The following is a 232855-nucleotide window of genomic DNA, read 5'->3' on the forward strand; positions in this document are numbered from 1 at the left end:
CCCCACTAAGAACTCCTCCCAGGGCCCTCTGGCAATCAGAGTGCAGCACCATCACCTCATAAGTCCCAGTGCCGGACGGACGAGGCCATCTCTTACCAAGGACACATGGTTTCGAAATCGTGGGAAGGCTGCAGAGAGGAAACCTGGATTCTTCTTCGAGTGATTGCTCTTATGCATTCCAGTCAGGTGTGTGCGCTGCGCATGCATGGCTCTTCGGAACATTTTTACCCTAGCAACTCCGGCGGGCCGGCTGGGCGCCCCCTGGAGTGGCGCCGCTATGGCGCCGGATATATACCCCAGCTGGCCCGTCCGCTCCTCCGTTCCTTCTTACCGCCCGTGACGGCCAGTTGGAACAGTGGAGTGCTCTCTTACCTCCACAGCCCTAGCGTTTCTCCATTCTTCGTTGTACATAGTTGGTTAACTTAGTTTAGTTGTTAGATTAGTTGAATAAGTTTAGTTAGTTATAGTATAGTAGGGGAATTAGAGGGGTTCGCCCCTCTTCTTCCACAGCCGGTGCGGGCTCATGCCCAAGGCACCGGGGTTTAAGCCCTGTGCGGCTTGCCAGCGGCACATGCCCGTGGGCGACCCGCACGACTCCTGCCTGCGCTGCCTTGGAGAATCTCACAGGACAGATAAGTGCCCGATTTGCACGGTGTTTAAGCCGCGCATGAGAAAGGAGTGAGACTCTCGCCTCAAGTAGCTCCTTACGGAGTCGGCACTTCAGCCTCCCGCGCCGTCCACGGCGGCACCGAAACCGTCCTCGGCGCGCAGCGCACCAGCGGCACCGAGCCGCCCCGGTACCGACGCGGCTAAGCCTCCACCGAGGAAGCGGAAGACGGCGCACTCGGCTCCTAAGCCTCCTGTTTCAGGACAACTTACCCAGCCATCACCGGCAACTCCGGCACCGGCTGTGGTAGTGCACAAGACGTGCACAGTCCCGTTGACTCCGGCACCTCAAGAGCCGTCAAGTCCAGTACCTCCCTGCTCCCCGGTGACAACCGCGGTTGAGCTGCATCTCCCGTCCACGCCCGAGACATTCTCGACAGCGAGAGAGCTTATCGAGCTCACAGAGGCACCGAGCCTCCGGCCCCCGGCACCGCCGGTGCGGGCTGTGCAGTCAGCGGGCAAGTCGGCCATGATGCGGCCCCCTTCCCCGGATGGATGGGAGAGACGGCGCTCCAGGACTCAGTCTCGCTCCCGGTCCCGAAGACAGTCTCCGTCGTGCCGCTCCAGGTCCCGGCACCGCTCTCCATCGCGGTACCGTTCACCCTCTCGACGCCGGTCGCAGTCCCGGTACCGCTCAACATCGCGGTACCGGTTGCACTCCCGGAGACGCTCCAGGTCCCGATCACCATCCCGTCGGCACCGCAGGAGGTCCGAGTCCCGGCACCGGTCCCGGCACCGTGATTCCAGAAGCCGCTCCCGACACTGTCGGTTGAGATCCCGGTCGAGCTCCCGGCACCGGTCGAGCTCCCGGCACCGCGGCAGTCGATGGTCTCGCTCGCCATCCCGGTACCGCGACGACCGGCACCGACCCTCGTCACCGTCCGGGGACAGGCTGCCAGCTTCGACGGCGCAATCCGTCAGCGCCTCCGCGCCTCCGTGACGGGCAGACAGCTATGGCCATCTCCAGGCGGCCCCGCACGGACAAGTCCAAGGGGCACAGCAGTGGGGGTTTTGGGTCCCCTGGGCCCAATACGAAGCTCAAGGGCTACCTTGCCCCCAGCGGACCCCAGCCTCCGAGCGCAGAGTGCCGGAGGCCACTGTCAGCAGGCCACCCCCATCACCGGGTGAGGCCCAGTTACCGCCTGATCCCGTGGAGCGTCCACGGTCCGAGTCAGCTGCCCACCCCATCGAGGACCCACCGGCGGAGGCGGTGGTCCAAGGGCTCTCCTCGTCATCTTCACCAGACGAGGCGGTGGCGGGGGTTTCTACGCCTATTGACTTGCTGGCCCACCAGGACCTCCTTCGCCGGGTGGCGAAGGCTATCGACCTACCGGTAGCGGAGGTCACTGAGGATGAGGACCCGGTGACAAATGTGATTGGAGCGGAGGCTCCAGTGCGGGTGGCCTTGCCGTTCATCCGCACCATTCAGAAAAACGCCACTACCATCTGGCAGTCACCGGCGTCCGTCCCTCCCACCGCCCGCGGGGTCGAAAGGAAGTACTCAGTCCCCGCCACAGGGTATGAGTACCTATACACTCATCCTGCCCCAGACTCGTTGGTCGTCCAGTCGGTCAACGACAGGGAGAGGCATGGCCAGCCCGCCCCGGCGCCGAAGTCCAGGGAGGCGAGGCGTATGGATCTGTTGGGCCGCAAGGTCTATTCTGCAGGCGGTCTCCAGCTTCGGATCGCCAACCAGATGGCCCTCCTCGCCAGGTACACCTTTGACATCATGGTGTCCCTGGTGAAATTCGCAGAGCTGATCCCAACTGCCTCCCGCCAAGAGTTCTCGGCGTTGTTGGAAGAGGGGAAAAAGTCTTCCAGGTCCTCCATCCAGGCCGCCCTCGACTCTGCGGACTCAGGTGCAAGAACCCTGGCCTCAGGAGTGACCATGAGGAGCATCTCCTGGTTACAGTCTTCCACACTGCCGCCCGAGGTGTAATACACCCTGCAGGACTTGCCCTTCGATACTCAGGGTCTGTTTTCTGAAAAGACGGATTCCAGAATTCAGACCCTGAAGGACGGTCGCATAGCCATTCGCACTCTGGGTATGCACACACCGGCTACCCAGAGAAGGTCCTTTCGGCAGCAACCCTACCGGACATTTAACCAGCCTAGGTCGAGACCCTACAATAGCAGGCGTCCCGGCCTGAGTCGCCGTAGACCGTCGGGCAACAGGCGAAACCAGGGCCAGGCGCCTTCCAAGGCCCCTCAAGGACCCAAACAGGCCTTTTGATGGGACGCCCGAGGACGGCCCATCAGTCTCTTTCCCGGATCCTTCCCGATTGTTTTACAACCGCCTTTCCCACTTCCTTCCGGCGTGGTCCCGAATAACATCGGACAGCTGGGTGCTTCGAACAATCCAGTCCGGTTACCGCCTTCAATTTGTTTCGCCCCCTCCTTCCCACCCGCCTTCCCTGTCCCTCTTCAGGGACCCCTCTTACGAGCAATTCCTCCTACAAGAGGTCGAGTCTCTGTTGAGCTTGGGTGCCATAGAGGAGGTGCCGCACGACATGCGGGGCAGGGGATTCTATTCCCGATACTTTCTCATCCCCAAGGCGAAGGGAGGTCTTCGACCCATATTGGACCTCCGAGAGCTCAACTCGTATGTGCTCAAGCTCAAGTTTCGCATGGTCACCCTGGGGACCATCATTCCCTCCCTGGATCCGGGAGACTGGTTTGCCACCCTCGATATGAAGGACGCGTACTTCCATATCGCCATTTACCCTCCCCATCGACGCTACCTACGCTTTGTGGTCAACGGTGCGCACTACCAGTTTGCGGTGCTACCCTTCGGCCTGTCCACCGCGCCGAGGGTCTTCACCAAATGCATGGCAGTAGTTGCTGCAGCCCTCCGACGTCGTCGCATTCACGTATACCCATATCTCGACGACTGGCTGGTCCGCGGGACATCCCGGCAGCTGGTGAAGGACCAGGTGTCAGAGATAATATACCTGTTTCGGTCCCTCGGCCTTCTCATCAATGCCGAGAAGTCCACTCTAGCTCCATCACAGTGGGTGGAGTTCATTGGAGCGGTCCTCGACTCCGCTTTGGCCAGGGCCTGCCTCCCACGCTCTCGGCACCAGACGATGGTATCCATCATCCAGGACCTTCTCACCTTTCCCACAACGACGGTTCGGTCCTGCCTGCGCCTCCTGGGCCACATGGCGTCCTGTACGTTTGTCACGGCGTACGCGAGACTCCACCTTCGCCCCTTTCAGTCTTGGCTGGCGTTGGTATACCGCTCGCACCGCGACTCAATAGACATGATAGTCACCGTCACAAAGCCGACACTCGCGTCGCTCAGCTGGTGGCTGAACCCAGAGGTCGTGTGTGCAGGAGTCCCGTTCTGTCCTCCTCGCCCATCCGTCACCCTGACCACGGATGCCTCGGCGTTGGGATGGGGGGCTCACCTGGGCGACCTTCACACCCAGGGTCTCTGGTCCCCACAAGAGGTCGCTCTCCACATCAATGTCCGGGAGCTGCGAGCGATCCGCCTAGCGTGTCACACCTTCCGCGCCCGTCTGCAAGGCTGCTGCATGGCAGTCTTCACGGACAACACGACGGCAATGTTCTACGTGAACAAGCAGGGCGGAGCCCGCTCCTCCCCGCTCTGCAAGGAAGCGATGCTCCTGTGGGACTTCTGCGTGACCCACTCCATTCACCTGGAAGCTTCATTTCTTCCAGGAGTGCAGAACACGCTGGCCGACCATCTCAGCAGGTCGTTCCTCTCACACGAGTGGTCTCTTCGTCCGGATGTGGTGCACACAATTTTCCGGAGGTGGGGGTTTCCCCAGATAGACCTGTTTGCCTCCAAGGAGAACAGGAAGTGCCATCTGTTTTGCTCATACCAGGGTCGCTCCCCAGGCTCCCTGTCGGACTCATTCCTCTGCTCCTGGACGGATCACCTGCTCTACGCCTTCCCTCCGTTCCTGCTCGTACACCGAGTGCTACTGAAGCTTTGGAGGGACAGGGCCCACGTCATACTCGTCGCTCCGGCCTGGCCGAGGCAGCACTGGTACACCCTGCTGCTCGAGCTCTCCGTTCCGGATCCCATGCCCCTCCCATTATGGCTGGACCTCATCACGCAGGACTTCGGCAGGCTCTGTCACCCGAACCTACAGTCCCTCCATCTTACAGCTTGGTACCTGTGTGGCTGACCCACGCAGAGAGGGACTGTTCGGCGGCAGTACAGCAGGTCCTGCTAGAGAGCAGAAAGCCTTCCACTCGCTCCACCTACCTTGCGAAATGGAAGCGTTTCGCGCTCTGGTGTGATCAACGAGGCCTCAATCCCTTCGTAGTCCCTGTCCCTACCATCCTGGACTACCTCTGGTATCTCAAGGAGCAAGGTCTGGCGGTCTCCTCCTTGAAGGTGCACCTGGCAGCCGTGTCCGCCTTTCGGCCATCCATAGGAGGTCGTTCCATCTTTGCTAACCAGATGGTTTCCCGCTTCCTTAAAGGCCTGGACCGTTTGTACCCGCCGGTGCGGTGTCCTACTCCGACCTGGGATTTGAACCTCGTTCTGGCCAAGCTGATGGGACCGCCCTTTGAGCCTCTGGCCACGTGCTCTCTGCTCTACCTCTCCTGGAAGACAGCCTTCCTCGTCGCACTTACATCGGCGAGACGAGTCTCTGAGCTCCGTGCTCTGACGGTTAGTCCACCGTATACCGTCTTCCACGGAGACAAGGTGCAGCTTCGACCACACCCGGCCTTCCTCCCAAAGGTGGTGTCGGCCTTTCACCTTATTCAGGAGATCTTCCTCCCGGTCTTCTTCCCGAAGCCGCACGCCTCACCTCGTGAGCAACAGCTTCACACCCTGGACGTCCGCAGGGCCCTCGCTTTTTACATCGAGCGGACGAAGCCCTTCCGGCGTTCGACCCAGCTGTTTGTGGCGGTTGCCGATCGCATAAGAGGCGAGCCGGTCTCCTCGCAGCGGATTTCCTCCTGGGTAACGGCGTGTATCCGGACATGCTACGAGCTTGCTCGCATGCCTGCATGCCGCCTCACCGCTCACTCGACGAGAGCGCAAGCCTCGTCAGCCGCCTTCCTGGCCCATGTCCCCATCCAGGACATCTGTAGAGTGGCCACCTGGTCTTCTGTCCACACCTTCGCTTCCCACTACGCGTTGGTGCAGCAATCCAGAGACGATGCAGCCTTCGGCTCAGCAGTCTTACACTCTGCCACGTCTCACTCCGACCCCACCGCCTAGGTAAGGCTTGGGAATCACCTGACTGGAATGCATAGGAGCAATCACTCGAAGAAGAAAAGACGGTTACTCACCGTAGTAACTGTTGTTCTTCGAGATGTGTTGCTCCTATCCATTCCAGACCCGCCCTCCTTCCCCACTGTCGGAGTAGCCGGCAAGAAGGAACTGAGGAGCGGACGGGCCGGCTGGGGTATATATCCGGCGCCATAGCGGCGCCACTCCAGGGGGCGCCCAGCCGGCCCGCCGGAGTTGCTAGGGTAAAAATGTTCCGAAGAGCCATGCACGCGCAGCGCGCACACCTGACTGGAATGGATAGGAGCAACACATCTCGAAGAACAACAGTTACTACGGTGAGTAACCGTCTTCTCCTTCACCACCCCCGTGAGAACTTTGGACTCTGTCTTCGCCCCGAGGGTCTTTGACCATCCGCGGAGAAAGCGCTACATCAGCGACAGTGCCGAGGAGGAGGAGGGAGCGACCGAGGGGAGCGACCAAGGGGAGCCCTTCGGCTCAGCCGTTGATGGATACGCCGGAACCCGAACCCAAAACCCAACTGCTTGTGAGACACCCCAATGAGCATGGTGGCCTCTCTTTGTCCACCCCCTTAGAGGTGGAATGTGATTGCGGCTCGGGGGAGTCACCGGCGCACAAGGTGTACACAGGTAAAGGAATGATTAAGTCAGGGGTGAAAGTAACTTCCAGGACTTACCGGTACTGCCGGAGTCCTGAGGGGGCGTGGCCTCAACCGGAAGAGGTGGGGCCTCTCAAGATTTAAAGGTCCTGGAGCATCAGCTGTGGCTGGGAGCCCCAGGGCCTTTAAATTCCCCCCGCAGCTCTGGCAGCCGGGTTCGAGTGTGGATTTAAAGGGCCCAGAGCTCCCATGGCTGTGGGGAGCCTGAGCCTTACCCAGCTGGAGCCAGGATTTAAAGGGCCCGGAGCTCCTGCCACTGCGGAGAGCTCTCAGCCCTTTAATTCCCTGCCCCAGCCTGGGTGCTGGAGCTGCGGGAGGGGGGTGGGAATTAAATGGCTCTGGGATCTATGCAGCCACGGGGAGCGCTGAGCCCATTAAATCCTGGCCCCAGCCCAGCTGCTGGAGCTGTGGGGGGAGGAGGGGGAGATTTAATGGGCTCTGGGTTCCCAGCAACCGCCGGAGCTCTGAGCCCTCTAATTCCTGGCCCCAGCCCAGCTCCTGGAGCTGCGGGGGGAATTTAAAGGGCTCTGGGCTCCCCGCAGCCGTAGGAGTTCTGAGCCAGAGATGAAAGTAAGCTGCTACGTGCCAGAACGGCACAGCGGCAAGAGCCAGTATGCTGTGCTGGACCGCACCGGCTTCCTCGGCGGGGATTTAAAGGGCTAAGAGCTCCGGCGGCTGCAGGGAGCCCAGAGCCCTTTAAATCCCTCCTCCCCTCCCACCGCAGCACCAGCAACCGGGCTGGGGCTGGGAATTAAAGAGCTCGGTGCTCCCCGTAGCGGAAGGAGCTCTGGGCCCTTCAAATCTCGGCCCCAGCCTGGCAATGCTCTGGCTCCCTGTAGTCGCAGGAGCTCCGGGCCCTTTAAATCCACACCCGAACCCGGCTGCCAGAACTGCGGGGGAATTTAAAGGGCTCTGGGCTCCCTGTAGCCCCGAGAGCTCTGAGCCCTTTAATTCGCAGCCCCAGCCTGGCTTCCAGAACTGCGGGGGGGAGGGTATTTAAAGGGCTCTGGGCTCCCCACAGCCGTGGGATCTCTGAAGCAGAGATGAAAATAAGCCATTATGGTCCAGTACGGCATACCAGGAAGAGCCAATATGCTGTGCCGGACCGCACCAACTTCCTCGGCAGGGATTTGAACGGCTCAGAGCTCAGGTGGTTGCAGGGAGCCCAGAGCCCTTTAATTTCCCCCCGCAGCTCTGGCAGCCGGGCTAGGGCCAGATTTAAAGGGCTCAGTGCTCCCCGCAGCCATGGGAGCTCCGGGCCCTTTAAATCCACACACGAATCCGGCTGCCGGGGCTGCGGGGGGAATTTAAAGGCCTCGGGGCTCTGCGCCGGCCTGAGCCCTGGGCCCTTTAATTTGCCCCTGAGCCCAGGGTTGATTTAAAGGCCCTGGGGCTCCCAGCCACAGCCGATGCTCCAGGACCTTTAAATCTTGAGGTCCCGCCTCTTCCGGTTGAGGCCATGCCCCCTCAGGATTCCAGCAGTACCGGTAAGTCCTGGAAGTTACTTTCACCCCTGCTGTGAGTCCTTTAAATCCCAGCCCCAACCCAGCTGCTGGAGCTGCGAGGGGAATTTAAAGGGCTCTGGGCTCCCTACAGCTGCCGGAGCTCTGAGCCCTTTAAATCCCCACTGAGGAAGACGGTGCGGGTCTGGCACGGCGTACTGGCTCTGCCTGGTACTCCGTACTGGCCCGTACCGGCTTACTTTCACCTCTGGATTAAGTGACGGTCGAAGTCGTGAGACGTTCCATAGAGCTCTCTTGACCGCAGTGCCCATGACGGAAGGTGGTACGTTGCGTTCCGCCATGACATTCATAAACACATCCCATCTTTAAGGTCCATGTCTGTTAGGAACAGAGCGCGTCTGGGTCACGGCCCTGACTAAGTCGAGCATGTTAGAACCATTAACCACAGAGCCTTTGAACACAAAAGCCCCTTTATTGTTCCATGAAGAGAGATTTGTAGCCTGGCCCAGCTTCTTTAGCAATACGAATGCATTTTTCTTAGAACGCTTCTTCACGTTATCCAGCACCTGCTGAGCAACAGCGTGTGAGGTCTTTGGTGTTTCTGGGGGGTTTCAGTTACATTCAGTCTCTGTTCTGGTAGAAACAGACTGATTTTCACTTTCTCCGCATCGCTCGGCTTCACGTACATTAGGTACCTTTGAAGCTCGGCGCTGTAAGGTTTAGCCTTTTAGTATTCGGCTCAGTCGGTTCTTTGAAGAACAGACTCATTTCAGCATCCACTAAGTGAGTTGTGGTTGGTCGTTAGGCCCCCTGAGGATACAGAGGTCACCAGTGTTCTGAGCGAAGCATCAGATTTTTTCCAACTCTCTTTAGAATGCCGTTCTTTTAGCCCCCCTCCCCCCCGCCCTCTGGGGACACAGTGTCCATCAGTTTTCTGAATGAACCATCAAACTGTTCCCAAATACTAGAATATAGGGGAGCGGTGACGAGCTTATGGTTTTGGGAGAATGGTTTGTCAGTCCTTGGTGTTTTATTCACAACCCCTCGAGCGCGTTCTCCGGGTTTGTGAATGTGGGTGTTTTCTCAGGGTTTGCTGTGGCAGTGGCCGCTGAGGAACTGGAGTTGTGGTTGTTGTTTACCAGAGTCTTGTTTTGCCCTTGGGTTTGACGGATATGAGGTTTGGACTGCCCGGATGCTTCATCTGCACTCTTGTGCTGTTTTGCGTTGTTAAAAGTCTCAAAGCAGATTCCTGGTTCTTTGGCGGTTCTGGAGGAGGTGTCCTTGTAGCGCGGACTAAGCATTGTCAGAAAAGTTGCCCATGCCTATGGGGGGTGGGGGGAACCATTTTACAAAACTGAACTTTACCATCTTTCTCAACCACACCTATGTATTCACTTCAAATACAAAACCTCACAGAACAACCCAACCAATAAGCAAAATATATTTACTGGGCTTCTTCCATCCATCAGTCACTGATGCTGGTGAATTTTCCCTTTCAGCTGTCTCATTCCCTTTTCTTCTGAGCTTGTTTTCCCTCTGCTCTAAGGATCTCTCATGTTTTCACCGTACTGTGGAGCAAACAGCATTATTATAAAAAACATGAAACCGTCTTGTAAACTTAAAAACTAAATATTCATTAGGGTGTTTTTCTGTTTAAAAAGTCACAGCTTTAAAACAAATCATCCAGTTCAGGCTGTACGAGAAACACAGGTTTTGAGTTTATTTCTACCACTTAAAACATAAACCTAAAAACAACAAACAAACAAACAACAAAAACCTCAAAAACATTTTTTTTAAATACATCTCATTTTGCAGAATAAAAACTAAACTGCTTTTAAAATCCATTTTAAACCACATTTTGCACAGGAAAAAAACCCTGTTGGTTTGAAACAAACCAAGTACTTTTAAAACCCTACACCTATGCCTTGCCCAGACCTCTCTCACACACAAATCAGCAGCTTTAGAAACACACTAAACCAAGTTTGCCTCCATATACTTTTCAATAACCCCCACCTCCCCATGCATTTAAAAGTCAGTTGCAAAAAAGTTCCCTTTCACTAAGGGATCATGTGTTGCAGGCACATGCTTGTTCTGTTCCCCCAGTGTGTGTTTGGGCCTTCAGGTTAAAGAACAAGCAAAAATGTTAGTGGCTATTACCACCAAATCCCTATACAAACTGTGCAATACTTAAAGTTTTTTAAAACAGTATTAAGCACAACTATAGTTAAAATGGTTTTTACCTTGGCCTGGTGGTGAACTGCAGCTTAAAGTTACTGGGTCCATGCTAAGCAGATCACGCTGCAATGAAGATAGGCACCATTATTTTCCTAAGACAGCCTGGGCAAAGAGTGGCATTATACAATGTATAGTTTCAGAGTTCAAGCCAGCAAGCCCTACCTCTGTCTGCCGTCCAGCAGCCTTTCAAGAAAGTTTCTGCTTTCTGTTGAAAAGGACAGTCTCCAACAGACCTGAGGTTTTTATACCATCTTAGCCCATTGTTCAAACAGACTTCAGCATAGTAGCTAGCAGGTTAATTTAATCCCCACAGCTCTGAACTAATAGATCCTGAAGGACTTTAGGCACCCCTCCCGCAGCACCCCCTGTGGTGATCTGGGGTGGGGGAACCAAGCTGTCTGCACAACAGGGCTTTTTTTTTTTTCTTTTTTCCTTTTTTCTGTAAGTTAAAATAAATGTTTCTGTGGGGCCGTCTTAGAGTTTTGAACAGTATCCATTTCCAAGCGGGGGGCCCTTTGCAGATATCAATGAATGTCTTGGGGCTTGGGTTTTTTTTTTTAAAACATGTTTCTTTCATGCTTAAAGTTTGGGGTGCGCGTGTGTAAACGGGTTGAGACTCACCCCTGCGGCGCCTCCTGCTGGTGACTCTGGGAATTAGCTCTTTCCAGTGGAGCGCCTCCTCCTGGTGGTGTCCCGTCCGTCGTTCTGTCCTATGTTGTTGTCTCTGGACCCGCGTTGCTGCGTGCTCAGCGGCGTCCTCTTCGAGGCCACTGCCCTCCGGCTGTGCCCCTTAGTCCATCTGCGCCCCCTTCCGGGGGTCGGTGATCAGCAGTCCCACACCCCAGTCACTATGTCCAACCGCCCTCTGAGTCCAATCCCTCCTGTCAGGGATCTGGCGTAGCAATATGGCTGCTCCCTACGGCCAATGGCTGGGTGCACTGCAAGGAGTGAAGGGGGGGGGACCCAGGCCCGCCCTCTACTCTGGGTCCCGGCCCAGGGACCCTCTGGTGTCAGCCTCGCTGTCCTTCTCTCCCCTTCCGCTGTCTGTTTCCCTGGGCCGCTTCCCCTACGGCCCCTTGAACCCGCTAGGCCCTTCCCTTCAGGGCCTGCAGCCTGGCAGGCTACGGGTTCAAGCTCCCCAGCCTCCCCGAGCCTGGCCAGCACTGCGCTGTCCGTGATGCTAGTCTCTTCCCTTGGAGACTGACCTTCCCCTGTCAAAGGCCTGGGACAGACTGACTGCTCCTGCTCTGGGCAGCCTTTTTATATGTCTGAGCCTGGCCCTGATTGGCTCTCAGTAAGCCCTTCTTTGATTGGCTCCCTGTCTGTGCAGGTGCCCTGGCCTGCCACAGCCCACTCTCACAGGGAGTGGGGCAGTCCGCCCCACTACAGGGTGTTTTCTAGAAAGAATGACCCAGAGCATTCGACTAACTCCAGGGCCATATTTAATCTGTCCAATAGTGTTCCACCAACTCCTGGGGTCATACTGAAACTGTCTAATTGAGTTCTGCCAACTCCAGCAGTTATATTGAAACTGTCCAATAGCATCTGCGAATTCCTGAGGTTTTATTTCATTTCATATTAATCAGAACTCACCATCCACCCCCACCCACCCCCATCAAATTTAACCCTATGGCAACAAGGGTAAGTAATCGCAGTCACTCTGGCTATTCAGTGAGGGGGGGTTTAAACCCACTCAGTTCAACAGGATAAGTCAACTGTATTGTACTCAAACACAGGTGTGAACAGCCTGTTTGTTTTACTGTAAGCACATTTCTTAGGATTTTCCCCCCACCCACAACATACATTTCAGCTTTTTGCTGTAAATGGGTCACTTTGACACACAAAACCCACAAGCGCTAGCTTCTCACAAACAATTGATTTTTTATTTAAAAGACATACAGCTCCTTGAAACCAAGGCAAGATGCTTCATTAACACTTCTAGCTCATTTAAGGGCCAAAGGCCTTCGAACAGAAACACGGATAGTCACAAAGCCCTTTTCAATAGGGTTTATTTTTAAATTTACAGCTACCAAGTTTTCTATTGCGTGTTTGTCCCCTCACCATCCTCTAGCTGAATCCTTTTAGATTCCTTACAATAGGAATCCCCCCCTTAAGCAGGAATCTGTAGCTTTTTGTGCAGACTAGACGGCCAATATCACGCCGTGTCGTGGATAAACGACCCTGCATTGTGTTTGGATCAGAATCACATGAGGCCCCTTTATTACGAGCATGCGGGGAGCAGGGACCAGCGAACTGGCTTACCCCGAATAGAGATTTTTCAACGGGTTTTATAGCAAAAAACCCACAATTCGTGATACACACGTCCTTGTTCACATGATTGCCATAATTGGAGAAATGCTGTGCAAGTGAGTGGAGACCCTGACTGTGTTTTAAAGAAAATGAACCAGAAGGTGCCTCCAATTTTTCCACTCCAGCTGTAAGCAGGTTATTTTCTTTAAAACACAGTCAGGGGCTCCACTCAACTGCACAGAATTGAACAAGGTCCCCCCTTGCGCTAAATGTTCTTGGCTTAGGCACAGACATTGCACAGCAGAACCTCTGGCAATCACGGTGTTTAATCAGCTTTCCAAACCCAGCTCAGCACATAGGCCCCAAAGCTTGTGGTTTATATCCACTGAAGTCCAAGTCAGTGGATATAAACCACTGTCGTGGGGCTGTTGGCCTGATGCATCTATGACATGGCCCTCGCAATCTTCACAAAGCTTTTCCCTAAGGCATTTCTTAAGGGCAGCATAAACAGCAACGCGTACAATAGTCCACATGACTTTTTTACGCTCACAATGTGGCACTGGCCCAGTTAGTTCTATGCCAGGCCTCCTCCGAAACACCTCATGGCCATCATCCTCAGAGTCCTCTTCAACAATTTGTATCAGCATTGAGCAAAACCAAGGTGGGCCCGGTTCATCTTCCCTGATTAATGCAACGCTGTCCAGGGCTTCCAGGCCGTCAAGAAAGGCATTGTCAAACTGTTGAGAGATTTTCAGAACAGAAACAGTGTAAGCACCCCACTGTTTGTTTTTACACAACCCCCGGTTCCTTACCCATTAAGAAGTGATTGCTTCTTAATCATTCATTTACCTGTGTGATGTCTTTTCCGTTCACCTTGTCCACTGGTGACTCCCCCCCAGCCTAAATCACATTCCACCTCTAAGGGGGTGGACAAAGAGAGGCCACCATGCTCATTGGGGTGTCTCACAAGCAGTTGGGTTTTGGGTTCGGGTTCGGGTTTATCCATCAATGGCAGGGCTGAAGGGCTCCCCTCGGTCGCTCCCTCCTCCTCCTCGGCACTGTCGCTGATGTAGCGCTTTCTCCGTGGATGGTCAAAGACCCTTGGGGCTAAGACAGAGTCTGAAGTTCTCACGGGGTGGTGAAGGAGTCCATGTTTCCTCTCAGCAGCCTTTCCACAATTTCTAAACCATGTGTCCTTGGTAAGAGATGGCCTTGTCTGTCCGGTGCTGGGATTTATGGGGTAATGGTACTGCACCCTGATTGGCAGAGGGCCTTGGGAGTAGTTCTTAGTGGGGTCATACAGCCCACTTCTGGACGGGTCACCCTGCCCCAGAATTCTCCCTGATTGGTCAAATCTCCTCTTAGGGCAGTCCTATCGGGTCAAACCCATCCTAATTGGTAGATGGCAGTCGGAGGAGTTCTTAGAGGGGTCACACGACCCACTTCTGGATGGGTCACCCCACCTCGTAACTCACCCTGATTGGTCAAATCTCCTCTCAGGGTGGTCCCTCTGGGATGAAACCCATCCTGATTGGTAGAGAGTGGTGGGAGGAGTTCTTAGAGGGGTCATATGACACACCTTACTTCCAGTCATGTGGCCACCTTGACCCCAGAGTTAAAACCCCCCATGGGGCGGGACTTCCGCTGACAGGTGGGAGGGACTCAGGGGTCAATGGGTAGGGCTTGGGAGGGTCAAGGGGAGGGGTTAGGGTTTGATTGATGGTGGCATTCCTGATAAATACCAAGATTACATGGATACCTTCGAAAGAAATGTGGACTCGTTACCTCTGGACCGGGACTATGACTGCCCTCTTGACCTACCACCTTGGCTGAAAGTTGCTTTTCCCTGTATTTACGCATTGTTGGGACCAGAATTAGTGGATCTCCCTGCATAGAAGTCATGAAAACCAGTCCTAAGAGCAGGCCCTTTTTGGGAAGAAGAAATGTGGGACTCTGCTATGCCTCTCTTTAGACAATCAGCTCCTGAACAAAGTGATCATTTGAAACCATTACCCACTGCTGTGAATCCCACAATTGTTGGCTCACAGGAAATCTGCAAAGGGTTTCATCAAACTTCATCTGCAAGGATTTCCAATCTAATGCTCGTTTGGGCAAGGGACAAATGGAAGACAGATTTCAAAACTCACGACAGACATTTTAATGGTCTGATATGCTATTTGAGCTAACTAACGGTCCCCTGACCTTGCAACACTTCATCAGTGATGTATTTGGGGACAGTGTTATCTATTTAGGTGACATACGTTTCTTTTTGGAGAACCCAGAGCAGCACACGCAGCACATCCGAACCTGGAGAGGTTTCGGCAGCATGGTCTCAACACAGAATTGGAAAAACGGAACCTCCAGCCAACTCTCCACAGAGTTTTGGGGGTACATCCTCTCCCCAGAAGATGTTACCATTGACGCAAATAAGGTGGAAGCCATTCATAAATGGGGCGAAGTTGGAAGTCCTCAAGAAGTGCAGCGCTTCCTAGACTTCACTCATCCTGTGAAATCGAGACGTGCTGGCTCTCAGTGATGCTTAGACGGAAAACCACGCACCCCACACAGAGGATGGAACCAGCCACTTCCCGGTTGTCATGAGGAGCCATGATTTCTCCAGGAGCAGGGTAAAGGGCACAGGGATCAGCCTCTCAAAGGTAGAGGAGGGTCGTGTGAGGAGAGGGTCTAAGAGAGGAGGAACATGGGCTAGGCTCTGTATTTGGGCTTGGCAGGGATCGAGAGAAGGGAGAGGGCTGTTAGAGGGCAATGCGAGGTGGGAGGGGGGTCGAAGATGGGGGCAAGGCCTGGAAAGTTCAGCTACTTTAGATCAACTGTGCCAGAGAATCACTGGTTGAAGTGACTGAAAGCTCTGAACTGGGGATGGCCAAAATCCTCTTCCTCAGATGGGAACATCCCAAAAGCCTGTAGAAGCTCAGCCTCTGAGGTGAACGTTGTGGCCCTAACCTCTCTCTGCTCTGTACCTCTCAGGATTCCAGCCGGCTGTTCCAATCCAGGAGGAAAACTGTGCCACCGAAATCTCCCAGCACCTGTGCAGTGAAGTGCCACTTAAACCTGATGTGATGCACAGACCTTGCCCTGGCTGTCTGCACAGGGCTGAATTTCACCCCGTCAGAGTGTAAGGAAATAATTGGCTGAAAGCCTTTTTCTTTTTGGACATCTGTCTAGTGGGAAAGAACCATGGGGATTTTTAACCTGTTTCGCTCCCATGCCTGGTGCTTCAATGATGCAGAGACGTGCTGATGCATTGGTTGATTTCCCCACCTTTTAATCTACTCTCTCCTTCTCTTTCAACAGGTATTCTAAGGGCCCCCTGTGCATCATATGGGCATTCTTGGGGGTGCAGATGGCATCAGACCTGCACCTGAATAAATAATAGGGAATGAAATATGCAGACACTAAAGTTCTGCAGCCAAATTCTCAGAAACCTTCCTCTTCCATGTAGGATCAGGATTTTGGTTTGAATTGATTTTTTTTTTAAAGTGCTAAGCAGATGCTACACTGTAAGAAGAGGAAAGAGAATCAAAAACTGAAAGATTGTTACTAAAACCAATGAACAGCTGCAGAGAGTGGAGACCCGGCAAAGCAAACAAATGAATACTGTGAGTAAATAACCTGAAAGCAAATGGGGAAGAAAACCTCATCTGGGTAATTGTGGCTCTTGGGACAAAAATCGGGTTCCTGGGTACATAGCCTGGCTGAGATCATCCCTTTTCCCTGGGATTCAAATGTCATTCTCTGTGTGGTGTCCTTATTTTATTCCTAGGAAAAGGATCCCCAAAGGAGGTGTAAGGATCCGGGACTCTAATGTCTGCCAGAAGATTCAGCCACCTTCACAGGTAGAAGTCACTGGCTTTCCTACAATGCCACTAGCGCTCTTCCTGCTCTCCAGGTCTGCTCCCTCCAGCAGGACAGAGACACCCCTTAACTCCCCGAGTCCTGATTTCCTGCCATTCAAAAGGCTGAGGGTTTGCATTGCCCCCACCCCAACCATCAGAGACGTTTCCTATGGGAATCTCCCTAGAGCAGGGGAGAAATCTGTTCTTCCATTAGAACCAGTCTGCTCAGTAAATCCACCCACACTGACCTCATCTCAGCTGCTTTGTTTATCTGAGATTAGTGGTATCTTTGGAAAACCCTTAGCGTGTCGGGGCGTGAGGTGGAGCAGGGGATGCAGGAGCACCAGCAGATTCCCCTGAAGAACACCACCCTGTCTTTCTCTGGTCAGGTTAGAGCTCACCGTCCATTGCGGAGGTGAAGACCAGATGAGAGCTGCTGGATTGACCTTGATGTGCCATGTCCTTGTGTGGATGAAGGACCTACATCTCAGGGATGGCCAGCAGCAGATGTAACACGTGTGTCCAGGAATGGGCTAAATAACCTATATTGAGAGGTAAGTAAAATTGTGGCCACATGTAGACATCACAGGAATTGGTGGGGATTGACCCAGGGTCCTTCAGCACAAGCTCCTCTCACTCACTGTCAACAAATCCAGCTCCACTCACTAGACCACACCCCATTCCAGAGCCCCAGCTCCCAGGAGCCCTGATTCTCAGACCCAGGCCTCACATCACAAGGCCAAACCTCCTCCCATTATGGGCGCTGTAGAAGGGACCATTGGCAAAAAAACCCTCTACATTCCCCCTGTCAGAGACTGCAGCCACGGGTGACAAGTGAATGAGCTGAGATCTCCCCTGTGGGAATCCGAGGGGCTGCACATTTGGGGTTTCACAGGGACGGCCTCTGGCAGCCATTGACAGAGTGTTCCTGGGAGGAGATTTTCCGTCTCTAACAAAGGGTTTCTGTTCCCCCAGATCTCAGCCACTCAGCAGAATGCGGTAGAGCCGAGTGCTGATGGGCTAGAGGGGTCCCAGGAGTCACTGTGCAGCAGGGGCAGGGTCTGCAGTCACCATGGGCCATACCCTGCGCTCCAGACAACCCAGGTTGGTTCCATGGATTGCAAAGGGGACTTTGGCTTGGGGAATCGGTGCTGGTGCCTGTGTTCACAGCTGGGATGTTTTTTTGAGGCTACTCCGTGGTCCAAGAAGCATCATGAAAGCAAGAGGAGAATGGACATTAGAGAGCGAGGCCGGGACCTCTGCGGGGCTGCTGCAGTCAAACATCCACAGCCAGAATAGAGACGATGGGAAATGCACTTCACTGGCTGGCCACAGCCGCAGCAGCTGTCTCAGAAAGCTCTGCTCATGCTCCAGCCAACAGAGGCAGGACAAAGAGCCACACAGGGAGAGCCTGGGTTGCAATTAGCAAGTTGCAGTTTTTTCAGTGGATTATGCTGCCCTGACTGTCTATTTCCTGCAATGTGCACATCCAGCCTCCCTGGCTGACCTCAATGGGAGTTAGGTTCTCCGTGCCCACAGGACAGGGCTGGCCTTACCATGAGGCGAACTGAGGCAGCTGTCGCAGGTGCCAAACTGTGGCAGGCCACCACTAGGACCCAGAGCGTAGAAAATTGTCTGGTGCTGGTGCATATGTTTTCTCTCTGCTGGAGATGCACAGAGATGGTGGAGTGCTGTGCCGGAGGAAGGGGGCACAAGAGACATAACAGGCAGGCAGGAGAAAAGGGGAGAGGGAATAACAGAAAGCAACAGGAGCTGCAGGGAGAGAGAGAGGAGGAGCCTCTTATGTACCTCTCGAGCACCCCCAGGAGTCTGGACTAACACCAGCTTCTCAGGGAGCTTCCTATTTCCCGCTGCTTCCCTGAACCCGCTTGAGGAGAACAGGCAGTCAACTGAAGTAGTAGGAGCCGAGTAGGCCCTTAAGACGCTGATATCTTCCCTCATTCAGACCCTGCTACCAGCCTGCTTATTTGTCCCCTGCCACTCTAGCTGGCACAGAACAGCAGTCATGAGTGAAAGAAGAAAAGGCCCCTCTGAGGCAGCATTCAGAAAAAGAAAGAAAGCAAAGGAAGCTTTTCTGTCTACGCAGGAAGGACACTCTGCTGAGATACATAGACACAAATGTTCACGGTGAGCCTTCCGGCCCCAGTGAGGATGTGAGTGCTGAGGAGATGCCTGATCTTCCAGGTAGTCAGAGTGCAGGTGACCTGGCAGCTACTGCAACATCCATATCTCCATCTCAAATGGATGTAACCATGCACATTCCTGAAGAAAAGTGTAGATCAGAGAAGAGTGTGGTGGAGGCACAAGAAACAGCTGCTGCTGAGTGGACTCTTTGAGCAGTAGCCTGAGGGACTTCCTTTACTGCCTGGGCCACAGCAAGTGAAAAACTTCATGTTCCCCAAAGACAATGAAAATAGAAGTTTCCATCCAACACATTCCTGGTGTGAAATCCCCAATGGTGACAAAGTGGAGAGGCCATGGCTTATGTACTCAAAAACCCAGAATGCTGCATACTGTTTTTGTTGCAAACTCTTTCAGTCTAATGTTCCAACCACACTGAGTTCTACAGGAACAAAGGACTGGAAAAATCTGGCTAGAAATGTGGCATGCCATGAGAAGGCAGCAAGTCACCAGAGAGCATTCCATAGGTGGAAAGAGCTTGAGATGAGCCTAAGGTTAAAGTCCACCATAGATGATGAGCATCAAGAGAAGATTGCATCAGAGTTCTGAAAAGGCTCTTTGCCATTGTGAGGGTGCTTGCTACCCAAAACCTAGCACTGCGCGGCACTTCAGATCAGCTGCATGTGCCAAACAATGGGAACTTCTGCATAGAACATCTTCACCACACAAGTTCCCCAATCCACCACCCTTTCTTTAATCATAATAATAATTCATAATAAATAAATGACTATTCATCAGAAAAAAGAAAGAACGTCCTAGTTCTTACATCTCCTGCTTTCTTTGTATGTGTCAGTCTTCCTCAGATCATAGGGGCTTTGTATCAGGGAGTGTCCTTACTTTCTCTGTCTTGTAAAGCGCACACTAGTGACACTGACCAGATAAATAATGGAGACATTACCCAAAAAAAACCCCTAGCCCTTTGTCATAAAGACTGTTCTCCTCAGTAAAGCAAGCTATAAACATTAGGAAATGCACAGAGGACTAAAAGGCTGCAAAGTGAAGCACTCTCAAGTTAGGAAATACCAGAATGAGCATTGCCTGTGCAACGTTAACTCTGCAAGAAATGAGGCAGGGATCCTACAGGCAACAGACTCCTTCAATACCCAGCCCCAGAGCAGAAAACCCTGTGCACTGAATAAGGAAGGGGTCCAGTGGGGGAAAAAATACTATGGGATCATGTCATTAAAATCTGCATCGTCCTGCAAATGTACAAGAGGACTGAATTGAGGGTGCCAGGGCAACACTTCTTTGGACATTTGCTAACCTGAGAATGCTTCACTTTGTAACCTTTCCATCCTGTTTAAAAACCTTGACTTTGTATTTCCTAATGATTTTATTGATAAAAGCAAACGTAAGTAACGTTAAATGAAGGGTTTTTGTTGTTAATTTCTCTGTGCCATGTAACAGGGTGACCCCCCGCTCCAGCCTGGAAGGGGTTGGAAAAGCCCTGCAGAGGGCTGGGCTGGGCAAGGTAAAACCCTTGCTGATTGGAGGAAGTGGCTGCAGCTGGGGCCATGTCCCAAACTGAGCAACAGGGCCTTATAAGAAGGCCAGGGAAGCCAGAAGGATCAGTCTCTCTCTGTTTGTAGAGGGAGATGGGCCTGGCTACAGGGAGCTAGAGACAGGGTGCCTGACTGGAGCAGGGCCTAGCAGAAGGCCAAAAGGTCCTGGGAGTTGCAGAGGGCAGCCCAGGGGTAGGCCAGGGCAGCAGGTCCAAACCCTCCTTGCCAGTGATGAATGGCTGATACTGCAGCCTGCCCCAGGGCACGGGGGTGAGACGATGACTGGCAGTAGCCATATACTGAGGTGAGGTGGGGATAGTGGGTGGGGGTTCCCTGGGCAGGGTAGACCCTGAGAGAAAGGGGTTACTGCCAGGGGGCAGCACCTCAGCTAAAGGGGCACCGGGTCCAGGGAGGGGCACGGGGGCCAGGAGACAGGCAGATCACCGGCCTGCAAAGGGCACTCCGGAGCTGGAACGAGCTGATTCCCAGAAGTCACCAGCAGGAGGTGCCGTGGGGGTGAGTCCGCACCTCTATAAGCTGTTAAACAGTGAAGCTCTTACTCATGCGTTGGTTCAGTCTATGATTTATTGCCATGGTTATCTTTGTGAAAATCCCACTTTTACCACTCAGGGCTGTGCTGATCAGAGTATTGAAAGTAATGAAATTAAACTGCATTAAAACAAAACTCATTTTATGCAACTTCAGGGTCAGTGAAAGTTCTCAGCTGTAACCCTGAATGCGCAAGAAGCGGAGAAACAATATCCAAGAAAAAGAGCTGGAATTTTGCATCTTGTTTTCACCTAGGCCTTACTGAGGAAAGTAGCAAACACCTGCCCTTTGCGAAGGAACACAGCACCGTACCGCAGCACAAACCCCACTGAGCACAGCAGGGGCTGTCCCGGTTATCCAGCTCTGACCCTGTTTCATTACAAATTTTCTGTCTGTGATGATGTTCTGGTAACAAGGGGGCAATCAGCTGTCAAAGGTAGCTGTTGCCATGGCAGCCAGGGTGCTAGTCATTCTCCCCAAGTATGAAAATGAAGCGGAGGGAGGAAGTGCTGAGTTATCTCTGATGTCACAAGGCTACTGCTCAGGCAGCACCAGTGGGCAGCAAATGTGTGGTGTGTATGTGTGTTGGGGGGCGGGGAGGCTTTCCCCGTGCTCCTGTTTCCCCAAATTTCCTAAAGAAGCCAACAACAGAACTACCCAGAATACACATTAATGGTGATTCCACCCACATGATAATTAGTGGCTGACATTTGATTCAAATCCCGCATGGCATGTTTAGAAACAAGGGTTCCAAAAAAAGGAGAGACCTCGTTAAACAGGAAATGTTGATGCTCTGGTGCATTTGTGGTTGTGTTAAAATTGAATACTGTGACTTTAAACGTTGGGCAGGGTTCCTGGGCATGCTTGCACGCTAGGGAGCTCAGTAGGGCAGCACACAATCGGGGCGTAGCAGCAGCCAGTCAGCAGGTACCCAGTGAGTTGTGCCTCTCTGTTATAGGGAGTAGCCTGTGTTCTCTCCCTCTGATTTTTGGGTTCTTATGTGTTGTTGTTCTGGCTCCTAAGAAACAAATTAGAGAGACGTTGGGAACTTCCATCAAGAATATTTTATATTTTCTCTAACTTGTCTGCTTGTGTGGCACAAAACATGAAAGGCACAATCTCATCCAAAATAAAATAAACTTATGAAGCCTTTTGAAACAAAAAAATGGAACCATTTCATTCTGGTAATGTTGATTTTACTGAAGCACTTCACTTTTCCTTCCCCTTTCACAGGGAGGAGCCTAAATTAGGTTTCCCTAAATCCATGATTGGAATAGTGACGCAAAGCCTCACTAGAAGCCAAGCAGCTCGGAAAGAATGGGATGATCACAATACAGTAGAACCCCATTTATCTGACCCTCTATTATCCGGTTCTCCATATTAACCCAACAACTAGCGCGCACGGGTCCAGAAGTGGGCAATCTCTCCTATGGTCCCTAGATGGCGCTGCAGCCTGGCACTTTCCCATTCATCCAATCATCCGACGTTTTGGTTAACCAATCTGGCCCTGGTCCCAACTCGATGGGATAAAGGGGGTTCCGCTCTCCTTGTGAGCGATCGTTTGATGCAGGGGATCTGCTGCTGGTGTTATTCCTTGTGGAAAAGTACAAATTGCAAAATTGATGGGAGGGGCCTTCTGAGGTGGTGGTGGTGGTGGTGGTGGGGGTCACGCTGTTACCTGCAATGTATACAGGCCCCGCAGCAGGGACGCACCTCGGACTGTGCATATAAACAGGTTAAAAGTGCTACACAACAGTGAAGCCGTTGTCAAGATGCTATTCTGTGCAGAGGATTGTAAGACAGCCCCTGTTCCTGATCTGAGGCCTGAATGCCATAGGGATATCCCACTCGAGAGCATTGAGGTGTGTGAAGAGGTTACCGTAACTGAAAAGACAGAGGTCATGGCTGTGCTGCAAAGTCACTGGCAGGTATTATCAAGCAGGCCAGGCCTGACTCACAAAAGTTGCCTAAGATGAACACGGTGGGATCACAACCTGCACCCAGCAAAGCATCCCACAGAACTGGTCCATTGCGGCAGCAAGTTCATAAGGAGATGGCAAGCCTGCTGGACAGGGAATAATTAGCGAGTCAAACAGTCCCTGGGATGAGGAGGTTGTTTTGCTGATGTTTACAGGGAGCTCCTCCCGAGTGTGGGGGGCAGAATGGGAGGAAGCACGAAGGGGCTTGTTTGAAGATTTAACCAGGGAGTGATGGGGGTTAGCATCATGAGCCATGTAACTGCGAACACTGTGTGCCCTTAGCCCAGGGGTGGGCAAACTGCCCTGTCTGCAGGCACTGCCTCTGAAGCTCCCATTGGCTGTGGTTCCCAGACAATGGGAGCTGCAGGGGTGGTGTTTGGGGCAAGGAGAGCATGTGGAGACTCCTTGCTTTCCCTATGAATAGAAGGCAGATAGGGGATGTGCTGCTGCTCTGGGAGCCACACGGAGACATGGCACTCGCGTTTTTGTCGCTCTTATCTGGACTCTCTGCAATTGGTCCACATCTTTCCTGAAAAGTGGTGCCCAGAACTAGACACTAGACTCCAGTTGAGGCCTAATCAGCGCGGAGTAGGGCAGAAGAATCACTTCTTGTCTCTTGCTTACAACACTCTTACCTCTATATTACAAGTGACAAACTGAGGCAAAGGGAGACTAAACCCAGGTTTTTTAAAGGTATTTAGGCCACATAAATCCCACTGATTTCAATGGGATTTAGGAACTGAAATCCCTTTAAAAAATTTGGCCATAAGTGATTTGCTCAAGGTCGCAAAGGAAGTCTGCAGTGGAGGCAGAACTTAAACTCAGACCCCTCAAGTGTTAGTCGAGTGCGATAACCTCTGGACCATCCTTCCTTTCTCCTGTGTCTATCTAATGACGTGCTTCTGTCTATCTAACCCCAGAGATAACCATGTCTCTGTCTAGCTATCCCAATAGAAAAACATCCGTCTGTCTAGTGTCTACCTACTTTTCCATAACTAAGCCAGGAGCTATGCTATTTATAATAAATCAATTAAAACCACAAACTAGGAATAAACTCTGATAAGTTCAATAACCAGCATTCTTGTTGAAATCAGTAAGATTATGTTCACACTCATTCACTGTATATTAACTGAGGAGATATGAATGAAGAGCAAAGTTAAGCAGCGGGAGCTGAATTAAAACTATGGGTGAAACCCTCGTGCCTGCTCTGGCTTCTTGCACAGCCTAAAACTGGAGTTCTTCAGTGGGGAAGCAGAGGCAGCAAGTGAGTTTGGAAAAGCTTCCCCCTCCAAAAGAAAGGACCCTAATGAATACTAAGTAAAACATCTCCCTCTCTCCCGTGCTCACATGCAGTATCTTATCATCCTGTACAACCTACAGCTACAAATCTCTATAATTTACCATGAGTGAATCGAGACAGTGGGAGGACCAGCCTGTCCTTATCAGAAGATAGTTCGTTAGCAGAGTCATGAAGCAGCTTCCTAGAGAATACCCACTGATCTCCACCTAAAGGGCCACAATGAATTGCAGGTCAAACAGCATCAAGAAAGATGGTTCCCTTGGAAGCTAGGTGAGTCCAGATGTTCCTATTCCTTCTCCCGCTTCAAACTAAGAAGAAAACTCAACTATGCAAGAGAGATTTCATTCTCTTATTGGTGTGTATCCACCCCGAACCCATGAGAGCTTCCATGGGGGCAGAGAATGGTGCACTGGGGAAGCCCATTCCATACTGTATTGTCTTTATTCACAATCTTCTCTCTCCAGGGCTGTCGACTGGGAATATTTCACCAGCACAAAACTTACTCTGGGAAATTTTAAATGAAAATGTTTGCTATTCAAATAAATGAAACACATTTTTAGAAAAAAAAGAAAAAACCCTCCATTAAACAAGATTCTGTGAAACTAAGAGGTAATTTTAAACAGATTATTTTCATCTTGATTTGCACAGCGTACGACACCTTTTAACTCAGTACAGCAGAATGGACCAGACACTCAGTTGGTATAAATCACTGTAGCTCTGCTGATGCTGATGGATCTGTGACAACTGACGCCAGGTGATGATCTATTCTGATATTCCCAAACTCTGACATGCAGCGTTCAGGATAGTTTACGCAGTTGGTCCCATTTCACTGCAAGTTATTTTGTGAGAGAAAATGAAGACAACATTTTGGGGTCAAATGCATCAGCACTTTGAGAACAGAAAAGCAATCTTTTCTCTTGGTCGACAGAATGGATTTTGAAGCTTTCCTCAGGTATTAGAACTGAAAGAAAAATAGACCACTCACCTTAGTCTTTGCCCCGTAATGTTAAAACTTGTTGCAAGACAGCTCTCTCTTACTTGAACTCAAATGGATTGTGTCAGGGGTAATTGGAGGTGGGGTTTATTTGTTCTGCCAACACAAGAGGACAGAATTCATAGAATAGCAAGGTTGGAAGGGAACTCAGGAGGTATCTAGTCCAACCCCCTGCTCAAAGCAGGACCCTTCCCCAGACAGAATTTTACCTCCATTCCCTAGATAGCCTCCTCAAAGATTGAACTCACAATACTAGGTTTAGCAGGCCAATGCTCAAACCACTGAGCTAGCCCTCCTGAATCTCAGGTCAGACGCACCTGCAGCGGCAATGCATAAGTGAGTGCGCTGCATCAGCCCGGCGTTGGGCTCAGGGCTTTGGCCTTGGCAGCTTCTGGTCCAGTCACGTCTCCGGGTGCCTGGACTCAGAGCTTCTGGCCCCCTGTGGCTGCAGCCAGTGCTGGGGCACTGGGCTCAGGACTTTCATGCCCCTCCCAACTCCTGCCGGCGCTCTGGGTGCCTGGGCTCGGGGCTTCTGCCCGGCCTCTGCAGTGAGAGCTCGGGGCTTCCCTTGCAGTTCCTTCTGGGGCTCAAGGGTCCACTTCTCTGGGTGCCCCGAAAATGGTAGGAGCCGAGGTGATCCCAAGTAGTAGGTAGGAGCTGAGGTGCTGCCAACAGCAGGGCCCCATCTGCACATCTGGGAACCTCCTCCAGCTTCAGAAAGGTTGCTTCCAACCTTGCTATTCTATGAATTCTGTCCTCTTGTGTTGGCAGAACAAATAAACCCCACCTCCAATTACCCCTGACACAAGAGAGATCTGTCTTGCAACAAGTTTCTGTCGACCAAGAGAAAAAGATTGCTTTTCTGTTCTCAAAGTACTGATGCATTTGACCCTGCCCCAGAACTCACCCTGATTGGTCAGAATCTCCTCTTGGGGTGGTCCTGTCAGGACAAAACCGATCCTAATTGGTCGAGGGCAGTGAGAGGAGTTCCTAGAGGGGTCACAAGACCCACGTCGGGACGGGTCACCCTCCCACCCCAGAGCTCGCCCTGATCGGTCAAATCTCCTCTTGGGGTGGTCCTTCCAGGATGAAACCCATCCTGATTGGTAGAGGGTGGTGGGAGGAGTTCTTAGAGGGGTCACATGACACACCTGGCTTCCAGTCATGTGGCCGCCTTGACCACGAAGAAATACCCCCATGGGGCGGGACTTCCGGTGACAGGTGGGAGGGACTAGGGGGTCATGGGGCGGGGTTAGGCTTTGATTAATGGTGGGGCCTTTCTACTGCTGCCGGGTGTTGAGTATGTCTGGCAGAACCAGAGCCAGTGTCCATGTCCAGGCCACAGGTCGAAGTCGGGTGGTCAGAAGTACAAGCCAAAGTCCGTATCCATGCAAAGGTCGAATCCGTGTAGTCGAAATCAGAGGGGTTGGGGAAGATCAGGAGGAGGAAGAGGCAGTGCTGGAGTGGGTGAGTAGAGGGCCTGGAGCGAGGCTAGAGAAAGGCAAGGAGAATACTGAGGCAGGGTTCAGAACCCAAATCTGGAGCCAAGAAGGGTCACACCAAAGTCATAGCCAGAGACCGGAGTCAAGAGTCCAGCCAGAGTCAACAGCGAGAAACCAGTGGGCAGGGCAGGGCAGGGGGTACATGCGAGCGGGAATGAGGATGACTTACTGGAGGCCTGGAGACCCCTCATCGGGGGACTCCCTTCCTAGCAATAAGAGAAGGACAGCGGGATGACAAAGATGTCTCTGAACCTGGGGTCCAAGCCAAGGGGAGCTCCCATCCAGGCTGTGTGCCAGGACCCTGTCACCCTCCCTGTTCATTTCACACTCACAGACCCCCTGGCCGGAGGGGAGAATAAAGGGCAGAAGCGAAGGTGCCCCTGGGGGAAAGGCTCTAGGCCGGGACCCAGTCCACTTCCCAGATCTACACCCAGGATTGTGTGACCAGGCCCACAGCCCTTCCTCTGCGTCTCAGTTCCCACCTGCCAGATGGGGAGGCTCCTCCCCTGCCCCAGGGTGTTCGGGGGGAGTTTCATTCCTGGCTGGGAAGGGTTCAGAGACCAGGTGGGTGCATTGGGCCCCAGGTGGGGGATGGTCAGACATTCGCTGCGTCAGGGGTGACAGGGGCCATGGGAGGGTCTGAGCAGTGACGACGGGGGAGGGGCTCCATGTCAGGCCACCCCTCCCAGACTGCAATGGCTATTGAGCATAACCCCTGGCTCTGCGGATGCTCTCACTTCTGGGCCAGCCCCACTGCCTGATTCTTCCCAACCAGTATCTGGCCTGGCCCCAGCTCCAGGGGCCGGGGTGGGGCAGGGTGTCCAGAGCGAGGTGCTCGGCTTTGGTTTCTCTCAGTGCTGCGGGGGGCTCTATGGCCGCTCCCCCCAGCCCTTCCCCCCAGGCACAGTGAGACAGAGCAGTACCTGCGGCAGGGGGTGGGAGCTGGTCATGCGAGGGGGGGGGGGTCTTCAAGGCTGCCCCACGGAGCACAGCCCCTGCAGGGCATCGGGCACCTGGCCCAAGACCCTGATATTAAACAGCTGGACCATGATGTTGGCTGTGATGTCCCCCTGTTGCAAGGGAACAAGGATCAATCAGAGACTCCGACACCCACGAGAACAAAGGGTATTAACGGCACCGGGAGCCAGCAACATTTCCTCCCCACATCTGAGGGACGGATTCCCCCGCCCAACCCCCGAGACGAAATCTTCTCTCTTCTCTAGTGACTTCCATCCCCTCTCCCAACATTGTGGAATGAACTCCTGCCCCCACTCCTCTCAGTCCCCCCCTGAGAGCTGTTCTACCTCCCAACCCATCGGGAATCCAGCTCCGCTCCCCAGAGTCCCCTCAGCCACCCTCGCCCCCTCCAGCTGAGGGGCTGGGAGGCTTTGGGCAGTAGTGCCGGGGGGTGAGAGGAAGTGGACACCTTTCCACAAGGGATCCCCATGTCCTTAACGTGATGCCATGGGCAGTGGCTCTGGTGAATGGGGCACTTAAGCAGCCTCTGCTGACTGACTCCTCCAGTTCTCCCAGAGCAGGTGGGGGCTGGGATAACATGATACCAGAGCTCTAGGAACCGGCCTGAGGCCCCGAGGGTGATGAAAGGCTCACAGAGTTGGCTAGGGGAGTTGGCAGCCCCTAGCATGAGCAATGGCAGTGTGTCGTGTTGATGTGACGCCTGTTAGGAAATAGGCTTGCTGGAGAGCTGGGTCTGCCCTGCTTTGAGCTGCTCAGGGGACAAGCTGGCACCGACCAATGGCACCTGTCTGGGGTCACCCTCTCCTTGCTCCCTGGTCAGTGCATGGGGATGGGATGGGAGTGATTTTCAATGGCCTGGAGGTGAAAGGCCCTGGGGTTCCCTCCCCAGTTGACCCCTCTTTGGTTACCTCGTCCTCTAGCAGCTGGCCGGCTTCCCCCAAGATGGAATAGGTCAGCACCAGGCCAGCCTGGCTGACGCGGAGTAGGGGGTCGTGGATGGCCAGCAGCCCCGCCTCGAGGAAAGATCTTTTCTGCTCCTCCGTGAAGAGCTCGCCAAAGACCTAAAACCAAAAGAACCAGAGCCCTTACAAAGGCCCAGAACCAGGCTCCAAATCCCTCGAGTGTCTCACAAGGTGGAGAAGAGTCCTGGGGCAGCCAACCTTTGGGGTCCCATGGACCAGGAACCCCCTTCAGTAGGAGGCTGCAGGCACTGAGGCCTCAAAAAGCTCTTTCTGGAGCAGGATTCACCACAGGTGCCATGAGATGCTGGGAATGTGTCTGCGCGCTCTGGAACCCAGCTCACACAGACAACACAGGACCCCTACTGCTCCCAGCAGCGATAGCTCCTGCAGCTCACCCGCTAGAGGTTCGGGGTCTTTTAGATCTGGTTCATTCCCACGCCTCACCCCACGGACATTCCCAGGAGCCTCACATACTCTGTGGAAATAAGGAGCAGGCTCTTGCCCTGTGTCCATGACACACTCACTGCAGGGGGAGACAGCTCCACACCTGAGCTACTGCAATGCACCGGCCGAGAGTCCTTACCTCTCCCACCCTGGCCAGATTTCTATACCCCAGGCGCTCGGGGTCATGGAGCCCGTCCCGGCACCACAGGTGTGGGGCCTCTCTGGTGTTGAGCCCTGGGGGAGAAAGACACACCCGTTGGGGAGGTTTGGCCTTCCGCTTTCAGTGCCTGTTTCCTTCTGGTGCACACTGGCCAGGCTCCTCGTGGCATCCGCGGCCGAATGGAATCGCAGGGTCCATGCCAGGCGGGTTAGTACCAGAAGGGGGATTTGTTTCAGCCATCACAGTAATCATGTGACCCTTACTGTCACTGTGCTCTGGGAGTGGGTGCCTGTTCATGGGGGTGTCTAATACTGTGAACCCCCCACACCCACTGAAGTCAGGATCTGGCCCTGGCTACCCGACTGGTGACACCCTACAAGCTTTGTGTCCATCTCCTGTGGTGCCTGCTCCTGCCCCTGCCCTCATGATGGGCTCTTTCCCTCCATGTGTCTCAATAGCTCCGTTCCTGTCCCCTCACGAGCTGCCTGCCCCGTACGGGGGTGGGCTGATTTCCCTGGGCTGGGGGACAGAGCCGGGCTATGAGATAAAGCAGCCAATTTCCTTGGCACTTTCACACTCATCTCCCTAATTCAGAGAGAGGGGGAGAGAAAGAGTCACCATCTAAGCTGGGGTCGGTCTCAGAGGAGGGGGCTTCTTTCTGTAGGGTCCCATTGCCCAGCAGAGGGAGTCTCAAAGGAGGGGCCTTGTTTCTATTGGGGTTCCTCTTCCCCGCTACAGCGGGTCTAATCAAAGAGGCCTTAGGTCTAGAGGGGTCCCAATGGCCAGCTGGAGCTAGTCTCCCAGAGGCTCGTTTCCATGGGGTTCCATTGCCCAGCTGGGTTTCTTACCCCTCTTCTGAAGCAGGAGCCAGAAAAGCCAATATATCCCACCCCTGGCATGCCGACTGATGTCACTGGCTGGGTGGGATACACAGAGACCCAGCTGCAGCACGAATTCACCTGCCTTGGAAAAGGCGGAGGAGGTCTGGTGGAAGGAGAAGGAGAGGGGAATCCATCAACATTCTCCCTTCAGCTCCCCAGTGCCCCTGGACCTGAGCTCTGCTCCCACCCCTCTGTAGGAGGCCCTGGGGGACAGGAGCGACAGCCCTCTTCCTCTCTGTCCCCAAGGGAGCTTGGAGCAAAGGGAGCAGGGCAAGGGCCCTCGCTGAGCAGTCACTGCCTCACTGCTCCAGAATAACAAGGGCCCTGAGGCCAGGCACGACCCTGCCAGCCAGCGGCCTATGGAACGCAATCCCTTACGGACCCAGGTGGGACCAATTAGCCAGGGGATGAGGAACTTGACTCTGCAGGATGCTGGGGTCAGAGGTCACTTACGTCAAATCCAGGCAGGGAGGTGGCAAACTGGAGCAGGGCTGCGCTGGTCTGTACGGCCCTGGCTCTCTCCTGGGTGTTGTTTGACAGGAGAGAGGGATGGACGTGCTGCGGGAGAAGGAGGCAGGGGAGGGTCAGCGGGCAGGCGTACATGCTCTACAAACCAGCCTCTCCCCCTCTCCAAGGGGCTCAGACTTTGTGCTCAGGGTGGAGTAGCCGAGCCCTGGTGGCAGAGTTTGAAAAGGGGGTTCATGACACTGCCCACGTCTTGCTGGGCACAAGCTGCTTGTCTCTCCAGGCTGGGACAATGGTCAGTCTTGGGGCTGGACTATTTGCTCTGAACCCCTGATCCATGAACAGCACGTCGGGATCAAGGCACATGCCCTGGACCCCAGACCCAACTTGCAAAGGCCTCGGTACGATGGATGGAACAGCCCTGAGGACAATCCCTCCGGGAACTGCAGTGTCCCTAGGACATAAGAGCTGATTCCCTGAGGCTCCTCCTGTATCTCAGGGTCTCCCTAGAGAGGAGCCAGTGACTTTTCTCTGAGGCCCATGTCCTGCATCTCACAGAGGTTTCAGTCTCTCAGGCCCCAGCCAGGCCTGGTGCTCACTGTTAGTGCTTAATGCAACCGTGCAGAGCTCTGACTCATAGTCCCAGCTCCTTCCCCCTGCACTGGCAGCTCTGGGAAAGTGTGGCCGGCTGGGTCCAAGCTGGGAGGACACAATGGAAACGTGGCTCTTCTAGTCTCTCTTTTGCTGCCCACCCACAGGGTTCAGGGGCAATTCCACCCCAGACCGTCCATTCTACTCACCTCCAGGAGGTGCTGCAGCTTCTCCACGGTGGGGGTCTCTGTCAGAAGGCCCCTGAGCAGGATGTCCAGGCTCTGCAAGAGTTCATGGCCGGATGCCTGCTGCCTCGTCAATCCTTGTTCTTAGCAGTTCTCTGTGCAGGGCCTGGTACCCAGCAGAGTATGGCCCAGCCAAACTGCAATGGGTGGGAGGTAGGATCGCCGGGAGAGTCCAGGCAGGAGATCAGAGAATGAGGAGAGGAGGGAAGGCTGGGATCAGCCATGGAGGGGTAACGCAATCCCCTCTGGAGGGACGGGGCCCCCCCTGCCAGTTTGTCCCGGGCCTGTTCCCAGCTCTGCCCACCCCTCCCCTATTCTCAGCAGCTCCATCAAAGCGAGGGAGCAGGGACCAGAGCCTGCTCCTGCTCCTGGGCCAGAGAGGTAGGATCAGGACCTACCCGGAAGTGTGTGGTGCCCTGCCCAGTGCCCAGGGTGTACATCCTGTTCAGAAGAGCCCGCGGGAGGCGAGATTCTAGCTCCAGGGCGAGCGGTGGCTTCAGTTTGCTGGCAGGAGAGAGGAGCCCATGTTACACTTTGCAGCACCAGCGTGGCGCTGGCACTGCCATGGACATGATCCCCTCCCTACGTTCCTGGACTGAAATCAACCCCCCGGCAAGGAAAACGGGGACGCTCCCGCCTCCTCTGCTGGGGGATGGGAACAGCCACAGCAGGGGGGAACCTAGACGGGGGAGGAGCTGTGACTCCCGGCTCTGGGCCCGGTCAGCACCAGGGTTAGGGCAGCTGGACGGAGGGTCCTGGTACCTGAGACTGCAAACTGCGGCCATGGAGCTGGGCATGATGGAGCTTGGCTCTGACGGACCAGGGAGATTTTCAATCAGCTCCTGGGAGACCCCAAGGAAACAAAACTGCATGTGAGACTCAGGCCCTGCAGACGCACTGGCACTTCCCCGGGAGGAGCTTAAAGTGCTCTGCAGAAACAGCCAGTGTCACCCCCACCCCCAACCAGCTGGGCCCCCCATTCCTCCCTTCCATCAAACTTCCTTCCCCCTCTCACCCCCAACTCCTCCCTCCCCTCCCGCACTGCCAGCTCCCCATCAGTGTCACAATTCTCCCCTTCCCTGCTCCCCAGCCCTCCGCCCCAGGACCCCCTGTCTTCTGCTTCCCGCTCCGGCCCCACTAATGCTTCCTCCCATATCGGGCTCCCTCGCTCCAGGGGCCGAGCACGGGGTCCCACTCACCGCAATGCTCTCCACGAGGGCCGCCTTGGAGACCGGGGGCTCCAGGGTGTCCCGCCCCTGCTTCTGTGCCGAGAACCAGAGACGCGGCACAGCGTGGAGGAAGCGGAGCTGTTTGGCCCTGTCCGCCACCAGCTAGGAGTGGCGGGGGAGAGAGAGAGAGAGCCTGTTACATAGGGACCTCTGCGCCCAACCCAAACCAGCTCCAGGGCTCAGGACCTCCATGGGGTTGGACAGGGAAAGCTGCCCCCTTCCCGAAACCGGTGTAGCCCTGCACAGACATGGGGTTGGAACTGGGACAGTGTCTGCAGGGAGCGGAAACCTTGGCCTGTGTGGGACAAATGTCCCCACTTTGGGGTGCCAGATAACAGAGGAGATGTGTCCCCCCATTGGGGGTGAGGGATTCTCTGGGACAAGCCCCCCTTCCCAGGGTGAGGATGGAACAAGGAGCAGGACAGACTGGGGGGCAGCGCAGCTGGGGGATTTTTGTACCTCAGCTCTGCCCTGGAGGTGCTGCTGGATCACCAAGATGGAGGACAAATCCTCCTCCTCCTCCTCTTCTTCCTCCTCCTCCTGCTCCTCCTCCTCCTCCTCAGGCCACGACACCTGGGCACTGGGGGTGTCTGCACCAGGGAGGGAAGGAGAAAGTTTAATCCCTTCTGCTGCTGGGGGATGCAGTGGACAGAGAAGGCTCCATGTTTCCCCTTTCTCTGTAAGGAGCCCCATGGCGGCGAGGGCCCCACCCTGCCCCTCCCAGAGATGCCCTCAGCCCCATCAGCCTCAGGGCCCCGTGGCAGTCAGCCCCCCCACACAACATGATCAGGGGAGGCTGGAGCTCCCCGACTCCACCCAGCATCCCCAGTCATGGGCGTGGCTGTGCCACCCCCACTGGTGTTAGTGGGGCTCACGTGGGTCAGTCCCGGCGCCTTGGCGAGCTGATGGGCACAGGGTGTTACTAGTCCCCCACCGCCCCAGTCCTCCTCCCTTTCCCCTGGGTCTCCCCTCACCTCCAAAGAGGGAGCCTAGCAACACAGGGCTGCCAGACACCACGGAGGAGCTGCTGGCCCCGCAGGAGAATACAGAGCTGCTGGTGTTTGTCCCGCAGTTGCTCAACTCCTGCTCTGGGCTGGGAGGAGGCGCCACAACTGCCAGGGTGGGGCAGGCAGGAGGCTCCTCTGGGGCCAGGGTGGGGCTGGCGGGAGGCTCCTCTGGGGCCAGGGTGGGGCTGGCGGGAGGCTCCTCTGGGGCCCGGGTGGTTGGCGGCTCCTGCTGGGCCCTGGGGCACAGCTCCTGGCTCCTTGGCTTCCTGCAAAGGAAGCCCCAGAGCTGCCTTCCCCAGCTCCTGCCCTCCCCTGGCTCTCTCCTCCACAGCTGAACCCGGGGCCACCTCCATTTCTGCCCAGAAGGCCCGCGGGGACAGAGGGGCCGCTCTCCTCCTGGGCAGGCTGGCTGATGTTTGCAGCCGGCTCTGGAGCCACCTGCCCGGCATTCCTCCTGAGCATCCGCCTGATTCGCTCCATCCTGGAACTGAGTGGGGAGCAGCCATGACTCTGGCTTCAAAGCAGCCTCTCATTAACGAGCCTGCCTGCTCCCCTGCCCACCTCCCCTCTGCTGAGGCAATTTCTCCTCCCGACACATCCCACCCCAGGGCACAGGAACCCTCAACCTGAGGAACAAACCCTGACAAGGGACGGGCTGGGAGCCCTAGTGGTTGGATAGTCCCACCACACGGGGGATGGCTCTGGAGAACTCCACTTACTTGCTCTAGATCGGATGGATCTGGATGGCAGATGCTCAGGGTTGCTCCTCCGTTCACCCTCCTCGATCTCCGCACCCAGGTGGCTGGCAACGGGTGCCGCTCAATGCCCTGCCAGCAGGGCAAGGGGTAGAAGCCAGAGATTGAAACTGGCTGTGAAAACAATACAATGCAACTAGCGGAACACTCCTGGGACACTCCATAGCTGTACCGGGGGCCACCTCCATTTGGGCCCAGAAGGTGCCTCAGGGTCAGCTAGGGGAGCTGGGGTCTTCCTCCTCCTCCAGAAAGCCAGAGCTGGGAAGTGCCAGCAGGACTCAATTCCCAGTCTCCCTGGCTCCGAGTGGGACCTGTTGTAGTGACTGACGGATTTGCTCCTTGTCCCCCATCCAAAGCCAATAAGACATCTCTGGGTTGGCAGTCATGAGTTAGACCTTCTCAGCACCCCTCTGTCTCCCGCAGCCCCCAGCTGTTCCTTGGATTGCGGTGGCTTGGACGGTAACAGGACTGGATATTGTTACTGGCTCACTGGGTGGTTCTAGCCAATGAGGGTCTCAGTCTAGCCTCAGAGGCCCACACCCCCAGACACTACAGGTCAGGGTGGATTGATTTCATTCCAAAGGTTTTGTAGTTGTATTTTTGAGTTATTTTCCTAATGAGGGATTGATTCTCATGAAATTCTTAGTGGTGGCCGATGACAGAACACGGAGCAATGGTCTCAAGTTGCACTGTGAAAGGCTTAGCTTGGATATTAGTTCACTAGGAGGGTGGTGAAGCCCTGGAATGGGTTCCCTAGGGAGGTGGTGGAATCTCCATCCTTACAAGTTTTTAAAGGTCAGCTTGACAAAGCCCTGGCTGGGATGATGAAGTTGGGGTTGGGGTTGGTCCTGCTTTGAGCAGGGGGGTTGGACTAGATACCTCCTGAGGTCTGGTCCAGCCCTAGTCTTCTATGATGCTAGGAATAGGGATCCATTCAAACATGTTGACTTGCTGGTTTTGCAGGATACATACAAACAAAAAGGTTGACTGAACCATTTGTTTTCATTTCAAACAAAACTGGGGTAAAGAAGTATCTCTAGTTCGTGCACTGAACTGATTGTTCCTGCTCATAATGTCCTTCCAGATTTTGGAAGTAGTAGCTCACATCTCCTCCTCTCTAGCGTTTATTCATATATTACAAGAGGAAAAGAAGCCTTCATCCTTTTTCAACTCCCAATCAGTTTCTTACATTTGAATGAAGTAGCTGCATCAACTGGAATGAAGAAAATAGTCTTTCTGCACCTGCAGAAGAGGCTAGTGCTGCCAAAATCTGGCCGAGTGTTTCAATAACTTCTGGACCCCCAGGTGCTTAGGCAATGACTTCCAACAGTTCAGTGCTTTGACTTCCTCTGACACTTGGCAGCAAACATGGACTTCTTCATGTAGGTATTTATTTAAATTACTTTAATAGGCTGGAGCAACTAGAGGCCTTAACATCACTTGTCATCGTTTCAAATTTTATACTTGATAGGTTTTAAAAAAAACTTTCAATATACATTTTAAAAACCCAGTTTCAATTTTAAAAAAATCTCTTTCTGGTGGGGGGGTTGGGTTGTGAAAAAGCCATTGATTGGTCTTGCCCTTGATTTTAGAAGAACTACTTCATCTGAGAGAATCAGAAACTGCTTGTATTCTAGTCAAGGAGAGGAGGCAGCAAAATTCATCCTAGCAGTAATTTGTTGGGCCTTATTTGCTCAGTCTCAAACAAACAAGTGTGCAAAACTCTAGCTAGTCTCTTTTATGTAGGCCCAGCTAAGAGGTGGTAGGAGGGGCAGGAATGCTGTCTCTGTCCCGGATCCAGTAGCAATTGCACAGGATATTGCCACAAAATCTACATTTTACTGCCAAACTCTCTAAGCCATTCCTCTCCTGCGCTTCCTGGTTTCTAAGTTTCAAATCCACAAAACCTTCCCCTTGACAGTCACTGCCCAGGTGGTGCAGCAGGCAGAGGAACCTGAGCAGTAACATTGTGACACCAGAGGTAACTCAGCCACCTGTCGCTCCCTGACTCCACTAACCCGGAGCATAAACCCGAAGCCTGAGCCCTGCCATGGGCATCGCCCCCACGGAAACCTGCAGGCTCATTTACTGACTTATGCAAATCACCTGTGGAGAGTTAGCACTGACTGGCTGAATTCACTCTCAAGTCACAATGCCCTTCAGCTTACAGTACTAATGGAAGGGGCACAGGGTGGAAATCAGGCTTTTCTGGTGGCCCATTTTCCAGTTGAGAAGAAGGGACAAGAGGGAAGGAGGAGGAGGGAAGCAAAATGGCCACATTCCAAACGCCCCCAGCGAGTCACAGATTAATTCCAAGCCCAGAGGAAACCACTGTCGTCTGACTTTCTGTTTCACTTCGGCCATAGAATGTGCCTCAAAATAATTCCCATAGGAATTAGAGCAGATATTTTAGTAAAACACACGAGCTTGATTTTAAAAGAGGCCAGTTGTGGAAAATCCAGCACAACCCTCAGTCAATTGCTCCAAACTCTGAGGTTAAAAATGCTCCTCGCCTTCTTTCCAATGTGTATTGGTCTAGCTTCAACTTCCAGCCATTGTCTGCTCAGAACCTTTATCTGGTAAAGGGAAGATGGAGACTTGCTGCAGCAAGGCTCCAGGGCTCTGCGAGGTTCCCCCCTGCCCCAAATCCTTGTCCTGCCTGGCTGTTGGCAAGGGAGCTCTGTGAGGTCACAAACGCCTCATTCATAGAATCATAGACTATCAGGGTTGGTAGGGACCTCAGGAGGTATCTAGTCCAACCCCCTGCTCAAAGCAGGACCAATTCCCAACTAATTGTCTTTGCTCAATGGGCTGAGTTCCTGCCAAAGGCCTTTGTGAAGTCACTGCCGCACCTACCTTTCCCTGGCAGGCCTGATGTCTGCCCCTGGCCAGCCCAGCTGGATGTTTGAGCTGCACCCCAGATCACCCCACTGGCTCAATATTGATTCTGGGGAGCAAGCAGGCCACCCAGTAAAACAGCAGAGTCTGTTCCACACCCCACACTGAGTTTTTCATAGAGGCATCGGTTGTGAAACAATTCAGTCTCCTAATGTGGCCTCTATTTCACGGGCTATGAAATTTCACACTCTTAGCACCCTATTCAGCCCAATTGCTTGTAATTCACTAAAAGGCACCTTCCCCACCAGTTATGATGGTAGGACACCAGGAAACAGAGACTCCACCTCTCCCCTGGGTAATTTGTTCCAGTGGCTAGTCTCCCTCACTGTCAAAATTACATTGGAAATTGACAATCTCTGATAAGGGCCAAATTTATGACAATCTTTTAAATAATTTAAATAGAAGAGAAAAAATAACATTCAGTAGAACATGTTCACTGCCAAGTTTTTCAGACAGTCGCACCACTGATGTGATAGTTAAGGCCCTGGAAGCAAAGTTAGCTGAAATGCTAACCCAGCTTTGGGCAGCAGTAAAGGTGCAGAAAATATTGTCTTCCTTTCAGTTTATTCAAATCGTTCAGTTCAATCGATTAGTTTGTTGAAATTCAAGAAAGCCATTGGGAATTCACAAAACAGGCAAACTTGTTTTCCTCCCTCAATCTAGGGATGAACACTAGGGGATAGATCTACTGGTTCATCAATCTAGAAACTCGTGGAGACAAGAATGTATCATTTCACTTCACTAACCACACATCAAATTGCCTTTGTTTAAGAAATCTGTTAGTTTGAAATGCAAAACATTTTGATATAACTTCTTTCTTATGCTTCTCTTTCTAGCTCTGGCATGACCTTGCTGTGTGACCAAAGAGAGGTCACTTCTTTTCTCTTTCCCTCGGTATCATGGGGGATGGAGAAAATTCTCTCAGTCCTAGCAGGAGAGAGATTGAGCAAGTCAGGCGTGTTAGGGCCCTCGTGCTCTAAAGGACAATGGGCGATTGTTGTTTGGGGCAAGAATCACGACGGATTTGTTACTTGTCCCCCAACCAAAGCCAATAACACATTCTGTATTTTCAGTCATGAGTTAGACCTTCTCAGCACCCCTCTGTCTCCCGCAGCTCTCAGGTGTTCCTTGGATTAGAGAGGCCTGGATGCTAAGAGAACTGGAATTATTTTACTGGCTTCCTGGATGTTACTAGCCCATGAGGGTCTCAGTCTGGCCCCCAAGGCCCACACCCCCAGACACTAAAGATCAGGAGGGGTTGATTTCACTCAAAGTTTTTTGTATTTCCATTTTTGAATTATTTTCCTAATGAAAGATTGATTCTCATGAAATCTTAGAGCTGGTAGATGACAGAACAAGGAGCAATGCTCTCAAGTTGCAGTGTGGAAGGCTCGGATATTAGCAAAACCTTTTTCCCTAGGAGGGTGGTGATGCCTTTGAATCTGCTAGGATAGAGTCCCCTATCTTGTACTTAGAGCCTATATTTTTTCTTACCTTCTACACAGATGACAATGTCTTTGAAACAAATCCACTAGGGAATGAAAAACACACGCACAGAATCTCCTGCACACCAACGTCTCTTGGTCCTGAGGGAGAGAGCGCGAGCTGGAGGCTTGCTGCAGCAAGGCTAGAGGGCTCTCCGAGGTTCCCCCTGCCCCGCATCCCTGTCCTGCCTGGCTATTGGCAAGGGAGCTCTGTGAGGTCACAGACGCCTCATCATCTTTGCCCAATAGGCTGAGTTCCTGCCAAAGGCCTTTGTGAAGTCACTGCCACACCCACCTGTCCCTGGCAGGCCTGATGTCTGCCCCTGGCCAGCCCAGCTGGATGTTTGAGCTGCACCCCGGATCACCCCACTTGCTCAATATTGATTCTGGGGAGCAAGCAGGCCACCCAGTAAAACAGCAGAGTCTGTTCCGCACCCCACACTGAGTTTTTCATAGAGGTTATGACACAATTCAATCTCCTAATCTGGCCTCTATTTCACAGGCTATGAAATTTCACACACTTTGCACCATATGAAGCCCAATTGCTTGTAAGTCACTAAAAGGCACCTTCCCAACCAGTTATGATGGTAGGACACCAGGAAACAGAGACTCCACCTCTCCCCTGGGTAATTTGTTCCAGTGGCTAGTCTCCCTCACTGTCAAAAATGTGTGCCTACATCTCATTTGAATTTCTCTGGCTTCAGCTGGCAGCTGTTGGTTCTTGTAGTGCCTTTTTTGGCTAGATCGAATTAGCCCTGCCCCATGAAATGCAATCTTCCCGTCCTGCTGGACCCCCCAGCCAGGAGAATCCAGTAGGGGCCTCCTAGCTGTTTCTCTGCCCGGCTGGTGACAGAACTTCCTCTCTGTGGGGATATAGCTAACCACACAAATAAATTATGCCTACAGGAAAACTTAGTTCATGTTGAGATCTGTATGTACTGCATGGGAAAATGTGGGGAGGATAGTGAATGAAAATAAGATACATTTTCCCTCAGGAGCAAGTTTCTAATTTTTTCTTTTGATTACTCAAGTTAAATAGTTCTAACTTGCATATGTACAAAGACTTTTCTTTTGCCTGAGTAAAGCCTGCAGGATTAGGGCAAAAATTGACTAATCATGACTTTTTCACACGTACCAGAAAAACAGCTAAATACACGATCCAACAGATAGTTTGATATGCTAAACTATCTGTTAGATCCTGTATTTAGCTATGACACTCTTAAGTAACTTTCTCGGCCCTGAAGAAGAGCTCAATGTAGCTCAAAAGCTTGTGTCTCTGAGCAGCAGAATTTGGTCTAATAAAAGATATTACCTCACCCACTTTGTGTCTCTCAAGTCAGAAATAGACATTCCTTTGAAAGGGCCTTAAATATGTAGGGGTGTTGAGTGAATGAGGGAGGAAGAACAAACACATCTCTCAATTGTTCTCTTCTGAGACCATCCACAAAACAGTATGTATAACAGCCCTGCAGCATGCTGCCCTTCCCACAAAGTGACAAAATGAGTCATTCCCTTATCATTCTAGCATCTCAAACTTATTTGCATTGAGTACGTTTCACCTTTAATTTGCTGTTGAACTAAACGTGATAAAATTGTATCTCTTTCAGAGTGCAGAACAAGAGCCCTTCCAGGAATGACTGTTTGGAAATGATAAACACTAAAATTTAGTTTTAAACAGTCTTTAATATGGTATGGCCCCTCACAGTGTATTCAACATACAGTTCTATGCTACCAACTAAGTATTTTCTCTCTTCACTTATTTTATTCTTCAGAACACAATTTTTTATGCCAGCACTGTGGTAAAAGGTTTGTTTAACCAAAGGCTACTCAGAGATTACATTAGGCATAATTGGAAGTTAAAGCTGCTTTCAATTTAGGCAATTCTAAGCGAAAATTTGGAAAACCATCAGCTTGTCAATACTGCATTTTTTCTTCTTTGCATTTGTTTAGATAAACCATCTTTATAAAATTGTGAGTTTATTTTAAAACATTTTAAAGTCACAATAGCTAGATCAAGTGCTGTACTGGAGGAAGGAGGGCACAAGAGACATAACAGGCAGGCAGGTGAAAAGGTGAGAGGGTTTGATCCTGCAAGGTGCTGAGCACTCTGGTCCTCAGCCAGCAGAGTACTTAAGCACATTCTTCACTCTGAGGACATAAGTAGTTCCCCTCGACTTCCATGCTTCTGAAGGTTAAGCATGTGCTTAAGTGAGTTGCTGAACTGGAGCCAGCGTGTTGAGCGCCTTGCAGAGTCAAGCCTTGCAGCGTGTGTAGCACAGCTCTGGGAGGAGTACCGGCACAGTCATGCCCAGGAGCTTTCTGGTGGTGTGTGGGGCTAGAGGACCCACTGCTAGGCAGGGGCACAATGAGGGAGCAGTCCAGACCCTTCCATGGCCAAATTTGAAAGGCACTGCAATTCCATGTGCCACATTGCTACACCTCTTTTGTAGTCCTGGTGTCCCTGGGCACCCCCAACCCTTGGGAGAAGCAAAGCAGGGAGCACCAGGAATAGGGTGACCAGACAGCAAGTGTGAAAAATTGGGACGGAGGTGTACGGTAATAGGAGCCTATATAAGAAAAAGACCCCAAAATCAGGACTGTCCCTATAAAATTGGGACATCTGGTCACCCTAACTAGGAATCCCCAGTCACAGACGCATGGGAGGACCGGATCTGGGTATTTGGTGCTTCCTGGAGAAGCAGACACACCAAATGCAGTTTGGGTTCCCAGAATTGCTGGGCCCCTGGTGAGGATGGTGCTCTTCAGCCTATCTATCTGGGGAAGAGCTCAGAGCTGGATGCAGGGCAGCAGTAGGGGACTGCGTGTGTGGGTGCCGAGACAGCATGCATGAGAACACTCAGGAGCGAGGATAGCAGTGTCAGGGGAGAGCTCAGGGCCCTGTACAAGGGCAGTGGGGGATTTCTTGGATTCTTCAGAAAACAATCCAAAACATCACAGGTGGTTTGATTATATTATGGGTGCTTGATGGATTTCAGTTTGAAATGGAAATGTGAGTTCCATAGCTCAAATGAGTAGTGCGTGTAGAAAGGTACGAAGAAAACATCCAAGACAACGTTCTCAAAATTTGTTTTAAAATGTGCTGCATGCTACACTTTGTGTAAGTCAGAGCCAGAAGTAAATTTTTACAGCAACATTAGAAAGGTTTCCAAATCAGGGGTTTAATCAAGAAAACTGCAGCTTCTTCTTACCTATTGCAGTGCAAATGGGTTAGTGGCAAAAAAATAAAACATCTCAGCGCTGGAGGAAACACCCTTTGGAAAACCTAACAACCACCATCTGTGTCTTTCCCCATGTTCAGTTGTTTTCTTGAAACTGGTCATTTTTAATTTTTTTGGACATTAGTTGGCATGAGCTTATCTGTTGTTGTTTGGGGTTGCAGAGTGATGGAGTTGCAAAGTACAAATGCCACATTTGTTGTGAGAAGTGTCTCTCCTGGTGCGCCACGTTGCCCTTTCTCCCCTGCAAGGCTCACCAGCTCCAGTGGCCTAATAAGTATTCTCACTTTCAATAAGATTTTCTCCTTTGGAGATTGTCTCAATGGTATTTTTAACCTCGTCCCCTGCCCTTTTGCAAGGAATTCAGTTTCATTTCTTTACTAAGTTCCTGATGTCCTCCAATGCCCTCTTGTAAATCTTACACTTGTAATGGTATAAAGTAGCTATTTGGCTCCAAGAATAAAAATAGGAATTTGATTTTCCTCTTTCACTCTTAGTATTTCCTCATACCTGTGACTCCCCACCAGGGAGAGTCTTTACTTGTTACATCGGGAATGAACACAAATGTCAATTTCTAGATAATATTCAAACGGCTGTAAATTAAATTCATATAGATTCTCAAAGTAACAACAGAATCTAGAAGAGTCTGCAGCTATTTCTTGTTCTTTCTACCATTGCTACTGTGGCTTCTATGTGAGGACAACAATGCTATGAATGAAGTCAGTGACTCACAACTTTGTTAACTGAAGGCAAAATTACAAAATTCTGCAGGCCCTGCATGGCAGTGGGAAGCCCAATCCATGGCAAATACACTGAATTTCCCTTCTTTAAGGAAGCCAGGAATTGGAGATGTTATGGCATCCATAGTCTGCGTATATATAGGCTGTGTATATGGCTCTACTCATGGGTTGCAGGATGGGAAATTCAGGGCTTGGCTACACTGGAGAGTTGCAGCGCTGGTGGTGGCTTTACAGCGCTGCAACTTACACACCGTCCACACTTGCAAGGCACATACAGCGCTGCATCTCCCTGGCTGCAGTGCTGGCTGTACTCCTGCTCTGCCTCGGGTATAACTATTGCAGCGCTGGTGATGCAGTGCTTCTCTGCCAGTGTGGCCACCAAAAGCGCTGTTATTGGCCTCCAGAGGTATTTGGAGGTATCCCAGAATGCCTGTTTAGCCACTCTGCTCATCAGTTCAAACTCTACTGCCCTGGCCTCAGGTGACCAAGTGTCAGACCTGCCCTTTAAATGCACCGGGAATTTTAAAAATCCCCTTCCTGTTTGCTCAGCGAGGTGTGGAGTGCAATCAGTGAATCTTTCCAGGTGACCATGGCTCCACATGGCAAACGAGCCCCAGCATGGAGCAATGGCGAGTTGCTGGACCTCATCAGTGTTTGGGGGGAGGAAGCTGTGCAGTCCCAGCTGCGCTCCAGCTGTAGGAATTACGATACCTTTGGCCAGGTATCAAGGTCCATGCTGGAAAGGGGCCATGACCGGGACGCGCTGCAGTGCAGGGTTAAAGTGAAGGAGCTGCGGAGTGCCTACTGCAAAGCCTGCGAGGGAAACTGCCACTCCGGCGCTGCCCCCACAACCTGCCGTTTTTACAAGGAGCTGGACGTGATACTTGGGAGTGACCCCACTGCCAATCTGACGACCACGACGGACACTTCAGAGCAGGGGGGAGGAGGAGAAGATGGGGAGGAAAGCGAGAGTGAGGGTACTGGGGTGGGGGGAGACACCCCAGAGTCCCAGGAGGCATAGAGCCAGGAGCTCTTCTCAAGCCAGGAGGAAGGTAGCCAGTTGCAGCAGCCGGTACTTGGTGGAGGACAAACAGAGGAGCGGGTTACTGGTAAGCGGCTTTTATTTTCAGGATGGAAATGTTTCAGGAGAGGAGGGAGGGTTAGGGCTGCATGCATGCCTAGATGTGGAATAGCCCATTGATGTGGTCTATCACGTCGCGGTAATCGGCTGCGGTAATCTCCTCAAAAGTTTCAGCCAGAGCGTGGGCAATGCACTTGCGCAAGTTTATTGGGAGAGCCACTGTGGTCCTTGTCCCAGTCAGGCTAATGCATCCGCGCAACTGTGCCGCGAGGGGTGGGGGGACCATTGCTGCACACAGGCAAGCTGCATGGGGCCAAGGCGGAATCCGCATTGCTGTAGAAGAGCCTCCCGCTCTTCCCAGGTGACCCGCAGCAGCGAGATATCTTCCAGGATTAACTCCTGTGGAAAATGTTGGGAGAGTGTTCAGGGCAGATGCCCCCTGTAGCTGTTTGCTGTCCCCAACGCACACAAACCCCTGCACAGCCCTGAAGCAATCAGTCCCCCTTACTCACCATTTTGTGGCTCTTGTGGGTTATGTGTGCTCTGTTTGGTATGGGAAAAGTATGCTAAAGTGAAGACTGTAAACTCCTTCACTGTGTGGGAATAACTGTCTGGATGAGATTATAAACAATGCTCCCTCTGTTAACTGTTGCCATTTTTGCCTTTCAAAAAGTGTCCTTGACTACTGGACCGCCAGTATCATCGACTGCTCAGAGGCTACAAAACCTCAGGAAGAAGCCGCAAAAAAGCAAAGACCTGCTGAAAGCAGTTATGGATCAGTCTGCCAGAGAGAGTAAGAAAGAGCAGGACTGGAGGAAAAAACTGCAGGACTGGAGGGAAAGGGAAAGCAGGATCCGCCAGAGAAACGCAGCAGCTAAGAAGAAAAGCACAAAGCAGCTGATAAGCATCCTGGCGCGCCAAGCGGACTCTATCCAGTCACTCGTAGCCATGCAGGCAGAGCACTACCGTGCTGGCCCCCCCACCCGTCCCAAAGCTCTTTCCCTTGTGCCCTAATGTCAGCTCCAAACCCCCTTCCCCAGCATCCAGGTTCTTACCACCAGCTGCCCCCAACACCTGTACGTTCACCAACCAGCCCTGAAAACTATGACCCTTACCCTCTGCCCTCAACCCCCATCACCATGCAGTATTTTCATCCTGAAGTGCAGCACTCATTGCACAGCACTCCAGACAGGACATATTCAAACCTGTGACTGTACAGTCCACCACCCCACCCCCCTGCCCTTTTAGGTTCCCAAAATGTGTGTCTGTCAAGAAAGTTTTCTTTTCAATAAATGAATTCTTGGCTTTGAAAACAGTCTTTATTATTGCAGAAATTGAAAGATACCGTAGCCCAGGAAAGAAACAGGCACTGCAAATCATTTTAGGAAAAACAGATGCCTACTAACATTGTAACCACTGCACTTCACTCCTGTGCAAGGCAACAAACATTACTGTTGGCTTTCAGCCTCAAATTCCTCCCTCAAGGCATCCCTAATCCTTGTAGCCCTGTGCTGGGTCTCTCTAGTAGCCCTGCTCTCTGGCTGTGCAAATTCAGCCTCCAGGCGTTGAACCTCGGTGGTCCATGCCTGACAATGTTTCACCCTTCCCTTTACAAACATTATGGAGGGTACAGCACGCGGATATAACTGCAGGGATGCTGCTTTCCCCCAAGTCTAGCTTCCCATACAGAGATCGCCAGCGCCCTTTTAAATGGCCAAAAGCACACTCCACAGTCATTCAGCACCGGCTCAGCCTGTAGTTGAACCGGTCCTTGCTCCTGTCAAGCTTCCCTGTATACGGTTTCATGAGCCAAGGCATTAACGGGTAAGCGGGGTCTCCAAGGATTACAATGGGCATTTCGACTTCCCCTACTGTGATCTTCCTATCTGGGAAAAAAGTCCCGGCCTGCATCTTCCTGAACAGGCCACTGTTCCGAAAGATGCGTGCATCATGCACCTTTCCAGGCCAGCCTGTGTTAATGTCAATGAAACACCCACGGTGATCCACAAGCGCCTGGAGAACCATAGAGAAATACCCTTTCCGATTAACATACTCGGATGCTAGGTGGAGTGGTGCCACAATAGGAGTATGCGTCCCATCTATCGCCCCTCCACAGTTAGGGAAACCCATTTGTGCAAAGCCATCCACAATGTCCTCCAAGTTCCCCAGAGTCACGCTTCTTCTTAGCAGGATGCGATTAATGGCCCCGCAAACTTGCATCAACACGATTCCAACGGTCAACTTTCCCACTCCAAACTGGTTCCCAACCGACCGGTAGCTGTCTGGAGTTGCCAGCTTCCAGATTGCAATAGCCACCTGCTTCTCCACCATCAGGGCAGCTCTCAATCTCGTGTCCTTGTGCCGCAGGGTGGGGGCGAGCTCAGCACACAGTCCCATGAAAGTGGCTTTTCTCATCCGAAAGTTCTGCAGCCACTGCTCGTCATCCCAGACTTCCATGACGATGTGATCCCACCACTCAGTGCTTGTTTCCCGAGCCCAAAAGCGGTGTTCCACGGTGCTGAGCATGTCCGTGAATGCCACAAGTAATTTCGTGTCGCACACATTACGCGACTCGCTATCATCGTTGGACTCCTCACTGTCACTTTGGAGCTGAAGGAATAGCTCAACTGCCAAACGTGATGTGCTGGCGAGACTCGTCAGCATATTCCTCAGCAGCTCGGGCTTCATTTCCCACAGAAATCGCGCTGCACAGAAACCATTGGGAGAGTCACAATGGTGCCAAACGTGGATGGAAAAACAGTGACTGCTGGGATGTGAAGCGATGCATCACGGGGCGTTGGGGCAGGAAGCGGAATGACCCGCCCCCTCCGCCCCCTTCCCACAACCCACGGCGCCAAAATGGGACGAGGTGCTCTGTGGGATAGCTGCCCATAATGCACCACTCCCAACAGCGCTGCAAATATGGCCATACTGCAGTGCTGGTAGCTGTCAGTGTGGCCACACTCCAGCGCTTTCCCTACACAGCTGTACGAAGACAGCTGTAACTCCCACCGCTGCACATCTGCAAGTGTAGCCAAGCCCTCAGTTACCTTTGCATACACACACAGCACCATTTACTGGATTGTCCTATTACACAGTGGTAGGAAATCTTTTCTGAAAAATTAACTCTTGAATACCTACCCATGTGTCAACTTCAGACAAAATTTCCAGAACATTAAAAGGTATGGAGAACTTGGCTATTTAAACAGATGGAAAAGCGATACAAGTTTCTACATAAAATATACACCTTCCATATTGAGAAGTCTCAAAAAAGTTTAATAGTAGACAGTGTAATAGCACTTGATACAGTATGTTTTCCTGAGAGAACTCAGACTACAAGTGAGGAGGACTTAACCTCTTCCTCATCCCACTTCTTTACAATGGCACTGCTATAGTATAATTATTTGAAAACTGTACCCTGTGTTTTTGTATTCTGTGGTATGTACAAATGTAACGTGACATAACTATTGAGTAAGCCTATTGCCTTTAGAGCAATTCTGTGTAACTTGTAGGCAAAGCCCTGTGGTACACTAATCCCTTTTTGGTTTTGAATGATAGCGCTAGTAAAGATTCTGCAGCTTGAGGCTCCTTTGTTTCAGTGTCCATGTGCCATAAGCACCGTTCAACTAAATAAATATTTTACCACTAGACAATTGTATGTACATGGAACACTACACAATGTTGCTATTTTGGCTCCAAATAATTCAATATTTTGCTATTATCAATGTGCAAAATTCCCAAATCATTGCTGAAAAGACAGGGAATAACTTAACGTTAGTCAAAAAAGGCTGGTGATGTATTGGCAAAGATATTGTTCAATAAATGTACGTCTCTGTGCTGGATGACACACCCCTTGTATTTTTACTTTGAAACAAAAGTGGCATAACTTTGGTATTCATTTTATCTAAAGACAATATTTCTTGAGCATAGCAGATATAGAAACTGCTCAGATAAGCAAGTTCCTCATATTGGGCCAAAGTATTAAAGAAAAATCCTTGACAAACTCTGTGGAAAAAAAGTTAAAAGCAGGCCAATCCTGAGGGAGCATTGCAAAGGACATGTTTTCACAGGGAGAACAGTTAAACTGCAGCACTCACTAGCTCTCCAAGATCAGCTCATTGTTAAGATCCTCCACCCCCAACTTCTCCAAAAAGACATCAATCGTGCTGCAGTTCCATACGCTGCATCTCACCCTGGGTACATGGCTTTTGGGGGGGGAAGTTTAGTGAAAAAAATCAAGAGGAATGCGCTGATAAATGTGATGTTTGCGGTATACTGACCCACGTAGAACAGTTTTAAAGTTGTGGTGCTCTGAAAAATTTAGCTGAAGTTTATTTTTTGAAAAACTTTCTAATATTTCTTTAGCTCATAATCTCTTCAAAGTGGCCTGGTCAAGGAACTTCAATGTTTTTGCTTTTTGTTCTCCTGAGGTGAAATGCCTTTTAGTATTTTAGGGTTAGGGGAAGGCTATTGGGGGATCAAAAGAGAAACATTTCTTTTGCTATGATTACAGCAGATCAAATGAATGGTTGGCATGCAAACATTCATTATATGATCACACAGATTAAAACCTTTCCTTCTCCACTGTGCCCATTCTGATCCCACCCACAGGGAACTCTTCCCCACCCTGGACTCTCCTTCTATGGCCTTGCTAACATCCAGAGGAAAGCTCTGCTTAATTGGTCCTCATAAAATCTGTCTCAGTAGGGCTCTCTCTATTGCAAACCATATAAACATCAACCCTCTTTCAACATTTGGCACTTAAAGGAAAAAAAAGCAGGGAAATTCACAAACAACAAACTACAGTAGGAATGAGTTGATTTTGAAAGCATTTAGCAATAGAGCCTCTCCTGTCCCACTGCAAATGTATTATAATGCTTCTGCTTCAAAAATCCTCAGTGATAGTCTGGGAATGAACAGTTAAGGGATGAAGCCACTGCGCTCATTATTTATATTGCAAAAACACCAATCTACTAGGCTCTGGAGAAATGAAAGAAACTAAATACACACTCTTGCCACATACTCCTTTTACTTACTGCCATCTGATGAACTTACACCTCCCAGCCAAATTTCCGTTTGCATAAATACATATAAAGTTGAAAACATATTTCTAGGAAAATGAAAGACGGAAAAAAAACACCCCCAAACATTTCCTTATCAAGGGGTCTATTTTCAGTGTGATATGGCTCTAACATATAGTACACTTTTTAAAAAGCTATACATATGTTTGTTAGTAAATTTAGGTAAAATGTACCAGTTAACTTTACACCAACATATATCAACACATTTTGTAACTCCATAATGAATTCTTTCAGCAACAAGTTTTTTTGTTTGTTTGTTTTTTTGCCAGTGCTAGCGCTCTCTCTCTCTCTCTCAAAAACACTTTCAATCAGCACAACACACTTGCAGAAAAATGAGTTCCAACATAAGCAAATGTACCCTGGGGCACAGAATCATAGAACCATAAAGTTAGAAGGGACAGCAAGGGTCATCTAGTCCAGCGGTTCTCAATTTTTTTGGTGGCCTCAGAGTGCAGCCCCAACTCTTGCTGGTGGCCATTTTTTGCGACTCAATAATAAAAATAATGTACAGTTGTTTCTATTCTTTACTGGGTCTAAACAGAATAGAAACACAAATAAGGTGCTTTGCACATTCTTGTCTTTTCTGTTGTCTCTTTTGCTTTTTTTTATTTTAGACTTAAATCTAGTAAGTCTGCTGCTATGAAAAGTGATGCTTGTATGTTAATAGCTCTTTTCACAGCCTCCCAGCTAGCTACTAAGTTTGCTGTGAACAGTGAAATTAACAAACCTACAAATACACCTCTACCCCGACATAACGCTGTCCTCGGGAGCCAAAAAATCTTACTGCGTTATAGGTGAAACCGCATTATATCAAACTTGCTTTGATCCGCCGGAGCGCGCAGCCCCCCCCCCCCCCGCGAGCACTGCTTTACTGCGTTATATCTGAATTTGTGTTATATCAGGTTGCGGTTATATCAGGGTAGAGGTGTATCACTTTCACTGCAGACTTATTCAGCCCTGGTAAGCCTGAGGACAAATTAAGCCCTGGATGGGGAGGTGGATAGAAAGGCAGCAGGGGCCAGTGTCCGACAACGGCTACGTGGCTGAAGCCTAGGGCTGGAGGAGGCAACGGAGGCCAGGGGTGATGGGGGATGATGAGCTCAGGGCTGGAGCCTGCCACGGTGCGGCTGAAGCCCTGAGCCAGAGAAGGGCAGTGGGATACAAGGGTGATGAGGGAGGGGTGCTGAGCCTGTGGCTGGGGGCTGGAGCCTGACGCCCCGCACCGAGGGGATGGGGCCCAGAGACGGAGCCTGAAGCACTGCAGCCGGGGCCCGCAGCTGGAGCCTGCTGTCGTCCACTCCAGGGCTGAAACCTGACCCCACTGAAGGTGGGGAAACTCACTAGCTGCCTGTGCTCCTCCAGCATCTGTGTCTGCAGAGGAGGAAAGGACCCAACCCCTGCTGGGGGAGAGAGGCTGCTGCTTTGCCCCTTCCCCCAAATCATTGCCCAGGAGGCTGTGACTGCATTTGAGAAATGCTGATCTAGTCTAACACCCTGCCAAGTTGCAGGCTTTGTTAGTTTTGAAATCTTTAGTTCTAATTAAAGAGAATGTTATTTTCTCCTTATCTTGCTAACACTGTTGTTATTTCACACCACAACAAGGGCGCATAATTTAAGTTGCATAGGAAGGTGTAATTTGCATGGGGCAATAGAATATATGGTTCTGACTTTTTATTTTTGTTGTGGGGCAGGGACTCTCTTTGTTGAATGCTTGTACAGAGCTTGGCACGATAGGGTCCCACTCCTATTTCAGGCCTCTAGACAATGCTACAATACAAATAATTAATAATGAGCAAAGTGGTTGCATATCCCTTAACTGTTCATTTGCAGGCATTCATACTTCTGAGGGATCTGTTTTTGTTTCTAAGTAGAATTCTTCTTCTGCGGATATTATAATTCATTCTCTAAGGGTGAGGTAGATCTTGCTGACACACACTTTCAAGTTTAACTCATTTCTCATCACGTTTTTGTTTACAAATTGAACATTTTCATTAATGTGTTAGGCACAGATAGGCTTTTCATTAACATCAGTCTGTCTCCATTGTGAAGTGCAGCAATTGCCGTATCAAGGAATATCCCTCTTAGCAAGTTTGAGTGCCTGTTTGTAATGCAGCAAAGGAACTTTTTCTTCATCCATTGCTGGTTTGGAAAATTTGCCTTTCAGGTGTCCAGTGGCAGAGAGCAACTTTTACTGTTCATTGCTCTTTGACAACAGTGGTGCTTTGTCCTTTGTGTGGGAGGATATCATCGTCATTTTGATATGCAACAATCCAGACTGCGCACTGGCACAAACAGAAGATACGGAGGATACAGCTTATCAGGCATTGGAAATGGCAGTCTCAGCATAGATGGGTGTATCTGTACTTCATTTCCCGTATATCCAGGCAAGCCTATATCCATTGGCTCAGACTGCCTCCTTGTGGCAGTCTACATGAATGTTAGACATTGCACTTTATGACTTCATGACAGCCCGTGTGTGGCTATGAGATTTGGAAGTTCTACAAGCAGAATCCACACACTAGTTCTGCCATGCAGAAGAATAAGGAGATGAAAAGATACATGGAACCAAGTCAGACCAGCCGTTAATACATAAATATTCACCAAGAACACACAGTGAAATACAGAGGCTATATTAAAAATTACTCTCTCAAATGTTTATTACATGATGAAAGAAGACTAATTGGTAAATTCACATCCTGAACTTGATCAAAGGGGACTGATTGCTCTTCAGGCCTCCTAGCTAAAAGCAATATTGAAAGAGCAATTTTGACAAAATTACATACAATTTTATCACATTATGGTTTCAGCTCATAACCGGTTTGATTCAAACAACTTTTATGGTCTTCTAGTAAAGTTGTTTTAACATTAGACTGGCTATTTGCTTCAGGTAGCACTGACATGTTTTACTGATAAAAGATTTTTCCATCACCACAATGGAAATACTTTGTGAAATTGGGTACATTTTCTTTTACCCCATAGACTTTCCCCCACTTCCAGCCCCAAACCCTCACCCTTACTTTACCAGAGATACAAGACCTTCTAAGGATGGAAAAAGCAAGACAATCCTTTTTTAGAGGCTCAATTATATCTTTACATTTCAGTCTCTAGAAGGTGACAACCAGTGAACCCCAGCTCAGTGTATACATTCCCTCCAGATTGGAAAACAATTGAGTTGTATGGCTGAGGGGTTAGTCATATTTACTATTTGTGATTTCCCATCTTTGTGTAAGGTCAATTGTGGTGCTCTTGTCAAAACCCAGAACCATCATTGCACAAAACACACCACCACACTGGGGTGCTGAATTTAGAATGAGACTTCTAGATGGTGCTGCGTTTAGAAATAGTGTGTGAATTTCAAAGACCACAGTGTTGCAGGGTGCTATGCCAATTTTAGTTTACATTTCATTGTATAAACATTTTTCCATCTCTGTTTGGTATCCAGCAAACAATTCACTTATAGTTTTCCACTTTTTTAAAAATTGTCTCACAGTCCAGTCCATTTCAAGACTTTTCAAGTATAAATCAGTAGCTGTACATCTGCTGTTGCTGCTCTGTTTGAACTTGCTGCTGTCCTGACTGCTGTTGTGTTTGCTGCGACTGGGGCGGCAGGACATCGGTCTGAGGCACTGCCCTCCATGTCAATGGATGCTGCTCTGCGATCTGATTCCCTAGAGGAGCAATGGAGTTCACCAGGGTTGTCAGGTTTATAAAATGGGCCACAGACTGAGGATTGGCTGCCTCTGGCTGTGGCTGTATCTGAATATCGTTTTGGCGATTGTGCAGCATGGCAGAACCACTGACAGTATCAAACGTCACAGTAAGGATTGAATTGTCGAGTTGTAACTGGCGTTCAGGAGCAGTGAGGTGGCCCACAGCCACTGGCTGGAGGTTTGTAAATTGGGTTCCAGCTGCCGTGGTAATTGGGGTGACGGTAATATTTGTCAACCCAACAGAACTAGAAGGGGCCGTGACGTTTGGGTCGCCAAGGGTCACCACCACCTAAGGAAAAACAGAAATAAAACCTGAACTTTCTGTTTGGCTCTCTGAAATAAAACATGTTAGCTGGATGCAGACCATTTTGGTGCCCCTACTGCTGGCCATGGATATCATGCTGAAGGGAATCTGCTGCTGTAAGCGGAAGAAAGCAACTAACAAGCTAGAGACAAATGTAATATTGATAATGATTCACTGAATTAATTCAAAACTTGCAAGTGCAGCTTCAGCAAGAGGCAGTGGCACCAAATGGGCTGAAATGAAGATAAGGAGTTTAGTGGAAGTGGAGGGGATTAAATAGACCCCTCTTCCTTCCCCATTTTTCTACATCTCTTTGAATTGTGATTTCTACCTTCAGCTTTAAATCCCTAGCTCATTCACGTTTGCCCTTAGGATTCCAACAGCATCAACCCCTGTTGCAATGTCTGTCCAGTAGCGTTTCATGGGAACTCACCTGCTGAATACTCTGTACAGCTGAATTGGTTTCATCTCCCACATTCCCTGTGAATTCAGCTTCTTTCTCTGTGTATTCACTGAAGGCAGGATCCTCAGGCACTTGTACTTCCTCCTCTTCACCCGGCTTCTGCTTTCGCTTATGGCCACGTTTAGTTTTCATATGCTTGCCTTCGGGTAACTCTCCCTGTTCCAGGGTTAACTCAGGCTACAAGAACAGGGTTTTCAACACAACTGAATGTTGCTGCTCAAGTCATTTAGCTCAGCATAGATCTGAGAGTGTCACCAGAGGTTGGTTCGCTGTCCATCCCCAGGTGAAGATGACCAGATTTGAGGGAATGGTTTTTCTCCCTGTAATTAACTCTTTACAATACCAGTACCCCTACTAAACCACAAAGCAGAGGGGTTATTAGCATCTCTGTAGTGCAGTCAAAAGATGACCTACACCAGCTGAGCTGAGTCACCGAAGAATGCATTCCCCACCAACCATGCTGAACACGGTTAAGATATTTGCAAAGGACATAACCCTTATTTACAGTAGGCACAGAATCTGGTTTTCCTTAGAATTTTTTCTCCTCTCTCTACAATGTCTTTCACACTCATTCTGGATTTGTTTTTCACTCTGCCCACTCCCCTCTTCTATTTTTCACTCTATTTTTTCTTGGAGTTTTTGCTGGTCCCCTCACTGCTCCATTTTTCACACAGTCTGATCATGTTTGTTGCCTCTTTGAATCCCTCCACTGCCTTCTGCTCACTTAAAATAAAATTAAAACTCCCTGTCCTCACCTTCTGCCCAGCATTGCTCCCTGACCACCACATCTCTTACTACTCAAGCTCACTTTTCATTTCCTTCTCCTACTCCTCTCTGAAACCCTGGCTCAGTTGAAGTCAATGGAAGTTTTTCCATTGACTTCAGTAAGACTTCATCTTCTGTTTTCCTCTTCAGAATCCTGCTTCTGATTTGATCACCCTCTTCTCTCTACTGTCCCACCTTAAAACACACTTCTTCCACAAGGCCTATAAAGCCCCAGCTCAAATCTGCCCTGCGATGCTTCTTCCACAGTCTGATCACCACAGGTCTGTTAGCCTTGAGAGCAGGGCCCCTGTTTCTGATCTATTCAGCACAAAGCCAAACACAATGACAGTACTGAAACGCTTAATAATAATGTTTGTTAACTCTTCCCACTCTCTGCTCCATTTTTCCACTGCATTTTCTCTCTGCTTCTTTTTTCACTGTCTCTATAAATGGATAACAAACCCAAACCCCATTGGAGTCTCTAGACACTACCGTAATAATAAGCTACAGTGTCAGAGTAAAGTTTTCAAACCTGTTTTTCCACCTTCAGAAAAAGGAGTTTATTCATCCTCATTTAAGACTAAGCCTGGGACAAATGCAACACACTTGCCCATAGTGCATATAGGATCCTGAATCCAACCCCAGCATTCATGAGCAGGTTCCAATTTTATCCGGGGTCACTCACCAGTGATGGTGGATGTCATGGTGTATGTCATTCAGTGCAATGGAAACAGCATGTGAATGGCAAGGACCCAAAGCCACAGAAGAATTTAGGATTCTGCCACGGTTAGTTTACCTGAACAATCCCAATAGAGGAGGCATCAATGGTGGTAGCTTCTGGGAGCTGCTCTAAATCATCAATTCTAACCGAAAGAACCTACAGATAAACAGATCCTGGTCAGCTTGATAAATTATGGCAAGTACAGAACAGCAATGGAGAGATCCATTGACAAGTAACAACACAACACATTTTAATTGATTTGGTTAATCAATATAATAGGGAGGGAGAGGAATTATTTAAGCTCAGTACCAATGTGGACACAAGAACAAATGGATGTAAACTGGCCATCAGGAAGTTTAGACTTGAAATGAGATGAAGGTTTCTAACCATCAGAGGAGTGAAGTTCTGGAACAGCCTTCCAAGGGGAGTAGTGGGGGCAAAAGACATATCTGGCTTCAAGACTAAACTTGATAAGTTTAAGGAGGGGATGGTATGATGGGATAGCCTAATTTTGGCAAGTAATTCGTCTTTGATTACTATCGGTAAATATGCCCAGTGGTCTGTGACGGGATGTTAGATGGGGTGGGATCTGAGTTACCACAGAGAATTCTTTCCTGGGTGCTGGCTGGTGAGTCTTGCCCACATGCTCAGGGTTTAGCTGATCGCCATATTTGGGGTCAGGAAGGAATTTTCCTCCAGGGCAGATTGGCAGAAGCCCTGGGGGATTTTCACCTTCCTCTGCAGCATGGGGCACGGGTCACTTGCTGGAAGATTCTCTGCACCTTGAAGTCTTTAAACCATGATTTGAGGACTTCAATGGCTCAGACACAGGTTTGATACAGGAGTGGGTGGTGAGATTCTGTGGCCTGCATTGTGCAGGAGGTCAGACTAGATCATAATGGTCCCTTCTGACCTTAAAGTCTATGAGTTTAATGTATTTTACTTTCATTGATAATAATCTTATGGTATATAATCTTCCTTCCCTTCACTGACACCACAGCAACCAATTTCATAACATTTAGTTTCCATCAAATCTCATTGCTTTCTGTGGGAAAAAGTAAGCATAATATATGGGTCACTATATTGCCATATGAACAAAGTGACCACACCCTTGGAAATTTAGTTTAAACATAACAGCAGCTGCAGTCCATCTTTTTATCCTTGCTTCCTAGGCAGACAATACCCCATTAAAACTGAAGGACTTCAGGAGAAGACAAACCATCATTTACCTGCCCTGATGCCTCAGTGAGCAACAAAAATTACAGTGCCCCTGAACTATAAGTCTCGGAGTGTGGCGTGTTGCACTGTATACAACAGGATCTATAAATCTCAGTTCACTGAAGATCAGAAACAACCAGCTCTCCACATTTCAAGTACTTTATTACTCAGCTTGGTTTTAATGCAGAGGAGAGAGGGCAAGAGCTTTGCCCCTTACTTTGTTTCCCAGCCTTCACTGGGAAACAAAGATGATCAAGGAAGAGCAATAATAGTGATAAACGGTTTATAAAGTAAGATCTTCAAGGGAAAAAAGTTAGTAGAGCAGGTCATAGCTGAGCTAGATTAAAGGAATGCTGAGGGAAGACATGATAGACAATGATCCACAAACTTGTGAAAGGGATGCCATAAAAGGAACAGGGATCAATTATCCACACTAGTTGATGAGGACAAAAACAGAAAAATAAGGAGTTAAGATACAGCAGAAAAAATTAGCTGAATTAATAGGAAAAAGTAATTATTAAATGTTTATGAATCAGCAACTAGAAGGAACACAAACAGAAGGGCAAGGGGTTGTGGAATTGCCATTAATGCAGAAAATCAAGCCTAACACAGACACTTGGTCTACAAATAACCAAGATCAATCCTGTCAGAATGCAAGAAGGAGGAAGTAGATGACTCACTTCAAGTCACAGCTAAGCCAAGTGATTTTATAATAAGCCACAATCCATCTGCCACAGATCTCACCTCTGGATGTTTGCGCCTCATGTGTCGACTCATTGAAGCTCTGGTAGAAACCTTTGTCCCACAGAGCTGACAACTCTGAGCTTCTACCTTATCGTGAGTTAGCTGGATGTGCTTCTGAAGCATGTAATCGGTGACGTACTTTTTATCACAGACTGAACATGTCCACTGTTTCCCCACTGGTGGCAAATGAAATGAAAAGGAGTTAGTAGAGATCCCTAAAGGTGAATATTGTAATAATGCATTAAGAGGAACACATTTTTTAAAAAAATTACATAGTGCAGAATGCTGACTCAGGATTGCTTGAAGCAGAATGTCAAGCTGTTGTCTTTCAATACATTGCATTAGAGCACTTACCTGTATGAATCAGTTTATGGGTCTCCATTGTGTTTCTCTCACTAAATGTCTTCCCACAGAGCTCACACATAAAATCTTTGATCCCTATATGGAGAGATTACATTTAAAACTGGAGTGATAATTGACTAAGGTATCTGGTACAATTGTGAATCTTAGGTTATAAAAAATCAGTTTCACTAGCCACTTTTTCCATGGTTTGCAAAAGTACTGTAGGAAATGCAGGCACTAATGGGAGCTGGTGCAGTGGGTGAGACATTGAATCTGGGGATCAGAGTTCAAACCCTAATTCAAGACAAAAAGTGTAACCTAGACTCAATGGTCTGTGTTAAAAAAACAAACCATGACATAGTGGGCAGGTCTCTGCTTATGAGAGGCCAAAGTCTTCACACCTTTTAAAATACAGTATATGCATATTCTTTTTAACTGTGTTGTTCATGCTCTTTGACTGCTCAGAGCAGGGTAATGTCATATATTTCCAAAACAACCACTTAACTGATTAAGTGCGATTTCTGCAGGATGACCAGTCCTCTGGGTTGCTCTCACCTGTGTGCCTTTTGTAGTGCTTCAGCATGTTGACCTTCTGTGCGAATTTACGATGGCATTCCTTGCATTCATATTCCTTGATCCCTTTGTGGAGTTTCATGTGGTGACGCAGAGCATGTTTTGTCTTCATTCCTGTGAGCCATGAACATGTAACTGAAGACATGGTGGGAAAATTCATCTGCATTACCCTTCACCCCCCACCCTGAGTAAGGACTGAAGATGAGCATGTTTTGAACTGATGATCCTAACTTCATCCCTAATAGAAGATGTCCACGAATGCCCATAGGTGATCTAGAAATGCTCTTTGAATAGTGCGTTTGGGTTTTTTAAGTTAAAAATATATCTATCTATCTATCTATGAAAAACATTTAAACAATCACTAAGGAGGGTAAGAGAAAAGCACGAAGAGACAGGGAATTTGACAAGAACGTAATCTAAGGCACGATATTAGTGTCTTGCAGGGATTCCAGTTCAAGGTTGTTCAAGTAACAAAGTAAAGAAAAATGTTTATTCTAACTGCTAACTCCTGAAAACTCAGCCTAGAACGCACAGTTAAACTGTTTTCTTTCTGACACTTTTTTGGGATGTAAATGCGACGGAAGTCAGGCAGGCAAGCATTCCTGAAATTAGCAGCAGGACTGATGAAGAACTTTACAAGTCAGGTTTGCTTGCTGCAGGCCAGGGAACTGATGGATGTAAAATTAAGGCAGGCCCCTAACATCCTGATCAGCATGGCTTCCTATTCAAAATACAAGACTCATTACTTTGAGGACTTTCCTGGTATTTAATGAAGCTACTGGTTTTAATATAGGAAATGTAACTAAACAAAATGTCTAATTCAAAGGCGATATCTGTACCTTTACCACATTCCGCACACAGGTATTCTCGGATGTTATCGTGGACTCTCATGTGCTCTTTTAACATGTCCTTTCTGGCAAATGACTTTCCACACTGCTCACACGCATGACTTTTTACACCTTCAAAAAAAAAAAAGTTATTGCAGTATAAGCAGAATCTCTAGGGGAAAATGTGTGTGTTGCTAAAAGCTGACAAACCTCTGGCAATAGATTCACTGAGCAATAATCCAACTGTCTCCTGAACAGCTCCTCTCAGACAAACTGAATCCCAAAATGAATTATGAGAGATAGGCAAGGGAGAGAAGAGGTTTTCATCTGAGCTTTGAAACAAGACTGAGGCAGAGAGAGATAGAAGAAAGCTTTAGAGAAGGATCTCATGATGAGCCGCAGAGACTTATCCTTCTGCATCAACAGTGCTGAGATTGTGTAAAGGGACAGAAGAGTGAGTGGTGCTAAGTGAGCAGGTGTGGGGAGTAGATGGAGACAAGGGACAGAAGTCTGACTGGAGATTTTTAAAAACCAAAGAGCGCTAGATTGAACTGCATTCTGAAATGCGCAGTGGGGAGCCAGCAAAGTCATTTAAGGATAAAGGGATGTGGATGTGCTCCTCTCCACCTCAGAGGAGATGGGGAGCAACCTTCTGCACTTGCTGGAGTAAAGAGCTGGCACTCTGGGATGCCAAAGAGCTGGAAGGAACTGCAGTTCTCAAGGTCAGAAGAAATGAAGTCCCGGATGAGTATTTCAGCAGAGATAAGTAGAGAGCCAAATTTTTAATGGATGAAAGCTAAATTATATAAATCAGGGAATCTCTTAAATCATGCTCTGGTATCATTTACCCTCATCAATTTTATACATACATACATACTTTATAAAATTGGCCTGCCATAAAACCATAAAAGTATCAATAATTGTATGGGTTCTTACTGTAAACTACCATAACCAGTTTCTTCCTGACAAGTAAAAATATGGCCTCAGAAAGCATCCAGAAAAGGAAGCCTTTGATATTAATAATAAAGGAACAACAACAACATCATGTTACCTGTGTGTATAAGCTTATGTCGTTCCAAATTCCCGATGCTGTTAAAAATCCTTCCACAAATTTCACATGGGTGGATGTATCTGAAACAGAAAAAGAAGCAGACTCTGCCATTCTCTTTTTGACATGACTATGGTTTCAGGAATCTCAATCAGCAACTGACATTTGTTTGAAAAGACTGTTACTAGAAAGGTTTCCTTGAAATATAAGCGTATGATAAAATAGGGTTAAATAAAATAAGCCTTAAAAAAAACATACAAGTGCATCAGAAAGTAAGTGTGGCCAGGCAGTGTTGCTCTCTCAAATTATACAGTCATTTTTTAATTTGATTAAAAATCTTTACTTTAAAAATCCAGAACTATTATCTGCCCAATGGGGTACCTGCTATATATGACATGACATATTGACAGTCGGGGGTATGTTTTAACCCTTTAGTAAATGAGGACCTGATCTTACAGCCCTTAATGAAGCAAGAGGTCCCAATGGGACACAAGAACTGCAGGACTGTATAAACCTGAGACAATGTCAGAAAACATCAGCTACTCATATCACAAAAGAAACTGAAAAAAGACGGGATTTCTCCTGGTACCTTGACATTAAAGAGAAAAGCCTCAAGAACGCCAATGTGTGTCTATCCCTCAGTAACCAAGCACCCCTATTTGGCACAACCACCATGAGCTCAAAAAAAAGTAGTTGTTCATACAATATTAGTCAGACATGTCATCTTACTTCTGCACATTTGGATCAGGCAGATTCTCCCGGTGAATGACCATGTGAGCATGGTAAGTTGCCTTCAAGGCGAATCGTCGATTACAGATGCTACAGCCATAGCCTTTCTCCTTGTGAACCTCCATTATGTGTTTTAGGTACTCCTTCCCTCTGCCAAAGGTTAACTGCAGAACGAACCAATAGTGAACGCATGGGAAAAAAATCTCTCAGGAAATAGTGACCAGTTAATTTAGTACTGGGATCTACAGCATAAATAGCCAATAATCAGAAATACTGTCCTCACTATCAGACAAAGAGTACAGGGAAATCTATACTCCTTCCTGGAACCTGTTTTATCACTGAAGTACTAAGCACACCTATAAAGAACATCCAAAACCAGTCCCTCCACATGGGAGACTAGTTTGGGATACTAGCGCAGGCTGGTGCTCTCTTCCCAGGGGCTGGGAATGCTGCAGAGACAGTTCACTCAGCCGCTGGAAATGGAAAAAAAATGTGTCACATTGCTCTGCTAGGAATCCTCTGATTATTTCTGGCCCTCAGGGGAGCTACAACCAACCTCCCTTAGCCCTCAATGCAGCAGACCTGCAGAGGGGGAGAGTAGCTTTTGGACTCTAAGGATCTTTCCCATTTCATAGGGAAAGCGGAGAGGAAAAAGAAAAATGGTCTCCTCATGCAGGAGTCTTATTTTGCTAAGATTTACTTTTCTGTTCTCCCTTCAGAATGCATGAAGAGACATTTCCAGCCAGGAAGAACCTTCCCTTCCCAGCACTTACTCATCTTCCACAGCTGTTGCTGTCATCTCTGATAGTGGATTGTTGCGTTTGCCTAGGACTGCAGGGACGCTTGATACCAGAGCTGACCAAAAAACAGCTTTCTAACCTGAATTGCGTGAATTCTCTTATTTTGACGCCTACGTTATCAAATGGTTTATATCACGGTTAGCCTGGTACAACAGGCAGCCTGAAGAGTTACCACAAAGCACTGTCTCAGGGATTTCGCTTCTCAGCTGTTTAAACTGTACTGAGCTGAAAGTGAGGCACGTCACTGCTGAGGTCACACATCTTTATTATGATTATTTGTATGACAGCAGCGTCCAGAAGCCCCAGATAAGATCAGGGCCCCTTTGTGCGAGGTGGTAAGTCCCTGTCTGAAAGGGATGACAATCTAAATAGACAAGGCTGGGAGAAGGGGTGTATTATTATCCCAGTTTTACAGATGGGGAACAAATGACGCACAGAGAGACTAAATAACACAACCTCTCCGCCCAAGGTAACACAATCTGTGGCAGAGCTAGGACTTGAACCCTGATCTCCTGAATCTCAGCCCAGTGCCTTAACCACAAAGCCATTCTGCCTTTCTGACATAAGCAATAATTCAGTCAGTTTAGCTGTCCCAGCCAATCAGTTCTCTGATAGAGAATTCTAAGAATCTTGAAGATGACATTTTCCCTCGGCCACGTGCCCCACCCCCACTTCTTTCCAACTCCCAAAAGCCCTGCCCTGTGATGATCATCTCTTCCTCCTACAGCTCAATCAAGTATGCTCCAGAGGCCATGAATGCTATTCCATTAGCGTCGGATGCCAGGGAGGAGTGTGGCACCCTCTCATTGCTACCAACTCTTGTTGACGTGGGAGTGCAGGACCAGAATTAGATTGTGGTCTTGGGGTGCTGCTGCTAGACCATCAGACTGGCCCTCTCTTAGCTTATTTTCAATGTTCTGTGGAATTCTGATAGTTTCTTCTGTCACAGAAAAAGTTAACACACACATTTAGTTGGAAAGGAGAATTTAAAGCTACCTGGCACCTTTTGCAGCTATACTTGTGAGGCTCAGAATCTCCACTTTCATCAGAGTTGTCATCGTTTTCCTCTGATGAGATTCCAATTTTACCAATGAACTCTTCCCTCTGGTGGTCATCCATTAGTGCAATGTCCTATACAGGGTGGGGAAGGAGAGTCCATCTTAATCAGATCTAATGTCAAAAGTTAATACAGCCCCAACCCTTCTGCCACACTGATTAACTGTATAAACAGCAACAATAATGTGATTCAAGGCATTCTCCCATATAATGAAATCCCCGCAAAAGTTCCCCAGTTTGTAGACAGACACAATTTTGTTATTTTTAAAATGCCAGATATATGCATATTTTATGAATATTAGTATAAATAGGGACTAAACCGCAGCAGTGTTAAATCCATAGCACCATTTTAAATGGCACCATTGAAGAGTGTAACACCTTTCAGTTTGTGTTAAAGAAATTGCACCATTTCACGAAACCACTTGACTCTTAACTGCATTAAAAGGGTTCTCCAGGCAAGATGTTTCCCCGTGAGGATCCTGTAATACCTCAGTGATTCTGAAAGAGTTTCAGAGTATGGAACACGTTATAGCAGGGAGCCTATTTCAGGCATGCCTCCCCTCCCATTCATAATTGCTTAACAGCCCTGTAGCAACTATAGCAATTGCTTATATGGAAAAGTAACATCAAGAAAAGATTCAGTATCTAGCTGCCTTTGAATGCAGTTTAGCAGCTAGCAACCAGGAGGAGGAGCAGCAGCACCATGTCTGCAGACCACCAGCCTGTGCTCCGTGGATCAGTGTGACAACTGCTATAATAATCAACAATACTTCTACCCAACACTCGCATAGCACCTTCCACCCAAAGCTCTAAAAGGGATCATACCAACACTAGTTAATTGAGCCTCCACACCCTCCAAAGGAAGTAAGTGTTCTCTTTGCTTTAGGTGGGTGAACTGAAGCACTGTGGTTAAGTGGCATGCCCAAGGGCAGGCCGAGTGTCAGGGGCCAATCTTGGGACCTGAACTAAGCTGTCCTCCTGACTTCCAGTTGCTTGCCATAACCATTAGACCACACTTCCTCTATGTAACCTATCTATTAATGTTTAAAGTGATGGTTCCCTCAACTCTCCTACTTCATAGTTTTTTCTCATACTTAACCACCCACAGTGTTGAAGATAAGCTGCAAAGGTTTTACCTTAAAAAATCCAAAACTCTTTTTTCTGAGATTCCAAACACCAAATTCTGGCTTGAATCGAGAAACAGGTATAACAGACCCTTATAGAGATGTACGTGGAGGGTAAGGAGATGTATGTGATCCCTCTTACGTGGCCAGCACGATCACACCACCTTAGTATTCTTTAACAGCTTTCCAATAAAAAATTCAAGTTATCAGAATATTAACAGAATACCTTAAAATGGACGTGAATATGATCTCTAAGAACGTCCACTCTGAAAAATTTACGTCCACAGATTTCACAGGTGTATTTCTTGTCTCCGTGTGTCAGGAGGTGTTTGTTCATATTGCTTCTGCATGAAAATACCTAGGGTAGAAGAACACTGAAGAATGTCATTCCTCAAGAGGCATCTGAGCTACTCCTCTTCATAACTTAATTTGCAATTAGGTTTAGGAGGTATTTAATACTGCTCTACTTGTTCCTGGGCAGGGCAACCTATTTGTTTGTGTTTCAGAGAAGTAAGAGCTCCCATCATCCACTCCACACCAGGCTACACAAGCTGTTAACATAGGGCAGGTCTACACTAAGGGCGGGGGTCGAACTAGGGTACGCAAGTTCAGCTATGTGAATAGCGTAGCTGAACTCGAAGTACCCTAGTTCGAACTACTTACCCGTCCAGACGCCGCGGGATCGAAGTCCGCGGCTCCAAGGTCGACTCCGCCACCGCCTTTTGCAGTGGTGGAGTACCGGAGTCGACCGCGGCGCTTCCGGAGTTCGAACTATCGCGTCTAGATCAGACGCGATAGTTCGAACTCCGAGAAGTCGAACTCACCGCATCGACCCGGCAGGTAAGTGTAGACTAGCCCATAGTGACTTATGCATCAATAATCACTCAAAGGATTAGCAGAGATCAGTTATGTAACAGAGGTGGACATATACAATATAGGTGGAGTAGAATTACAATTAATACTATTGGAGATATTTGGGGATGGTATCTTGAAACAGGATTGCCTAAGAAGGGTGGCCCCTTCTATATATGCTACACTGCAGTGACACTTAGCTATTCCCAAGTAAAAAAACCCATCATTTACTCAGAAATAAGGTTGCTTGAGTGCAAATTCCACCACCACAAATCACTAAACATCTCGGAAACAGTAGTTAAGCCCACATTCACGTCCATGCCATTCACATTCACACTAATCTTGGATTGCATATTTTACCACCCAACACTGCCAAATTGCACTCGTGGCCTCCATCACTACGCAACACACTCACTTTCAGTTCTAATGCAGAATTGCTCACAAAGCTCACATCCAGCTCCTCTCACTCCAACACAAACCCTTCACTCCAACCTAAGCCAAATAAAGAGACTGTATTAATAGACAAATCTGGAGTGTAACCGTTTATAACTGGTCCTTGGAAAATATGAGGTTGGACTAGGGTTTTGTTTAATGCTGCTTTAAGTGAAAAGCTCCTCAGAACGCTGGCTACAGAGTTTTTCTTGGTGCGTCTGTAGTGAGGACTGGAGGATTGCTGGCGCTTGAATGCAAAGCTCTACCTGACACAAACTGGCAAAAAAAAGCCTACCTTCCCACACATAGGGCATCCCGAGGGTTCCTTCTTGTAGCGCACCATGTTCTCCGTGCTGTGCTCAAAGTCTTCTCTTTTCACACGCCTCACCCCTTAACGTCACAGTCCCCACCAAAAGAAAAATAAAAAAAAATAAACCACATTTTCCACTCCTGTATGCCTTTTCAGCTGTATACACACCGTTCCTGTAAAGCGCAGTGAGATAGGGAAGTAGCACTCTATGTATAATTTTGTCTCTGAATGAACGAACCAATGCTTAGTTACAGCGGTGAAAGGAATCTTAGAAATATAAGAGAGGCGTGTTGAAGATATATTTTTGTTTTCCTATTGGTTACTTGTACCAATCTTACAGTGCGAGAAAAGATACTTCTATTGTAAGCAAATCACTTTCATTATTTGTTTCAGAAAAGTCTACCCGGTGTGAGGTGCTTTATCTAGGGTGGTGAGAAGTTTAACCTAGAAACTCTTCCAGCCAGTCAGTCAGCGGGTGCTGTAGATGCACAGCCGCTCAACCCCAGGCACTTCATGTTTAACAAAGACGCCTATTGCCACCCCCGCTGATTTCGAGGGGAGAAGGGCCCCTGCTTCTATTCCCAGGGAGAGAAGGGGGCCCCAGGTCACTGGCCCAACCTCTGTGATAGGTGAGGGGAGACCCACTGCCCCCAACACCACTCAAAGTGGGGGATGGGGCTGTGGTATGAGGGGCAGGACAAAAGGAGGGGCCTCTCGTCATGTGCCTAGGGCCCAGATTGTTTAATCTGGCCCTACTTCTAAATTACTTTCAATCTTATCCCTAAAAACTACTAGTGGCAGTTTAAAACAAATACCCAGATTTCATTGTATGTTCTCATTTTTAACCTCTTCTTTGTGGCTGTCATTTCCTTCAGAGGCTATGGCTTAATTATCAAAGGTGCTGAGCACCTGGAACACCCACGGACTTCAATGAGATTTGTGAGTGCTCAGCTCTTCTGGTCTGGTTTCATAAGTGCTCTAAATGTTTTAAGGCAACATATTGTGCCGCATTCAATTTATTTGTTAAATTCATAGTCATAATCCCATATCATTCTCTGGAATGGATCTGTGCTTATTCACTGCCGTCCAATTCCCAATGAAAGACAGCAACTCTGCCAACACGCTTTTCAGTTACCACAGAAATTTCAGAAGACTTGGATTTTTAACATCACAAGAGATCACTGTGATCATCTAGTCCGACCTCCTATTCAACACAAACCACACAATTTTCACCAGGCAGTTAATGCATGTAGCCCAACAACTGGTGATTCTAGACTATATGCTGTAGTTCAAAGACACCCAATCTTCATTTAAACACTCCAAATGATGGAGCATCTACCACTTCCCTCAGTAATCAGTTCCAATGGTTCATTATCCTTATTGTTAAAAATTTGCTAACCCCTCCCCTCCCCCCAGGACAAGCTACACCAGATCAGCTAATTAGTTTTGAAATGATAGCCAGCATCAAGTGAAAACTGATGCAGAATGATTTACGTAATTTCCCCAAGCCAACTGACACTTCAAAAGCGACAGTCAGGTTCATGCCAAGTGTACTTACCTTCCAAGTGTCTCCTTTGATGATCCAACATGACGTCCTTCCGGTAGAACATCTTATTGCAGATTTCACATGCAAATTTCTTATCCCCGTGTTTCTTTTTGTGTTTTGAGAGGTTACTATTCGTGGAAAAGAACCTGAAACACATCTCACACTGGAATGTCTTGTCATCTGTAGGTAATGGAAAGAAAGCAATTATTTTAAGATAAAAATGTTTTTTTTGTTTTTTTTTTTAAACTGTAAGAAATTTATTCTATAGTTAGATCTAGCATTACAAAGCTCCACACATGAATCTGGGGAAAGCAGAACATGACAGTTTTTTGTTCTCACTTATCAATTTGTCTTCTGACAAAAAATCAAATCAATCAATCTAGAGTCTCGACAGGTTAAGATCTGCTCCTCAAAACCAATCACAGCAACTCTACTAGAGATTCCACCCTCGCTCTCTCAGGTTTGTCTTGCTCTATGAAAGTCTAGAAGTCACCAAAACACACCAAAATTGCTTCTGAAGTTAATTCAGCAATGGTCAATATTAAAGATGTTAACATGTACATTGATTCTAGCACAATAAGTTCCTCATCTAGGCCCCTGACCCTGCAGTCTGGTATATTCTCATTAATTCTGTCCAAACTGGGTTCAGTCACAGGTTTTCCAAATAGGATGTCCTGTTTGGAGCGGGACTGTCTGAGGAACACAGTAGCATAGGAATTGCTGTCCCAGCTTCAAACAAAGGCACACCTAGTCCGCACCCGACTTCCAAGAACAGTCAGTACCAGGTGCTTCAGAGGAAGGTGTAAAACCCCCATAATGGACAGCTATACAACAACAGGCCTACTGGGGAAGTTTCTTCCTAACTCAGAGGCTGTTCAGAAGTCTGAGGGTTGTTGCATGGTCCTGCAGATGCCACAGGGATAACACAGAAGAAAGAAGTATTAGGCCAGTTAACAATAGGTCCAATTTTTTTTTAATTTTGGAAAGAATCAACTCTGTGAGAGAGAGAGCTGCCACTGATGAAGGCAGATTACTGGGAGGTCTTGGCACCATCTGTCCTTTTATACAAGCATTGCCCCTTGGAAGAAAAATCTTAAGTAAGGTTACTTCCAGTTTTGCTTGGAGGAACAATGACCCAGAGGATTCCAGGCTGATGGATATATTATGTCCAAGGAGTGACTAAGGGCCCTAGGGAGGAGATGCAGAGGAAAGGATAGGTTCTACTGATATCACAGAGGAAGACACAACAGGATCTAGTGGGAGACTGGATTTACTGGGAGAAGGAATGAGAAAACAGGTGAAGAGTGCAAGGCTAGGAAACTGGAGGCTGCAAGTCTGGAGCCTTCAACAGTGACAAAGATAAGAGGAAGCAGAGATGGACTGAGAGGAAAGGTGTGAAGTTTAGTTTTAGAAAAAGCAAGCTGGAGAAAGTGGTAGGATATCTGGGAGGAGATATCCGAGACACAGCGGGGGATGTGAGATTCAAAAGAGGGAAAGAGATAAAATACAACGCATAGGTGAAATTGCTGCTGTACAGATTGCCTGAAATAGTTTTCCATGATGCGGTAACAGATGTTTGTTTTTACAGTGCTACTGTAGTGTGAGGAAGGTGAAGCCTGAAATGACTACTCTTCCCTCCTGGTTGCTATAGAGATGAATTATGGTGTAGCAGACTTCACTTGGGGGGTCCATAGGCATGGCTCAATAGTCCCCAAAATCATGGGATGGCCTTGTCAGGCAATCTGAGGGCCTGGCAGCTGAGTTACAGCTATCTTCCTCCGGTGTTCCCTGGGTTCTCCCGGCTGGACAAAGGGGGGGGGGGGGAGGGAAGGGTACAGGGACCTGGGCTCTCCCTCTCCACTGGGTCCCAGCCCAAGGGGGAAAAGAGTGAGGAGTGTCTCAGCCCCCCTCTTGCTGATACACCAGACCAGCCACCATTGGACTACTTCCTATCTTCTCTATTCTTTATTCGGTTTGGGCAGGGTCACAGCACTCTGCTTCCCTCCCCGGGGAGGGTTGCTCAGACACTCTGAACAATTCAGATAGTCATTCAGGGCTTCCCAGCGATTCCCCCTGTCAGAGAGAAGGGGAGAGAAAAAGGGGTCGAGCCTCTGGCTACTAGGTCAGGTCTTACCCACAGTCCAGGCCCTTCCCCTGTGGATTCCTGTCCCAGAAGCTACCAACCAATTGGCTTCGTTCCTGCAGAGTTTTTTCTTCACTCTCCTGCCTGCTTGAGTGCCAGAGTCCCCTTTTAAACCAATCCTACATCTGGAGTAAGTTCGACAGTGGCTGAGGGGCAGGGCCTCTTGGCCCAGTACTGCTCCATCGCTCATTTATTCTTAGTGAGGGGTCTGTAAATGCCATCACATATGGGAAATTAATAAAGCTGATTCAAGATTAGATAACGTTGGTGAGCAGTTATCACCTGTTCTGCAGTTGTGGAATTCCAATGCACTTTCTATCCGAAAGGCCTTTTCACATGTAGTACACTTGTACCTGTAGTCACTGTCGACCTGAGGATTGTAAACAGTAAACATTTAAAAAAGGGAGAAGAAACACAAACCATACACAATGGAAAGAGAGCTTTCAAAAAATTCTAGGCTGCTTTTTTATTGTGACAAACATTTCATTTTCTTCAACAGAAATTTTTTTCTTCAAAACATTTGAGTACATTTCAGTGCAGAATTCTGACATTTTAAATTTCAGAGCATGACTCCTAATTCTAAACTTGCTGCAAAAAATATGGTACTGTACTTACTGGTCTATAAAAGACGTATATATGCACGTGTAGGTGAGAGAGAGTGTGTCTTTTTGGCTACTCTAAGCCCTGCAATGAAGAATTTGATTTAGGAAAAACAAGATGTTTTCTGACTCATAGTCAGGCTCCACAATATTCTTGGCATCTGATGCCAGTAATCTGAGAGTTTAGGGCCTGATCCAAAACTGACTAAAGTTAGTGGAAAGACTCTCATTGCCATTAATGGGTTTTACTAGCATTATAATTTGTACTGCAATAGCATTCAGAGGCCTCAATCAAAGATCAGAGCCCCACTGTAAGTAACACTGTACGTGTACACACACACACACACACGACGGTCTCTGCTCTAGGGAGCTCACAGTCTAAACATACAACAAGAGACAACAGGTAGCAATAACCAGAGAGGACACACAAACAAGACAACAGTGAAACAATCCTACTTAGTACAGTGAACAGCAGACGGAGCACACCTTTAGATCCTGCCCCAAGTCTCCAGCTAGCTCTGATTCAGTGACACTCCCCCTTGAGGTAAGAAATGCCTGAGCACTTTTCCATAGGCCAGTGTTTCCCAAACTTGGGATGCCGTTTGTGTAGGGAAAGCCCCTGGTGGGCCAGGCCAGTTTGTTTACCTGCCCTGTCTGCAGGTCCGGCCGATCGCAGCTCCCACTGGCCGCGGTTCACTGCTCCGGGCCAATGGGGGCTGCGGGAAGCAGCGCAGGCCGAGGGACTTACTGGCTGCCGCTTCCAGCAGCCCCCATTGGCCTGGGACGGTGAAGCGCAGCCAGTGGGAGCCGCGATCGGCCGAACCTGTAGACGTGGCAGGTAAACAAACCGGCCTGGCCTGCCAGGGGCTTTCCCTGCACAAGCGGCAGAACAAGTTTGGGAACCACTGTCCTAGGCAATTCATACCAGGGATCCATTCACACAGGACTGACTCACACACCCCAATCGTCAGCACTGAACTCTCAGCACATTTTCATCTCTCCTCATGAAGAACCACCTGGTTGTTTCTACTCACCTCATTCCTGCTGTGTTTGTATGAAACATGCTGCTTCAAGCTCTCTTTACGGCTGAACAGCTTTGCACATTCCTCACATTTAAACAGTTTGTCACCTGAGGGATCCATCAAGACAAAACAAGGAGTGAGCGACTGATGTAACCAACTGGGAACTCCACTTGTGATAGCTAAACAATTCTATAGGTTGCTCCAAACAAACAGGCTAGCTGAAATGTGAGCAGCTTCAATCATTAAAAGGATTAATTCACTGATGTTTGAAGTCAGAAGGGACCATTGTGATCACCTAGTCTGACCTCCTGTATAGCACAGGACACAGAACTTCCCCAACGTAATTCCTGCGTTTAGTTCTACATGCCCAATAACCCCTGCTTGAACTAGAACATGTATTTTAGAGAGACAACTAATCTTGATTTAAAGACTCAGAGTGACGGAGAACACACTACACCGTCTCGCTGTTGAAAGTCTGTACCTTATTTCCAGTCTCAATTTATCTAGCTTCAACTTCCAGCCATTGGATCTTATCATGCTTTTGTCCGTTTGATTAAGGAGCCCTCTAGTAATTAATGATGGAACCTGTGAAAAACATCTGCATCTCGAATACCTCTACTGAACCCCTGAACTGACTGGAGAGAACCACAGCATGGTAGGGAGCTGAAGCAAACCCACCATGAGACCGGATGTGCCTGCTGAGGTTGCTGCTGTTCTGGAAGATCTTACTGCAGATGTTGCACTGATATACCCGTTTGTGTTCCCCAAGTTGCTTTATCAGCTTTCGACGTATTCCATGTCTACTGGAGAGAATTAAACTTCTTTTGAGGGACATGGTGTTTTGGTGATGAGCAAACCTACTGGATTAGAGAAAGAAAGGCAGTGAGTGAACAGCATTCCATAGTTAAAAAAAAAAAAAGTTAAGAGTTCCATCCGCTGACAAAGGCTAGGAGGGCTACCTCAGCCTTTAGGGGGAAGTCAGCCTCTCGTTCAGACAACGGTGACTCCTCCTGGCTATATATGAAGAGTAGCTGATCTGTCGGAAGAGAATTTGCTCCAGTCTCTCTCAGGCAGAAAAACAGTGGCCACCACAGTCAAAGACTGTATGTTCAGGGCTCTTACAGGAACTGCTCTTCTCACTCTCCAAAAGGTATCTCAATGTCATTTTTCACTTAAAAACTTTATAGTCTTCATGCAAGAACCGTACAAAATGAGCATGTGTGGAACCATCAGGCAGCACTGTTTCTGTTTCACTGCCTAAATGCCATTCTGCACATGTTTTTGAATGTGTACTTTCTTATTGCCATCTACTTGCTGTGGACTTCAATTTATCTATAGCACTATGAACTAGAACCTTAAAACACCAGTGGCTCGATCACCTCCAAATCTCTGAAGAAGCTAGCTGCACTGGAACAAGTTTTTAAATATGTAATTAAATGAACAACAAAGGCCACTGTGAGGTTCTGTAAATTTCACAGACATTTTTCCCCTTTGCTCAAGGTTTATTACAAACTCTGAAATGTCATTCGCAGTGATGCAAGAGACGCGATTCACAAGTTACAAATATCAGTGAGAGACAAAATCTCTCCCAGGCATGTTATTTAAACATCCATATCTTTAGCTTCTTTAGCACCAGCATTCAGTGGGAGTAACATTTAACTTTGCAGCCTCTTATGGGTTTCAAATATCCCATTGTACAAAACTGTAGCAAGACAGAGAAATAATCCTATTGCACTGCACTCTAAGGGTGAAAATCATGTCACCAATCTCCCATCACCCATGGCTACAACCCAGCATCAGCTTACAGTGCATTGGGCCTGCATGAATCCTCCTTTGTGGCATATAAGGGTGCAGAGACTCCTTGATCAGCTGTTCCACTGGCAGCATGCAAGCGTGCGCATGCACATGCAAGACAGCCACATCCATTCAAAGCCTTCTATGTGTCCAAGTTCTCATCAGAGTCATTATACTCTGAAGAAGTCTGTCTAAGTGTATATGGCTCTCATCAATTGCTCCAAATGAGCCCTTCCCTCCATGCTAACAGGGAGAAACAACAATGATGCTTTACAGATGTTAAGAGGGAAGGTTCTACCCCGTTATGAAGGATTGCATCCCACTCTGACTTACTTTGTTACTGAACTGATGTTGTTTGTGGTGCTTGGCAGCTTTCCTAAAACCAGTTCCATAATCCTCTCTTCCGCTGCAGAGGGAAGGGCTGCCTCATCAGGTGGGATCTCTGTTATAATTTCAGCTACTCGATCCACTGTGAATACATTATTATAAAAATACTATATTTACATGAAGAGTTTTAAACACACACACACAGAGGTATAAAACTCCGAATATTTCTGAGGCAGACATTAACCATTATATTTACTTTGACACACTCTTGATCCAGAAATAAACTGAAATGGAGCTTCAACTCTTGGCATCCGACTGAGTTCCAAATAGATAGGACAGTCAAAAATGAAGATTCAAATTCAAGTCCATAATGAGAACCCAACTCAACAGCCACCTCCAAGACAAACAAAACCATCTGATTATGTGAGGAGGGCAAGACTCTTTTGGAATTTATTCTCAGAAGGAAAAGAAAACATTTATCTTTCTCCACAGGACCCTTCTTTACATAGGAGAGACCAAGGTCTCCAGACAGATCTATCTACAACAGAGGTGGGCAAACTATCCCATCTGGTCCATGGGACCATCCTGCCAGGCCCTTGAGCCCCCAGCCCCTCCCCTGCTGTTCTCCCTCCCCCACAGCCTCACCTCGCCATGCCGCCAGCGCTCTGGCCCACTGCTCCTTCTGGGCAGCACGGCGGCATGGCTGCAAGCTCCTGTTGCTCTGAGCGGCATGGTAGGGGGCAGGGAGCGGAGGGGGGTTGGATAAGGGGCAGAGGGCCCCAGGGGAGTGGTCAGGAGACAGGGGGCAGTTGGATGGGTGGAGGTTCTGGGAGGGGGCGGTCAGGCGAATGGGGGGATTAGATAGGCGTGGGAGTATCGGGGTGGCCTGTCAGGGGGCAGAGATGTGGATAGGGGTCAAGGCAGTCAGGGAGCAGGGGTTGGGGGTGTTGGTTAGGGGCAGAAGGTCCCAGGGGGCATTCAGGGGACAGGGGGGTTGGATAGGGGGTGGGGTCCCGGGGGGGGGCGGTTAGGGGCGGGGGTCCTGGAAGGGGGCAGTCGGGGACAAGGAGCAGGGGGGTTGGATGAGTTGGGGGTTCTGAGGGGGGCAGTCAGGGGGTGAGAAGTGGGAAGGGACGGGGGCCAGGCTGTTTGGGGAGGCACAGCCTTCCCTACCCGGCCCTCCATACAGTTGCACAACCCTGATGTGGCCCTTGGGACAAAAAGTTTGCCCACCCCGATCTACAATAAGAACAGGAACAAGAGAATTGCCACAGCCTCTAGTCAGCACCAGCAGTATTCAGAATTCAGATCTTTAGCTGGAAGTAGGCAATTACAGAAAAATCTGCCCATAACAAATGCTTCTGCCAACAAACTCAAGTTAGAGGTTGCCTTATTCTCCCAGAAGCACGGGGGTTTATCTCCTTTCCAAATTTTGTTTTTATCCTATTTAATGTAACTGTAGATATTCTTGTTAGCCACATAAATGTCCAATCTATTTTTTTCTCCTGCTGAGCTAACGGTCTCAGACAAACTTTACACCCACAGAATAGTGTACTGCAAAGGACGAGGAGTCAAGTTTATTTTGCAGACTTAGGTTCACAAGCCACTCTCCCAGGGGAGTGTTAAAGCTAGAACACAGTTTGGTGTTCAGGGCATGGACAGCAGGTGCTATGCCCTGTGCGGCACTGGCACATTCAACAGCTTCACTGATAACAGAGGCGTCGTGTAACAGAGTGCCAGACTGTAGCTGAGGCACAGCCAACATGTCTGTCACAGGGGCACAGCCTTTTAAGAACAGTGGTTTCAAGACAGGGCACATGTCAATGAAGGGTTGGCTGACCATGCATTATGTGATGTCCTAATGGAGACAATATGAAGGAAGGCTCCTGGCTCAATCTTGGAAAGATGAAGGTCGAGGCAAGAACCTGAGGGAAGTCCCTTCATGGGAACAAGGCAGAAGGCCTACGGGACAGCCAGGAGAGGCTAGGCAGAAGGATGTGTCCTTTCCCTTCCCAGCTTGCGGAAAGCAAGTTAGGCCTCCATTACCCAGTATTTTGTGTGTCTTTGAGACTTTCTGCATCTTCTGCTTTAATAAAACCAGCCCTAAAGAGAGGGACCTGGACCTGAACTTGAAAGTTTGGGCTTTCTTTTGGCTGCCCAGTGGTAAATCTGCCCACCAGATTAAATGCAGCTGCTGCAGTGTTTAGCACTGAGGCATCTAGAAAAGACTGACAATCATTTACTGCAATGACACTAAGGTTTTCTATGTGAACTAAAAAAATCTCCAGGTTTCCCCATTTAGACTCTGAACTTGGCAGACTTTGCTAAGAATAGATCATTAAGGTGGAAGCATGTTTGGCAACTACTTTTATTAAACCTTTCTCATCTCACCTGCTGGGTCTTTATCTTCAGCGACAACAAGAGGTGTTTCTGCTTTTGCTGCTTTGGGCTTTCTTCCCCTTCGTGGAGTCCTCCTGGAGTCTACGTTGGCACCAGCACCTTCGCCAGTTACAGGCTGATCAGCAATGGGAGCCTCTGCAGGCTTCTCTGGAGTTGCATCATTTTGGCTTGTTTGGGGGACTCCTTTGGCTTGTTCCAGGTGACTCAACAGATGTTCTGCAGGCATGTGTGTGGGGGAAACACAGCCATGAAACATGTAGACGGCTCCAGCACCAAAACTTATAATTAGATCTCCTTTATTTAACTGAATCTTGCCTAGATCAAGTATTTCACTGCAGTTAAAACACCTTTCTAACTAAAAGTATGCTCTCTATTATAAACTAAATTGATCATTGAGATGGATTGAAATTTTAAGAGGTTTTAATACTTGTTATTAAATTGGTGAGTGCATGCTCAGGTCCCCCTTGTGAGCCACTCTGCAGAGGATATGAATTGTTACACACCCCAACTACAGAGCTTTGCCTTTTTAGCTCAAATTGTAGCAGTTCATACTTTTTGCTCTGAAGGTTTCTGGTTCAACCCCTGGTGTATCAGCCAAGATGATTACATTATATTTTATTGAACAGATCTGCGGCTCACTGATGTACCTCAATGATTCAACAGCGTGCCTTTTTAAAAATGACTTAGTAGCCTACGTTTCATTGAAAGTCAATGGGACTGCCACTGCTAATCCTTTTAGGTGCTCTCAAAAATTATGCTCAATAGCTATAAACACAAAGTATGAAAATGTCAAGTTCCATTAGCTTTTACTTATAGTGGCTTTCAGCTCCAATCACTTCATTGATAACAACATTGAGCATAAGCCTGTCTCTAATTTTGCACCGTTTTGCGTATACAATTCCCCATCCTTTGACAGTCTTAATATTCATCTACCATATGTTATACAAGTGTTTCTTTCATTCCAGATCCAATAACACAAACATTTTATCAGACAGGATGCCTATAGTCAATATCAGTTGCTACTGCAGTTTTACTCTTTTTTGGTTAGGATGTGGGGGGCAGGGGAGAGAGAGGAGGGAAGAATCTACAAAAGTGTAATTTATGGTATTGTGAAGCCACTTCCCTGCCCATAATCTCTTGGCTTGGAAGGACAGAACTTCCAAAATATTTCTGGGTATATTTTTTATACGAATTCCATATTCCCCTTACCTGTCAGTAGCTGAGGTTCCGGGAAAACAGATGAACACACTTTACACGTCCACTGGCTGGACTCCGCTTCAAGGGGCCCACTACTCTCTGGAGCGCTCACTAGGACATGCCAAGGAGAAATTATTAACAGTTTTTAAAATGAAGATAGCAAACCCTTCAGCAACTTTCTGGGATTTACTGTCTTGTTAATCCTGTAAGGAAGCCCCAGAAGAGCAGATTACAATCAATCAATCATGAAAGACCCAAGGAGGCAGCTGCTGCTATCATGGCACTAGTATGGTAGACTGGCAAAGAATAGGAGGAATAAAAACCACACCTCCTCAGATACTTTAAGATGTACAAAATGCCAGAAATGACACTCAAAGACTAACGTTTACTCCATGAGAAGGCTGCAAACAAGACTTTCCCATACCAACATTTAAGGAGCCAAAATAGAAACTGGAAAAAAAAACCAGGAGAGATTTATGAGGTGGGAGCCTTCCTACGTCTCATCCGAGTTGTAGATTGGATCTCCTTGTCCCTAAATTAAGCGGAGACGAAAGAAACTGTACAAAAAGCACACCTGGAGCAACCAATCTTGGGCACCTTCAAAACCGGAGTTATCCAGCTCTGGACAAACTGGGGATACAGACTGAACAAAATACTGTCTGAAAAGCATCATGGAAACACTAACATTTGGGTTAAAGTAAATAAGGGTGGTGATAAGGAAATCACATATTTGAATAGTTTAGTGAGCTGGATATTTTGCCAGATAAGCATATTGATGTTTTGCTTAAGCAACTTCCCAGCATTTATATACAAAAAAAGAAAAGTAGGACGTTATTTTAAGTAACCATGCAACACATTATGCCATTAGGGATTTTTCAGGGAAAAGGAAGGTAACAGAATCAGGAAAACTGTTAAATAACTGTGCGCTGTGAACAGAGATTAAGTTCTAAACAGGTAATCTAAGGATCCATCAGGTGGACCTGAGAAATCTAGAACATTCTGCAGATTGTTTAAGATCTCCAAAGGTGAATATTTCACAATCTATTGAAATCCCACAGCCTGCCATGTGGGTAGCCAGGAATCCCAAGGGCCATATTTCATTTTGGAAATACATTCCCATTTCCAACACAGAATATTGCAGGATCTTAATTCCATGAAAATGTCTTGAGTCTTATATTTTGTCCCAATTGTGGATGAAAATTTTTCTGAAAATTTAAAATTTCTCACAGAACTGAATTTCAGTTTCCTGTCCAGCTCTACATTCTAGCAATAACAGTACTGGAGCTAACAAAGGGGGGATGTTCTGGTGGAGTGTTTTACATTTCTGCAACTAAGAAAAAGACATCTTTAATATTAATGTGCAAAAGTTAGTGTAACTACTTTTCAAAGAACAATCCCAGATGATTTTTTTTTTAATCTGTATTCCAGGATCATGAATGTACCCTGATTTGGGTTTTTAGTGTGGCAATTTCTAAAAGTTTAATGCTTTTTAAAATTTTTCTTTGCCCCAGTTACCAAAGATTAGATTTTTTTCTGCTTCATGCCTATGGGAAGTGGGAGCCAATCTTTATAACATATTTAGGTTTTCCGAATGATCTGTTCTTTATCAATATTATTGACCTGGCTTACAAGTTTATTTAAGATTTTTAACTACATCCTTCTACTTTACCCAACACAAGATTCAGGGCTAACCACTGTTCTTGCCATCTCCAAAATGGGGTTGCTCCCACTCTGCTGTATCTTTCTGGTTTTCTTCCTGTATTCTACCATATTTCAGATATTAAGTCTTTCAAAAAAAAAAAAAAGTAACATGAGAAAAATAAATTAAAACCAGTCAGTGGCATTTAGGATAAGAAACATTTGCTTAAAAAAATATGTTTCCACATCCCTTCACTCCCTTTTCTATCTTCAGTGGATTTTTAAGCACAGCACCCAGGAAGGTAATAAAATGAAAATCCATAGACTTAAATCCTCTCCCCATTAACTATCAGAGATGGATTAAGCTCATACATATTTACTGTATGTCACATAATCATGATGTTTCCATCACCGCAGAAACACTGTGCACTGAGCAGCTCCTTTGCTCCATCCAGATCTGCCCTTACCCTGTCACTATTGGCTCCATACAGCACAGACAGGAACAGAGGATGAAATATTTTATTTACCTGCAAAGTCAGCTACAGGCACACTGGACTTCTTGATTTTTTTAAGAGAGAAGACTGCATTGGGAGGCTTTGAAGAGATTTTGTTCCCTTCCTTGTCGCATTCCATCACTACTAAGCATATATCTGCGGTGATGGAAAAAATAGTTCCTTTTTGCTATTTTCCCAATATTTGACTGGTATCCTTGCTGTCATGCCAGTGTGATATATGTGGGTGCTGCAGGCTATGCCACCCAGCAGGTCTTCGACAACTTACTCTGCGAGAGAGCCTAATCAAGGCAAAACATTATGTATGCCTGAATTCTGCAGAATAGCTTCCAGTTTAGAATCCAGGATACAGCGGCATCGCACAGCACAGGTGTGCACTCAGGATGCATACATATGGATTTCACTGTGTATGGATATACTACCTTACAGAGGTATGTACGGTCTCCATATTTTCATTCGACAACAGAGATCACTAACACTATATAAGCCACCAATGCTTTGAAGTCATTTGGAAGGAATTAACCTACAAATGTATATATTCATTCAATATTTAGCACAGACTTGAAGCTTGAGCTAAGCTAATCAGAAAACTTGGATAGAGGATATTTGATTTCATCTTGCAACACATTCACAAGATTAACCAACTCTGGTGCTCTTTTGCTCAGAAAAACCCAACCAAACAAAAGGTAGGCTTTCAATTTACACCACTGAGGGTATGGCTACACTTGAGAGTTGCAGTGCTGGGAGTTACAGCGCTGGTCGTACAGCTGTGTAGGGAAAGTGCTGGTGTGTGGCCACACTCACAGCTACCAGCGCTGCAGTGTGGCCACATTTGTAGCATTTGCAGCGCTGTTGGGAGTGATGCATTATGGGCAGCTATCCCAGCGTTCAAGTGCCAGCAACGTGCTTTTCAAAAGAGGGGGGTGGGGTGCAGTGTGACAGGGACCGGGGGGGAGAGAGAGAGTGGATTTTTGGAGCTGACACTGTGTATCAGCTCCCTGCCTTGCAAAATCAGAAATTTTTCCCGACCCCTTTCTCTTAACTGCAAACAGCCTGCAGACCAGATAAGCAGCTGCTCCAACGGACTCCCTTTCTCACCCCTGCCCCCGCTGTTTCTCTCGTCAAGCAAACACTCATCCCCCTGCCTGCCTCATTCACAGCAAGGTAGTGGGTTTATCTCATTTGATTGCTCAGTCAGTTACAGATTGATCACGGCAAACAGGAGCTGTGTTTGTTTTTTAGATAAGCAGCTCCCGGAGCCCCGAGTTCACAACAAAACAAAGAGAGGCAGCATAACAAAACAAAGGGAGTAATTTAGTTAAAAGCATTCTGGGATATCTCCTAATACCGTGGAGGTCAATAACAGCGCTTGTGTGTGGCCACACTTTACGAGCAGCGCTGTAGCACCAGCGCTGCAATGGTTATACCCCAAGCAGACCCAGGTGTACAGCCAGTGCTGCAGCCAGGGAGTTGCAGCGCTGGATGTGCCCTGCAGGTGTGGACAGTTACTAATTGCAGCGCTGGAAAGCCTCCACCAGCGCTGCAACTCTCAAGTGTAGCCATACCTTGAGAAACATCCTGGGGGACCAAAACTACTTTGCCAGAATGACCTAAATACCAATCAGCTTTACGGCATTTCAGGTTGCCTGCTGCACTGTCAAGAACACAAATTACCAAGCACACTGATGGTGCCGGCACATCACTAAGCAATCATGGCTACATTCATAATCCTGGAAATTCTTCTCAGCCCAGGAACCACACTGTATATTCTCTACTAAACAGCAACAGTAACACTTCTGCAAAAGTTGTGTTTTTATGGCTACAGAAATGTAAAGGTAGAAGAGAATTGAGGGGGAAATTATTATTTATATTACCGTAGCACAAAGCATAGAAGCTTTAACATCTGTTTAAAGAACTCTAACAAAGCTGTCGACCGTCCTTTGCAGAAGCTCGAGTAACCATGTGGAACAAAAGCTCAGTTTGAACTCATCTCCTTGTTTCAGAGCTCTACATAAGACTTCCAAAGGCGCATGTAATTGCTCCCAATTGTACAACACCCCATGGCAAGAACAGAAAGCTTCATTGCAATTAAAAGAAAAGACAACTGCTTCTCAGGTGATCTATTTATGTGTTTGCACTGTGCTGACATTTGAAGAAACATTTTGATGAAATTACTGATTCTGCAGCTAACGACCAGGCCTCCAGTCTTGGGTCTCAAGCTGCTGCAGAATCAAATTAGGAAGTGCATCTTTTTTTAAAGACTCAGATACCTCTTGGTGCAGAACTTAGGCTTCTTTCTTGTAGGGCAGAAATGCATCTGAGTCTCCAATTTTTTACACAATTTACAAATTCAGGACCAGATCCTCCAAGGTACTGAGCACCCTCAACTGCCACTTAGCTCAGGAGGATGATCAGCACCTCATTGGACTGGGCCTTTAGGGAAGAAGAAAAAGGCCCCCAAAACGTACCATTGGCAATACTAGTGACCTGCTTCAGCACTGGCTTTTCCATTTTTTTGGCGTAAAAAGCTGCATACCACACTCGCAGCTCAGTTCCTGGTGGGATGTCCCGGGAGGTGGTGAAGTAAATATCACTGTCATGCTGGAAGGCAGTCAGGTTCTGGTGTTCATATTCAGTGGCTGCTCTCACCATCATCATCCAATTGCAGTCATCTTCATTAGAGGTATCAAAATAAACCAGGGGCCCGTCCTTCTGGAAAACCTGTGAGCCACCCATACAAACAAAATGTAAATACATACAAACACAATAATAAATTAGGGCTGTCAAGCGATTAAAAAAATTAATCATGATTAATTGCGCAATTTAAAAAATTAATTTTGATTAATCACACTGTTAAACAATAGAATACCATTTATTTAAATATTTTTGACGTTTTCTATATTTCCAAATATATTGATTTCAATTACAACACACAATACAAAGTGTACAGTGCTCACTTTATATTTATTTATTACAAACATTTGCACTGTAAAAAAAATAGTTTTTTTCAATTCACCTAATACAAGTACTGTAGTGCAATCTCTCTTTATCACGAAAGTTGAACATAAAAATGTAGAATTATGTACAAAAAAATAACGGCACTCAAAAAACAAAACAATGTAAAACTTCAGAGCCTATAAGTCCACTCAGTCCTACTTCTTGTTCAGCCAATTGCTCAGACAAACAAGTTTGTTTATATTTGCAGGAGATAATGCTGCCCTCTTCTTGTTTACAATGTCACCTGAAAGTGAGAACAGGTGTTCGCATGGCACTGCTGTAGCTGGCGATGGAAGATATTCAGTGCTACATGCGCTAAAGATTCATATGTCCCTTCATGCTTCAACCACCATTCCAGAGGACATGCATCCATGCTGATGACGGGTTCTGCTTGATAATGATGCAAAGCAGTGAGGACCGACGTGTTCATTTTCATCATGAGTCAGATGCCACCTGCAGAAGGCTGATTTTCTTTTTTGGGAGTTCAAATTCTGTAGTTTCTGCATCAGAGTGTTGGTCTTTTAAAACTTTTGGAAGCATGCTCCACACCTTGACCCTCTCAGATTTTGGAAGGCACTTCAGATTCTTAAACTTTGGGTCGACTGCTGTAGCTATCTTTAGAAACCTCACATTGGTACCTTCTTTGCATTTTGTCAAATCTGCAGTGAAAGTGTTCTTAAAATGAACAACATGTGCTGGGTCATCATCTGAGACTGCTATAACATGAAATATATGGCAGAATGCAGGTAAAACAGAGCAGAAGACAGACAATTCTCCCCCAAGGAGTTCACTAATTTAACTAACACATTATTTTTTTTAACGAGCATCATCAGCATAGAAGCATGTCCTCTGGAATGGTGGCCGAAGCATGACGGGGCATATAAATGTTTAGCATATCTGGCACGTAAATACCTTGCAACGCCAGCTACAAAAGTGCCATGTGAATGCCTGTTCTCACTTTCAAGTGACATTGTAAATAAGAAGTAGGCAGCATTATCTCCTGTAAATGTAAACAAACTTGTGTCTCTGAGCATGGCTGAACAACAAGCAGGACTGAGTGGACACATAGGCTCTAAAGTTTTACACTGTTTTGTTTTTGAGCTCATTTATGTAATAAAAGAAATCTACATTTGTAAGTTGCACTTTCACAATAAAGGGAACCCATTATAGTACTTGTATGAAGTGAATTGAAAAATACTATTTCTTTTGTTTATCATTTTTACAATGCAAATATTTGTAATAAAAAATAATATAAAGGGAGCACTGTCAACTTTGTATACTGTGTTGTAACTGAAATCAATATATTTAAAAATGTAGAAAAAATCCAAAATATTTAATAAATTTAAATTGGTATTCTATTGTTTAACAGTGCGACTAAACTGTGATTAATCGCAATTAATTTTTTTGAGTTAATCGCATGAGTTAACTGTGATTAATTGACAGCCCTATAACACATCATTGTTGTTAATAATAAATAAGACTCTGTATTTTGTGCCTTGATGGTGCCTTTCATCCATGGGTCTCAAAACGCTTTAGAAACAAAGTAAGCCTCGACACTCCTTTAAGGTACGCCTCACATATGCTTTCAGATGTGTAAACTGAGGCACAAAGACTTGCACAAGGTCACAAAGAAAGCTAGTGGCAAAGTGGGAGAAGATCCCAGGAGTTCTGACTCAAAGTAAGCTGCTTTCGCCTCTAGATCACAATTCCTCCCTCAAAACAGAAATGTCATTTAATTTGTTTACCTATCAAGGGTAAGGGAAAAAATCCTGAACACTTCTTACCCTTGAATTTGGTTTCTAGATCTTTATTGCTGAATCAGATATTACTGTGAAGGGAAGAATGGATTGAAACACCCGAAGTAGTTTTTCACTGGAACTTTTCAAGGGGAGAGAACGAAACAAAAATGAGAAAGAAACAAACTTTTTTTCTGGATGTTGTGTAAACAGCACCACCACATCTTATGTTCTTGTCAAGGCAAAAGCATACTGGCTTTTGTGATTACCTGTTAGAGAAGTGGGATCAAATCGAACCCTTCATTAAAAATACTAAGCACCCCACAGTTCAATATCTGACTCCAAGTTTTGAACCCGTCTCTACTTATCAGCTTCTTTACATCATTTGTAGGTGACGACTTTAAAACTAACTTCATGTCAGTATCATTTTGCTGGTGCCATACTGTACCTTCAGTGGAAATGCTGACTCCTTTTCCAGTTTGGCAACTCTCTTGGATTCAAATGGACCAAACTGGGTACGTTTGACAAGCTGCGTCACTGCAAATACTCCTTCAGTCCCATCTTCTAGTTGTCTGATCTCCAGATTGGAAGGAAGGGATGACCTATTGAAAACAAAAATGAGAGAATCGAAATATCATGTAAAGAAGCTGTGCAGAACACAATTCTTGCAATGTCCAAACGAAAGCAGTACCCATTTCTCAATGCTGCAATGACAGGAGGTTGTTATGCTGAATAAAACTAGTTTCCATTGGAATTTAAATTAAAAAAAATGGAAACATTTCTACTGAGCTTCAATTATATAAAAGCTGATTTTTAAAATAATTTTTTTTTTGGTCCAAATCTGAGCACCAGTATCTTTTCAAAGATCATTTGTTTTCAAGATATTTTCCTCTTTAATCAGAATCCTGTCTCCTTTCTAAATCCAGAGGTTAGCAGTAGCTTTCCTTCAGATTATAGATGCCTTGGTCATTGATGCCTCACCATTTTTCCAAATCTGTTTTTAAGGGGACCCGTACCCAAATGTGACACACATTTAAAAATAACTTCCTGTGAGGAGAGCCACCATGCAGTTTAGGTAATAGTTGTATGGGAACTTGATGTAAGAGACTGTAAGCCATTCTCCATTGTTCTTCAATACTGGTGTAACAAACAGAAGAAAAATATGTTGGTGTAAGAAGCCTAAGCATGCATTTATATTCAAGTGTTGCAGCCACACCCAGTAAATCTGTTTTCCTATTTAACTTATTGTGGCCCAAATTTTAGCCATAGAAATGGGGAGGGGGGACTGTCTTTTTCTATACTATCCCCCTTCCAGCCCCTCATGGATGCCCTCAGTGAGAGCTGCGCTGACATGGCTTTGTAGAAAGGAGACCAGGGAGGGGCTGCTCTCCACAATACCATCCCTTCCTTTGGGCTCAGATTTCCTCATGCATATCTGGGCAGCAAATACTACCGCTAGTGCTGTCATTGCCTCCCACTAAGCGGTGCTCCTCACCTGCAGGGGGACTGAGGCAATGGCAACTCAGCTCCAGTGACAGCTGTGTTACAAGAAAGAAAAGCCAGCAAGTTCCTTTCCCTCCATGCTCCCAAGTTCTGCAGATGTGTGGGGTTGGTATAGGGCAGAGCTTCCAAAATCCATGCCCCTCTCCCTCCTCAATAACTCACCTCAGAAGGGAGGGACGGGGCACATGGGGCAATTCAAAGTTTCTCCCCCCCCCCCAGATTCCTCCCATGTGTTTTCCCACTGGAGGAGTGATCTGACCCCGTGCATTTATAGAACTTTAACCTTCAAAAGTCAAATTTGGCCCAAATATAAGTTTTATAAAAGCAAGCTGTTACAAAGCCTATGCGCAAGGGAAATGGTTTCCAAACATTTTTAAAATTCCAATTAAGTCAAGTTTATAAAAAGACAAACGTTCCCCTGCATTGCTAGCTACGCAACTTCTCAATACGGCTCTAGTGCATGAGAACCTGAGAATGAAATTGGCTAGAAACCAACTATAAACAGAGGTGAATCTGACCAGTCTATTTTCACTGTCAAGGCTGAGAGAAATACAGAGAGCAAACCAATTAAACTTTTAGTGAAAAGCAAAGGAGAGTTTTAAAAGCAGTTTTAATATCCTAAGAGATCATGTTGTTATAAGAGAGGAAAGGACGTTTGTTAGAATGGTGATCTTGTGGTTAAGTCACTGGACTGGTACTTAAGAGATCTGTGTTCCAGGCCCAGCTCTGCTGCAGACTTCCCATTTGACCTTAGGCAAGTCAATCTCGCTCAGCCTCAGCTCCCTAAATGTAAACCAGGGATGGCAATATTTCTCCCACCCATTGCCTATCTTGTTTATTTAGACTGCAAGCTCTTCAGGACAGGGACCATCTCAAGATGTCTTATAATACATTTCTACAGTGACATCAGCTGGGTTATCTAAGCATTACTGTCATTGCTGGTGATATGAGGGGGGTGTTCGTCCACCAGAGGCGCTATGAAGAAGAGAAAGTTGATATGGACAGTTTAGCTCTCAATGAGTCAGTTTGGTAGTGATCAAACATTCACTGCATTGCCCCCCTGCTGTACGTTAGAGATCAGTATCCTCCTCTGATTTCCTGTGTTCCTACCATGTGTCAACAGCCATTATAAGTGAACTCTCTTTCCCCTAGCAAAAAATCAAACATTCTACATCAGAATATAATTCCAGATGGAAACATTTAATGCTTCAATATAAAGTTTACTCTTCAATTTTGTTTTATCCTATTCCTAAATCTAGAGGGGGGGAGGATAGCTCAGTGGTTTGAGCATTGGCCTACTAAACCCAGGGTTGTGAGTTCAATCCTTGAGGGGGCCACATAGGGATCTGGGGCAAAAATTGGTCCTGCTAGTGAAGGCAGGGGGCTGGACTCAATGACCTTTCAAGGTCCCTTCCAGTTCTAGGAGATTGGTATATCTCCAATTATTACCTTTATTACTTAATTTGTTAATTTCTTTTGGGGAGCATAAATACTTCTGCTATTTTATTATAGACCTAGATTAACTGACAGAACTGGGACTGATGATCACTCTTTAGAAGATTTACAAAGATGGAACTGTTCCCAAGTTTTGCCTCTCACAGTAGAGGAATTACAGAGGCAGTGCAAAGCTGTGTAACTCTTATTAACACCACTGGGAAATTCCCATGAACCATTTTGAATTTTGAAAATGTAGTGCAGCACTTGTAAGGAGGAGGAACGGGATAAATGTCAAAGATTTTCAACCAATATAGGAAACAAGTCTCCACCAAAACTGGTACTATCTGACTCCTCTGCTGGCAATCTCAGAGTTGCCAAGGAATGCATGAACAGACTCTCTTAGTCCTTGATTCAGGAAATCATTTAAGCATGTGCTTCAATTCTTTGTTTACTTGAGGCTGTATCTGTTTTGTCCACAGAGGACTTCATTTTTCAGCTGTCAGTCTGGCACCTTTCACAAAGACGAAATTCTCTTTAAAAAACGAACAAGCCATATAATCATTCTAAAGTTACTTACCTTGCCCTGCTCAACACAAAGGAGTCTTTGACTGTCACCACTGGGCCCAGCTCAGGACACTCCGAATCATGGTACTGACCACAATCTTCGCACCCTGTAAGTAAACAGCACATAGAGCTGCAAAGTAAATGCTGTTCTTGGGCAGTGCTCTCTCAGTCAACAGCCAGACAGAAAATTCAAACACCAAACTAATGACATACAATAAAGTAGTAATTTTTACTGCCCCAAAGGATATACACAATTGAATCAAAGGTAACATTCAACATATACCTAGGACTACCAGAAGACACTTTAAAAATGTAAATATTTTCCTGAAGAAAATATTTGCTAAACAAAACTCTAGTAAATATTTTGTTTAAAGGCAGGAGGATTTAAAACAACGACTGCGCTACTCTCTCTCAGCTAAAAAAAATCCCTATTTTGTTCACTGGAGCCAGGGGTTTAAAACGCAGAGTCAAAATCTGATGGGCTTTCAGAGACGGGGGTGAAATCCTGACCCTACTGAAATCCATAGCAAAACCGCCATTGGATTTCCCCCTGGGTACCAAGCTCTGCCCACAGTTGTACCTGTGCAACCCTCCCTTGCAATGTGTATGGCTGGGGGGGAAATTTGGCACTATGGAAACAGCTCCTCTGGATCTCTGGTCCCTTTCCAATATAATCTGGCAATTCTTTATTACAGGGCAAAATAATACAAGCTTTCAGTTCCCCATATCTGACTTTTATTTTAAAATACTGTAAGTTATCCAGGGCTAAAGGGATCCCAAGAAACAATCTTTAGCCCTGAATAATGATAAAGTAAGAGTCAATTTAAGGACTAATTGAAACATACATTTCTATGTCATAAAAAGTTGTCAAAATGTTACTGTGAAGCCAGTTGATTGGATAGGGACAAGAAGTCATCACAGAGGGGATATTCCCCAGCTGCCAAATTCTACTTCAAGTCAAACGTGGGGAACCTTGAGGATTTCAGTAAGGTTGCACAAGTATATTATTACATCCATGTTTGTAAATTAACATGATGCAGAATTTAATTCCAGACTGTAGCTAGTGAGACAGAACACCTTGCTTTTACAACGGGAAACCAAACTCTCACCAGCAGGGTTCATGTCTGTGAAACTTACATGGCACTTCCTTAAAGGATTTGCTGTAGCTGTAGCTTTCACTCAATGATCAGCATTGGAATTAAGAGTGCCTGAAACTTGTGCAAAGATAGCACACAATGTACAGCCTGGGGCTCTCCACATTTCTTATTGTCCAGCACTATTTAGGAGTACAAGAAGCATATATAATTTTCTTTAATCCTTTGGTGGATGAACAATCATCAAAGTGGGGAATGCTAGTGTTTTCTGACATATGTCTCTGAAGTCTACAGAATCTGTACAGGATGCCTCATACCAGAGTCTCCCCTGAATCGGAGTGCTCACCATATGTGAGACTTAAGGGCCTATGACCACAGAAGAAATACAAAGTCAGACACAAAGAGATAAACCGTAGATTTCTCTAAGGGGAGTGTATACGATTTGGCTTTAGCAGTGAAGATGCCTTTCAAAATTGAGTTTATGTCAGAAGAATAACTCTAATCAAGTACAAACCTTGATATTTTGCATTTTTATAGTGCTTTTTATTCAAGGATCTCAGAGCACTTTGCAAACAACTAGTCTCAGTAACATATGAGGTGGGTATTACATCCATTTTGCAACTGTGTAAACTTTGGAACAGTCACTGGGAGAGTTATGAACAGAACATATGAAGTCTGCTTCCAATTCCCAGCTCTAATCACTAGACTACAACTCCCTCCACGGCATATTCCTATTACCTAATGATGGCTCAGTCCTGCTCCTACTGAATTCCAAGACAGAATTCCCTGCTCCCACTGAAGTCGAAGTATGGGACTTTACATGCATCTTTTCAGTCATACATGCTTAGTTTGCTGTCAGAAGGGAAAAAGTGTCACTGCAGTTGGCACTGCAAAGTCATCATAATTGCTGAAGAGCCACCGCATATTATATTTGGCCTCAAGTTTACCAACACGACTGTCAACCCTTATTTCTGGTGATGCAGCATGGAACAGAAAGAGGCAGCCACAATTTTCAGGCCCCAAACTGAGCACGTAAGAGCTGGCGTTTTAGAAACAAGTTGCCTGGCTTATAAACTGAGGTAACTGGATATGAAACTCACTGATGGTCAGTAACTATGGAAGCCCACAATGTCAGGTCTAGAAATTCACTTTTCTGAAACAGAAGCGGCCCATAAATTCTGTGGAAAAATCTCACATAGGAGGCAAGAAACTTCATGAATTCAACCATCTTGTCCCATCTGGGGTTGAGGGAGGGGAGTTGTTTGACATACACCAACTGTGGAACTGGCAAGATAACTGCCCCCCTGAAACCCATAATGATCAGAGCCTTTTTCTCTGCTTTCTGGTCCTCTCCAGCGTCTCCAGCTCTTCTGAGGAGGGGCAGGGGAAAAAGGCTCACTCTGGAGTTGAACAATCCAAGTAAGACTATAGCAACTGAATCAGCATTACTGTTTGGGGGGGAACCCGAGCAAATTTTGGAAAGCGAGAAGATGTCGCAGTCAGTCCCATCCTGACCTTTGGAGCTCCAACCCTGAAGGGCACCTACAGAGACTGCGAGGGAAAGGGACTATAACACATACCATCAAGGCAGCACTCTCTGCTCTTGATCTCCCCACGCCAGATAGATCATGGTCTCGTCCACTTATGGAAGTGCAGCTCATTGGTGAGCGTGTGTTCCAGTTCCACCTCTCTGCCATATCCACAGAGGATGCAATACTGTCACAGCCCCCACTAGAGAGTCTTGACTCTTTAGCCCAAGCTGTAGCAGCTCAAGCTTTTAACTCTGGAGCTCCTCAGTTCCTTCCCCAGTGTGTCAGCAGTCACCTAACCTAAAGAAACAATTTAGCCATGGAAGACCTTTAGGCTTTTAGGATATGTCTACACTGCAGTTAGACACCCACGGTTGGCCCATGCCAGCTGACTTGGGCTCGTGGGGCTCAGGCTAAGGGGCTGTTTAGTTGCGGTGTAAACATTCGCGCTCCAGCTGAGCCACAGCTCTGGGATCCTCCCATCTTGCAGGGTCCTAGAGCCTGGGTCCAAGCCTGAGCCCGAACATCTGTACTGCAGTTAAAGAGCCCTTAGCCTGAGTCCCGTGAGCCTGAGACAGCTGGCATGAGCCAGTCACAGGTGTCTAATTGCAATGTAGACATACCCTTAGTCGCTTGGAGGCTAGCAATTAAAAAGCTGAGCTACTAATTCATATCTAGCCACTTCTTGCATTTCCCAACAAAAAACTGAGAATCTGTATTCTTAACTTTAGTGTGATTCCCTCCACGCTGCCATAAACTATTCAGGTTTCCCTTAAATAATCACCTTTGGGAAAACAATATAAGAGTAAGATGGTTTGAGCGTTAAAATTAATGCTCTCTAAATACACGTCACATTATGACTCCATCATTATTCTTCTAGTACTTACAAATAAACATGGTCTCATCGCTGCCATCCTCTGCCATTTCTGAAACCTGTCAAAATACAAAGGAAAAAAACTGAGCATAATGTAAATGCTGCTTCCTGACACAGTTTTAAAGTGCAGATCTAATGAAAGAGTTACCTACTGAGTGATAATATTAACTGACCCCAATGCGTGTGCAAAGAGACTACTGAACCCTAGCAGAGTATATCATTCATAGAATGTAAAACACAAATTAAAGTGGTTAATGATCCACTAATGTCCATATTAAGGGTGATGTCAGGTGCCTTGCAAGACCCCTCCTATGATAAATATCATGCTTTTCCTAACCACTCTGGTTCATGCAGTTTTTTTAATGAAAAGAACAAATACATTATTTCAATCCTTATACAAGCATTTATGAACAAACAGTTCACACCAGCTCATGCACTATCACACCTTTACAAGCAGGCACATAAACACACTCTAACTTTTTCTTTTATTGTCAAGTATTTTTTCCCTTCCACATAATGGCTCACTATGGATAGACACCCACTAAACAACGTGGAACTTTTATTCCATTTCACTATAAACTGACTTTCTCTCTGAGTTTACTCTAAGTGCACTCCACTGTACATTGCAACAGCACCTGTTAGTAATGTGTCAGCTAAGGCAAGGTTCACAGAAAAGGGGGCAGAACCGTTTTAAGTGTGCACCAACTATTCAGAAACTCATACCCTCTATCATCTAGACAGTACAGCACATGGTGCATAACATCACACAATGAGCTCAGATCCCACACAACATGAAGTGTCAAGTTGAGCATGAAGTAGAAGACTCATTTCTCAATGCCTTTGCTTCACAAGCCTGAAATGAGGTCTGCCAGCTTTGATGTGGTGCACAGTCACGTCACATCATTCCTCCCTCCACCTGCAAATACCGTTCTCATGAGCCAGAAGGATGTCGAAAATGACAAGAATCCGTAACGCGAATCCTATGTTCACTAGGAATATTGGAGACAGCAAGCAGAATGGAGAAATGCTGCAATGTGAATCCCAATGCTCAAGTCACGATGCTGGGTTTTTTGGTCATGGGACACAGAGCTAAGGAGCTGGGACTCTAAAAACTGCAACCCCAGATGTGGAAGACTGATTTTATTTGATTTATTTTTGGGTATTACAGAACAACAAAGGAAAAACTCTATTTGAGAGAGGAAAGTTACTTCTTTGATACACAACAACCACAAGCTTGGGTTAAATTTTGGTGGCTGTAAATCACATATGCCTTTGCACATCTGGTCCAGAGAGGTAGCGTGCTTTGATGGAGAGGATGCAGTATTATTATTACTGGGAGCCCCGGTCATGGATCAGGATCCCCTGGTGGTAGACGCAGTACAAACACAAAAAAAAAAGACAGTCTCTACCTCAGAGAGCTTACAATCTAAGTACTGGGAGTTAGGAAACGCACAATCTAGTCCGAGCTCTGCCACTGACTTGTGCGATGGGTCTTACTCAAGTCACCTGACCTCTATGCAAACAAGTTTCCCCTCACCAGGGAATGAAGCTAAGAACCCGTACCCTCACTTCTAAAGCACTTCGAGTGTTAATGGATGAAAATCTTTGAATAATTACTTCTCACTGATGTCTAAATAACCTAAACTGTCAATGGCCGGTTGTTATAACTGGGCCCTATATTTTGTTAGTGATTATCTGGGGTTCACAGCAAAAAAATGGGCAAGCACAAACAAGGTCAGGAAGATCATTTCTCTCCCAACTCCGAGAGGTCATTCTGGTCCTGTAGTGACATATCCAGAGGCATAAGGAAGAGAAGCAGAACCCCCAAACAAGGGACAGGCTCTTCCCAGCGCTGTAGTGGGAGAGGAGGCGGCAAAATCATTAGCAGAAGAACTAAGGAAGGAGAGAAAGAGGCTGGATGCATTTGAGAGAGGATAAACGCAGAAGAATGAGAGATTAAAACTGCAGACAGAGGGAGGAAGGAGAAAAACTAAAGACACACCCAGCAGATGGTGATAAACAGCAAAGCTAGTCTGATCTGAGAATCGAAAGATCTTCAAGCTGCCATAGGAAACGCTCACCAAAGATACATCTAGCACAGCAGTCACCCAGGTTCACTGTGAGGCAGAGACCCACCCCCCCTTGACAATGGAAACACTGTCCCTTCTTGTACAAACCAGATTTCTTAAAAATTCATGCTTCATGCACTTTGCCTGTCCAGCAAACAGAAATATCCAAGAACCATCTCAGAGTCACCAGCGCTTGCTTCTGAATGGCGCAATAGTCATTCTGGGTGATGGCTCCTAAAATGCGCACAGGATAAGCATGCAAGCTCCATCAGGGCAGACAAATAAACAGTGACAAGTTTTTAAAGTGCTTGTACACAAATGCTAGAAGTCTAAATAATAAGATGGGTGAACTAGAGTGCCTCGTGTTAAAGGAGGATATTGATATAATAGGCATCACAGAAACCTGTGGAGTGAGGACAATCAACAGGACACAATCATTCTGAGGCACAAAATATATCGGAAGGACAGAACAGGTAGTGCGGGGCGGGGGTGGGGGGAGTGGCACTATATGTGAAAGAAAATGTAGAATCAAATGAAGTAAAAATCTTAAATGAATCCACATGTTCCATAGAATCTCAATGAATAGTAATTCCATGGTCTAATAAGAATATAACAGTAGGGATCTATTATCGACCATCTGATCAGAACAGTGATGATGAAATGCTAAGGGAGATTAAAGAGGCTATCAGAATAAAGAACTTAATAGTGGGGGATTTCAATTGATCCCCATATTGACTGGGTACATGTCACCTCAGGACAAAATGCAGAGACAAAATTTCTCGATACTTTAAATGACTGCTTCTTGGAGCAGCTGGTACAGGAACCCACAAGGGGAGAGGCAATTCTCAATTTAGTCCTGAGTGGAGCGCAGGATCTGGTCCAAGAGGTAACTATAACAGGACCGCTTGGAAATAGTGAGCATAATATAACGACATTTAACATTCCTGTGGTGGGAAGAACATCTCAACAGCCCAACACTGTGGCATTTAATTTCAGAAAGGGGAACTATGCAAAAATGAGGAGGTTAGTTAAACAGAAATTAAAAGGTACAGTGACTAGAGTGAAATCCCTGCAAGCTGCATGGACACTTTTCAAAGACATCATAATAGAAGCCCAACTTAAAGGTATACCCCAAATTAAAGAACACAGTAAAAGAATTAAAAAGAGCCCACATGGCTTAAAAACCATGTAAAAGAAGCAGTGAGAGATAAAAAGGCATCTTTTAAAAAGTGGAAGTCAAATCCTAATGAGGTAAATATAAAGGAGCATAAATACTGCCAAATTAAGTGTAAAAATGTAATAAGAAAAGCCAAAAAGGAGTTTGAAGAACAGGTAGCCAAAAGCTCAAAAGGTAATAATAAAATGTTTTTTAAGTACATCAGAAGCAGGAAGCCTGCTAAACAACCAGTGGGGCACCTGGACGATCAAGATACAAAAGGAGCACCTAAAGACGACAAAGTCATTGCGGAGAAACTAAATGAATTCTTTGCTTCAGTCTTCACACCTGAGGATGTTAGGGAGATTCCCAAACCTGAGCCATACTTTGTAGGTGACAAATCTGAAGTGTCATTAAAGGAGGTTTTGGAATTAACTGATAAACTTAACAGTAACAAGTCACCGGGACCAGATGGCATTCACCCAAGAGTTCTGAAAGAGCTCAAATGTGAAATTGCGGAACTACTAACTATGATTTGTAACCTGTCCTTTAAATCAGCTTCCGTACCCAATTACTGGAAGATAGTTAATGTAACACCAATATTTAAAAAGGGCTCTAGAGGTGATCCCGGCAATTACAGATCCGTACATCTAGCATCAGTACTGGGCAAATTAATTGAAACAATAGTAAAGAATAAAATTGTCAGACACATAGAAGAACATAAATTGTTGGGCAAAAGTCAGCATGGTTTCTGTAAAGGGAAACCGTGTCTTACTTATCTATTACAGTTCTTTGAAGGGGTCAACAAAGATGTGGACAAGGGGGATCCAGTGGACATAGTGTACTTAGATTTCCAGAAAGCCTTTGACAAGGTCCCTCACTAAAGGCGCTTACGTAAATTAAGTTGTCATGGGATAAAAGGGAAGGTCCTTTCATGGACTGAGAACTGGTTAAAAGACAGGGAACAAAGGGTAGGAATTAATGGTAGATTCTCAGAATGGAGAGGGGTAACTAGTGGTGTTCCCCAAGGGTCAGTCCTCGGACCAATCCTATTCAACTTATTCATAAATGATCTAGAGAAAGGGGTAAACAGTGAGGTGGCAAAGTTTGCAGATGATACTAAACTTCTCAAGATAGTTAAGACCAAAGCAGACTGTGAAGAATTTAAAAAAGATGTCACAAAACTAAGTGATTGGGCAACAAAATGGCAAATGAAATTTAACGTGGATAAATGTAAAGTAATGCACATTGGAAAAAATAACCCCAACTATACATACAATATGATGGGGGCTAATTTAGCTACAACTAATCAGGAAAGAGATCTTGGAGTCATAGTGGACAGTTCTCTGAAGACATCCAGGATGTTAGGAATCATTAAAAAAGGGATAGAGAATAAGACAGAGACTATCTTATTGCCCTTATGTAAATCCATGGTACGCCCATATCTTGAATACTGTGTACAGATGTGGTCTCATCTCAAAAAAGATATACTGGCATTAGAAAAAGGTTCAGTGAAGGGCAACTAAAATGATTAGGGGGTTGGAACGGGCCCCATATGAGGAGAGATTAAAGAGGCTAGGACTTTTCATCTTGGAAAAGAGGAGACTAAGGGGGGATATGATAGAGGTATATAAAATCATGAGTGCTGTGGAGAAAGTGAATAAGGAAAAGTTATTTACTTGTTCTCATAATATAAGAACTAGGGGCCACCAAATGAAATTAATGGGTAGCAGGTTTAAAACAAATAAAAGGAAGTTCTTCTTCTCACAGAGCACAGTCAACCTGTGGAACTCCTTGCCCGAGAAGGTTGTGAAGGCTAGGACTATAACAGGGTTTAAAAGAGAGCTCCATAAATTCATGGAGGTTAAGTCCATTAATGGCTATTAGCAAGGGTGGGTAAGGAATGGTGTCCCTAGCCTCTGTTTGTCAGAGGGTGGAGATGAATGGCAGGAGAAAGATCATTCGATCATTATCTGTTAGGTTCACTCCCTCTGGGGCACTTGGCACTGGCCACTGTCGGCAGGCAGGATACTGGTCTGACGCAGTATGGCCATTCTTATGTTCTTATCAACAGCCCTACCATGTAAGTGAGGCCAACTCGTGCTCAACTCTTTCTATTGAGCCTCAGGGATAAATTAAATAAATTAATGGAGATATCCTATCTCCTAGAACTGGAAGGGACTCTGAAAGGTCAGTGAGTCCAGCCCCCTGCCTTTACTAGCAGGACCAAGTACTGATTTTGCCCCAGATCCCTAAGTGGCCCCCTCAAAGATTGAACTCACAACCCTGGGTTTAGCAGGCCAATGCTCAAGCCACTGAGCTATCCCTCCTCCCTTTAAGACTTCCCTGCAATTCACACTCCTAGCACAATAGCCCAAGCTGCAGACTTGCCAGTATCACATATATGTACCAGAAAGCAATATCTGATATTTCCTCTACAGCTCTCAGCCGTATTGATGATCACTGAAACACAGGGTCAGCTCTGCAGAGATACTAAACATGTTCTTCCTCCTGAAATCAAGAAGCTACTTCCAATCAATTAGGCACAACATTGTTTCATTACCAAGTGGATCTGAGCTAACACTCCACTGGGCAAGTTCCATAGCAAGAAAGAGGACCAGGTGAGCCGCTATCGTCCGGTCACTCAGACTCCTCCTGGATCTGTCCTCCAGGCAACATCCCCCTGGGACGATAATCTGGATATCCACAGTCTCCTTATGAATTCCACCAAACACCACTTCCAACCACTGCCACTCATTCAAGCTTTAATGAAATGTGCTTCCAATGCAGTGGTTCTCAACCCACAGTCCAATCCGTACACAGCTGCAGCCCATGTGACATCCTCAGGGCCATACACATAGTATGTATATTGCCTAGATGCAGCCCACATAACACACAGAGAGCTGCATATGTAGCCCACAATGGTAAACAGGTTGAGAACCACTGTTCTAGTGTAAAGAAACCCACACAGCTTCTCTGTAGTGTGCTCAGTGCTGACAATGGCTGTGACACTTGTGGAATTCTAGGTTATACATAGTCTGTGCCCTTGCAATAGTTTCCATACGTCATGTGGATGGGTCCTAAAGTAATCCCTAGAGAATTGGGCTGAGACTCATTGATGTGGCACACAGCCTGTGTCAGACTTGTTGTGCAAGTAACTCTGGCTCCAGGATTATCAGAATGGCATTTTTCACAAACAGCAGAATAAATCAAAACATGTTTTTGATAATAATGAGGCTGCAGATGTGTACTGTTGTGGAAGAACCAAAACTGCTATTTGCTTTGGGAAAGTGCAAGTGATTTAACAGAGAAAGGGGAGAACACGGTAACATCATAATGCTACCCTTTAAGGAGATGAGGATAGAAAACAAGAGGTCACCCCAATACACTTAATTAATTAATTGATAAGAAGGTACCAACTCTCAGTAAACGTTTTACATCAACTTAATGTCCATCTTTCTAAACAAGTGTTTTTGTTTCCTACACAGCATGATTTCTGATGCACGAGAGGTCTTTTCAGCAAGTTTAGCACAATAATACAGTAGATCATGTTGAGCAAAGACAGAACAGATAATGCAATATGTATAAGGTTTCTGATTTTAGGGTTTCACCAACACACACCAATGAAACACTTAAATAAATTGCTGTTTATCCCATGAACACCAGAAAAACACCAGAAATGGTTACTCAATTCATGTTGACATCACCCCTTTCCAAGTGCAGTTTGTTTATACAGGCAATGTACCTGCTCCCTAGCTTGTATCTAAGGCAGTGGTGGACAACCTGTGGCCCATCACAGTAATCTGATTGCAGGGCGCAAGACACTTTGCTGACACTGACTGTCCGCAGGCACCACTGGTATAGTCTGCTGGGGTGCACTAAAGGTTCCCTAGTGCGCTTTAACATAGTGTTTTGGAAACAGTACTACATATATGTACAAGGAGAAAGCCCCTCCCAAAAAACAATTTTGGACATCTACATGGAACTCAAAACTTGCTAAAAATAAGCCCTGAAAAATTAAATTAAAAAATCCTGAAAACCAGAAGCTGTAATTATGTATCAAGTAGACTCAAAACTGCTGTGTAAATATATCCATTGGGAGTTAGCTAATAAAATTTGCTAAATGAAACACCTCAGGTGCAGAGAGAGATCTCAAAGACTACTGTACATTACTATATGCACTCTCATGATACAGATTTCTGTCTAGTCCTCTACAACTTTGTTTTTTCCAAATTCGAAGAAGGAAGCGTAACCCTACAACTGGATTGATGATTCTTCTTTGCATTCACATAGAACTTTTCAGGCAAGGACCTCAAGGGTCTTTGCAAACCTGAAGTAAGTTTTCATAATACCCTTTTGAAATATGTGTTATTACACCCCTTTAACACATAGGTAAATGAGGCCTGAAGAGGTGGAAAAACTTGTACAAAGTCACACTGTTTGGCACAGCTGAAGATAGAACCCAGTAGTTGTTACTCCCAGTTTCTGCTCTAACCCTGAGACCATGTTCATTTCCTCCCTAAGATACTAACATTTGTACTAGCAGAGAAATCTGTTAAGTTACTCATTCCACTGGACATAGTTATCTGCTTGTACAGATGATGATAAACTTCTGTGAAGCCCAACGACATTGATAGGAATAGTACAGTGGTGACTAAGCAAATGAACAGCAATGTTCCCATCACTATGCATGAGGAGTTCTGCAAATATCGTTTCAGCTAAGGGGACAATGGCCATTAGATCACAGGTGCAGAGTGTACTCTCGGCAATGGGGGAAAGAGCAGGACAGTATATCCTTTAAGTAGAAAGGGCGAGGAACTCACATCAGCTTGATAGGTGATTTTTGACTTATCAACCTGCACTTGTTTTGGAGGTCAAGAAATGATGTGTGAACAGCCAAGTTTCTTTACCAAATTATCTACACCAAGGAGCATACGAGTTCTGTCAGCCCACAAACAGCAAGCTATCATCAGCTTGATATACGGTACTTTAAATATAACAGTTAGTGAAGAGAATCTGTTGGTTTGTCCCTTCAGTTACCAATATACATAACTATACTCAAGTGATAAATAGCATTCTATAAATAATTATATGTTAAAATCAGTTAAGATTTTGCAAATAAATGGGAGAATTTTACCCAACCCTCAAATGTTTGCAGCATTACTGTAATAATCATCGGCAGATTATAAATGTAGGTGATGCCTATTTTCTGATTTTATACCTAACTGAGCAATTTTGTATGTAAGCAAGAGCTCTAAGCACATAACCAGGTAAACTCCCCTTTTCCAATTGTACTAAGGCTCCGATCCTGAAAGATTTTCCATATGCATGAACTATAAAATCCACGTGGAGCCTCATTGAAGTCAGCCTCACTGAGGGTGTATACAGGCACATGGTGCAAGTTGCACAATCAGAACCTACGCATATAAATTGCACTTATAAAAATATTTCCATTTATCTGAGCAAAGGAGAGTGAGTGCACATTGTTACATATTTAAAACACAGAGTTGGAAAATGTAGGTCATAGTGGCAAGATGCACACTTCTGGTTTCACAAATTGAACTGGTAACCTAGATAAAAAGGGAAACAATATAATTTTTTAAAACTCAAGCGTAAGATGCATAGACGCAAACCTTTAATTCTGTCTGAATTTATGAGGATACCTGTCATCATGAAAACAAATGAGGATGAGAGTGTATGATACAGGTTTCCCTTTCTACATTACAGTAGAACTTCACTAATTTGCACAAATAACTGGAACACGCAACTGAATGAAGGTTGCAAATCATACATAAAACAAGAAAAATTCATCAGAAAATTTACTTTGTTCACTTATTTCATGATGTAGTTTATTTATAATACTTCTTACCATACTAAAGATATTTTGCAGTATATTTTGTCAAGTAATAAAGTTTTAGTAACACAAGGCTTCAGTATACAATTCTACTGTTAATTTTTTTGCTGAGAGATGGGGAAAGGATGTCTTATTTTTTATGTCCCAACCATTTAGAGTGCAGATTAGCAAAATGTAAAGTACTGACTTTGTGCTGTACCTTTTTAAAACAGCATATTTTATTTAGCCCCTCTGTGAACATGATAATCACTTGTGTGTACTAAGTAAACTTCAAAGTGTATTTAATGAAAGGCATCAGCAAGGAATGAATGTTTTATAGGAAAGAGCACTGAATGCACCATGGAAAAGGGCATTTTCCCTCTATAATTCAACCTACAGCATCACACCTTGTTCTTAGTTATAGGCCAGCACTTATAAAGCAGGATCAAAATGATAGGACCAATATGTTTTATAATTTAAATGGCTTGAAATAAAACCAGAACATTACATTGCCAACTGCCATCAGAAAACTCAAAGTACTTCCTAGTAACATGAAAGGTTAGCTTGCCCTCCCTTAGTCCTGTCTTCCTGACTTTTCATCATGCCTTTAAACCAGATACTTTAGCAATAAACCTAGGTATCAGATACATTCATTTATACCATTTTAATGCACCCCAATAAGCAGATAAATGTTTTTGAAGAAATATAGATGGGATACTAATAGGGCCACAATATTACATTTTAGGCTAAAATCTAACTGTTACAAAATAAAATAAGGTTACTGCAAAACTTTCAAGTGTCTTCCATTTCCACAGGCCAGAATGACAATACAGAACTAACCATGACAGTTAAAGGGTGGAAAGGACCAGACCACTTTCATCCTCAGCACCACTGCCTGAAAAGTACATTTCCCATGGAGGCCAATAGAGCTGGGCTATTTTAAATGTAAAACTACTAAGAAATGTATATAGCAATACCATGATGGCAATGCCTGTATTATATAAATAATACTTAATAATTTCCTAAATGAGACCACTTCCCAACCTGCTTACAAAGGGCCTGATCCAATTTAACTTTAAGATTGCTTTGGGTGCAATCCTATCTATTAATATTGCCAACTAAGATCCTGTTTATATTAAATGCAAGAGAGTAGTGAGTCATCCTTCAAAAATATATAAGGGACCAACCAGAAAAAGCCCCACTGCCTAGTAGAGGTGGCCTTTAAAGATTGAAGAAAATTGGAGAGATTTTGAAGTGGCTTCTTCTGACAGCTGTGGTTTCCCTCACTGGAGGTGGGATCTTTAGCACAGGTTTCACTTTATGTGGCAGAATAATGCTTTGTCACAGCTAACTCCTTTCAGGTCTAGGTAATGTGTAGCCCAAAGACAGAAGAATTTGGAAGTCAAAACATCTCACCTCTTCATAAAAGGCTTGAGTTCATAAAAGGCTTGTGTATGCAGACACAAAAGTAAAAACAACCCTCCCTGGAAATATACAATAAATCCTGCCTCTCTGTAGATGTGCAAAGTGTTTTCACGTTGTATTTTAATACGCTGTTTAAATAACCAGCTTGCGCATTTATGGCTTGGAAAGACTCGCAGCGAGTCTATTCATCAACACCTCAGTTACGGTGATTTCACCCCAGGGACAACAGATACAATCGGTCTCAGCAGCGAGCCTGTGTCGGGCTCCCCAGGAGGGGCGGGGCGGGGGGGGCTGTATTTAAAATCGGATTTACTGGCGTCCAGCTCCTGTCCGGGCTTACAGCGGCTGCAGCCCCGCCAAGGGGTTTGGGGAGGGGAGGGGGGGGCGGATCCTCCCCCCCCCCCGCGCCCCGGGGAAATGGGGGCGCTCTGCACACGAGCCATCACAGCGCGACATGGGGCCTGCAGCCTCCCGCGGCCCCGGCACCTGCCGAGCCCCAGCCCCGCCCCAGCCGGGCTCCGCGCGGCCCCGGCCGCTCCCGGCTCCGGGCTGCAGCTCCAAGGCGCCGCGGGGGCGGCCGGCTGGGCCGGGATCCGGGAGCGGCTCCGCCGGGTTTTGCCTCGGACCCGCCCGGCCCCCCCGGCGGCGGCGGCCGCTGTAACAAAGAACAGGCGGCCTGGAGGCGGAGGCGGAGGTGGAGGCGGCGGCGGCGGCTCGGGCGCAGCCGGACCGGGGGCCCCGCGCGCCAGGGGCAGCCCCAGGGGGCGGGGGCCGCGCGGCGGTGGGGCCGCAGGGGTGGGCGGGGGCCGCCGGCCAGGGGCGGGCAGCGCCGCGCGCCGCGCTGGAACGCGGGGCTTTGCGTTACCTGCTTTTGGAATGTTCCGACCCGGATCGAATCCGGACTCCAGGTTCCGATCCGCTCCGGAAACCACGCGCCACCGGAAGCCGGCCCGGCCGCCCGCCGGCAAAGCACCATGGGAGTCGTAGTTCGCGGAGGGGGCCGCCTACTCCCGCGCCGCGCCGGGCTGTGGGGGCGGGGCTAGCCCATAGCGCTGTTGCAGCCGGCAGGGTCCGGGCACCTGTGCAGGGCGCTGTACGCACCGGCGCCCTGCACAGGGCGCACAGGGGCACAGCTCGGCCACCGCCCCTGCAGCACGGGGGTGGGGGGGGGGGGCGCCTGCCCGCCCGCCCGCCCGCCCCAGTTTAAGGGGCCCCTCCCTTATGTCACTGCTTTGTAGCTGGTTTGGCAGCTCTCCCCCTCCCCGTGCAACGATTCTCCTTCTTCTTGGCCCCCCACTTGCTGCACACCTGGGGATCGTTTGCAGCTCCCTTACCTGGGGCAGCCCAGCCCATGCTCAGCCCAGTGTGCTGCAGGCTGCCACAGACCGGCCCTGCTCTAGCCCTAGCACTCACAGCAGTGGTTCTCAAACTTTTGTACTGGAGACCCCTTTCACACAGCAAGCCTCTGATTATGACCCTCCTTATACATTAAAACCACTTTTTAATATATTTAACATCATTATAAATGCTGGATGCAAAGCAGGGTTTGGGGTGGAGGCTGACAGCTCGCAACCTCCCCCCCCCCCAATGTAATAACCTGGCAACCCGGAGGGGTCCTGACCCCTAGTTTGAGAACTCTTGACTTACAGCCACCTGCTCCATCGCTCAGAGCTGTGGAAATGATGCAGTTAGGATGACCTAACCCCTTCTGTAGGCACAGCTTGGGCCACAGAAGAATTCTTCCATTGACCAACTCCTGCCTCACAGGGGATGGATTAGGGTGCGCACTTGTGGTGTATGAAAATAAGGGAAAACTACATGAAAAATACAGGACAACACTATTTAATTTAAAGGACATGTCAGGGAAATATCATTGCCCTTAGGATATCATATATTCTTTCCAGTGTACATTTCCACAGCTCTATTGTATACAATGCAGTTAAATACCATTTTAAATATTAAATGGAAGCTATTGGTTTTAATACATTTCAATACATCTTAAAATAAGGGACACCCTGGATTTACTACAGTAACAGAAGTTACTTCCCTCACTGTAGTAAGGGTCTACCCTCTACCATAGATAGTGCTTGTAGTGTAGGCATATTTCTATGCTTTAACTGGAATACTCTGGACTTAAACGCCAGCACCATACAATTAAAACCACAGATGCTAACACAAACAAGATCTTCTGTATTACTAAACAGGCTACAACCTTCCCACAGTACACGGTTAGTGTAAACAGTGGGGCATTACTCACACCCTCACATGTCCCAGCCACCATGCCACGTGTTACAAAGCACATTCACAAACAGGTAGGATGGCTACTGTAATATGACTGTTGAAACAGATTACACAGAATTAATAAATTAAGCCATTAAATGATTTCCACAATGCTATTACAGCTGAGGCTGGAAGCACTGGCCATGCTTAAAGTTGCCTGGCTCTTCCCACTACAAGACCCTGTTTCAGAAGTTTGAGTTTTGCCCAACTCAATATACTGGACAGGGCGACATACCACCAAGCAACACTAACTCTGTATTTTTGGGGGCCATTGAATAGATTTCTAGTTCAGTATGGCCAAACCCATAGAAAAAAAGTCAGTTTAGGCAGAGAGTCACCACAGAAAAATGTGAAGGGGGGAGGAGGGGGAAAACAGAAAAATCATTACAACCAACCCCTTTTGAGAGAGGGAAGAGGCTAGTGAATAATTATAGCGCTAAAACGTGCGTTGAAGCTGCTAAGAGGCTGGCAGGATTATCCAGAAGTAGAGCTGGGTGACATTTTTCATCAAAACTTGTCACCAAACAACGCAGATTTAGGTTGACCCCCAAAATTTTGTGAACAGGTCAAATTTGCCCAACTGCTTTGATTGAAAAAAAATTCTGAAAAATTCAAAAATTGTTTTAAAAAAAAGTTCAACCAAAACATTGAGTTTTTCATTTGAAATTACTTTGTTTCAAAATTCACTTTATTATTAAAAAGAGGTTCAAAAAAGTAAAAAAATGAAGTGGTTCATTTCAGGTCAGCCCAGAACTTTATTTTTCATTTTGGCCAGTGAACTAAAAATAATAATTTAGGCTCCAATTCTACAATGGGCTCCATTCAGATAGCCCCCAACACCCCCACAGAGCTCATTCGAGGACTGGGGTCTTGAGTACCCTTAGTGTTCCGGGTTTTCAGTTTTAACCAATTTTCATCGATAAATTACCAGATTTTTTTAATTAAGGGAGTTTGTTTTTTTACTGACTTACACCCAGTTAATATTTTTTTTCCAGGTACTTATTTTTGTTAAACACTAACGCTTTATGTGATTGTTGTGTCCTGCAATGCTGAGACTGAAGCAGTTCTGCAGTGTAAAACGCAGAACACACACTTGATAGAGGTCAAAAATCAAACAATATTAATATCGCACTATGATTGACTCACAAGGAGATACTGCTCACCTATTTCTTTGCTACAGAAGAAATAAAGGGCATGAAATCATAAATCATTGGATTCGGGGCCATTTGCAAACAAGTTGAAGGTTCTGTTTTACACAGTGGGAGATGAGTGCAGAACTGGCTGCCAATTACCTACCCCTTTGTGCCACATTGTTGGATGAGCTTGTACTGCGCTGCCTGTCATGTAAATAACACATGGACTGTACTAATGTGTCTTTTAGATCATCCTGAGTTTGTTGGTTCTAAAGCAGAAACTCTGAAGAGACTGGCAAATAACCAAAATGACCACCAGATTCTGCACACTAAGGTAATGTTCATTGTTGAAAACTTGGTATCACTGTGTGACACACAGAAAACACTGGAGTTTTTCCTGACTACTGCCAACATGTTTGCCAATATACACATTTACCATATCCTGACAACCAAAATTTCAGCTGAATTGAGTACATACACTGCAGGAGAAACATACGTCAAGAAAACCCAGCTGTTTTTAGAAATACTTCTGATCCCAGAACACAAGAAAACAAAACCTTCAACACAATGAGAAATGGGAGATAACCATGGCCTGTAATATGAACCCTGAAGTTTTTGGTGCTGAAGATTCTTTTTGGAATGTCATCCAAGTGTTGCACCCCCCTTCCTCGAGGTGAATTTTGCAGCTAACTATGACCCTTATTCCAGAGTGTTTCAACCATTTGCCACTAAAGATGGAATTTCAAATCTGAAAAGGGGAATTTACTACTTACCTCAGGGCAGGATTACCCTTTTGTGGGCCTGGCCCCAAACGTATTTGTGGGCCATCATGGGGGCAATGGAGCATGGTGTTGGGAGGTCAGTCCCTGGAGTGAGGGGCTGGCCAGGGGCATGATATGGCATGGCAGGGACCTGCTCTAGCCAGCCCAGTGTGAGGGCACTATTTACAAAGTGGTAGTTGCCAGATGCACAATGGCCTGCCTGGCCCCATGCTGTCAGTGTGCCCATGCCACACCACAGAGCTCGCCCACGGAACACCCCTCTGATTTCCTATGCTCAGCACCCCCCCAGATCCTGCCACACATGCACTGCGCCCTGCACAACAGCACCTCTGCCCAGTGCCCCATACAGAATCTCCACTCCCTAGTGCCCCATCACACACAGATCTTCCCTGCCCCATCACAGCCCAGCACCCCTTCAGTCCCCCCAGAGACCCACTCCCCAACTCCCGCACTCCCTGGCCCTGCTGGGAGGTGACTGTTTGCCGGGCTGAGCCGGCAGTGCAGCCAGGGCTAGTCCCAGGGCAGGGAATCACTCTGGCTCCTCAGGAGTGGCATAATCAGCCAGGCCAGGACTCTCCCCAACTGGCCAGGCTTCTGTACGAGTCCCAGGTGGCTCAGCTCTGGGGAGACAGGTGGGGCCCCATAGATGATGGGAAGAAGAGACTGCCTGGAGCCAGAGATGCATTGGGGTCTGACCAGGAGGCAGAGAGGAGCTGGCAGGTGGGACCAGGGGGCGGAGAGGGGCCCTTGGCCGACCGGCAGGCAGGCCGAGAGGAGCAAGTGGTGGGCGGGGGAGAGGGAAGCAGAGGCTGGCGGGGGCTCAGTGCAAGCGGAACAGGCTGGGGCCTCTTCTGAGCAAGGGCCTGGCTCCATGGTGCCATTGTAAACTCGGTACTGACTTACTTGAGCATACCTAACCCTGATGCGAAACTGGATGTGCTGGCTTTTTGGAACAGTCATCAAGACACACTTCCCAACTTCAGCCAAGTGACATCGTGAGCTCTGAGTGTACCCCCTGGATGTCTTGATGCAGGGTGCTTATTTTCAAAGTTGGACTACCTCCAAGACAGCAAGAGGCTCAACAAGAGTGAGGATACTTTGAAGAAAATTATAGGAGCGTATGCAAATCAGGATTTCTGGAAAAACTATTAGCTTTGAGTGAGACAAAAATATCTTTGTACATAAAAATATTTAAATTATACTCTAGTAAAATGTGTATATTATGAACATTTTTTTTCTCCCCCACCTCCCCCCAATTTTTTAAACCCCAATTTCATCCCAGTTTTAATGTTTGGAAAATGAACATAAAAAAATTCCATTTTTTTTTAAACCACACACAAAAACTAAACACACAGAACACTAAGTATCCTCTAGGCAAACAGCTCCATTCAGTTCATCTAAACACCATTGCATCTTGGCAACCAATACTGCTATACTACTACGTATACATAACCCTGCCTCAGTGCACGGGACTGGACTACATTACTTGTCGAGGTGCCACCCAGCCCTACTTTTGTAGGATTCCACACAAAATGACATCTGGACATTCTGTTCTGCTAAAGGACCTTTTCTGACAAAAAATGGTGAAGTGATAGTTGGTTTTGGGATATAACAAATTCTCCATTAAGAGCTGGGCATGTTCATAAACCTGGACAAACTATGCAAACATCAAAGCTTAGGCTCAAATCATTCATTAGTCCCTCAATCCCCTCCGATAGGCTGCCTCCCAACACAGCTTTACTGTGCTACCTAATAGAGCAGCAAGACATCCTTCCTTGATGGGTTCAGGCACAATAAGAACTGAGCAACACAGGGTCAGGCACAGCTAGAAGGAGCTTGCTGCTAAAAGAAAACAGGTAAAGAGGCCCTGTAAACATGGAGTCTTGTTATTAATGCAGATGAGCAGACAGACAGTCTGGTACACCTGGAAGACCTGGGCACAAATGACAGGATACTACACAGAGACAATCGGTGTTTATTGTTTTATGTACAGCAGTAGTTATTGCTTTTAAAAAAAGAAAAGATTCTCTTTTCATGCATATTAGTGATAGTCTAATAAATCTGTACAGCACAGTCCTCTTAATTGCACCAAGTTATTTTAGTGTACAAATTAAAAAAGTTATCACAGCTGAGCGCTAAGAATAAATGTTTCACCCTGTTTGGAATATGCAAGCATATTACACCCTTGGTAAACAGCTACACTTTTTATATAGGGCTGTTAAAATAACAAGATTGGCAAGATAACCAGTTCCATATATGCCGGCTACTTTTGCAGCTCACTAGTAGCTTGCACAACAGTAGTATAGCTGTCCTGAGTAATACATCGCTCACCTTTAATTGAATGGTGGGAAGATTAACTGAATGTATTCAGAGTTTCCTTATCATTAAGACCCTGAGTCAGCAAGGTACCTAAACGCATGCCTTACTTTAACTACATGAATCGTCCCACTGAAGTCAATGTGGATGTCAATGAGTAAATGTGAGGCCATTTGTTGCTAAAAGCAGTTTAACTCCTCTGCTCTTTATATCATAGCTTTTCCAGTAGAGCAGCTACATGTAAATATGGACTGTATTAACTCTGTTCCCTTCGAGCAATCATTTAATCCTATGCTATGGTGTACTTGGGTTTTTTATGGTACCCTGCTCACATGTATCTTAACTTTCAGCTTTATATTCAATGAGACGCAAGCAATAAAAAAAAGAAGTCACATTTATGTGATTCCTCCTCTACTCCCCAAACCCCATAGTACTATTGGTCTAACACCTAAGGGATCACTAGAACTGAAAGGGACAATTTGGAGTGAGGGTGGTGAGGTGAAGTGCTGTCAAGTACACAAAGTAGAGTTAGTTTCACTGTTTCCTTCTGCAATTTCTACATAACAATAAAGAGAAAACATGGGGAAAAAAAACAAATAAACCAACCCCTGTATACTTTCTTTGGCTTACAGAATGTGCGGATAAATAAGAATTAAAAAAAACACCACAAAAAGATTTCATGAATTATTTCCACAATACAGCTTTGAAATAATTTGATTATGAGGAAATATATAATGCAAGGTTTTGGTGCGTGATGTGATATTCCTTCTCAAATGCTGAACTACTAAAATCATTAAGGTGTGTGTGTCTGTATATTACAACCCCTGCCCTTCCCCAAAGTTAGGGAACCATGCTGGATCTGATATTGCAAGGTGCTGTGCTGCCCCAATGCCCATTGGTATTCTTCACAGATCGTTGCAGGAAGTATTCAGCACCTGAGAGGATTGGACCCAGTGTTAACGTTAAGTGCTCAATCTTGCAGAGCTCTGAGGCAAATCCCATGTTCACGTAAATGGGAGCAGGCTGTAGGTGAACTACTGGTATGTGCCTATCTATTTCCAGATAGCTAGCTCTTGCAATTTTAACAGTGAGCTTTCCAATATGAGATTTTATTTAAAGCCCCAATGCCTGGAAATAAAATGATTACATGCATCCGACGAAGTGGGTATTCACCCATGAAAGCTCATGCTCCAAAACTTCTGTTAGTCTATAAGGTGCCACAGGACTCTTTGCTGCTTTTACATGATTACATGAGAATCTCAGCTTTCATTTAAAAATAAGAGTAAGTTCCTAGCCCTCATGGTTGCAGAGGAAAGCTTGAAAAACATGACCAAGTTCATCCTGAAGGCCCAGAAAACCAGAGGGCGTATAACCCCCATACATTTATTTTTAATCTCAGAATTTTTTCTTTGGGGGGTGGAGGGGCTGGACCATGATTTTGAACATTTGAAATACTCAGGATTTGAACTGTCAGTTTGGGCTCACAACTAGTGACTATGGCTAACATGTTCTCAACGCTATCTACAGCGATTTCTAGAAGGGGGGGGGGGGAAATGACCTAGCCACATGTGGCAAATCTTAAATCACTATCCATCTGAACAGGGCTATTTTGGAGGGGCCGTTGAGAAGCTTTTAATTTATTAACAAAAATTAAGACCCTCTTTTATCCCAAATGCCTTTGTCCCCTCCATCTTGAGAATAGGCTACTCTAGTCTCCACCTTAGTTCCCCACCACCAAAACTCAAATTTTGGCAGTCATCCAAGACTTCCATCAAAATCAAGAGTTATTGGTCTCCTGGGGGTGGAGGAGAGAGCCTCCTGCTTGCATTTTGTCAAGATGAATGAACCACACAGGTTTTGTACACGAAAATCCTAACTCAGTAATTTAACAGATGTTACATATTTAATGTCAAATGTTTGGTTTACTATCAGTGATTCCTTTCACTCATCAGGGCCTAATCCTGCACTTCCTAGGTTCTTATATACTATGGTAATATCTATGCACCTTAGTTAAACTTGAGTTTAGAAAGGCCACAACATTCAGGGTTTAATTTTGTTTTTCCTCCTTTCAGCAAACAGCATCACTAAGGGCAAGTTTATACTTAAATCGCTGCATCAGGGCAGCACTGAGTTGTGCCACTGTAGTGCTTTAAATAAAGACACTCTAAACTGACAGGAGAGCTCTCCAATCGGCATAATTAATCTGCCTCCCATGGAGGGGGAAGAGGTAGGTTGGTATAACTACATTGCTCAAGGGTGTGGATTTTTAAACACCCCTGAGCAACGTAGTTATACCAATATAAGTCTGTAGTGTAGACCAGATCAAAAACTTTAAATAGTGCAGGGATCTCTCTTTTACCTACCATTACGTGCAAACACCACCTAACAAAGTCAAGGGAAATTGTGTGTGTACCGAAGGAGTGCTGCGTCAGCCTTGTAGTGCTGATGGCATAAGCGGCTCTAAAGAAGATATGGAATCCTAACGTTTTTTTGCAAGTTAGTAAAAAGGAGAAACAGTCTCAAATATGTTAAAGTAGGACTTTAACCTAATCCCAAAGCCATAATGATTTCAGATTTATAAAAAAAAAACACAACAAAAAACCCCCACAAAAGCTGTAGAGTGCATAGTTATATTACAAAAAATTGCAACTGCAACAAACTTAAGATTTTTTAAAAAGTGTTTAAAAATGCCTTCAAGTATTTATAACAACAAATACAGCAAGACTGTTGACAGTACATATTTTCTGTAAAATGGTATGCATGACAGTACTGTCACAGTGCTATTACTAGGCCAAAGAAAATGTATTTGGAACTAGAGGCTCAGTTAAAAGCATTTGGTGGTTCATTTCTTTGGATATTTTATTTTTTGCTAAAGATTTCTCCCCCAAGTTTTATACCCTTCAGTACATCTTTACTAAGGAATTTGGAGCCTACCACAAGTATTGAAAGCTCTTAGTTCAATTATTCAAGAGTTTCCATTTTTTGGAAAATATGCCTTTAAGGCTAAGACCCAATACCGCCATCCTTACTCAGTCAAATGTCTCATTGAAGTCTTTGGGCCAAAGTCACTAGTGACAGAAACAGGCACAACTCTGTTCACTTCAATGGAATTGCATCAGTTTAGATCAGTGGTGATATTGGTGCAATGGGTGTGTTTGCCTGGGTAAAGACAGCAGGATTGGGTGCTATGTTCTCAGCAGGGAATGCATATATGGCAAAGGAATGTGTAAACAGGCATATATATGAAAAATATGTAATCTGTAAAATGTATCTAGATACAGAAGTTTTAGTCCTCTCTTCTTAGGCAGTTTAACTAAGTGAGAATTACAACTTCTCTTTTATCAGATTTTAAAGAAAGGAGCTAACTACAATATCTTTTAAAACACACAAAGAAACCCAAAAACCAAAAAAACCCTTACCATATGACAAAACTTGTAAACTTGTAACTGAAGGAAGGGAAAGAGAAACATTTCAAAAATTCTGTTTTCCAGGCTACTGGTAACTAGCAAATCAGATCATGAACTAAAAAATCTAAGTAGGATTAAATGTGATCTACACAACATTTATTGCTCCTAACTTTGCTTTTGATATGATTGCTAGTATACTTGTCTACAAAGTACTGTAGATAAGGGTGTAGAGTCCCCAAAATAAAACTGTTGCATTAGCACTTATAGCTTCTCTTATAGTGGGGAAATAAAAGTAACAGTAAGACCTTTTAAATACTTTGTTTGCAAATGGGAACAAAGTAAACCTAGAAAAAAAAGGGGTTTTAGCATAATATAGGCACATAATTAAATATTTGGGGATACATATTTGCATAATCATCAATTATTATGGCTAATATCAAAGGTAAATGTCTACCTACACTGATTTAGCAGTTATTACAGCAGGTTGTATTAATCAGCATTTAATTTCCTTTTCCAGAAACAAACCGGTTTCCAAATTATAACAGGAACCAGATCAGGGACTCTCGGCTTCCACTTTCAGCCTGTTTAGAAACCCAAGTTGAGATCTGCATTGCTACTATTGTTTCATATTAGAGAAGCACAAACCACAGTGGTACGTTACCTCTTTACAATGGTTCAGTCATATACCTAGAAACCAAGAAGTCATGTTGGCTAGAAGTTAAATGCAAACTAGATTTAATATTCTAAACTTAAAAAATGGTGAGCCTCCCAAGTCACACCACTTCTACAATCCAACCCACCTTCTCTACCCGCATCCCACCCAAAAATAAAAATGTTATCACTAGGAGTGGTAGATTCAAACCTTCTGAAAATCAGGATTGAATGCAGAGTGACAACTTGGATTAGAGAGGGAGGGGAAACATGTTGTCATCATACAATCAACACTATATATGCTTAAGGGTAGGCTGGTGGGGACAGGATCCTTCTTGCTTAAAGGCTTTAAAAAAGAAAAAGAAAAAAAAAAAGAAGTGTTTTGGAAAAATAAAAGCCAAGCCTTGTCTGCTTATTCCGGAACCACTGCATTTGTGAATATCATTTTACGCATGTCACAATCTGTGTGTACATCTTCTAGTACTGTTTTGTAAACAGCTGACCAATTGATGTGCAAGTATCATTTAGAGAGCATTAGGTTTTATAGACATGGTTCCATGGAAGTGCCATTCAGCTTGTTCTTGCTTTTGTTCTTAGAAAGAATTTTCTTGTGAAGGATGCGTGTTAGCGTTGCTCCCTTCCTTCGGGTTTCATCAGATGTTGGCTGCTGCAGGTAAACAAGGTCATTGTGTGACTGGCTCATTCCTGGATCCTTCTGATGATGCCGCCGACGGAAAAACAGCTTTGCACTTTTTTTCAAAATTCCACCTGCAGAGGTGAACGAGATGGAGAATTTATATATAAATATGCTTTTCCCGATGGATCACCATTTTATTTTAACATTCTATTAAAAAAAATAATTTTTAGTGTGCTTCCAATTTTAAATTATGCCCTCTGAAATACTTAGTGTGAAAGACAAGCTAGGAAACCAAGAATGCTCTGTACTGGAGCAAGAATATTATGAACTTTCTCTAGGTTTGATAACTTTGATAGAGCATTGATGTTAAGTTATTGTGACTAGCTACAAAACAGAAGTTTGCCTGTACACAATCTGTGCCGTCAACTAGATGCTCACATGACAGAATGCATCTAACAGTGTATGCTACTATATTTCCAGCAACATGCACACACAGCCTCCCTCCGCCCCAAAATGGAACAATGTTGGGAAAGTCTAGGCTCTTAAGTTAGTGAAAGAGCAAGTGTGTGTGTGTGTGTGTGTGTGTGTGTGTTCTTTTACCTCCACTCAACTCCATGGAAATAGTGCTTTTCATGCTAACCTAATCACTCAAACTCATGAGGACCTACAGCAACTATAGATCTCTATCTATGCACAGACACTTACAGGTAATAGAAAATCCAAGGAAGAAAATATTAATCTGCAACAAAAGCAATGTAGGCGTTCACTGTTATTGTTAAGAGGAGCACTAAAGAGAATGTCAGTTTTCCTTCAGTCCTCGAAAAAACAGAGTGGTTGAAAAGGACAGAGATGCTATTACAGAACAAGGTACAGATGAGAATTGTTTATATTGGAGATCCTTTGAATTCTCCAACTTTTCAGGGCCAATCCACGAGTATTGTAGACTTCCCTTCCATTTGCTTAGTTTCAGTTGCTCTCAAAGCCCATGATACATGCCTAGCATTCATTGTGGGCTGCAACATTCCAGGATCTTTGAGTTCTCACATCTCATTCAGGTTGATTTAATCCTTCCAATACACTAAGAAGTACAGCATGTGGTATGGGGGAAGAGATATGAAATGAATGGGATGACATGTTCAGAAATACACACACACACTCTACCCTCCTCCCCCCAGATATCTAGTGCGTGGATTGCTGCTGAAATAGCAAGAAACTTGGGGGTGGAGGGTGGGGGGAAGAGTATACAGCTAGTTTATACACAAGATGAAGTTGGCATTTAAATTCCAAGTTCAGGATCCCCACTGGCATCTGTAAATGCTAATTTATTCAGAACACTGCATGCCATGTGCCTGTACAAGTCAGTGTGTATTATAGGTGGAGCTGGTACCTACAGTTAAGTTGCTCAACACTTGCCATTATAAGGCCCTGTTGTCAGATGCTTATAACTTTGCCTAACTTTAGCTGACTGGGCATGGAAAGTTTCCAGCAGGTGTCTACCTCAGGCTAAATTTCTTCATTTTTAAAATTTCAGCAGAAAGGATTCAGCTGTTTCAGTAAACGAGGCTAGGGAAACATACATTGTTTTTCCCATGTTAAAAACATTCTTGCAAGTGTTTCATTGAGACGCTCTAGTGCCTTCGCATTTGGCAGGGAGACTGTTGTCAAGGATGTGCCATTTGCTGTTTCCATGAGGGGGAAAAAAAAAAAAAAGCCCAAATCTGGACTAGTAATAAATCTTTGAAAAAAATCTCAGTTTGCACATGCTCAGAACAGACTTGTTAGAATTTAGCCACCAAACTCTTCAAAATCCCCCTCCAGTTTCTTGTCAAGCAGGGTTGTTAAAATGAACAGACATAAGTAGTTACATAATAAATTAATTCTCCAATTACATGAAAAATACTTTTAATACAATCCTGATTAATGCATGAAAAGGCAACTGTGTCATGTATTATGCGGTCATGCCAACTACAGCCTGCCTCCCCTCAATAAACTTGCATATGTAACACAAGTCATCAGTAATCTTTTCTTTCTGTAAGAAAATGGATTGCTTTTGGGAGCCAGGAGTCCCCCACTTCTAAGAATTCTCTCTTCTGTAAGTGATCCTGTTTTGTGTGTGCACATAGCCTCAACTGTGAGGCTGAAGCATGGAATTAGTCACTGTCTGATACAAAACCCTGAAGTTAAGAGGAGAGGTCAGCCTACATTGGTATTAAAAGGAAGGTCTAGCAATACGGATTTAAAATGACAACTTGGTTTTGTGCACAGTGGGGTGGTGGCATTTTCATCTCCTCTTCTAGAGGGTTCATGCAGACTGGAAATTGGCAGTTAAAGTGAAGAACCTGGGGGGAGTGCAGCTTAGGACCCCAAACAGTGAGCATCAAGTACTCATGATCTTCCTCTCTGGAGCTCAAACTAGTACAAGAGAACAAAATGTGGTCTCCATTACTGTACAGTGCCAGTGCTGTACAGTCACAATAGCTTGTATCCACACCACTATCTAATCTAACGAGTCTAGCTAGGTTCTTTTATTGGCACCCGTCACCATCTTGATGCCATTCGCTTTGTGTTGCTGTCATTACCTATGAATACAGAAACCAAGGCAGACAGGGAACTTTTTACATTACACTGTCCTGGAAGTTGGATATGGCTACCATTATTGTCAATGGAGTCTCCTGTTAAATGCATCATATTAAGACATACCCTAATGAAATTCAGTGCAATATCCTTACAGTTAATACCAGATTAGTTGTCGTGTACAACAACAATGTTCCCCACTCCTACTCAAATTGATTATTGAAGAACTGTATTTAGTACATTTTTTGTTTAATTAATGAGTTTCATATCCCATGTCTCCATACTATTCGTGGGTTTGGACTAAAGCCCCTCCTTCTCCCAGTCTTCTCTATTCCACAAAAGTAGCTTTCATCCAGGAGGTGCAATATAGTTATTTAATACATGCCTCTGCTTTCACTCTGATACTGCTTATACTTTAATGTTCAATCTATACTTCTGGAAGCAGGAGTATCTTTCTTTCAGGAGGTGAAACAGCCAGGTTAGCTGGGCAGTAGGATGGAAGGACAAGCGACTGAAAACAGGTGAAAGCAAATACAAAATCAATTTGTATTCTCATGCAATCCTTTTGTTATTTCTGGCAAGAGAAAGGGAGTGGGGCACATAGAATCCTTAGCAAGCACTCTGAAGGAGTTCAAGTCACATTTGAGTCTTAATTGTTTTGCTTGGCTCCATAAAGGCAAACAGACGTGTACTACATATGTAATGAATAATACGTTTTTTGAAACGATATTGCAATATTTTAAATATAAAGATATTATAGCTCAAATAATTGGGGATTGTTAGGAAAGAGTGTTAGAAACCCATAAACAATTTGTAACACACACACACACACACACTATTCATGTATGGTTATGTAATCATCTGTAGTTTGTACGTGCCTGTCTTTGGTAGGTTCCTACAGGGATCAATGCCATAGAAATACAGCAAGATGTCAGTAAAATTGCAGTAATTATCCAAGTTTCCCCAATCTGTTATCTTCAATCTGGACAAAGGAGAGGGGAATCTTCTCCCCCAGCCCCCCAAATCAATTATTTGTAAGGGTAACACACCTACAATTAGAATGACTTGCTACTACAGACGAAGCTGCTAAGAACTCTCTACATAAAAACAAAGGTATTGCGGAGAGAAGGAAAAAACCCAACCCTCACACAGGGAAGAGGATAACAGGTGAGAAAACAAACGAAAGTTTTGCTTCACTTTTGCAATAAGTGTCTCACAGTAAAGCTACATTTTCTTTAATAAAAGTAAAAACAAAAATAACTTACTGTGTAGGCAATTAATTCGGGTTGGCATAGTAGTCCTCTTAAGTTTACAAAAAGCATGAGTAAGAAAGATGAAGTCAGAAAGGTAATAAGAGGTAAAAAGCAACACAGGCAAGAGCAAAAATAATAATGAAAGACAGTACAAATTGTGAACCATTAACATTGTACTTGAAGCATTTTTTTTTGGTTAAGTAGAACATTTGGCAAACGCTTCCCCTGCAAAATGAATGCAGATGTGAATTTTTAAACAACAAACATCTTGTACTAGCATAACTAAGCGGGGGGTGGATGAGGGAAAGAGGAAATATTCCTGTCTTACTTCACAAAAGCCATGATGCTGTCAGAGAACACAACATACAAGAGCACCACAGTTAGACTGTGACTTTCTTTTTTCTGACAGGCTTTTGCATAGAACAACGTTGTGCTATTTGTGGAGTGTGACACAAACATCCTCACAATATGTAAGAATCTGACACCTGATGTATTGTGTTTTTTTGCACTCTTGTATTGCATCATGAACTCAGAATGTTTCTACTGAAAAGTGAGGAGATGATGAACACAATTATTTAAAAAAATAGAAAAGAAAGTAGCATTTAAGTCTGAGCAGTCAGATTGTACAGAGAAAGAAAATAATGTTTTTTTTATTGTATCTGCATTTTTAACAACAACCCCACCCAAACAGCTACTCAAATGTAAGTCTTTGTTTTCTGAAGGCAAATTTTGAAATGAGTCCAGAGGCTTAGTGACAATGCACCCTGGAATCACATATTTCCCAATATTCAGGTCTCAAAATAAGAGAGAGAGAGTTAAGCACAGGCGAAACCCACCCTCTATAAAAGCACTTAATGGCCAGCTTAGGGACACATTTGCCAAACTGCTCATTTACCTTGACAGCTTCAGGTAAGGTGCTAACAATAAGTGACTGCCAGGAAAGACAAGATGGGAAAATCATGACAGAATGGGAAAAACCTCAGCATGTAAAGATCCACGTTATATTTTATGGCAGAGATTATGAATTTAAAGCACGAGAGGGAAAAATTTTGTAGCGGGGTTTTCAGTACTATTCATGAAGGCCATAAAAAAAAAAGTCAGAAAAGGTCTTGAGGGGGATGGCATACATAAAAACTTTGGCAGCTACTGGACAGTGGCCCTTAGACTTGCCTCTCTCCTACACTAGTAACAGGCAAGGGGGTAAGTGGAGTCCATTGAACAGAGTGTCCCCAGCTCACCTCCCAGCTGGTTTCTTTCAGGTTCAAAATCCCACCAGCCACAACAGAAGCAGTGAGACTCAAATTCGCCTCCAAAGTTAGTTTGAGGACAGTGGAAGAAAATCTAATGAGCCACAAGGCACAAGACGTGCCCAGGTCATTTGCAGCCTGCAGACACACTCAGGCAAGTATCAGTTATGATAACAAAACAATTTGTCCCTTATTTAAAGAAAACAATCACATCCTGTGTGTCGCTCTCTTTTGTAAACACTTGTATTATTGAAAAAGGCAAGAGGGGAAAGGGACAAACTGTTCAATGGGTAGTTTAATATGCACGAAGAGTAAAAAGTTTATCATGGACATAAATATCCTTTTGTGGGGAGGAGACAGAGGGAAGTTGTGCACAGAGGCGATGGTGGAGGGGGTTGTGGATTTGTACTGTTTTCGCTCTTTATTTGGGCCCTCACTATTCTTGATCTTAATTTACCAGAAAGAATTTGCATCAGTGAATTTGCAGTTTGGTCACTGATCTCCTCAGAGAAGCCAGATGACTGAATGGATTTGGAGCAATTTACCCTCTCTCTCCTGGAACAAGTCTTTCCATATTGTGATGGAGGGGCACAGTGTGGGGAAGCCTGTACTGTATTTTTTGTGGTTAACTAGAGGATTTCATTCTTCAGGGTTATCAGTCAGGCACTTTTTACCAGCACACACAAAAAAAAAAAAAAGGGTAAGAATAGAAAAGAATCACCTGATAGTACTGCTTGACAAAGACACTGAAGTTCAACTATAGAAATCAGTACTTGGATACAATACTAGATACAAGACAAGTATCAAGAGAGCTCATATACCTTTAGATTTTTTCACACTCCCAGATTCCGAGACACTTAATGAACTCCTGGACATCTCTTCACAGTCCTGGCCTAAGAGAGCATTGCTGTTCCATTGTTGGCTGCTGTTATCCAAGTCCCACGCATTATGGCTATTTTCCTCTGGATCAGTGGCAGGTAGCATTTGTGAAGCAGCTAGTGGTAGTTTTTTATTGGAGGGGACTTCTGTGGTAGAATCCCCCACCGTGGAAGAGGCTTCCTCTTTATATGAGTCATCCATGGCTGCTGCATAGTCCATCATCAGTGCAGCTTCACTGTCCTGAGATAAGGAGGTCTGCCACAGTGAAAGAGAGAGAGATAATTAAATTTAAAAAAAGACACTATTTGCTGGACAAACCAATCTCCATGCCAAGGGTTTTATTCATTCTTTTCACCCTGTTTGCATTGCCCAGATACTGCCAGAAATCCATAGTATTGCATATTCTCTTTGCTCCTTTTCTTAGCAGAGCACAGAGCTAAATTAACTTTGGCTTTAACAAAAGGATTAGGGCTTGGTTTAAAAGAAAACAAACAAAAACAAATCCACTGACCAGTAGTGATTACTGCAGTGGAAGACTTTCCTTTGCAAGTAAGCATCTGTGTGGAAGGAACTAAAAACACATCAACTTCCAGAAAAATCTAAGCTTTGGTTAAAAAAAATAGTTTTTTTTTTAAACTGTGTCTGATTAACTCTCTGCTTTTAGGCTTAACTTGCAACACAATTTCTGAAGCAACAAGGATATAAACCCAGCTTCTGCAAAAACTGTCAAATGGAAGAGAGCAGAGTGCATGTTCAAGTATCATACTCAGCAAAGCGAAGAGTCTCTTCAGTGTCAGGCACTAAACACAAGTGTGACTTTGAACTCTACCTTGGACACCCCTGATATGATAATGGTGCTTTTCTTTCTTGGAGATTTCAGCTTCTGCTTTGCAGACTCACTTAACTGTCGAATGGCTGCTTCAGCAACTGGATCAGTGCCATTCAACACCAGCAGCTCTGAAAAGAAAGGAAAGTGCTTTAAGATAAAAAGTAGGCAAGGGTTTAAGTGCAGAGCAAAGCATAAGAGCAGGAAGACAGCTTGAATTTTAAACACAAAAATAGAGAGATCAACAGAAATCATGTAACTAAACACCACATAATCAAACATAAGCCAAATGATCATTTTAGTATTAGTTTCCATTCCATTCCCAAATCCTTCCTTTGTATCCTGGAATAGGTATATCATTCACTCTTCCAAGACTGTACACGAAGCTTCAGAGTCTCTCTGGACATAGAATAATAGAATTGTCAGACTGGAAGGGACCTTGATAGGTCATCTAGTCCTGTCTCCTGAACTCATGGCAGGACTAAGTATTATCTAGCTCAGTGGTCCCCAAACTTTTCAGTCGCACCCCACCTTACTCCGTCCGCACCTCCCCCCTCTTGAACCAGGGACAGGGCACGGACGGGGTAAGGAGGCAGAGGCTGGGGGTAGGTTTGGGGCCAGGAACGGAGCCACGGCCAGGGCCTGAGGCTGGGGCCAGGAGTGGAAGCCACCGTCAGGCTGCAGTTGGGGGCCAAGACCGGAGTGGGGACAGAGCTGGGGCCAGGAGCCGAGCCACAGTCAAGAACCGGGGCCGCAGCTGGGGGGAAAGGCTGGAGATGGACCAGGGCTGGGTGGCGCTCCATCACCACCCCCTGTGGGAGTTAGCCCGGGTCCTGCCCCCCCCCCCGGAAGGTTCCTCCATGCTCCCCTGTGGGGGGAGCGCCCATTGTTTGAGGACCCCTGATCTAGACTTTCCCTGACAGGTATTTGCCTAACCTGGTCTTAAAAATCTCCAATGATGGAGATTCCACAACCTCCCTGAGCAATTTATTCCAGTGCTTAACCACTCTGACAGTTAGGAAGTTTTTTCTAATGTCCAACCTAAACCTCCCTTGCTGCAGTTTAAGCCTTTTGCTTCTTGTCCTAAAACCTCAGCGGTTAAGAAAAACAATTTTTCTCCCTCCTCCTTGTAACAACTGTTTATGTACCTGAAAACTGTTATGTCCCCCCTCAGTCTTCTCTTCTCCAGACTAAACAAACCCAATTTTTTCAATCTTCCCTCATAGGTCATGTTTTCTAGACCTTTAATCATTTTTGTTGCTCTTCTCTGGACTTTTTCCAATTTGTCCACATCTTTCCTGAAATGTGGCGCCCAGAACTGGACACAAGACTCCAGTTGAGGCCTAATCAGCATGGAGTAGAGCGGAAGAATAACTTCTTGTGTCTTGCTTACAACACTCCTGCTAATACATCCCAGAATGAGGTTCTTTTTTTGCAACAGCATTCACTCATATTTAGCTTGTGATCCACTATGACCCCTAGATCCTTTTCTGCAGTACTCCTTCCTAGGCAGTCATTTCTCATTTTGTATGTGTGCAACTGACTGTTCCTTCCAAATTGGAGTACTTTGCATTTGTCCTTATTGAATTTCATCCTATTTACTTCAGCCATTTCTCCAGTTTATCCAGATAAATTTGAATTTTAATCCTATCCTCCAAAACACATTGCAACCACTCCTGTCTTGATATCATCTGCAAACTTTATAAAAGTGTACTCTCTCTGATATTATCAAAATCATTGATGAAGATACTGAACAGAACTGGCCCAGAACTGATCCCTACGGGCATTGTTCCCTCTAATTTTTTCCATCCATGTGCGGAATGAATTTTGTTATGTGCACCAATATCGAGGTAATGTGCGGCACCAGTAGAAACAAACAAACAAACAAAAATCTAGATAAAATATATATATATTTTTAAAGTTACCATAAGGATAATTACTCCAGCCAGGACAGGTTAGGCATTTTAGAACTCACTACTGAAAGAATTAAATTTAAGCATAAGAGAGAAATAAAATAAAATGCACAGACCAGTCAAAAAACTAAAAGAATAAAATTACAGAGAATATATGTACAATTCAGGAAGTACCAAGAAGTAACAACACCACAAGTATGTGTTGGGAGATGAGTGTGAAAGAGACTGGGTCTGGGTGTGCGTGTTAGAGAGCTGCTGGGGAAGTCTATGAGAGACCATGCACTGTCTCTTTAAGGCACTTGCCAGAAGGCTCAGAGTGCAGCAGCTGCCAGCAGCGATCCTGCTCCAGAGCCCTGTCCTCTCTCCCCTGCTCTGTGGAGATAGCGTACATGGGCGGGGGAGGCAGACATCCTGACATCAGCGTCTCTCCTCCTTGCCCCCTTTCTGCACAAGCAGGAGGGTCCCAGGAGCAACTGGCCTGGGGCTCCAAGGCAGAGGGCAGGAGCAATGCGGCTGCAGAACAGCAAGGGGAGGGTCACCTGAACACATGCTGCCATGCGCAGCTCTGCTAATCAAGTGTGCGGCACCTGATTCACTCCTGGGCTGCCATGCGACCGCACAGCTTAGAGTGAACACAGCCTGCAGGATCCCACTCAATATGCCCTTCAATCTTGACTGTGAACCAGTGATAACTACTCTCTGGGAATGGTTTTCCAACCAGTTATGCACCCACCTTATAATAGCTCCATCTAGGTTGTATTTCCCTGGATTGTTTATGAAAAGGTCATGTGAGTAAGTATTAAAAGCCTTACTAAAGTCAATATATACCATGTCTACTGCTTCCCCCCTTTCCACAAGACTTGTTAGCTTTCTTTGACAGGGTATCAGGTTGGTTGAAATGTTATAAATGAAGTAAACATATAGGCCTTAAAGAAGAGTAAGCCAAAACAAAACAAAAAAAAATTAAAGTAATCTGCATGAACTCCAGCCCCTGCATTGATGTACAACAGCCTACCTACCATGGATCTTTGTCCTTGGGCCAGCAGATCTTCATCGTCCAGCAAACCCTCCCAACTGTTTCAGGAACTGTGTGAATTGGCTCCAGAGAGTGTGCTATGTACTCTAATCTCTACCCCAAAGGAGCAGTAAATTCCACAGCATGTGCCATTTCAAGATGACATAAATGAGCCTCTACAATTATTAATTTCTATGATACTATAGTTCCAAGAACGGAGTGATGTTCACTGTGACACAAGGAGCGAAGGACACAAGGACAGTGGATAAAGGAATTTTTTTTTTTTTTTTAAAAGTGCATTGTAGGAAGACATCCACAAGACCATCTAAATAAGGACACTGAAAATTCAAAATATGGAGGGGGGGAAAAAGGTGTTTGCACTTATATACACTTGAAGGGTTTGGGTCTATATTGAAATAGATTAAAAAGCATATGTAACCACATGCCAAAAGTGAATTCAAGAACGGTTCTACCACCACCATCCCTACCTAGTATTTTAAACACACTTCATCTTCTATCTCTTGGGTGATTTACAAAAGGTAGAGAAGCAGGCACAGTGAGGATACACGAGTTGCTTAAGATCACAAAGTGAGTCAGTGGCAGAGCTAGAAGAGAATCCAGTCTGCTGACTTCCATAGGCGGTCTCTCTCTTCCAGTAATTTATACACGAGGGAGAGAGCACCGTCTCTGACAGGAGGACTCAGCAGCGGTGCCACTCACAAGGGCTTTTGTGCCCTGTCCCCTCCGGTGGAAGAAGTTTAGGAACTGTGGATTAGGGAGTCTTTGCACCTTCCTAATTCCATGGAGCCCAGGGATGTGTAGGAAAGAGATACACCTCTACCCTGATATAACGCGACCCGATATAACACGAATTCGGATATAACGCAGTAAAGCAGTGCGGGGGTGGGGGGGCTGCACACTCTGGCGGATCAAAGCGAGTTTGATATAATGCGGATTCACCTATAACGCGGTACGATTTTTTGGCTCCTGAGGACAGCGTTATATCGGGGTAGAGGTGTATTCAGTTGACAAGTAGAGAAGAGCCAACCTGGCTGCTGCTCCATTGGCTTCCCTTCTCTCTTAACAGCACAGCCCCTTGACAGATTTTCAGGAAGTTAGGAATTAGTTACATGCAGACTTCTACACTAACTGTAATATTTACTAACATAAATGCTATGATACCTGCCAGAAGGCACTAAGGCATGGGTCCTGCTGTTAATTTAATGTTTTAGGATAATCTATGGCATAGCAGAGAAAAAGGGATATAGATACAGGCTTTGGAAGTTTCTCTCTTACCTGTATCCGAAGAGGATAACACTTTGCTGACCGGAGCACCTTGACAATGGATTGCTTGAACTGAGAAATCCTTTTCAATCACTTTCACTTTAGCAGGAGTTTTCACAGGAGAATCTGAGAAGCAAGTTTCTCATTTATTATCTCTCACCTAGATACTCTGGTGATAGGTATTTTAGAAACATGTATAACAAAAATAACGGGCATCTGAAAAAGTGCTTTTACTGATACAAATTAGCATTTGAAAAAACCTGTCTAGTATAATTCTGGGCAAAAGTTCTGTCACTGGTAAATGCCAAATCTTCAGTCTTAAAATGAGCTCATTTTTCTGTTTATAATTTTGATTTTAAAACATTCTAGACAAAAGAGCCACATAAATAAAACTAAAAAAAGTTTGTGCAATGATTTGACGACTGTAACTCATATTTACATTCACACACACACACACAAAATTTTAAGAGGGTTTTAACTGTCTGCCTGTCACAGAAGGGCTAACAACACTAGTTACAGCAAGGCACAGTCTGGACCAACACTGGACAAGCTTCCTCACACAACACTGCCAATCCACTTTAAAAATAGTTATAGTAATCAGAATTAGAAAGAACCAGCCAGGTCTGTAATAAGCACAGACTCTGGCAGTCTCATCAAGTTGTATGATAGTGTTGTAATGTGGACAAGCATCTACCAGAAGCCAAACTCATTTCCATTGGGATCTAAAACAAAAAGTCTAATATTATAAATAAAGTGTAGACATTACTGAATGCTCTGAGAGCAACAACAACTAAGGTAAGTAACACAGGGAGCTCTTGGTATACAGTGTTAAAGAGATCCCCTGGGCTGGGTATCTGCATAATAATTCACTGAAGGGTGGTACTTGGGGTCTCTACCAAGAATTGGTAGCCCACTGGTCATCATAATCATTGAGAAATGTATGTGCAGATAATACTTAAAGGAGTTATGTATCTATACTTAAAATTACATTTTTAAGGTCTTGGAGTTATGGGAGGTCACCAAGAGGTGACATACCTTGGAAATATTCCTTTCAGGCAGGAGGTAATTAGCACCTATCTCCCTGTCCAGCCTCTTGTGTATTGTATGCCTCGCGCTGTAGGCCTGTTTGCAGACTCAGGGCACATCTTCACTTGCAACGTTAAAGCGCTGGGCACAGAAGCGCTTTAATGTGGCTTGTGTAGTCGCAGAATAGCGCTGGGAGAGAGCTCTCCCAAAACCAATCACCTCCACGAGGGGAACAGCTACCAGCGCTGGTGCACTTTCTATATTGGCACATTAGAGCGCTGAAACTTGCAGCGCTCGGGGGGTGTTCTTTCACACCCCTGAATGAGAAAGTAGCAGCGCTGTAAAAGTGCCAGTGTAGACAAGCCCTCAGTCTGAACTGAGAGATTGTGAAATTGAAGAGAGGAAATCTACAGGAAGAAAAAACAGCAGAGGGTGTCCTGTTTATGAATAAAGGCCAAGGGCTGGTCTGGTTTATCTTGAGCCAGGTCTATACTTACAGATCTGTATCGGTACAACTACCACACTCCGAAGTGTGAAGAATCCACCCCCTGAACAATACAGTTACACCAGCCTGACTCCCCACGCAGATAGTGCTAGGCTGACAGGAGAGCTTCTCCCGCAGACACAGCTACCGCCACGCAGGGAGGTGGATTAACTCCACTGACAGGAGAAGGTCTCCAACCAGCATAGTAGCATCTTCCCTAAAGATCAGTCGCACAAGCGCTTCTGTAGCACCGTATGGGAAGACAAGCCCTTGGAGTGCAAAGAAACACAGAATCCTTCAGTGAGGTGGCAAACTGACAACATGCAGGTCTCATGAAAGAAGAGTTAAAGCCTGTCTGGCTGTAAAGCGCTGCAGGGATTTTGGGTGAGTAGTACTTTATTTAACAAGAGCCTCTCATGTCTAATAAGTCCCATCTCCAGAAAGAGAGCTATAATTCTATTTTATATGTAACCATTTGCATACGATACTTCTACTTGCTACTACTTGAATCTCTATGCTTGGTTAAATCAACTTAGATATGATCGCAGCATAAACCTATCTAAGTGCTGTGTGTTTGGTGGAGCAGTGATCTGAGGTGGAACTGGTAAGCTGGCATATACTGCTCTTTTGGGAGAAATGGATTTGTGCGTACTGCAAGTGACCAGTGGACCAGGGGCTGGCCACTCCAGGGAGACACTCAGAGAGTTCAGGGATTGGACTGTGCCTATCGCTAATCAACAGAGTACCAGCGGTGCCTGTAAGGCCTAGAGAGGAGGGTTTATGTTGCCCGTGGCCAGCAGAGTTAGGAAGCTGACCCCAGCAAGCACAGACAAGGCTTCTTCATGCTAAAGACAGGGAGTAGCAAGGTGCCTCACAACCTCGGGTTACCCCAGGGAAGCCTCACTATGTAATCAAACTGTTTAATAAGGAAGATCCCTGTCAGGAATCCTGGTCAGGTGTGAATGGTAGCTTAGAACACCACCAATCCATACTAAAGAGTTGGGGGCAGAGGAGATAAACAGGTCAAGAAATACAGAAGTCAGAAGTTAATAGTTTTAAAGCAGTGCATTTTCCATATAGGTAATATGGTTTACTTATATCCTCTCTTGTGGGTATGTATGCCTATGGGGATGTGGGAGGGATAAAGAGGGTGGAAGAAAAGTGGGTAACTCCACATTTTCTTCCCTTCCCCCACATGACTGACAACAGAAGTAATATACTTCAAGAAAGCATTATGCATGTTAAAGCAAGATACCCCCGCAACTTCAATTTCTGTTCTGGTAATACTGTCCTGTCTCTTTTGCACTTGGTCTATTTTTTTTTTCAAGTTTTCTATATCACAGACAATCTGACATCTTATAAGAGCGCCTACATTAGCAGATTGTTGTGTGCTTTTAGAGTCATGTGCCATCTTTTTACAAGGGCAGACAGAGATGATCACCTTGACAGGGTGTAAGAAACACCTCAAATACAATGGATTTATACGTTAATAGCAGCATCATATTAGCTACTCTACCCCACTCTTAGAGATTCGTGTTTTCGAAGGGAATAGTAAACACACACACACAAAAACCCAACCTCACCAAAGAGAGACACGTAACATTCACAGTACCAAGCAAAGGAAGTCATGATCATTTCTCACCTTCCTTACTAGGAGGCTGATTCTGCTCCCACTGAAGTCATTGGCAAGACTTCCATTAACTTCAGCGGGGCAGGACCTGGCTTCATGCAAAAGAAATATTTTATCCAAAGTAACCAAGACCACATTAAAAATAAAACCAACCAATCAACAAAAAAAACAAACACCTAAATAGATCTAGACAATATTCTTTTTTCTTTCCCCGTCCCCCATAGGAACTATATTCCTAAAAACCAACACAAACCAAACAAACAAACAATCTTGGATTTGCATTTTAAAGTTTCACTGATGTCCTCACCTGGGCTCAGTGCAGAATGTTTCCCTTCGAGTCGAGGTTTGGTTTTCACAGCAGTAACAGTAGTGACTACAGTCCCACAAGGCATCACAGTTCTATCCTTTTCTATTTTTGTGGCAGGAAGCTGAGCAGGAACTAGACAGGATTTTGACTCATTAGGTTCTACATAAGAGAACTAAAAAGAGAAAAATTGGTAATTAAAGTAATAATTACACCTTAAAAGGAAAGAGAGACACTTTGAAACAGCAGCTGGAATTGTAGAGTGGACTAGATCAAAGCACACTGATGAACTGTTAGTGCATGTTAGCAAGGTACCCACAGACCTTTAAGAATGCACCAGAGTAGCGTGGGGCAGATTGACACCCCAGCTTGCCATGAACTAAGTGTTCGTGTAGACAAGCCCTTAGCAGACCCAAATTATTCCTTAAAGCTTTGTCCATAACAGTCACAGCTTTTGCTTTAAGTAGGTAGGGTATGATTCACTGTTACCCTGCACCTTATGCAATCATTTACACAAGTACAAAGCGAGGTCACAACACTACCATTTTGATTAAGTAGCACAACACTCAGTTGGCACTTCTGTAAATTGTTACAAAACGTGCTAGGCAATAGTGTATTGGGCCTGTATTCTTCAAATGGACAATCTGACAGTCAAAAAGTCAACCATAAACATAAGAATGTGATACCTCTGCAGTGATCGATCCTAGCACAGGGCTATGGGTGCTGGGCCTGCTCTTCAGTGCAAAGCTTTGTTGTCCAGAAGGCTGTTTCCTGAACAAGTCTAAAGGTACAGTTGCCCATGCTGAAAAAGAACCTAAAATAAATGAAAGTGACATAGTAAGATCTTGTCTGAGCTGTCAATATCTTTGAAGTTATTTTGAAAAGGTGGAAAACAGAAGCAATTGCTACTTCAAACTGCTGAGGCACCTAATATTGCAAAGCATTATCTCTGCAGCACAATAAGGTATTTACTTTATAAAGAGACAGGATTATTTGCAGAGGAAATTTTTAAAGAAAGATCTGTAGTTCTTGCAGGCTAGGTTTTTAGAATAGTTAACACTGCTTGACAGAAAATAAGGCAGATACTGAATCATTAATAGTTCCACTGGTTTTGTTTGTTTTAATAATTTTTCCTCTGCATCCAGGACACTTGGAGAAAAACAAAAACAAAACAAACCTCTAGAGATTCTGAACACTGATGAGACTGTTCAAAATACAATCCAGCTGAATTCTTTCATTTTCTCCTCAATTGCCCTTGTCTTGTACACCTCTACCCCGATATAACGTGGTCGTGGGGAGCCAAAAACCCCTACCGCATTATAAGTGAAACGCTGTTATATCAGAGTAGCGATGGCAGGGCTGCGGCAGTGATTTGAAGAGCCCCAGGCCCTTTAAATCGCCAGCCAAGCCCTGCTGCCACAGCCCCGGGGTAGCGCCGGCAGGGCTCCAGCGGTGACTTAAAGGGCCCGGGGCTCCCTGCAGCCCTGCTGCTACCGCGCTATATGCGAACCCGTGTTATATTGGGTCGCGTTATAGCAGGGTAGAGGTGTATTTCATAGAGGGTGCTCCCTGGATTCATTTTGGATTGGTATAGCCAACTAAGAGTACTCCCTTATTTTGGTCTTAGAGTGCAAGTTTAGATTCTCTCTCTCTCTCTGTGTCTCTCAGATATCTTATCGTTATGTTAAAGTGGAATTCTATTGTTAACAAAATTAACATGAATCTAAAACTTTGTTATGCAAGTACATGGGCAAAATCCTAGCCCCTTTCATGTTAATGCGAGTTTTGCCACTGATTTCAGTGGAGTCAGGATTTCACTCCATTAAGTATTAAGTCGTCAGGATTTCCGTATTTCAGGGTGACAAGCATTTATGATTCTCCTTACTGCTGTGCTACAGCTTAGCTTCTTCAACTGACATAGAAAGGCCCTTTTAGATTAGTCTACTATAAAAGACGCTCACAACACTGGCACCCCTTCTACCCAGTAAGCCCCACCCCAGTAAGTTCACTGTGAGACAGGAATGCCATTATTCTTCAGTATTGCTATCAATTTTACACGGAAGGCACTCAGATGCCATGGTGAAAGGTAGCAGTATAAAACTGTACGATAGATGGACCTACATTAAAGTTAGACGGCTGCCATCCTTTCCCACATTCCTCTTCCTAAGATTTAACAATCACTACCACCACCACCACCCACATATCCAATTAAATATTACTTTTTCAGAAATTTTAAGTCTGCTATTTTATATTTATTTATTTGTTAGACTCTTTTTAAGCAAATCAAATAAAGTAATAAAAATGTGCCATTAATGGTGTATGGTATGTGTAGTGGTTGACACATCTTGAAAGACTGTTATTAAAGACACCTACAAAAAAAATCTGTCCTGCCCAGGTAAGTGATAATACATACTTTGCCCCCTTACTGTGAAGTGTTATTAGGATATGGCTCTACATTAGACCAAAACTTTTTTTTTGTTTTTTCCTTTATTTGTGTGTGAGTCTTTCCATCCTCCACATCTCTATTTATATGTTTTTGACAAAATGGCTATTTCCCCCCCTCACATTTGTCTGCTGAGGAAAAAAAAGTTACTTTCTGTATGTTTCTGATACACAACCATTTCCACTTAAAAATCTGTGGCCCAACAGAGCTTTTAAAAACAGCCACAATTGCCAAAGTGTAACAAAATACAAAACTCACCCACCCTTGTATGGTTTTCGGATAGTTTTGTAATTCCTTTTTTCCAACCTTGAATTTAAAAACACATTCTATGTGACTAACATATCAAAGCCATATTTAGAGTGCTAACAAGTTACTAAATATGGCTTACATAAGTTATATTGGATAAGGGCTTAATTAATAAGTAGTAGGCAGAAGGTTGGAGGAAAGGTGTGTAGTGTTTACTTGGTGGGTTGTGGAAAGTTTATCACAGTACTCTAACTTGTTTTTAAATCATTATTAATCTAAATTTGACAATACCAAATAGAAGAGAATAGCTAAGACTCAGAAAGGATGCTTCCATTTTTACAGAATAATCCTGACATATTAGCAAACTGACCCATGAGGTGTAACACTAAATTTAGAGTTTTTACCTAAAGTGAAGCACTAGGATAGAGAAAAACTGCTCAAAGTAAATTTAGTTGGAATGGCATTAAATTAATTATTGAAGACGAGAAAGGATTGGAGTGTATCGACAGAACTTGCATTGAGAACTCTTGGTCCAGCATTTAGCAACAGTAGCAGACAAGGAAGGTGGCTTGTATTTAGAAGGGTCTATTAGAAGTTTAAGAATTGTGTGCAATCACTGTACAAAACAAATAATACAATAAATTTGGTACAAAGTACCATGGCTCATCTGAAAGTTGTGAAACTGAACATTCCCTTTGATCTTAAAACCTGCCTATGCCATCCCCTCACCAGCAATCCAAGAAGAAAAAAAATATATGCCTGCTCCTCTCCTGATCAAGTAGAGAGTTACTCTGCAATGGAAACGTCTTTCTTGTAAGTAGGGATAAGGAGCTCAAAGCTGGGATGGTAGAATCAGGTATAGTATCGTACAATTTCCTATAGTCAAAGTTTGATTATACATAAGTGGGATTATGTGCTTGGAAACAGCCAGTTTGGGCAGAAGGGAAATTAGGATTACTTTCTATTCATCCACTCAGAGGCGGTGGATGTATTTTTCCCTTCTCTGGCACAAGAAGTTTTATTTGAAATTTTATAAACACAAGACTATTCAGAGTTGGTAAGCAGTTCTAGACACAAGTGGCACAAGGGTTTGTTTCTGGGCTATGGTAAGCAGTCAAACTTTTGCACTCTGTGTAGAAGTGCAGCACTGTTCTGCTGGCCTGCCAAACAGTAAGTGGGTCTCATAAGCCCATTCAGGAACATAAAACATGGGAAGTCTAAAGTAAGAGAATATTAGAGGGTGGAACCATAAAAAACAGCAGACAAGCTCAAGACAGCACTCAGACTCAAGTCTTGTTTGCACAGTCCTGCCTTAGGGCTTTGTTAAAAAAATAAAGCAAAACCCAGGAATATGGAAAAGCATTTGCACAATACCCGTATTGTTCCGAGTATAGGCCGCTCCTGATTATAAGCCGCACCCTTAAAGTTTGGTGCTATTTTAAAAAAAATAAATTTTTAACTTTTTTTAACTTAAAGAAAATCTCAGCCGCGGCCGGGACTTAGAGGGCTCTGGGCTGTCTGCCGCGGCGGGGAGCCCTTTAAATCCCAGCCGCGGCCGGGACTCAGAGGGCTCTGGGCTGTCTGCCGCGGCGGGGAGCCCAGAGCCCTTTAAATCCTAGCCGCGGCGGGGAATCAGAGGGCTCCGGGCTGCCCGCCGCGGCGGGGAGCCCAGAGCCCTTTAAATCCCAGCCATGGCGGGGAATCAGAGGGCTCCGGGCTGCCCGCTGCGGCGGGGAGCCCAGGGCCCTTTAAATCCTAGCCGCGGCGGGGAATCAGAGCGCTCTGGGCTGCCCGCCGCGGCGGGGAGCCCAGAGCCCTTTAAATCCCAGCCGCGGCCGGGACTCAGAGGGCTCTAGGCTGCCCGCTGCGGCGGGGAGCCCAGAGCTCTTTAAATCCCAGCCGTGGCGGGGAATCAGAGGGCTCCGGGCTGCCCGCCGCGGCGGGGAGCCCAGAGCCCTTTAAATCCCAGCCGCGGCGGGGAATCAGAGGGCCCCGGGCTGCCCGCCGCGGCGGGGAGCCCAGAGCCCTTTAAATCCCAGCCGTGGCGGGGAATCAGAGGGCTCTAGGCTGCCCGCTGTGGCGGGGAGCCCAGAGCCCTTTAAATCCTAGCCGCGGCGAGGAATCAGAGCGCTCTGGGCTGCCCGCCGCGGCGGGGAGCCCAGAGCCCTTTAAATCCCAGCCGCGGCCGGGACTCAGAGGGCTCTAGGCTGCCCGCCGCGGCGGGGAGCCCAGAGCTCTTTAAATCCCCGCCGCGGCTGGGATTGAAAGTATTTTTATTGGTTTTTTTTGGGCAAGATCCCGCTTATAGGCCGCACCCCTAGTTTAAAGACTTAAATTAGGGGAAAAAAGTGCGGCCTATACTCGGGACAATACGGTATCATCCCTTGTGTCAATGTTTGGGGACATAAGAAAACAGCGAAAAACCTCCACCCGCTTCACAGCAGGAGGTCATCTAAAACTACCACTGGAGTTAGCCTTTGATCCTTAATTTAAGTAGCTAAGCCCTAAAGCAGAACTGGGCTTACAAACAAATTTAATTCTGAAATCCTTCCTGGGTTGACTTTTTTTCTTTTCTTTTTTTTTTTTAATATAAATTGTTCCAAGCCAGCAAAACTCCCGGCTCCTCTTTCTAGGGCTCTCTTGCCCCAGCGACTATTAGCCTTCTTTGTTCCTGGAGTTATTGAAGCGTACCTGATCTGACTACCAGGATTAGTCAGCAGAACAGATCTACATTAACTACCAACTTCTGACAGCTTCTCACATGATCTTATTCAACTGTGTAAACAAAAGAGGATTTATTTCAAGATCTCAGTAATGCCCATGAGGGGACCATGCAAAAGAATTCAGTTGCAGTACTTACTATCCAATTTCTCATCTTCCAAGATCTGCAGTTGTAACTCTTTTGATTTGGCATTTAATTCACTGTGGAATAAATAAAATGATGTCAAGCCTTTGAAGAGTTTTCATTCCTACTCCAGTTATTGTACTGGGAATGTTTCTCTCCTCTTCATTTTAAATCACTCTTTACACAAGGCTTTATTTGTCTCACACCTTGCATATTGCACCATACAGTGTGGTGTTATTGTCCAGCCAGTGGAAAGTGTTAGACAGCATTTACAGCACTCTGCTTTTCAAATACTGTCAAGACAACATGTGCGTCACTTCTTGACCTCAATTAACTTGAGGGAAGGGAATGCGGAGGTGGAGCCTAACCTTGGATCTATCTAGCTTCCTCACTAAATTTAGGATTGCCAAAACATTTCCTTTATAAGAGGGCCTTTTTTTCAGTTGCTTATAAAACTTTGCCTTTCAGGATGAAGTTTTCCATTTATGTGCTCTACCCAAAGACTGAGAAACAATTCCTTCTGCATACAGCTGAGGCAACAACAGCTCCCAAATTCATAAGTCAAGAAGATGGAACAGATCCAGTGGTCTATTAAAAGTGGAGGAGCATCCTGCCAATGTAAGATTATTTTAATAAGGGAGGTAAATATTACATTTAAATAAATAGTTTTCTGGCATAGATATCAGACCACTGACTGTGAAACTTCCTGATTTAAAAATCATTGGTGCTTCTCCCTGGTATTTTTTCTAAGAAGGGTCCATATTATTTTGGCACAAAGTTAGACTGAAGGGGATGAGAGTAAAGAACCAGTTGCTACATGACATGACCAGCACGAATCATTAGACACAACTGCTTTTGGTATAACCTGTGGTGCTTTATGCAATAGACCAAAAAAAGTCAAAAACAAAAACACCACACCCAAATCTATCAACTGGGCTGTTAAAGCATATGGATATTGTGAAATTTCCTCTAAAATTTTATTCTGTTCCTTCTGCAATAAGTATAAGAGTTCAGTGGAGAACTTTAATATTGGAAACATATTTTAACACTATGCTTCTATTCAGGTGGGAACTTTCTCAGTGCTGAGCCGCACTTCCAAGGAAGACACAGGGTGCAGCAGGAAGGGGAGTGGTGTTAGCAATTCAGTAGGTGGCACTCTTCCCATTGAGCCAATGCACCTCGTTGGGGGTGGTTTTATTTTGTCGGTGGGAGAGCTCTCTCCTGCCAACAAAGAGTGGCTACACTGCATACCTTACAGTGGCACTGCTGTAGCGACACAACTGTGCTGCTGTAAGGTGCGCAGTGCAGACACAGACCAAATCCTGACTACTTATCATCATTAAAGATCTCATAGGACTTTGCAAACTTATCTACCTTAGGTACATGTAGAGCACCCATCACTATGGAAAGCATACCATAACTGTGGTGTAATGACCAAATTCCAGTTAAAATAGTCATCCTGCTCACCTGAACTCCCCTTGCAGTTTCCGCTGTAGAAGAATACCCTTTCCACTTCCTGTCCTAAAACATAGGTAAAGGCTGCTGTGCAGCATTGAACAGATATTCTGTTCCACTAACAGATAGCTGAAGCCATCTGCAAATACAGTATATGAAGTTCATAAAGGACTTTGAGATATTTCAAGATGAAAGATGCTATCCAACTGGTTTATTTCTATTACTAATGCAAATGAGTTGCATCATGCTCATCCCAGCAATGTGGTGGCAAAGAATCACATGGCAGAGTGTCTGGTCTGTGCCCTTGCAAGGCCATTGTCTTTGATGAGAGAGACGTTTTTCAGCGATGAGACCAAGCACAGAAAAGAACATAAGTCACTAGACTTCAGGTGTCTTAAGATGGCAGCTTCAAGGCTAATTATCTTTCACCAAACATAACAGCAAGATAACATACAGCAGCATGCACTGGACACAGCTCCCATTTAAGTGCATGATAAAAAACAAGATTTTTAGGGTTGCATTAAGAAATACTTACCAAGCTTCTCTTCCTGGCTAGGTCAAATTCAGAGCATTTATCATACATTCAAATCGGGGGAGCTGCATTCTCCACATCCTAAACTATCTCAGACTACAATTCCTTCACAACTCGTCCACGGCTGCTGCTGCTTCGCAATGCTCTCACCTGTGCTATGCATGCACCTACACATGCAGCGCCGGGAACAACAAGGAGGGAGAAAACTTCCCTTCTGCAGAGCTGTGCACTGCAGCACACCCCCCCCCCCCCCCCAGGGATGAAGAACAGATACCCAGTTCACTCCGTCCCTTAAGCAGGTGGTAAAGCAGCTGCCAGTCCCAGCAGGAGCACTGACCTAATCCTCTCCTAGATCAGGTCTTCATGAAATTTGCCTCTCTGCCCTTTTAGGAAGGCAAAAGGGACAATGGATGCTGTACAGTGACTCCGTGGTGAGGGGGACACAGGGGGACACTGCAAGTGGCACTTTTCTTTTAAGCAAGTAGAAAGGAGGGAAGGTTCCTAAAATGGATTGGGGGCAGGAAAGCTATTGATAGGCTGTAAGGGAGAGGGAGACCCCAATGGGAGCCAACACCTTTTGCTTTAATGCTCTGGGAGAAGAGAAGCACCTACAGCACAGTACACACAGCAGCACCTCTTTTTCTCACTTATTATGACAACCTGCTTCTGCTCCCTCCCTTCCTTTTAGCCAGTAAAGTAAAAAGCCTCTGGCCCTATCAGTGGCTCCACACTACATAGTTAGGTTGACATAAGGCAGCTTATGTCAGTGTCTACATTATAGTCTTGCTCCCGCCGATGCATGTGCCCTACTACACAGATATAAGTCCGACACTTCGGACTATGTCAGCGTAGTTAGGGCGACACAGCGTCTGTGTAGAGACTGCGTTCCTTACAGCGTCTGTCTTGTCAATTTCACGGCTCAGCTGGAACTGTGAACTGACAAGAAAGCCGGCTCCCCAGTCGTGCTGCCAGGTCTCTGCTCCAAGCTGGGCTGTCATCCAGGCTCTCGGCTTGGGCTGCTGCTCAGGATCCCCACTGGGAGCAAAGCAACTAACTGGACTAAGGGCATGGATCGCCTTCCAGAGGTGAGAAGCCCCGGGTGGCTTCCCCTCACTCCCAGGTGGGAGCAGGGAGCAGTTGGGCTCCTGGCAAGGAGCTGTGTGGAGCTGAGAGCCCTGGCTCTCAGAGTGCCCACACTACCCCTCTTCAGTCGGCAGAAGCGCTCCTAGCGAGGACGTACACCACTGACAGGAGGAGAATAGTGCGGACATCAGCCACCACAGTAATTACTGCCATAGCTGTAAGATGACCTAACATAGGTCGACTTAAGATTGTGGTGTAGGAATGCCCGTAGGTACTTGCCACTATCCATCTCTATTAGAAACCACACATCTGTAATTCCCAATCCCAGGCCCAACAATCCTCAATTAAAAGTAAAAATGACTGAAATCCATATTAACACTTGCTATAACTTAGTACCAGAAAATTGCTTTAAAAACCAGTTATGCCCTGTGAGTGTCAAATCATCGGAAATAAAACTAATAGGATACGTTAAAACACAGTTCCTCTTCCAACGTCTTATATAAACTGAGACTGTAGAAACATTTAATAGAAGATGTTATGTTGGTGGTTACTTACAAGATGAACTCCTCTTTCCAAGAGAGGTTAGTGCCATTTTTAGCTATCGAGCTGGAAAATTTCTGCAGAGGATCATTCAACTGAGTTACACATACTGGATTTATGCTGCCTGTATTGGGAAAGGAAAGGGAAGGAACAAATATCCAACTGTTGACTTCAAGTCATCAATAAGCCTATTTCTCTTGAACAAGTACAAGACACCTTTTTGTCAAGACCACTGGGGGGAAAAAAAAAAGCCCCCCACACCCTAGTGTTATTCCTTCTTCCTACCCCTTATTGTTTGTATTACATTAATGCCCAGTCAAGATTGGGGCATCCTTGCCCAACATGTTGTATAAACATACTAAAAAAACCCAAACAATCCAGGCCCCAAAGACCTTACACTTTAATTTTAAGACCAGGAGCTATGAGTGTCAGTGTAACAAAATCACGAGAGCTAGAGAGAGGAGGAGGGTAATAACAATCGGAAATGTAGTTACCAAGAGAAGTTATGTGAACAATTATATGGTTTCAAGTCACTTAAAACAAAAATTAGATAAAATATTTGAAGTCCTTACTGACGGTCTATCTAGCTGTTTCTTGAGGAACTACTATTTCTTGTGTTAACAGATATTGATTGCCATATTGTTAATGAACAATGGATTTACAGACTGCTATTTTTAAAGAGATCATGCCACTCAAGAGCATTGCTCTACTAACACAGAAATGTCTACTAACAAGTTGAAGGTAAAAGTGAATAATTTTATTGTTAATTCCAAGTAGGAACAGTTGGTATTATTTATAGCTTCTAAAAACCACATTTAATAAAAAGGAGTAACTTTTACAATGCCAAAAGTCACTATTTTTCATCTTTGGGACTCTGGAGAATGACAACAGGCAAGAACATACACAAATTTGCACTGAGGTTTGTGCACAGAAATAGACAAAGTTATATACTGAATCTACACACACACACACACACACACACACACGTGTAATTTGCTATATTAGATCAATCTAAGATGTGTTACCTGAACCTCATACACATAAGACCTATACAAAAACATATGTAGAGCCTACTAGCAAAGTAATTGTAAACAATGATTATTTACCAGTTAGAACTCACTATACAAACTCATACAGGCATATTAATGTGGCAAAACCCTGTTATGGACAGGTTAAAAATTCATGTTTTAGCCTATGTAGAAACATAGGCAAAGAAACTATGCAGGTTAATCAATCATTCTACAGAGGGCTCCAACAACATGGTTAGACTCAGTTTAGTCCTGCCTACAAATGGCGAAAACAAACTATGTTTTAAAATGTTTTAACATGATCCAATAACAGTCACTTAAGAAAAGAAAAAAAAAATCCCTTAGCCTGACAGTGCTAAGGATTCACCCCATTCTCAGTAGGGAGTCAAACCCAAGCACAGGGTTTAATGACTGTTGAATTCTGGCCTATTTACATTACAAAAGCCACAGAGACCAAGACTGCACCCAACCTGAAGCACTTCAGAAGGGGCATCTGTTTGTTTGTTAAGTAACTAGCGATTCTGGATGCTCAGATCGAGGCATGTTAAAAGATTTTCAGAAAGTTCCGATCACCCATATTCGGGGGTGGAGGGAAATCTACATTGAAAAAGCACCCTTTTGAAAGGTCTCAAGTTGGGCACACACAAAATTGAGGCACCCAAAGGTCACTGATCAGATCAGGGCTTTGAAGCAGAGCCTGGAGCTGGAGCGCGGAGCAGCTCCAGAGCAGTGGAGATGCAGGTTTTTGCCTGGAGCTGGAGCGGAGCCGGAGCACAGGTCCAAAACCCTGGATCAGACACTTCTGAAAAGCTTAGTTGGTGCTCAAGCCCTCAAGCAATGAAGCATGCAGGCTTGATCATGAAGAAGCTTAGCACTTGAAAGACAGGTTGAATGCCTACGCCCCAAACATAAGCAGCACAACTTGTTTTAGGAGGCAGTGACCTCCTGCTTGGCTTCATGCTCCATGTGTCCCAAGCCAATGACTGGGTTTTTTTGGAAAAAAGTATGTCTTTCTTCAATAAAGTATCCCTGCCTGAATAAACATCTCATGGAGGGTTCTAGTTTTAACAAATTACTCAGGGCACAGCTAAACCAGTGTCATATCAACCAAACAGAAAAAAGACCGTGAGTTGGAGGGCTTATGTTGAGTCATCAGTTGTTAAGCAGAGCTTCCAAATGATTTAAGTGGAAAGTTGTATTAAAAAGTGACAGTACAATAAGGGTCTTTCAAGGTGTTTTACTTCCTTTTGTTTCCTCTCCTCTCCCCCAAATGTGACTTTTCAGACCATACAATGTGTAACAAATTAATTTTCTTGGAAATCTCTGGACATAATAATTCATATTGGGCCATATTCAACCCCTTCCCACCAACAGACCTGCAGGGGAGAGGCCCTGACTGAGGAAAGAGAACTAAGGAGGTTTCCTTTGGAGTTCCCTCCACGCCCCTAACAGAATGATTACCCTAACCCCACATACACACAGAATTGAACACAATCAGTGCACTGTATTCTATGTCCTCCTCTTCCCACACCACCCTTGGAGGACTGTACATATCTTGCCAAAGGACAGAACCATCTTGATAAAGATCCTATGCCTTCACATTGGCAACAGGGCCCTCTGCTCCTTGGAAGTGCAACTCCATTACAGCCACCTTATCAATTACTTCATCTTCTGCTGCCTCAGAACTCCCCATCCTCCTTAATTGTAGGGGTGCTTCATGGTACCGAGCAGTTTATTGACTATGGTTTGCTGGGGGCATAGAAGGAGAGAGTCATGATGTGCACAGTGCATAATCTTGGTTTGAAATAACACAAAATTGGTGACCTGGGCATGGTGCAAAGGAATCTGCTCCATAGGGTTTTGAGGGAGGGCTGAAGGTCTGCTTCCAGTAACGATGGCAGGATGGAAAGGAACTTGGCAGGATTCCTTTTTGGAGTAATTAATTAGTGCTTCTGGGGTTTTATTTTGTTACAATATTATGTGCCAAGACACTTAGGTTTGTGCATGAGTCTTTTAATTATTCAAATTAAAATCAATCAGTTACTCCGCCCCACCTACAGGTTCTGGGAAGTGGAGAGGATGGAAAGGAAAAAGGCCCACCAGTGATGCAGAGGCAGCAGATCAGAAGGAGGAGTTATCTGATCCATTCATTGTATTTTGTTGTGTCTGAAAGTATGACCACTACAGGTTTAAGAGTCACCCTCCTTACAACTTTGAAGCAGAACATCTGTCTGCAGTAGATTTTGTTTTACCTGCAGCACTGTGATCAGTCAGTGTGGCTACAATGTTCTTCACTAGCAGTTTTAGTTCATGAATCCTAGGAGGTTTCGGAGGGCTCGTGCCCTGGGGGAGAGTTCCTATGTTTTGTACATTCTGTGAAAAGGAAACAAGACATAAGGGATCATCTATATAAAATACTCAATACTGTGTATACTCATACAGATCAACATGGTAAAAGTCATTTGATATTAAAAATTACAGGGCAGCATTAGCAACAAAGTAGTCACCCAGGAATTTTAAGGTAAAATCCTCCTGTACCAGAGGTTATGTGCTTTAAAGTGTTTCTCTATGATTTCTGATCAAATAGCACAGTGTTAAACTTGCAGTTCATTCACAGGATTATGAGTGTCCTCTGACCAGACATATTAATATTAACAGAAAGCAGGTTGCAAAATTTATCTAAATGTATACAAGACTTACCTGTACCTCCTTTATTATATCTGTAGGTTTTGTACTCAAAATTACAGATGGTGAAACTGAACTAATCAGATTCTGGAAAACATCTCTGAATAGCTCAGATATTGCACATGTCTCAGCCATCTGGCCCTAGTAGGGGAGAAAAAAAGAATCATGCTTCTAATTAATCAGGAGAATAAACATTAATGCAGAAATTCACTGGACAGCTGACTATGCAGACTACCACTATATCATAAAGCAAATGTTGTAAGAATGAGAGCAGGTCTAGTGCCAATAGGCAGACATACTGAAATGTCAGACAAATAGTCACTGATCTTAGCTATTAAAAATAAAAAACCCACATTCACAATATATGCATTATAATCACATGCAGTTCTGAAAGAGAAATGGAAAGGGTAGAGTCATTACTCACCTCAAAAAGAACCTCAGTCATGATTTCATACATATTTGTTATGCTGTTAAAGCTCTTTTACCACCTGGGCAACACCAGGATAGCAATACAGTACATACAGACAGCAGGTCAGATTAGCAACCTAGTACCATTGACTTCTATGGAACTATGCGGACTGCCATTAGCTGAAATTTGGCAACTTCTATTCAGCACACAATGATCATTTTGGTACTTCTTAAGCGCAAACCTCAGCCATGCCTAAAATAGTTCTGTATGAATATTCAGGCAGCTCCAGTCAAGAAACTTAAGCTATCAATCCCATCCCCGCTTGTCATCCAAGAAATGCTTTCCAGATATTGATGGTTCATCGCAGCACTCATTTATGCTCGGTCCTTCATATTGCATCAAAATGCATTGCAAAATTTTGCTTATACATGGTAGCTTTGAGGTTACTTATAAAGCACATCAATGCAGTAATTGTTTGCTTGCCAGTGATCTGATAAAGGAGGTTTACTTTTAGCTACAATCTATCAGTGGCAGCATGCTATTCTATGCTTCAGGTTTCTTCAATATTTGGAATTAAATTATTGCACATAGATAGCAATTAAGAAATTCAAGAGCACTGGAAGTGGTCCAGGAAGAATCTAGAAGAGGTTCAATTTCTAATGTACAGAGAGATGTAAAGCAGGCTATACAGGGAGACACTGCATAGACCTACATGACAGAGAATACCTATAGATGAAAGTATATAGAGGAGTGTCTCAAACTGACATCTCATTTAGAAAGATTATACTGTTACAGACCATAACTTTTAAAAGAATGGAGCCAATTTACTGAGTCTTATATGAAACATTCATGTCTCCTGATTCTTACAGTAAGATGGAAAGAGTATCCTGATGTGTGCTGTGGTCAGGTGGGAATGCACAGCCATTTTGTATGCAATCGGAGGACTCGCATTCTCTGGCAAAAAGTTAGAGACCAAAAAATGGATATTAACTAGGCCCCTGTTGCAGAAGCTAAACTATTTAGCTGCATTCCTGGCAGAAATATCCCAACAACTCACTGGCGCAACTCAAGATGATCACCACAATGGGGACGAAAGGCCTAATCCTGGCAGATGAGTGTCCTGCAACATTCTGACTGAGTTCCATCAACTCTCAACAATTTTGATGGGAGCCAAGAATGCTCAACACATCACAGGACTGACCACTTCATTTTGCAAACCTACACTGTGCTTTAGAACTAGCATAAGTTAATGAAATATTCCTGCACTAGTGCAAGTGACACCCAAATCTTCACCACAGGCCTAATAAATTTAAAGTCAGAGTCCCTTCTTGACCACTAACTTGTTGAGGGGTGGTATTAGGTGTGTTTGAACAATCCCAATCTGCAATATATATACATCTTGTTTCACTACCTGCTTTATGATGTCACACTCTGAAGACGTGTAGATATTGTTCATATAAAACACCCTTCAACCTTATTTTTCTCATGTTGTACTGCTGCTTCTCTCTCTTGTAACCTACTTAAGGGGCCTATTTCTATAAGTTGCATGTTGTTGTGCTCCAATATTTAAAAAAAAATACCCCAAAAGACTGCTACAATTAAATTTCCAGTGTCCATTTTGGCAGTGTCACCGTATCAATTTGGTAAGTGTATGGATAACAAACCTTCGTTACACCTGCTTGAACCTCCCCCCGACAAAGTTAAAAATAAATAAATAAATAAAACCAACCAACCCCTTTTTGGGTGTTTCCCCCCCGCTCACTGCCCACTTTCAATGAAAATTTAGTTTAATGGAAACTGTTGTTGAAAATTTGAAAAATTCCAATGAGTTCTAATTTTGCTATGAACTAAGTTATGCTAATTGTTATAATTAGCCTGATACTCATTGGCTTTTTCTGATGCTTTCATGTCCATGTGTGAAGCAGTTCACTTAAAACAAAAAACCTCCACTCACCCAAATTTAGTTCCAAATACAAAGGCTTGGAAAGACAGATACCCAATGTCATGGGCATTTGGGGTTGTCGGGGAATTAGGTTCATATAAAATTTTTTTTCAAAGATTATATTCCACTTCCTTGTTGGCTTCAAGCAGAATATAAATGTTTGAAAAAACTTGAACACCATTATGTGTGTCCCATCTTCAGCTGTAAACGTTTACATTCAACCCTCTTTCTGGAATCCAACACAGGAAACATTAAAACTGCATCTGAATAAGTTACGTCAAGAACCCTTAACACGTCATTTTTAGAATATGTTAGAACTGTCGTTCCTAACTGTCACATATTATTTTTGTGACTGGGTAGTGCAGTTTCTATGCAAGGCCATATCATTTGCAATACTAAAATTCAGCCAAGTACAGAGCACCAAGTGTGATTCAAAGTAATCCAGCTTTTGTCAGTGTAAATTAGAATCTTACTATTTCATCCAGTTTAACTGGTGTGTGTGAAGCACTGTAAAGATAAGTTCTTTAAGTGATGATCATTATTATTTTGCTTGTAAAAGTATTTACTTAAAAAAATAAGGAACAGAGGGAAAAATGTCATTTAAATGAAGGAGCCGAAATAATTTCCAAACTTTAGTTCATTTACAAATGTCAATATTTTGGGGGGTTTCGACTCTAGACCTATAAGATGCATACTCAGTTCCCATTAACATTATGGAGAAAATGAAGCCTTTAGTTACTTAGATTTTACAGTTTCTTTTAAGAGCATGTACAACACCCAATGCAATATAACTACACTTGTAAATCCACAGTCAAGCACTTTTCAAAAAGCAGAGTTTTTGATACAACAGGCCACACTGTTTCAGAGACATTATGACCTGTCAATACATAGATATTAGATATTACTCCCAGTGATTAAGGTCATTTAGGTTGCCACACATGCAAAATAAATCTGAGTTTTTGTTTTTGTTTTTTTAAAGTGTTCTGAAGAGTGTTTTGTCATACATCGGTTTTTAATACATTTATCTGTATACCCATGATAATAAAATTAAATATCCCTCCCCCGCAGTTATCATTCAGTCAATACAACTCCTCAGAAGAAGCTCTAACATGCACTGAAGTCAACTTTTTAAGAAGGGAAAAAACACCACACAAGTTACAGTGCAAGACAGAAAAAAGTAAGTGTATAGTTTTAAAAAAACAACAACAAACAAAAAAAAACCCACAAGAGAACCATTTCCCGTTGTTAAGGTACAATTTCTCTAATCTGAAAAATACAAAGTTGAGTGAGGAGAGGAAGGTCCCAAATAGTGAGAAAATTCATTTGTAACTTGAAAGATAACATATGCAAATCAGAGAGCACAAATCAAGTGCTTAGCACTATGGAAAGCCTTAAGATTCTTAGTCCCTCTCCCGCTGCCGCCAAACTAGTCATTTGTCAAGTTGACTCTGAAATAAGGTTGTCCTCTTCTAATTCTAATGCAAGTGATCGAAACAGTGACTTAAATATTTTGATTGGGACACTTATTACAGATGTCCAAAAATGCTTTGAGAAATAATTTTATTTAAGAAGCAAGATTTTTCATGCTTTTAGCTTTGGATGAAACCAATGACCCAACAAAAGATTTCTCTGTCAAAACTGGTCAACTCTACCTCAACTTAGGTTTAACACTTTAGTATCCACGTGGGATATTATGGTGCTTAAGAGGGGACTCAAAATGTGTCCTTTAGTTTTGTTTTAGAGGACTGGTTAAGACAGACAGACAGACAAACAAACAAAAATAAAAAAAACTTACTGACTGACCTCCTGCACTGCTGTTGGCTGGATATGAATATTAGTTTCAGGGGCATTAAGGAAGGACCACACAACTTCAATGTCTTCTCCTTTCTCTTTCAGATAGAGTTCCAGCTGTTGAAATGACAGAGGTTAGTTTTTGTCATCTGCAGACTTGTTGTAAATATCTTTTAAGAGAAGCACTGGACAAAGCTAATCACTGCTGTAAACAAGTGCAGTATCACTGAAGACAGAGTGATACCAGCATTTAATTTAATAAATCTCAAATGATAGTGGCCTGAGAAGAACATAGAATACGCTAAAAGGTGAAATAATTTCTTATGTGTATAGCCTAGGGCAGGGGTTCTCAACCTTCTTTTTTTTTCCCTTCTCTGAGCCACCCCCCCCCCCCCCCACGCACACACATACTATAAAAACTCCATGGCCCACCTGTGCCAGAACAACTGGCTTTCTACATATAAAAGACAGGGAGGAAGTAAGAGATACCAAGCATGGCAATTGCCTGGGGCCCCATGACACAGATGCCTCTGCGAAACTATGTTGCTCAGGCTTCGGCTGTAGCCCCATGTGGTGGGGCTTTGGCTTTCTGCCCTGGGCCCCAATGAGTCCAACGCTGGCCCTGAAACCTGCTCACGGCCCTCCAGGGGGCCCCAGACCCCTGGTTGAGAACGTCAGACTCATGGGGAAAAAAAATGTATTTTCATGGTCCACAATTATAAATGCAATATTATTTATTTGCATTGTCTTCACAAATATTTACTTTTAATTATACAATGAATTGGGACAAAAGTACCTTTAAAAAAAAAAGCACCAACTTTTGTGGACAGCGCTAACAAATATTTAAGCATTTTGTAACTACGAGATTCAAAAGTTAAAACAATCTTTCAGTTTGACCACCGTATATGTAAAAAAATTGGTCCAATTAGTCTTTTTGGATATGAATGTAATATTTAGCAAGGGATATAATTTAAAAACATTACCTGTAAGTGAAGTGGAGACAGTTTCACACTGTATGACTGACATTCTGTGGTAGTAGGTGAAGTATGAGACACATGAACAATAAATTGAATGGAGTCTCCCACTACATTACAAGAAACCACCTAGCGGGGAATAAATAAGGTTTTCATTCAAGAAACTTTCTACCTTGATCAGTTAGAAAAATTATGAAGTTCAGAAATGCAAGGGACAAGGACACTAGACTTTCATTTCTGGAGACCAAAGTTCAAATCCTGACTGTAGTGTAAAGCATTTACAATCACTACCTTTCTCAAAAATTGGAGATTTTGACAATCAATAAAATGCTTCAAGTACGTTCCTTGACTGTCAAACATTCCCCCACACACACACTTTCAAAAAAAATACAAAATTTTAGTCAAAGATCATATTTTTGCATCAAAACATGATGAAATCCCAGTTTTTTCATATTTTGATGTGAAACTAGCCATTTTGTGAAAGTTTCACAAGACATTAAGATTTCTGGATCACAAGATGGCCTGGATAAAATAATGAAGTCGCTTTTGTGGAATTCACAAAAGCAACGTGTCATTGTGACACACAGCTATCACAAAGATGAATTTTGTTGTGAACATAACAAAACACCATCATATAATTTGGCATAATTAGCCTCCTCTACTTAAGAGATCTTTGGTTAAACCAGAAGAGGTGTTGAAATTTAGTACTGGCAGAGTTTGGGGTGAATATTCAAGGGACAAAGCTTGTACAGTGCCTGCCTGCAATAACATGTTGCTTAACCCAAGGTAGCCAGTCCATTTGCTGTTATGAACAGTAACTTTATTTATATACCTCAATATATTCCTACAAATGCAAAATCTCATCCTCCCTCCTCCCCCAAACCAATTTGGTTCAGGAACTTTCTACATTCAAAGAACTTGCAGTACACATTTCACAACACAGAGGAGCCCCAGATATAGACGGTAATTCACTAAGGAGGCAGAATCACATCAGCACTCTTCAGTGAATAGACATCACAGTCATGCTCTTATAATGCAAGTACACTAGCTCAACGTGAAGTCATCAATTTCTGATTCAGGATTCACAGAATCATAGAACTTAAGATCAGAAGGGACCATTATGATCATCTAGTCTGACCTCCCGCAAGATGCAGGCCACAAAAGCTGACCCACCCACTCCTGAAATAATTCTCTCCCTTGACTCAGCTGTTGAAGTCCCCAAATCCTGATTTAAAGACTTCAAGTAGCAGATAATCCTCCAGCAAGCGACCCCTGCCCCATGCTGCGGAGGAAGGCAAAAACCTCCAGGGCCACTGCCAATCTACCCTGGAGGAAAATTCCTTCCCGACCCCAAATATGGCGATCAGCTGAACCCCGAGCATGCGGGCAAGATTCTCCAGACAGACACTCAGGAAAAAGACTTTCAATATCCCAACATTGACCCTCGGTACTAATTACCAGTGGCCGCACGTTATTGACCTATTGACTAAATTGACTAAACGTTATCCTATCAAACCATTCCCTCCATAAACTTATCAAGCTTAATCTTAAAGCCAGAGAGGTCCTTCGCCCCCACTGTTTCCCTCGGTAGGCTGTTCCAGAATTTCACTCCCCTGATGGTTAGAAACCTTCGTCTAATTTCAAGCCTAAACTTCCCGACTGCCAATTTATATCCATTTGTTCTCGTGTCCACATTAGTACTGAGCTGAAATAATTCCTCTCCCTCCCTGGTATTTATCCCTCTGATATATTTAAAGAGAGCAATCATATCTCCTCTCAACCTTCTTTTGGTTAAGGAAAACAAACCGAGCTCCTCAAGTCTCCTTTCATACGACAGGCTTTCCATTCCTCGGATCATTCTAGTGGCCCCTTTGTACCCGTTCCAGTTTGAATTCATCCTTCTTAAACATGGGAGACCAAAACTGCACACAGTACTCCAAATGAGGTCTCACCAACGCCTTGTATAACGGGACTAGCACCTCCTTATCTCTACTAGAAATACCTCGCCTAATGCATCCCAAGACCGCATTAGCTTTTTTAACGGCCACATCACATTGCCGACTCATAGTCATCCTGCGATCAACCAGGACTCCGAGGTCCTTCTCCTCTTCCGTTACTTCCAACTGGTGCGTCCCCAGCTTATAACTAAAATTCCCGTTAGTCATCCCTAAATGCATAACCTTACACTTCTCACTATTGAACTTCATCCTATTACTAATACTCCAGTTTACAAGGTCATCCAAATCTCCCTGGAGGATATCCCGATCCTTCTCCGAATTGGCAATACCTCCCAACTTCGTGTCATCCGCAAACTTTATCAGCCCACTCCTACTTTTGGTTCCGAGGTCAGTGATAAATAGATTGAATAAGATCGGACCCAAAACCGAACCTTGAGGAACTCCACTGGTAACCTCCCTCCAACCCGACAGATCACCTTTCAGTACAACCCGCTGCAGTTTCCTCTTTAACCAGTTCCTTATCCACCTCTGGATTTTCATTTCGATCCCCATCTTTTCCAATTTAACCAGTAATTCTTCATGCGGTACCGTATCAAACGCCTTACTGAAATCAAGATATATTTAGATCCACCGCATTTCCCTTGTCTAAAAAATCTGTTACTTTCTCAAAGAAGGAGATCAGGTTGGTTTGGCACAATCTACCTTTCGTAAAACCATGTTGTAATTTGTCCCAATAGCCACTGACCTCAAGGTCCGTAACTACTCTCTCCTTTAATATTTTTTCCATGACTTTACATACTACAGATGTTAAACTAACAGGCCTGTAGTTACCCGGGTCACTTTTTTTCCCCTTCTTGAAAATAGGAACTATATTAGCTAATCTCCAGTCAAACGGTACAACCCCCGAGTTTAGAGATTCGTTAAAAATTATCGCTAACGGGCTTGCAATTTCACTCGCCAATTCCTTTAATATTCTAGGATGAAGATTATCCGGGCCACCTGATTTACTACCGTTAAGCTGTTCAAGTTTGGCTTCTACCTCGGATACTGTAATTTCCAACCCCGCACCTTCATTCCTATCAGTCACTCTGCCACTATTCCTAAGCCCTTCATTAGCCTCATTAAAGACCGAGGCAAAATATTTGTTTAGATATTGTGCCATGCCTAGTTTATCCTTAATCTCCACTCCGTTTACAGTTTTAAGCGGTCCCACTTCTTCTTTCTTGGTTTTCTTCCTATTTATATGGCTAAAAAACCTTTTACTATTGGTTTTAATTCCCTTCGCAAGGTCCATCTCTTTACCCGGCTTTTGGCCTTTCTCACTGCATCCCTACACCCTCTGACCTCAATAAGGTAGGTTTCTTTGCTGATCCCTCCCATCTTCCACTCCTTGTATGCTTTCTGTTTTTTCTTAATCAGCCCTCTGAGACGCTTGCTCATCCAGCTCGGTCTAAAACTGCTACCTAAGGACCGTTGCTACCTAAGGATTCGTTTCATAGGAACATTTTAAGTATGCTGTTAAAGCACAAAAGTAGAATTTGTTACTCTACTCATCTGTTCTGCAATCAGAGATTTAAGTTTTTAAAGTAAGTCAATGCATCCTCTGGAAGACTGTGGGAGAGAAAACACAACAGCTCTTAATATCTTTATCAACATCAGTAGAGCCCTGCAAATCCGCGGCTATCTGCTTTATATCCATGGATGCGGATAGTCATAGATCATTTTTGTGGATCGGATGCGGATATATATAAACACACACACTCCACGCATTGTTTCAAATGTTGCCGACGCCTCTGACATTCTTTTCTTCCTACCCCTTCTAAACAAGTGGGTCATATCCCATAATGAAATAGATTTTAAGTGGTAAATTCTTAGCTTCCCAGTAGCAGTATATTTAGGGCTTGTTAAGATGACTGGCTATATGTATTTATTAAAACTCTCAGTGCGTTAGTAGGATTGGCTGGCCTTTTCTTTGAAAGGAAAAGAAACAGGTGCTACTATACAACACAATTTTATTCCCAGATAACTAGCTTAATGAAGGTTGAGTGCATATCAGTAATTTAGGACGAAAAATCCTTATAAGAAAAACCACACCATTAGAAAGCCAGAAAATTAAAGTGAAGGTTAAATTTACAATAAACCCCAGTGTTTGAAGGTATGCCAATTTATTCTTAGGCACCCAAACTATCTTAACTCTGCACCTGGAGCAGTGACCGGAGAAAGGCAGGGCTCTCTTCTTCATCCACAACAGTTTCATCTCAGCCAGATCTCAGAAATACAAAAATCAGAGACCTCATCCAAGGCCATGCCTGGGTTAACCTTATTAGTCAGTGACCTTCAATAAGCAGCGTGAATCACAGATCATGTTTCTCTCCTGCCAGTAACCGGGAGTCTCTCCTCAGGTGTTCCGGGTAAGATGATGGATATCAAACATCTCAAGCGTGTTTTAAAACTAACGGATTGCCTTTTGCATTACTGGTCTTTACCTGCTCCTCATCGCTCTTGGCCAGCTCCAAAAGGGATTGAAAGGCTCCAACCACTACAACGGTGCTACCCTATGCCACCAGCTCTTGGCAGCACTGCTCAACTCTCTCAGCCAACCTACAGAAGCAGCACAGTTGCAATGGCAGAGTACCTGAATTAGGCCCTCAAGGGCAGGCTGCAAAGCCCAGCTGAAAATCACATGGCTGATTAGCCCACTAAATGAAGCTTTCCTTACTCTAAAAATTCCCCCTGGGGTGAGGGGGAGAGGAAGTGGTTTAGAGAATGAAGAATATGTCAAGCAGGCAATGTCAATGTTTTGAAGGAAAAGGAGGGATACTTTTGATTGTAGCTTAAAAACAACTAAAATCGATTTCAAAACTTGCTCTTGCCTAGGACAGATCCTTATGTGCCAAGTTCCAGACAAGAGGGAAAAAACCAAAAGCAAAACACAAAACTTTTACTGCCATACTGGAAACAGATGATGGAAATGCTGACCAAGTCAACTAAAGCAATGCAAGTACTTCTAAAAACAAAATCACTTCATTCTATACAGTTAGGCCCTGTCCAAACTATATTTTGTATTGATTTTGCAACTGGTTAGAGGCTTGGTCACCTTAACTTGCAACAAGTCACATGGTTCACTTTGCATCCACACAGCCACTTTTCTTCCACTACAACCATGTTTGTTTGCCCACAGCTGGCACCCGGCCTAACCATTAGTGATTCCTGGGAAATGCTCCAGTTTCTTAGATTTTAAGCTCTTCAAGGAAGGGACAAAGTGTGTTGGGATATGTTTCTACAGTGCCTTGCATAATGGGGCCCTGATCCTAAGTGGGGTCTCTGGATCTACTGCAAAAATAAACAAACAACATTCTGGCCAGATATCCATTAATACCTCAGTAGAAGATACAGTGCCCTAGTAGACTTGTTCACAGAGTAGAACCTGCATCATGTGGACTAATGCACTAAGGCATGTCCTACTGCAGAGAGAGCTGAGAGGAAAGAGACTAATCACACAGAAGAGATACGCTCAACATAAAAAAAAAGAACCCCATGGTGTTTATGCATAATATTATGCATACATGTATTTACTTTACTGTCGTTTTGTCCTTTCACTCCAATTCCTCTGTTGCATCCACTGTTAAGTCTTGTCATAATCCTAGTTGGGAGCTCTGAGGAAGGGACTGTGTTTTTTTAAATTAGGTTTGTAAAGCACATGGCATAATGGAACCCTGATCCTTGACTGAGGCCTCTAGATGCTCTTGTAATACAATCAGAAATAAAAGGGTGCCAAACTGATAGCCAAGAAGATAGCCATGTGCCAGCCATGGCCTCTGGCAAGGGCAAAATGCTCTTGGCTGCCACAGCGTTGATAAACGTGTGGGGCCTGGTCACACATCAAATTTAGAGCCACCCTTGCCAGTAACTAGTTACAAACTCAAGTTGAAAGATGAAGTGTGAACAGGGCCTAAAAAAAGGTTTCTATTCTGTATTATAGAATTTCCCATTCTAATTTAATGTAGACCAGTTCCAGGAACAGAACAATACAAAAGAGCTACTTATTTTTCTGTGAATTTACTATCAATGCACCTTGGATTTGCAGTCAATGTTCTACAGGAAAACTACCAGAGTTTGCTAGGGAAAAAAACAACCCATGCATTTAAAAAGAGAGTGAAAGTATCTATCAAAGGGCTCCTTCTTTAATTTACAACTATTGTGCAGAGAGGCAAAATATATTTGATTTTCATGCAGGATGTGTCTTAAGCCAAGAAGAGTAAAGAAATTCATAGATAAGGCTGAAGCCATTTCCATAAGAAACCTGCCTATATGATTAAGATAGCATTCAACCCAGTCCTGTCTATAGCTGACTTTTTTGCCAAAATGTTTCTCACTGGAAAATGTAGATTTGTCAACACCAAAACTTATCATCTCAACTAAGCTTCAATCAGAAAGGTTTTTTGATCCAGGATGTTTTGTTTTGGGGTATTTTGGAGGGGTGGGGGAGGAAGAGAAAGGGGAATGGAAGAGACTCAGATGAATGCCTAAATGGGATATGGGAGACCCAGGTTCTAGAGCAGGTACATCCCAGGGGAGTGCCCTAATCACCAGGCTATTGACTTTTCTGGTCTGGGCTGGTTCTCCTTCCCCCTCCTCAAAATCCCCCAATCTCCCTCTTATGTTTGTTCCACAAAACATATTTAAATAGATTCATAGATTAAGGCCAGAAGGATCTACCATAATCATCTAGTCTGACCTCCTGTATAAAACAGGCCACAGAGCTTCCCTGATTGAATTAATTCCTGCCTGCAGTAAAGCATCTCTTAGAAAAAACATCAATCTGATCCAGTGGTGGCCCAAAGTACTATAGCCACAGTACTAGCAGATCCAGCCTCCGGAGGTTTCCCCCTGTGTTGGGGAATCCTCAAATAATGTGAAGCCAACATAATAGCATCCTAGCCCCAACTGCTGGAGAAAAGGGAGATGCAGATGGGCATCCTTACATCCTGGGAGTTAAGACTCCCCTAACTTACTCTGTGGACTGGCTGAGCCATCAGCTAGCCTCAGAATTAGGGGTGTACAAACACTCAGGTCTTACTCTGAATGCAGATCTGCCATATTCTGGGCCCTTAAATTCTTTGTTGAATGGAAGGTATTAAAAAACAAACAAAACCAAAACAAACCTCAAATTGGGGAACCTAAAGTTAGACTACTCTGACTTATGTGCATAGTTCACAGGACTAACAGAAAGAGTGAAGTAATAAGAGAGTGGGTGCTTAGCACCTGTGAGAATCAGGCCACTTTGTGTTAGGGGCCTAACTTAGTCATTAGCCTCTACAATTTTGTCCAAATTATGCCACTCAATGCAACTTCCACTGAAGACAGAGTTGTGCTTGTGCATCTCATGGAAAGAATGTACATATTCAAATGGCCACATTCAGTCTTGTTTTAATGTTGTGTGCGTCTTTTAAAAAAAATGGCATTCATATGCTAGTTCTCACTTAGTACCTTTTAGGGTGACTTTCCAGACCCATTAAAGACCAGGACAAAATTCCCATTGAGTTCAACAGGGCCAAGATTTCACCCTTAGACTTTGAACCTACTTGGCCTATTCTTATCTGGTTGCAGTTAAGTAAAACTTTAAATCAACAAAACATTCTCCAGAATGTTCCTTTCCTTCCCCACCCTAAGCAGATTTTAACAGTAATGGGAGGGGGAATAATAGGAAAACAACATTTGGCCATGTGACCTTAACAGACGCATACATAAAACTAAGAATGAGCTCAATGTTGTGATCAATTGCTCGTAGCCCTGAAACACACTCTGAAACTTATAATCAGCTCAAATAAGCATGCACAGGGTTTACAACAGTCCATAACTCAGAAAGTCCAACTTGACAAAGCTTAGTATTTTAAAAAGGAGTAACGATTTTAATTAAGAGAAAACATTAAAATTTACCTTCTCTTGGGCTGACTTTACAACACTTACAACCCGTCTAACTGCTAGCTCCAGTAGCTGAGGAGTTGTGTCTTCTTCAAATGTAAGCAACAACGAATCCTAAGAAACAAGTAATACATTTTAATTAAATAAATTATTTTCACTTCAACATAATAGAGACACATTGTCATTAAAGTTTTTTAAACCATCAGATAATAGAAAGTATGAGTTTTCATATATAAAATTGCAGGGGTTTTTAAATCCTATCCACTATGCTCCACTACATAATGCAAGGAACATCCTGGAAAAACCTATGCTGAATTTCACTCTCATAAGGCCTGATCCTGACAGCAACGGGAGGTGAGGGCACTTACATATTGCAGGTAGTTCTACTGAATTCAATGAAGCTACTCTCATGAGTAAGGTTTTCTCACAGCTACCATAATATAAATATTTAAAAATAATAGTAATAACTGATTTCAGGATCTGGCCTAATAACTCTATTCTACAGCACATTATATGGCTGGCTGCATGATCTATCCCAAGATTTTTAAACACACAACAATATTTCTGTTAAGTATTAAAAACAAAAAACACCCCACGCCCACAACACTGACCAGAACCTAGGAAGAAGAATATGATGTAAACGTAACACACACAAAGAGGGGAGAAAGAGATCCCTAATATACATAGAGGAATTTCATTAGCCTTGCGATGCTGACATTGTTCTGAGCAGTTGGGAGCCTAGCTGAAGTAGGAACAACATATTGCAGTGTCAGAAAGTAAATTCAGCAAAAAAAAGGCTACAGAGGTGTGTGTGTGTGTGTGTGTGTGTGTGTGTGTGTGTGTGTGTGTGTGTGTGTGTGTGTGTGTGTGTGTGTGTGTGTGTGTGTGTGTGTGTGTGTGTGTGTGTGTGTGTGTGTGTGATATGTTACTTTCTGTATCTGTTTGCCTACAGTGTGGTGTTAATTTCTGTCTCCTGGAACCTATCCCCAATTCTTAACATATTTATTTTTGCAGAACTCTTTCATCCTTTATCATAACACCCATAGTTTTCTCACACAGCACTGATATTTTAAGAGGACAATCAAAAGTATTTCCTACCGACCTTCCCCATTTACAATAATGCCTGGAGAATTTTAAATTTCCCACACACATGCACACACGCACACATGAGTTGCTTAGAAATAATAGATGGCTAACAAAAGATCACTGGCTTGGGGAGATGGTACTGAAGAACACACAAAAATCTACACTCAGAAACATAACATTTCCCAGATGGTTAGAACTGGGCATTTCCAATTCTACACAGCAAAGTTTCAATTTCAGTCCAGGAAATTAGGTTGTTGTGGCCTGACCTACCCTTGCATCCCCTCTTCAGATCCAGAGAGGTTTTGTTTTTTTTTAAATACTATATATAAAAGTTTTACATGCTTTACACAAGGATACTGGGAGTAGAAAGGTAGGTCAAATGTTGTGCATGCCAATTCAGACTTTTTTTTTTTTTTAAGTTTTATATAAAATTCAAACATAAGTTGCATGACTGGCATAATAAGGTTGAACATTATCTTATTTGACTCCATTCTGCTCCACACTACAAGACTGAGATCTGCCAGATAAACAAAAATAAGTTAAACAGAAGTAAACATCAAAAATCTGAAATGTGTTCAAAAGCATAAATAAGAGGGGCTGGAACTGAGAGTTTTGAGAGTTATATACAGGGGGGAAAAGTCTGGCTCATGATTGACATTAGAGTCATGTGACAAGTCAGGAAGTTTCTACTGTTTACCTCAGAGGTACAGGACAATGTTATCAATTGCATATGCAGAGTCTATCTTGATTGGTTGAGAGGTCAGTAACACCCTCTCTTCTGCACTTCCAGCCATCTCCCTTCTATATATTTTTAAAGGAAATATTGGCTAGAACAGGAACATTTCTAGATTTCACTGGCAAAGATATTCTGAATAAGTGTAACCATACACATATTAACTTCTTGTTTTGGCAAACATGGTAAATAGTGGGCAAAGAAAAGCAGACGTCAAATAGTGACATTCACTTCAACATAATAAAATCAGGTAAACATTATGTATCTTTTATTAACAAATGTATAAACAGTTAGCATTTTTCATAGTCCCCAAAAGACTTGATTCACAGTTAGCAAACGAAGAATAAAACCGGAGTCTAGTGAAGTTCTAGCATGTTACTGAGATACACAACACTTACTTAGCTCTCCTGGCAGACTCTACAACTACAAGAGTGCTCTAGGGGAGGTGTAAGTCTTTGGGGTCGGATTTTACTTTCAGTTACACGAGTGTACATCCAGTTCATTGATGCTTTATGCTGTACTCCTGATTTATACAGCTGTAATGGAAAGCTAAATTTGGCTCTTGCATTTCCAAATTCATATGTATTTACCAAAATAGATTTGCCTTTTTAATGGAATGACAGTTCAAAAAAGTGGAAGGAATCATACTGATTTGGTAAGAAGTGGGAAGAAAGATTTTAGTTTAAAGCTTCCAGAAGGCAACTATGATGAACAGTGAGTAAAACGTCAACTTTTGGAAGGGAAAAAATAACTTGATAGTGTCCTTACACTGCGGTCTTAAAAATCTGAGGCTCCGTTTTCAAATTACTTTCCAGGGCTTCAACCTACGCAAAAGTGCAGATATAAAAGTCACAACAGTATTTAAAATACTACATATAGGATCCTTTTGGAATAAGAGACATAAAGCCATTTTCCCCACTCTCTTTTCACTCCGATTTGAAACCCCATTAGAGTCAACAGGGTTACACCCCCATGAAATAGGACTGGGGAAACAGATCTCCATTCAAAACCATGAGCTCTCAAGGAACACATACTTGCAATAAGTGCAGATGCTCATATTATGGTAACACAGACGATTGCAACGTCGTTTTCAGTGCAAGAATGTCACTATTTTTGTTTTCATTTTTTTTTCCAGGATACACGGCCACTTACCCCTCTCACTTTGGCTTCTGCATTCAGGGCTGTTATCCAAGCTTTCTGCCACTGGGTCCTCCAGCTGGTCAGAGACAGCACCCACGCCAACAGGGTGTCATTTCCCTGCAGAAGTTCAGCCGACGACGCCGGTTGCCTCCTGCTGTTCCGCAGAGCGACCAGCGCATATTGCACCAGGTAGATGGCCAGAGTGACCAGGGCGGCCACAAACAGAGTGACCAGGGCAAACCACTGGATCTCGTCCACCCAATACGCCGGCCAAGCCATGACTGCACAGACCCAGCCGGCTGCCCGCTCCGCCCGCTCCGCTCCTCGCGTGCCAGGGTCCCTCCCCTCGCCGGGGGTGGGGGAACAGCTCAAGGCATCGGCTTCTCCCGCGCCCCCTCAGCCCGGTGGCCGAGAGCCCCGAGCAGCGGCGTTTGCAACCCCGTGGCAGGCGCCGGCGGGAGCAAGGTCCGGCCCGAGGCCGCCCTAGGGCGGAGCAGGCCAGAAGACCCGCCGCCGGGAGCGGAGCGGGAGCGGGGCGGCCGCCAGTCGCAGCCCGGGAAGGCGCTGCCCGCGGGGGCCGCTAGAGGCCCGCGCCCCGCTGAGGCCCGGGGGCCCCTCGCCAGCAGCCTGCGCCGCCGCCGCGTCCTCTGCGCGCTGCCCAGCCCGGGCTGCGCGGGGCGGGAGCCTTGCAAGCGCCGGGCCGGGCGGGCGGGCACCGCTCTCGCATGGCGCTGCGGCCTCGCTGGTCCTGCCCAGCGCCCGCCCCGCGCGCCGAGCTGCTCCGCCCCCGCGTCAACCTGGAGCCGGTGGCCGCCGCCGCCGCGCCGTCCCCGGCCCTTCCCAGCCTGCGCCCCCTCACTCACAGCGCGGCCACAGGCTCCTGAGTCCTTAAGGGCGCAGCAGCCCGCGCCCGGCCTTTGCAAGCACACAGGCGCATCGCCAGCCCAGCCAGGAGCCGCAGCCTCCCAGCCTGCGCTTGGGGTGACAGGGCGGGGGACGAGGTTGCTTCGAAGGGGCCCAGAAGTGTGTAGCGATGGGCTGCAGTGGTGTCGTTCGTGCAGAGCGGTAACAGAGAAGATGTCCCTCCTTGCACGTGTGTGTGTAGCAGACATGGAAACACGGCGAGGTCACCGCATTCATCGCTTTCTTCATGCCGCCCCCTCGGCCTGGAACAGCTTCCCCTCGCCGCGTTCCCACGGCAGCTCTGCAAAAACAACTCTCCGACGCTATTCTAGAAGCCACCCGGCTGTAGTGACATTGTGCCCCTCTGGGCCAGCGCTCCTGTTCCTTGGGGTGGACTCATTGACCCCACCCTTTCCCTGGCTGGGCCAGTCTATGTCAAAAAATGGTGGCAATTTATGAGAAGTTTTAAAACATTTCCCGTACAAAAACTGTGGTTGAAATATCCAACACTGGAAACCTTTCAACCAGCTCTATATAAACTGGTTTTAAAAACCCAGCAAAAATTATTTAAAAAAAGATTGAAATGTTGACCAGCATTAGTCAGAATGGAGTACCTACCATGGCAGGATCAGAAAGCATGGAGCCTGCTTACAGACTCCTTTGTAAGCCACAGAGCCAGCTTTGCAGGGGCACAGGGGAGTTTATGATGCAGGCCAAGGGTGTGTAGAGGTCAGAGCCAGTGGGATCACAATTTGGACAAGGTATTCTTAGTATTATTTGTATTCCAGTAGCACCCAGAGATCCCAACCAAATTTAGGGTCCCATTGTGCTAGGAAACATACAAAATCATAAGAGAAAGTTTATGCCTGAATAGTTTGCAAATTAAATACATAAGACTAGTTGGGAGGAGAAGCAGAGAAACAGAAAGGTGAAGTGACTTGCCCAAGATCATATATCAGACCCAGGATGTTTGCTTCTTCCTTACATCAATTACACTAATTTTAGTAGAAGACATTGTTTCCTTCCTCATTCACTCTCTGACCATGCCTACCCTAGTTAATTAACTTCCTAATTGAACTGGTGGAACAGAACCAATTGAAGTCCAAGTACATGAGTGTACCCACGTTAGACACGGTGATTTGTGTTCTGTAGCATTACAGCTTTGCTCCATGTTCTCACTAGTGCTGTTCTAAATTGCTTTAGTTGCAATGCCGCCTTGGTATCTATCCCACAATTTCAAGCACCTCTTCCAGAAGCAAGGGCTTCTGAGCGATTTCAAAGGCCACCAGTGCACTGTTGGATAGTAGTGGGAAGGCTATTTGAACCATTGTCCATCTACTGGCATTAAACATTACAGACCCAAACATTGCTTATTCAAACACTATTCGACTATTTGGAGCACTTCTTGCAGAGTGTTTTACATGCCTGCTAAGTGGACCAAACAGTTTTTAGAATTGCTCTAGTGTAGACAAGTGCTTTAGGCGGGGTGTGTGATGAGAATAACTGCTTCAATCTATGTGGAACAGATGGAAATGTAAATAAAGGTATTGGTCAGGACACAAATGGGAGGCAGGTGCCTAACTTCCACTGACTTTCATTGCCCTTTTTGCCTTTGAAAATCCCCCCTTAGATTGCTAAGTAAACATTTTGAAAGGGGTCACCCCCTACTTCTTTATAACAGCATATGAGCATTTTAGGACAGCCCCCATAATAACACTTTTGAAAGAGTAACACTGTGCAATAGCATTTTTGGAGAGAGGGCCACAATAACCTTCCCACCCATCCACTTCACAAGATTTTTTTTTTGGCAGGCAGGAAAGAGGGAAGTGTACAAGAGTTTACTATACATTTTCTCTTCTTCCACCAGCCCATGACAGAGGGAGGAATCAAGGCTCAACTATTCTCTCCTCCAACCTCAAAATCCTGAACGTCTCCTTATCCTTTATGGTGTCAAACTCATTGGAAGAAGACGGCTGAATTCTTCATTTAATTATGGTTCATGGCCCATGGTATAAATTCAGGACTATATACTCTCAATAAGACATTGATGTCAATTGGCAGTTTGCACAGATATCATGGAAAGGATGTGGTCTTTATGCAGTAACTAAATGTTTTGTTGTTATTTGTTCTGTACTTTATTGTGACATGCATCTTCAGTATGCACCCTTTTTGTTTTAAATATGTTCCGGTTTAAGCCTACTGTTGTTTATGCTCTTTGTTTCTGCTTCTTCCTTTCTCAATTTCTTCTCCATCCCTTGTCTTTGGGAATCTCCTCTGTTCTCTGCATTCTCTTCTTCCCTGCAGAAATTCCAGGCTGCACTCCCATCCTCTTCCCAACCTACCAACTTCAGTGATTAAATAGTTGATGTTGGCACTGAAGTGTCATCCAAAGCAGTGGTTCTCAACCTTTTTTTACCCAGGGACCCCTAAACTTAAATTGACAAACTTGCAGAACCCCAACTCCCCATCATTATTTTGTTGCTCATAATTTGTTTCTTTCACATTATTTTAATAGTTATCCTGAATATTACTGTAGAGAAATTATTTGAACAGATCAACAAAACACAGCAAGTTAAAATATTGACAGCTTATTAATGCCAGAGAAGTTTTCAAACTGTGGGGCATGTCCATCTAGGGGGGCTCAGGGAGGGAGCGCCACCTCCCCTCCCTGACTCACTCCAGTGGGCCACCCAGCAGAAATCGGGGGTGAGGCCATGACCAAAAATTGCAGCATCACTGCAGGAGAGAGATCTCCTCCTGCCGTCAGAAGAGGTTGCCTCACAGCCATTGACTCCACAGGCAGCAGCTAGCCAAGGAGACACACCACTGCTCTGCTTTGCTGCATCAGCACTTCAGGGAGCAGGGCCAAATGTGCCCCCTCTCACACATCACCTCTGGTTGCTGATACATTTGTGGACCCCCTGGACTATACTGGCGGACCCTTACCGGTGTGCGGACCACAGGTTGAGAACCACTGCAAAATCTATATTCCAATCAGCTTTCGATTATTACCAATGCAGCTAGAAAATCGAAGCTGAGATTCTGGAGAATCTGAATAGGTCATGGTGACCACGTAAATAAATTATGTGCTGGCCATACGTTTGACATCCCTGCTCTGTCTTCTCCAGAATCAGCTCCTTGTCTTTCTGAGAAAGCCTGCAGGAGGCAGCAGCCCAGGATTAGAGGCTCTGCAGCCCCTGCTTCACGTGCATGCTCTCAGGCTGCTGTTTACTCTCCCACACCAAAGACTCTGAGATGCTTATCTGCCACAACCACCCATTTGAAGCAAATGAAAAGTGAGAAACAGAGATAGAAGGGCTGTGCTTGGGACAGGGGTACATTATTTAATACATTATTTTAAAATAGCAAACATAAGTTGCCAGGGTCCTTAAGTCTATGGGAGATTTGCCTGAGAAAGGACTGCAGGATTTGGCCCTATTGTAATGTACTTATGTATAGCGTAGTATCCACTTGTACCTTTAAACTTGTCAGGGCAAGGACTTGACATTTGTCTGGCACAGTTAATTTGCTGTATGGGGATGGGAAAGATGGTGTAGGACACGGAACACGAGGGTTCAATTCCTGGCTCAGCTACAGACTCCCTGTAGGACCGTATGCAAGTGACTTAACCTGCCCTATACTTCAATTCCCCATCTATACAATGGGGATATTCTGTCCCTATATCACAGGAGTGTTATGAGGCTAAAATCTCATAATGAATGAGGTGATAAGAGTTAGATGTAATACAATATTGTATATAAATAATAGTATAGTAATAACTGCCCCCAGAAATATGACCGGCTGACACATTTGAATATATATTATTACTCTCAAAGTTTTATAAAATCTGTTATTAGAAATGTTTTAATTTCAGATGTAAGGATTTTGTGTTTTGCTTTTTTTCTGTTTGGCTTTAGACATTCCCCTGCAGTGGTAGCAATTCAAACACTGCACCATTCTGCTAGGGAATCAGAGGTTGCAAGGGGAGCTTCCTAGAAACTAACTAGACGCAAAAGTGAAAGCGACTAGTTTAATTTCATTGCTCAGACTGAATTAAGTGCAAATTATGTATTTGTACTCTAGAGAGCAGGTATGAGAAGTAACACCTGCAGGGGCCATCCAGATCTGACCTACCACACAGCTACCACCTGCCTGAAACCTTCCTGAGGCTATGGCAATCTCATATATTTGTGCTGTCTGTGAGGCTTTGCAGCAACTGGTGCCCCCCACTGCAAGACGGTAGAAGTTGGCCACCTTCTCAAAAAGAGAGGGCAGTTTGGAAATGTAATGTCTACCATGATCTGTTGGCTGTTTGTCAGACAGGAACATGGACAGAGAATAGCTCCATCTGACACCAGGGGCTGGTGGTGGTGTATGTGTGTAAAGGACAGGTTTCCTGGAAGAATCAGGCCCTACACAACCATGTAGATGGCATAGGCCTGATGCTGCCACTGCCAGAGTCTCACTCCCTAGAAAAAGAGCAAATTAAGGTGCCATTTATTCTGTGAGCTGGAAATCCATCAGTTATGAAATGCTGAATTCTCAGAAGTACTTCCTGTCATTCCAGAGCAGCAGCTGGCAGCTCCCAATCAACAGGACAGCAATTCTGCACACTAAGTACCACCCTTTTTTAATCTCTTACAAAACACTGGTCCCCAGTGTCATTTCCAAGTAATAGTAGCTGTTTGTTGTTTTACATTTTTACCTCTCAATCGGGGGGAGGGGGAAGAAGAATTATGACTCAGCAAACATTTAAACATTTGTCCTTTTTTTCTGAAGCAATGTGTCTGTGTGAATTTGAAATAGCCTTCCATGAACAGGCAGGATCTCTTATCAGAGTACAGCAACGAGGATGTGGTTAAAGTAATTAAGTGTCCATAATATTGTGTAATTTGGGCCTGAACTTCAAGGCTCAGATTCAGCCAGTACTTGGCAGTACCATGTACTGGTACCTCTCTTAAGTTGCTTTATTGTTTTCCAAATTCTCAGCTTGTTTTTAATTAGTAAGTCTCTAGCTGATTTGGTTGTGAAGAAAATCTCAGAAAAATAAACTGAATTTAAGGCCATGTCTACCAATGCAGCTATGCCGCTGTAATATTGCTCGTGTAGCCACTCTGTGCCAATGGGAGACAGCTCTCTCATTGACATAATTAAACTACCTCCAACGAGCAGTGGTAGCTATGTCAGCAGGAAAGCATCTCCCGCCAACATAGTGCTGTGCACACTGGTGCTTCTGTCAGAGTAACATGTTGCTCAGAGCGGTGTTTTTTTCACACCCCTGAGAGACATAAGTTATACCTACAGAAGTGCTAGTGTAGACATAGCCTAAGTGATGTAGAGATGACTCTGCAGAGAGCCTGAAACAATAGCTCTAAGAGATGCAAACTATCCCATTCATCTCAGGCCTGGTCTACACTAGGCGTTTAAACCGAATTTAACAGCGTTAAACCGATTTAACCCTGCACCCATCCACACAACGAAGCCCTTTATATCGATATAAAGGGCTCTTTAAACCAATTTCTGTACTCCTCCCCGACGAGGGGAGTAGCACTGAAATCGGTATTTCCATGTTGGATTAGGGTTAGTGTGGCCGCAAATCGACGGTATTGGCCTCCAGGCGGTATCCCACAGTGCACCATTGTGACCACTCTGGAAAGCAATCTGAACTCAGATGCACTGGCCAGGTAGACAGGAAAAGCCCTACGAACTTTTGAATTTCATTTACTGTTTGCCCAGCGTGGAGCTCTGATCAGCACGGGTGGCGATGCAGTCCCAAATCCAAAAAGAGCTCCAGCATGGACCGTATGGGAGATACTGGATCTGATCGCTGTAGGGGGAGACAAATCTGTTCTATCAGAGCTCCGTTCCAGAAGACGAAATGACAAAACATTTTAAAAAATCTCCAGGCTATGATACAGAGTCCACAGCACAGTGCTGTATGACAAGCGTAACAGAAAGCCAAAGAATCAAATGGATGCTCATGGAGGGAGGGAGGGAGGGAGGGGGTACTGAGGACTCCAGCTATCCCACAGTCCCTGCAGTCTCCCAAAAGCATTTGCATTCTTGGCTGAGCTCCCAATGCCTGAAGGGTTAAAAACATTTTCCCGGGTGTTTCAGGGTATATGTCGTCAATTTATACCCTTCCCCCCCCCCCCCCGAAAGAAAAGGGAAAAAAATCGTTTCTCGCCTTTTTTCAGTGTCACCCTATGTCTACTGCATGCTGCTGGTAGATGGGGTGCTGCAGCGCTGAACACCAGCATCCCCTTCCCGGTGGCAGATGGTGCAATATGACTGATATCCGTCTTCATCATCAGCCGGTGAGTGCTCCTGGCTGGCCTCGGTGAGGTTGGCCGGGGGCACCTGGGTAAAAATGGGAATGATTCCCGGTCATTCCCGGCAGATGGTACAAAACAGCTAGTAACCGTCCTCATCATAGCAACTGGAGGCTGAGCTCCATCAGCCCCCCTCCCCTTTCATGTCTAAGGAAAAGATTCTGTACTGCCTGGACTATCATAGCAGCAAGAGGCTGCACTCCTCTCCCCCCCGACCCTTTAATGTCCTGCCTGGACTATCATAGCAGCTGGAGGCTTCCTCCCCCTCATTTTATCTCACTAAAAAGTCAGTGTTTCTTATTCCTGCATTCTTTATTACTTCATCACACAAATGGGGGGGACACTGCCACGGTAGCCCAGGAGGGTTGGGGGAGGAGGGAAGCAATGGGTGGGGTTGTTGCAGGGGCACCCCCCAGAATGGCATGCAGCTCATCATTTCTGCGGGATCTCTGGGGCTCTGACACGGAGCGGCTGTGCTCTCTGGTTCTCTAGTACACTTTCCCCATATTCTAGGCAGGACTGACTCTATTTTTAGACAAAACATAAAGAAGGGAATGACCCGGGGAGTCATTCCCATTTTTGTCCATGCGCCCCCGGCCGATCTCAGCGAGGCCAGCCAGGAGCACCCATGACAGCAGCAGACGGTACAAAACGAGTGATAACCGTCATCCCATCGCCAATTTACAATGGCAGGCAGTGCAATAGGGATGGTAACCGTCTCTGCTACCTTGCAAAGGCAAATGAATGCTGCTGTGTAGCACTGCAGTATCATGTCTGTCAGCAGCATCCAGTACACATACGGTGACAGTGACAAGGCAAAACGGGCTCCAGGGTTGCCATGCTATGGCGTCTGCCAGGGCAATCCAGGGAAAAAGGGCGTGAAATGATTGTCTGCCGTTGCTTTCACGGAGGAAGGATTGAGTGACAACATTTACCCAGAATCACCTGTGACACTGTTTTTGCATTGGGATCTCAACCCAGAATTCCAATGGGTGAGGGAGACTGCGGGAACTATGGGATAGCTACCCACAGTGCAATGCTCCGGAAATCGACGCTACATGGACGCACACCGCCTCAATACATGGACGCACACCGCTGAATTAATGTGCTTTGTGTGGCCGCGTGCACTTGACTTTATACAATCTGTTTTACAAAACCGGTTTATGTAAAATCGGAATAATCCCGTAGTGTAGACATACCCTCAGTGAGGCGTTAACTCAGATGTCCGAATGATGGTAATTTAAGCTTCGTCCATAGTTTTATTCCTCATGTCAGAAAGAAGAGGATCACAGATCGGAACAATATGCTGTGAGGGACAACAAGTAGGTGGTGGTTGGGAGATACCACCACTTATCTTTTCCCCCAAATCAAGAAGGATCCAAGCTCAGTGGAACGTAGCAGAGCTTGTGGTCATACTCAAGCCCCACTGAGCCCAGATCAAGGAGGCCAGTGGAGCTCAGAGAGCTGCATGATCATCTTTTGAATATCTGCATAATCTACTGTAGCAATGCCTCATTTTGAAAACTCACATGGGCAGAGCTTGGAAGTGTATCATCATCTTTTTTTCCATCAAGTTTGGTCCCTCCTGGACTCTATTTATTGATTCAGTGGGACTCCTATAGGAAGCAATCATTACATAGGAAGCATAAATTCCTAAAGTTATTATTGAAAAATATTTGAAAAAGAGCATTATGGGGGCATGGACAGTATGTGATTAGCATTTTATTCTCTTCTAATCCATTCCCCAGCTGGCCTGAGCCTACTAGCACTGCAGTTAATGGCAAAACTCCCATGACTTCAAAGGGAGCAGGATCATGTCCACAATTATTTAACTAATGATATTGTTTTATTTTATTTTACGTGTAGCTTTCACAGTAAATTCATTTACAAATTGTTTACATAATGATTATGCAGGGATAAAAACACACTAAAAAATTCTTACCAGTTTGTCACCCCTATACTATAAGGTCCTCTTTTAATAACATGAGAGAGAGAGACAGAAAGACACATAAGAGAGAAAAACATAAGCCTATGAAGGCTCTATGCTGCATGCTGGGCTATTACTGTCTCCCACAGTATTCTTGCCAGCAAGTTAAAGAAGTATGGGCTGGATGATTGGACTATAAGGTGGATAGAAAGCTGGCTAGATCATCGGTCTCAACGGGTGGTGATCAATGACTCCATGTTTAGTTGGCAGCTGGTTTCAAGTGGAGTGCCCCAAGGGTCGGTCCAGGGGCCGGTTTTATTCAATATCTTCATTAATGATCTGGAGGATGGCGTGGACTGCACTCTCAGCAAGTTTGCAGATGACACTAAACTTGGAGGAGTGGTAGATACATGGAGGGTAGGGATAGGATACAGAGGGACCTAGACAAATTAGAGGACTGGGCCAAAAGAAACCTGATGAGGTTCAACAAGGACAAGTGCACAGTCCTGCACTTAGGACGGAAGAATCCCATTCACTGTTACAGACGAGGGACTGAATGGCTAGGAAGCAGTTCTGCAGAAAAGGACCTAAGGGTTACAGTGGACGAGAAGCTGTATAAGAGTCAACAGTGTGCCCTTGTTGCCAAGAAGGCTAACGGCATTTTGGGCTGTATAAATAGGGGCATTGCCAGCAGATCGAGGGATGTGATCATTCCCCTCTATTTGACGTTGGTGAGGCCTCATCTGGAGTACTGTGTCCAGTTTTGGGCCCCACCCTACAAGAAGGATGTGAAAAAATTGGAAAGAGTCCAGTGGAGGGCAACAAAAATGATTAGGGGTCTGGAGCACATGACTTATGAGGAGAGGCTGAGGGAACTGGGATTGTTTAGTCTGCAGAAGAGAAGAATGAGGGGGGATTTGATAGCTGCTTTCAACTACCTGAAAGGGGTTTCCAAAGAGAATGGATCTAGACTGTTCTCAGTGGTACCTGATGACAGAACAAGGAGTAATGGTCTCAAGTTGCAGTGGGAGAGGTTTAGGTTGGATATTGTGAAAAAGTTTTTCCTAAGGAGGGTGGTGAAGCACTGGAATGAGTTACCTAGGGAGGTGGTGGAATCTCCTTCCTTAGAGGTCTTTAAGGTCAGGCTTGACAAAGCCCTGGCTGGGATGATTTAGTTGGGAATTGGTCCTGCTTTGAGCAGGGGGTTGGACTAGATGACCTCCTGAGGTCCCTTCCAACCCTGATATTCTATGATTCTATGATTAATGTTCAGGCTAGTTCACAAAGAAGCCTTATTGGAAGATATTTGGCAATCCATATCCAAAAAGGGTGAAACAAACTGTAACAAACAAATAAAAGCAACAAACTCAGCTACAAAGGGTACGTCTACACTGCAAGCGAAGATGTGTGAAGCCCTGGTAGGCCTACCTGGGATAGATTTAATCTAAGCAGCATGAGTAATAATAGCAGTGAATACACAGCAGCATGGACTTTAGTACATGCTAACCACCAGAGTACAAGCACGCTAGGGACCCTGTGTATTCTGGTAGCTTACCTGTACTAAAGCCCATGCTGCTGCATCTTCACTGATATTGTTATCCATGCTAGCTAAATTAAAGCTAGCTCACTTATGCCTACCCGTGCAACAATCATACCTTCACTTGCCGTGTTGACAAAACTGGAGACTCACCCCAGTGCAGAAGGCCTTCGTGTGTATGTCTAAACTGCAGAGTAAACCGGAGCTCAGACTCAGGGTTAAGCCTAAGCCCCCTACCATCCACACACAAATCTTTCTGAGTCGGGCCAGAAAACCCTCAGGACCTGAGCCCAAGACTTGCTGTGATGTGAGTCCAAGCACAGGCAATTTGCAGTACAGACACAGCTCAAGCCCAGGTTGCCAGACACGTGTCCGGAGAATCTGCTAACACTATCCCACAGTTCCTTTGGCCTGTGTTTTCCAGCCCTTCTATCTCAAAATTTCCTGTTTGATTCCCAGGAACTGGATTTCTGGGCTTTAGTCAAGTAACAGCCTTGCAAAAACTGGAGTAGTCTTCTTTCTCTTTTACATAACCACTGTTGCTGAGATATCAGTATCAAGGCAGTAAGTCTCTTGTTACTTATTTACAGATATTTCCCTCCTGATTCTCTTCTTCTCTTCCCCCTCCAAAATTAAACATTCTCCAATACAAGGAGAATGGAATGTCTTAGGAAATAGGTAATGGAACACAGTTTTTAACCCCTAGGTCACCAGTTCAAATGATGACCAGGTCAATAGACTGAAAGATCTGATGATTTCATGGCTGTTCAATCGTTTATGATGTGTAGAATGAATTGGTGTTGGTCCATTTTCTATTGGGCAGGTGTGTACATCTCAAAAATCACTATAATTGGCACACTTCTTGGCAGTCTAAGCAAGGAGGCCAAGGACCAAAATAACACAGAGACAACTATCTGCTCAGTCTGCAATGTTATCCTTCCAGAACAAGATTAAAGCACATTGGTAAGGTGGCCTGGTGAATGAAGTAAAAACTAGAGCAGAAGAGAGTAAGGGTACAGATACATGATCTTCATCAAATTCCTGTGGAAATTTCCTCCCATTTTGTGAAACCACATAAAGCAAATTTCCATGCCTACAGTTCCTGAGTAGTTGATATTTTATTTGAATATGGAACTTGTTTAGAAGTCAAAGCATCTTAAAAAATATATTTGTCCACCCAGCTGGTGTAGTGGATGCGACATCACGGCTCTGGGTACTGGTTCCCGTGGACGGCAGCTATTACCACTAGGCCACCCTGTCACCTATTGTGGTTTCTGGGATAAAGTTGCTTTTTTCTCCCTGTAGTTAAGTTTACTAATATCTTTCAGAGAAGTACCTTCTTGCAGGCCTATTAAATTATTTTTGGAATCTATTATGCCCCTGTTAAGGATGACACTTTACTTGACTTCTAGTTGTCTTTACGCTTTTCTTTTCTTTCTTAATTGCACTTGCTTCTTTCTATTTGTCCCATTCAAATTTCTCCTGAAACAAAGGGCCTGAATAAAATCAGAAAAGAAATAGTTTCCTGCTTGTGCCATTCTGGCTGTCAGGTTGAGTGAAGAACGAGGCTAGTACTCAGCAATGGCAAACTGCACAAGCTTAATGACAAGCCCCTACATTTGCAGACAGAGAAACCTCCACATGCAGATCTCTCCTCTCCCATCTTGAAGGTGGGGTAAGCTCTCTCCATTCCACCATCCCCCTGTACCCCATACAGGGTGCTCTGGGGGGCCACAGATTTACATGAGGGAAGGCTTGAGAACTGAGTAGGTTGAGGACCTTTATTAGGGGATCTGGGGCACCTGTGGCTAGAAGGAGTCCCCCCCCCCCCCGCGGTGCAGCACCATTAAAGTCATGTTGCCAGAGTGATGGAGATCAAAGCTGGTGTCGATCCTTGGGAATCTGCAAGGTTTTTGGGTGGGTTTCAAAACCTGTTTTGGAAGGAGGAAGCCTTGCCCCTCTAATGGGGCAATGTTGGAGAAATTTCAAAAGCAGGTCCTTGTGGAGATTTCCTTCCCTTCAGTCTCCTCCCCCAGATTTTACCATGGTGAGGGTGATCTAGCTCGTTCACAGCCATGATAGCCAGAGATAGTTGCACCATTTGAAACTCACAAAATAAAGATAACCTTAAAAAACTCAAAGATAATTGTGCATGAGGGAAGCAAGGAAAAGACTAGAGGGACCAACTCTGAGTACTCACTACATATGACTCCTTTGAATATCAGCACAACATAATGATTATGGTTGTGGGGTTTATTATATCATGAACCCACCCATCTAAGGTACTCTATGACCTATTTTTTTCAACCTACCTAATTAAGAAGGGAAAATATGATGCATTTGTTTTTCTAGTAGCTAATACTTTGAAAGTTTGCTTTGCCACAGAGTATTTTAGTACATACATACCATCATAAACAATATTATCCCCAAAAGGTAGCATTGGCCTTTAATATCTGCCAATTGTAGTTAGTAATGTCCTGTGGATGGGGCAATAAGTGGAATTTACTGGATCCATCTGTGGAGCAAGCCTGTGAGAAGTGAGGGGCAAGAAAAGTAAAAACCAAAAAATGAACCATGAAGATGTGCACATTCCTTACTAAGTGATCTTGTGCCTTTCCTCCCCCGTTGATATGTTTCTTCACCCTGACGTTGAACCTAGGCTATCTACTCTTCAAGGCAGAGACAGTGACTTTCTTCTTTTTGTGTGAAGATCTCTGAGTCCTCAGTGATAATAATGGAGAAGGACTTCAGTGGGACTGTTTGTGTAACGGTTGTAGAAACAAGGGCCTGCAAACTAATATCACCTAGTTCTTATACAGCACTTTACCAAAGAGGTCAGTATCATCTCCATTTTACAGCTAAGAAAATTAAGGCACAAAGAAGTGAAATCACTTGCCCAAAGGCACTGAGGAAGCCAGTGACAAAGCCAGGATTAGAACCAGGTGTCCAAGTGCCAGTGGCTCTATCCACTAAACCAATGTCTCACTACAGGGCACTGGAGTGTTATGTTACTTTTCCTTTGCCTCATACAATCAGGCCTTTAATTTATTCATAACCGCACGCACTTCAGTTTGGGCAGTGTTAGGGTCATTCTCTCTTCTTGTGCTGCAGTGCAAAGGAAAGGATCTTCCTCTGAAGTGCTTAGCAGCAAACAGTAATCTCAATTTGGCAAGAGAGAAAAAGGATACTCCAAACTTCAGGTTCATTCATGCATGAACCTAGCTTTTCCACAATATCTACACACTCAAAACAGTAAAATAAAACATTTCCCCCTTCAGCTGGGGATGGAGAGAGAGAGAGAGAGTATTATAGGGACCTTTATTTGCCCCTTTGAGGATTTTTAATCCCCACTGACTGGTACCTTGCTCTGTGGTTAGGTTCACACTAACCAGTATTTAAAAAAAATAAAAAATTGTTGGGTCTGTTCAGCTGTGCACGCACACCAAACACCAACTTGTTTTGTACCTCCATCGAGAAAGGGAGTCACTTCTTGTTTACTTTTCAAAAATTGCAGTATTAAGGCTTTGTTCTTTGCTTTTTAAATGTTAGGAAGTAGAAAGGTTTCAGAGTAGCAGCCGTGTTAGTCTGTATCCACAAAAAGAACAGGAGCACTTGTGGCACTTTAGAGACTAACAAATTTATTTCGGCATATAAATTTGTTAGTTTCTAAGGTGCCACAAGTACTCCTGTTCTTTTTGAGGAAGTAGAAAGACTCCAGTCCATTAAACCTGTAACTTATTTTTTATGGTATTAGTATTATTTTTGATACCCCTCTTCTTGTAAATTAAGCTACCTTAGTACTGTAAGTATAGCATTTTTAAAGAAAAAAATAAATAACAGAAACCTCTAAATTATCTAAAATAGCTTTTCTATATATCATTTTGTGATTTCAGGTCTGGTGTCTTGTAACCTAGCAGGATTAGAAACAAGTGCTGTATTTCTTTAGAGAGGGGAGATCCCCAGCGCTCTGTGCTTTTCAGAGGTCTCCAAATTTTTTTGATCATGCACCCCTATTAGTAAAAAAATATTTGAGTATGCACCTCCTCTACCATTTTTGCCGCCCCAAGCAAAAAAAGCTGCCTGAACTGCCGAAGCGGTGCTGCTCCTCCTGCCGCGCACCCCGAAGGATCCTCTTGCGCACCCCACTTTGGAGACCACTGGTATAAAGCCTTCTTTTCTAGCACTTGTGGGTCATAAGATATTAGACTTTTAACTGGGGCTGAATGATTTTTCCAGAAGCAAACAACAAGGGGTCCCTGGTAGTGCAGCTCTGATAGACTCGTGCTACTGTGTATGTGTGTTTGAAGACAGAGTGAGTATGGAGGCCAGAGCCGCTGTGAGGCAGAGGTGCTCTGTGGGGATGGCTGTAGCCTAAGAATCCGCATGGCTCAATGGTGGATTCTACAACCTATTCTGTAAAAGAATGAGGGTGGGCAAACCCCATCCCCCATGACAATGACAGATTCTTCTCAATGTGAGGTGAATCCTCCCCCTGCATTCTCTCCTAGAAGTTTTAATACGGGAAGTGGTGGCAATAAGAACTCTACTGACTCCAATGGCAGCACTACCAGGTCCCTCAATTGTTCCCTATGGTATATTTAAAACATTTAGTTCAATCCAGTTTTAGATAACATGAGGTGGGATTTTTAGACGCACCCAGTTAACCTAACTCTGCTGCCACTGAGGTTAAGTTTTACCATTGCCTTCAATGGAAGCAGAGATAGATCAATGGTACAACTCCCATTGACTGCAATGGGAACAGAGTTAAGCTAGTGCTGAAATTTTTGAAAACCCTACCCTCAAAGCACAGGTTTTGTAGCTATAAAAGGATATTTTCTATGGTAACCTCACTTTCTTTATAATATTTCAATAAAATACTTACTAAAAACAAACATAAAATGTTATTTTAATCCTAATCATACCAGCTAAAAATGGTCATGCTGTATATACAAAGCATATAGACTGAAATGTACCCTTTTGTGAGCAAAATTCCCACCCCACTATAAATAATATCACATTTGCCAAAAGATTCCAACATGAGACAATAACTCAAAAGAAACAAGTGTAAGTTTATTGGACTCCAACATTTCTTAGTCAAAATCTAAGTAAAGAAAACACACAGTAGAAAAAGTCATACAAAGCAGCAATGGATTTACATTACATTAAAGGAAGAGTTATTCTAAACTATTAATTCTCAGTCCTAAAAAAGTAAAAACCTATTAATTAAAATCCAACACTGATGTAACTGAACCAATATACAATGGCTACATGATATTCAGGATTATAAAAACAGCTTTTATTTGTCTTATATAATTCTATAACACTTTAAAATGACATGTGATTTTATGTAACTTTAAATTGGAAAATATTACAGTTTGCATGTTTATGTTGGATTATTCCAACTTCCACGAAGCGTAGGAGACTTTTTCCAAACACTACGAGTGATCCCACTTTTCCTGTTGTTTTAAAAAGGGACACTGTCAAGGTTAGACTCTGAAGTTTTGGTTTTGTAACGATTCGTAAGTTTTCAAATATTGTATTTTAAAGGGTATTTTAAATTTAACACTCTGCTACAGTAGTGGAAACCCAAACACAATATTTGTGCCAGTGTATGAGAACTACAAAAGGAAACTGATTTGTCTGTTTTAACGGTCTCAGAATAGCAAAATACAACAGATCCACAAAGCTCAGATCCATATTTCAGACACACTGCCATAGTTTGAGGGTATCCCTATCTGGGATTTTCATGCCCAAACATCTTAAATGTTAACAACTGGGGTTTAAAAATTATATTAGCTTTATTAGTACCAAGTATTGTTAACACAGGTAAAGACGTTTACAGTATGTTTATCTCGATAGTATCCCTTTATGTACAATAGTTAGTACAATTTTTGTCACAAGTCATTTTAAACAAATAAGAATCAATAGGACTTCAAAACAAAACAAAATCCCAAATACTATCAGGCTGAGTTCAACACAAAATTTAACACTGATTCACTAATTACAACATAAAAAAAATCTATCTTGCTTTGATTTTCATCTAGAACTTCTGGTAAGAAAATGTAAACAGACAGTATAGGCACATGCCAGATATTTGCACCATAATTGCTAGTGCTCAGGAGTTAGGGCCATATTCTATCCTTCCACTGATGTCAATAGAAGTTTTGGGCAAAATCTTAGGCCTTGTTTACACTTACTGGGGGTTCGACAGGTGGTGATCAATGCATCAGCAGTCGATTAGTGCGTCTAGCGAAGACCTACTAAATTGACCGCCGATCACTCTCCCATCGACTCCTGTACTCCACCTGAACGGGAAGCACAAGGGGAGTCAACGGGAGAGCTTTGTGTAGTGTGGACTCCGCGATAAGTAGATCTAAGTACATCGACTTCAGCTATGTTATTCACGTAGCTGAAGTTGTGTAACTTAGATTGATCGTCCCCCATAGTGTAGACAAGGCCTTAGAGTACAATACAGATCTGGAAGAAACCTGCACTTCCTACTTGGGCAAAAAGCCCTCATGGATGTCAATGGGAGCACTGCCTAAGGAGAGAATGCAGGAGCAGGTCCCCTACAGCTGTGTGTTTTGGTTCACTGGAGGGTTGTAAGGCTATAGTTGTGTTCTGAAATGAGACTGACAACTCAACTGCCATCTCTGAAGTTTAACTGTCTATTGTTTTCTTTAAAAAAGTTACAAAATTAGAGTAGCAATACCATTTCATGTCCTTTGTCTATTTTGGTAAAACTGCAGAATTACACACTGACTATATATGTAGCCTTTATTCAGAAGAATATTCACTTATAAAATGTTTGTTTCTACCATTAAAAGTCCACAACATGTAATTATTTCCATTGCTTACTTTGAGTGGTTGATTATGGCCCCAATTCAGCACAGCACTTAAGCATATGCTTAACGTTAATCATGTTTTAAGGCCCAATGACTGCAGTGGGACTTAAGCATGTGCTTAGCTGAATCAGTACCTACATGAACTAGCTTTACTTCACAGGCCCAATCCTGTTCCCACTAAAGTAAACAGGAATTGTCACTGACTTGAGTTGGAACAGGATGAGTCTCTGTCAAATTTTGTTGATGGAGGACAAAACAAATGAAGATAGAATTAAATTCTAAAGTATATATTAAAACATCTGCATGTTTCTGTCATGCCATACAAAAAAGAGCACAAAACGTCAAAGTTTAAGAGAAATCATACAAACTTTCTGCAATTGTTAAATAATCAGACAAAAAGCCAAGGCCTTTAGTATCCAATTCACACAGTTGCAAAACTAAACAAAATATGATGAAGACAGGTTTTTTGTATCAATAATTTGCCTATTATTCTTGTTATGGCCAAACTAGACATTCTTTAAAAGACCTTTATTGTATAAACAAGCAACTAACAATTTCTTCCATAATTTAACTTTTCTAACATATATTAAAATTACATGAGTGGAAGCATATTTATTCCATATCCTCCAAAGTAAACACTTCTGTCTCAGGGCTTTTTAAGATACTGTATAAAAGCTAATAGAAAACCAGAATTGCTGTATAAATATCTCATATTTAAAACTTTATTTAGAGAGCCTGTATTCCTTTATTGGACAACAAACAGGAACTAATTAAAAAAAGCACAGAACATGCTCAAAATTAAAACAAACTTTTAAAAATAATCTAACAAATTTATAAAGGAAACTAGTTATATCAATTTTTTTCCTGATTTTTACAATATATATTACACTTCGGGGGAGAAAAAAAAAATCAAGACTTCTTCAAAATGTAGCACCAGGTTTTTATGTGTGTGCTATTTATAATCTTAGTACACCAAAAATGCATTAAAGAAGTGCTTCAGTTGAAAATTATGATTATTTGATAGCTGAACTGGTGATCATATTTTCCTCTTAGAAGGGTATACTCATTCTTAGAAGGCTAGGTACAGACTGTCAACAAACTAAAAAGGAAATATCATGCTGTTTTGTACAGGAGTCAATGGTGAAAACTTAGGCACCAATTTTAATACCTTGCTTTCACATTTTGTCCACATAGATTTCTTCTCCTAAAAGACATTTAATGTAAACACAAAACAATTATTTAGCTGTGCTAAATATATTTAACATGGCTTTATTTCATTTTGCTTTTGTTTAATAAACAAGGTTGAGTAATTATTATTTTATGCTGAAATTACTTCTTTTCATTAAATGGTTTAGTTTTGTTAGTTGGAATTAAAAAAAGAAGTCACATCTGGAAGCGTCACCTATGAATGATTACATAGGAACCTTGTTTCATAGAATCATAGGATTAGCAGGGACCTCAAGGGTCATCTAGTGCAGGGGTTCTCAAACTGGGGGTCGGGACCCCTCAGGGGGTCACGAGCTGTCAGCCTCCACCCCAAACTCTATTTTGCCTCCAGCATTTATAATGGTGTTAAATATATAAAAAAGTGTTTTTAATTTATAAGGGGGGGGGGTCGCACACAGAGGCTTGGTATGTGAAAGGGGTCACCAGTACAAAAGTTAGAGAACCACTGATCTAGTCTAACTGTAGTTTCGATTGCAGTTTTCATCTAAAAATAGTTGCAGATTATTAGTGTAATTATGTTCTAACATAATTCATTTGGAATAAGGAAAAACACCTATGGGTAGGTGTTAGTGTGTTTAGTAGCAGTTTTAAATTTTTTTAATCCACCATGTTGTAGCAAAAGACTTTGTAGCTAATTATTGCAGTTTGCTGGTAGCTGAAAGTCTGAGGGTCATATTGTGCCATCTTCTTTTATGCTGAACTTCCCAATGAAAATAAAGTGCTATTTTAAAACAAACAAAACAAATGATGGCAAATATGGACTTTGATTAAGGTATCGAAGTATGTGCCTAACTAACCACCCACTGAAGTCAACAGGCCTACCCAGCACCTTAAAGTTAGGCACCCATGCTCAACCTTGCTGAATCAGGGCCATTGGTCCTGAATATTATCATTGTTGTCCATATCTTTGTATTTTGGGCCTCAGCCTACATTTCTTGTGACTTCTGTGGGAATTCTGGATGCTGAAGGAATGCAGTATCACAACCTTACAGGATTAAGGGCTTGAGCCTGCTCCCACTGCAGTCAGCAACCAAACTCTCATTGACTCCAGTGAAAGCAGGACTGGGCCCTAATTACACAGTACGGAATGCAATACTTTCTCTTTTCTTTTCCCATCTGAAGTTGGCCTGAATCCAAAATGGACTGTCAAGTATTTCATTCATTTACATTCTCACTGTTTATTCTAATCCATTCCACTCAATTAAATTTAAAATACCAACAGTAGAAAGATGGTTTTAACTCTGAGCTTCTAAACAAGAGAAGCACATTGTCAAAAGCAGGTGAAAAACTAATTCTGGATCCTTGCCATAGCTTCTGGCAAATATCTGATACTAATGATGCCAACCATTCCAATTGTGACTATTTTTAACCATTACCACCATGATTTTAAACAAACCCAAATAAACACTTCTAACGCAAAGGATCAGAAACAATAGAAAGTGTCAGAAAAGAAACAAATATTCTATACACCGTATTTACAAAATCCAATGATTGTAGTGTGGTGCTTTTTCCTCTGCTTTGAACTGGATATGTTTGTTTAATACAAAATTTAAATACATATTTTGTTCATTTATACAGGTGTCTATGTAAATATTTACATTTTTTTAAAAAACATATCTTTGTGCTAATGGCCACATTTACTGCCACACACAGGAGTTTATTTCACAACCCCTTCCTCCTACAAGCTTCTGCTATTGAAAGTATTATACATTCTAATGTACTCAGAATCACACACAACAGTACAAACCAGAGGAAACAAAATTGTGAATTGTTTGACATCCATTCAATGTTAGTTCATATGTATAAACAGTACTGTTGTTTGTATTATAAGTGCTGCTTTATTACAATGCTTGTAGTTACTGAAATACCTACAGTAAATTAGCCTTTGGGGCGTTATATAAAGCAGCATACATTTTTTTTCCAGAGTCTTCCATAGAAACTTCTATTTAAATGGCTGAAAGCAGGCTTGCTGCTACTTTAAATATAAAATCCAGGTATTAATATTGCTGATCTTAGATTCTATTGTATTTTGCACAAGTTCCATATAAGAACAAAACAATTCCACATTACCATAAAATAGCAAACATTCATTCCCAATAAATGTCAGGGTAACTCAAACTTGAGGTTTATTTGTTATTGCTAAAATATTACTAAAAATCTAGATTACTAAAGAAAAATATTCCATCCACTTCTTTCCTAACTTCAAGTGCAGGGCTAATATTTATAGGGAGCTCAGGTGTTCATTATACTCAAAACAAGAAGTTGGTTACAGTATAACACTACTATAAACTCACAGTTAGAATCTACATTGTTGTTCCTTTTTTGTTTTTAATGTATATTTATATATATTGACACCACAGGATGAGGATCCATGCATACAATCAAGATGTGATCGGATTTCAATGTTAATGAATTATACTGTTACTATAAGATCCCAGACAACAGTACTTTAAATTATTCAAATTTCTATCTACTAACATCAAAGTTAGTTTACCTTAATCTTCAAATCCAAGCAGCATCATAAATCCATCTTTACTTTTTTGATGTTTCTTGTCCCCTTAGATTTCTAGTTTATATGGCATACTTCTGAAATATCCTGGAAATGGTCTCCATTTAACCAGCTTTTTAAACTACCTGTTGAAGATCTCTAGCTAATTGTGTGTCTGTTCATGGCTCCAAAGACTAAATGCAGTCTTGAATGTCCTGTGACAAAGTTTACACATATATTGTCTTTTGAATGTGATTGCTGAAAGTGGTGGGGCATGATAAAAGAGCGTGTCCGATTCTTGTGGAACAAATAATTTCTCAGTAGTAGTTGGGCTCTCAGACAAACCTGTCGGACTATCAGGCTCTAAGGGCTGGATTTTGGGTAGAGGTGGGGGTGGAGGCAGAGGTGGCGGTGATGGGGAGTTAGCTGGTGGACATATCTCAGGATCTTTATTCACTGATTCCTCTGCAGCCTGTGACATATGAGACTGGAAGTGGCTCCATAGACGGAAGTTGGTCCGGAAGGCCTTGTTGCACACATGACAAATAAATGGTTTTACAGAGCACAAAAGCTCCTGGTGACGCTCCAACTGCTTGTGTACAGTAAAAATTTTTCCACATTTTTCACAGGGCCACAAGCCAGTGACTTTATTAGAAACTACTTCCTTAGCTTCTCTGTTGGTTTCAGTGACCTCATCCTCTATATCGTCTGCAGGCTCTTCTTTGACGTGAATTTTAAACTGTTTGGAAACACTTAGATCTTCAGGGAGGCATGAAGAATCTTCAGAATCAAAATTAATTTGTTCTGAAGAATCACTGAATACTCCATCTTCCTTTGCAGTAACAAAATTGTTCATTTTATTAGATTCTGATTGAGAATGCAATCTTGAAGCATTCGTTATTTCCCCATTGTGATCAAGAATAGGTAGAGAAAAATTCTCTGTTGGGGACATGGTATTTTGATTGTGAACTTCAACTTGATGACGCCAAATACTAAAGGAGGATTTAAAAGTGCGCATACACTCAAGACATGTGAGCTTTTTATATTCACACTTGCTTTCATGTTCATGCTTCAGCTCTGGAGAAGAAAATCTAAGGCTGCAATAAGGACAGACTGTTGCATTTCTACAAAGTCGCTCATGATTTCCCTGTTCAATAAGAGAGGAAAGCTTAGCATTACAAAGACGGCACTGATAGACCTCTTTGTTTTCAACTGGACTTGCAATATGAATGTGCTCTTTTTGCTTAGAAGCCTTATTTCCTCCAATTGGTTTTTCCCCTGGATGCATTTTTATGTGCTGTTTAAATTGGGAGAGAAAACGATAAGCTTTTCCACAGTAGGTACAAATGTAGGCTCCTTTGGATCTTGATCTTAAGTTCCTTTTGATGACTTGCTGTGCTTGTGAACTGGACTGTCCCTGAAAACCTTGTTTGCCACGTCGTAGTTTAACAATCAGTGCTTTCTTAATCTCTCTCTCTCTCACAATATCAATTAATTTTCTTTGGAATTTTTCATCCAAGACAGCATGTGAACTGGAAGCAGGTGAGGGGTTCTTCACAATTCCATGCTGTGTCTGGCAATGAGTCCATACTTTGAAGTTCGTATGAAATCTCTTGTGGCATATATCACAAGCATATGGTTTTTCTGGATTATGATACATATTAACATGACGGTGAAGGCCTGCTGTAGATCTGAAAATCTTAAGGCAGTGCTTGCATTTAAACTTTTTGTTTGGTCTCACTTCTTCTAATTCAGTGTATTCATCTTTACTGACATCAGAATCTGGAAAGTCAGCATCAAGACGCATAGGACTTGAACTTTCCTCAAAATTATCCTCTGACCCAGGAGAACCATGCTCATTCACTTTCAGTTTTTTAAATGGTAGCCTTCTATCTGCTTGAAACCTCCTTTTTGCTGGAAGTCTACTCATATCCCTATTATCATCCTCAGTTTTAAAAGGGAAGTCTTTATTGGCAGATGTTGAAGCATCTCCTACTGTAACTCTTATTATTTCAGAAGGCTCTGAAAGTGGGCTGCTAGGTTCAGTTTTTATTCGTACATCAGTTAGAGGAGAAGCTACCTCCCTATCAGTCGACTGAGAGGCACTAAAGGACCTAAGGCGGTGTGGGTGTATAACCTGTGTTTTGTCATCTAGGACAGCCTTTTCTGAAAACTCTTTCAAGGATGACTTTTGAGATGTAACATTAAATGTTTTTCCCTGTGAGTCACTAGTCCCCAATGATGATCCATGTGAAGCTTTTAAATCAATAGAAGATGAATAAATAGGAACCTGACTATCCATGGACAATGACCTTCGAAGGAGACTTTTTACAAGTGGGCCACTCCGGTCAATACTTTGGTTTTCAGGACCAGATCCACTAGATGGAACCACTAGTCCTAATTTTGAGTAGTATAGCAAATTCCTATCTTCTCCTTGACCATTTCCTTTTCCTGTCTCTCGCAACAAAAATGTAGATTCTGATGAACCATGCAGAGATAAGATTGGAGGACGTGGTCTTTTTAATGATATCTCTGCAGCTTTTCCTCTTAGAAGCTGACCACTCACTCCTGGCTCATCACACAAAGTTTCTTTCTCAGCTAAAGGCTTTTGTGGCAATACTGCATTCCTCTTTACCAAGCCACTTCTACTTTGGTCATCCACAGTTCCAGAAGGTTCATGAAGTTTGGTGTAGCTCACAGGACTGTCTTTTAGCCACCTCCTGTCACTTAATGATAAACTGTGAAGTGGGTCAATTGGTTTTGTTACTTGTGGTCTATTGTTTGTTTTGATGGCAATGGAGTGTGAAGGCTTAGAACTATGGCTTAAATCATGTGTTTGACTGACATTTTTAACTTGTGCTTCATTTCTGCTCTGACAAACAATGACACTTCTCTTCTGAGAACTGCTTTCATCATCTTCTTGAAACAATATTTTTTTAATGGGACATGCTGGAAAAGGAGCTTGAGGACTCTTAGAAACAATGTTGGTAAGAAAGGAAATTCCAAGGCTGTAGCCCAATTCTTGAACAGCCGCAAGACTGCTTTTCTCAACAAACAAAGACGAAGAGTAAATGTAGTTTAATACATTCTCAAAAGCATCTGGTTCACAGAAGTCAAGCTGAAACACTGATTGAGACTCATTCTCTTTATTTGTGAAGAGAGTCTGGAAGTATTCACTGCTGGCAGCCAGAACATTTTTATGAGCTCTAAATTTTTGGTCTCCCACTATAAGAATAACATCACATAGCTGTCCTTTTAGACGTTCCTCATTCAAAGCACTTAAGAGAGAAATGGCATGTGCTGGGTTTATGTAATGCAAGAGCCCCTCCATGATTTGGATTTATCTGAAAAACAAAAATAAAGATAGTTATGGTCTGTTTTATATACACTTCTAAAATATAACATGAACCTATACAACCAATTAGTTTCTGATTATAGCCCACATAGCTATTTTTTTTATTAACATTAAAGAATTGTAAGTTTTGGGGCTATGCCTGGGACTTAAAAGAACAAAGGCAATCTGCATCCATAACTCCAGTAGATACACGGGCATGAAAAAAAGCAATTTGTGATTTTGCTTTTCCAATGCACCTTAAATAGTCACTCTTCATTAAGATTATTATAGCTGACCAATAAGGGAAGCTATGTTCTCTTCCTGTAGCTAGCATATGCCTACTTCTCTTTATGCAGGAATACCCAGTAAGTTGACTCAGTGTGAAGGAAGTTTTTTCCAACCAATACTTCTGCAAAGACATATTAAAAAAATATTGCTAAAATCCTGAATCTGAGACCTACATTTAAAAATTAACCCATATTGTAACTCATTTTTGAGGCCAAACAACATAGACAGTACCGTTAACTGAACAGACTAAAGTTTTTTGTTGCTATTTTTTTAAATGATGGAAAAAAACCTATACTGCTTAATTGTCTCTGATGAAGACTGGTGTAATTAACTCTCATATTTGCTTATATTTAAGGGAAAGGCAAAACGTATACATTAACAACTTTGGAAGTGTATTACTAAAAAAAAAAATTTACTTGTAATTGAGTGGCCAGGTATCCTGCCTTTCTGGGAATTTAACAGTTTTACAATGGAGTCTAAGTATTTCTTTTGTCACGACTTCAGTATATAGTGTACCACCAACTAAACTCCCTCGTTTGACCCCAGCAACAGATGAAGTTGGTGTCCTTGTGCCTTTGAGCACGGTTCTAGAGTGGTTATTCCTCACTGTATTGTTGCATGCCATGAAGCTGTAGTGCTCAAATCCTCAGATGACACATATATGGATAGCATTAGCCTTTTTGAGACAGCATCACTCTGGAAGCTCATGTGGAGTTGCTTGCCCGCTATGATCCCTAGATCCTTTTGAGGGTCACTGGTTTCTGGGATACAATACCTCATTCTATAGGCATGACCTGTGTGGCACTCTGTACCTCAAAGCAGCATCCGGGAACCCCCATATTCATCCTGTCATATAATTAAGATTAGTGCTGTCAAATGATCAAAAAGATTAATCTTGATTAATTGCAAGATTAAAAAAATTAATCATGATTAATCATAGTTTTAATCACACTGTTAAATAATAACAGAATACCAATTTAAATTTATTATACATATTTTTGGATGTTTTTCTATATTTTCAAAATATATCCATTTCAATTACATGACTCAATAAAAAGTGTAGAGTGCTCACTTTATATTTTTTATTACAAATATTTGCACTGTAAAAAAATAATCTACAAGTGAAAGCATAAAGGGGCATATGAATATTTAGCATATCTGGCATATAAATACCTTGCCAACATTGGCTACAACAGTCCCATGCGAATGCCTCTTTTCACTTTTAGGTGACATTGTAAATAAGAAGCGAGCAGCATTATCTCCCATAGATGTAAACAAACTTGTTTGTCTTACCGAATGGCTGAACAAGAAGTAGGACTGAGTAGACTTGTAGGCTCTAAAGTTTTATATCATTTTGTTTGAGTGCAGTTATGTGAAAAAATAATTCTACATTTCTAAGTTGCACTTTCATAATAAAGAGATTCATCTCATACAAGTAGGGCAATTAAAAATACTGTTTTTTTAAAATCTCGTAATCAGCAGCGGAGTTGTAAACAAAGAATTTACAATTCTGTAAGAGAAGCACCACACAATGGGGGATTGCTCAATCCTGTGACTCAGCAAAACCCACCAGGACGTGTCTGGGCTAGTGTTTTCCAAGCACATGGACTGAGGATATAAAATAAGGGACAGTGGCATCATGCTTTTGCCTTTCTCCTACTCTACCTACCCGGGAAGCAACAAGAACGCTGGGAAGACAAAGACTTGAACTGTGTAGACTGGTCCCAGGCTTAAAGGGGAAGCCTGTGTAGTAAGAACTGTCACTTAGCTACAACATCCAGTAGGATCAGAAAAATTGCTTGATCTAAATACTGCCTAGTTTAATGAGGTTTAAGATTTAGACTGTACGCTTAACTTATTTTTTTTGGTAACTATCGCTGACTTTGTGCGCCTAACACTTATAATAATTTAAATTCTATCTTTCTGTAGTATATAAATTTGTTTTATATTTTACCTAAAACAGTGTGTTTTGGATGAAGTGCTTTGGAAATCTCAGCTCAGTTTACAAAGGCTAGCATATGTCCTCTCCACGTCGAGGGAGCAGAGGACTGGGTAATAAACTTATACTGGTCAGGAGTCTGACCAGGGCAAGAGGGTGTATTCCAGGAGTCCAAGGCTGGGGGCTTGGGAGATTTGCTTGTGCCTTTCTCTGTGTGATTTGTGAGTAGCTCAGGGAGCATTCATGCAATCTAGCTGGGTGTGGGGCTCCATATGCTGTTGGACTGAGTGATGACAGTCAGGGGCAGCTCTAGACATTTCACCACCCCAAGCACGGCGGCATGCTGTGGGGGGCGTTCTGCTGGTCGCCGGTCCCGGGCCTGGAGCCGCCCCTGATGACAATACCTGGAGGGGTTTGCTGCTTGTCACTAGCAAAGCATTGTGAGAGACAGCCCAGGCTGGAGAGTTAAGGGAGCACAGCAGTACCTCAGTTCCAGGTTGTACTCCAGGGATCCCATCACAACCTGCAGTTCTTGTTCCTAGATGTATACCTGCATTTGGCTGTATTAAAATGTATTCTGTTTGAATGGGCCCAGCTTATCAAGTGTTTCAGATTGCTTTTTATGAATGTCCTGTTCTCAACATGGTTTACCACTCCGCCAATCTTTTTGTCATCCTCAAATTTTAATCAGCAATAATGGGATAGGATGATCCCCAGCTGAAGCATCCTCCAGTGGCAAGCTGTGGAACAAGTGTGCCTGTCTCCGTTTCCCCTTTTGTTTGCACAAGAAAGGAACATAAATCTCTCAAAGTTTGATACAAAGCCTGCCTCTAGGTGTAATTTATTCATACACACCAAGGCAGTAATTCCCCAAAAATCTTGTAATAAAACCATTTTGCAATTTCCACAATAGAGCCAGAGTTGGCTTTTTCCATTCCCCTCTCCAAGGACATCATCTTCAAGTCCCCATATCAAGAGTCAAAACAGCATTTTCTTCCCAGTTCATTTTGCCCCAATCCAGGTCCACCTTGTCAGGCCTCCCTGCCAGAGTGCCCAATTTTCCAGCAGTGTTCCAGTCTCTCCCTGCTATGGAGTCCTACTCCATTCTTCCTCAACACTCCTCTTGTTTCCAGACTCATCTTCCCCGACCACATTGATCTCCCCCTTTCATAGGGGCCACTGCCCAACCCTTCTGCTCATCGGGGGTCCCCAGCTTTGATCAGTTCTCGCCAATGGCTTTCCTCCAAGCTCCTCACCAAAAAGCTCACAGTTACTGCTCTCCTTCCAAACTCAGCTCACTCCCAAGCAACTTCTGCCAGCTCTTCCTTGATGCTTCCTGTCTCTCTCTGAGTCATCTCAGGTTCTCTCTCTTCTGGTCTTGTACAGCTCTCACCTGACAATTTCCTCCCTAGAGGGCCCTGGTGTCCACTTTCAAGCCCAACTGGGAGTCAGCTCACCAATCACTGGTACACTGGCCTCTTCCAACTTAAGGGGCTAGTGCCACCCTATGACAAGTGATTTTATATTTACTTGAAAGATATATTAATAACATTGATGTAAATGTTAAATACCATTCGACCTAGTACTGATCCTTGTGGAGCCCCACTAGAAGCCACCTTGACTCAGTGGTGATTCGCCATAAAAGACTACTCTGAAATCTGTCACTTAGCCAGTTCTTAATCCATTTAACAGGTGCTTTATCAATATTGTACAGTGCTAACCTTTTAATCAGAATGTTGTGCAGTACTATGTAAAATGCTTTACACAAATCTAAGTATATTACATCTAGGCAGTTACTTTTATCAACCAAACTTGTAATCTCAAGCAATGAAATCAGGTTTGTTTGACAAGACCTATTTTCCGTAAAACCAGATTGACTAGCATTAACTATTATTCCTATACTATAATTCTTTATCAATCAAATCCCCTTTGAAACTCAAAAGGTTCTACCTTGGCCTCAGCCAGGGCGTGAACCTACAGGTGTTCAGTGCACTGCAGGAAGTAGGACTGATCAGACTTATAGGTACTAGGTCAAACACACACCATAGTCTGCCTAATACCATGAACAAAACAGCAGAATTCCATTTCTTCAACTGAACTGAAACTATATTCAGTACAGAGCTAGTGTCTGTGAAACTCTCTCCTTTTAATATTTCTAATATTAAGCCCATCGCTGAAATATCCAGGGGGCAAAATCAAGACTATTGACACAAGATCATGAAGACAGCAACAACTAATAAAAGATAATTTTGTTTCAATATTCCTGGATTGATAAGGTCCTTAGCAAAAACTATGTATTCCTATATTTTCCAGTATTAACATGCCACAGAGATCCTTAAGCAAATCACAGTGTATTTGGTCTCAGGAAATCCTTGTGCAACAATGCATATTCAAGGGAAAGAACTGGCAAATATTAATCTAAAAATACATTGTACAGATTTGCTATCACTGTGCAAACTGTCCCAGGACACAGGGGCCTATCAGGTTACTTGTATTATAGTACAGTGTTTAATTACTAGATCATATATTACTTTTCCCACATGACCTCTGCCTGATTGAGTGCACAGGATGGATAGTGCTCACTAAATGAACAATTATTCACTATTTTTATCTTCAGCATCCAATGTGTGGCCCCTGCTTTATTTACTGTACAACATCCAACACTACACTGAATACAAGATTATTAATTTTCTCATGTTTTTCTGTGGTTCCGATCACCATAGTATGAGTGCTTTACGCTAATGAATTTATCTTCACAATACTCCTATGAGATGAAGTGGTAGTATTTTTTCCATCAGTAAAATGGTGGATGGAGGCACAGAGAAATTAAGACCAACATAGTCAAGCATCCACTAATTTTGATTGCCCAATTATAAACAACGAGGACCTAATCTTATAGAGTACTTAGCATTTTTGTAGCACTTTACATGTTTCAAAGCACAGCTCCCATTAGCTTAGGATACAGTTAGGAGTGCTCACCACTTCTGCAAGTTAGACCCCAAGTGTCACACACTGGACATCCAGAAAATGAGGAACACATAATTAATGGCCAACTATGAACATTTTGGTTTAAGTGGCTTGCCCAGCATCATATAGGACCTCTGTGGCAGAGGCAGGGATAGAATTCAGTTTTCCAGAGCAGCATTCAACTTCCTCAACCATGGGACCACCTTTCACTTTCTGCAGTTCCCTAGCTCATAAGAGATGCCCTACTGGGTCAGAACAAAGGTCCATCTAGCCCAGTATCCTGTCTTCTGACAGTGGCCAGTGCCAGGTGCTTCACAGGGAATGAACAGAACAGGTAATCATCAAGTGATCCATCCCTTGTCGCTCATTCCCAGCTTCTGGCAAACAGAGGCTAGGAACACCATTCCTGCCCATCCTGGCTAACAGCCATTGATGGACCTATCCTCCACGAATTTATCTAGTTATTTTTTGAACCTTGTTATGGTCTTGGCCTTCACAACATCCTCTGGCAAGGACTGTGAGTTGTGTGAAGAAATACTTCCTTTTATTTGTTTTAAGCCTGCTGCCTATTAATTTCATTTGGTAACCCCTAGTTCTTGTGTTATGAGAAGTAGTAAACCACACTTCCTTATCTACTTTCTCCACACCAGTCATGATCTTATAGACCTGAATCGTATCTCCCCTTAGCTGTCTCTTTTCCAAGCTGAAAAGTCCCACTCTTATTAATCTTGCTTCATATGGAAACCGCTCCATACCCCTTGTCATAAACAGATAGTTAAGGGTTAAGGTCTGTTTTACCTGTAAAGGGTTAACATGTAGTACCTGGTGACCACCTGACCAGAGGACCAATCAGAGATAAGATTTTTTCAAATCTCTGTGGAGGGAAGCCTTTGTCTGTGTGAGAACTGTTTTTGGATCTAACAGAGGACAGTCATGTCTCCAAGTTCTCCTGGAGTAGTTTCTACTAATTAATAGTGAGTATTAATTAGAAAGGCGAATTAGTCTTATGATTTGATTTCTATATTTGCAATTGTGTGTTTGCTAAAGGAAATGCTTTATTCCTGTTTGCTGATATTGCTTTTACTGAGAAAAGGGGGAGAGGGGATTCTCTCCAGAGATTGATAAGGTTATACCCTATGAGTGTCCAGCTTGGGCTCATAGAGATTCTGTACTTTCTTTTTGTTCTCTTAATAAATTCTTTTCTATTAAGGACTCGTTGGTCTTTCCTTGGGTGGATTCTCAGGGAAAGGGGAGGGGGAGGTATCCCTCTGTAGTTGGATCCCGGTATCTCTCCTAGGAAAAGGGAGGGGGGGGAGGAAGCAGGGGGAATGGTTTGTTTCTCCTGGGTGTGAGAACTCCATGGATTTGGGGCTCTTGGAATCCCCTAGGATTTTGGGGAAGGACTGTGTCTCAATCCACATTTCTTGATTGAGTGGTGGCAGCGAGAAGGAACCCCACCCTAAGGGTTAGGGTGGTGGCAGAATACCTGCGGGTCCCCATCTTTGAACCCACAAGCTCAAAGTGGGGGTGAGATCCCATAGGACATGGTGGCAGAATACATGCGGGTCCCCATCTTTGAACCCACAAGCTCAAAGTGGGGGTGAGATCCCATGACATGGTGGCAGCGGAGTTTCGAACCCATTGTTACAAGTAGTTTTTTTTCAGCTGGGCTACGCTGAAGGGAGCTATTCTCTTCTTCTAGAGCAGTAAAGCAACCTGGGTTAGAAGGAGTTTTTTTATCTCTGCTGGCTATGCTGAGGAAAAACTCTTCCCTAGAGGTGTGTCCTTCCTTTGTGATATCAGGTATCACTCAGGATTCCTAAGGTGGGGGGAAGTGCTCGACAAAGTACATTCCCATCCAGCGGGAAAAACAGGTTTGGGGGGGGGAGACAGAAACCCTCCAGCCACATTTTTTTTCCCTGTGTCTTTTGAAATCCTCTGGAGCCAGGGAATACAAATCCCTGAGAGGATTTACTAGACTTTTCTCGCAGGTACTAAGTAGCACCAGCTTCTTCTTTTTTTTCTTTTGTCTTTGTCTGCTTGAAAACAGCTAGGAAAGAGGTGTAAGTTTTTCTAGGAGGCTTGTTAGAAAGGACCCCTACTGTGAGGTACTTAGCAAGTGCTAGAAACAGGACAAACCAGTTTTTTTGGTCTTCTCAGTATATCAGCAAACAGCAACTACACATTTGCAAATGAAAAGGTTTTTTTCTTTTCTATTCAGTCTCTCGGGAATAGAAAGGGTTAGGAATTGGGGGAACCAGTTCACTGAATGCACAGGGGTGTGGCCAGCACCAAAAAGCACAAAGACATGAAAAAGCAACAAGCCACACAGGCTAACCACAAGAGGGAGCTGAAGAAACAAAAAGCTACCCACAGAGCCAAAAAGGCAGCCAAACAGGCTGAGCACAGAAAGCACTGTTCCCCATCCCAAAAAATTTCCCACCTACATGGCAGGTGAGGACACTAAGGCCTTCTTCAAAAAGGTTAAAAGGACCTGCCATGGGTATAGCATCCCTGAAGACCAGTACAAGGACTGGTCAGGAAAGTGGACTTTTGCTGTCTATGACAATTATTCCATCCCCATGCTATTGGGGGAAAACTTGGCCAACCATGTAAAGCTGGCCAAGAGGGGGGGAGTGGTCACCCGCGGCCAGGCCAAACAAGCAGGCACTCCCATCCCTGTTCCTGAGCCATCCACCAGGACCCTGTCTGTGTTACCAGAGACCCAGACAGAGGTGGTGGAACCGGATCTCATGCCAACAACTACAGCAGCCATAGTACATCCAGTCCCAGGACCGGAACTGGAAAAGCAACCAGCGGCAGAACCAGCGCCAGCACTGACGCCAGCGCTTGCAACTCCACCGCCAGGGGGCGCCAACGGGCCTAAACTGGCAGAAGCAGCAGACAACTCTACCCAAGAGGCTCAGCCAGAGCCTGAAATATCACCTTGTGCACCCGCGGAGAGCGGTCCACAGTCAATGGAAACAACCTCATCACCTACATCGCTCCCAGAGGAACTGGTGTCTCCCGCCTCAAGGGAACAGTTCCAGACAGAGCAGGAAGCCGATGACAGCCTTAAGAAAGCTTGGGCGGCGGCACGAAGCAACCCACCGCCTCTCAGCTCTTCTACCCAATTCCAGTTTGTTGTAAAACAAGGACTTTTATATAAGGACATTCTTTCTGGTCAACACCAGGAAGGCCAGCATCCTCAAAGACAGTTGGTAGTTCCAACTAAGTACTGGGACAAGCTCTTAAGCTTGGGCCCTGACATCCCAGTGGGCATTCTGGGGTCAACAAAGCAAAAACAGGTTAAAAACATTCCTTCCACTGGGAGGGGATGGGCAAGGACGTTGCCAAGTATGTCCGCTCAAATGCATACAAAGTGTTCTTCAGTGTCAAATATCTTGTTGTTTACATACTTAGTAGTATATGTAATAGTGCATGTGTTTTGTTAATCTGTTTATTTTAAAGTTCTAGAAGGAAATCACCGCCAGTGTGGTTCCCCCACTGTCTGCGATTTGGGGGGCGTGTCATAAACAGATAGTTAAGGGTTAAGGTCTGTTTTACCTGTAAAGGGTTAACATGTAGTACCTGGTGACCACCTGACCAGAGGACCAATCAGAGATAAGATTTTTTCAAATCTCTGTGGAGGGAAGCCTTTGTCTGTGTGAGAACTGTTTTTGGATCTAACAGAGGACAGTCATGTCTCCAAGTTCTCCTGGAGTAGTTTCTACTAATTAATAGTGAGTATTAATTAGAAAGGCGAATTAGTCTTATGATTTGATTTCTATATTTGCAATTGTGTGTTTGCTAAAGGAAATGCTTTATTCCTGTTTGCTGATATTGCTTTTACTGAGAAAAGGGGGAGAGGGGATTCTCTCCAGAGATTGATAAGGTTATACCCTATGAGTGTCCAGCTTGGGCTCATAGAGATTCTGTACTTTCTTTTTGTTCTCTTAATAAATTCTTTTCTATTAAGGACTTGTTGGTCTTTCCTTGGGTGGATTCTCAGGGAAAGGGGAGGGGGAGGTATCCCTCTGTAGTTGGATCCCGGTATCTCTCCTAGGAAAAGGGAGGGGGGGGAGGAAGCAGGGGGAATGGTTTGTTTCTCCTGGGTGTGAGAACTCCATGGATTTGGGGCTCTTGGAATCCCCTAGGATTTTGGGGAAGGACTGTGTCTCAATCCACATTTCTTGATTGAGTGGTGGCAGCGAGAAGGAACCCCACCCTAAGGGTTAGGGTGGTGGCAGAATACCTGCGGGTCCCCATCTTTGAACCCACAAGCTCAAAGTGGGGGTGAGATCCCATAGGACATGGTGGCAGAATACATGCGGGTCCCCATCTTTGAACCCACAAGCTCAAAGTGGGGGTGAGATCCCATGACACCCCTAATAATTTTTGTTGCCCTTTTCTGAACCTTTTCCAATTCCAATATATCTTTTTTAGAGATGGGGGATAGGCCACATCTGCACACAGTACTCAAGATGTGGGTGCACCATTGATTTATATAGAGGCAACATGATATTTTGTCCTATTACCTATCCCTTTCTTAATTATTCCCAGCATTCTGTTCGCTTTTTTGACCGCTCTGCACATTGAGTGGATGTTTTCAGAGAACTATCCACAATGACTCCAAGATCTCTTTCTTGAGTGGTAACAACTAATTTAGACCTCATCATTTTATATGCATAGTTGGGATTATGCTTTCCAATGCGTATTACTTTGCATTTATCAACATTAAATTTCATCTGCCATTTTGATGCCCAGTCACCCAATTTTGAGAAATCCTTTTGTAGCTCTTAGCAGTCTGCCTGGATCTCCACTATCTTTAGTAATTTTGTATCATCTGCAAATTTTGCCACCTCATTGTTTGCCCCTTTTCCCAGATAATTTATGAATATGTTGAATAGGACTGGTCCCAGAACAGACCCCTGGGGGACACCACTATCTACCTCCTCTCCATTCTGAAAACTTACCATTTATACCTACCCTTTGTTTCCTATCTTTTAACCAGTTACCAATCCATGAGAGCACCTTCCCTCTTATCACGTGACAGCTTACTTTGCATTAAGAGCCTTTCGTGAGGGACCTTGTCAAAGGCTTTCTGAAAATCCAAGTTCACTATATCCATTGGATTCCCTTGGTCTACATGCTTGTTGACCCCCTCAAAGAATTCTAGTAGATTGGTGATGCATGATTTCCCTTTACTAAAACCTCATTCATAAGTCCCTTCGTTTTCAGTTTAAACGGATTTTTACCAAAAAAATCCTGGGTTTTACAAAAATTATTGATTTTCCCTCGAATTTTCACCATACTTTTGTATCAAATATATAAAAAATAACTTGTTTTATTAGAAAAATAAAATACATTGCATGAGAAATATATTACAATAATACATTAGTCTGTGTGTATATGCAAAGCTGCCTGTTGAAGTATTAGTTTAGAAGATACAACAAATAGGTACACACACAAGCTCTGAAGTGCATGCACATCTTAACATACTGATGAATCTCATGCCCACCACATGCACATTTCAAGCTGTTAGCAGATAATGGTTTAAAGATCTGAAACACTAAAATGGGTAGAAAACGAAAATCTGTATCAGAATACGTTTCAGGGTACAAGGAAGTCCTCTAAAGTTTTTAAAAAAACAAAACCAGGAGAAACAGATAAAGTTGATTGTATGCACTGCAAATGGTGTGGCTCAATTACTAAATGTAAATATTTATAGGCTAATAGTTTTAAGCCTACAACTGTAAACTGTTTAATCAAATGAAACGTTTTATTTGGGGATTAGAGATGTATTGTTTTCTTAAACTCAGAAGTAGCATTGTGTTTTGAGTTCTGCAGCAACCACATTGAATTCCATTCATCAAAGCATTAATCTACCGAATAGTTTTCCCCCGTCCTTCCGTTCACCAAAATAAATCCCGATATTTACCCAGAAAAATTATTAATAGTTTTTTCCACCAATTTTCACCTGTTTTTGTTGTTGTAGTAATAAACACGGATAAATTCCCAGGAAAAGTTAAATACAATAAAAGAAATTGAAAATGAAGGCCCTCCTACTCATTCACTACACACCTTCCAACTTCTGCACTAGCTGAGGCAGGGATCCTGGAGACAACAGTCTCATTTCACTACAGAATTCTGATCAATTCCCTGAGCTCTGTCTATTCTATGAACTGAATGAGGTCCTTGCTGCCTCTGTTACCTTCAGGAGAGTGATATCAGCTTGGGTCATCTAGCAGAGATAGTGGCAGTTTTCATTTTGATTGCTGGGAATGCAAACAACAGTGCATGTGATCCCACCCCTATTGTGCTTTTCTGTTCCCTCACGGTTTCCCAGACATGCTGGCATAGGTGCTGAACTAAGGGTGCGGGGGGTGCTGCAGCACCCCCTGACTTGAAATGGTTTCCATTATATATAGGGTTTACTGTTTAGTTCGATGGCTCTCAGCCCACTATAAAAATTGTTCCAGCACCACTGCATGCCGGTGGTTTGGGTGGTAGGGGTAGGCACTGAGCTTAGAAACTACAAACCTCAGGCCACGGCTAGCAGCAGCATAATGAGGGAGGGGGAGTTTGGGAAATTTGCTTGTGCACTCTTGCCGCCACAACTCCTCCCACCACGCTGCCTTTGCCCAGGTTTGCAATTTGGGAAGGTCAACAGTGGTTCCCAATCACCACACAACGTCCATGTTACAAAGGGCAGGGGGCCAATGCCACTTGTGCTCCTGCTGTGAGCTGCCCACCCAATGGGCGCCAGGCAACTGTCTGCACATGTCCCCGGGCCATACTCATTATGCCTGATACAGCAAGCCAGTTCAATGAATACCTTGTATCAATGAAAATGTTCTGCCTTGTACTTCAGTGGAATAAGGGGAGTGATTTTTAAGTATCAGCTGTGCACTAGACCCTGATTACGGACTGACAATTATTGCTTTGTGCTTTCATGTCTTACAGCTGAAAGTGTGGCCTTTAGCTCATCCTCCACACCAGTGGAGAGAGGCTGTCTCAGATTAGAAGAAGACAACATGTGATGACGTGTTTAATGAGATTATGAACACCTCTGGGACGGCTGACACTGAGCAGAGAGGATTTCTCTATCTGAAAAACTGGACATGGACATTGCGAGCAGGAGAGCAGCTCAGGAGCATGCGCATGGCATGGCACGCAGCAGGAGATGCTGGGGATTCTGAAGGACATGTTGAGGAATCTGGTAGACCTTCACGAGAAACACCTTGAGGTTAGACTCCCTCTACAGCCCCTGCAAAACACCATTCCTGCATCACCATATTCTCACCTTCCCCTCATGTTCCAGGAGGTGAGGGAGAAAATACTATCTCTCTTCCACTCCACACCAGTGGAGGGTACTAGGAATAAAAGGCACACATACAATGATCTTTGACAGGCAAGGCCACTGTATTTAAAAGAAAAGATCACAGTGTTTTTCCCGTCCAAATATTATTCCAATGACTGTCCCGGGTTACATTATTTTCCTGATCTTTCACTTCCAATATGTTTATGCAATAAAACTACAGGTCCTGAGAATGAAATAATCTTTATTACTTCATCCCATGGAGGAAGGGGAGGTACAGGGAAACTACAGAAACAGAGGGCATTTGCCGGAGACAGAAACTCAGCAGGCACAGCAAGGTTCACAGTAAGGGAAGGCGTAACTCAAGAAGCAGCACACATTACAAGGGGTCATTTCTAAATCGCGTTTTCAAAGCCTCCCTGAGACACAGTGCTCCACGATGTGCTCCTCTTATTGCCCTTGTATCTTGCTGCTCAAAATTAGCTGACAGACTATCCGCCTCCATGCCCTACTCCTGTGGAAACTTCTATCTCTTTGCCTCACAGATTTTATGGAGCACACAGCAGATAGCTACAACCAGGGGATATTGCTTTCACTGAAGTCTAACCTAGTAAACAAACTGCACCAGCGACCCTTTAAACGGCCAAAGGCACATTCAACCACCATTCTGCACCTGCTCTGCACCTATTGTTGAACTGTTCCTTGCTGCTGTGCAGGTGTCCGGTGCACAGCTTTTTGAGCCAAGGGAGCAAGGGGTAGGTTGCATCCTCATTTTCACTTTATCCTTCACATTCTTAATTTGCAAACAAAAAGACAGACGAGTTAAGATTGTAAGTGTACTTTAAGGCAGTGGCTCTTAACCTTTCCAGACTACTGTATCTCTTTTAGGAGACTGATTTGACTTGCGTACCCCAATGTTTCACCTCATTTAAAAACTACATGGTTACAAAATCAGACATAAAAATAAAGAAGTGTCACAGCACACTATTACTGAAAATTGCTTACTTTCTAATTTTTACCATATAATTATAAAATAAATATATTGGAATATAAATATTGTACTTACATTTCAGTGTATAGTATATATGGAGCAGTATAAAACAAGTCATTGGCTGTATCAAATTTTAGTTTGTACTGACTTTGCTAGTGCTTTTTATGTAGCCTGTTGTAAAACTAGTCGAATATCTAGATGAACTGATGTACTGCCTGGAAGATCTCTGCGTACCCCCAGGGGTATATGCACCCCTGGTTGAGAACCACTGTTTTAAGGAAGTCCAGATAACACACTAGTCGATATTAAATTTAATCTCCCCCAACCTTACAAAAAGTCTATTTCTTTAAAAAGCATAACCACACAAAGGGGCTCAGCTTGTTTCCCACTGCCTTGTGATCCTTCTACAATTACTCTCACCCCAACTGATTTACACCACCCACACACATTTAATTGTTCTCCTTAAAAATTAAAAAGGTAAAAAATAACACATTACTAGGAGATTATTAGTATTGGACTAGTTGAATAAAAATTAGATTTTATAATTTTCTGGGAGAAAGGCGATAACACTTATCTCCTCTATAATATAGCAATGATATTCCAAAGACAGGTTCCCACTACAGGGTTATCATCATATAGGATCCTTTTCTTCCAGAAAGCCTTTCAGGTTGTCCTTTAAATTCTTCAGAGCCAAGTACATGCATGAAATGGACATTTTTACAGCTGGCTGCTTCTGTTTTCATCTGGTAAGTACCTGTTATTCCCCCGCCCCAAATTTTTCCCTTTTTATTGCTGGGTGAGTGATAAATCATTACATCCTCTCAGCCTACTGCTCATACCAGACTTCTGAACCTCTACATTTCTCTTTCTACCTACATCATCTAATCCATGAGAGAAGTAACAAGTCACTTTATATTTATAAACATAACAGTTTTAAATCTCTTTCTGTATATGTACAAAGCAGCACTCTACAAGTGTGATTCGGATTAGAACCCCCAGGTAGTTTTGGGAGGGAATAAACCAGATCCTGACATATTAAGCCAGACACAACTCGGTGCAGAGCACTTTTCCACCTCAGCTTAATAAATAGCAAATCAGAATTGGGGCTTTCAGAAGCATTTAAAAAAAAAAAAGCAAGCAACAGAGACTTCAAGGTGACATGTAAAAGATATTTAAAATATAGAGCTTTTAACTTTTTTGCTTCTTTAGAGATGTAAGAGCAGTTTGCTGGGTTCCAAAGGAAACTCCATTCAGCTGTCCTGAGCCAGAGGCAAAATAGTGTTAGCTGTGACAGATGATATGGATGGTAATGGGAAGATAGTTGGTGGTTTGATGCTGGAGTAAATTGGGAGAACCTAATCCTTATGACAAGTATATGAGAGACTTTCCCCTCCACTTCCAAATAAAAGTTAATTTTGAACAAGCTCCTTTGCCTATTGTCTAAACAAGTGTTCTTTTCCATATGAGTGGGAAAAAACATGTATTGGCTCATAACACTTGTAGTTCTGCATTAAAATAGTGACTATAATCAAATATCATGTTTCAGGCAGGCATCTGCAGAGGCCTCCCCCCCACACACAATTGGCTTGATGAATTTTATTAAAATCTCCTCCTTCTTCTGATGCAACTTAAATTGGTCATAGCTGGAGATGGGACACTGGCCAGGGTAGACCAGTGCTCTGAGGTCATAAAGAAAATGCCTGGCTGGCTTGTCTTTCTAGATGCCTGACTGGTGTGTCTTGCGAACACACCCAGGATCATGCAGATCCCAAATTTGGTTCAGGAAGGAATTTTCCACCAGCTCAGTTTGACAGGGACCTCAAGGGGTTTTCACTTTCCATTGTAGCATGGGGCACAGTTCACCTGCTGGGATCATTTGGGCATATCTCATTTCATGATTTCCCTGCCACTGGTGGCACCTGGGTCTCTCCTGTTTTCTGCCTGTGGCTCATAGTTTAATTAGACCAAACATTTCATCCTTGGGAAACTAAAGTCTTTGGGTTTCACATAGGGGGATTTGGGTGCAATTTAGTGGCCTGTGATATACAACTCAGATTAGATGATCTGATGGTCCCTTCAATTCTATGGAGATTTACCGTATATACTCGTTCATAAGCTGAATTTTTTTAGTAAAAAAGGGAAGCACCAGAGAAGGGAGTTGGCTTATGAAGGGTATAGAGAGGCAGAGGTGGGACCCAGCCCCTCCCCCCAACAGAGGGAGCAAGGAGAGGCAGCACTGCCAGAAGGGAAAAGGCGGGGCCAGAGTCTCTCTGCTTCTAGCCACGCTGCTCTCTCCCCCAGCCTCCAAAGCAGCTGCAGCTCCGGGGCTGGCAGGTTGCAGCCGTGCCGCTCGGCCCCGCCTCCCAGGGCAGGCTGTGGCCGCGCCACTCGGCCCGCCAGAGCATGCTGTGTCCATGCCACCTGGTCCAGCCTGCTGGAACATGCTGCGGCTGCATCACCCGGTCTGGCTCGCCAGCCAGGTCAGAGACATCCTCCCCTGGCCCTCCCCAAATAAGGTGGGAAGGGAAGAGATGGGGAAGAGTGTGGGGGTCCCGGGCTAGGGGTGGGGTCATGTGGAGGGTGGTCACAGGGGTTATTCCCCTGACTCCCAGCTTCTCCCCCCTAGTTGATGTCCCGGCCTGTAGGGTAAGCAGCTGGTGCGCTGGAACACTTCGTTTACTTAGGTTTACCTCTGTGCCTGCAGACGCTCGAGGTAAACAAACCATCTCGGCCCACCAGCGGCTTATCCTGATGGCCCAGGAGCCAAAGTTTGCTGACCCCCGAATTATAAGGTCGGCTTGTGAATGGGTTATAAAAATTTTCCATTTTTACTTATCCATCTTGGGGGTGGGGTAGGGTGGGGAGGTCAGCTTAAAACAACCTGGCTTATGATCGAGTATATACGGTGAATTATCTTAAATCATCCAAAATGAGGGATTTCTTCATCCATTCCAGATGAGTAAAATTTGGTAGGTGAGATTAATCACAATATTATGAAAAAGAAGAAAAAACATGGGAGAGTGGAGCAGGTGCCTAACATAAAAACAAACTTTTGTTTCGTTTCTTGTTCCTTGAATGATTCAGTTTATGAGATGTGCATGATCTGCTCCAGAATGACATGACACACAAAGCTTTATTTAGCTTCTTTCAACTATGAATAAAAAAAAAAAAAAACCTGCTGTCCCAAATTTCATAATAATTGGGACGAGGGGGAAAAACAACTGCTTTATGGAGACTGGTCTTACACTGACAGAGAGCCATTAGGGAGAGGGTTGAGGAGGAGATCGCCTTTGAACTGAGGATGGATTTAAAGCAGAGTATGTTACACCCTTCTCCATCTGTGATGAAGGATTTTGCTGTGTTTTTAGAGAATTAGTTTTCTGAGATCCTCAGATGGAAGGTGCAAGTACTATTCTTTTTTATGAAACAATTCACTCATTTAGAAGGTGATAGCCTTCTGAATGAGCCTTCACTCACAGTTAATAATGGTACTTTGCAGATATGGAAAGTCAACAGTTTTTATTTGTATATTTCAAAACTGAAGAATATTATAAACAGTCACTATTAGCAACTACTATTGTTAAGATTTCAAAACTTCAGTGATAATAAATGTGACTCATAATTATTAATTGCTCATAACTTTGTGAAAAATGCTCCCTTTGAACTGAAATTTTTCATGCTTGCCGTCTACTGAAAGGTGTTTAATTTAACACAAATTATGGCCACTGTTAGGAAGGTGACCAAAAAACCCTAATTTATTTTATATTCTGATCATCAGTAATTTCCAGCTCCATGGAAATAGCTCATAACTAACTGAACTCAGAAAGCTCACACTTGGCATCAAGTAGTTTTCAGTGATGTGTAGTGTCTTCAACAGGTTAAAAACATTTTAGTTTTCTATACAATGTTAACTCAGTCTTGTGTGTGTGTGCGCGCACACACACACACACACAAAGATTGCCTGTGCAACCTTAATTTGAACCCCTTATGTTTATGCATTCTGAGATATTCTTTAATTACATGATTACATACTATTTTTCCCCACAGGACCCTTTGCCTGTGTAACAAGCCTGACTTGTGGGGTATGGAGACAGAATCTGCAGGAAGTCCTCTAGCTTGTATGTACAAAAGGGCCAAAGCAGATATAGGGAGTGGCTGACTCTATGGCAGTCAGAGTGGGAGGCCTCCAGAGATCTTGGCCCTGACTAACCAAATTGAAGGATGACTGTGGCCACTACTGGCGGAAACCATGAGGGAATGGCCACAGGATAACACAAACTCTGCAGGAGGCTGATGGCAGTTTTGTGGAGTCAGACAGCAGTTGGGTGAGCAAAGCTTCTCTTTGATCTGAAGCTTGTTCCTGGACTTATCCAGAGGTGCCAGACAGCTGTAAATAATAAAAGCTAATTTGTTCTTCATCCTATAAGTGATCCCCCCTTATGCCTGATTTCTCCTACTCCAGTTCCAGACACTGAATCCAGAACGTCCCTTGGTCCACTCCGTCACCCAGAATCCCTAACTTTATCCTGGGGATGAGGGGAGTAAAACCCGTTTCCCCCACGCTTCACCACTTCTGCTCTATCCCTTCCAGTTTGTCCCTGGCCCTATCCTAGCCTCTCATCCCAGGCCAATTTTCCTTACCCAGCCAGTCTGTCTCCACTCCATAGGCTTTTTTCATCCCTGGTCCACTCTCCTTGGCCAGCCAGTCCCAGTTCCCCCCAGATCTGTCCTCTTTCTCCCATCTCAGCCTCCATTCACTGTCCCCCTCACCATACCTGTCCCCAGACTCATTTTTCTCGTTCAGCTTCAGTATCCTTATCCCCACTCACCTTCCTGGTTCCTTGTCCCAATCTCTTTGTCCAGCCAGTCCCAGTTGTCTTCCCAGACCTTGGATTCTCATCAGATTTGTCTATCCCTCCTATCTCCATACTCCAACCCACTGGTTCCCAATCTTATTCCCCAGCCATTACCAGTCTCCTCCACATCCCAACTCTCAGTCCCAGTTTACCTCTCCCCACTTGCCACCCTTCAGTCCCAGGTCTTCCCCAACCCAGCATAAGCAACGGCTGACAAGAAGGGGAATGGGACACATCCACCCTGATTGAATCATTGACCCCTCACTTGGTAAGGCAACTCCCATCTTTTCTTGTGCTGTATATTTATGCCTGCCTACTGTAATTTTCACTCCATACATCTGAAGAAGTGGGTCATAGCCCACGAAAGCTAATGCTCTAATAAATTTGTTAGTTTTTAAGGTGCCACAAGACTCCTTGTTATTACTCCTTTCATATGACATCCAATTTCAGATCTGTTCTCCCCATGGCAGAGAAGAGAACTGAACCTGTCTCCCCCGCTTCACGGAGCAACAAGTTTTGGAATTTACAATGGGCGAGGCAAATTTTGATTTAGTCCTAAATGACACACAGGGTCTGGTAATAGTGACCATAATGTAATTAAATTTAACATCCGTGTGTGTGGGGGAGAGGGATACCAAAGAAGTCCACCAAAGTAGCATTTATCTTCAAAAAGGGGAACTACACAAAAATTAAGAGAAAGTTAAACAAAGTAAAAGGAATAAATGCTCAGTTTTCACAGTGGAGAGAGGTAAATAGCGGGGTCCCCCAAGGATCTGTATTGGGATCAGTGCTATTCATAAATGACCTGGAAAAAGGGGTAAACAGTGAGGTAGCACAGTTTGCAGACAATACAAAATTTCTCAATATAGTCCAAAGCAGACGGTGAAGAATTACAAAACTGGGTGAGAGGGCAAGAAAATGGCAAAAGAAATTAAATCTTGATAAGTGCAAAGTAATGCACCTTTGGCAACATAATCCCAACTATACATACAAAATGATGGAGTCTAAATTACTTGTTACCAATCAAGAAAGAGATCTTGAAGTCATTGTAGATAGTTCTCTGAAAAACATCTGTTCAATGTGCACCAGCAAACAAAAAAGCTAACAGAATGTTAGGAACCATTAAGAATGGGATAGATAAGACGACAAAAAAAAAATCACAAAACTATGGTACAACCACACCTTGAATATTGTGTGCAGATCTGGTTGTCCCATCTCTAAAAAGATAAATTAAAATTGGACAAGGTACAGAGAAGAACAGCAAAAATGATTAGGAGTATGGAACAGCTTCGATATGAGGAGTGATTAAAAAGATTGGGACTGTTTTGCTTGTAAAAGAAATGATTAAGAAGGGATATGATAGAGGTCTATAAAATCATGAATGGTGTGGATGAAGTGAATAAACAAAGTGTTATTTACCAGTTCACATAACACAAGAACCAGGGATCACCCAATGAAATTAATAGGAAGCAGGTTTAAAACAAACAAATGGAAGTACTGCTTCTCACAATGCACAGTCAACCTGTGGAACTAATTGTTAGGGGATGTTGTGAAGCCAAAAGTATAACTGGGTTCAAAAAAGACTTAGTAAAATTCACAGTGGACAGGTCCATCAATGGCTATTACCCAAGATGGTCAGGGATTCAACCCTACACTCTGGATGTCCCTAAGCCTCTGACTGCCAGATGCTGGGACTAGACGACAGGGACTGGATCATTTGATAATTACCCTGTTCTGTTCATTCTTTCTGAAGCATCTGGCATTGGCAACTGTTAGAAGGCAGGACACTGAGCTAAATGGACTACTGCTATGACTCACTAGGTGGCCATTCTTATGTTCTCATTCCAGATGAGTAGCCTAAAAGCTGGGCTAAAGGTTATAAGAAGGGCATTGGTACCAAAACCATCACCATCTACTCCTCTTCCTGGCATTTTGTGAATCCTTATAAAAATACCCAAAACAAAAAGTTCCAGGTCAAACATGTTGCATTTGACTCAAAAACACATTTTTTTCAATATGCTGAAATTTTTCACAATTTTCAGATTCAGTTAAACCCAAATTGAAATTCTTCCCCCAATTTTTCAGAAATGCCAGCAAACTGGAAAAATACTCAGTTATCCACCCAGCTCTGGTGTGCATGACTATTCTACGAGGCTAGCATAATCGGCAGTTACTTTTAATTTTTTACATTAGCATAGCACTTCTGTGAGACACAGCAGGGAGAAGGTACGATATACAAATATGTTCTCTCTTTCTTCATGGTTCAGATGAGAGAAACACGAAGGCGAGCGGTAGCTGCTATATGTGCATGCACACCACACTGTCACGGCAGCCCAGCGCCCTCTGCATTCGCTGCAGAGAAGCCAACGCAGCAGTGACAGCCCAGGGTACCCGGCAAACAGGTGGTGACTGGGCCCCACGCCAGGCACGGATGCCCCCATAACCAGCAGCACGACAGCTCCGGCACCCGCAGCCTGCCTGCACCAGAACCTCTTCCCTCCCAGCCCTGCTGGGGCTCCCTGCTTGGGCTGGGGTGAGCAGGGGAGGCACGAGCCACTCAGACAACCTACAGTGACATCACTACACTCCATAGTTCCCCTCCCCACGCAGGGCCACGCTTACCCTATTGCGCATGCTCAGAGCAACTCCCTGCCGCTTGCCGCCCCCTCCCCGCATGGGCACCACTATCCCGCCTGCGCAGTGAGCTCGCGCCTCAGGCCAAAAGGCCACATTTTGGCTAATACGCGCGCGAACATGAGCACGATCGAGGTTCTTTTAGGGGCACTACGCACGCGCAAAAAAAAAAGAAGGGGAACGCGAAGTCAACTATGGGCAACAGACATGCGCACTAGAGCGTTCGATGAGTCTATGTGGCGGATGCGTGCACGCGCAATGGGCAGGCTTAGTCCGTTTCGGGAGTGGCGCATACGCGATGGAGGGATGGGCTAGTTTTGTAAGTGGCGCAGGCGCACTGAAGAGTTTGGGGACCGCAGCCCCGCTCGGTGGGGGAAAAAAAAAACACCTCAGAGTTACGTCAGGAAAAGACGCCTTTGTGCACGGGGAGACCCGCGCGGCGCGGGCAGCTCCCAAAACGGGCGCGAGACGCGGCCGTTACTCACCCTCTCCGCCGTTAGCCGCACCCCACCCTGCTGCCCCCCTGGGCGCCTCTCTTCACGATTCGTCCGCGCGCGCTGCTGCCACCGCCGTGATTCCATCCATCTTGAATTTGACGTCATCCCACACCAGGGATGAGGTCATCGCAGGGAACGCTCGTCACGTGCGCAGTGTTGCGATTGGCCGGCCCCAGAGTGGGGGGTGCGGGAGAGGCGCGTGCGCTGGGGACTGGGTGGCGGTTAGGGGGAGTTACCGGGGTTCCCCCAACCGTCAGCCCCTTCTCGCGCCCTTCCCCTGCCGCTGGCGCGGCGGCCCTGCGCTCAGTCGGGGACTGGGGAGGCGCCTCTCGCCAAATCCCATCCTGGTCGCTGCGTCGGATGGGAGCCGCCTTCCCGCTACGCGCTGCGGGCCGGGCCTGGCCCGAGCGCGGGGGGGGGCGGGGGTAGAGAGCGGGGCATCCCCCCGTCCCCAGGGTGCGCAACGCGTCTCGCAGCGCCCGGGGTGGGCTGGGCACGACTGCCGGCATCTGGGCTCAACACTCGGGGGGATGCAGCTGTGCCGCGCTCGGGGACAGTCGGGGCTGAGCTGCTTCCCGCCGGGGCCCACGCGTGCTCCCGGGGCCGGGTCCGAGGCGCCCCCAGCCCAGCCGTAGCACCGTGACCTCTCCTGGGCCACCTGCCGAGCGGCCCGGTATCGTTCCCGGCCTGGCTGCGCTCAGCCGCGGAGTCCGTTTGGGCCGGGGTCGGCTTGCCTTGTCCGTGGCGGCCTTGCCTGAGAGGCCCCAAGGGGCAGAGGCCGGGCTCCCCCAGCACAGACCGCAGCCCCCCTGGGGTTGGCAGGACTTTCCAGAGCAGCGGGGTGCAGGTCTAGCCGCGCACGGATGAATTAGAGAGCTCAGGACATCACCACTCCTGTAGCTGCGGTCTCAAGCTCGCTGCAGACTCAGGTCATGTTCTCCAGGGGGTTGTAGCCCCGAGGACTAGAAATGTTATTTACCTTTTTTAAAGTGAGCCCTGGTATTTTGACATGATCCCAGAAGCTGGGGGCTGGGACACATGCCTATACTGCCTGTGTTATGTTTTAATGAGGCTCTGTTTTTACAGCATGTGCCTCCTACCTACCCCAGAGCCTCACTTATTTAGCAGGAGAGGGATGGCGCCTTCTGACGCTAATTTACAGGCAGTTTTTAAGATTATAATGTCTTTATGTAGTGATAAGTGAAAATATAACATTAAATAACTCTGGGCCTTGTCTATGCTGTGTGGCTAGGTAAAAGAGCTACACCTCTACATAAAGCGGCCCGATATAACATGAATTTTGACATAAAGTGGTAAAGCAGCGCTGGGGGGGCTGCGCGCTCCAGCAGATCAAAGCAAGTACGATATAACGTGGTTTCACCTATAACGCAGTAAGATTTTTTGGCTCCCGAGGACAGCGTTATATTTGGGTAGAGGTGTACATCTAGTACTGTATATTTAGCGCCTTTAAGATGTGATCCGAAGCTCATTGAAATTAGTGGAAAGATTCGTATTGGCTTTGGATCAGGATTGTAGTGAACATTTAACAACAATAAGAAATAGCTGCTAGTCCACATAATATGGTGAAATAATGGCCTGGAAAATTACATCTGATAAAATGTGCACTATTTTGGTTTTTTGACTAAAATCAAGCCATTTTGAGTTAGATACCTGAGTAATAATCTAGGTGAGGGGTGCCCAACCTGTGGGCTGTGTATGGCCACCAGAGCATTTCACAGGGCCCACTGCCTGCTTCTACACAATATACTAATACACCTCTACCCCTATATAACGCTGTCCTCGGGAGCCAAAAAATCTTACTGCGTTATTGGTGAAACTATGTTATATTGAACTAGCTTTGATCCACCAGAGTGCGCAGCCCTGCCCCCCTGGAGCACTGCTTTACTGCGTTATATCCGAATTCATGTTATATCGGGTTGCGTTATATTGGCGTAGAGGTGTATATACACACAATATACTATATATTAGTGTTTTGTCATTATGTTTACAGCATTTTAGTTTACACAAGTGTGTAAATAGACCAGGGGTCGGCAACCTCTGTGTAAGCACCCTGGTGGGCCGGACCAGTTTGTTTACCTGCTGCGTTGGCAGGTTTGGCTGATCGTGGCTCCCACTGGCTGCGGTTCGCCATCCCAGGCCAACTAGGGCTGCAGAAGGCGGCGCAGGCGAGGGATGTGCTGGCCACAGCTTCCCACTGTCCCCATTGGCCTGGAATAGTGAACTGCAGCCAGTGGGAGCCATGATCGGCCGAATCTGCTGACGCGGCAGGTAAGCAAACTGGCCCAGCCCACCAGGGTGCTTACCCTGGCGAGCCACGTGCCAGAGGTTGCCGACCCCTGAAATAGACAATACTGTACATAGAAACAGCCTAGCTAAATACATATGAAACAAGCTGAACTTAAAATATAAATCAGTACAGGTGACTTTAAATCATTAAAATATGTAAAAAACGAGGAGTACTTGTGGCACCTTAGAGACTAACACATTTATTTGAGCATAAGCTTATTCCCAAATAAATTGGTTAGTCTCTAAGGTGCCACAGGTATTCCTCATTCTTTTTGCTGATACAGACTAACATGGTTACCACTCTGAAACCTATTAACATATGTAGAATTTGTCTGGCCCATGCAAGAAAGCTATAATAGTTTAGCTTCTAGTTTACTTCGCTGTTATTCATTAGATATTTGTTTATGGATCCAGTGGTGCCCATTTTAACAGTGAGATTATGACTACCACAGTCGACCCCTGATAGTGGCATGCATGGAATCAGCAAGTTTGTTTTCTGTTTTTATCTTTCTTGGGTGGATTAGGTACTTATTTATCTATACCAATTTGAAATATTCTTATACATTTGATTGTTTAAAAGGATATAGGACTACATGCATATAAGTACTTTAACATGAACATAGTCTCATTGAGTTACCTGGAATTGCTCAGATACTGAAGTATTTTGCTGACTTAGAGACATAATCATTTTTGTTGATGCTAACAAAACCGAGGCAAGTGATTGTAATATATACTTTTTTTTTTTGGTTTTTAAATTGTTCTTGGGCGCATTCATTTTCTCAAATTAATTCATTATTCAAAATTGTTTGATTTCTCAGTTCTTGCTTTGTAACTTTTTTTGTGAATAGTTTTGCAAATATTTAAAATTTATGATGTTTTGGTGGGATTCTTAGGTTTTATCATATGTTTTTCTGTTATATGAAGGAAGTAGCACAGCTTTTAGAATCTGATGCAGATATTCATGTTTATGAATTAAAATCTTGCGTTCTACCAGCCAATATTTTGTTAAAATTTACTGTATCTGAATATTCGTGCCAGTAAACTCATTTATTGGAATATAAGCAGAAAGTAAACCCAAACAGAACTCAAACATATTCAAAAATTTGACCGAATACATAAAGCTTCCTCTCCCCCAAAATATTCACTTGCACAAATGAAAAAAAAAAGTTCAGTTGCTTCAGCTACATGTGCAAGTACATAAAGTAACTCTGGCTTGTTTGTATTTCACATATTTCATTGTATAGGGTCCAGACCTGCACTCCTAACTTGGGGAAAACTCCAGTTGGCTTCAACTAACTTATAATAATGTAGTCTACTTCTATTCCTATAACACAGATTTACTGGTTTCACTTTTTTTGGTGTACAGCCAATCAAACAATACATGTATTGTGAAATACACAAAATCCATAGTACTTGAATGGGGGTAACAGATATTAACTAGGACTATCAAGCACTTAAAAAAAATTAATCTTGATTAATCACACTGTTAATAATAAAATAGCATTTATTTAAATATTTTTGGATTTTTTCTGCATTTTCATATATATTGATTTAAATTACAACACAGAATACAAAATGTACAGTGCTCACTTTATATTTATTTATTATAAATATTTTTGTAAAAAACCAAAAGAAATAGTATTTTTCAGTTCACCTAATACAAGTACTGTAATGCTTTCTCTTTGTCATGAAAGTTGAACTTACAAATGTAGAATTATGTACAAAAAGCATTCAAAAATAAAGCATTGTAAAACTTTAGATCCTACAAGTCCAATCAGTCCAACTTCTTGTTCAGCCAATCGCTCAGACAAACAAGTTTGTTTACGTATGCAGAAGATAATGCTGGCTGCTTGTTTACAATGTCACCTGAAAGTGAGAACAGGTGTTTGCATGGCACTTGTAGCTGGAGTCGCAAGATACTTACATGCCAAATGCGCTAAAGATTCATATGTCCCTTGATGCTTCAACCACCATTCCAGAGGATATGCGTCCATGCTGATGACAGGTTCTGCTCAATAACTGTGCAAAGCAGTGAGGACCGACGCATTTTCATCATCTGAGTCAGATGTCACCAGCAGAAGGTTGATTTTCTTTTTTGGTGGTTTGGGTTCTGTAGTTTCCACATCAGCGTGTTGCTCTTTTAAGACTTCTGAAAGCATGTTTGACATCTCATTCCTCTCAGATTTTGGAAGGCACTTCAGATTCTTAAATCTTCAGTCAAGTACTGTAGCTATCTTTAGAAATCTCGCATTAGTATCTTCTTTGCATTTTGTCAAATTTGTGGTGAAAATGTTCTTAAAACGAACAACGTGCTGCTGGGTTATCATCTGAGACTGCTATAGCATGAAATACAGTCGAACCCATTTATCTCGACCTCGGTTAACTTGCCAATCCTATTAACTCGAGGTTTTACAAGTGGAACCGCCAAACTCCCTCTTTATCTTATGGGCTTCTCATCTGTTATGTCGATTTGCCCAACCCTAATATCTCGAGCCCGGCTCCCCGCGTCCCCAGCCGCCCGCTCCCTGGCTCTCCAGCCGCGCGGTTCCCCAGCCGCCCGCTCCCCGCGTCCCCAGCCGCCCGCCCGCCCCCGCATACCCGGTCCCTGCCCGTCCCCGCCCGCCCAGCCCTGCATACCCGTTCCCTGCCTGTCCCCGCCAGCCCGTCCCCGCATACCTGGTCCCCGCTTTGCCTGCCGCCTGCCCGCCCGGCTCCGCCGGTCCCCGCTTTGCCGCCCGCCCCTCCGCCCGGCTTCGCTTCGCCGCCCGGCCCCGCATACCCGGTCCCTGCCCGTCCCCGCCAGCCCGCCCCGCATACCCGGTCCCTGCCCGTCCCCGCCCGGCCCCGCATACCTGGTCCCTGCCCGTCCCTGCCAGCCCAGCCCCGCATACCCGGTCCCTGCCCGTCCCCGCCAGCCCGTCCCCGCATACCTGGTCCCCGCTTTGCCTGCCGCCTGCCCGCCCGGCTCCGCCGGTCCCCGCTTTGCCGCCCGCCCCTCCGCCCGGCTTCGCTTCGCCGCCCGGCCCCGCATATGCGGTCCCTGCCCGTCCCCGCCAGCCCGCCCCGCATACCCGGTCCCTGCCCGTCCCCGCCCGGCCCCGCATACCTGGTCCCCGCTTTGCCTGCCGCCTGCCCGCCCGGCTCCGCCGGTCCCCGCTTTGCCGCCCGCCCCTCCGCCCGGCTTCGCTTCGCCGCCCGCCCGCCCGGCCCCGCATACCCGGTCCCTGCCCGTCCCCGCCAGCCCACCCCGCATACCCGGTCCCTGCCCGGCCCCGCATACCTGGTCCCCGCTTTGCCTGCCGCCTGCCCGCCCGGCTCCGCCGGTCCCCGCTTTGCCGCCCGCCCCTCCGCCCGGCTTCGCTTCGCCGCCCGCCCGCCCGGCCCCGCATACCCGGTCCCTGCCCGGCCCCGCCAGCCCACCCCGCATACCCGGTCCCTGCCCGGCCCCGCCCGGCCCCGCATACCTGGTCCCGGCTTTGCCTGCCGCCTGCCCGCCCGGCTCCGCCGGTCCCCGCTTTGCCGCCCGCCCCTCCGCCCGGCTTCGCTCCGCCGCCCGCCTGCCCGGCCCCGCATACCCGGACCCTGCCCGTCCCCGCCTGCCCGCCCCGCATACCCCGTCCCTGCCCGGCCCCGCCCGGCCCCGCATACCTGGTCCCCGCTTTGCCTGCCGCCTGCCCGCCCGGCTCCGCCGGTCCCCTCTTTGCCGCCCGCCCCTCCGCCCGGCTTCGCTTCGCCGCCCGCCCGCCGCCCGGCCCCGCATACCCGGTCCCTGCCCGTGCCCGCCAGACCGCCCCGCATGCCCGTCCCCGCCCGGCCCCGCATACCCGGTCCCTGCCCGTCCCCGCCAGCCCGTCCCCGCATACCTGGTCCCCGCTTTGCCTGCCGCCTGCCCGCCCGGCTCCGCCGGTCCCCGCTTTCCCGCCCGCCCCTCCGCCCGGCTTCGCTTCGCCGCCCGCCCGCCCGGCCCCGCATACGCGGTCCCTGCCCGTCCCCGCCAGCCCGCCCCGCATACCCGGTCCCTGCCCGGCCCCGCCGACCGGGTCCCCGCTTTGCCTGCCGCCTGCCCGCCCGGCTCCGCCGGTCCCCGCTTTGCCGCCCGCCCCTCCGCCCGGCTTCGCTTCGCCGCCCGCCCGGCCCCGCATACCCGGTCCCTGCCCGTCCCCGCCAGCCCGCCCCGCATACCCGGTCCCTGCCCGTCCCCGCCCCACATACCTGGTCCCGGCTTCGCCTGCCGCCCGCCCGCCGGCTCCGCTTCGCCGCCCCCCCCGCCCCCGCATACCCGGTCTCTGCCTGTCCCCGCCCGCCGCCCGGCCCCGCATACCTGGTCCCTGCCCGTCCCCGCCCCACATACCTGGTCCCGGCTTCGCCTGCCGCCCGCCCGCCGGCTCCGCTTCGCCGCCCGCCCGTCCGCCCGGCTCCGCTTCCCCGCCCGCACGCCCCCGCATACCCGGTCCCTGCCTGTCCCCGCACGCCCGCCCGGTCCCGCATACCTGGTCCCTGCCCGTCCCCGCCCCACATACCTGGTCCCGGCTTCGCCTGCCGCCCGCCCGGCTCCGCTTCGCCGCCCGCCCGTCCGCCCGGCTCCGCTTTGCCGGATCCAGCCACGTGCAGGCAGCGCGGTAAGGGGGCAGGGAGGGGGTGGGGGGGTGGATAGGGGTTTATCTCGATCATTGGTTATCTCGACGGCTTTTGGCAAACCCCTAGGCCTTCGAGATAACAGGGTTCAACTGTATATGGCAGAATGTGGGTAAAACAGAGCAGGAGATATACAATTCCCCCCAAGGAATTCACAAATTTAATTAACGCATTATTTAACAAGCGTCATCAGTATGGAAGTTTGTCCTCTGGAAAAATGGCCGAAGCATGAAGAGGCATATGAATCTTTAGCGCGCCTGGCAAATATCTTTCGACGCCAGCTACAACAGTGTCATCCGAACGCCTGTTCTCACTTTCAGATGATGTAATTACGAAGTGGGCAGCATTATCTCCCGTAAATGTAAACAAACTTGTTTCTCTTTCCAGTTGGCTGAACAAGAAGTAGGATTGAGTGGACTAGAAGGCTTTAAAGTTTTGCATTGTTTTGTTTTTGAGTGCAGTTATGTAACAAAAAGAAATTTGTAATTTGCACTTTCATGATAAAGAGATTGTATGAGGTGAATTGAAAAATACAATTTCTTTTGTTTATCATTTTTACAGTGAAATATCTGTAATAAAATATTATAAAGTGAGCACTGTACACTTTATATTCTGTGTTGTAATTTAAACCAATATATTTGAAAATGTAGGAAAAAATCCAAAAATATTTAATACATTTCAGTTGGTATTCTACTGTTTAACAGTGTGATTAATCGTGATTAATTTTCTTTAATCACGATTAATTTTTTTTGAATTAATCTCCTGAGTTAACTGTGATTTATTGACAGCCCTAATATTAACCTCCCTCTGTTTCTATAACAGGCGATGAAATATTCAGACTCTGTAATAATTCCTAGAAAGGTTGCTGTCAGGATTTTCAGGTAGGCCGCTATTTCAAGAAGTTAAGCAGCTGAACCAGAATTTTAAGGGCATGTCTAGTGTGGGAGGGGAAGAGGGGGGAACTGGATCTGATGTTTTTATTTTAAATGTCCAATTTGGTGGTTGCTGTTGCATTTATTAACCATCTTCATAAGATATAAAACAGTTTTAAAGCTCTCATAGAGTATTTATACAGAGAGGTCAAAACCAGTGAAATTATTTTAATGTCAGGATGTTTGAGGAAGATTAGTTTTGACAGACTAGTAATTACTTAAATCTCCATTTGCTATCCAAAAAATCTTCTAAATGTAGTCTGATTAGTACTTGTGGTTTGTAAGAAACAGTACAAATAGAGAGTGATTCAAGATTCGTTAAAATTATATTGAGTTAAATTTAGATGGACAAAATGATGTGGAATAATTGAGTGGTCTGAGCACAAGACTGGGAACTCAGAACTCTTGAATTCTAATCTTGGCTCTGACATTGATTCTTTCTGTATTACACAAGTAATTTGCCTCTCTTTTCTCACTTTTTAAATGGGGATAGTAATACCTAGCTCACAGAGTGTTGTAAAGATGTGTATTTGTAAACATTTTCAAGATGAAAAGTGGATATGTAATTGCATTTTCAATACAAGAATATATGAAATTTAACAGCATCACAGATCCAGAATGCCTCCTCCTGCAGGAAAACTTGTGTCAGAAGGCCCAAAGGAAGAGAGAAAAAATCAGCCAGGGGAATTTCATGGATTCTTCCTTGAACTGCTCCTACTTGTTTAAAGGTCTTTGTGGACAATGGATAGTGGAGTTTTCTCACCCTGTTATTGGATTTCCTGTGGATCGTTGGGTATGCGTGAGGAAGAGAGCCCCCTTCTGCATATAGAAGCCATCCTGGAGGGATAGCTGCTGCTGCTCAGTTGCATCCCCTACCCCCAATGGCACAATTTGTCAATTGAGAGAGTCCACATACAGCTACATAATAGTAAAAATGTAGGATACCTGAGGTGAGAATAAAATCTCACGTTTTGCACTGAAATCAATGGAGTTATTTCTGAATTACCCTGGTATGAGTTCAGAATTAGACTGCAGAGGGAGGTAATTTGGTGATATGTACTGTGTGAATTGTCCATAGAAATCAAGGAGATGAGCAGATGATGGTTCTGCAGTGCACAGCACTCTGCTACTCCACCCCCTCAGATCCCCACCTCTGAACTCCAAAGAAGTGAAATGGAATGCCTGGACATCAGTGAAAATGATTAAATTAATCTCTACTTCAGTCTGTCTGTCAGGTTACTGCAGAAGTAAATATTTCAGGGAATACTGAAAACATTTTAATATTAATGATTTCCAGTATCTGAGAAGTCACTCCTTGCCAAAATTATGTAGCTTATGACTTGCCAAAACATATGGAAATAATGCTCTTGGGTCACCTGTTGCTGATACAGCTATCTATGAGAAAGGAAGCCCATTTGGTGTGTATAAAGTACACTCTGACTAAATTTAAGACACATCTACTAGTGACTGATACTAGGTGAAATAGGTGCATACTAAAGATTCATTCTTAGTGGTATCATCACTTGTTGTTATAGAAGAGGACTGCAAAGGTTAGGATTATGTGGATAGAACAAAGACAGCCAATCTATACAATATTTTGTTTGTATATTGTGAACAAGTACTTTTCCCAAACTACTGTGAAACACACTTCACAAAAGTTTAAACCTCACCTGTTTCCTAAGGTTTATCTTTATTTACAAAGAAACTGACAATAATGTTACTTAAAGTGGCGCTCAAGTCTTCACTCCATGTTTGGCTGCTTCTAAGGTTACTACTACGAGACTGCACAGTCCACACCCTAGATCCTTAAAGCTGTTTTACCTCCTTATGTCTGAATAGGGTAATAGACATCTTTGGTGAGTCAGCAAAACCTACTTAATCTTTTAAAATCAGAATCAACACCTGATTAAGAGGGTGGAGTGTTTCAGGCAAACATTGCCAGCCTATTACATGTAGATTATAATACTATAAATGCAAATACATAAGAAGCAAGGGACATGTTAGGCCCATTGCTCCTTGAGGCAGAAAAGACAATAATGGAAAATGCAGCAATGCCCGAAGTGTTAAGTGACTTTGTTGGTTTAGGTTTTCACCGGAAAAGTTAGCAGTGGTTGGATGACTCACATAGTGAACCCCAGTGTAAATAGGGTAGGATGTGAGGCTAAAATAGGAAAAGAACAAGTTAAGAATTACTTAGACAAGTTAGATGTCTTCAGGTCATCAGGGTCTGATGAAATACATCCTGGAATACTTAAGGAACTGACTGGACAGATCTCTGAGCTATTACCGATTATCTTTGAGACTAGTGGAAGATGGAAGAGATCCCAGAGGACTGGAGAAGGGCAAATATAGTATGTATCTTATAAAAAGGGAAATAAGGACAACCCAGGGAATTCTAGACCAATTAGCATAACTTTGGTACCTAAAAAGATAATGGAGCAATCATGAATCAATTTGAAAGCCCCTAGAAAAACATAAGGTGATAAGAAACAGTCAACAAGGATTTGCAAAGAGCAAATCATGTAAAACCAACCTGATAGTCTTCATTGACGGGGCAACAAGCCTTGTGGATAGGGGGAAGCAGTAGATGTGATACATCTCAGCTTCAGAAAGGCTTTTGATAATGTCTCACATGACCTCATAAGGAAACTAGGGAAATATAGCCTAGAAGAATCTACCATAAGGTGGATGCACAACTAGTTGGAAAAGCATACTCAGAGTAGTTATCAATGGTTCACAATCAAGCTGGAATGGCATATTGAGTGGGGTCCTGCAGGGATCTGTCCGGTGTCTGGTTTTATTCAATATCTTCATAAATGGTTTGCATAATGGCATAGAGAGTACACTTATAAAGTCTGCGGATGATACCAAGGTGGGAGGGCTTGCAAGCGCTTTGGAGGACAGGATTAGAATTCAAAATAATCTTGACAAACTGGAACAATGGTCTGAAATTAATAGGATGAAATTCAATAAGGACAAAGGCAAAGTGTACTATACTTAGGAAGGACTAATCAGTCTCACAAATACAAAATAGAAAACGGCTGCCAAGGAGGGAGTACTGCAGAAAAGGATCTGAGGCTTTTAGTGGATCACCAAGTAAATATGAGTCAACAGTGTAATACTGTTGCAAAAAATGCGAACATCATTCTGTGATGTATTAGCAGGAATATTGTAAGCAAGACACAAGAAGCAATTCTTCAACTCTACTCAGCACTGATTAGGCCTCAACTGGAGCATAGTGTCCAGTTCTGGGCACCACACTTCAGAAAAGATGTGGACAAATTGGAGAAAGTCCAAAGGAGAGCAACAAAAATGATTGAAGGTCTATGAGGAAAGTGGGAAAAAAAATGGGTGTATTTAATCTGGAGAAGATGGAGTGGGGGACAAAACAGTTTTCAAGTATGTGAAAGTTTGTTATAAAGAGGAGGGTGATAAATTATTCTTGTTAACCATTGCGGACAGGACAAGAAGTAGTGGACTTAAATTGCAGCAAGGGAGATTTAGGTTAGGCATTAAGAAAAACTTTCTAACTGTAAATATAGTTAAGCATTGGAACAAATTATAGGGAGATTGTGTGATATCTGTCATTATAGGTTTTTAAGAACAGGTTAGGCAAACACCGTCAGGGAGGGTCTAGATAATATTTAGTTCTGCCTCAGTGCAAGGGACTGGACTAGATGACCTATCAAGATCTGTCCCATTCTTACATTTCTATGATTCTAAAACAGAAAACCTTAAATAGCAAGTTCAAATCTAGCCTTTGAAAAGGTAACAGTTTCATTTACAAAACAAAGATTCAGTTATATAGAAGAAAGTATTTTAGAAAACTTATGGACATGTATGCCATGAACAGAAAACAAATAATTACTAGTGTTACTAGTTATAGAAAAATGTATCTTTTCCTCACTATATAACTATTGTAATGAATGCAGAGAGGTTTTTTAAAAGATTTTAATTGTTTCAGAAAAAAATACAAACATAATTCAGATACAAAATTCTGTCTTGTCACAGTACAGTGTATAAGGCCTAATTGTCATAAGCGGTCAGTTCCCACAGCCCCTATTAATGTCATCTGGAGTTTGGTTTCTGAGTTCTTAGGAAAATAAGGCCCAAGGTATTTTGGTTGTAGTATAAGCATAATAATAAAGACAATAAAAAATAAATTGTGGCATGTATTTTCCAGACACAAATGTGTACATCTTGGCTCTTGGTTTTAGAGCAAGCACATATAGTACTTTGAAATATAGAAAAAACAAAGTAAAAAGACAAAAATAAATTGTTAGCGTAGCATAACCATAAATGAAAGTGAGTAAAGGCAAAGCAAGATGAGGAGGCACTGGCATCTCATTCAGAGTTTATACTGATTATAAATAAGTAGCTGTCAGATACTTTAGATTACCTTTAGCTGACATTCAAAAAACTCTCAAGAAAGATAGATTAATCAGAATCTTTGCCTTAGTACAGTAATTATGTTTATTTTCCTGTAAACAAGGCTTTGGAGATTACGTTTCTTGGCAGAAACTACTGCTAGTGGAGCCTCAGTTCTCTAGAAGGTTTATATAAGTGGATCTGAGAAAGCTCCAAAGAGCTATTAGTGTTGCGGAATATTTAAAAAGTCAATGAGACATCTTCATCATTCCTTAATATCAACCATACATTTTGGTCTCAAAAGCATTTTGGTGTCAGAAATTACACAGAAGTGGATAACAATTCTCAGGAATGTAGCAAATCCATTTGTTTGAGCGAGGTTAATATACTGAAAAGTGTGGAATATGATGCAGTGCTTTCCCCGAGGAAGCCAAAAAATTTTTTTTTCTGGAAAGATTGTCTGAATATTCAGTCAAAGTGTTTTATGATAACGTCTCATCAAATAAAGAATACATGTGTTAGAAAAAATGCAGTTAAATCGTGGTTTTTCCTTATAGCGTTACACACAAAAATACCTGTGTGTTTTAAGTTAAGTTCTTACCAAATAATGTTAGAAGCATTTTGTCATTTTTATTTAGTTTCACAGCTCATATAAACTAACCATGCTACATATGTGCCATGGTTAGTGAAGATGTTGTTTTATCATTCACTCACTTCGTAGATTATATTTATGTTTTAGTATGAAGAGTACAAAGTAGTTATTTTTAAAAGATTGATTACAAGTTTAGACCATACTTCCCTGTTCTACCTAAAAGGGGAGCTACTGCAGAAATACTGCTCTGTAACAAGTCAAATTCAGCATTTGTGAAGCCTGTGCAATCTCATTGTCTGCTGAGAATTTAGTCCAATATGTTAATTGTTATTAAGTGAAAAATTCAAGTAGTATAGCAAAAATAACTGAGGTGCCTAATTATTGATCATTTTCTCTGTATGTCACTGGCCTAATTTCTTCAGTACGCTGGACAAATTATTTTGTTTGCTACTTGAATATAGAAAACCAGAAATACACCAGAAAACCCACACACAAAAATGGGGTGTACAGGATGTAAATTTTCTGTCCCAATTTTGTTTGGGTGTTTGAGGCAGGACTTGTGCCATGATCTGCATTTTTGTGCCTTCATTCCCCCGGTCTTTGGCAGTAATACACATACATTTACCCAGAGATTATTTGTGCTCCCAATATAAATAATCTGCATGAGGCACCGAGGGTGCTACCAAATAGGCACACATTAATAATGATTTTTCAGCATACATCTGCCATTTTTGGAGGCCACTTACTGTATGTGAGGAGAGAGAATTTGAAATAGTTGCCTACTAATTCACCACATTAGTGATGCTGGCAGGCATAATAGCATTGGACCATGTGCTACCAAGATAACCAGAATATTTGTTTGAGAACCACAGCATATGCTCAGGACAAATGGTTTTGGGTTTAAATTCAAATGTTAAATTTATTTATTTAAATTACATAATTTTGGTCTCCAGGCTCCTCACAAACTTACTTCTTACACAGTTTTCCTTACCCCAACTGCCATGGAACATCCTGGAATGCTTCCCTGTAGACTCTTTAGAGTAGACCCTTCCCATAGTGCCACATAGCTCACCTTCACAGGCTTTTAACTCAAGCAGATTTTGCTTTATAGTAACCACTCTAAGGCTCTACCAGCACAGGGGGTATGTTAGAGCTGACTGGTGGCAAGTTTGGAGTGTGAGGTGTGCTGGCAGAAAGGTCTCTAGGGAGATCTAACCTGCAGTCTCTCCTTTTACATATATAATACTAATCTGGAGTGGTACAATAAGAGGAAATTCTGAAATTCATCCAGCCATGACATGATAAATTACCCTTCAGAGATGATGAAATAGTCTTTGAGTAACGGTGTGTCGTTTACTGCAGTGTCACTTTTGGAAATTAGCTGACACATGTAGAATATTGTGTGTAGATTAGTTTTGAAACGCAAGAGCTGCAGAAGAGCAGACCTGCCTATTTACATATTTTAAGTTAGAACCTGGGAAAGGGGAATGTTGGAAACTGCTTGGGATCTAATAGGATCCAGTGCCAAAACCCTATATGTTCATGCTGCAGCTGATTCAGAAGAAAGAGAAGAAAGAAGAAATAAATATCCGAATGAGCTACATTTTCTGAAGGTGTTCATATCAGATCCATGGGCCTGATTCTCCACTGTATTACCCAGTTCTGTACCATTCATTCAGTGAAGAAACATCAGTGTGAAATTGGAATAACATGGTGAATCAGAAATTCTGCGGGTAGAGCTGGAGTTGACCCTCTGAAATATTCTTGAAAGATGGATTCAATCTGGAATCATTTTAATGTCCAAAATAAATTTTATCTCGTCTTCCCTTTTCTCTTCAGTGTTCTCTATATTAGGTTAGATGATTCAGCCCTTCCTTATTGTTTCCGCCTTTCCATTGCCTTAATTGGCTCTTTTTGAGACATTACATATCATATGTGATTGACAAATGCTATTTCTAGCAACATGGAGTTTGTCTATTCCTTCCCTTCCTTCTTTCCTCTTCTATATTTTCCCTGCTGGTTTTTCTCCTACTTCCTTCCAATTGTTTGTCTTTTTACCCCCTTACTTCTTCAATTTATGAGAAAATGGTAGCTCTTGGGTTTGGTTTGCCCCTGTACCGAGGTCTGTGTCATCCCCTGTGCCAGTGGGGGCAGCTCCAATGCCAAAGGGAGATTCACTATCATGCTTCAGCAAGGATGGCAGTTTCAAGTTACAGCTGTGTATCTGCAAGAACCCTGCTGGCATAGGATGCCAAGGATGTATTGAATCAGTTAGTGGTGCTCATTTTTTAGCTGCACTATGCATCTGTAGGCCCCTTGATGGAGTGGATATTGTTACTCCCCACCCCCCCACCCCCGTTCTACCCCCTTCCAAAGTTGACTTTCTACCACTGAGGACATTCCATCTGTTTCTGTACCAGCACAGATCAGCAGACACTTCAGCGTACCTTGATCAAAAACTAGGCTCAACCTCATCACATCACCAGCTGACTGTAATTATGGCATGCAACTGCAGAGACACAGTAACCTTACAATGTGAACAGCAAAGCTTTAGCATTTAAAAATATTGTTTATGATCCCAAATCATTAACAGACCTTTGTGTAGATTTAAATATGACAAATACATTTATATTTAAAGGAATATATTTGAAAATCAGTTCATCCTCCCTCTATTATCTGCCCTCAATTTTGTGTTTGGGGTGGGTTCATATATTTTAAGGCAGAAAGGGACCATTAGGATAGTCTGGTCTCCTGCATAACATAGGCCACAGAAGCTCTCAGAGTATTTTCTGCATCAAGCCCATAACTTCTGGTTGAGCTAGAGCATATCTTTTAGAAAGATATCTCGTCTTGAGTTAAAGACTTCAAGTGATGGAGAAGCCACCACAACCCTAGGTAAATTGTTTGAATGATTAATCACCCCCACTTAAAAAATATGCCTTACTTTTGCCTGAACTTTGACTGGCTTCATCTTCCAAACAGTGGGTTTCATTATTCCTTTGTCTGTTTGAGTAAATTCAGTACCTTTTCTGCAACAGTTGATAATATTTAAAAAAAATTCAGAGGAAATGCCCCTTTCTTTTGAATATTATAATTAAGGAGGGGACAGTTTCCAGCACTGAGTAGAGAACTGGGAATTTATTCTATTTATTCTACACAGAAAAAATGTGTTTACAATTCTCCATCAATTTTCTACCCAAGAAGAGATCATATTACATATTGAGAATGTAAATGTTAATTGTATTTTTGCATTCATGTTGGCAAATTTATGGTTGTGTTTCTGTTCCCACTTCTGTAATAATCATGGCTTATGTTTCCCTATATATTTGTTGAAAGATATATTTTCCCAAAATTATTTTTTAGTGGAAGTTTGTTTTGAACTTCCCCTAAATGTTTGTTACTGTAAAATTTCTTTATCTGATTTATTTTAAATACCCTTTTCAGTTTCCATATCTTCAGATGGCTTGCAATGAACTTCTACTTTTTAGTCAACATATATTAAAAATTTTATTAGTATATCCCAACATTTTGTAGCATTTAGTATTTATATACATTCATTTAAAAATAAAAGTTTACAAGTAGTATTTGTTTGTACATATGTCTTCTTTGAGAGACAAATGTGAAGGCTCCAATTCACAGGGATGGACTGCTGGACCTGTGCAAAGCTCCATTGAACAACAGTCTGCCTGTGCTCTCAGCTGAATGTTGGGGCCTGGTTGTTGGTGAATTCAACAATAATGAAAATCTTTGATTAAACAGCATTGTGCTTCTTGTAGATATATTAGCGAGAGATGGACAAGGGTTAGTTCCTTGGGCTGCACCTTTGGCATGTTTGCCCTCATTTACATTCAAATAATTCCTGCAACATTTATTGAGAATATATAGCTTAGTACTGGAAACAGTCCTTGCAGCGACCGGATGAAGATAATCATGAGATATAAAAAATGAGGAGCCATTCTGATGACTGCCACAGTGGGCATAGTATGTATTTAAAATATTACGCACATCCTACAATGAAATGCTTCAAATAGTGATGTGTTTTGTTTTGTTTAATCCATTTGATAACAGTAAAACCCCACATTTCCTTTTATAGTAAATTTTGTTACACGGGATCTTGCTGTTGATAGGAGAGCTGATCAAATTCAAGCTTAGCTACTGATGAGCTCAAGGGAGCAAGTCTGTTTTTTGTTTGTTTGTTTACATGGTAACTGTCTTTCCCTCTCCCATACAAGCAAAGGCCATGTAGTGTAGCTGAATTTTTGCCTTTTATCTCCAAAACAAGGTGCTAATAACAGCATGAGTAAACACCAAAATTTGAAAACAAGAATTTAGAAAGCAGAGGATAATAATAGACTGCAGGATCAGCCCACTGAGATGTCAAAAGCAGCCTTTTTCTTTTGAGGACTAAAAATATAAAAAGATTCAAATTTGCTCTTCTGCTCCTGCAAGTGAAATGAACAATTCACCCAAATGACCAAATTAGGTTATTAAGTTTCAGGCTGAATTGCAGATTTCTTATACTGCCCTCTTCTATTTAAACATAACCATAGAACAGTAATTTCAATTTTATTTTTTTACAGGCATAGATAAATATTTCAAACATCAATCTGTTTATAAATGTACCTTTCAAATGCCCCTTTAAAGAGAAACACTTTATATTGATCCTTAAAAATGTCAAAACAAAATAAATGTCACTGTTTTCATACCTACTATTTGTGCAATATGATTTATTTTTAATGCAGATGGCTGGAAAGAATAAACAAGTTAATAAGGAGCCGTGGGACCTGCCTTTTCACTGTGCCTACAAAGGCTTGTTAAAGGCAGAGGCTTGAATGGTACTGGTAGAGAAAAGGTTTAAAGAGAGTTTACAAAAATCCAGTCCCATAACACAATGCACAGTGAGCCATTTCTATTCTCACTGACATGATTGTCCAAGAATGAAACTCAGCCCATTATTTTTATTTTATTTTATTCCGCGCCTTCCTGTCTCTTCAACCTCATTCCAGAGTTGGTTCTTCCTTATCTCAAGCTGTTACTACTAGTCAAGGCAGTGACTTGTAATGTTTTAGGACTAAAATTAAGGTTGAAATTTAGCATTTATTAAAAAAAAAGCATTGATAAGTGAAGACCAATATCATTCTATTACTTTTATTTTTAATATTATCACTTTTTTTGAACCAAATCAAGGTCTCCCCGGAGTATTTATATTGTGCTATTGCATCTGAACTTGGCAGTGATATTGACAAGGAACAAACTACTGTATAAGTAAAAGTGATACTGGCTAATCTATTTTTATTGTTCAAGCTAAGAGAAATGCAGAATGGGAAACTCAGAGTAAGGAACTAAAAGAACATTGGATTTTAAAAAAATCTTTCAACTCTTGTCACTTGTACTGTAACATATGTGAGACTGTCGATCAAAATATACAAACTATGATTGTCTGTAGATTAGAAACTAATTACAAAGATGACGTGCTTGGGTATAAAATTTTTATCTGGTCTTATGGAATATTGTATGTACTGAAATGTATACTGGGATCTAGAGAGTCACCTGGTATTATTATTATTATTATTATTGTTCTCTTATGGTAGGGTCTAAGATCTGGGCCCCATTGTGCTAGGCACTGTACGAGCAATTAAGAAAGAAGATAGTCCCTGCTCCAGAGCTTGCATTCTAGGTCTCAAACAGGATAGAGAAAACAGACAAATGTGCTTGTTTAACCAGAAGCAGGCATTAGGTTTTAAGGAGGGATTTAAAAGAGGATAATTTTGATGGGGAGTTTTCCCCATATATAAGATCAGCATGGAAGGAAACACAGAAAGTTTCTCTAGTAGCAACTGCTCTTGATCTCTAACCAAAAAAGGAGGGTTTTTAAAAAATATAAAGTAATTGAAATTCTTTCAGTTTGTTTGTATTCTGTGAATCTAAATAAATAATAAATAAAAATGTGCATTCTATTAGTTATTGCCTTTTCTCCCGTCAGAATACTTAGAATCTGGTTTGAGACCCCTGTAAAAATGTGCCTACAAGTGTCCAACTTCAAAAAGAGCATCACTTTCTTCCCATGCATGTCTCATTGCTTCTCTTCTTTCTTGATCAAGTATGCATCATAGGCAACTCAAGGGAAGTCCTACTGTCCATTTCATTTGGTACTTTCCTATGTTTCTCTTATGGGGTACCTGCCCATGATGCAATACAGGGTGTCATTCCAAAGCAGTATTTAGTGTTTTTAAACATCTCTTTTCAACACTCTAATATCATAGAGAAACTGCTATTTTTTTGTGGCAGCAGTTCATGCTTTTGGGAACTGGGATAGATGTTACTTGCTTGGGATCTGGAGAGCCAGGGGGTGCTACCTAGCTCAGACAGTGGCTCTCTGTAGCAAAGGGTATGGAAACAGCCGCACAGCTTTCCTGGCATCAGAAGTGGATATATGAGTACAGAGTAGATTGTGTTGAGACAGAAAGATAGTTCACCCACACTAGTGTGAAAATCATGTTCCAGTGCCGTGTATGCCAATGGAAGCTTCTTCCTTGTTGCTGAAAGTAATGCAAAGGGTACATATTATATGAAGACTATAGGCTACAATTAGTAGGATGTGCGCTGTTCCATTACCTAATTGAAAATGGTCTCTATTTGAAATCTATTCTTGTGTACCTGGTGAAATGAATCCTGCTTGCAGGCTAGAATGTGGTTGTATAGTTAGGAGTTTTTTTGTTTTTTTTTAAATGCTTTGAAGTCAATGGACCCTTTATATAGGGTGACCAGATAGCAAGTGTGAAAAATTGGGACGGGGTGGGGAGTAATAAGAGCCTATATAAGAAAAAGGCCAAATATCAGGACTGTCCCTATAAAATCAGGACATCTGATCACCTTACCTTCATATTACAGAGGTCATCTGTTGGCAGAAAGAAAGAGTGGAAAAATCCATATATGTAAATATCAAGAATCAGAACACCACCTCTAAAAGCCTATGGCAGAGTTACTCATGATGAGTTTTAACTTTGTAGTGCCTTCTGATCAAGTCTGAATTACTCAGTTTTGGCCCTCTGGGAACACCTACTGCTGTGGTTCACAAAGTGGATTAATGTAAACTTTAGAGGGGTGGAGGGTGAGGAGCAGAGAAGCCACAAAGTGTTTGGCTTTTCCATTCTAATTATGTAATCTGAATCTGAAAATGAGTGTAATTAAAAAAAAACATTTAATAAACAAATGATTGAGGATTCAAATGCTTTTTGTAAAATAAAGAAAAAACAGTCTTTCAGATCCAGAAATGAGAACCATGGAGCTACTGGCAAATTCTCAGTGTGTTCAAATTCACGCAAAGAAATAAGTTTCTGTTTGTAGCTTGTCTGTTTTTTTTTGGCATGCAATTTATTTCTCTCTCTTCTTGCAGCTGAGGGATTTTGTTTGGTTGGTTGTTTCATTTTTATTAAAAAAAAACCCTCCCTTCTTGGTACACTAGCAATCCAGTCTTTGTCTGGGAGGGTTACAATGCCAAGGTGTTAAAAAAAGACACCCCTCTACATACTTTCCTGTAAATTGATCCAATTAATTCTCTGGAACTACTACTGGAAAAACTCTGTTGGTTTCCTTCTAACCCTCAGAAGCACTGAGACAGATCCTGTTATCCTTAGTCATTACTCAGGCCAACCCTTCCTGAAGCTAACTGGGCAGTTGGCATGAGTAAGAAGTGAGTGAGGAGATCGGAATTTGACCCAGCCTTAATGTGCTTACCTCCATCCAGTGCTGCAGATTCAGGATGATCCTTCTTTATAAGTTTGTCTGTCACTTATTGACACTGGCACTAGAGCACACAGAAAACATTTTCTTGGTAAACAGTGTGGTAGTAAAGCTTTTTGAATAAATAAAGACCTTTCATACCCACCTATAGCTTGGGACAATCTGAACCTAAAGCGATTTTGAAAAATTCTCTAAGGTCTATAATATAGAACATTTTCTGCAATTAAAAAAAAAAACCTCAGGTGTTAAGCTTGCTCTATTTTATTTTATTATTTAGACATTCCTTAGTTGTAAACTAGGGTCAATTGACCAAAACTGAGTGGAGGGGAATCAAGAAGTCTGGTTGTTGCATACTTTGCTTCTTATATCTTAATGGTCAGGGCAGGATTCAATGGGGTAGGTTAGGAAGACAAGAAGTAGGCTGAAAAGGAGCAGCATGTACCCTTAGCTAGCATGTGTTAGAGACTATGCCACAGCAGTAGTTTGATCACGTCCCCTAGCTGCCATGGTCCTGTTGCCATTTGGAAGGGTCTGCCACTCTTGAGCACTAAGGCCCTGATTCAGCAAGGTATTTAAGCACATGCCTAACTTTAAGCATGTAAGTAGCCTCATTGACACACGCTTAAATAGTTTGCTGAATCAAGCCCTAAATTAGAATCTGGTCCTGCACAACGGTAGGGGCAGAGCGAGGAGGGAAGGCTGCTCTTGTGCCCTCTTGCCTCACTAGTGAACCTGCATAGCAGCAGGCAGGCTCTGTCCCTTGGATTGCTATCATATTGAGAACTCTGTTGTTTTTTATCGAGAGCAAACAAAAAGTAACAGCACTATTTCTTGTATAAGAACTTTTCAAAAGGATGTCTTCTTCTTTCCAGCAGTATTTCCTAAATACAGTGTGAGGTCTTAGTCTGCTCTTAGGTTTTGTAAGGTCTGCATTTTGAGCAGGATTGTACCATCAAAGAACTATAGAAAATGAGTGCTTCAATGACCTCAAAATTACACAGTCTTGGTTCACTCAGAGATATAAGATCAGTCAGATGTTCAGCATGACCTGCTCCTGACTCATGGGATTTTTTTTTTTGCTGCTACCAATAAGAACTTTTTTCCTCATGAATCATTTTTATATAGCTGTGCGTATTAGAGGAAAACCAAAACAACTTGCCTATGGAAACGTGGGTTGGTTTAAAAAAGAGCAAGTAATTTAATACAGTAAGGGACTGTTCTATATGAGAGGACTTTTCTGGGTATATCACTGTCTGTCAGTCACTTCACTGTCTGTCAGTCCCATTTCTGCAGTATCTGAGCACCTCAATTTCTAATGTACTTATCCTCACAACACTCCAGTCAGGTAGGTCAGTGCTATTATCCTCATTTTACGGATGGGGAGCTGAGGTACAACAGGATTACGGCCAGATCCGCACTAGAAAAGGTTTGCCAGTATAACTATATCAGTGTAGCTATACCAGCAAACCATCCATCCTAGCTTAGACACAGCTTATACTGGCAAAAAATGCTTTTGCCGGTATAACTTATACTGGTTCCCCGAGCAAACTAAATTATAACAGCAAAAGCACTTTTATGCCAGTATAACAAAGGCATCTGTTGGTATTGAAATGTTGCAAACAAATCATACCCTTAAATGACATTGCACAGGCAAAAGGTCTTGCATAGATTTGGCCCATGGTCACACAGGATGTCTGTGGCAGAGGTGGGAAATGAACCCAGGTCTCTCAAGTCCCAGGCTAGTGCTCTAACTCTGGGGAATGAGTGTGAAGAAGGATTCTGGAAACTTACATTTCACTGCTTATGAAATTAGGCAAAGATGCCAGTTATGAAAATTGATTTTCTGAAACAGGAAAGGAAATGGAGCAGGTTTGAATCTTGAATGATAGGAATGATGATTTTTTTTTACTGCGGGAAGTTTACTTGGGGAAGATCAGCTTATTTTTATCAACTAGCAAGATTTACCGAGCACATTCATCTCTGGTGTAATTCTGTTGACTTCAGTGGAGTTACACTACAAAGGAGTGACCCCAAAGGTCTGATAGTGATAATGTGCATTAAAAAGTTGGGCCCGAATTTGCAATATATGTGTCCTGTGCTATCTTATTAAAGTAAATGGAGCTGCAGAGCATATAAGTCACTCCAGCATTTGACCCTGCTGTGGTGAGTAGTGGTATGTGTGGGAATACATTGTTAGCCTTTGTTTACCTCTGGCTTTTTTAAGGCCATAGGGAGGTAAAGCAGTACTGTATATTAAAAATAAGCACGTATCATCTTCCTTCCATACCTGGCTTACAAAAGGAGAATTTTTTTAAATTTTTCAGATGTTAACTTTGATTATTATAGATCATATTTGGTAGCATTATGCTCCTGTGAGTGACACTGCAAAGAATAAAAAAATCCACTACTTCCTGCTAAGGGTCTGATGCTGCTCCCATTGAAGTAAATAACAAAATTCAAATTGACCTCACTGGTGCAGGATGGGGTTCTACTGCTGCAGCAAAATATATTTGGTAAATTCAAACATATTTATCATTGAATAATGTCAGGCTGCTCTTGATGAAAACAAGTTCTTCTACTAGTTTTGGCTTCTCACTGGAGCTGTGTGATATTAAACTAAAAATAGAATTGAGAAGCCAGAGATGGGAAAAGAGCTATTTGGCCTTTTCTCTGCCAATTTATGATTATTCCCTAGAGTACACTCAGTAGTTCCCTTTGCAGGCTAATTTTTAAATGTCATCCCACAGCCTAACAGACTCCATTGTTGGAAAGGGTTTCCTAACAGTTATTTCCCTTTCTTAGTTTTGTCTTGTTACCCCATTATATTGGTCTAATTAATTCTCATTCCTTGGTGTTTACACCAGTTGGGAGTGGGGGGTGGGAGGTGCTTAGTTTGGGGGGTCTAAAAGAGCTTGAGAGGAGTCAGGGTAAGGGTGGGGCAGAGGAGAACAGGCAAGTTAAATGAGTTAATAAGTGAAGCTGTTCCAAAGAGGAACAGGAAGTAGTGGAGAGAGGGAAGAAGGGACTCAGCAATAGTTGGAACAGTAAGGACCAGGACAGGTGCGAGTGGGAAAACAGAAGGAGCCAGCACCAGTATTGTCAACCCCAAGTGTTCAAAAGAAATTAGATTGGCTTAAACATGACAGAATTTAAAAAATAATGTGGGGATTCTTTCCATTCACTTTCTGGTTTTGGAACCTTTAGGGGGGTCACATTTTTAAGCTGCCCCCCCCCCACCAACCCTTAAGGGATAGAAACTTACTTTTTCACACAATGAAACCAGAGAGCCTGCTGAAATCACATAACTCCAGGAGCTGTGGCTTTAAGCAAACCACCACATACAGGAGAGCTGGCAATGTTGAAACAATGTCACGGAGAGGAGGCAGAAAAGCGGTGGCATTCATGAAGTTAAGGGTGCAGCAGTGGAAAGGAGAGTTTCTGAGTAGGGAGAGGGAGAGAGAACACAGTCCCTCAGTAAGCTGCAGGGAGAAGACAGGTTTAACTTGAAGAGGTTGCAGGAGGATTCCTTGGTGCAGAAGGGTAACTAAAGTATTGCTGCCTCTGGACGTATCTTCACCACATGGGGCTTCTGTACAGTAGTGGGTCCTGGAGGTATTTGGGGAAACTAGATTTTTAGCTTTAGTTCCTCTCTGCACTAGAACTTTTAACTAAGTTGGTGAACAGTTGCTGGCTCTAAACATGGTGTGTGTAGCCATGGCAGCTAAACGTGTCACTCTTGGCAGAGGCTTCGGTTGGTATGTGGTTGGCTTTGTGTGAACAGTTTGTAACACTATTATTTCACTGTGTGGGCAGGACTCTCTCACCATGCCTTGAAAGAGCACTTTAACCATGGGCCACAGTAATATGGTGTGGTGGGCTGTGGTCCTAAAGTTTTGGGGCTGTAGGGAATGGTGTGGTGCTTGCTGTACATCTATGATATAACACTGTTAATGCACTTATTAATTTTGTGCTGCTCTTTGTACATTATAATTATTATGCTGTGTTTGTCACTGATCCTATGAGTTCTGGAGCTCTGCACAAGAACAAGTAGTGGGTGTTGGCAGCAGTGCTAGGCATTCTGCAGCATATGTTGTGAAGTCATAAGGATGAATTATTTTCCAACAAAACAGATTTTAGTGCATATCAAAATCAGTGCAAAAATCCTCTCTGCTATTAAAAAACAAATACAGTAAAAACTTCTGAAATAAATGAATGGAAAGACCTTAACAAGGTGAAAGAACGTTCATGTCTATTTCAGCTATACATAAACACTAACCATGGCTCTCACAGGTCAGTGTATGTGAAGCTGTGATTCCTAACTATCCCCTTGTGTGGAGGGTTAGGAGTAAGAATGTGGTCCCTGATGCCCCATTGATTGTTGTGGGATGCACGGAGGTGCTAAAATGGAGTTCTCCACTGACTGCAAAGGGTGCCAAGCCTGTGCTTATTGAACCTGTAGGTCAACCACAGTCTGGAGCATCTGTGTTTGCTGTTGGAGAAGCCCCATTATATCCTGGTGCATCTCCCGCTCCTATTCCTCGGGAACTCCTGGGTCTTTCTCCTGTCTGCTCTTGCCATATCTGGGCTGACTGAAATGTTCACCATCCAGGCCCTCTATTCATGGTCAGATGCAGCACTGCCTTGTGAGATACCGGAGAACATGTCCTCCTGAGTCCTCTTCTTCTTTCTCCTCCTTATCATAGTTTGGCATTCAGTGTGTATGGAGGGGAACCCCTAAAGGCCACAGCAGCTACAGCTAAAACACACAGAGGTACAGGGCCACCCAGAGGGGGGGGCAAGAGGGGCAATTTGCCCCAGGCCCCGGGTCCCGCCGGGGCCCCCACGAGAGTTTTTCGGGGCCCCTGGAGTGGGGTCCTTCACTCGCTCCGGGGGACCCGGAAAACTCTTGCGGGGCCGGGCCCAGGAGCTTCTTCCGCTCCCGGTCTTCGCCGGCGGGGGATCCTTCCGCTCCGGGGCGGAAGGACCCCCCACTGGCGAATTACCAGTGAAGCGGGACCCGCCGCCGAAGTTCAGCCCAATCTTCGGCGGTAATTCGGCGGCGGGGGGCCCTTCCGTTACGGGACCTGCCGCCGAAGTTCAGCCTGGTCTTTGGCGGTAATTTGGCGGCGGGGGGCCCTTCCGTTCTGGGACCCGCCGCCGAAGTGCCCCGAAGACCCGCGGCGGGGGCCCCCCCGCCGCCGAATTACCACCGAAGACCGGGCTGCACTTCGGCGGTGGGTCCCACTTTGGCGGTAATTCGGCGGCGGGGGGGCCCCCGCCGCAGGTCTTCGGGGCACTTCGGCGGCGGGTCCCGGAACGGAAGGGCCCCCCGCTGCCGAAGATCCCAGGCCCCCTGAATCCTCTGGGCGGCCCTGCAGAGGTATCATTGGATTTATGGTCATAATGGAAAGCAGAAGTGAAGTTTCAGAACATCCTTCCCTTGTTCTCCTAAAGTTTTAAACAAGAGATGCTTATTGAAGCTTTGGAGCATGCAGTACTGTTCTCCAGTCCCAGTCATGGTGAGTTTGGCCCACCAGAGGCAGGAGAGGACGGGGAGAATGAGGAAGGAATTGTTCGGATGCATGAAACAATACAGTTTAAGCCCGTATTTCTATGGATATGAGCATAAGGCAATGGTGCTGAATACTGGCACTGTTTTCCATAGGCGGTGGCGATTTCAGTTGATATTTCACTCCGGAGGGTAACAAAGGCACAGAGACCACAGCTGCTGCTGGTATTCTGAAGCCACCTGGGCCTATATGCCACTAGCTTGTTTACGGCAAAGGTGCCTGCCAAAGTCATCACAGAGTGGTGTGGGAAAGTGTCCTAGCATGGAGGAGGAAATAAGGCTGCCAGCCCTTGAAATCTTCAGGTGAGGATTACAGAGTGCCTCCATGGAAGTTTCATTGAGATCTCTCAGGAGGATTTCAAGGTACATCCCTATGTAGGTAAACAAACTGCTTCACTTACTCTGTAGGGGAATGAAAAGCAGATAACACCAATACCTCTGTTTGTTGTACCGCTACTTCTTCCAGTTGAATACATTGATGAAAAATCTATACCTCTGTCCTGCTAAGCCGGAGGTCAGGCACCATCTGTATGTTTACACATTGTAATGGAAAATGCATTTACACACTTACCTGATGTTCCTTCCCCAGCATCAGGCTCAGCCATACTCAGCTGCTGGGACTGACCAGACTGCAGTGGAGTCCTGGCTTATGGAACTACATTCTCCTCCTCCTCGGTATTCATGGAAGGTGTCTGCGCCTTGGGCTTCTGGGAGATATGTATAATACTCTGCCAGGTGCTGATGGGGCTTCAAATATGGCACGAATCTCACTGTAAAAGGGGCAGGTCTGCAGCTCACCACCAGTTTGACTGTTGCCCCCCTAGCCTTCTGATATGCCTGACGCAATTCCATCACTTTCACACAGCCCTACTGATGGTCCCCGTTTTAGTCCTTCTCCGGATTCTCCCATGCAATCTGCTCATAGATGTCCACATTTCTATTACTGGTCCATTGTTATGCTTGCACAGCCTAGTCTCCCCACAGGCCCAGGAGATCCAGTATCTCCTGTCCACTCCAGTCAGGAGCTCATCTGGAGCATGTAGCCAGCATTGTCAGAGAGGCAGTTGCACACAACAATGGAGAGCTGCTAGGTGTGCTCACCAGGCTGGGAAATCAGGAAAAGGCACTTCAAAAATACACAGGGGTTTTAAAAGGGGTGGTGTGGCTTCCCATCTCTCTGACCCCTGGGCAGTGGAGTTCACAACTGTGATCAGAGCTGTCAGTTGTCAGACATCGTGGGAGAGCTACTGAAGGACTGGCAGGATTGACACAGGTAACAGAGTGTCTACACTCACACTGTGTCAACCACAATTCGTCAACCATTGCTCAATGCGACTTGGAGGTGGCGTTACTGCGTTGCCGTAACAGGGTGCTTATGTTGGCAGGAGGCAAATTTGAGTATAGACACATACATCAATAGATTGACACAAGGCAACGTACACTGACCTAACTTTGTAGCATAGAACAGGCCTTACTCTCATCAAAGGAGGATCACAGCGAAGCCTGGCTGAAAAGTGCTGCAAGGATTTTGGGTAAGCCAAACTCTGCGAGACATGAGAGTATCTCATTAATTAAGTCTCAGCTCTTGAATGAGTGTTATGGCTTTCTTTTATATGTAACCATTTGTTTCCGATACTACTTCTTGCTATTACTTTGAATCTCTGTGAGTTGTTAAACTTATTCTTGATTTCACTATAAGCAAATCTCAGTGCTGTGTGTGTTTGGCAGAGCGGTGATCTGAGGTGGAACTGGTAAGCTGAAGTGTACTGCTCCTCTGGGAGTGGTGAATGAGCAAATACGGAAAGTGTTTAGTGGGCCAGGGACTGGACACTCCAGGGAGACACTTGGAGAGCTTGAGGATTGGAGCGTGCCTGTTGCTAACCTGTAGAATGACAGCAGGGCCTGCAACACTTAGAGGGGAGTGCTTGTGTTGTGTGCATGGCTCGTGGAGTTGGGGCGCTGACCCCGGTAGGTGTTGACAAGGCTTCCTCACACATAGGGCAGATGATAGTGACATAGCTCATAACCCTGAGCTATCCCACAGGAAGCATCACATGGTGTCATAGAGTAGCTGGATCTTTACGAGGAGATGGACCTCAGCCTCAGCTGTGACACAATTAGCTAGCCTCTGCAGGTGGTGAAAAACAGCAAGGTCACATGACTTGCAGTCAAGTGGCTTAAGTAGGCCTCTTAAGAAAGATATGAGGGCCTAGAGAGGCTATTTTTCCCCTAGGGGAGGAGAAGGAAGACTCTAGGAAGGAAGCCCTGGGAATTGTTGCTGAGCAAAGGAGAAGGGAGCAACCCAAAGGAGCCGGGGGAGTGGAGGAGGGGAGATTGAAAAGAGCCTGGAAAAGGTTGAAAACTGAGCTAGAGGGCTTTGTGAAGTGTGTCTTGGTGGAAGACAGACCAGATCCTCAGGATGGAAGGGCTGGGCCCAGCTTGAGGCTGGGGTGTAGACTCTTGATTTTTTTTGTGTTCCTCCTTTTGGACAGGCGTACCCCCCAAAAGGTGGACTTTTTGTTAAATGACTTAGCTGGAGGGCAAAGTCACTGTACTAACAAAACCTGGCTATGGAGTTTTTCAAGGAGCCCCCAAAAGGGGAAAGAAAAGGGGAGGCAGGGGTGGTGCAGAACTACCCCATCTAATGAAGGGGGTACTCTGTGTGTAGGCAGTGACCTTGTTACAGACACAATTCAACTCAGTTTGTACTTTGTATTCAACCCAATTCAACCCAGTTTGTGTTTGTATTTTGTTCCAAAATTATTCAGAATTTCCAATGGAATGAAAATTTTGACTTTTGATCCACCTTTCATCAAACCCAGTTACAACTGGGTTTGATGAAAGGTGGATCAAAAGTCAAAATTTTCATTCCATTGGAAATTCTGAATAATTTTGGAACAAAAAAGAGAAAATTCAAAACTTCTCTCAAAAGAGAAAATCTGAAATTATTTCATTACAAAATAATTGAAATAGTTTGTTTAAAGCCATTCAAACCAAAATTGATCCTGGGAGCCCAAGCTCCAAGATTCCCAGCTCAGCTGTGACTTTCAGGGCTTCCAGGCTCCCAGCTCCATGGCAGGGAGCTTGGAAGCCCTGTGGTCTTTGACCCTCAGAGAGTTTACATGATGGGACAGCTGCAGACCCTGGGAGTCTTATGGTCCCCAGTTCACAAGCGGTCTTCAGAAAGGGGCCAGTGGCTCCTAGGAGCCCGGGCTCCTCAGCAGCTCTCCAGCTGAGCTAGCAAGAAACCAGTTTTGTCAGAAGTTAATTGAAATCGATACACTTCCACAAAACATTTTGGTTTCAATGAATTGGCATGTTATGATGAAAAACTGTTTAGTTTGAAAATTTCCTGCCAGCTCTAGCCAGATGAGGCTGTCAAACTAGTTACAAAACAACATCCGTACCAGTAGTATGTAAAGGCCTTTATCGGGTTCCTCTGGAACCCAAGGGCACAGCCCTCTATTTTTGGGTCTAAATGTGTAAACCACTCACTGTCTTGTCACATACAGAGCATGGCTCCTAAGTATATTTCAAGTAGCTGTTACTAATTGAAATACAAAATAAGTAATTATAGAGCAAAGTGAATATTGGATCAATTGACCTTCTGCAATCAAATGCCTGGGCCCAAACAACGGAATCTGTTTCCATACCCTTTTCAAAAGTACTCGTTAAAATAAAAGCTGAACATGTCAAAAGAAGTAAGTACATATAAATTATAATGGGAAAATCACTTTTCAGCTGCAATAAAATTATTATAACCTCCCAACCTAGAAGATTCAAATCCAGTGCGCCCCTTCTGAAACAACCTGCTTCTTTACCCCTTAATTTAATTCATTCATTTATTTTTGCCCTGGTTTTACCTGGCACAGTTAGCCCATCCTTGGGCAAATTGCATCTATTTGGCCAAATTAATATATTAAAAATGTAATTGCAGAGAATATCAACAAAGCAGTCAGGATGCTTGAGCAGCTGCAAATGTTATAGCTTGAGTCCTTGCAATGAGCTCCTCCCAGAGTTTGCCACCACACACTGCTGGTAGACCAGAGTGAGAGCGTTCATTCCAGTGCATGTTTTTTCTCTTCTTTCTCTTTTCCCTCCACCAAAGGAGCAGTTAGCAATCTTTCCATTAGGCTCTTGAGGGACAACACATGACCTAGAGGGAAATGAACAGGGAAAAATGGTCTAGGTCCAGAGGTGAAAGTAAGCCGGTATGCCCTGGTACAGCGTACTGGGGCAGATCGGCTTCCCCTGGTGGAAATTTAAAAGGCCTGGGGCTCCCAGCAGTGGCTGGAGCCCCAAGCCCTTTAAATTGCCGCCAGAGCCCTGCTGCTGGAGCCCTGGGGATGCAGCGGTGGGGCTCCGGCGGATATTTAAAGGATCTGGGGCTCTAGTAGCTGCTACCACCCTGGGCCCTTTAAATCGTCCCTGAAGCCTGCTGGAGCCCTGAGCAGTGGGACTCAGGCGGCAATTTAAAGGGCCAGGGGCTCAGCCGCCGCTACCGCCCCAGGCCCTTTAACTTGCCACCGGAGGCCCGCCGCCGCTACCCTAGGGCTCTGGCAGCAGGGCTCCAGGGATGATTTAAAGGGCCTGGGGTGGTAGCAGCAGCCAGAGCCCTGAGCCTTTTAAATCCCCGCCCGAGCTCCCAGCTGCCGCTGCTACCCCGGGGCTCCGGCAGTGGGGTTTGGGTGGCGATTTAAAGGGCTCGGGGCTTCCACTGCTGCTACCCCCACTGGAACCCTTCCTCCTCTCCCCCTCCAGCCCAGCCTCCTCCCTGCACATCTCTGGCATCTCTGCTCACCCCCCACATGTTCCTCCACACTGCACCTCACTTTTTTGGCAAAAGTGGGCATTAGCTCTTGCCAACTTGATCAACTTGCCTCCTGGGATAGAAAGAATCTTCTTAAAAGTAACACAGTCACCAAGCACCATGGGAATCTCTGCAAGAAGACTTCTGAAAGATTTGTAATTGGATGCCTATTCTCAGGACATTTTTCTTTTAAAATGCTAAACTATGCACAGTACATACCATTTGGGTAATGGACTAGATGACCTAGCAGATCTTCCTCAGTCTCTTGATTCTAGCCACAGTTCATCAAAGTACATAACTAGCATCTAAGTATGTGAGTAGCCCTGTTGGCTTCTAAAGGGTGATTCACATGCTTAACATTAGACTCGTACTTAAGTATCTTACAGGGCCTCTGTGATCTCCATAGCTGTGTTTAGGCATTATTGAAAATAAAAGTTGTATGTGTCTAAACCAGTGGTCCCTGACGCGGTGCCCATGGGCACCATGGCACCCGCTGGGGCATCTATGGGCGCCTGCGTACTGGCTGGCGGACAAGCATCTGCTGAAAAGCCACCGAAAAGCGGTGTCATCGAGAGGTGACGCTGCCGAAATGCCGCCGAAAACGGCGTCACCAAGAGGCATTGCCGCCAAAATGCTGCTGATTTTCGGCAGCATTTTGCCGGCGACGCCTCTTGATGTTGCTGCTTCTCAGCGGCATTTCAGCGGATGCTTGTCTGCTGGCCACGGTCCTTGGTGGCTCGTCGTCCGGCGCCCGCCACCCAGAAAAGGTTGGGGACCACTGGTCTAAACAGTAATATCACATAAGAAACACTGGAAATGTGAATCACAGGTCCCCAGAACAAGCTATAGGACAAATCCTGGAGTCCATGTTCGGTTTGTATTAATTTTCAGGCAAAATTTCCATTGACTTTAATGGGAATTTTGTCAGGTAAGGACTTCAGGATGGATTGGCTTCTGCTTATTTATCCTGGAGTCATTTCATCCACCACTGACATGCTGTTGTAACACACTGTTAAGTGCCTGGCCCACAGAGGACATCAGCCTTCTACAGCTGCCAGCAAGAGGCTTGAGCTGTGATCCTGAAAAGTCTTACCCATATGCTCAACTTTAGGCATGCAAGTAACCCCAGTCAATGTGCTTACTTAATACTCATAAGCTTAAATTCAAGCATGTGCATAAATCTTTTCAGAATTGGGAGCATTAGTTCTCTACTGCGAGATGCAGAGGCTCATGCTTTAGCTACAGAAATGCTAGGTTCAGAAGTCAGAGATGGATAAGGTGACAGTTATGCAGCCAACTCTGGAATACCGTGGC

The 232855-nt window shown here is 44.6% G+C and overlaps 4 protein-coding genes and 3 long non-coding RNA genes across 9 annotated transcripts; 2 read left to right on the forward strand and 5 right to left on the reverse strand.

Moving 5' to 3' along the window:
- Window positions 1–14954: 14954 nt before the first annotated feature.
- On the forward strand, window positions 14955–15995 carry LOC123362252. Its single transcript, XR_006576382.1, has 3 exons — window positions 14955–15135; window positions 15497–15644; window positions 15824–15995. It is a non-coding gene; the product is annotated as an uncharacterized LOC123362252 (long non-coding RNA).
- Window positions 15996–25702: 9707 nt separating this feature from the next.
- Window positions 25703–32540, reverse strand: LOC123355080. Its single transcript, XM_044997422.1, has 10 exons — window positions 32535–32540; window positions 32319–32450; window positions 31882–31961; window positions 31518–31623; window positions 31084–31155; window positions 29786–29921; window positions 28917–29011; window positions 28280–28432; window positions 27317–27463; window positions 25703–26382 (listed from the first exon to the last, which is right to left on the reverse strand). Exons 1-9 carry the CDS (start codon window positions 32538–32540, stop codon window positions 27362–27364), a joined length of 882 nt encoding a protein of 293 aa, XP_044853357.1. The 3' UTR covers window positions 25703–26382; window positions 27317–27361.
- A 344-nt stretch (window positions 32541–32884) lies between these two features.
- On the reverse strand, window positions 32885–38654 carry LOC123367727. Its single transcript, XR_006578614.1, has 3 exons — window positions 38503–38654; window positions 34075–34224; window positions 32885–32938 (listed from the first exon to the last, which is right to left on the reverse strand). It is a non-coding gene; the product is annotated as an uncharacterized LOC123367727 (long non-coding RNA).
- An 8184-nt stretch (window positions 38655–46838) lies between these two features.
- PRDM15 (PR/SET domain 15) lies at window positions 46839–101006 on the reverse strand. Its single transcript, XM_045002541.1, has 24 exons — window positions 100909–101006; window positions 89574–89619; window positions 86077–86170; window positions 83008–83161; window positions 80295–80547; window positions 75689–75787; window positions 74471–74695; window positions 72086–72221; window positions 70637–70818; window positions 69971–70065; window positions 68620–68707; window positions 66207–66374; window positions 64634–64728; window positions 63281–63412; window positions 61871–62005; window positions 60075–60238; window positions 59349–59428; window positions 58310–58429; window positions 57453–57584; window positions 56910–56993; window positions 56556–56731; window positions 54669–54749; window positions 53078–53284; window positions 46839–52629 (listed from the first exon to the last, which is right to left on the reverse strand). Exons 2-24 carry the CDS (start codon window positions 89608–89610, stop codon window positions 52153–52155), a joined length of 3414 nt encoding a protein of 1137 aa, XP_044858476.1. The 5' UTR covers window positions 89611–89619; window positions 100909–101006; the 3' UTR covers window positions 46839–52152.
- A 5191-nt stretch (window positions 101007–106197) lies between these two features.
- Window positions 106198–154960, reverse strand: C2CD2 (C2 calcium dependent domain containing 2). 2 transcript variants are annotated; one of them, XM_045002542.1, is made up of 14 exons: window positions 154512–154960; window positions 151556–151654; window positions 143667–143786; window positions 142696–142800; window positions 138557–138682; window positions 138109–138229; window positions 134844–134952; window positions 131234–131295; window positions 126371–126498; window positions 125688–125859; window positions 122253–122366; window positions 118032–118159; window positions 117145–117457; window positions 106198–111380 (listed from the first exon to the last, which is right to left on the reverse strand). In XM_045002542.1, exons 1-14 carry the CDS (start codon window positions 154776–154778, stop codon window positions 111154–111156), a joined length of 2091 nt encoding a protein of 696 aa, XP_044858477.1. In that variant the 5' UTR covers window positions 154779–154960; the 3' UTR covers window positions 106198–111153. The 2 variants fall into 2 exon arrangements, with proteins under 2 accessions (XP_044858477.1, XP_044858478.1); XM_045002543.1 differs by lacking the exon at window positions 143667–143786.
- A 15287-nt stretch (window positions 154961–170247) lies between these two features.
- On the reverse strand, window positions 170248–200683 carry ZBTB21 (zinc finger and BTB domain containing 21). 2 transcript variants are annotated; one of them, XR_006576362.1, is made up of 3 exons: window positions 200574–200683; window positions 175765–179102; window positions 170248–173247 (listed from the first exon to the last, which is right to left on the reverse strand). XR_006576362.1 is itself a non-coding variant. In XM_045002545.1 (2 exons), the coding sequence occupies exon 2, from the start codon at window positions 179087–179089 to the stop codon at window positions 175922–175924; it is 3168 nt and encodes a 1055-aa protein (XP_044858480.1). In that variant the 5' UTR covers window positions 179090–179102; window positions 200574–200683; the 3' UTR covers window positions 175149–175921. The 2 variants fall into 2 exon arrangements, 1 of the variants encoding a protein (XP_044858480.1); XM_045002545.1 differs by lacking the exon at window positions 170248–173247 and having other exon boundaries at window positions 175149–179102.
- On the forward strand, window positions 200115–211217 carry LOC123362183. The gene is made up of 3 exons (XR_006576363.1): window positions 200115–200407; window positions 208350–208408; window positions 209094–211217. It is a non-coding gene; the product is annotated as an uncharacterized LOC123362183 (long non-coding RNA).
- The last annotated feature ends 21638 nt before the right edge of the window (window positions 211218–232855 follow it).

Source organism: Mauremys mutica, chromosome 1, assembly GCF_020497125.1.
Source record: "Mauremys mutica isolate MM-2020 ecotype Southern chromosome 1, ASM2049712v1, whole genome shotgun sequence".
Taxonomy (NCBI): Eukaryota; Metazoa; Chordata; order Testudines; family Geoemydidae; genus Mauremys; species Mauremys mutica.

Bases quoted from the DNA above. Each gene is read 5' to 3' on its own strand.
- LOC123355080 (XM_044997422.1), bottom strand. The intron at 29,922-31,083 runs GTGAGTAGAATG...TCCTTCCACCAG, and splicing joins AGCTGCAGCACCTCCTGGAG to ACCTCCTCCGCCTTTTCCAA. The intron at 29,012-29,785 runs GTAAGAAACCCA...TTTCTCCCCCAG, and splicing joins GCTCCTGCTTCAGAAGAGGG to GGCTCAACACCAGAGAGGCC.
- PRDM15 (XM_045002541.1), bottom strand. From the start codon at position 89,610: ATGGCAGAGGATGGCAGCGATGAGACCATGTTTATTT. The intron at 66,375-68,619 runs GTGATAACTGCT...CATTACCTACAG, and splicing joins ATTCCACAACTGCAGAACAG to ATGACAAGACATTCCAGTGT. The intron at 52,630-53,077 runs GTGAGTTCCCAT...GTTTTTCCTTAG, and splicing joins CTGTACAGAGTATTCAGCAG to GTGGTGGTGACCCTTGGCGA.
- C2CD2 (XM_045002542.1), bottom strand. From the start codon at position 154,778: ATGGCTTGGCCGGCGTATTGGGTGGACGAGATCCAGTGGTTTGCCCTG. The intron at 138,683-142,695 runs GTCAGTCAGTAA...CTCCCCTACTAG, and splicing joins AGCCAACAGCAGTGCAGGAG to GGCCAGATGGCTGAGACATG. The intron at 126,499-131,233 runs GTAAGTACTGCA...CATTTATTTTAG, and splicing joins GGAAGATGAGAAATTGGATA to GTTCTTTTTCAGCATGGGCA.
- ZBTB21 (XM_045002545.1), bottom strand. From the start codon at position 179,089: ATGGAGGGGCTCTTGCATTACATAAACCCAGCACATGCCATTTCTCTC.